Source organism: Stegodyphus dumicola, chromosome 6 (genome assembly GCF_044657685.1).
Source record: "Stegodyphus dumicola isolate Sdum_Otavi_A_Nest chromosome 6, ASM4465768v1".
NCBI classification, from domain to species: domain Eukaryota; kingdom Metazoa; phylum Arthropoda; class Arachnida; order Araneae; family Eresidae; genus Stegodyphus; species Stegodyphus dumicola.
Window position 1 is genome coordinate 43,488,351 of NC_140773.1, and position 288,358 is coordinate 43,776,708.

Here is a 288,358-nt window from a genome sequence, read left to right on the forward strand (position 1 = left end):
ATTTAGCCCAATTATTCATTTCATAAAGAATATATAATCAATGTAGAGAATTTGTGTTCAATATATTTTAAAGATAGAGATAATAAACAAAATATAAAAGGAAGAACATGCACCCAGATAAAAGTAACCGTATTCTAAAGAAATTTAATAAAATGATGTGAAAGCATATCCAATACCACAAAATTCGATCAAGTATTGCTGAGTAGTAAAGCATAATATCTGAGTATATTATATATATATATCTCTTAGAATATATATATATCTGAGTGTATTTTTTATATCTGAAATAAAGTTAGACGTTTTTATCCAGAAACAGGAATTAAAATTCGAATACAGCTTTTGTTTCATTGCCGGGTGAAACTTCATAAATAATTTTGATTTAATAAGTACTATTTTAAAAAAGAATAATATGAACAATAAAATTATTGCTTATTGTGAGGATAACACTAACGCAAATTTTGGTGGAAAAGCTAGAAGAAGCATCAATAACGTTTTTACGAAACTTAAGCGAACATTTGAACCAAAAAATTATTGCAGTAGGTTGTGCAGCTCACATTCTACACAATACTATTCAAACAGCACCTGACTTACTTTCAGTGGATGTTGAAAATGTTATTGCAATAATTTATTTGGTCTAGAAAACATCTTGCGCAATATGCTGCAAAATAAGTAAAATATAAAAATTGTAGTAAGCTCGCCTAAAAGTTACCATGAGCTGCTGCTCCAAAAGGTTCAACACGTTTTCAAAAAAATTAATACGCATGAAAATCAAATCATTAGACATGTAAAACATTAAAAAATATTAAAAAACAGAAAAAGTTTAAAAGTAAGCGGAAAATGGTAAATTAGCCCAATTCGACTTCCAAACATGCTTTTCAAGGGAAATTTCATTTATTTGAACGTCGAATCAAGCTAACCCCATTACGCGTTTCGCCGAAACAGACAATTGAAACTTTTTCGCTAAAATTTTTTTTTAAATTTAGACAAAGTGTCATGGAAATTTTAATAGTCTCAATTCTCTGTTCCAATTTCCCGACGCGTCCGCACAGAATGACACATTAAGGTGTTAAAAAATGTTAATCAAAACCTAAACTTCCTAAATCTAGACTAAAATTAAAATTAAAATCAAAAACGAAAATAAATAGCGATGAGCTATTAGTCCTAAAAATACAAAAACATACGGGCTGGGCCTGCAAGCTTAAAGATTAACAATTTAATTTTTTAAATAATAGATTTTAGAAAATTGTAATGAAAACCTGTAATTAATATAAAATAAAACAAAAATTAAGAAGAGAACAAACTAAGTGGGTCTTGCTAAGACCAAGAAAAAGTGGTAACAAAAGAAACAAAAACTGACCTTTGGCGATGCAAAGCTGTCCCTCTTAAAACTTGTTGAAAAATGGCTGCTATACTTCTGTGTCTTTCATTTGGATGACGTACGTAGGGGGGAGCGAAGTGCTGTGGGCATTTAGCCAATGCGAAGAGATGTTCGTTATCTGCAACTCGTCTCCTATTATCGAAGGGGGCCGGAAACCTCGGAAACCGTGTAATGATCTCAAAAATGGCGCTTGGCTTGTAGTAGGATGGGGAAAAAAAATTTCGAAGTGAAAATGGCTAATTCAGCTAAAACTATAAAATCTTGGCTAGTCGTAATTCTTCAAGCTAGCGGGCGATCAAGCTACTATGAAAAATGAAAAAAGCCCGATTTGTTAATAAAAGCAGTAAAAATGGCCGTTACAGAAATTTAAAATTATGTACACAATAGTATTTAAGATTAAAGTGCCAAACATTTTTTTGGAGGAAAGAGAATGAATAAACAAGAATTATCTGTACATTTTTACAATAGATTCTCTGAATTAGTCATCCTTCTTAAACCGTCCGTAGCTTTAGGTATAAAAAATCATTATCTAATTCAAAAAATCTAAAAATAGGCAAGGCTAATGCCAGCTTTGGTAAGGGAATTTTTAATTATTTTATGAGGTATTTGGTTACTTTTTAAAATAGTTACGAAGTATAGCATTTCTTCTTGTAAGTGTTCCGCAGTATTGCAAATTCTTTTTATTCTAAGTAGCTGTGAATAAATTGTGTTGATTGTGACTGTTTTGGAAATATCTGAATTCCAGTTAGTTAATTTAAGTGTGGAAAAATTAAATTCTCTTCTTTTGTCGTAAACTTTAATAAAATGGTAATCTATAATATGTAAATCAAGGTAGACTACATTATGCTGTTCTGTATTGGTTTTATTTAGTTTTAAGCAAGCAGGGTAGATATTAGCGATTTCTATTTTGTTGTAGTTATTAAACGCAATGACATCATCAATATATCTATATATGTGTTGGAAAAAGAGACTTTCTTCCGTACTGAGTGAACGTACATAGGTCAATTCTTTAGTAAACAGGAATAATTCACAAACTGAAGTTGAAAAATTCCCGCCCATAGGGATTCCCTGTACTTGTTTATAGATGTAATTGTCAAACTGAATAAAATTATTGAAGAGTATGCTGGTAAGGAATAGCTGCCATTTTTCGTTGCTGAAAATGGTAGAAATTTGTGGAAATAAATCTGGAAGAGCAAGTAAACTTGTAAAAATTTCTTCGAGTGGTAGAGAAGTATAAAGGTTTTCAAAGTCGTAGCATTGGATATGTTCTATTTTAAGTGAATTCATAGTTTTAAGAACTAGTTCATTACTAGAGATCATCCAGTTGCAATGCAAACCCTCAAAATCATAGTTATTGATTAGGACACGAATCATACGAAGTTTTTGTGCAAAGAGATAATCTATTTCTTTGAGATAACTTTTTGTACTATTAGCTATGAACCTGAATTTAATTGGAGACTTATGAAATTTCGGTAAGGCATAGAGATTTGCAAACCTGTTGTTATATTTCTGGGGATGTATTTTTAGTCTTTTATGGAGTGATTTAAATTTGATTTTAATTTTAATTTTAGTCTAGATTTAGGAAGTTTAGGTTTTGATTAACATTCTTTAACACCTTAATGTGTCATTCTGTGCGGACGCGTCGGGAAATTGGAACAGAGAATTGAGACTATTAAAATTTCCAAGACACTTTGTCTAAATTAAAAAAAAAAAATTTTAGAGAAAAAGTTTCAATTATCTGTTGCGGCGAAACGCGTAATGGGGTTAGCTTGATTCGACGTTCAAATAAATTAAATTTCCCTTGAAAAGCCTGTTTGGAAGTCGAATTGGGCTAATTTACCATTTTCCGCTTACTTTTTAACTTTTTCTGTTTTTTAATATTTTTTAATGTTTTACATGTCTAATAATTTGATTTTCATGTGTATTAATTTTTTTGAAAACGTGTTGAACCTTTTGGAGCAGCAGCTCTTGGTAACTTTTAGGCGAGCTTACTACAATTTATATATATATATATATATATACTGTGCGTGTTGAAAGTTTGAAGGAATTTTGTGAAAGCGTAGAAATCGAATATAAAGGAATTATTAATTACAGCAAAACACGATGGCTAGCTCTTTTACCAGCTGTAGAAAATATTTTAAATATATACGAACCATTAAAATCACACTTTTTATCGCAAGATAAATGTCCAAGAATATTGCAGCTCTTTTTTGAAAATGACACATCACACATTTGGCTTCAGTTCATCCACAACCAAGCTACATTATTTCACAATGCTGTGAACATTATTGAAGGGAACAAAATTTCAATTACGGAAGTGTCAAATGAAATCAATAATTTAAAAACAAAATTGCGAGAAAGAATTGATAGCGATTACGTTCCTTTAGTTATTCGAAAGGACATCACTAGGTTGGAAAAACAAGTTGTTATTAAACGACCTGATTTTCTAAAAGAAGTCAAAAAGTTTTATAATAACTGCTTGGAATATCTTGAATAACGGACAGTTCCATTCGAGGATATTAAAAATGTTCATTGGGTGACATTAAAAAAGAAGATTTTATGGGAATATGTGGAAAAATCTTTTTAATATAATAGTAACCATTTTCCGAAAAATAATATTTGCGAAAACGATCTTTTTGATGAGGTGTCATTGGTAAAAAGATACGTTACTGATGAAAAAATTATATGTTAGTTGTCTGCAAATGTGGAAGCATACAAAAAATGGATGGAGTTATTCCTCATTTTGAACAGAATAATATTCCTTATGAAAATATTTTGAAAAATTGTACGAACGAATGCAGCAACAGAACGTGCTTTTTCTAGTATCAATAAAATATGGATAATTGAAAAAACGCATTTGAACATTAAAACTTTAATATCTGTACTAAGCGTAAAGGATAATTTGACTAGTTTGTGCGAGAAATTTCTAAACGATCCAAATCTATTGCAAATTATTCCCTCTGATAAAAAGTATGACCGATAATGAAAATCATTATTTTTTTAATAAAATTTTAAATTAATTAAAAAATATAACATTCAAATTATTATTTTTTACAAATATTTTTATAGTTACCAATAGTTAGCAATAAATATATTTTTGTATATTTATAGACAAGTATACGAATGTTTACAATAAAATATATTTTTTTAGGAAAACAAAATGTGTTATTTTTTAAAAACTTAAAAAGTCTGAATAATGTTCAGAACATATTCTTATAACAAATTAAAAATATACTGTTTCTTAGAAGTTATTTTTTTAAAATTATATGCCATATGCCTTATGTACAGATCAAGTATGGCCAAACTGAGACTCGGAGTTCATAATTCACTCACGTTGCAATGGAGTAGTTTTGCTTTTGAAACATAATTGTCATTTGAAGCAGAATTTGTGTCATAAGATGTCTTTTTAATAATTACTAATTTAATTTTTTGAAATCACATTGTGTGTATAATAATTTCAAACGGTTCCTTATTTGCTAATCTATAAGTAAAAACAAAAGGCAAATAGTACCATATCTGTAACTACCATGTTGATATTTCTCCTGAAATGTGTAGTGGTTATCAAGGTAGCAGAAAAGATAAATGTTTTGTACCCTGTTAACACCTGCATTCATAATGTACATCAAATCTTACTATAAATACTAGTAATTTGCATTAGGAAAAACAAAACATATATAATGATTCAAATTTCCAACTAATTAGTTAATATGATGCAGTAGTGAGGTTTGATCTCTATATTGGCCCTGAAGTTAACTGTGTGAGCTGAATGTCCACATAATAGAAAAAACTAACCATAATTTTCTCTAACTCCAATCGTTTGACAGCTTACAGTCTCATCCCTCCCTTTTTTTCTCCATGTTTTTTACCATTACTATGAAAAGATTGCATAGCTTAAGAGTCAAGAAAAATCCATAGTTCTATATTTCCAAATTACTGCTTTATTTTTACATTTTTGTAAACAGCGGTACATCGCTTCCTTTATTTTCAGTTTATTGCTATTAAAATCTGTTTTTAGCTATAACCGAATAAAAAATCGAAAATCTGAAGGAAAAGCTTTATTTATTAGCCATAAAAAGTAAAGTATCGAAAAGTTTACAATTCGTACATCCAAGGAATATGCTTGCACGTATGCTGAGCAAAAGCAGTAACTGGTACTGTTCTGTTATTAGGACTGGATTCAGAAATGTATGAGCATGTGTTTATGTATGTGCTTATAAGTGTACTTATACGTATACATGCATGCATGAAAATATATTTGTATATAATATTCCCATATATTTGTACTTACATGTATACATGCATACATGAACACCAACATGCATACATAAACACCTACATGCATACATAAACACATACATACATAAACACCTACATGCATACATAAATACACACATGCATACATAAACACATACATACATACATAAACACATACATGCATCCATATATTACATTTCTGATCCCGATACTGATAAAAGAACAGTACTGCTATTTCTTTATGTAAGTAAGCATGATTGTTGAAATAAGAAACCATTGGCAATTGACTTAAAATATTTCTTTTTTATTGAAAAGCTTTGCTAATTTTGAAACATGATGAACACCTAATTGTGTTTTTAAATATTTCTGAATTGTAACATGCGGTTCTTATTGACATGATGCCTGATGACTTTGAAACAGAACTAGCTGATACAGGCATCTAACTGCCTAAACAAATATTCTTAAATCTTCGTGAAACTTGGCCACTCTTTATAAACCAGCATGTGTTAAAGACCATTAAATACTAATAGGTGGTTTCTGGAGGTTGGTTGCATAGTATGATTTTTACTGTTTTCAATTCTTGTTAATTTTTAGTATCTACTCAACATTTTGTGAACTTATACTTTATGTGCAATAAAACATTTGTTAATTTATTTTTCTTTTTAGTCAAACTAAAGTTATAACCTGGAAAATGATAATACAGTGTTATGGTTTTGAGAACATAAATGTTACAGTAGCATGACTAATCTTAGAATACAAAGGAAGTACAGTACTTTATGGAATTCCTTTTTCATCCCTTTTACAAAAAAAAAAAAAAAAAAAAAATGAATAAATAAATAAAAATACTTCCTACATACACGTTTTAGATGAATATTTATGATGAGGTAATGTGTTTTTGAATGAAGATTAACCCATTAATCGCGAAAACTACAAGGAATGTTTCTTTTCTCATGAAAATTATAATAAACATTAAATTAAGCATTTATAACATAAATTTACATTGAAAATAAAAAAAAAATGCTCTTACCTGTGGAAAAAGCGAGTGTTGCGTTCGCGCAACGTCAGCAGAATAAGACTACGGATGTTTAGTGAGTAGGATTGTACTCGTGTGATGTTTCTTTGGAGTGGAGCGCAGGATTACTTTTTAGCTGTATAACGTTTTATAAATCTACAAATCACTTTACTTGTAATTCATTTAATATTAAAATATACATTGTATTTCTTTTGCAAATACAGATTATTTCATTTGAAAGATTCAAGCATGAAAAGCTTAGCTACATTACATACTTTGCATCTATAAACAGTCTAGCTATGGTACTCTTTACAAGAAAGTCTTTTGTTATCAACGGACTTTACGATAAAATGTCTACCATCTCCATGCAATAGTTTTTTGAATGCTGAATTTACTAGGTCTTCCTGTTACTGATCTATTTCTGGCTAATTCTACACTTTCAATAGGAGTTTGCAAGGGGAATAATGCATTCTCGCGTCTGAAATCTAAAAGAGACTTTATATTTCCAGTAGTAAAAAGTGGTGATATTTAGTAAGTTTAGATACGGTCTCACCTCGTATAATTTATCGGTATTGTCAATTTGACTGTTGTCAAATGCAAATTTTGCTTCATATTCCTGTACTGCAAACGTGATATCAATTCTCATACAACAGGAACAGAAATGTCCTTATCAAAAGACCAATACATTTTTTCTTGAGGTAAAGAATGATATCCTGTAAGCAATAATATTCCAATAAATCTTCTCATATAGGCTTCAGATGCAATAAATTCTGAACCTTTTTTCATTTTCTTCCTAAGACATAACTAATAGTTCCTTTTTTATTCACTTCAAGATTTCAGTCTTCTGCTTTTTAAACTTTTTAGTATAACTACTTTTAGAAGGCTGAAACTTACTTCTTACGTGAATTTCAACTTCCCCGGCAGTATCATTTGGTAAAATATCATTATCATTATTTAAAACATTGCCATTCCTTTCTTCTTCGTCACTAGCCTCTGCAGTTTCTGGGGGAACAACAACAATATCAGTTTCATTCTGGTCATTATTAACATTATCATCATCTGTGCCTTAATCAAAAAATCTTTGAAGGGCTTCTTCTAATGTAAGATACCTCCTTCTAGGCATTTTTAAACAACCATAACATGAATCAGAACATCGAAAGGAACTCATTCCTTTCGATTCCTTTCGATCTACTACCCGTTTCCTGCTGACGTTGTGTCAACGCAACACCTGTTTTCCCTTCCTTCCCAACACAAATATAAACATCTGACTGATGTAATGTTCTGATAACCGGTGACCTTGACTAAAAATAGATCACTCATAAAGACGGCGATTCTTTCGTTAAATATTTTTACCAAAATTACGTGGTCGAAAATTTTGCTTAAAGTATGAGATTAATTATTATAAACAAAATGATTGTTGAAGACAAATGTTTTTTTACATAAATAATCTTCATAATATTCCCTACGCAAAATTATCTGCTGGTATAAAATATCTTAGGTAATTATATTTATATACGCATTTATTTTGACCGTTGCGTCAACGCAACACCAGCGGCTAATGGGTTAAAAGGATATTACTTTGATTCATCAGTTATAAAAGTATCTCAAAGGCATGGCTTTAGTTATAATAAATACTATAACACAGATGTATTAAAAATAGTAAAATAACCTTTCCTGCCCCATGCATCTCTTTCGCCATTGCTAGAAAATCCTACCCCTCCCTTTTCCAACTCTTGACAAATGCACATACATTTATTTAGATTTAGACTATGTTTCGACTTGTCTTATAAATTAAACAACAAAAGTATAGAAAATGTTGATAAGTGCCAAAACTTAAAGTAGATTTTGATATTCATAAACTAAAAGTAAATACTTAAAAGTCATAATACTTAACTTATAAATAAAAGGCTGACCTTGTTCTTTACCCTGAAGTTGTGGAATTTCCCCTTGGTTTAAATTCCCTGTTGTAGAAGGTATATCAAGATAGGAAAGAAAATTTTAAAAAAGTAACCTACTTTTCAAATTAAGTTGAATGTTTACCTCACAAAAGCATTCAAGGGATGGCTGTTATGAAATAAATATCTGGCTAAATGGTTTTTTTAAGGATTATTAATATGTTATAATATTATTAAACATGTAGAAAGCCACAAGACACAATTTTTTCGCCAGTGAATTCAGATTGTAACTTGTACTTTTCAGTGGTTTTATTAAGTGAATTATATTTTGAAAAATATTTTAGCTAATTGAGATCAATTTCATAAAATATTTAGAAAGTTTCAACGAGGCATTAGCAGTTGTTACCTGTAATATACAGTAATGGAATAATATTACTGGATATTCAGTGATAATTATTAACTTGTTTAATTATGAGTACACATTCAGTGCATGTGACAGCATACATATTGGATCAAAGTATCACCTAATAACAGTCACGGTAATACAGTGAATTTTAACTTCTCAGGAAATCAATAATCTATATATTTATAGAGGTGGTTAATTTAAACACCATTAAATATGGTGTTAAAATTAACCACCTCTATTTTCCAAGTATAATGTTGTGGGTACCTTCATAAAGGACTCAATTTACAATATTGGAGGCCATCTGATGTTTTGACTGTGGCAGATGTCACTAATGCATGGTAATTATATTATTGATATGAATAATGTACAATACACTTACATATAAAGTATTTTGTGAAATAGCCTTATATTATTCAACAATTTTAATTTATTGTTATTTAAAGAAAAAAATATGTCACCTTTTTGAATGTTTTGTTTTTATGGTTTCAGTTTATGATCTACTCTACTATAAACTTACACATTTTTAACAAAGTGTTTTTTTTTTTTTTAATCTGAAAGAAACAGAAAATGTCAAGTACTTTAAAATACATACTGAGTTTGTGCTAAACTTTTATCAAGTTACAGATATGTGACAGTTTAATACAATTAAATTGTTTATCAATTCAATAATCATGTCTATGAATAAAGTATAAAATTGAAAAACTCAGTTTTTTTTCCAACCGTGAAAGAAATAATTTGGACTGATGAATCTTCCATTGGTATTTATATCTTAAAAATTAATTTTGAATTGTTTAAAAAATCATGTTATTTTGTTTTGTTATTTGTATAATTTATTATATAAAAGTTTAAATGAAGAAGATGGTGGCAGTTCTTTTTATATTTTATATCTCTATAATTAAATAGTCATCAATTAAAATTTAAAAAAATGCTTCAGTAAGTAGAATATTTTAACAAGAAATGGTCAGCTGAAAAAGGGACATTGATACAGTTTTGATAAGTCTTTATTCAAAAATGTCATTGCCTTACAAGAGTGCAAGATAAAAATACAAGGTCTGATAAAAAGCTGAAATATAAAGTTTGAAATTTCGTAGTTTTGCTAAGCATCCCAGCAGAGAGCAAGTGAATAAGAAAGCTGAATATTGGCAGTTTGACTCGTGTTCAAATCCCACTGAAAAGGTTGGGTGCATGATGTTTGGATGCACTTCCCCATATAAAATATAAATACTATAAACTGGCTTCCTATATTTCTTCCTAGGCAGATTAATCTCATGTGTTTTGCTTTAATATATTAATCTATCCTAACCCTGATTATCAGTATACTGTATGGAGATTGAAATCTCAAACATACCTAAATTCTTTGGATGCTTGTATCTTCCATACTATAAACAAACATGCCACCAGTGGCGAAATCCCTAAATATGGATGCTTTAATCCAGATTAAAATCTTTGTGAATGGGCTTGCTGCATAAGAGTTTTTGTGATTTTGGTCATGTGTAATGCAATATAAGCCACTTAAGAAAATTCTCTACAAAAGAACACCCTTGTGCAGATAATTCTCGTACACTATGCAATACAAATAATTTAACCTAATTGAGTATAAACATATCTATTAAAAATAGCAATTTTGCCATATTCTGTGACTCAAGTCTGTAGTACCAATAAAGCAGCGGCTCTCAACCTTTTGACTAAGGCATACAATGTAAACAAAAATTGAAAACATATTAGTACCACCACTACAAAATACTAGTACCACCACCACTCCTGAACAAACCTCAGATCACATAAATTTACGAGTGTTAGAGAAAGAAACTCAAATAGGATGTAGGGGTTTTAATTTTTGAATTTAAAAAATACTTTGCTTTTTGCGTACCACCTATTTTTCTCTTGCGTACCACCGGTTGAGAATCCCTGCAATAGAGAATTATAATTAAAAATATTCAGCCTCTTTTAACAATTGCTTTTGTGATGCGCGTATATCATGCCTTCAGATGTAACATGAATGTTTTGATTTTGTATGCTATTCCATGAAGAACAACAGACTTCTTTAATGTTATCAGAATACAATGAAAGTCTTCTGTCATTACCAAATTAAAATTTAATCACAGATTGCAGACAAATTGAAAAAATTCCTTTGTTATTACCAGGTAGATTCCTTAAAGAATCTCTGAAAGCAATACAATGTCACTTGTCGAAGGTGGTGTTACATAGTTTACTGCCCTATGAAAGTCCCCCCCCCCGAATTTCGTATAAACTTTGCTTTAGTTTTTCATATAACAGCATTAGTGCTATGTACTAAACAATTTTTATTGTGTGCATGTTGAAATCTTATGTTTGAAATCACTCACATTGAGAAAGAATGGGACATAGGGAACACACTGAGATTCCATAAAATCCACAAATGGTTGTAGTGACATTAAGTATTTTTTGGAAGCAGGATAATTGAAAAATTAGCAACAGCCTTCGCCGGGAATCGAACAACGGACTTCTGAAATACCTGCTCAGTGTGCTAACCACTACATCACGAAGGCACGCCAAGAAGGTGAAAGAAATACCTTATATACTCCCCCTTTTAAAGGGCGACTTGGTTTTCAGGGGCTCCAATCGTCAAATCCTGGGTGTGCAGAATCCTCTTCCAACACCTTTTTAGTTCGGGCGCCCCTGTAGAGACATTAAGTATTTTTCTAAGCAGGAAAGATGAAAAATTAGCAACGCCTTCGTCAGCAATCGAAACACGGACTTCTGGAATACGCGCCCAGCGTGCAGACCACCACACCACGAAGGCATGCCAAGAAGGCGGGAGAAATACCTTATAATGTGATTAACAACTGTATTTGTGTGCAGGCAAGCCTCCACATTTATTCAACTTCAAGTCTGTTCACTGCGACCTCTCAATGACAGAGCAAAATTGACGGCTACAACCGGTTTCTCCTCCTGCTGTTGGGCTCCGAAGGTGTAGGACGGGCTTCTGGCTGCATCCCGGCTGACGTGTGCGCCATTTTTGTTCTTTTTCGTTCCTCTTTTTGTCTGCCATTTCCGTTGCTGGATGTAGAGCCATATGGTATTCCTTCTAGTAAAGAAATTGGAACTGAAGATACAACTAAAAGGATCTATATACCTAGCGTCTGTAGATAATGAATAATGTTCTACAATTTAAAAATCTTCGAAAAGACTTCATGTGCACGTGCTAGAACTTTCCGGATGATATAAGTATTCGCCTTGTGCTTCTTCAAAAATATATTGGAATAACCAGCTAACTCAATTTCCGCCGTTAAAAAATGTGATTTTTTTTTATCACGAAACTTTGCTTTACATCGATGGAATGAGATCTACTTTGATTGGAATATTAAGGTCAGTTTACACCTGTCAGAGCGGCTCGGAACGAGTCGCTCGTTACGATTACTTTGACAGTGTAAACGCTCACTTCGACGGAGTAGAAACGTAGGGGAGATGAGTCAGCGCTTCCGTTTCTACTTTGAACCTGTTGAAAATCTATCCGGGCATTTAGTCATTCGCAGTCATTTCGCAGGGATAAGGCTACTATAAAGGGGAGCTGAATCATCATCCATTTTGAAGGTAACTTGTTGGTATTCGCTATTGGATTTGCACTGATTTGTTGACATATTTGTGGATCGATTCCGACCTAATTTTCAGAAATATGGGTGGTTGTGCTGCACCAAATTGTTGGAATCAGTCTAAAAATAACTTTAGGATGTTTCGTTTCCCTAGAAATGAAGAAAGACGAAGAAAATGGATAGTTAATTCTCGTCGAGATCAATGGATCCCGGGCCCAGGAGCGTATCTTTGTGAGGTAAGTTCAGCTTCGTATTTTTCCATAGAATGTTAGAAAAATTACTCTTCTTGGTACTTTAAAATATGTATTTTCATTTAACTGTCACTTATTGACGATCAACTGATTTTATAAGTACAAAATCAACTGCGGAATGTGTATGTGTTTGTGCAGTAAAATATCGTTGTTTCATGTTGTTTCTTTTGTTATCGTGAAAAGTTTATACCGTTTGTAAAATTTGTATCATACATTTCATGTAAACTTTGTGCTCAGTTAGAAATCTGATGTGCCTTTTTCTTTTCTTTAATTTTACTGTACGATTGGTGATTTAAAGTAGCATTCTATGTTTTGATTCTGATGTATTGTCGCCAAATGGGATATTTGGCGCCAATGTTAAAAACTGGATGGTATGATACAAATAATAAATGATTTTGTTTTTTCTTTATAGTAAGATAAATATATTCTGTATTTTTAGACATTTTTAAGAAGTTAAATATTAATTTAAATATTCGATGAATCGTTTTGATCCCATTATTATCCTTTATTGTAGTAGTAAATCTTAATGTATTTTTAACTATAGGTCCTTTATTTTTAGTGTGTGAGCAGGAAATATGTTTTAAGTAGTTTTACAAACATGATTACTTTTTAAAAATTTTGTTCTATTTTCATAAAAAAAATTAAATTTATCAGAAAATTACATTCTTAAATTAATATAATATATGTAACTGTAATTAAATACTAGTGCTTTTGATTTTAATGTTAAATTTCATGCATGCTTTTGTTAAATATACAGGTACATTTTGAAGAAAATCAATTTGAATGCTCTAGGCAAGATGGGCGTAAAAAACTCAAGCCCAATGCTGTGCCAACTCTTTTCAATGTGCCTAATCCCCCCACAACTGTTGACCCCCACAGCATCTAAAAGGCATTGGTTTACCAAAGCACCGTTCAGTTACATCCAATTTTTGTAATGTATGTGTTTTTTATTTTTATGGTTTTCATAAAAAAATATGTTTTTATTACAAATGGACTAAATTGCTTTATAAAAGAATCAATATATTGAAATTAAGGCATTATGTGATAAAGCTGTAATTACAGTCCCTAAGATTAGATTAAAAAATTAAAATTTTGCTGTTGTTATATATATAATTAAGTATGTACTTCATTATTATAATCATATATTGAAAATTAGGCATAAAACCTCAATTTGATGTAGTTTTTCAAGGACAGTCATACATGGGTCTGGTTTCTTCAAATTTGTTCCTAAAAGAAAGAAACCTGTATCTGATTGCCTTCAAAGTCAAAAGAGTTTAAATCAAAATTTATATTAAATTAAAGTTGCTTTTTTGCTTAATTTTAAATTCCAGATAAATAGAGAGAAATATGTATTCCAGATAAATAGAGAGAAATATGTATAAGTAAAAGAAATAATATTGAAATTAATAACTTTAATCTTGAGTAATACAATAATATAGTTATAATACATTGATTTAAATGTATATTTTAATGTCTTAAATGTCTTGTCTGAATGTTGTTATTTTTTGTTTAAAAATTTACAAAACTTATTAGGATTATTTATATTATTTATTATTAAAATTACATTAAGTATATTTTATTTATCAGCATTTTCAGGTATCCTTACTTATATGTGTTTCATAATTTTTGCATCTTCAGGGTGGCTTGCTGCACAGTTTACCTTTATCAACTGAAGCAATTTCTGTTGCTGAACCATCTGTTGTAAGTCTTCATTTGAACAGTTATTAAATATTTAGTATTATAAACTTTTTCTAAAAAGTATTAACACTGTTTCTAAAATTTAAAAATATGTTAACGTAATATTTACTTATGTTTAAGAAGTATGAATGCTATGAACAGTCCAATGTATTTATGCTTTTTTGTAAGTTGAAAGTTACTTTTAAAATGGTAATGATTATTTGTATTTATTTTTATCCGATCAGAGTTTATAATTTCTTTCACTTCCACATATTTCATATATTATAATTTCTTTTAGATTCATTTGCCACAACCTTCAGCTTCATATTTTGGAGAAATAAATTTTGCTACTGAAGTATTTGATGTAAATTGCCATTTTGCACTTCTAAAAAATTTTAATAGTTTTTTAACATCTATTCGTAAACTGTACTATGTTTTTTTAAATGTTTCCATCTTCATAATCATGCACTTTGTTTCATTTCACCAGTGGTTGCAAATGTGTACATTACAGTACATATCAGGTGTGTTTGCAACAACATTTAGCATTACCATCTGATTAAATAACAGCTGCTAGTAAAGAATCTATGCTATGTTTTCATTTGAGCAGCTATTAAATGTCATATGTTTTACATATATTGATGAATTTTTATACGATTTCTGAAATATGAAATTGTTTGTCTTATGGTTCCTAAACAGCTGTACTATATCTGGCTGTTGTGCTATGGAATTATTTTTGAATTTTGAGTGTTAACAATTTATTAGCTATTTATGAATTATAAAATGTTATGTAAAATAATTATTTCTTAAAATGAATGTAGTTTATATTATCTGTATTTCTAAATTTCTTATGTATATATTTCAGGTTTGTTTGCAAGAACAAGCTTCAACTTCATCTTGTGATAAAATGCCATCTATTTGTGAAGGATCTCATGTAAGTAGATAATTAGTGTATTATTAAATTGCTTGCTTATACAAAACGTTTCTATAAACTTTTTTTTTTGGGGGGGGGGAAAGGAATGTAATTAATTTCATCAGCATTTACAAATTCTTTGTGTACATTTCAGGTTTGTTTGCAAGAACAGCCTTTAGCCTCATTTTGCAATGAAATACCATCTATTTGTGAAGGCTCTGATGTAAGTTGATAACTAATGTATAATTAAATTGCTTCCTAATATACATTTAAAATGTTCTATAAAGTAATTTTTTGGTAAAAGGAATGTAATTAATTTCATCAATAGTTGCAAAAAAAAAACAACCTTTAGTCTCATCTTGCAACCAAATTGTAATTAATTTTAATTAATTTCATCAGCATTTGTGAAGGCTGTGATATAAGTTGATAATTTGTGTTATTAAATTGCTCATGATTATGGAGATAATTGATCCCTTGAAAAGCTGGAAATAAATTTTAAAAATCTATTTTTAAGTGAAATAAATTTTAAATATTAGAAAATAAAATAAAAATAATCTAGAAAATGCTGAAAACAATAGAGTCAAATTTAAAAACCCACCACAGTATAGGGAAAGAGACCTGGAAGTTTCATTTTTATTTTGTGGATTTATTATCTGTTTAAGTTTGGCATTTAATCCAAAGGGGCTTTGTCCCTGAAGGACCATTGTTTTCGTTTTGTATTGAAACACTATAAACGGCTGCATCACTTTTCAAATTGTTGCCATCAAATATTATCATCCTGTACTATATTTAAAGAAATTATATAGTGAAGAATCTGCATAAATGCATGTATGTTTTTCGCATTCTGATAAAACAACGATACCTAGAGCCATCAAATTTTGAATGACTTAATTCTACTGTGAATATGGACATCTGGAAGACCAAATTTGAAATTCGGAATTTGTTTTAATATAGATTTTACATGTTGTAAAACTTTAACGAATTTTTGATTAACAAACTTGAGGATTTCAAAGCGAGCAATGGCAATGTTTTACAGAAAAGACACTTTTATCTCCAGCGCGTGAGACAATGAATCGGGAATTCTGAAGATATGCTCATTTCAGAGGCCTGTTTTCTGAATGATTTTCAGTTTATTTTGACCAGCAGATTGACACAAGATGCTCTAGAAAATGTATTTTCTCAGATACGCAGAAAAGCTGGTTTGAGGCCAAGTGCTTTGCAAGCTGTGAAAGCATTAAAGCTTGTCTGTTTATCTCAGTTTATATCTCACATTAAGAACTCCAGTTATGCTACTGATTCAGATATTTATTTATTAAACTATGCGAAAGATGAATTTGAATTTCCGAAGGAGAAAAAAGCTTTAGAGCCTGTTACCATACCAGAAGTTTCTGACGTATCTCTACAGAATCTCACCCTTAGTGAGGAAAATAACGTCTGTTATATTGCAGGAGCTGCAATAAATTCTGTTTTGAAAAATGCTTGTAATTCATGCTCACAGTTTCTCTTAGTTTGTGAGCAAAATACTCCTTCCATTGATGAAAATAAGCAGTACATAATTAATTTTGCAAATTTAGGTGGGCTTAAATGTCCTTCTCCAGAAATTTTTAAATTGTGCCTTCTGTGTGAAAAAATAATTCAAAATTTTCGAAACGAAATAATACATGGAAATGTAATTATGGATGTGGAATTTGTTAATATGATTTGTAAGAAAGCAGGCGAGGTAAATATTCCCTCCTGTTGCAATATCAAAATAAAGATAATAAAATATTATTTGACTGCCCGTGGAATTGGTCTCAAGAAGCTTCTTCAAAATAAAAGGCAGCAGCGGCAAAGTTTTGCATCTCCTGCTTTTAAAAGGAAGAAAGTAAATTAGAATCTAATCAAGAGTTTAAGAAGTTTTTGCTGTTCAGTTCTGTCTGTAAAAAAGTAGAGTAGTTGTCACTGAAAAATTGCTGCTTGTCTCTTCGAATAATAACTAGGCCCACCAACAGCTGAATGGTTAAAGTTACTTAATGCTGGGAGTTCCATCTTCTGTTCTATTTCCGAACAGGCTGGCTGCATGGTTGGTTTATTTGTGGGTTTTCCCCATGTGTAATGTGAGTACAAGCCAGTTCTCCTTACAAAGTCCTCTACAATAGAAGATCTCATAGTCAGCTAAATCGGATTTACTTTTGTGTGACCTTAAATGAGGCATCAATTGTGAATCTGTTTTGGCATGTTATTAGGAATTTTGAATGAAACATTTATTGCTGTTGTGAAAGAATGATCTGATGTTTACCTTACTAATCAATGTCTTATAGTATTGTAATGGCTTGCAGGATTTTTTATAATGTGATGTTGCATATGTTTTACTCTTCTTTGTTACCAAATAAATAGAGTATGTTCCTAATCCGACATTTCTTCTTTTGTACCAGGGTTATGTAATATGATGTGATAATTTGGATTTGTTTATAGAATACATAACAGTATTTTTTGACATTCTAATAGAACCAGTGTATTTTATTTATTTACTTATTGCTTTAAAACAGATTTTGAATCAAGGCTTACTTCCCACCCCTTTGAGTATGCACATAAAACATGTTTAAGCTATATTTATAATATATCAATGAGATATATATAAATGAAATAAGTCTCTTAGGTTAGCTCCTTTAATGGAAAAAGAACAAAATAAAAATTATATACCTTGAAAACAAGAATACTATCTGAATAGTGTTGGCTAAGATTTATTCAGATGGTTTTTTGCATTTATTCAGACATCTCCGCATATAAATGACAATTAATTATATTATATTATGGGGTTGGAGGGAAAGTTCTGTTGTATTTTAAATAGGCAGGTGATTTTTCTTGTAAATAAAAAAAAAAACATCTGGCTAGTGAGTCAATCGGATTTTTTTTGTTTGTTTTTTTAGCTGCTGTATAATATAAAAGGTGCCCTTTTTTACCATTCATCATTTACTTGTAATATTTAAAGGGAAAAACATGTCCGCAGATAAAGTGCATTTATTACACTGCATTTTATATGAATTCCAAAAAGGAAGCAACGCATCTGTTGCATGTAAAAATTTATGTGCGGTATTTGGAAAAGATATTGTAAATGTTCGTACTTGTCAAAGATGGTTTAGCAAATTTCGTTCCGGGGACCTGAGCCTCAAAGAAAGTGTTCGATCTGGACGACCATCCAAGATCGATAATGATGTTTTGCGATCCATGTTGGAAAATAATCCACATTTAACAAGTCGAGAAATTGCAGAAGAGTTTGGCATTCATCATACAACTGTTGGAGATCACATTAAATCTCTTGGGTTTGTGTTAAAGCAAAGTGTTTGGGTTCCACATGAATTAACGGAAAAGAATTTGTCTGATCGTGTAAGAATATGTTCATCACATCTGATTAGACACAATGTGGAGCCGTTTTTGGACAGGCTGGTTACTGGAGATGAAAAGTGGATTCTTTACGAGAATATTAAAAGAAAAAAATCTTACTGCAAACCAGGAACATCATCAGCAACAGTTCCAAAACCAAGTATCCATCAACGAAAAGTACTGCTTTGTTTGTGGTGGGACAGGAAAGGTCCAGTGTATTACAAGTTGCTGAAACAGGGAAAAAACATCAACGCGGATCTGTACTGCAATCAGCTGGATAAATTGAATGCAGCTATCGAAGAAGAAAGGCCAGCATTAGCGTCCAGAAAAGGAATAGTGTTCCATCACGATAATGCTCGCCCGCATACTGCAGTGGTGACACTACAAAAACTGAATGCGTTAGGATGGGAAATCCTTAGTCACCCCCGTATTCACCTGACATTGCACACTCTGATTATTACCTGTTCAGATCTCTGCAAAATTATCTAACGGGAAAAAAATTCAAGTCTTTTGAAAGTGTTTCTAAGGCAGTTGCTGACTATTTTAACTCCATGGATGAGAACTTCTACAAAACAGGAATTTACAGGTTACCTGGAAGATGGCAACAGGTTGTAACAAATAACGGAGCATATATAATTGATTAATATTAAACACATATTTTTATAAATGAATTCAAATATTTTCTTTAAAATACGACAGAACTTTCCCTCCAACCCAATAGTTTTAAAAGTAAAACTAATATAATATCATTCTATATAAAGCTGTTTGATGTATAATGGAAAAAATTCAATTACTGCAGTATGTTTTAATAAAATTTGAATATAATAGACTGAATTGCACTACATTAGACAAAAAAGCAAAACATTTTTATTTATTTATCTTTATTTTCACTATATGTGTTTGTCATATGTTTGTTACTAGAGGACTTATTTTATAGATTTGAAGCTAAATAATATTTTTATGTTTTTACTTATGCAAATTAATTAATAAAAAGAACTGTGATTTAAGTATTGTCTTTGCTGTGATATAGATTGAATCTTATTATGTTATGGAATTATCATTTAAATATTCAGATACGTGTAATATTAAGAGCATATGTATGTAAGTATAATTTTTCCAAGTGTAATAAAAAGTAACTATCAACAACAAATAAACTTATAAGTAAATAGTATCTGTAAATTCTGTATGTAAAGGTATTATTTTTATTTTTATTTATTTGTGTGTGTATTATTTTAATATTGTTTTTAGCTAAATAAAGAACAACAATATATATATATATATATATATATATATATAATTTTTATAGCATTCTGCACTTCATTCTAAAAGCATTATAATTTAAAGGTGTATATCCTGAATCAGTATTTAAAATCATAAAGTGTTTAGCAGCTTTTTCTGGAAACACACACAAAATAACATTTTTAACAAATTTGCTACAGTAATAGACGTTTGATTCCATGTGAGCAAAATTCAAATAACATATTAAAAATAAAAAACAAGAATTAAAGATTAAATCTTGTCCTAAATTAATGGAGGTTGAGGGATTTCCCTCAACCATATTAAGAATGTGGTTGAGGGAAAGCTCTTGTCAAAAAATACATTTTGAGATGAATAACATTATGCGTGTATTTAAAAGAAAAAATTGAAAATTCAATAAAGGAATTCAAAAAGAAAGTATTTTTAACTAAAAATACAAATTTGAAATATGATATGTGAAAATGTTTTAGAAACTTTTAAAATAACTTGAATCATACGATAAATTTGGCAATTAAAAAAAAAATACGAGAAAGAATCTGCACTTCAGACAAAAGAAGGAAAAAAAGCCACACATCTTTATAGGAGTGCAGAAAAGAGCTGAAATTTGGATTCTCTAGAATGTTACATTTTAGCGGACAGCGCTAAAGAGCCAAAGTTGCCGCTCCACACCTAAATTGCAACCCTAAAGCTTAGATTCAAAATGGCTGACGAGTCAGCCTGTATCTCTAGTAGCTCTACGCAGGGACGTCGTGACAGTGAGTTCTATAATGCCGAGATGTAAAGCGATAGCCAAACCATGGCACTTTTTAATGCATACGCATCTTATGAAGTGTTTTAGGGAACACTTCACTGCTTCATTAAGATGTTGCATACTTCTATAATTATGTGAGCTTATATTCGTTTTTCGACAAGCATCCTACATGATGATGCAATAAATATATGATATTATAAACTATAAAAATAAAAATGAAATTATGAAAAAAATAAATAGATCTGTTTTATTGTGGATATTTAAATTTCTTGCTTTGTATAAAAGCATTCTGGGCTATAATTCGTTACAATTCAGCTTGGATGTGTGAGTGTACTGAAGGTATATTAAGGCTTATACAAATTATGCTAGATGAATTCTAATCTTCTTAAACTATCCGTTTTAGCATTTTAAAAGTAAAATATAATCACTATATTTAACCATTATTATTTTTGTTGATATCACTTTGTGTGTTGTCCAGAAACGCAATTTGAGTAGGATCCAAAAGTAAGAATTTGAGATAAATATCTTCCTGTTGGAACTATGTCATAATATACATATTCTTTTACCTGTGGTAATATATGTAATGCTCCTAATTTTTTTGCTACTTATTTATTTAAGATTTTCTGAATAATTAGGTAGATATTATACATTTTACTTCTGCCGTTGCTTTGAATAAATATTTTATGTGTTAATTTTGCATTCTTCTCTAGAAATAACACAGTTCCAGTCAGAACTCTGCATAATTAATTACATGCACAGCTATTGATTCTGTGGATTCTGGATGAATAAATATATTCTCTCTATTAATAAATAATAAAACACATTATTACTTTTACATTATTTTGTAAATGATTAATTAGATGTAAATAAACAGTTGTATATAGTAGAAAAACTTCGTTAATTTGACTTTCAGTAACCACAGTTGACTAAATAACTTCTCTCAAACTGAGTTTTGTTTAAATTCTTGTATCTGATATGCAATAAAGTTTTTTTTAACTTTGGACATTCTCGTCCGAAATTCATTTAATAGTTCATTTGATACTCCTAATTCATGGCGGTAAGCTACCCAGTCACGTACCCATTTCCTTTTCTTCTCCTTTTCTTTTTCCTCTCGCAAGAGCAGAAATTAATTCGTTTGAAACTGCTTCCCAGACTTCAAGCACTGCAGCCAAAGAACATCTATGTATGTTCAATGCATATTCTTTCCTGCAACTGCCACGTCGGTATCCATTTCGTAAACAAACGGAGGCGAGTTGTCAGTCCACTCTGATTGGTGTAAACAATCTATCAGAGTACAAGTCCGTTCACTCGGTTCGAAACGCACGGACGAGCGACTCGCTACGAGCGGCTCTGACAGATGTAAACTGGCCTTTACGCACATTTCGTACGAGAGGTTATGATTCAAAATAGTAGGACTGATACTCTTCTGTCTATTCGGCCACTATACGATCACGACTGATATTCTTCTGTCTGGCGATATTTATTTAATTTATGCTGGTACTGATTCAAAATTTAACGATGTCAAGATATAATAAATATTACTTAATTTACATTATTTGAATTGTCATCCTTTGGGGTTAAGTTACTTTAATTTCATATTCCTCAAGATCACACACCTAATATTTTTTGCTACAATTTTTAATATATATAACCTACCATGGAATCTTGCGGGTAAGACTGCTAAACATTGGTAGTTGGACAAACACCAAATTCTGGCGAACAAATCGCTGCATAGATGTTTCCATGGTTTCCCATGTATAACATGAACAGACCCAGTTCTTCTCAGAAAGTCATCCGTGAAGGCATCTTTTCTCCTTCACAGCCCAGCAGGTAAGACAGTTAAGCACTGATAGTTCAATCCAAGTTCTAATCACAGCAAAGAGACTGGCTGGTTGCATGCACATTTTCATACATTTCTTCCTTGCATAATATGAGTACAAGCCAGTTTCCCTCAGAGAGCCCTCCAAGAAAACATCATTCTACTATTAAGGAATATACTCTAGTATACTTTCTCGTAATTTAATAAATCCAGATCTGCTTAGGCAAACAGTTTCTTTGCCTAAATCTGAACTACAGATATTAAATATTTTTCAACATATACATTTAAAAAAATACCTCAGAAAACAGAATATTAATTTTTTAATTCTTCAATGTTCCTTATGTATAGTTTTTAATGTTCCTTATGTTAGACATATATCTACAGACAGATAAAAACTATTTAAATCAAAATTCTAATTTGAGTTTGTTTTACCCTTTAACTCATCATTTTAATTTAGGTATTTTCCCTTTCTGTACAAAAAAAAAAAAAAAAAAAAAAAAAAAAAAAAGGGTAACTGTTTATAATAAACCTCGCAAGACTTCAGCATTTCGTATTAATCCATGTCAAGTGATTTCTACATAATGCTGGTGACGTGTTGTGATCTCTAACTTAACTAGTCAATAATAATTTTAGAGCGCTATTAATCAGTCATCAAATGGCATCGAAATCGAAACTAATTCAATCTGAATTAAGATTTCTACCTGACCACATCGTACTTATTTTCAGCTTCTGTTGCTCGCTGTAATTATTAATGACTTCCCTCTCCAAAAAATATAAAAAATCTTAAACAGGCACGCTTGCGGCAATTTCATTTATGTTCGTTTATTATGAATATGTTTGCCAACCATAAATAAAAAGGAAATATTATTAGTTTGGCCACAACATATCATCATGACTTTAGGTATTTCTATAGTATGCTTTAACAGCTGCGCCAACAAGAACATTTCTAAATTATTACATACATACGTTTATAGTAAGAAAGACAATATTTTTTATATTAGACATACAACGAAACAAACTGATTTTTTTCCTTCCAACAAGTTGGGCTATTAATTTCTCCATATTTTTCAGCAATATCCACTTTTAATAGAAAGCATTACAAGTCCATTCATGATACATTCTTTCATATTTTAATCAGTTTTAGATTTGAAAACTTTCTGCCCTAACATTTATAAAATCGGGAATACAAGAGGGGTTGTAATGGGTATATTTCATTATGCTTTCGTTAATAATCATTTTTAATATTATTTGAGGACTATTTCCTTACATTACAAATTACAAAGACTTATTTCATTTGTAATTCTTCTTTTAATTCTTATAGGATTAATATCAGATTTATTACTATATGACACTATCTTTTCCTTTAAGTTTAAAAATGCTTTAATTTTATGGAGATAAATCTTTTCATATATTCTACCATATAACAGTTTCATGTATAACGGCCTTGTTAACTAGTATGCTGCGCAGCAGTTGTAATGGAGCCCCGGGGGTATTCTGAGGCTCTTCAACTTTTCTTCCTCTAACATTCTACTATCACTCTCTCGAGAGAATTTCGGCTCGTCGTATATTTTGAGTGCCCGGTTGCTTCACACATGGAGAAGGCTTAGATGTTTGTAAATGTATAATGTCTTCGCATTATAAGCTTTCAGACATTCATGCATGTGGTGGCTTCTAATGTGAAGTGATTATAAGCTTAGAAATATCTATGCCTTTCCGAGATTCGAACCTAGACCATTCGCTATGGTATTCAGCGTCATTAACCATGATCCCGTCTGGGCAGCCCTTAACATACCAACAGCATAAAAACATCGAATCCATGCATAACCCAAGTGGTTTGGATTTTATTCCTTAAAATACACTATAGGTCGAATTAGGAATTTGGTGGTCTTTTTGCATGCACGCACTGCGGACTTAACATAACTGGGTCTGAATATGAGATGGATTTTGATATAAAGATGCAAATATCGACGGTTTAAAAAGTTAGGTTGTCAAAAAGTTAGGTTAGAAAAACCTTTAGAATACCTGCAGGTTTTTTTTTATTACTATCAGGAAAAGTATCTGGTTTTCTTTTGAGATGCAAGATTTGATTATTTTGTGTATTTAATTTATCAGTTGTCAGGAAGTGTAGCCTGCTATAATAGAAGTAAAAAAACTCATTGCTTAAGGCCAGTTTACATATGACAGAGTAGCTCGTAAAGAGTCGCTCGTTACAACTACTTTGACAATGTAAACGCTCACTTCGACTGAGTAAAGACGTAGAGGAGATGAGTCAGCGCTCTCGTTTCTACTTTGTTTTAACCTGTTGAAAAATCCATCCGGGCAGTTACTCCGAGCAGCGTTTACAGAGACGTCGTGAGAGTGATTATCTAAAATGTCCTAACTTCCGAGATGGAGCGACAGCCAAACCATGGCATTTTTTAATGCATATTCTTCTTATGAAGTATTAAGGAACACTCCACTAGCTGAATACAAAGATAAAAAATCGAAGACCGAAGGCGTATGAGGACATTATTAAAACACTAAATTTTGAGGGAATTGGAGTTGCTGAACTGAAACAAAAAATAAATAACTTTCGTTCAACTTATCTCCAGGAGCTGAAAAAAATTGCCAACTCAAAGCGATCTGGAACTTCTGGAGATAGTATTTACAAACCATCTATCGTATGGTTTTATATGGCAGACTCCTTTTTACGTCCTCATGTGGCTCAAAGGTAAACGCAAAATAATTTGGTAAGTACAAACTTTTCCTTGAAATATACTTTATAACTGTGCATGAAGTAATTTTTTTCTCAAAGATCTGACTCACTGATGTAACATATTATAATTATGTTCAATAATGTGAAATATGTTCATTCACACGTTTTCTGAGTTTATAGTTTCTGTATTCTACATGTAAATACTGCTTCATTAATAAGTTGCAGCCTCCTATACTTATGTGAATTTATGTTCATTTTTCTACAAGAATCCCTACATGAGGATGCAATAAATATATGATATTATAAACTATAAAAATGGAATTATGAAAATATAAATAGATCTGTTTTATTGGAGATATTTAAATTTGTTGCTTTGTATAAAAACCTTCTGGTGGTATAATTTGTTACAATTCAGCTTGGAAGTGAAACACTGAGTAGGTTTATACAAATTATGCTAGATGAATTCTAATTTTCTTAAATTATCCCTTTCAGCATTTAAAAAATAAAGTATAATTGCTATATTTAATCATTATTAAAATTTTTTATATCACTTTATATATTATTTGTGTGTTGTCCAGAAACACAATTTCAGTAGTATCCAAAAGTAACAATTTGCAGTAAATATCTTCCTCTTGGAACTATGTCATAATATATATAATGCTCCCAAGTTTTTTCTACTTATTTATTTAAGATTTTCTGAATAATTAGATAGATATTATACAGTTTATTTCTGTCCTGTCTTGTTAATGGGTAGCTTTGAATAAATATTCCATGTGTTAATTTTGCATTCTGCTCCAGAAACAGTTCCAGTCAGAACTCTGCATAGTTAACTACATGCACAAAGAGCTATTGATTCTATGGATTCTAGATGAATAAATACATTATTTTTATTAATAAATAATAAAACACATTATTACTTTTACATTATTTCGTAAATGATTAATTAGGTGTATAAAACAGTTATATATAGTAAAAAAAAACTTTTTTAACTTGAATTTCAATAACCACAGTTGACTAAATAACTTTTCACAATAAACTGATTTTCTTTTAAATCAATTGACTTTTCTCTCACTAAATTGATTTTTTTTAAATCGATTAAGGAATATATTTTGAAAGTGAATAAATTTCAATTATGTTTACTGAATACATTTTTTTAAGTCCTTGTATCTGGAATACAATAAACCCTGTCATGACAGCAACATTCCTAAGATGAACATTATTTCCAAGAAAATAAACAAACACTAGTTTGGAATCTAACTTCTCTTAGAAGACCACTACCACTGTCCGTGAGTGAGTAATCTTAAGTCAGAATTATGATTTTTTTTATGCCTAATCCCCTTCGATAAAAAAATACCATCCTCTGTTAGTATCATGTATTATGTATAGCTGTGCAAATTTTAAACTAACTCCAGTTCAGTAGCTACCGAAAGATAAGATAGCACTGATAGCTGGGCAAAATCCTAAGAAGCAGGTTTGGTGTTTTCTCCATGTTTAATATGAATATAAGGCAGTTTGCTTTAGGAATTCCTTTAAGAAGGCATTTTCCCCATATGTGTGATATTTATTATGTGATTTGCCATAATCTACTCCTTTCAAATTTATGAACATAGATTTATGTTCATAAATGCATTCCTTCCTTATGCAATTTCTATTACATTTCTAATTTAAATTCTTGTATCAAACAAAATTTTGATCAAGAGCATTAAAAACTTATATATGAAATAACTAATTGAATAAAATAATAACTTTGAAGTAATATATAATATAATTAATATAAAAAGTATTGAATTAATATTAAAATTCTTTTTGAATTTGTAATTATTTTTAGTCCAAAGGGGTAATCTGCTCAGAAGGATTATTAATTTCGTTTTGCGTTGAAATGTCGGTTCACTTTTCAAATTGTTGCCACCAAATATTAGAGTCTTGTCTTATATTTAAAGAAATTAAATAATGAAGAATCTGCATAAATGTTTCTCGCATTGTGTTAAAACAAAGGTACCTAGAGCCATCCAAATTTGAATAACGTAATTCTCCTGCGAATATGGGCATCTAGAAGCCCAAATTTGGAATTTATTTAATTTATTTTATGACCTATTTCATATTTTGTAAACTGTAACGAATTTTTGATTAACAAAACTTATTATTGTTATTATATACTGTGTTGTTTATTTTTACATTCATACATAAATATTACATAAATTTGGGCTTCATTATCTTGCCAAAATTATAGCCGAGATCTTGTTGCAAATCGAAAATTGCCAAATATGGTTGGGGGCCAGTATAGCAATGAAATACCATATTTTTTCATAACTGAAAAACAACAAACAGTCTTTTTATATACCAACACATGTTTAATAGCCACATGTACTAATTTACTATTAGTTTAATCAATAAATATTTTTTCTCTTACTTAAGTAGTTTGAATAGCTTTTCTCCTTTTTAAGTAGTTTGTACTAACATAAATTTCTAACCATAAGATTAGAGTTTACATTATATATTTCATATTTAGTATGCTACAGACTGATGCATTATTGTAAATAATAAAAAAATTAAAAATTACTTTATTTACAAATATTTACTTCTACTTGGATGTTACAGATGAATCTTACATCTATAACATCCAAGTGGACATGCATATGCTTGCATATTTACCGTTGAGCCATTATACCAAAGGCATTCTCAACAATTTTCCGAGCCCGTGAAAGTCTGTAATTAAATATCTTCTGTTCCTTTAACAGTTGTCTTTTCGTGAGTATGGTTTCATTAAATATTTTGTCAAAGTAAACGCATCATCGCCTACAAGAAAATCATCTTCAGGCAGGTTTAATGCATTTGTTTCAAGTGCTTTTTTCATAGCAGAATTGCTGAAGACCCCTGCGTCTGAGCATCTTCCATTCGCTCCCACATCAATATAGTGAAGTCTATAATCATGGTCTACAACGTCCAGCAATATGATGCTGAAGGATCCCTTATAGTTATGGTAGATGGATTCGTTTCTGGGAGGTGCTTTGATAACAACATGCTTGCCATCAATAGCTCCATAGCAGTGAGGGAAGTTCCATCTCATTAAGAATCCTTCTCCAATCTCAATCCATTCTTCAGATGTCTGGGGACACTGCAACAATAAAAATGACATTTGATTAAATTTAAATATATTTAACATTTTGACAAACTTAATTTTAATAAAATCAGAATTTTTTCTCCCGAGTTTTGGATGAATTATGAGTTCGCCCCCTTTTTGTTAAATATTTTTGCCAGTTTTCAACGGTGAATTTATGCTCAAAGATCAATCTATGGTGTAGATTTGTCGAACCATGCATAGTATCCCTTGATTAATGATTCCATACTTCCATCCAGTTCTTTTACTACCACTTTGATAGTTTCAATATCTATAACATTCAGTAGTATTCTTTAGTAAATGAAGTATTTATCTTGTTATGAAGTATTAATGCACAGGCTCATTCCAGTCAAGCTTCCCAAGTGGAATAACATCACTCGCTGGCCTTTTAAGACTGACGTTTGAAACCTGAAAGTATGTCTTATGAATGTGTACAATTATGATTTTTATGAAGGGTAGACATTTAAACTGAATACTTTGCATAATAAGCAATGAACAAGTTTTTAATTACACAATAAGTATTATTTGGGGCACATGTATGAATACAAATCATTTGCAAAGTGACACCACAATTAGTCTAAATATCACAGCTTTAAAATGTAATATCCAATTAAATGTAAGTGCAATAACTTTAACTCTTTAAAATGTAAGTCAATGGCTGTTTCAAAGAAAATTGTAAAAATACAATGAACAGACATAATGTTCGCAAGAGGAATATTTTTTTCATTAAAATAATCTTTGACAGCGTTAAAAATATATTAACCTTTATTATCTGGAATCAAATTTTTTTTTCAAAAATCATCTCTTGAATATTTTTTTCTGCCTTCACAAACTAGAATACACTAACATTAAAGCCTCATTAGTACCAGGCAAGGTTGGTTCATCAACCTGAAAGAAAATTCAGTGGGTATCAAAAGTTTGTATAACGAAGCTTCAACATCGTCCGCCATGTCATCAATTCGTCGTCGCACTGTATCACTGCTTAATAGGACATTTCTCATAACATTGGATGCGACTGGATGGTGTAAAACCGTTTCTAAAACATCCTTGATACCCGACAGAATCAACTCTTTGCCCATGCTATGAGCCTTCTCCGATTTAGTAATTAATTTTGAAATATTATAAGAGGCTATCAAACTATCGTCGCATTTTTTGTGATGAGGTTATTAGTAACCCTGAGACAGACGGTGCCTTCAGAAATTTGGCTGTGATGTTCGGGAAAGACGAAAACATGCTCGAAGCCTCCTTCGAAAACAAGTTCATCGCCCCTCAGCATCCTTCCACAGCGCCCTGAGGAAGCGGTACCGTACCCGTTGAGAACCAATGGTCTACATGTTAGCGTTCATCATTGAGTGTTTATAAGTCTCCCGTTCTAATTTTAATACTTAATATAAATGATTTTTTTACTTAGTGCATAGGAGAATCACAAGGATTGGAAATAACTGTTTCAAATTCAATAAAATCTAGGTACATGAAAATGTGTAAATCCTAACTAGACGACATGGTAAAACCTAGAAGACCATTCGAAGTTTCAACCGTATTTTATAGCAATTATGTCTAAGGACACTTTTCTGAGCTTCTTAGGTATAATATTGCTCCAAAAGTCAGTATAATTTTATTTTACAATATGTTTCATAGTCTTATCCTCTAGCTGTATGGCAACCATGATAAGTCCGGACGTTACGTTGTTGCCATTTCCTTGACTTCATTTTCGTTACGTCATGCTTACTCCAGCTGTTCTAACCTCCTTTATTACAGTAATCAAGAAGGTTATAATAGAAAGAGGGATCGTTTGCAGTTTCCTCCACTACCTGAAAATGAAATCTAACTAACAAACAAGGGTCATGTTTGTGAACTCAAAACATTGCTTTACGGCTATGAAGCGTACTTGTTTCTACAATGTATCATACGTGTATTTTCCAGGAAAAATACATTAAATTTATAATAAAATGCTTAGCTATTGTTGGATTTTTGTTTTATAAGTAATAAAGATGGTATCTAAAATTTACTATATATGGGAAATTAACAAGAAATAATGAGAAATCTAAATGCATATGTGTAACATTAATGCCTTTAAAATGAAGTTTCTGCATATTTCAAGGATTTGTTTAGAGTTTATTAGCTACCAATTGAATGCTTATCGATTTTTTGATTTATTTAATATTTCTGAATTATTCCCAATATTATCGTAATTTATTAAAGAATCATTTCATATAAAAATGTTTCAAGAACAGGAAAGAAAGTTATTTTATTTCAGTAAGATTAATAGTTCAAATTTAAGTTGTAATATACTAACGCAGAAATGCAGATACTTTTTATTAGCTATAGCAATGTAATTGAAATAGCTCTTTATTTTACCTAATTTCAGGAGAATGGTACTTTATACAAATAATATTTGAATTTTTCCTTTATTTAAAGATTTTATTTGAATATTTTGTTATTTTAAATGATTTAATTTTTAATTTCAATTTAAAACTACTTAAATCTTAAATTTTGCACATTAATAAATTGTTAGAGTTGTTTTTTGGAGGGAGGAGAAGGATAAACTCAAGAGTGCCAATTTTGATTCACCTCATTTCAATCAAATGTCTTCATGAGATCATAAAATTCAAAATATTAAACAAATAGAGATAAAAGTTAAACAGCAAACAGATTTTCATAATTGCATATCAAAAGGAACAAGCAATTAAAGGGCGTTTGGTTTAGATGGTTCCTCAGTGCATATCCTTGTTTTATTAAAAAATTCTAAAAGCTTATTTAAATTCTATTCTAATTTATTTCTAATGTTTATCTCGAGAAAAGATTTCTACGTGTAACAGGAAAATGTGTTCATCTGATGCTGAATAAAAAAAATGCAACAGCGAAAAAAAGTCACGCTCATTTTTATTAAAATTACTCAGAAATTATACAGCATTTTCATAACAGTACACACAATACTACAGTTAAAACTGCTCGTATCACATTACAAAAATATCTATTTAAAGAGTGTTATAAATAATAAATAATACTCAATTACAGTTAAAATATATCCTTGCCCATTTAAGTGAAAAAAAGGGATGTTTTCAGGATAATTGAAAAAGTTTTTTTAAACTATAAAAAAGATAGAAGTACTCTTACAACATTGAGTGGATTCTTCTCATAAAAACAACTTTGTAACAACAAGGAAATAAATATTAAAAAAGTAAAATAGATTTATGTAAATTCAATGATTTCATTTCATGCTTGTTTCACATTTATGATTTTCCTTTAAAGAAACTACCTTCAATTAAGCTGATTATAGAAATATATTTACATAAATATTTAGATACGTCTTTCTACATACTCACTTATCTCTACGAAATGTGGTATATAGGTGCACCTGGACAAGAGCCAGTGCACCTCGAAGCTATTTTTTCGAATTCGAATTTTTTTATTTTATATTTTGTGACAAAATCGCGTCATTTTGGGACATAATGAGCTATAGGAAAGCGAGATTTTACTCTACACAGTCCATTTTCACATCGTCACGAAACGTAGGCACTTAGCTATTTTACGAACTTAAAATAAATTTCGAGTTTCAATAAATCGATTATATACGAATTTATTTAACAAAGTGAGCTTAACACCTTTTCAACAGGATTTTTTTCTAAAAAGTTTATTTTTAAAAATGTACAGTTTATTTTTCTTTGGTTTTTGGACACGTTAAACTTTCATCCTTGCGACTGCTTTTACAAAAAGAATTTTGGAAAAATGATAATATTTTGTAATTTAAAAAATTTTTTAAAATGAAGCTTCCGAGTACACTTCTCACATCTCACATCTTTAAAAATGGGATTTTGGCAACAATTTCCCTTCCTTATTGTTGTTGATAGATTTTTGATGAAATCGCATCATTTTGAATAGATTCATACTTTTAGAAATATCGATTTGGCAACAATTTTTCATCGTAAGCAACCGTGCCGAAGGGTCCGGGTTCGAATCCCGGAGAAGGCATAGATGTTTGTATATGTTTAATAAAAATTTGTAAAAACGTTTGTTGTTAATTTCAATATTAACCCTCACGGATTGGAGGAAACGGCGTTCGCCAAAGTCCTCATCATCTTTCTTCTTGTCTAAAAAGCAAGATTGATACTGATACTGATACTGATTTATGTCACTGTTTTTAAGAGATTGGCATATTTCATTGTCATTTTTATATATACATAATACATTTTTATTGATTTTTTTTATAAAGTTGTTCTGCAGAGTAAAATTTTGCGCGGAATTTTATGTTTTTTGAGTTGCTTTCGTGTTATGTTTTGCTTATTCCACTGCTTGTAAGATATTGAAAAGTTTTGCATGATTTTTTTTTTTTCAACGGGAAGTTGGTTAATTTTTTTATTAGGTTAATTAATATTTGTATTAAGTGATATAGCTTATTTCATTGTAATTTTTTCCTCTTGAAAATATAAGATAAAATATCATTAATTATGCTTTGCTTTTTGAGAATTTTTTGTTTGTATTATTTTATGTTATTCATTGCTCATTTCACTGTTTTTAAGATATTGAAAAGTTTTGAGTGATTTTTTTAGGAAACAAAGTTCTTAACCTCCTTTATATCATTTGAGTTCTTAAGATTTTGCAAAGGAAAGTTGGTTAATTTATTTATTAGGATAATTAATATTTGTATTAAGGGATATTGCTTATTTCATTGTAATTTTGTTATACGTAATAACTTTTTTTATGAAGTTGTCCTGCAGATTAAAATTCTACGCAGTTTTTAAATTTAACGTTTGGTGTTCCCTTCAGCCATTTTTCCGGTACATTTAAAAGCCAGACGAAGGCTAACAGCGAAGCTACTAGTGTTAAATATTTTATTTAATTTTATCACTATAGTGCCTAACAATTTGTAAATTTATGTAAATAATTTATAACAATAAAACATTTTATCTTGATCAGATGCACCAATTATATTAATAACAATTTACAATACATAAAATTAATGTAATTAATAAACAAGGAAAAAATTATTTAACACTTTTACGATTCATAAAAATACTATCAATCAGTGTCTTGCTTTTTACGGAAATTGAGAAACGAATTACTTAAAACGACAAATACCGTAATTTAAATTCTAGTGTATATCATTGCATGTTAGGTTCAAAGGTACCAGTTATAAATAGGAATAGGAAAATATATAATTATTATTTGATTATTATTAAGTCCTTTCTTCCACCAAATCTAGGGAAAAATACATGATATTTCAGCATTGATTTCAGCACGTGATATTTTCAGCATATTTACCAAATTACATAAAAAATTAATAATTACTCGGTAAAAGTAATCACAGGAATCTTTTTAGAAATTCTGCTCGTACAATCATAAGCAATACCAGAACCCATCCTCCAAAAATTAAAAAAAAAAGGATTCAATAAAATTTGTCCTTGCAGAGTTACAGTGCTTGGACAAATGTGGCCGCCGAAGATGCGCTTTTTGAACCCTCACTTCTTCTATTCTGAACTAATTGACAGTAATTATTACACACTATATATTCTTTTTTAAATCACAGCATTAATGACGACACGAATGCTTTTCAAACGACCTAATTTTATGTTACATGGTTAAAATTATCGAAAAGTGGAAAAGTTAATATTAAAAATTTAATAAATATTAAATAAGAAACATGTATGTTAAAAAATAAAATAATTTTAGGCAAAATTCCACCTTTAAAAAACAATTATACAGTACATCGCTGTATACGTGTTATACGTTTATCGGCACTTTCTGATTATTCGTGTCTCTTCGAAAAGCTTTCAGCTCATTAGCAATTTTATGAATTGGTGAGAAATATTTGTTGAGTTAGCTTTACGCCGTACAATTTTTATTCTGTTCAACAATAAAATAAAAATAAAAATATTTTTTAAGAGAAAAGAAATTTTATGCAAAAAAATTAAAACTACACGGTTTCCAAAAATTAAGGAAAAATCGCAAAAACTGCAATAACTCGCTCAAAAATAAGCCAGTCGCTATAAAATTTGAATATGCAGTCAAATAAGAATTGCTGAGTAAACCAGCAGTATGCAAATCAGTTGCGCTGTAAGGGAAATATGTCTCCTGCTAGAAGCATAAAATTGCATGCTTCAGAGCAAGCCTGCAAATTTCGCTGTTTTCCTGAGGTAAGAAATCTTTGACAGCCAATTTGTAACAATAAATCCAGACGTCATTTACCCAAAAAACTGCGATGGAGAGCTATTGAAGGACTAGAGACAGAAAAAACAAAGTCAGACAGAAGGGGCCAGATGGTTAATGCAAGTCCTCCTGTGGTTCATAGACTTTGACAATAGTTTCTAATCACATATCCGGCATCCAGGAAGTTCAACCAAAAAAGGCCAACTACTACTACGACTGCTGATGACCGATATTTGTTGTTATGTGCAAGAAGGAACAGAACCTCGACTCAGATCTTCCTTTATTGCAGCCACTGAAAGGTTGATGTCAACGTCAACCGTGCGTAGAAGACTTCCCGAAGGAGATTTGTACGCGAGGCGACAAGCCTCTTGCGTGCTGCTCAACTCACGTCGTAGAATGGAACGTTTGAGGTGAGCATGTCAACACGCCCACTGGACGGCTGATCAATGGAGCGCGGTTCTCCTTACGGATGATCCAGGTTTAGCCTCCAAAGCAATAGTAGGCATTATTTGATTTGGAAAGAACCTGGAACCCGTTATCATCCATCAAACATCCGTGAAAGAGGCGCATACGGAGGAGATAGTATATCTTTGGGTGGGCGCAGAGACCTCCATGTCTTTGTATGTGGAACCATGAATGCTCAGGCCTATAGAGATGACATCCTTGATGCTTATGTGTGCCCTTATGCCGAGACAATAGTTGATAATTTCCTATCACAGGACGATTCAGCGCTTGGAGTGGCCAGCTCGATCACCGGAACTGAACCCTATCGAGCATGTTTGGGATGCTTTAGGAAGACGTATAGGTGCTCTCAGTCTTCCTCTTCAGATTCTTGCCATGCTTGTAACAGTTTTGCAAAAGCTATGGCTCTCACTTCTTACGGAATCGATTGACTGCATAATTGGCAGCATCGCACATTGCTGTATGTGTTTACTCCATGTTGAAGGCAATTTTTCTCTACCAAACTGACACACCCAATTTGATCATTTATACATATGCTGAATTCTATAACACCATACTGTGAGTCAATTTCCTTAAATTCTACATATAACGTTTTGAGTAATCTTCATTTGTGTTATTTTTCCTTAATTAGTGAGAGCCAGTGTATATGCCTGGTTATATTTTTACAGCGGCAGATATTGTTCAGTTAAATATAAAGTGCGCAAATGCATGTGCATTAAGGCACGTATAGGGTAGGCGCATGTGCGGTTGTCTGTTGTATGCGATGAAAGAAAGACTGGAAGTAACTCAGTACATCAAACTTAATCTCCTAATTTAATATGCATGGTGTACAGTCGAAAATATGTCAACAACAGAGCAATTCTACCAAATGTTGAAACCTGAGAGCAGATAATTAATTAGTAGCTATTTGTTTCAATTTTTTAATTTTATGGGTGTGCACATCTATTTGAGATTTTGAGATATTCAGCAAAATATTTGTGACATTTAATATTTGACTCAGAAGGAGAAGAAAAGGTGTAAAATATCACTAATACGTTTCATAAATTATTAAATTATCACTAAAAAACTCTTGCTTATGATAAATTCGTATGAAAATTTTGTTTCTGTTTTAAAATGGTGGAGCAACTATAAACAACGCAAGACTTCAATACAGAATAAATTAAAAAAAAAAAAATAGAAAATAAAACCATATGACGAAAGCCCACTAGACGAAAGCGCACGCAAAAGAAAAAGCTCTTTAAAAGAACCCACCAATGATATTTGCGCATGCGACAAATACCCACACCGATGAAAACCCATACTGATAAAAACTCACACCAATAAAAGTACACATTGATCCACAATGATAAATGCCCACATAATCAAAAGAACATATGATTTTTATTACTATAAAATGTATTTGTAATTGTAATTATAACAAATGGAGTATTCAGATCTGAATTTTAATGTCTCAAAAATATGTCTATTTATAAATTTTATCATTACTTTATTTGTTTATATTATTAGGTAGCAAACAAATTTTCTGCTTTATGATCAAGCCATTAGCTATAATGTTTGGATGATAAATCTGAAAATGTGCTTTATTTATTTATTTACTTTTAGTATGTGTATGTGAAAATGAAAAATACCACTGTGAAGTTCCTCACATGCTATTTTTAACATTATATGGCAAAGATTAATCATGAATAAAAAAGGAGAGAAATAGTATTTAGTCAAAAAACAGAAAAAAAAATATTTTACAGCTATGACAGGATATTTTAAGCCTCTCTTAGTTCTTGAACTGAAATGTTAAGTAGCCACTTGTTGGACTTCGGTATGTTGATTAAAAGTTGCATTCCCGTTATTTAAACTTTATTATTTGAAATCAAATTAAGACACCTGCATCAAAAATGTATGAAAGAAATCACTAATCTCCATCGTCAAAAATTTCTTTTGTTTTATAGAGAAATTTTATATTTATCTTTTTTATTTTTATATCCTTTCTCAATGTGACATTGTACAGAGAAGCTATAAGCTTACGTAAAAGTGCCCATTTGCCTGCGGACTCCCCCCCCCCCAGCATGCAGCACTTGAAATTTATCTTCGAATTATTATGCTAAAAAAGATAGTTTGACAGAAAATGAATTGGCACAGCGACTTTTCTCAGCCTCCCGGGAATAGATTTGTTTTACAGTACAACTAATTTTTTCCAGCTTGCACTTCAGCGTTTAATTGCCATGATAGGGGCAATCTTCGAGATGCCTGTGGTAATCTTGAGGATTATAAAAACGATTGATTGATTCAAAAAACGCTGATTACGAAAAAACTACATGATGTGCTTTTTTTCTAGTCAACTACTGAACATTTGAGAAGCTTGCATGAAAAAAATATTGTGTATTACTAATGCTAATCTTTCTCGAAAATCAGTTTTCTTGAACTCGAAGTTTTCTAAAGAAAATTTAGTGTTTCCTAGGACTTCTTTAAAATTTCTTCCATTACCCCTCCTTTCTTTACAAGTTGAAAGTAGCCAGTATCCCTATCCAATGCTCCTAATGTCCTTTGTGAAATTTTGAATTATGAAACAATTTGTACACCCTTGACCTTTTGGCTGATCTAGGAGAAAACGTGTACTTTATTGCTGTGATAAAAACGTGTACCTAGAAAAATAATTAATTTTTTAAATAGAATTAAAATTTTCTATCTGAAATAAATCGAAAATGAGTTAGTGGAGAAGTCAAACAACGAAAATCAGCATTATATTTGTAAATTTTGCAGGACAAGTATCGGTGATTTCACTACAGAGCCATCTTCCCCAGCTGCCAAAGTGAAAATGAAAGAGATAAGAGAAGATAAGAATGACTGGACAGGAGTTAAGTTATTGGCGCCATCTACTGATGAAAAAAAAACTAAAATATACGAGTGTTGGAGCAAAAGTCATGGCAACTATTTTTTTCTTGTAGGTATGTGAACAGATCACAAAGCGTATACGTGTCGTGTGGAAGTTCTGCAGGCACAGTGTGTATGCAAAACAACAGATGGCTCTGTGATAGCTGTCTCTGTGGTAGCGAGGGCTCTGAAATCAGTCCGTTGGTGAGTGTTGTGCGAGATGGAAGTAACCCGTGTTGAGCAGAGAGCTTACATCAAAATAGCCGTCTTCCGAGGGAGAAATGCGATGGAATGTCACAGTGAATTAGTAGAAGCCCTTGGGAATAATGCTCTGCTATATCGTACAGTAGCACGGTGAGTAGGAAAGTTTCAGCAAGGACGTGTGTCAACCAGTGATGAGCAACGTTCGGGACGACCGGTGAGTGTGCAGACCAAATTGGCACGTGCCGTCATTGAGCACCTCATGGATGAAGACAGACGATGGACATTACTGGAGTTAGAGAGAGCAAGTGGCATCGAGAAACGCACCGTCCACAGGATATTGCGTAATGAGCTACAGCTACACAAAATCGCTTCGCTGTGGGTACCGCATGCACTGACGGAAGTTCGAAGGTGGGTGCACTATGCAATATGCTCCGACCACTTTGCACGCTGGCAACGGGACGGCGATCAATTCTTGTCACGAATAAACGCCGTCGATGAATTTTGGGCCAGGGCATACAAACCAGAACTGAAATATCAGTCCGCGGAGTGGCGACATCCTGGATCGCCAAGGCAGCAGAAGGTCCGTCAGAATCCTTCCCCAGTCATATTGATGGTGATCGTCGCGTATGACGACAGGGGTGTCATTGTTTACAACTTTGTTCCTTATGGCAGAACAGTGAACGTACAGCACTACAGGGACTTCCTGGTGCGACGGGTACGACGTGGCGTTCGGGATAAATGTCCGGATCTTATGGACAGTGCAATAATTCTGCACGACAATGCAAAACCACATAAAGCAGAGTGTGTACGGCAGCTACTCCGATGTTGGGGATGGGAAGAATTGGAGTACCCAACCGTACTCTCCTGACCTTTCGCCCTGCGACTTTGATCTTATTCCCAAGATTGAGGAACCAATACGTGGTAGGCGGTGTGCAACACGAGAGGGCATTGCTAACGCTGTGCGCCAACAGATGACTCGATTCACACATGGTGCGGCAAATGCTGAGGCTGATGGTATTCAGCGCCTCCCACATCGTTGGCAGCGTGTGGTGACAGTAGCAGGGGACTACATTGAGGGTCTTTAGGCCCATGTTTGTCATGTCAACCTTATGTGTATTGTGTTATCATTCTTTTTCACGGTGAAGGCCATATTGCCTTGTACACTACCGTAATAAATTCGTGTTACGATATTTCAGTGCTATTCATTGTCCACACATGTAGTTAAGACCTTGTCCTTTCGTCTGTATATGTTACATTTTCCAACTGGACTGGTATCGTTAAGGAAAAAAAAATAGTTGCCATGACTTTTGCCCCAACCTATGTAATTTCCTTAAAGGCTGAAGGAGTTATGTCGTAAAATACTACAATAAAATAGCTGATACAATTTTGTTTACTATTCCTTCTCATATTAAGTCTCAAAATGCATATACAGTAAGACCCCGATTAACGCGGGGGATACGTTCCATCAAAGTAGAGCGTAATGCGAAACAGCGCTAAACGAGGCTATCTTTACATGTAAATATTGGGGTTAGGGGAAGATGGCTAGGAAACTGGTTAGGTATTAAATTTAAAAAGTATGTTTTTTTTAATAAAAATAAAACCAAACATTTATTTCTTAAAGCCCAAATTAATACCACATTATTATTTCTTGCAAAAATAAAAACAGAATATAAATAACAAAACGAATATTCTTAAAAAAAAAAAAAAAAAAAAAAAAAAAAAAAAATAAAATTCTCATTCAGTCATATTTAGTTAGCCTTCCGCGTTTTCAGTGTTCTGCCTTTTTGTGACAAAAGCATCTAATGTTGTTTGCCTTTTTCTTTTGCGTTGTTCTCTTAAAAGTTCTTCATAAACGGATAGAGCATCTCTAACACCACGCCTTACTTTTGAGCTCCTGTCAAAATTCGGATCATTTTCAATGAATTGATCCATTATTTCAGTTATGGTAGACAAACTCCTTTTTACAAACGCCATCGAAAGTTCTTTTTGCTCTTCTTCTGAATCACTGCTGTCAACATTTTTGTTTTCTTCTTGTTCAGTTAATTCCTTGAGCTCATCATTAGAAAGACTTGCCGCTGCTTCTTGAATTATTTCTTCGACATCTTCCACATTTACCCCTTCAAAATATGTCTGTACAATACCGCACCAAACAAGAAATACAAGTACACTCTTTCGGATATGTATTTGAAACCTATCGCTGCATAATATTTCGGGGAATCCCCGTATGCTGCGAGCGATTTCGTGGAATCCCCGGGTTGAAATAAAAGAGCGCTAAACCGAAACAGCGCTAAACGAAACAGCGTTAAGCGGGGTCTTACTGTACATCTTTAAAGTTGGAATTATTCTTTATTTTTTAACTATCCCATGCTATTCATTCCATGCATTCTTATTCCCATGTAAGTCATACTGTAGCGAGTTTTATGCTTTCGCTTATTCTTTAGAGAATCGGGAGCTGACTATTATTATCATAATGCGTTGCATTTTATATACTTAGATCTCGCTCTTTTAAATTATTTCCTTTAAAATGGATAAATTTTATTTTACTTATTTACTATTTTCGATATAGTTTCCCATTGCTTATATAAAGCGGCCCTCCAAAAACGTAGCTCTTCTTCAGTACTGCTTTCATTCTTTGTGAAGGAGGCCGTAATCCTTATTCTCTATCTGCTGACTATCTATCCGTACGTCGGCTTAACAAAGGTTATGTTATAGCCTTATATTGCCTTCTTTTCCAATTCCTCTGTAACCATTGCATTAGAATGGCGGAATCCAGTTTGTCAAAGTACCGCTGGAGTTAGGCTATTATTTTGTGGAGCAGTTTGTATTTGTAGATATAGATTTATGAGAGAAAATTGGAACAGCTTTTCCAAAAATTAGTGTTGTTAACAAAGCTTTCATTTGTGATGCTTACATAAATTTAATATAATGAAAAAAATAATGGTTAGTTACGTTGTAAGAAATTATCTCTTTCCTTAATGCCAGCAACTGGAAGCACTTGCATGCAGTAGTTAGGAGATCCAGATTGCTATATGCAATCCTCGAGAGATCATTGTTGATTTCCGAATTTTGAAATGCTGGAGAGGTCATTGTTTATTTTCCATGTTTCCTCCTTCGAAATTAACCTACAGACTCTAGAATATTTTATATTGTTTATTTCAATCTGAATCTAATATTAAATACTATGGGTCATAAAAAAACAGTTAAGTAAGTTAATTATTAAATTAACAGAGTGGTCAAGACCCCTTTTTCAAATGCTTTTCAGTGCTTTTGTCCTTCTTTCAAAAGCTTTATCGTAAAGGAAAAGAGAGTTACAATTGAAAAAATATTACTCGAGTTGCATATTTGGAAATTTAAAAATCATAATTTTTATATTTATTAATAGACGACACTGTTACAGGAAGAAAGCCTATTTTTAAAGTACACATTTCCAGATCAAAAATAAGATTTCTAAAATTAAAATATTTTTCAGTTGTGATATTAATTTTCGGGTCCATTTGATACTTTCTAAGAAACTTAAATTTGAGTGAACTTCAATAAATTTACGTACTAGAAACACATCATTAATATAAATTATATCATATTAAAATTTATTTAGGTTCAGACAGCTCATACGAACGTATTCATGGTTCATAAGCACAATTACATAAAGCATCAGTTGCTCTTCCCGTGAAATAAATTAAAAATAAGTCAGAGGCAGTTTATCGCTATTGTTGCTTTAAAGGCTATGGGTAATTTGGATCAAAAGATAATATATAAAATGTTCTTCGATGACAACAGGATCGAGAAGGTTAAAGCAAAAAGCTCGATGTGACTTTCTGACGATGAGGGTGACTAAAATAGAAGACTCAATATTGAAGTATGGTGTTTATTTAAATAAGTCAGACGACCAAGGCTCTGAACTCGATATGCAGCTGCTTCTTCGTACCGAATTCTAAGCAGTTTTTATTTAGGAAATGGGAATCAACTAAAATTTGCATTTCTTAATAAGTAACTTACGTTTAGAATTACAGGAATTAGTAATTTTAACAAGTATGAATTTTCAAGACTAAAATGGCAGGACTTAAATTTTAGTTACATTATATATGGTTCTTATGTTAAACTGCCAAGTTGTTAAGATTTTGATCTATACTATAACTTCTTTCCGTATTTCTCACCACAATTCAAATTTTCTTTTACATTATATAAGTTTAGGGGGTTTTGCCTTCTGGAGTGACTGTGCTCTCTGTAGTACAGGATCGGTAACTAGTTTAAAGATATCTTACCGTCTCTCCACTTTCCTCATTTGAGATTTAATTTGAGAATCGTCATTAGCTGATGAAAAATTCTGCCACATTTGAAAACGTACCTACTAATACTTGACGACTTTCAAATTTCATCGCTAGTTGAAAACGTTATTCTATCATACCCAGGTTTTTTTTCTAAGTTTAAAAGTACTGAATCTAAGGCAACAACCTAGGCAATATTATTTGAATAATTTCTGCATCAGATTTCGTTTTCAATATATCAGATTTATCATCTGCACTTTCTTTAAAATAAGTCCATTGTTTCCTCTTCCCTAGTCTGATATTTACCAAAACGTTCCTCCTTTAATTTCACGCTACATTTCACTACAGGAAACACTTTCAAAAGAGGCGGTTTTAAACAGATCAAGTATAATTCTTACTGCCTGGTTCACATAATAAAAATTTCCCAATACCTTTGTACCAGTTCAGGGCTTGTCTTTGAAGAGCGGAGGTTACTATGGTGACCTTCTGCAACTTTGAAACAGGGTGTAATAAAAATTTCGTTTCTAATTCTTCTAAAAAGCTTAAGATCGAACTTATCACATCGAAGGTGATGACGATTTTATTGATGCGCTCATGTTGTCGGTAATAAAACTGAAGCCTTTCAGGCGACTTCCTGGTGTAGAAGGAACTAGAAATCTTTGAAAGGGGGTGGGGCAGGATAAATATAACAGTCAAATAAATTTTAAATTAATAATAAATAATGATATCAAATACATTTAAATGTCTCACACAACACAGTCGAATGACTAAGCTAAAAGCTGGCACAAGTAATTTTGATGGCGCATGAATTTAAAATATCAACCGCAAGAGAATGCAAAAGTCAGATAATCACTTTTAGATAAGAGCTGGTGAAATTTAACAGCGCAGGGGGAGTACTAGAAACTCTCCCTCTCTTAAGATTCAAAACGCCTCAGCTTATACATTCTAACTATCAGTTTATATGTTCTCAATGATAATTTGCATTCTGGGGAGGATTAAGAAAGATGAGATCAAACTATAATAACTATTTAGTTTAATATAAGAACCTTCTAACCTAGCTAAAAGCAGGATGGGACTATAAGATACTTGCCTCTAGAAATACTTATAATTTATATAAAAGTTATATCATATCCTTGTATGTAAATGAGTATATTTTGTAAGTTATGTTACAGACCTTGATGGACTGACACAGAGATTTATTTATTTAATTAATAATGTATTAACAGTAATGGTAGCATACACTATGAAATGGTTTTATACAACAAACAATAATTAAAATCTAAAATAAAATATTAGGTGTACAAAACCCAGTGGAAATATTTTCAATCAATAACGCTATTTCATTTAAGCGTCGAGTGTTTTGAAATAAGAAACTCTTTTGGTATTTATAGATTAAGCAGCTCATTCATGATGCTCAGGCTCAGATTTCCAAAGATAAAGATCAATTTCCGGCAAGCTGGAGCATGGCACTACTGGATTTCTGGAAAAGGAAAGAGTTCTGTTTATAATCATTCAAACATCTGTAAATAATTAATAGCTCGCTAAATATAAATTTCATTAAACACTTGAGTAAATTTGATCTATTTTTTTAGAAAAGCAATATGATTAGAAGCTCTTTAAAGAAAAGCATGGATTCGCTGCTATATTTGGTTTACCTTTGCTTGGGATAGAAATCATACTCAACCCCCAACCCCAATTTTAAATACCACTTCATATCCAGTTATACTCATTCAAAATGAGAAAACAAGATAATTATTCAAAATGAGATAACAAGATAATAAATAATAAGAATTCACATTTTAAATTTATGAAATATTTCCATAAATTTAAAATACGTCTATTTTATGGTACCTTTCTCTTAAGTAAAGTCATCATTAAATTAAGAAATATAACAATATATGTATGTTTTTCCAAAAATTGTTGATTATAATTTTATTATTATTTATAATTATAATTATACCATAATTTACATAAAAATTGTTAATGTTTGAGTCTAATAATTTGTTTGCATAGGATAATAGATTTTGTATTAATCTTCATTACATTTATTGCATAATATCACAGACTATTCAAACAATAACGCAATTTTACAGTCTATTCAATCAATAACGCTATTAGTCAATTTTATAGTCTAGTCTTATTGCATATTATCACAGTCTGAAATTTTTCTAAGTGCTTTCCAATTCTATTTAAATTTCGCATTTCAATTTTACCCATGCAGTGGAATTTCAAATGTTGCTTAGGTATAATTTTGAAATTTTATTTCTAGTTAAGAGGTAAAATGTTAAATAGAGTCGTTTGAATTGATGATATGATACTTCTTTGATTTGAGAGTGATAAAAAAAAGAAGTGCATTATTTGCACATTTGAATATATTATTTTGCCATATTCGTTTGGGTACAAAAGCATTTCTTCTTAAAGATTCTTTCTTAAGGCGATTTATTTTAATGCTACTATGTTTTCTTAAACAAATATGGCTATTAAATATTATTTCGTGGTTGTATGCACTGAGTAATTCAAGGTTAGTCAAACTAATTTCTTTAAGAGATATAGCGTTATATATTATTTTAGCATAGTTTCAAGTGAATTAAAGAAATATTTTTGCAGTTAATTTAGAAAGTATGATTTTTTTTGAAAAATGTTCCCTTTGTGGAATTGTTATTTTGTAGGTAGTTTTATCTACATAATTAATTAATTCTTTCCTCTCATTTCAAGCCAACAGTAACGTGAAGACGCTGATTATTATCATTTAAAAAATACATAAATGGAAGATAGTAAGAGAATTTAATACTATTTCTACTTGAATTAAACTGGATCACAAGTTAGTCTTCATTTGGCCCTTAAAAGCACAATAAATTGTAAGTTACCAATTGTCGAATCAAAAGATTGCCTTTTAGTACTCTTGATATTTATTACTTCTTAGTTAAGGAACTTTACCATGACGGATGTAAGAAAACTTTCCAGAGTAGCTCATAAAGAAATATTTACTATTATCTTAAATTTGAAACAGGACAAGCGTAAACTCTTATCATTATAAGCTTTCGAATTAACACTTACTCGTCACTTGGGGTAAGCAGCGCGCTCATTTGCATCTCCTTCACTTTAGTATTATCACATATAAGTCTAGAAAGTGATGCATTATAGATGGCTTCTATCTTTTCTGAAAACAAAATGCCTTGAATAAATATTACTCTGAAAACACTTAAAGTGTAAAACAATTTCAGTTTCTTCTTTCCATATAATTAGAAATAATAAAATCTAGAAATTTCGCAACTAAACTATTTAATTTTACATAAATATAAAAAAATTATGAGTTAAAATACAATATAAAAATTAAATTGAATAAAAATATTTTAAAGAAAGATCTAATAATTTAGAAAGGCATTAAAACATAGTAACACTCTCGAACACATATGCTGCCCAGTTCTATTTTGCTTTACAGTTTCTTCAGTATTATATATTCCAGTAATAATGTATTCTATAATTCAGTTCTTTTTAGTTCAAAAGAGCTATTAGTCTCGAAACACGATTTTGTATTGCTTCATTTTAGTGCATTATTTCACTTTCATCCGAATCTGTTGCCATTCGGCGAAATGTAAGCTATTTATCTTTCACTTTGATTCTGTCTGTCTATTATCGATTAACAAACTGAGCTATTTAAAAGCAACAGGTACAAATCTTAAGAATATAAATGTTTACTTATTAATCAGATTTTTTATCAGTAAATTTATTAATACCTTGATTTATGAATAATTTGTTGATTTTACTAATACATTTTCAGTACGACTAATTTAAATAAAAATGCACTTAACTCATAATGTATCTAATTAAAAACATTCAATATTTTTAGTGAAATACATTACAGAATTTTCACTTTTCAAATATACAGAATATATTGAACGTTCTGATGTAAGAATAAATGGATGTTCACTTAGCATCTTATAAAATGTTTCGCTATTTCACCTGAGCGATTTATATCTCTACTACGAACCGTATTAGATTTTAAAAGAGCTCTTTCGGACGACCGTTGAAATCTAAATATTTTAAAATTTTTGTTACAATTTTACTTACCCTAACGGTATTACTACGCACGGCGCGAATGATGTAATCAAGACTCCGAAAACAATCGTATTTAATTAAGATGTGCATTATATAAATTAACATTTCATTGGAAAACTGTCCGCAGAAAATTAATTTGTAATTTATTACTTGATATTTTATTCTTCTTATAAAACTCCGAAAATGAAAACTGTGTAAAACGAGTGTTGCTTACAAACAAATGAAAACAAAATTTTTAATTAAATTTTGATACGATTTATAGGCAACTGAAAATGTTTTTAACAAACTCACGAGCTAAAATGTATGTAACTGCATAAATAAGCTAAAATATTTTATTCTGGTTAATAAATTTTCTCCAGTTACAAGAGCATTTTAAATTTTATCCTTAAGAACTAAAGAGGTATTTACATAACTAAATCATCTGATACTGACAAACCTTAAGATTCATGATTCGCACCGCGGCGAGGCGCATTTGAATTTTTAAATTTACTGTAATTTAAAAAAGGCTAATAGTGATGTACGAACTATAATGGTGTTGACTCGTCTTACCATGGATTTAGTCAACTACGTCTCATGCAATAAGTGGGGAAAACTGCAGCGAAATATCACATTTCTCATATACGTTCTTGAAGCATAAATGGACTTCTAAACTTCCATACAGTAATATATAGAAGAGCCGTATTGAACAAACGTACTTTAATCCCACTGTTTGACTGAATTGTATTCTGATCTCACTTATCCCAAAAGCATCATAAACAACTAAGCTCAAAATATTCTACAAATTTATTACCTAGCGGTATTTTTATCTCACGACTTTTGGTCGCATAGTAAGGTTGGTAACTTGAAAATGATTGAAAACCCGTACCAGCGTATGATCTCCTGCGTCTATTTAAATAGCAACGAGCTTTAAGTAAAGTATCACTTCTGTTTGATTGTTTGCAAATAAAATCTAATCTGCTGTTACAAGGAAAAGAAATGTTTATAATAGGAAATTTTTAGATTATATTCTCTTAGGTATAATTGACCATATAGAAAAGTTATTTAATTTACATAAACGTAATCAATGTTTTTCCCTTTACTTCGTTTCGTTAAAAATATATTTTATTGGGCAGTTGAATAACAAATAATTTAATTTTTAACTTAAAAAATTAAATTTTTATAAGATATTTAAAATAAGAATTTCGATGCTAATACCATAATTTAATTTTCTTCTATGTTATTTCTGTAGCATCAGCAAAACTAATATTACTTTCACTTGCACGTAAAATTCATGCGATATTTAGGTATCAACAAACAATTACTCGTTAGTTTTTGGAAATACACCTGAATAGTGAGTACCGTGCTTTCCAGGATCAGTAAGAAGTAAATGAATAGGTGTATTCAAATTTGCTGTTGTGTTTCTTCATCATCGACAATGCAAGAGAGAATAATAAGTGTATTTTTTGGCAGTAAAAGTCACAGCTCTTGCATTACAAGAGTTCAATAACAATGGGAACAGCATATTGGATGTTGCTGAAATTGGTTAACCGGAATCAATACTTATATATTTGTTGAAGCTCTGAATAGATTTTCATAAAAAAATGCATTATGATTTGGTCTACAACTTCTCATATTTACTATTTAATACTCATATTTGCATATTCGATGTATATAATATTTATTATAATTATTAAATATATAATATTTATTCCCGAAGGAGGTTTGTACGCAATCATTATTAAGATGCAAACAAAGCACTATTATAAAATCATTCTCTTATACTGCTTTATATAAATACATATCACGTCTAGATATAACCGAAATAGCCTTCATAAGTGCTGCACAATTTTATATTAAACGCATATAACAGTGATTATATATTTTTTCACTAAAATTTGTTAAGCGTTCATTATATATGGTATATCGAAAGTACCGCTTTGATTTACCATATACAATCAAAATCTAATATGTTTTCAATAATGTTTGTGTAAGCATCGAATATGAAAATGCGAGTATTAAATAGTAAATATGAGAAGTTTTCGATCACACCATAATGCATTTTTTTCATGAAAATCTATTCAGAGCTTCAACAAATAAAGTATTGATTCCGGATAACCAATTTTAGCCATCATACAATATGTTGTTCCCATTGATATTAAAGTATTACCCACTAATATTGAAAAGTTTTGTATTATAATTTATTACAGTTTTTCATTAAAAACTGCTATGGGCTTCAACTAAAGTACAGCTTTCGGTTTTCAGATTTCACCCAAAATCTAATCAACTCTTTATATGAATGCAGAAAGCTTAAATATGAAAAACAAAAATTTTCGGAAATTTATAAAGAGTTATCGCCAACGAAAAATTCATCACACACATACGCATAGACATCATTGTAAAAACAGTAAACATATATGCAGACCTCATTTAAAAATAGCAAAAACTTACTCTGGGGACCCTAATTCGTTATTATTCACTGAAAATTCGCTGTCGAAATTTTGGGTCGGACAACCTTATTTCCCTTAGCTATATAAGGGAGGTAAAAAATAATAGAGGTATTATATATATATATATATATATATATATATATATATATATCATTGCTTTATATATACATTGGATGGACAAAATATGAAAACACCTTGTGAAATGCATGTTTGAAAAGAAAGATTAATTTTAATGAAATATGTAGGTGGCGCTGGCGTTTTTGACTACTGACGCCACCTGTACAACTTCGTAAATGTGCTAAACAGTTCAGTTGTTGTCGGAGTACTGTTATGTGAAGTTGTCATTGCATTATGTCAGAGTTAACAGACTTCGAACGTGGGAAAATAGTTGGAGCACGTATGGTAGGTGCTTCCGTAAGCAAGGTAGCCGAGGTGTTTAGTGTTTCAAAAGGTACTGTATTGAAGATTTATTCCGCATATTTGAAAAACATCATCTGCTAAATCACAGCGCGGACGAAAGTGTGTCCTGAGTGATCGTGACAGACGATCATTAAGGGCAATTGTGACGAAAAATAAGAAGACCACAGCTGCAAAAGTTACTGCTGAAATGAATGTTGTGTTACCGAACCCTGTGAGTACCAAAACAATTAGAAGGGAGCTTCATAAACAGGGAATTGCTGGCCGTGCTGCAATTGAGAAGCCACTCATCAGTGATGCTAATGCCTGTAACAGGAAAAGGTGGTGTTTAAGTCATAAAGCCTGGACTATAGAGCAGTGGAAGCGAGTAAGATGGTCTGACGAGTCTTCTTTCACATTGTTTCCCACTTCTGACCGAGTTTACGTCTGGAGAACGCCATCTCAAGCCTATAATACAGACTGCTTGTTGCCAAGAGTGAAACATGGCGGGGGTTCTGTTATGGTTTGGGCAGCCATATCGTGGTTCTCTGCTAGCCCCATGATAACTGTGTCAGGGAACATGACTGCCGAGACTTATGTGAACATTTTGGCCGATCAAGTTCATCCCATGGTACAAACTTTGTCCCCCGATGGTGATGGTGTCTTCCAAGACGACAAAGCTCCTGTTCACACAGCTCACACTGTCCAGGACTGGTTTTCTGAGCACGAGGATGAGCTGTCCCGTTTCCCCTGGCCACCACAGTCACCAGACCTGAATATTACCGAACCTTTGTGGTCTACATTGGAACGAAAAGTGCGTTCTCGTTATCCACCGCCAACATCGTTATCTGAACTTGCCACCGTTTTGCAGGAAGAATGGTATAATATCCCCTTGGCAAACATACAGGAACTGTATTTATTCATTCCAAGAAGACTGCAAGCTGTTTTGGATGCCAACGGGTTTCCTACACCATATTAAGCAAAGAAACATGTTTTTTTAAAGGTGTTTCCATATTTTTGTCCAACCCCTGTATATAATATATATATAAAGTAATAATTTAATAATAAATAATTAATAAATAATTTATTGTCATCCAAGCATATTATCATTTTGAAAATTGTTAGCCCTAACGTTGCATAACAACAGCATCATGAAATTCCTAAAAGAAAATTTTCGACAGACTCACGTCACTCCGCCATAAGAAAGCAAGTTTAATTTCTCCCACCGCAGCGGCCGGTCGCTGGAGGGCCTGAACGCTGGTAGATCGGTTCAAGGTTCGAATCCAGCGAACTTGCAAGACTTTCGAGATCATGAAACGTGGAAACTTAACTGTGACATTGCAATAATTTGGGCCAAGGATATTCTGTTTACCAATGTATATGCTAATCATTCAAGCCACAAAAGCATGCAGCGGCAATGCGGTATTTCCTTTCAAAATGGAGTCGTGAACATAGTACTTATACTACGTGATAACATATTTACCGATAATTTTATCACTCCAAATTCATAGATAGTGAAAACTGAAGCACTGTATTCTTTCTTTCTCTCCCTCTCTGTAAGTGCACAAGTACTCTACAAAAGTATATTCTAGTTATTTTGTTTTTGTTATTTCATTTCGCAGTTGAAATGTGTAGATTGGTGTTCAGGCACACCAATTAAAGAGACACTAAGATGATATCAAATAAAGATTTTTAGAAGCATGAACAAACCATTTTTCGGGATTCAAAAATATATATTTTAAAGACATTTTTAAGTGCCATCACCAAATTTTTAATTCAACTATTCAGAAGGTGTTTGTACTTAAGTGGTTTCATCATGTTAACTCTAAACTGTATTTTTGGCTCACCTTTACTGTATGACGTAGGAAGACCAGTGTGAGTAAAGAAGAATCTGTCTCCATCTTTGAGGAATTTGAATTGAATTGCATTGATACAGGCAGCTGTTGGTGGTACTACTGAACTATCACTGTTATATTCCATTTGGAGCCCTACAATCAAGTCAATATCAACCACATCCCTGAAATAGAAGCATATGTTACTGCTCTGTATCACAAATCTCTTTTTAAGTTCAATAAAAAATACAAGAAGTGACTTTGCATGCAATGTTCTTCTTTGCATAAGTGATTCCACTTTAAATAAATCAACATTCGTATAAGTAAAGTACAATCTTGGAAACTACAATTACAAAAGAAAAATCAAGACTGTACAATAGCACAATAATATTCTATAACTGTATATTGTGACCCCAGTTTTTCATGAAGCTTCCCTTAAAAAATGTGGACGCTGCGCATTTACTAGTGAGAGATGCTAAACAGGATTTTCCATCCTTCCCCCCTCAGAGAAGCGCAGAAACTGCGAGCAGAAGAAAACTCGAAATCCGACGCAGTTTGAAACAGGTGCAAATGCAAATGAATACATTACTATTTAAGCAGGTTTAATATGAATAATTTTTTAACGTTGTCATCACTTACTAACTGTCTACAATTATTACCATTTCGACGGGCTTCGCCGCATGAAAATGAGATAAAACTCGTAATGTAATGGGAGAAACCTTATTTAATTACTTGTCTGAAGGTAATTAATTAGAGAAATACGGGTGACTTTTGGATATTATTATATTTTTGGAAGAATAATGGTGTCTTTGTGTTATTATGCATAATTAATTTGGAAGTATGTGTACTCTGCATGTTATTAATTTTTACCAAAACTAATAATTAGAAGAGAACTGGATTTTTTTTTCGGTTTATTTAATTGTATAAAAGGCGTTTAATAGGAAAGCATTAGCACTTTATAATTTGAGATATTTACTGAGAAAACCCTGATATATTTTTTTTATTTACAAGATAATTAATTTGGGTAATTTTTTTAATTCGCATTTTGTCCATCGCCTATGGCCATTTTTAAGTGCCCTTGAGATAAAGAAAGAATCCCAACAGCTGTCAAAACACGAATGCCAACTACACAGGTATGAAAAGGTTACATATTTACCTGCTCAGGGAATTATGTAGCCTCTTCAGTGTGAGCAGGTGGGTGCGATTAGTAACGCTTTTCACATTAATAGATAATTCATGCACTGAGCCTACAATATATTTTGTCCCAAAATAGAAATATAGTGATAATACAAACTAAATCTTTCAAGGAATATATAGTAATAGGAAGGTTATACTAGCAAACAACTCCATGTCTACGCAATTTATATTCATGTTTGGCACCAGAAATTACTCGATAGCTGAAAAGTGATATAAACATTATTATACAATCATTAGTAGGAAAAAGTGCGAATAGCTAAGACTCGAAGGCCTCCTGGAGCTAAATTGCTCGATCTAGAGTTTGTCAAATTTGACTAAAATATTAACTGAGTATACAATATAATTCCTGAAAAGTCACAGACTCAGTACTTCTTTATTAATGGTAGTTTTCTAAAAAATTCATTCAACCAGTCTTACCTACTAGTGAGGTAAGACAGGCGCACATGTTAAATTTATGGGAAATTAGAGAAAAGACTTTCAGTAGAAAAGTGGCAGATACTTTAATTTCATATGACAGTTTAAGAATATTATTTACAAATTCTACAATTAAAGCCTTCTTTCTCAACTTCACTAAAGCTTTTGCAGACCCACCAAGACACTTTCTACATTGGATCCACCACTATCTATTTTTCTGAAATAGAAAAGACATCACTACCCTATAAACAATCAACGTCTGATAAGATTTTATCGTCTTCATCGGGTGAATCATCATTTCAGTATTCACGTTTTCTGATGAGACTATTTTGTTATACTGGTTCTTCATGCGCTTCTCTTTTTAGTTGTTTTGTTTTGGGATTTTCTTTTTATGTTTCTTAAAGTGAAACTGTTTTCCTTTCCTTGTGGGAACAATATAGCGGCGAGCTTAACAAAATAACATTGTTCCCAGAGGCAATGTTGATCAGATCGAAGCATTTCGTATGTGGAGCATGTCGGTCCAAAATCAAGACTAATTTTTCAACAGACAACTCGAAATTTTCTTCAGACTTTCGAAACCAATAATTTCTCTTTGCATCAACAGAAAAAAAGGACATTGAGCAAAGCTACTCGGGAGTAACGTCATCAATGAGCATGGTTTTTTAATATTTTTCTAGGGAAAATCAACATTGTTAGCAGGGAGTTATCGGTCACTCGCATACGCTTCCACTCCAGTATCATAAATTAAGGAAAAACCACAAAAATTACGATTACTCAAAACGCTGTAGAATTTAATGAAACAGACCCACATTATACAACACATAAGGTATAAAATAACATGAAAAGAAATTGCCAGACAATTATGTTGTTATAAAATTAGCATATGCATAAAATGAACAAATAAGAAGTGTCAGTTTGGCATAGGAAAATTATATACAATATGGAGCATAATCTCCCCTAGAAACACTACAACACATGCGAAGAAGTGCGATGCTGTCCATTATGCAGTCTATCAGTTCCGTAGGACGTGAGAGCCAATGCTTTTGCAAAGCAGTAGCAACTGTGGCAATGACGTGAAGAGTAGGACTGTAAGCTGCTACACGTCTTCTTAAACCATCCCAAACATGCTCGATAGGTCCGGTGATCGAGCTGGCTACTTCCTGCTCTGAATTGTTTGCTGCTGAAGATAATAATCCACGATTTGAGTCCTATGACGTCAAGGGTTGTCGTCCTGTAGCAGGAAATTATCCCTTATTGCCCCTAAGCATCAAGGATGTCATCTATATAGGCGTGAGCATTCATGATTCTACGTGGAAAGACATGAAGATTTGTGCGTACCACCCCAAACAAAGACACTGTCTCCTCCGTTTGCATCTCTTTTCAGGATTTTTGACGGATGATAAGGATTCCAGGTTCTTTCCAAATCAAATAACGCCTACTATCGCTTTGGAGGCTAAACGTGGGCTCATGCATAAAAAGAACAGCCCTCCATTGATCAGCTGTCCAGTTGACGTGCCCACCTCAAATGGTTTTTTTATGCCGTGATGTGAGCGGCACATAAATGGCTGGTGGCCTCGCGTACATACTTCCTATGTGAAGCTTCCTACGCACGGTCGACGTTGACACCAATCATTAAGTGGCTGCAGCAAGGGGGGATATGAGAGGAGTCGGAGTTGAGGTTCTGTTTCTTCGTGCGCATTAGAACAAGATAGTCATCAGTGTTGGTCGTAGCGAATGACCATCTTTGGCTGAACCTCTTGAATGCCGAATCTGTGATTAGTAATCGTTACCGAAGTCTATAAAGCACAAAAGGTCTCATATTTAGGCATCTGGCCACTTCTGTCTGACTTTGTACTGCTTCTAGTCTACCAGTAACTCTCCATTGCAGTTCTTACGGCAAATAATGCCTGGAGGTTATTGTTACAAATTGGCTGTCTTAGAATTCTTACCTGAGTACAACATCGAAATCTGCAGGCTTGCTCTGAACGTGCAATTTAAGTCTCCACACAGATGACGCATTTCGATTGCATCGCCACCATTTTGCATACTGCGGTTTTACTCAGCAATTCTTATTTGACAAATTGTTCAAATTTTATATGAATTGGCTCATTTTTGAACAAGTCATCGATATTTTTGTGATTTTTCCTTAATTTTTGGAACCCAGTGTGTATCACAACAAGAAAATTTGTGTTTCTAACAGAAACGCTTTAACAAATCAAATATTTCTCAACAATCTGTTTATTGAAACCCATCGTTCTTGATACTGAAGTATTTTCTGGTATTCGCAGGTGAAACCTCGTTCTTATATCTGTTTAGGCCAAGGACGGTAAAACTATGTTAGATTAATAGAAAAACAAATAAAATTCCTAGATTAAAAATTTATTGCTCTATTCTGAATATTCACTCCTTTTTTGTACCTAAACATTTACATTTCAATACGTGCGACGTAGGGAGTAATAACGAGAATATAATTTACTCTGCAGTATACCTCGAGTGCAGATGTTATGAAAACAAAAGCAGAAGCACACCACTATTAGATTAAATCTTATTGCTTTTAGGGTGTTTTTTAGGGCAAGACCAGCTTATATTAATACATAATAAGCTGGTCTAAAGGCGAAATTTTTATAACTCTAATCACTATTAAACAAGAATAGTTTAAAAAAAAGAATGCTGGAGAGTTGACACACACACACACACACACACAAAAAAAAAAAAAAAAAAACACTGACCCATGTAGACGTCGTGAATTCAGAAGCAAAAGTCTTTACTTTTTTACCTGACTTTTATCCTTTTATCTTTTATCTTCTTTTTGGCTAGTGCAGTACATTTCAGAATCTATCTGCTAGAAAGCACAAATAAGGACTTCAAACTCTCGCTACCTGGTCTTACCCCACCATCCCATACTAAATAATAATCAGTGAATATGCTTACTGCATTGCAGTAGCTGATCATATTGTTCGTCACCTAATAATTATTTTAGAGCTTTTATGTTGGGGAATTGCTGACTGAAAACTTTTACGAATTGTTTTCACTTTTTCAGATTTTGTTGCTTTTCATATAAATCTATGCCATGACTGGAAATGATTTCTTTCTTTAAATACACTGTTTTAAAGATGTAACCTGAACTCGTATAATTTAAAAATACATTGATAACAATAAATACATACTTGTTAGAAGTGTTCCTATGACATTTTCCTGCTCATTTTATAAGGTATTTCTCCCGCCTTCTTAGCGATCCTTCGTGGTGTAGTGGTCAGCACACTCAGCGCGTAATTAAGAGGTCCGTGGTTCGATTCCCGGCGAAGGTGTTTGCTAATTTTTCATCTCTCTTGCCTCCAAAAAAATTTGATTTCACTGTCTCTATAATTTACAAATCTAATTTGATATCACTGAAAATCCTAATGTCTCTACAATTTGATGAAATGATGCTCACTGTTATTCAAATAATTTGATTTCACTGACCATTTCGTTATTTGCTCCGGCAACCAGACCCTTGGTGTGTGGTTAAGAAGGTGCTTACTGTGTTTGTGCAGTTAGTAAAAAGTAATAAATATTTCTTGAGCGTTGTGTCTTTAATTCTGCAGTCATATCCTTGAGTTCCGTTTGGGAGTCCATCTCTTCAGTTAGTAGCAAATCAGAGTACTCTCCGCTAGCTCTAGTCTTAGATCTAGTGAGACTCAAATTGACCCTTTGAACCGGTTCAAAGCATTTAATAAATAAATGGCTGTAAAACAACCTTTTAATTAAGGTGAATGTTCCCCGGATTATGAGTTAATGTTTTATAATTAATATTCAATTTCATTATCATAACAATAAACATATTTGTGCTATTATGATTTTATTTATTTTACTGCAAATTTGATTTATTTTATTTTTAATTTAATTTAAAAACATGATTTATTTTAAATGCCCTCGTTAAACAAAGAATTTCCTGACGAGATCTATAGATCTTGATAGCCATAGAGATTACATAAAATTGTCCAAAATTTTGCTCTGCATCTACATAGCGGAATCTGTTTTATGACATATGTTACTGTCTAGTTATAATTCGTTCATTCTCCTACATTAAGGCAATTAACTTCTAGATATTAACTTAGTAGAACGGAAATTCTATATTTTTCCAAAGAAGAGTTGTCGATTATTCACCCTGACGAAGAACACCAGAGCAATTTTCTCCTAGTACAAATGAGATAGGATAAAGAGACGCAGGTTTCTGATTCCTAACGTTAAGTGCGTTTTGTTCAAGACAGATTGACTAAGAAGAAATCATGTTTCATTTGTAAAACAAAAATAATCTAAAATGAAAATATCACCACGAATATAGCTTTTTCATAATATAAATCAGATATGCGTTATATAGTATGCCAGTGCTCAATACGCTCTAAAAAAAGCAGCGCGGTTTATAAACTTATTACACATGACATAAAATTACTTTACGAACTGAGAACTCTGTATAAATATTCCCAAAATTATATGCTCTTAAATATAACAGAAAAAATTTAAGTGGACACGCGTCAGACGATAGATCCCCATTTGAAATACATTTCATACCTTATTTTATCATTTTTTTCCAGCAAACTGGAAATTTTGTGGGAGTTCTGTAGATAAAAATATTGAAGATATAAGTGATCGTTGATAATGACATTCATTTTAGAGCCTCAATGGCAGAAATTTGAAATTTCAGGAATTTCAATACCACAAATAAAACGTTCAAATAATGTTACGTAAATTTGACACATTGTCGAATAAACAGATGTAACTTTTATGATAATAAAAGAATGCATTTTCATAACAATTGTAAATATTTTTAGTTATTTATTAAATACTTCTTAAATGGGTTTATTTTTGTTGTCGTCTCTTATCTTGTTGATTTTGAGGTAGATATGGTCCTCGATTTCATCATGGCCAAAAGCAAAAGAGCAGGTGTCGCTGGACAAGGCTTGGGCATTTCAGAAAGAAGACTTTAGACACCTTATTAAGTTATGGCACGACTCTGCTCAGCTCGATCTTTGAGATTTGATGGAAAACATCCTTGTGGACAAAATCCCAGGATTTTCTTCTCTCTTTGTTTGCCATTATCCGCTTGACTAAACTTTCAAATCGGTGGTATTTTAAATACTGCCAAGCCCCAAAGACACTATACATTTGCAAACAACCATGTCTTATTGGGTATGGTTGTTTGTAAATGTATGATGTCTTTGTAGTACAATGCCAAGTAGTGGTGTGGTGTAATGTAGTGTTTTTTTAAATGTGTAGTGTCAAAAGTGCGTACAGATCAGGCCGACGGCTTTACTTCTATAAAGCAGATTTTAAAGTAAATTACAGAATTTATTTTAGTGGCTCCCTGTTCCAGAATGCATACTTTCCAGAAACAACTTTTAAATATCTTACTTGTAATTTTGCTTCAGCAGCTCAATATTTTCAGGTTCCATTACTTGATTGAGATCTTCAAATGTAGTTATATTAATTTTATTGTCTGAGCAATATGCAAGCAATTTAATATATGGCTGCACTCCATGATCTCTTCCTCTGTAAATGTTGATTGTTTGGATGTCACGACCAAACTCATTTATAGGACGCCTAAAATAATAATAATAACGATTAGATTAATTATTTCTTATTAAAACTAGCAAGAAACAGTACGGCAGACTTGTAAGAATGCTTTGACTTATAAAAGAAATTTTAGCTTGGAGTAGATTTTTAACAAAACTTTATCTAAAAGGAAATAAAAAAAAAGTGTCCATCTTCTTCAGGAGGAGAATTCGCAGAAAATTGGAGAAGCATAATCATTTCATATCGAGAGATCGAAACTATATTAATATACCGAACTTATATTTTCATCGCACTTTTTGCAAAATTCCTTTTTCTCCTAAAGAAGAGGAATTTATATGTTATCAAATGGCTTTTGATATGCGTATGGCTAAAATCTAAATAAATACTGTTAGGAAAGATTCAAATAAGATTTCTGGTATGCAATATTAATCCTTCGCATTTTAGTAGCATAGTTTTAAAACAATTTAGATTTAGGATACTATTGATGTTAATTACAGCAAACATTATAATTTGATACAAACTTGTACAGATACTTAATAACATCCTCCACATGATGCCGACCATATTTATGACCTGGTAATTTAGACGCTCCTTTTAAGAAACTTCCAAAATCATTTTCGTGGATGGGTTTCTGAACTGCGTAAGTGTCCCTCATCTTGAGGATACTTGATGATGTCTCGTTTTCATACACGACAGTATTAAGTGTACTGTGCAAACGGTAAGAAGCTGTGTTGAACTCCGAAAGCGTTTCCGGTTGGACAGTGGGATCATACTGTGAGATATTGAGCCACAGGTCGAATTCAGACATTCGAGTCGGCCCTAAGAGCAAAGGAAGGAATTCCTTGTACGCAATGCATTGCATAATTGCACCTACAAGCTTCCTGCAAAAAAAAAAAAAAAAAAAAAAAAAAAAATGTAAAATTATGAAATCGAACACGATTATTAGCAGTATTAAATGCGTTTAAAATTGTAATTATACTAAATGATATTTGGATCAAGTTGAACTGATTTTTAATAAGTATCCTTGTTGCATAATTCGAAGAAAAATTCTACCATGTAGTCTTATTCACCTGCGATAGCAGTCTGATAATGAGAAAAAAATGCCTTTAGTCATAATTTATGCTGGTGCTAATAGTATGAGTTTGGCTTTCCGATTAAGTGGTTAGATAGAAAACCGTGATAAAAAGTCTAGAAATTTTATTTTTATTATTTTTATTTTATTTGACGTATTTGTTTTGCTTATTTTTTATTTGACATTTATTTTTCATTTTTCATTGACGTTAGTTTCGTATTTTTCTCAGAGGAGTAAATTTAAATTTGGAAAATGTGTTTGAATTATTGTGATTAGAGAAAAGCATTCTAGGGCAGTCTACTAGAATGAAAGTAAAAAATATCATTGTGAGGTTCCTCAAAGACAAATTTTGACGTTATATGGCTAAGATTAATTACACACATGTTTCAAATATTATTTTAATTTAAATTCCTTACATATATATACACTCATTGTTTTCATCATGTACAGTCCATTAGCGGCCAAGCTGTGAAGTCGCTAAACACTGGCGACCTGTGTCTGCTGTAGTCTTAGTGCATTTTCCGTAATCAATTAACCGACTGTTTGAGATGTTTGCATTATGAGAGCAGAATGTTATATTGAAACAGAAAGAGTATTCTTCAACAAAAATCTCAGCTAATGTTGCCGTAATGCCAAATAAGATTTCGGATAATTGATAATACGTAAGTATGGAGATTGTTTACGATACTGATATTACTGCAGGTTATAAGATTACAGTATGTGTACAACAGAATTTCTATAAATTATTATAGAAGATTTTTAAACTTGTATAAACGTTTAACTTAATACTTTTAAGCTCGAAATTCCGTTTTAACAAAAAGATTTTTCAAAATCTTCTCATGACTAATAGTTACTTCAAGCATAGCAAAAATTCGCTTCACGTCTGTGTGGGTTATTAGACTAATTATTCTGTTCCAGATCAAGTAAAATCATAGAAGTTCAATGTACTCCCCCCGCCACCTTTGGAATAAAACTTATCTGAACCATACACATTTTATATTTTATTCTATGTTTTAAAATACACTGCTCGACATTGAAAATGCAACACCAAGAAGGAGTCGTCAGAAATTTATGCAAATTTTAGAGTAGACGCACGTCACTGAGTTATGTGAATGATGTACAATGCGCAGCTCTCCGACGCACGTGAAGTAAGATACGAGAGAAACGTGCAGAGTGGGCAATATTCGTGTCGTTATTTCTGCCAGTCGAATTATCGAAGAAAGTTAGTTTTCATCTCGGAGGATACGTGTAACAAGAGAGAATGCCATGCCACCGTCAACGAAGGCACTTCCAGCAGATAAACGATTTTATGAGGGGTATGGTGATCGGACTGAGAAGGGCGGGTTGGTCCTTACGTCAAATCGCAGCTGATACCCACATGGATGCGAGCACGGTGCATCGGCTATGGCGAACATGGTTGGAACAAGGAAATGTGGGAAGAAGGAGGGGTGAAGGTGCAGCCAGAGTGACGTAAGAAAGCGTGGATCGACGCATGACATAGCAATCTGACTATCAACAATAAGCTTATTTTATACAAGTCCATCCTTAGACCTACTTTACTTTGCGTCAGTCCGGTATGGGGACACGCCGCTAAAATTCACATAAAAGAGACCCAAGTTATTCAAAATAAAACTCTTCGTGAAATTATTAATGCACCCTGGTTCATCCCAAATTCATATATTTACAGAGATCTTCAAACTGATGCTATACAAAATTATATAAAAAAACTTGCAACAAATTATTTCCTTTCTGTACTATTACATCCGAACAGCTGTATCAGCTCTTTGCGATGCTCACCTTTTCCTAGAGCAAAAGACAAATATCCTTCGGATATTCTAACCTAACATTTTGTTAATTATTTGAAGTACCTACTAGTACCTTACTGATCCAACATTTTTTCACATTGCTGGTCTATTTTTTCACATTGCTGGTCTATTTACATTCATTTCATTATTCTTCGCCGACTGATGGCGGCTAAGTGAAATATCTCATTCTACCATCTTGATTCTTCATATTTTCCTTTTGTTGTTCCAGACATTCTTTTATAGGATACAGAGTAAAAGCGCGCTGTCACTCTCTTTCCATTCGACACAAGCAAGGATCGACGCATCCGCCAACAAGCTATGCGGTCTCGCAAGTCACTTCTACCACGATTCTGCAGCATGTGCAAGATACCCTGGATGTTCCTGTGTCGACCAGAACCATTTCCCGTCGATTGGTTGAACGTGGCCTGCACTCACGGCGTGGCGTCCGTTAAGAAGACTGCCATTGACCCCACAGCATATACGCCAACGTTTAGAATGGTGCTGGACTGGAGAGATGTGGATGACAGAATGGAAAAACGTCGTGTTCTCAGATGAGTCACGCTTCTGTTTATCCAGTGACAGTCGCTGCATACATGTGCGGCGTCGACGTGGAGACAGATCTCATTGGGCAGTAACTGTGGCACGCCCCACCACGCGACAACGTGGCATAATGGTTTGGGGAGCTATTGCCTACGATTCCAGGTCACCTCTAGTTCGTATTCAGGGCAATATGACAGCCCAAAGAAACTTGGATTGGACGCCGTTTGCAGAGTCTGCTCTTGCCTCGTTCAGAAGACGAACTGTGGCAAATGGTTGAAAGGAAATGGAGAGCCATCCCTCAGGACACCATCCGCACTCTTATTGACGCTATGCCTAGATGTGTTTCTTCGTTCATCGCTATCCGCGGTGGTCCTACATCCTACTGAGCCGACGTCGTTCTTGCTCTGTATTCTGACTATCATTTTGAAATAAAGATCATTTATTGCTGCTTGCTGTCTCTGTCTTTTTTTCCAAATTTCATCACTTTCTGACCACTCCGTCTTGGTGTTGCATTTTCGAGCAGTGTATTTAATACGAGGAATGCCAAACGTTTTTCCTCAATGACCACTTTATTACTGTCATAAAATTACTGGGACATCCCTTGGTGAAATTTAGGTAATAAACTCCTTTTAAAGCTATTTGAGAAAAAGCTTAAAAAATAACAATTGCACGTGTGTAAAATAAATTATATTTAAAAATATTCACAAAGTAAAATCTTTGTACTGAAATAAAAGTTATACTTAATGCGGAAGATGTTTTTTAACTAAATTGGATTCCTAATTTCTAAGCTTTAATCTCAAGTTCTCGTTCTGTTTGTAAATTGAGTATGTTTAATTGTATTAAGTGCTTTAGTGACTGCTTTCACTCATATGAACAGAAGAATTCCGAATTAAAAAAACAGTTATGTTACGCAAATTTTAGGATACCTAATTATTCTGTTTCTTCATCTGTAACTCTAAATTTTCGCCGACATGCCATCCGACCTACGGCCTGTAGACGAACATTTGAAGTCAGCTCGACGGTATTTATTAAACGTCTTCGTAAAAGAAAGGTTACACGGGCACGGAAGGTCATAGACCTTATTTTATAACATATTGCACTTTAAGGCTTCGAGGGATAATGATAAAATCCACTTGATTTGCACACTGATATTTAATACATAGTTTTGACATATGTGTATATACATATATCATTTTACATTTCAAGGAACTGATAATTATCTGGTAGTGTTTCAAGTTTTTTAAACCACAGCTAATTTTATATGGCAGTCACGACGTAATTGTACTGCAATAACACATATCACAATCGTATTTTGCTAACATCATATGTAAATATCTTTGTAATACACTCCTCTATCTCTAGACTGGAAGAGACTTTCGAAGAATAAACTTTCGAAGAATAAAGGTCCCATGTTCAACAAACTTGACACCTTTCAATTTCTTTGCTTGGCATGTAATGAAATCAAAGATGCGAAAGGGGAATATTAAAAGCACCTATTCAAGAAATAATTTTTCAGATCAACATAAGAGAAGTGGGGAATTTGGATAAAACTAGAAGAAGAACGCAGCGAAATTTAGTACAACTGTTTCATTTCCAACCTGTTATTTCTATCAGTATTCGTTTTCCATAAAATGACTCGAGACATTCACGTGTATAATTCGACTGAAATATGCAAAATAAAACACTCGTAAATAAAATTATAAAAAAGTTCGCTTTAGAGAAAAACTCTTAATATAGGCAAAATATTTATCTAAAATATTTCGCAAGTATCAAACCTTGTTTCTTGGTATATTGTTTCTTCATCCCAATGAGGATTAAGAACTTTCATTTCAGTAGCTATTCTATTATGTTCTCTCACGAAAAGGTTCTGTAAGGATGCCAACATTAAGTGCTGATTTCCTCTAGAATCACCTACGGAATTGAAGTAGATTAAATAAAAAAAAATAACTGTACTTTTAAGCAAAATAACAGTGAAAACATTAAGTAATTTGGAACTGTCAACTCAAAAAGCTACTATATAAAATGCATTTAGAAAACAAGAACCTTCATTGAAACATCAACGAAGGCCTTTTGGGTTTATTTTATTAAAAAATAATGCAGTTAACATTGATACTTCCACCCTTGTGTAAATACTCACCAGTGACCGAGTAATAAGAAAGCTGAATGGTAGCTTGCAAATTAAATTTAAAAGGCTAAGGGGCAACAAAGAAATTTAAATTTGAAAAAGGCTGCAGAAGTTCTGAAAATTCCTCTTTGAAAACATATGCTTCATACTGTTACTTCTCTGTGCGAAAACAAAATGCGTTTCATGTACTTGTTGACATGTTGATTGTGAATTAAATAAAATATAGTATGGGTAAGGTAAAGAGGAGAACGGATCAGGATTTATTAGAATACTGCAAAGCTTTCTGTCTGCTAGGAGAGATAGCTTCGTAGAGAACTTTCTAAAGAGAAACTAGTATGCATTCACATGCATAAAGTCGCGTAACTTCTCATGCAATTATTCCGTTCGCCCGAATTTATACCAGAGTCGATCTACTAGTGCTCAGCCATCTTATCTGTTCGATCGCTGATGGACATACTGTACAGAAGAAATTATCAGAATATATTGCAAATAATGTAAGGCGCAAACAGTTTGGTGATTTATTTAAAAATGTAAATCGCAAATTTGGCGAAATAAAGAAGTGATTTCGATGAAATTGTTTTTATCAATTAATAATCTAGATTAATGAGCAACAGGCGAAAAATGCAATGTTGGAGCAGTAAACGATTCTTCTGTTCTAAACGTGCTAAGCAAAAAAAAAAAAAAAAAAAAAGACACGTTTCAGATTTTAAATTATGTCCAAAGGGATTTTTTTTTAACATTTTGTGTGTTACATACATTTATTTATTAAATATCACATTCTTCGCACTTAAACCAAAAAATTCAGTTCAACACCAAAATCGCAAAATAGTTTTGAAACGAGCATATCTTCAGAATTTCCGATACAGAGACTGACGCGCTGGAGATAAAAATGTTTTTTCTGTTCAACGTTGCCATTGCTCGCTTTGAAATCCTTGAGTTTGTAAATCAAAAACTGGTTAAAGTTTTGCAAAATAGGAAATCGATAATAAAACAAATTCCAAATTTCAAATTTGGTCTTCCACATGGCTATATTCGTAGGAGGATTACGTCATTCAAAATTCGATGACTGTATGTACCGTTGTTTTATGCGAGAAATATACATACATTTATGCAGATTTTTCATTGTTTAATTTCTTTAAATATAACACTGGGAGATAATACTTTGTGGCAATAGTTTGAAAAGTGATTCGTCGTTTGTTGTGAATCGACGAAAAATCGCAAAACGAAAAGAATAGTCCTTTAGGGACAAAGCCCCTTTGGACTAAAAAAAGGGCGAACTGGAACATCAACATAAATTGATGGCTTAACACTTGTGTATGTAAATAGCAATGCAGCGACGGGGAAGGACATTTTTGAGATTTCAAAATGTTGCCAAATATTGCAAAAAATCCACTTTGGCGACCAAACACTTCATGTATAATAAATGTTTTTTTTATATTTATAGACATCTAACGGCTAATTTTAACTGACATTGTTCATTATGAATGTACAGAAACAGAGGATATTTTTTACAAGCCAATCTGGAACTCAAGGTTGCCAGAAGATCGTTGTTAGAGACTTTGTCTTAAAAGCATTCCTTACATGAAGCAGACAGCCATAATGGGATTTACCTTAATCCTCATAGTCTATCATTGAAAATGAGATTCAGCACAATCTTTTATTCCGAGACCACCAGATTGCTTCTACATAAGCTTAAACGGAAAGCACATTAGTCTAAATTATGCAAGGTGATAACTTATGTGAATAATTTGCAAATCATAATCCTAATAATACCATTGAAAGAATATCGGAAGCGAAACTGATCCATAAAGAGACTGAACTCATTTAAAACTTCACCCCTTTTTATTCAAGCTGTAAAAATATTTTAAATTAGTTTGTAATTTCTATCTTATAATTTCTAGGCTTCACTCTTGAAGAAGATACACATTTTAGTTGTAGCGTATTTTGGTCTTTTTGCATTTGCGCAGTTTGATTCAGAGAGTTACGGTTTCTTGAAAGCTGCTTTATCAATGTCTATGTTTTTTTATAAATGCATGTGCACTGACTTGCTCGAAAACACTAGTGCATAGTAATTATTGACTCCAAAAGCATTGACTTCATAAATATACATGAATAAATACTATACTTCATGCAAAGCAAACGGTTCATAATCTTGATGTATTTGAAGGGTATAGTATTTCTCTGTTGCACAGCAAAGTGCTCACAGATTCTGTCTTGCATAGGTGGATTCGATAGCATTGAAATGTGGCAACTTAGGTGGCCACGCGGCAAAATAAAATACTTTTCTTAATATTTTTGAGCATTTTAAACGATTCTATTTTTATATTTTTCACACCTACAATAATACAAGAAACTTTACTTATCTGCATGCTGAGAATAAGCCTGGAATGCTTTTTTCTAACTCGAATGTGTTTAGATGCCCAACATCACATATTTAAAAACGGAGTACTTTATTTCTGAACGCAGCAAATTGAAAATCTCTTCAGATTGAGCAGAAAATTTCATTCTATATCTCATTTCCGCCTCCCCCCAAAAGGAAATGCACTAAAAAAAACCTATGTTAAAAACTCAAGTTTAGAACGAGAAACTTTTGAACCCTTGGTAACTTTTGGTACTTCACACACAAATTCTCAGACCCAGTGCCCGCAGCTCATATTTTCTCTAACCATGGTTACCGCTGCCTCGGCCAAGGAGTGTTCTCGCCAGATCGTGAAAGGACAATAACAAGTTGCCAACTATAAATATTTTCCTCATTTTTTTTCCTTAGAGGAAAGGTTGAGCCTTAAGTCCAAATTTTAAAAGCAGGGACATTTTATTATTATCTGCTTTCAGATTCTGACGAGACTGTTATTTAAGCTTTTGTCGCTTATTTTGTTTGAAAGCAAGAGAGCTCTTTAATTACTTCCTTGTACGAAGTAAAAAGGAAGTATTGTAATCGCGAAAAGTTTCAGGAAACATATTTCAACGAAAATATCCATTTTGACCGCTATCGAATGCAATTAAACGATGTTTTTGCGTGATATCTGTACATAAGGACAGAAGAAAATATTTTTTTCCTTCAAAAAAATTATAAAACTGCTTTAAAATTAATTCTGAAGAGAATTTTTCGTGGCGTCTGTACGAACGTACGTTCGTGCGTACGTACGTATCTCGCATAACTCAAAAACGAGTAGCCTCCGAACGTTGAAATTTTGTATATAGGACTGCTATAACATATAGATGTGCACCTCGTATTTTGGTTGCAATCGGCCGCACCAAACGTATATAAATATATTTATATATATATCCACTCTGTTACCCGGCTCAGTGATCTCAGTTTCTTTACTCTTATATGTTTGTAAATTGTACATTTTTTGCTTTAAAATGATTGAATTATGTTGTTTTCATCTTCCGGTTAAGGGTTTTATACCTTTCGTAATTCTGGAAGCAATATTTGTACAATTATCAACAATTTAAAAGCTGTTTAAGTGCGGTCAACTTTTAAATAACATGGAGGACATATTTGTTTACATTTGAAACTGCAGAATTGTAGATTTGTTGCCAATCTAGAGAGACTAAGCTTCGCAACACAAAAATAACGCCTTCATTTATTATTGCGAATTAAATCATGCTTAATCCTTTCTGGAATTTTTTCGAGGAAATAAGTGTTTAAGATTTACTTCGTAATTTTTAATGCAGATATTTTGAGTTTTTATGTATTTTTGCCTTGTCGCGAAGTGAGAACTGAATTAATTGAATGAGAAATACTAAATCGTCTGAGAAAAACTGTTTCTTTTCTGTTTTGTTTTCTTAATTTCTTTCATACATCGTTTTAGCTTTATTATAGTATTTGAATAGAACATGTGGCAACGATAATTCTTCAAATGATATAAATTTTGTGCATTCAGAGTGTCGTTATAGTAAACAAATATAGTGAATTTTAAAGAGTGCATTTATTCTATTATGGTTTATGCGCTGCCGACGAAGTAGATTTAATTCAAACCAATCAATTTAAATGAAATTGAAGAAAAAAATGAGTATAATTTAACATTCCGTACAAGGAAGTCATGTGGTGTACACATCAGATTTTTTTACTTTGTCTTTCAAAAATAACAGTGATTCAGTTTTGTAAATTTTTTTCTGTAACTTAGTAATTATTATTGTGAAATAAATGTTTTATTTCATTGACAAATTTTAATAATTTTTCTTAGATAGTTAATAAATCGTAGGGAATTATTGGTTATCAGGAATCGAATTTGTCTTTCAAGGGAATACAAATTTATGCCAATATAAAAGTGTACGAATTAGTAAGTTTTTAATCTAGTAGCAAAATAGGGATCAGCAAACTAAGCCTTATGAAAGGTCGACATACGAAAAACCGTTTCCTACGAGTGCTAAAATAGCAGGTTCCATAACACTAGTGGTCAGCAGTTTTACCCACTTTTGCACTAGTGCGTCAGGTACAGTAGGAATATTGGGCATTTAATTTGGAGCAGGAAATGCAAGAAATCAGTTATGCCTTTGTCGAGATTCGTAGCCAGTTGCACTAAAAGAACACAAAGTGGAGAAGGATAAAGATTCCTTATAACATGATTTATTATAAAGTTACAAACATACTGCATAAATGTTTTATGATAGAATTCATATTAAATGTTTTAGAAATTTAACGAAAATTATAAGACCTTCGAAGACTTACCTGATTGGAAACAGTAATGTTTGTACCCTGACACACAATTTAAATCTCTTGATGTCGGACTGATTTGGGGCATTAAATTTCCACGCTGTGTGCGTAACTTTCCTTAGAAAGATGAAATGAAGCATTAAAAATAAATATAAACATTTAAAATTAGCATAGCAACAGCATTAAAAATAAATTATTTAAGAATTGAAGTTTAAAAAAATAAAAATAAACTTGCTTAACCGTTCTAGATTTATGTAAGTAATTAGAATTATGTAGTCTAAAATTATAAAAATTGGAAGAAAAATATAACATGAGTATAGGAAATCTATTTAGAATAAACAATGATTGGTAATGTTACGTAACGCTATCCCAAAATAACAGAAATTGTAAAATGAAAGCCAGCATTCATGATTTTGGTGATTGTGGCGCCACGATTGTTTGTTTAGGATTTCTGTCGCCGTCGCCTGTTTGCCATGTGACATCTGTCTGAGTATAGTAGTTTGTTCTTCATACTGAACTGTGTCAATGTCTGCTCACAGTTTCCTTCGATTTTCAAGATATGCTTTCACAAAAAACAAAAGAATACTACGCGTAAAATTTAGTTTGTAGTCGCAAAAAAAGGTAGGCCTAAAATTTAGTTTTTAGTTGAAGAAAACCACAAAGACCAAAGGGTATGCGGGAAAATCATTTTTTAGTAAGGAAAAGCTACAAAGAAAAAAGGAATAGGGAAATTTAGTCTTTAGTTGAGAAAACCCACAGAAAACAAAGAATGAGCCTCAAATTCATTTTTTATTTGAGGAAAAGCGCATACACAAGAAAAAAAACAACTAAACGTATGAGTAAAATTTAATTTTCAGTTGAATAAAAGAACAAAGAAACAAGAGCATGCATGCAATTTAGCTTTTAAATTGAGGAAAAGGAGAAAAACGAAAATGCATAACATTTATTTAGTTGAGGAAATTGCAGCTGAGACCTTTCATATGAGCTTCAAACCTCTAAACATGATGGTTTTTAATATGCGAGTACGTGGTTTTCCCTTATTTAAAAATTTTGACATGCCAAACGAAGAGGGCTTTGACTGATATCCGAGCTGTTAATAAGCAGTAATAAAGAAAAGTGTGAGTTATACTACAGCCTGCTAATGGTTATCGTCAAAAGGAAATTCCCCAAATATGAATAAATTTCCCTGTCCGATCATTCTAGACGAACATGATGACTGTCTATCGTCTTTCATCCTCATACGAGATCGCTTTTTCTCAGTAAGTGCTTCTTCTATTTCTGTGAGTAAAGAAAGTTACCAAAAGTAATTCAGTGGACAGAAATAGGAATTCAGAGACGCTTTCGTGTTATTTTGGGTCATGAGTTTTAGAATCATTTCCGTGTTTCTAATGACGGACAAACATTTGTATAAGTGTATCAATATCGATGGGAAAACACTTTAAAGGAGACTCAAAGTATAATACAATTGCTTTTAAGTAATTCTAGTTATATTTTGTACACCTCGTATATAAACCGCACACATGAAAGAAATGCCATACTTTATTTTCTCATACATCATGAATGATATTTAGGCAATTTTGTTTCAGCACATCTAACAGTTTTGTTGTTATTACGGCTCTTAAGGGACCTTGAAGGACAACTAAGATCAACGAATAGTACCTCTGAACTAAAAGGAAATTCAATGTTTTTCGAAGCTACGATGTAGATTTATGTTTCAGTGCATGCGCCGATTTGTCATCGAGCCTTCACTTTAATTTTAGTTTATCAATGCGATAATATTTTGTTTGAACTTTCTGTTTAGCCTATTTATATAAACTTAAGTCGAAGAAAAAAATTTTAAGCTTTTAAAGTTTAAGAGCTCCGTATAACACAATGTACGCACTTGGTGTTTCAAAGCGAATGGATTTTTAACTATTTAAGAAAGTGTTTATCTTAAACTCATAGTTTCAATTTAAAAAATCCAGTAAGATAAGCTTACAGGCGCTGCGATCAATTTTGGCCATGTGACAAATTCAAATAAAAGTACTTAAATTTTTTATACGGATCGCATATAAAGAAAGCTTTATTTGTAAGTCGTTCTCCATTAACCTTTTTCTTTAAATTTATAACATGCAGATTTGTACGTAAGAAGTTATCAATATTATGCGACTTAAGTAACTTTGAAAATGGAAGGTGAAAAAAAATGAAGTTGATAGCAGATGTCTATATAAAAAGTAATTTCTTTAAGTATAAAATATCGAATTTTGACATTTTATGAAGGAAAAAAAATCCATGCTTCTGTATTAGTGTCCCCCTGACGTTATTAACATTTTCAGAAATTTGCATTGATTGTTGCATTTGTCTTTTTTTAAATAAAATCCTGAAAAAGTTTCGGGGTACATTTGATCGCAGGAGGAATTATTTTGTTTTATTTCGCCTATGCGCTTAGGGAAATACTTTAAGTTTTCTGTTGGAACTGTATAAAAAGTGAAAGCTCCTCATATTTTTATTCACGGGTGTCTAATAACCAAAATAATCAAGCCCTGAAATCCCTTTCTTAAACAGAGACTTGATTAGATACCTTCCTTAAACTTGGAACATGGCTTTATGATGTTGCAAAATTTACCGAAATATTTTACATCTATTTTATAACAAAAACTTTCATTACATACATGAAATAATATCATTCACATTTATATTTTCATTGACGTTTTATTTTTCCTTCAAAATGAAATTTACATAAATTAAAACATTTGAGTAGAATATAACAGGAAAAAAAGGATTTTAAAAATAGTGAATTAAAAGATTAACATTTTTAAAAATTTGAAAGAATAAATTTATTTTCAAGAAAAAAATTTACTTTTCCTGAAGATAAACTTAACGTACCTGTTCCATCAAGCTCTCTCAATTTGTTTGATTCCCATTCATTTATTCCGTACAGAAAAGAACAGTCAATAAAAGACGTTACTTGGTTTATAAGCTTCCTCTTTTCTGAAAAAGAGTATATATCTGTTAATGACAGAGCCTAAATAAACGTTAAGGCCACATCGCTTCTCCGACAGTACTTATATGAATACACAGACGTGCTTGCGAAAACGAATCAACAATAACCTTGTCTACTATTCTGTCCTAAAGTAAAATATATCCTGTAGCTGGTAGCCGGTTTAGAATACTTCAGTGAAAGCTGGACAAATACTTTCTGTGCTCATATTTCAGTCGAAAGTTAAAGTGTTAAAATCTCCGAAATCATATCTTAACTTATGAGATTATTTTTAAAAACAGCAGAATAGAAATCAGGTACAGTACAAAAACTGGAATAAAATACGTTTTAAAGAGGATAATTATTCTGAATTCTATGATTCTTGAAATTTATTGCAAAGTATTTTATGTTAATTAACCTATTTTCTTATTTCCAAGTTTACCGTCATTTTTCCTTTTCCTTAGCTCTCACCACAATGCAAATGAGTTAAGAGTAATTTATGTTAGAGTTTTTGAAAGTTTTAGGGAAAAAGTTTTCAGCAGTACCAAGTAGTAAGCTTCCTTCCAGCAGTAAGCTTGCTATAGTACCCCTATCTCATCCAGGTCTACTGAAGAATTTATCCGCCATTAGCCATTTTCTTAGCCGAAGAAATCGTGGAGTTCATAAATTGAACCAATGCTTTGTTAGGCGGTTTGAATTGACTACAGCATCGAGTTACTTTCTGTTACTGATGTCCCACAAGGAGCAGAGTTTTGAGTTGAAAGTCAGTAGTTCATTCAGTATAAAGTTTGTTTGAACTTTCTCAAGCATGAGTTTTTATTTCACTCATGGGGCGATAACTCGCTTGTGTGCATAGGATTGAAGAACTTTTAACTAATTTAAAACAATAACTCTACATTTAAAATCCAAGTTCTTGAAAGTTCCAGGTGACTGAGTAACATTTAGGTTGCTTTCTTAGATTCATTGGTGGCAAACTGGTAAGTACAGTGGAAGGGTTTGGTTATATTTTGGATGCCACGCGAACGTCCATGAAGACAGCCGACAACTTTGATGGAAGGAATTCAACTTTGGCTTTTATAGAAGAACTAGAAAGTCACTTTCTACTGTATCCAGCTGAAAAACAACAGAAAGTCCCCTCACCAAGCGTTTAGCTCATTTGAAAAAAATTGTCAAGAGTAAAAGAAAGTGAAAATTATAAGCTGACGTGCTAAAGGCCGCCTTTTTAAGAACTTTCCTCAAGTTAGAGACCGGGCTCGGATATAATCAGAATTACATACGAAATATAAAATACTCGGTGAAGAACTAATAGCTTTTAGGTAAGTTTCAAATCGTTAAGTTTTGATATCATACGAAACCGGTGAGTCATAAAGTTAATATTGCCAAGATTGCTGCCGCACGTTTAAGAATTTTTGGAATTAAGAATTTCCAGTTAGTTAGAACATCTGTTTGAATTGGTTGTGAAATCTGAAAGTCTTCGTGTGTCAGAAAATTTGCATAGAATTTGATGTTTCAGCAGAAGTTTCAGAAAACCCGGCGCCGAAAGAGGAGACTCAAAACAATTTGCAGGCCGACAGAATTTTTCCGTTAGATAGACAAAATGGCGATCTCCAAAATAACAATAAAAACTTTAGATAAGCATGTAAGGATAAAGAGTAGATTAATATGCCGCCCAACGGGGATAGCGGTTAGCGACGCTGACTGCCGTACGGAAGAGCCTGCGTTCGAATCCCGAATTTTTGTAAATGTCTAGTGGCATGGGGATACTCTAAATATACGGCGAGCCGAAAGTCTTCTCGGGAAGCTGGTAGTAGGAAAAGAGGGGACTAGGACCCCTCCGGCCCTCCCCCGGGGTGCTAGCTATCAAAATTGCCGGTGGAACTGATTAAAAGTTGTACTGTAACCTGTATGGTGCTCAAGGCAACCGCAGGAGCAGTCTAGCACTCCTTGCCACGATGAATTTTGTGGGCATGTTCGGAAGTTGCTGTCAAACAAGTGTAATAAGTTACAACGCAACAAAGAACACAGTACAGCAATATAAACTAAAAAGAGGGCCGTGGATTAAAGAGGTAAGTCACCGCAGAATAAAGGAAAAGTCTTAATCGAATACTATTTTATTGAAAAATGTAGAACTGCCACATATTTAAGTTGTGTTAAATGGCACCTCTTTTGCGTTCTTGTTGGATACTTCGGCTCAGAGTATCTTTTATACAGGAATTTGTTTCAGAAAAATTTTCGAAGATGTATGTTGTTTGAAATCACAGGGACGAAGGTGTAACGCAGCAGGAAAAATATTGTTTATTAAAATGACATATACGAGTAATATTGAATGTGCAAGTTGGGCATGAAGAGCAAAATGTGTTATTTTTTTGGGAAGACATTTTCAAGCAAATTCGATTCTGAGATTAAACGTTTTGAAGGCAACTGGAGAGCAAACTGATTTTCAGTAACCGGAAAAGGTGAAACTGGAAAAGAACTATTTAAAGGAGAAGGAAGTAGAGATGCCAGCTTTGGACAAAAAGTATTGTCCTCGAAAGAAAAGAAAAAGGTGAGAGAATTGTTATGAAATTTTTCAGCATTATTTGATGATACCTTAGGATTAACTTAAGTGGTTAAAGACGAGATAAATATAGGAGATAATTCCCCTGTGCACCTCAAAATCCTACCGGTCTGAGAAGGTTAAAGGGATAAATTATAGAGAAGAAGACTGAGGAATTGTTGAAAAACAAAATAATAACTCCCACCAGTAGACAAGACTTCTGTGTATAAAAAATAATAGTTTACCTCTCACCGATATTAAATCATAGCATGTGATTTTTGAGAATGCCATTCGGCTTATGAGGTATGCTCGTTTGTAAATAAAGCGGGTGAAGAATGCAGCAAAATAACTATTCACTGCCAAAGAACTTCAGTACCTCTGACAGCATCCTTTTATTTGAATAGTGATACGGCCAAAAAAGGGAGGACAGTATATTTGGTAGGACTAAACAGTATATTTTGTGCTAATAAAAATATTACTTATTTTAAGAATTTTTATTAAAGTAAATATTGAATACTTAAATTAAAATATAATAAAGTGATTAAATTAAAGTTGCATGTAATGGAAAGCAGATTTAAGAATGCGTATTTTCTAAAGATGTATCTATAGGTATTATCAGATGAAATAAACGAAATTCAGCAAACGATGTACATAGTTAAAACTCTTGAGTATTCAGGTTCATTTTCCTAATATTATTCGATTACATATATGAGTAACAGTTAACATACTTAAACACAAACATAGAAAACTAAATCAGGTCTCGGAAAAGTATAATCCGCGGGTCACCGACTGACCCAGTTTATAATTTCAAGTGATCCACTTGAAATAACGATAATAAAGTACAATATATAAAAATAGCTTATAAAATGTAAATACAAAATGAGCACTTGAAGATTACATAAAAAATAAACCGAAAATAAATAATGAAAATAATGTTTTTGTTTAGTTACAAATTGCATTTTTAAAATTCTAACATAATTTCAAGGAGAAATCGATAAATTTGGCAACGTCGATCCTTAATCAAGAATTCCAAAAAACTGGTTTTGCCATTTTATTCGTATTCGGTTCAACTTACAAATTCGAGGAAATATTTTCACTCACGAAATAATTTAAGTAAGAGCAAGAGTAGCTTAACTACCCAAAATTAAGATGCTTGTACATGTCTTAAACAAACAAATTATAAGCCGGACTTGAGTAATTTGTTAATTGACTAAATTGAATAAAGTTCAGTATCAGAGAAGCCATTGATATCGAAGAGAAAGATAAAGTTGATCCAATTATGTTTGTTTTTATAATAATTATAATGGTAATTTTAATTTTTACGCTTAAATTTTAAAATGTATTGTAATTATTTTCTCAGTAAAATTTATCTTATTATTCATCAAGAAAGAAAGAACATTAAAATGACACTGGCCCGAAACGTCTTCTTAATACACACATTTTGGTTCATCTTGATCCGCAACCAAAAAATGTTGCTGAATTCTGCGATAAATTTTTTCCAGAAAATTAAGAGAGTGTGGTCCTCAGGTCAACCATAAACTGATGTTGGTGCTTCAACTGCATAGAAATTTCAAGAATTCAGTTCAGTAAATTCATTTTGATTATTTTTAAAATGATTGCACAGCTAAATATTCCTTGTTAGTGATTTGTCATATATCTATGTTTCCATTGTTAAGAAATAAATCAAATAAAATCAGACTTCAGATTAATTTTGTAACATGATATTTGTTAAAAATTAATTTATGATTATTGTACACAGAGAAAACTATGAATAAAAACATTTTCCATAACAGATATTTTTGAAATCTATTTTCATACCATCAGAAATGTTAGAGGTATTATTAATTAGAACAACGGAGAACTCTAAGCCAATACTGTTCGAAACAGTTATAGATGTTATGTTTTTTTTCAAACAGAAATCCCAAAAAAATACCTTTTACACTAGAAAAATATCAAGCTAGAAGGAAAGATTTAGAATTATTTTTCGTAAAAAAGATAAAATGCGAAATATCTTTATTTAATGAAATTATTTATAAATCAGTAAAGATATGCAACTCGTCTTTCCATTCATTTGGGGAAAATTGTTTAAATCAAAAATACAGTTTTAGATAAATCTGAAAATATAAAAAATGTCTTTATATAAAACATACAGAAAAGTAGAGAAGAACGCATAAGACTATTAAGTGTGAGTGTTATATGTTGGACTGAAAATAAGGTAATATTTTGACTTTAGCAACATCTACGGAGAAAGAGAGAAGAACGTTAGAGAAGAGAATCAACGATGAAAATTTGAGTAGAAAATAATAATTCGAACAATTTCAGGTCCGTCACTCAGATGCTGTAGTGATTATGAGAGCCTAATGCGATAGCGAAGGGCCTTGGATTCGAATCCCGGAAAAGGCATAGATGTTTGTAAATGTATAGTGTCTTTGCGGCATGGAGGCATTCTAAATACATGGCTAACCGTAGGTCATCTTGAGAAGTTGGTGATTGGAGAAGAGTGGTTGACACCTCGGATGGTGATAAAGGCTCTAGCCAACAAAAGGCTTAATCTTGCTCTCCTTGCCACAATGAATTTCGTGAGATTGTTCTGATGCTACTGTTAGAAGGTGAGATAAGCTATAACACAGCTCAATTTCAGGTCCAAAAGTTGGTTATTATGGACTACGTATCTCTTCCAGATGATGTTTATAAGATAAGAAACAGCTTATTAATTAGACATGATTCTTTTTGAGGACCTATACGAAACTCTTTAAGTTTCATGCATTTTTATTGAACAGTGTCATATGACAAATTTAATTAATTTCTCAACTGGAATTAATGATCCAATAGTTATTCAAGTCGATTAAATGTTTTGAAAAACTATATACCTATGGGTGTTTAAATAATGACTGATAGGCAGATGAATTTTCACTTATGAAAAAAAAATTCTTAATTCAAAATTAGGTAAAAAAGTGCAAAAATTATAGAATTTATTTACCAAATGAGCATGTTGGACAAGGAATATGTCTAATTATGTTTTGGCAAGTGAAGTTGAACTTCGAGTAATATGGATCATCAGAAGAATATGTCAAAGATATGCACTGTGGATGCTGCAGTTTATCCAGCAGACAACAATCCAGTGTTCTGCCTCCACCTATGGAAAAAGCGACTTGATTAGATATGCTACAGAATTTTAATATGACTATCGATAATCATGGAGAATAAGATAAAGTAAAAATGAGTTCAGGATTGAGATGTAAAATTTATATTTGATGGAAATAGATTATGTTTTGTGATTTTATACACACATGGTATACCAAAAGGCTATAAGAATTGTGGAAATTATTACTTTTAAAATTTAACACACGTTCTGATACTAGCATTAACCTCAGAAGCTGTAATATAACATTCTATTTTCCCTGGAAGAGAGAAGTGGAAAATAGTTAAATTTCTAGGACGACCAAATAGCAGAGATTCTATTTGCTTGCATGATACATGTAAATCCTACTGTGCACCAATGGAATTTCTATGATACAATGGTTTTTGAGAAATCAAGAACTTTTGAGGAGTTAGAATTTGACATTTAGTTTGATATCACAAAACTTTACGACTCTAATTTGAAAACAATAACATTTACCCGCTTTCGTTCTACGTGGCGTTTCCATGAAGTCGAATTTCATCTATTTTTAGTTTGGTTCCTGTTTTTTATGTTCCATAATTTTTATTTATGATGGTCAGTAATTAAGTATGCAGTGAGTTTACTCTTATTCTGTAGTGCCTTAATTTCTCTCATTCAGATTCATGCATGACTATCATTGAAATGATGATACATTCTAACACTCACATAAATAAAAAAATTCAGATATGATTTCTTTTAAGTTTTCTACTCCCCGGAAAATTAAATCATGTTACTTAAGTGCATTGATGGTTGAATCTAAAAACATCATAGATTGAAACATTAAACATCAATAAGTTATGCTTTAGAATTGGCGATCGTGCCGTTTTGGAACGATCGTCTCCAGACCTCAACTCTCTGTTACATATGGCAGGATACAGACGTTGTGATGAACGAAGAAACAAATCGAACGCGAATAAGATAACGATAAAGCAGAGGAAAGATTTTTCTACTTGGTACAATGATAGATGTCCGCCGAAAACAACGCGGTAAAAACCTCGCGGACGAAAACTCCGTGCAGAAGAAACGCAAGGGACAGCATCATGGTACAAAACATTGTGAAAGATAAGAGAGCAAGAATAAAGTATAGAAAGTTTCAAAAGTCACCAAAGAAAATAAAGTGGTCCAAAAATGCCGCAGTCTTGAAACATCGCCATAGAAAATATCGTGCTAAAAATATTAGCATTACAAATCATTGCATGATGATAACATCGCAAACATATGTTGTCAGACTTTTAAAACTTTAAATCCATGCTCTTAGTACTATTTCAACTTTAAAAAAAAATTATGACTAGTCCCACGTTTCTACCATGATATTTTCTATGGTGATATTTCAAACCTACGATGTTTTTGAACTATCTTGTTTTCCAAGACAATGTTTCAATCTATGATGTTTTCAGAACTGTGATGTTTTCTCCTTGCTGCACGATATTTTGTATGTCAGTGCTTTTCCTTTGCATTATTTTCTACTTGGCCTTTCCTTCCGCGATGTCGTTTCTTATATAAGATTATGATAGCGATTATTTTGATTGCCATAATATAACATTTATTTTATTATTAAAAACAACATAAAATAATTTCATACCACTTATTAAACAAGAAAATCTAAATTGTTAAAAATGGGTTATAAAATATTTTTTACTTAAAAGCCTCTTAAATATGTATTAGTTCATGCACAAAAGCTACGCATATTAAGAAATTAAAAAATGAAGTTACAAATTTAAAAAATGAAACGGATAACAAAAGTAATTCGATTTCGTTGCAGAAGTTAGGTTTTAACGTTCCGGACTAAAAATATGTGCCAAAACTTAGCACTATATCGTTTCAAAATGGCATTTTGTGTCTAATCACCAAAATCCTTGAAATACTTTTCAAATTGTTGCCACCAAATGTTATCGCTCTGTATTATATTTAAAGGAATTAAATAATGAAGAATGTGCATGAATGTGTGTATTTTTCTAGCACCGTCAAAAAAGAACTGTACCCAGAGCCATCGAATTTTGAATTATGTAGTCCTCCACCAAAATATGAGCACCTGGAAGCTAAAATTTTGAATTTATTTATCAGTAAAGTCACTACTGACTACGTCTGACATAAAGTCACTACTGCAGTCAGTGTATGCGAGAAACCAAAGAAAGAAACAGGAATGCTACTTTCACCTGTTCGCGCGGTGCTGAACTTAAAATATGTGCCAGTGCTGCTGCCGCAAAGATAGGTATATTGACAACGTAAATTCAAGATGTGCCAGCATTGCAGCCCATGAACGACTTAATTATTTAAATAAAGATGTACATTTAATTAGCAGACTACTTGCACGTGAAGATATAAACAAATATTACTTTCAAGTGACAATAAGTGTTATTGTTCTATGACACGGAATCAGAATGCTGAATAAACACTTTTTTCCAGATATTTAAAAATTGTATGATGGCAGAATGTTTCTATCATACAATCAGAATCAGAATACTGAAATAATACATTTTACAGTTATTTAAAAATTGTATGATGGCAGAACGTTTCCATCATACAATGAGAATCAGAATACTGAATAAACACGTTTTCCGGTTATTTAAAAATTGTATGATGGCAGAACGTTTCTATCATACAATCAGAATCGGGATACTGAATAAACACTTTTTACATTTATTTAAAAATTGTATGATGGCAGAACGTTTCCATCATACAATCAGAATCAGAATACTGAATAAACACGTTTTCCGGTTATTTAAAGATTGTATGATGGCAGAACGTTTCCATCATACAATCAGAATCAGAATACTGAATAAACACATTTTACATTTATTTAAAAATTGTATGATGGCAGAACGTTTCCATCATACAATCAGAATCAGAATACTGAATAAACACGTTTTCCGGTTATTTAAAAATTGTATGACGGCAGAACGTTTCTATCATACAATCACAATCAGGATACTGAATAAACACTTTTTACAGTTATTCAAAAATTGTATGATGGCAGAACGTTTCCATCATACAATCAGAATCAGAATACTAAATAAACAAGTTTTCCAGTTACTTAAAAAAAATGTATGATGGCAGAACGTTTCCATCATACAATCAGAATCAGAATACTGAATAAACACATTTTACATTTATTTAAAAATTGTATGATGGCAGAACGTTTCCATCATACAATCAGAATCAGAATACTGAATAAACACGTTTTCCGGTTATTTAAAAATTGTATGATGGCAGAACGTTTCCATCATACAATCAGAATCAGAATACTGAATAAACACGTTTTCCGGTTATTTAAAGATTGTATGATGGCAGAACGTTTCCATCATACAATCAGAATCAGAATACTGAATAAACACATTTTACATTTATTTAAAAATTGTATGATGGCAGAACGTTTCCATCATACAATCAGAATCAGAATACTGAATAAACACGTTTTCCGGTTATTTAAAAATTGTATGACGGCAGAACGTTTCTATCATACAATCACAATCAGGATACTGAATAAACACTTTTTACAGTTATTCAAAAATTGTATGATGGCAGAACGTTTCCATCATACAATCAGAATCAGAATACTAAATAAACAAGTTTTCCAGTTACTTAAAAAAAATGTATGATGGCAGAACGTTTCCATCATACAATCAGAATCAGAATACTGAATAAACACATTTTACATTTATTTAAAAATTGTATGATGGCAGAACGTTTCCATCATACAATCAGAATCAGAATACTGAATAAACACGTTTTCCGGTTATTTAAAAATTGTATGATGGCAGAACGTTTCTATCATACAATCAGAATCAGAATACTGAATAAACACTTTTTACAGTTATTTAAAAATTGTATGATGGGAGAACGTTTCCATCATACAATCAGAATCAGAATACTGAATAAACACTTTTTACAGTTATTTAAAAATTGTATGATGGCAGAACGTTTCCATCATACAATCAGAATCAGAATACTAAATAAACACGTTTTCCAGTTATTTAAAAAAATGTATGATGGCAGAACGTTTCCATCATACAATCAGAATCAGAATACTGAATAAACACATTTTACATTTATTTAAAAATTGTATGATGGCAGAACGTTTCCATCATACAATCAGAATCAGAATACTGAATAAACACGTTTTCCGGTTATTTAAAAATTGTATGATGGCAGAACGTTTCTATCATACAATCAGAATCGGGATACTGAATAAACACTTTTTACGTTTATTTAAAAATTGTATGATGGCAGAACGTTTCCATCATACAATCAGAATCAGAATACTGAATAAACACGTTTTCCGGTTATTTCAAGATTGTATGATGGCAGAACGTTTCCATCATACAATCAGAATCAGAATACTGAATAAACACATTTTACATTTATTTAAAAATTGTATGATGGCAGAACGTTTCCATCATACAATCAGAATCAGAATACTGAATAAACACGTTTTCCGGTTATTTAAAAATTGTATGACGGCAGAACGTTTCTATCATACAATCACAATCAGGATACTGAATAAACACTTTTTACAGTTATTCAAAAATTGTATGATGGCAGAACGTTTCCATCATACAATCAGAATCAGAATACTGAATAAACACGTTTTACAGTTATTTAAAAATTGTATGATGGCAGATTGAGTTCAGATAAACTATAAGTTAAAAAATGTTAAAATTATTGTGTCATTACTCACTTGTTGATGGTGGAGTTCGAACAATATCGTGAGCTAACAACTGACCAAAGAACGGAAACATCTGCGAAATTTTCACTCTTGGTAGTTTTATGTCATCACTGAAATGCAAAGATAACGTCCTCGGATGAGGTAAAGGTTCTCCATTCGCTGCATCTGATATCCCAGATACACCTAAATGAAAAAAAGTGTAAAATTAATTTGAGCGAATCATGAATTCTGCGTGCGATAAGAAAACAATTTCAGAGGCTTTCTCTAAATCTTTCTAAAAGTTATTTTTGAAGAACTTAAATTTGCTTTAAAATAGCAATATTGCAATTATCCATCATAAAAAATATAACAGAATTAAATGATGGATCAGAATTCATAGTTAACATTAGTTAATGAAATTACTACGCTTTGAATTGGGTGTTATTCCGTTTCGGGGAAAGGAAATAAACACTATAACAATTTTTAAGAAACTACCACGGCGCAGAAAACGTGAACAATAAACTAAAGGTTTATCTTCGACTTTCAGCTTCACACAAAGCCCCAGATTTAAAATATTTGCTTGGTGCTAAAAATTTCCTTTCATATCTGTGGAGGCGCTAAAAAGCGAACGTCATGAAGCTTTATGACTTAAGTAGAGGGCCTCCCTAAGCAAAACACTTTTCATTCGTTTGATAATGGTGCCTGTATGTTTGATCTAATGTCGTTCTATTATGGTCCTTGGACCTTGTGTTATGTTCATGTACCGGCAGAACTACTCGAGTGGATTGTCTTGCTTTGATGAGGATGAGAATGAAGAGAACAAGGTTAATAAGTATGATGATTAGAATAGGGATGAGGGGAATCAAAATCAAAAGAATCAGGAAGAAGATGAAGAGAAATTAAGCATGACGAAGCGTTTATACTGTTCAAAGCGCTTCATACCGATCTTAGACTATGCAATTATGTTCAAACATGTCTGTATTCAGATATTCAGTGTAAGACTTCTACTATCTGTTATAACCTAAAGTATTACTGAGGCTATCCGTATTAATTTGTTAATAACTGTGGCATGTATACCCATGGAAAGATCATTTGATAATGCATACAATTTATGTACAGTTATCAGGACTACTCTTTCTCCGTATATCTGCTTTGCGGATATGTAAGTGTCCTGAGTAGAACAGTTAGTTTACTGGAAATTATTGTAGAGGAGATGACGAAGATGAGAAGGGTTTAATTACCCTTTATTCTCCACAAATTACAGGTGCTCCCGCACTTCGAGATACAAACACCAAACACTTATGGACTGAACGTAAGAAAATAGGAACTACAATCTAACTAAATTTAAATAAGAGCTAAACTTGAGTACTTTACACAAATAACACTAAGATTGGTCTTTTAGGATTTTAGGTATGTAGTAAGCAAACTGCGGGAAAACTACAATACGTCTTTAATATCAAGAAGACTAAACCTCTGGCCTTAAAGGTGGACAGCAACTGATTGAAAGCACGCGTGAAATAAAGTGGCGAGAAGACTCACTCTCTCTCTACTTGGCGAAAGCCACAACTTAAGAGTTTGCAAGCACAATTTGCATAACCAAACTAACGCGTTTATTCTGGCCGGAAGTGGAAAATAAGAGAGGACAGTAAAGTTTTAAAATAAAATAAATGTCAGTAAAACTGAAGATCCTTATACATTAACCATATTATGTAATGGGTAGTCAGTATTTATATACTTAGATCAAGTCTTCTTATGTACTATTTTATACTATGTATACCGAATATGTGTACAGTTATAATATATACTGTTCTTACACTACATTACAATTTTGGAAATTATGTTGAAACATGTCTGTATTTAGATATTCAGTGTAAGTTTTTTACTATCTGTTATAACCGAAAGTATTACTGAGGCTATCCCTATTAATTTGTTAATAACTGCGGCAAGTGACCCCACAGAAAGGCCATTGATAATGTATATAACATATGTGCAGTGACCACGTTATGTGATAGTAGGCATACTCGTAATAGCATAACGGCTTAGTAACGTCTGATCATTGTGCATTATTCTTAGGAATAATTCCATGGAAATATCCACAAACGCACGATGGTACTTTCCTAGAACTTCGGACTCTCCACTTTTACTCTAACTCATCTAGTGATTCAAACACGAAGACATGTTATTGTCAATAGTAATTCCCACCCCCCACGAATAATCGTAGCATTCCTATGTAAGGTGACTAAGCAACAATAACCTATGTCCATAAAACTCTTCAGTTATAACGAAACAAACTACTCTGGATGTCTTCCACCGAACAGGCATCGTTCTGCATAGATTTTTGAAACGGAAGACTGCTCCGTGGTGTATAGTGAGTGGCGGCAAAAATGGAATTTTCAAATCACGAGAGTTTTAGACCAACTCACCAACAACCAGTTCTCAATATCTAATAGTTTTAGACAGTGCTTGGAAGTAACGGTAACTCCTTTGGCCACATCGCGTTTCTTAATTTCTTCCTTCTTCTTCAGAATAGTGCCGATCATCGATCTTGAATGATTATCGATGTCGAGCGTAAATCTTCCTGCAATTCCATAACTCTTAGCTTATATTTTATATTATATGATTGCTTTCTTACGTTCAACGGCCATGACTTCCTTCTTTTTCTTTGCAGCACTATCTGAGCCAACAGTCCTCTTGGGAGGCATCGCGAAATAATTATTTTCACGTTAAATGTGAAAAACAATTAACTCCCAAGCGCACAAACATGTAGATCAAAGAACATTGAGTGAACTGACGAGGGCCGACCACGAGGCGACCCTGATCGGGATACGCGTCATGCATACCAACAACCTGACTCGTTACTCGAATTAATGCTTGTATTTGGAGACGAATGTTTTGCCCATACATTCCTCGAATCTCGAGTTTCTCGTATATAGAGGTACTCGTATCTCGAGGCTTCACTGTAACTTAATTTTACTCAACAAATCCGAAAATCGATCGATCACAAAAATAATCTGATTCATCATTATTCACATCTTTCTAGCTATGTAGAGACATTAGTTTTTTTTTTTTTTTTTTTTTTTTTTTTTGTAGCAGGAGACGTGAAAAATGAGCAATGCCCTCGCTGGAACTCGAACCATGAATTTTTCGAATACGCGTCCAGCGTGCTGACCGTATTCGAGAACCTTGAATTTAAATCACAGAATCCACGAAACCGATGATATATTTGAGCTATACAATACTATTTTATAACCGAAAGTTGATACTTTACGGGTAAAAAGCAGAAGCTGGTTAGAGAAATTACTGTAATGTTGTTTGCTCCATGCACAGAGTCACTTTGCTAGATAATACTTTTACAGGCGCCGAAAACGATTGTAATGCCAACTACAGAACATTTGAATTAATTCTGGTGGCTACATATAGTTGCATGCTTCATTTCAATGCTAATAATTAATGATATTATTGGTTAGATTTTCTAGATTTACATCAATATTTCTCAGCTGTCTTTGTGATATTTTTTACCATTATTTGACATAGTTTCACTCTAAGTGTGCAGAGACATTACGTTTTTTCGAAGCAAGAGACGTGAAAAATGAGCAATGCCCTCGCCAGGACTCGAACCACGGACCTCTGGAATACGCGTCGAGCTTGCTGACCACTACACTACGAAGGAATGTTAAGAAGGCGGGAGAAATACTTTATAACTATCATTATTAGGGTCTATCAAACTTCGGGATGAAGCGAGTAATATTGACTCTAATAGTCTTTCGTTTTCATTTAAAAAACGTAATATCATCCATAACGTAGCCTTAGAACGGCATTTCAAAATGCACAAGCAGAGAAACAAAATTCTACGGGGTATACGTAAAATAAAATAAAGCCACACTTGCCCCTAATTCTAGAGTAGCTGTTCAAAATCCTATATCTATCAAATTTCGGCTCCAAATATTGCGTTCAAATATAAATTTTATTTTCGCTTCTATGCACGCAACCGTTCTAAACATAAGCATTTTCTTTTTGCAATTTAGTTTTGCCAAATTCAGAAATTAAATCAAACTCAGCACGTAGTAGAATCGTGACTGACATCACGAGCAATACTGTGTATCGAGAGGCCTGAAAAAAGTCGTTTCACTTTTCTTTCAATTTCATCAACCACAAATCTATCGTTTACTTATCAATAAGTGTTCAGAAGAGAGTCAGACGTTGACTTACTCCGTACCCAGGTAAAAACCTACTAGCTTCATCTTTTACTCTGACCATACATACCCCGAAGGCGACAATATATAGTTATATACGGCATAGTGAATAAATTCCTTATTTATTTATAATTTTTTATGTGTAATATAGTGTATTTAAAACGTAAAATGATATAATAATTTGATTCAGCATTTTTAATTGTTTATTTGACAGTATGTTTAGCTCTTGACACTCGAACATTGCTAGGATATATGCCTGGCTAACCAAATAATACTTTGCTAACATTTTCATGGTAAGAAGGGGGTTGTTTGAAACGCAGCTCGTTTGTATGGTGTGAAACATCTTCATTTCCAAGTTCAGGTTTCCGGTCACATGTACAGTGAGAAAAAAAGGGGGGGGGCAGTTCTGTATCTCCCGTTCTACTGGGCCAATTGACGAAATTCAAACTGTAGTTTTCATGTCTCAAAAGCGCGACTTAGGATATATATTTGATTTATATATAGCATTATTCTAACATAGGTATACACGAAATCCGATTTTTTTTCTGAAATAACATATAAATTTTTTCCATATGTCGATTCTACGACTCATTATGTCTAGATATTAAATTTTGTAAATATTTAGTGAGAAAGTTATGGAGAAATTAAAAAATTAATCTTGGGCCATTTTTTTTCAGTTTACGCCAAGAATTCTTAATTCATAGTAACTACTTATTTTCTTTTTTCATTGATGCACGAGAGGAAAAGAGGTCCATCGTTCATTCATTCAAATAGTTTAAAAAAATGGCGTAAACTACATTTTCGATATTATCGTTTATATTAAATACGCCAAATTTGAAAACGCACCAAAATGTAAATTCACGTATATCTTAGGAAATTTTGAATAAAAACTCTAATTTTTTGCACAATGCTTAGAAACACATCTACTTTAAGGCGATGTTAAAAATTTTCTAGGTTATAATAAAAAATGTTTTCAAAACATTTATGAAAAATACAAATTTAAAAAATAAATTATAAGAAATGTACGAATTATATTTGGATTAAGCCTAAATTTCAAATTCTAGAAAGTTGCGCTTTCGAGACCGTTTAATTCCGTTAGTTGCGCTTTCGAGACATGAAAAACGAAAGTTTAATTTCGTCAATCGACCAGTAGAACGGAAGGGTGGGGTACGAACTGAGCAAAATTTGATCGAAGATCCCCTCCCCTCTCTTATCTAATCCACGAACTGCGCGACGTTTCTTGTCCCCTCTTTCTTTACCAAGAAGATTGGGTGCTACAAAAAGACATTTATTGCCATTAATGGGACAATTTATTGAAACCGCAAGCCTCTATTTTCGTTTATCAATATTGTAAAAATTGTGCATACAAAATAAATATTAATTTAATGTCTGCCGTGTGCTAAAGTAAACATGAATTTATTTACACTCATTTTAAAGTTTTATTATGCTTAAAAGAATAATGAGCCAGATCTTTTTTATTCTCTGTAAGAATTAAAAACTTTCCAAGCTGTAGATTTTAGTTGCTGACATATCAGTTTTGAATAATAAATTTGATAGATTAATGACATACACAAAACTTATACATAATCAACCTATCAAATATCGTATTTGTAGCGCACCTTAAATAAGTTTCTTGTCTAGGTAAAATATTAACAGATCTTCTTAGGTACCAAAATGGTTTTAACTTTCAAATTTACTATTATAGGTAAACAGTTCTTATTTAATTTAAACAATTATCTTTAGTAAATCTAAAAACAGGATTTCTTAAGTGGTTCTAAATTCACACTTATATTATTGCAATATATTGCCGTAGTAAGCTTTCCATTTTTAGTCATTGAAGTTATTTAAAGGTTAACTTTCTTAGAAATTCCATATTTTAATACTAGAAACGTTTAAATATTTATTCTGTTTCCCAGTTACTCTACCTGAGGTACTTTGGCATGCATTTAATTTCTAACGCACATTTAATTAAAAAATTGAACTCCTTTATATTCATATCTTAGGATTTTCAGTTCCCTTTTAATCCATTCCTTTTTCACATACTGTTGCACTGTATTCAAGTTTTCATGTATGTAGAATTTATATATTTTGTATTGTATATATGCCAATTTATATTTAAATGATAATTTTTATAAATTCTTGCATCATAACTCTAGTTAACAGAAGATGTTTCTAACACATTGGTAAAGCTTAATCTTCAGCACACAGCACATTTTCTAACCTAGTTTCAGGCTGAATTATTTGTAAAACTAATTATTTGAAATTATTTGCTCACAAAGATGGTCGCTAAATTACGCTAATAATATTTCTAACTGTTGTAATTTATAATACAACGAGTTCATGTGATTTATAATATAATTCATTTATAATTTTTTCAGCAGTATTGAAATTAATAGCAGATACTGATAATGTTATGCATTTAGATTACAATGATTTAGCTTGCCATCGCCTTCTGCACTGATGCTTTTATACTACATTCTTAATATTTCATAATGGCATACAGATAAGTTTAACTCATTTCCCAAACATATAAATCTCTGATTCAGCCCACTTTTGCGGATGTATCTTCTATTTTATTTAATATATTGTTCAGCCTAATTTCAAAATGTCTTATGATCAAGCAGAAAAGTCACTAAACATTGGTAGTTCGACCAGAGTTTCTAAACCAGAAATCTCCCAGCTCTTTCTTTTTTTTTTGACTTATTTACTGTGTAAAAATGTATCGTAAAAATTTTAGTTCATGAAGCAAAAAATATTTTTTAATTATATTCTTTAAAAATATTGCAAAATTTTTCACCTTAGTATATCTTTTTAAAAAGAAAAAAATAAGGAAAGAAATTAACTCGGATTCGATGATTGATAGCTCGGTCCAAATTATATATAACCTTTTCCAAAAGCAGAGAGTTTATATGGCTATCAATAAATTAAGGATTATTTCACCATCTAGTTTTCTTAACATGTTTATTCCAGAATTTTCTTTTCACACTGTAACGCTTAACTTTATGAGTTTTCTATAATCATTCAGTTTCTGTAGCCATGGTAATTTTGTATACCTTCTGACAAATAGTTATATTTTTAACCACCCTATTTTAATTCCTGTTGACTAGAAGTATATTATTCACTTGTTTCACAAGTGAAAATATTTATTTTGTACGTAAATCTACGTAAAATAGCAATAAAACTTCAGCTATGTGGAGCTCCTGATCGATTGCTTGTTTTAGAATGAATGAAATTAAACTTAATGTAACTGTTAATTAGCTTATTATTAATTTAATTGTACGTTTCTAATTAATTATATGTTCAGATATTTCCAAGTATATTACAGAAACTTTTGCATCGCAATTTTTAGTTTTTGGTTAAAAATTAAGCTTTGAAAAGCTATTTTGTGCAATGAATTTGAGTCTTTTATTAATTTTACCTATTTATCTTTTAAATCTCTATTCACAGAGATTATCTAAAATCTATGTAGATTAAATTTATGCATCTAAAATCTGCTTTATAAAAGTTTATCATATTTATAGTAAAATGTGTGTTGTAACAAAACTTATTTTAAGGTGAGAATTATTATTTGATTTATTTCTTAAACTGGATGCATGAGAAGCGACCGAACCAATAAAGACATCTCTTTGAACCATATCGTACAGTTGATTCCCGTTTGACGAACTTCAAAGGATTAAAATTTGATTTACTTTTGATTTGCCGGTGGTTTGCTGTATCCAATTTAAACATGGGTCGTTTCAAAAAAGGTATACAAACTGATTTGTGAATCATAGAAAGAGAATTCATTATCAGTACTGTCACATCTACGAAAGAAGTTAATAAAAACTTTAATTAAAACAAAGTTAATTCCCATTATTCTTACATGCGAATAATAAATTGTTTTTTTTTTTGCTGTTATTACATTTCACCATTTGTCAATAATTCTTTTCGATACAAACAAACCGTTTAGGACAAAAAATTTTCATTTCCTAAAAGACGAATCACATGTGAAGCCTCACGCTCAGAAAATTTATTTACCATTTTGGTTTTGCCTTAATAGCAAAAATTTCTATTGTAGCATTAACCTTGAGTAAAGCAAGGTCTGACAGTTGAAAAAAGACGAAAGGAATCAAAGAATCGACACGGATTCTTTGACTCAACTGATCAATGGTTGATAGGCTTAGCTCCTAGGCTCATAGGCTTTTAGCGCATGACGCAGTAGGAAATCCTAAGGTAGGTGTGTTTTCGTTTCGCAAGAACTGAGAGTTAGGCCTGCCTTGCATAGTCTGCTTAGAACACAGCGAAAAGTGGGAGTGAATATAAGAGAATAATAACCTAAAGGTGTTTTTCATTATTCGAGCAGCCTAAATAAATTCAAGAGTTAGTAATTTTTAAGCAGAAAATTGCAGAAATTCTGGATAAACATTTGCGAAATAAAAAAAAATCAGTCGAAGATATCCGTACTGTTCGATATATTCGATTTTTATACAGATGGAGGTTCGCTATAGCCAAATAAAATAACATGAAGTGCATAGGAAATTTGAAGGTAAATCAAAAATTGTGTTTGTTATATATGGGGACTTATTAAGCGAACATTGATTGCATAAATTAAAGCAGAAAAAATATTTTCTCTTACCTTTGTAATTTGCTGGTAAAAGTCTCTCATGACACGAAAACAAAGAACCCCATCTAGGATGTTTTAAGTTATTGCAACTGCCATCCAGTGTTCTGTATAGCGACGAGGAATCACACTGGGGCGCAGGTAAGACTTTCTTGCATATCCTAACAATTTCTCGGAATTTAGGAACTTCATTGAGTTTTTCTATAAGTTCATTTCTCTTTTCTTCTGACAAATCATACCTAGAATTTAAACAGCACGTTAAAACCTGATTCGAATATATAATAATAAGAGATATCTAATGTTGAAACATGTTGTACCTTGAAGCTGTAACTCAGTCTCAGCTTAAAAAAAATCTGATGTGTACACCACATGACTTCATTGTACGGAATATTAAATTATACGCATTTTTTCTTGCATTTTATTTAAACTTATTAGATTGAATTAAACCTACTTCGCCGACAGCGCATAAATCACAATAGAATAAATGCATTCTTTAAAATTCACTTTGTTTACCATAGCGACACTCTGGCGCTAGTTTACTTAAGGTATCCGACCTCGTTCGGGTACCATTTTTTTAAAAATGGTTTTTATTTTAACTATAAACATATTAATTTGAAGATAAGCATATTAATGAGTGAAAACAATTTAAAACGTAATGCTAAGTAATTTTAATTTTGAAAAATAATGAAAAAAAGGATAATTTTTGCTTAAATTTTGCCTTTACGGCAACAACCACGGTGAACAATGTATATATAAATATGCAGTTTTTTAAATTTGTATTTATATTTACACTTGTTTTGTATGCAATGAAGCGACATAATTAAGTTGTATTCTTGTTTTGTATTCTTGAGATATGTCAAAATATATCGTATTTATTGTATATTTTCCTATTATTGCATCCAAAATCTAAAAATAAAAAGTAACAATTCAACTTCTAAATAATATTTCTAAAATATTTTGCTTCAGAGCATGCATCAGATTATATGAAACATGTATAGAAAGCATCATTAAATTTTATCCATAAAATATTGAGTTATGGCTGTTACCATTGGCAATATTTACAGAAAAAACATTTTCAGAAAACTAGTTTAAAGTTTTCATAAAACAATTTCTTAGTGAAAGAAGCATCCTTGATAATTAAAATTCCCCTGCTTTGTAACTTAACACCTTGTTTTTATCTTCCCACACTTTGCACCTTTTCTTTCGAACAAAGTGTAATTTTTTCTGTGGGTTTTTGTAAAACTTGTGGAATGCCACCAAAAGTCATGATTTTGCACTTTATCAAGTTTTCGAATTCCCTGCTCAGTGTAAAATTCAGGGCACATACCTAACCCTGAAAACGCTTCAAGCAAATCTATAAATCCATCATTAAATAAAATTAAATAACCCAACACTTACATTTGCTCCAAACATTAATATTCGCAAGTTTATGAATGTTTCTTTCGGAACAATTTGCAACAAAATGCCATTAAAACGTTCCTTGATATTTTGAGTTTTGCCATGTAGACACTTTTTAATAACTCTTGTTTATGTAGTCAACTCGATATATGTAGGTTTAATTAAATTCAAAATATATATTGATATACCAGAGGTTTATGCCTAATTTTTTTCTTTCTGATTTTTTCCTGATTTCTGCAATCACACATTCATAGTTGCACCAATTCATTGATTATTGAGGAGGGCATTGGATCCGGAGAAGAGCTACAAAGGAACAATCAGTTAGTACAACCTGCTGCCTCTCAATTAAGTTTCAAATATGACTTCTAATTGCAATCCCTAATTCTGCAGTTTATCAATAAAAGAATCAGTCAGTTTACCTTTTCCTTTCCATTCAGGCGCGGAGTTTTTTTACTTTTCGTAGTCCACTACCAACCCATGTTCAATGCATTCCACTTTCTTGACCGAATCTTTACCATATATATCTTTCACAATTAAAAACCCCTTAGAATCCCCACCCTCGTAATACTCCGTGTGCTTCAGCTTTCGTAATGTAATCGATCATTCAAACAGGGAATAAGCACCAACTGCTTCCATACCCGGAGCTGCTTCTTTATAATTTGCAGAACAATTATATTACGCTTTACATATGTCGTGCTGAAGATTGCATGCCATTCTGTTTATTTTGCTACAAATGATGCAAAAATGGGACATAGCTTTCAAATCAAGCACTTTGTTAACGCTAATCGACAAAGTAGCAACACATGCATTCAACGTCGAATACTCTCTGCGCCAAATAAATACGAAATTTAGGGAAATAACTAACACCAGATTCTTAAAATGTATTTCAAAATATCTAAACTTGTAAACGCAGGTTTATAGTTTACAAAATCTTGATGATAAATAAAGTTTCTAAATAGGTATATCTATTAAAAAGCTCACTTCCGGCCCAGAATATTGGAACTTCCAGTTTATTCAGTTACAGAAAAATGCTTATTACTTCAGTTCTAATTAACCTATCAACAAGAAAAACTTGTATTTGATAGCTAAAGATGTATTCTTTAAGATAATGTAATAAAGTAAAAATCGAAATTTTGACCGAAAATCATCTTTTGTACGAGGTCGGATACCTTAACAGTATTATATTTCATTCATATTATAACTCAGAATGCACAAAATGTATATCTAATCGTTGCCACATGTTCTATTTAAATACTATAATAAAGCTAGAACTATGTATAAAAGAAATTAAGCAAACAAAGCAAAAAAGAAACAGTTTTTCACTGACTATTGAGTATTTCTCATTTAATTAATTCAGTTCTCAATTCGCGAGAAGGCAAAAAAACATAAAAACTCAAAATATCTATATTAAAAATTACGAAGTAAATTTCAAACGCTTATTTCCTCGAAAAAATTACAGAAAGAATTAAGCATGATTTAATTCGCAATAATAAATGAAGGCGTTATTTTTGTGTTGCGAAGCTTAGTCTCTCTAGATTGGCAACAAATCTACAATTCTGCAGTTTCAAATGTAAACAAATATGTCCGCCATGTTATTTAAAAGTTAACCGCACTTAAACAGCTTTTAAATTGTTGATAATTGTACAAATATTGCTTCCAGAATTACGAAAGGTATAAAACCCTTAACCGGAAGATGAAAACAACATAATTCAATCATTTTAAAGCAAAAAATGTACAATTTACAAACATATAAGAGTAAAGAAACTGAGATCACTGAGCCGGGTAACAGAGTGGATATATATATAAATATATTTATATACGTTTGGTGCGGCCGATTGCAACCAAAATACGAGGTGCACATCTATATGTTATAGCAGTCCTATATACAAAATTTCAACGTTCTGAGGCTACTCGTTTTTGAGTTATGCGAGATACGTACGTACGCACGCACTTAGGTACATACGTTCGTATAGACGCCACGAAAAATTGTCTTCAGAATTAATTTTAAAGCAGTTTTATAATTTTTTTGAAGGATAAGAGTATTGTATTCTGTCCTTATGTACAGATATCACGCAAAAACATCGTTAAATTGCATTCGAAAGTAGTCAAAATGGATATTTTCGTTGAAATATGCTGCCTGAAACTTTTCGCGATTACAATACTTCGTACAAGGAAGTAAAAATTGAAAGTTATATGAAATTATCATTTTTGATTAAATTATAAAGTGATTTTGAATTCATTTTCAGCACCATTTTACATAACGTAGGAACTTCACGGTGTAATATACTGTAATTTAAGTGGGTAGAACATAGGCTTTGCTGTTTTGTAAGACACATAACTATTCGAAAAAGATATGTAATACAAAAAACAGATGGCCAATTAGAGGTAATTCATGTAAAACAAAATGCTGGATACTTTGAGTAATAGCGTACAAGAATTGATAAAAGCAATGTTTAATTTTTCTTCCAAATGAACATTTTGGATTTAAAAGTACAGTCACAAACACTTTTACCCAGGTTCGATTAAATAATACAATTTAAAATTTTTTAACTGCACTGTGGTAGAGAAATAAACATAATTATAACTAAATAGACATTCATGCTCCCAAGAACGACATTAACATATTAATTTCAGAAAAAATTACTTTACCTTAAGAAATATTTACATAATAATACCTAGTTTTATATAATCATCCCTATATGCAAGGAGGAGGTTAAAAGTGCTTCAAGCCAACCTCGGAGTTCCATAAAGTAAAAGAAAAGTAAATAAAATACGCGATCTAAATAAACGTTCTGAGAATAAGAATACAAATGAATTTATGTAACTATAGTTCTTAATAGTCTTCGTTATTGTTCGTAGAGTGGAGCCGTTCTCTCCCTCACTCTAAATATCAGTTTCGAAAAAAAAGTCACTTCATTGTATTTCGTAGACAGGGACATTTGCTCGGATCCTTGTGCATCATCAGTCGAAAGCCAATATCCTAAGTCGCTAGTTAAATATCCTTGCTATGTAATATTTCGTAAATAGAAGTCTGAACGCCAGGATAATCGCACATCATCATTGAAAAGCCGAAATTCTGTCGCTAGCTAAGTATTAATAGTCTCTTTATTAATACTTCGTAAACTGGAATACAACACTCGGATCATCTCTATCATCCATTCGAAGCCAGAACCCGACATTATAAGTCGCTAAATTAAGAATTTGAATGCTCACAAGCCTCTTTATTTCTTTCATTCATTAAAGAACAGTTTCGAAGAGAATTTCGGCTGATAATCCTTTTTTCCAGTCATTAATTCAGTACTTCTTTGAGTTACACCTAATGTGATAAGAAACCATATTAATCGTCGCCTTTTCTTCTCAGGGCATTTATCGGTCACATTCTTCTCTTTGATAATATTCTAAATCATTCATACACTAAATCATCTTCCAGATCGCTGATACATCTTCATTCACTTCCCTTTTATCTCGCACATCCTCGAGAATCAACATCGTATTACTTTGATCTCTATCTTCCATTTTCACATACTCCGCAAACGGTTTCATCATCCACAAAATCTTCCCCACTTTTTTCCCTTTTCTTCTTTATGTAGCTAAACTCTAATCTAACTGAAAGTAAAAAGCGACTTTTCCGACAATATCTTTCCTATTGAACTCCAGACCTAATTATTAATTAAAAGCCATCTTATGATGCAAGTACGCCTCACGTGAACTCTATTGGTCATCAAACCACAACATTTGTTTGAACCAATTATAGCTACGCAGAAATTAAAATTAGGTGTGAAAAAGGTTTGCACATTGCCTCAAGAAAAGACAAAACAGGTATTTTTTCTTATCTCATACGCCTTGGGAAGCCTTTGACCATTTTAGCGCCCCGATAACTTCTCTCAAGAAAATAAGAAGTCTGTATACTCTTTCGCTTCCTTTACAATCCATCAGTCCTTTAACAATAAATTCCGTCATGCATCAAGTCAAAGCTTGTTTTTTTTTAAGCTATCGCACCGCTGACCGATTACAGTGGATTCATTAACAATAATTATTCAGTTTTCCATTCTAACTGTTCACGCGCAAGTATTCTTTCCATTCAGACTGTTTACGCGTAAGGAGATTTGTTTTCTCAGCACATGTCCGTGCGCCTCTGGGCAACATCCCTACTGCTTGCTTTCCTGAATAAGGGAATAGAAAGCATTCTCTTTCTGCAACAGATATAGAAGACGAAAGGATTCTTAATTCACAGTCTAATTGTTTAGTTTCCCACGGCTTGCAACTAACCGATGATACCCTAATTGCTTAGTTTTCTATCGAGAAATCGCACAGCATAGAACTGACCTTCAAACCATAATCTATACAAAAACATAAGCCTCGGGTCCGATATGATACCTGAAATGCTTTTTATAGGCCATTTTAAGGAAAACAAATTTTATAATAATTAAAGTAATTATTATTGACTATGTACGTCCTTCTGAAGTATAAGTTTGAATATTAAATTCATTTTCAGGACATTTCTCGAAATTACTGGAAGGCATATACGGTTAAAGTACATATAGGGGCTGGTTCATTTGATTATGGCAAAGCACTACGTGAAAGGATGCCTTTATGCAGGGCTTCCTAAGGGAAACTGACTCGTACATACAGGGGTTGGACAAAAATGTGGAAACACCTTTAAAAAAACATGTTTCTTTGCTTAATATGGTGTAGGAAACTCGTTGGCATTCAAAACAGCTTGCAGTCCTCTCGGAATGGATAAATACAGTTCCTGTATGTTTGCCAAGGGAATATTATACCATTCTTCCTGCAAAACGATGGCAAGTTCAGATAACGATATTGGCGGTGGATAACGAGAACGCACTTTCCGTTCCAATGTAGACCACAAAGGTTCGATAATATTCAGGTCTGGTGACTGTGGTGGCCAGGGGAAACGGGACAACTCATCCTCGTGCTCAGAAAACCAGTCCTGGACAATGTGAGCTGTGTGAACAGGGGCTTTGTCGTCTTGGAAGACACCATCACCATCGGGGAACAAAGTTTGTACCATGGGATGAACTTGATCGGCCAAAATGTTCACATAAGTCTTGGCAGTCATGTGCCCTGACACAGTTATCACGGGGCTAGCAGAGAACCACGATATGACTGCCCAAACCATAACAGAACCCCCGCCATGTTTCACTCTTGGCAACAAGCAGTCTCTATTATAGGCTTGAGATGGCGTTCTACAGACGTAAACTCGGCCAGAAGTGGGAAACAATGTGAAAGAAGACCCGTCAGACCATATTACTCGCTTCCACTGCTCTATAGTCCAGGTTTTATGACTTAAATACCACTTTTTCCTGTTACGGGCATTAGCATCACTGATGAGTGGCTTCTCAATTGCAGCACGGCCAGCAATTCCCTGTTTATGAAGCTCCCTTCTAATTGTTTTGGTACTCACAGGGTTCGGTAACACAACATTCATTTCAGCAGTTACTTTTGCAGCTGTGGTCTTCTTAGTTTTCGTCACAATTGCCCTTAATGATCGTCTGTCACGATCACTCGGGACACACTTTCGTCCGCGCTGTGATTTAGCAGATGATGTTTTTCCGCTTTTCAAATATGCGGAATAAATCTTCGATACAGTACCTGTTCAAACACTAAACACCTCGGCTACCTTGCTTACGGAAGCACCTACCATACGTGCTCCAACAATTTGCCCACGTTCGAAGTCTGTTAACTCTGACATAATGCAATGACAACCTTACATAACAGTACTCCGACAACAACTGAACTGTTTAGCACATTTACGAAGTTGTATAGGTGGCGTCAGTAGTCAAAAACGCCAGCGCCACCTACATATTTCATTAAAATCAATCTTTCTTTTCAAACATGCATTTCACAAGGTGTTTCCATATTTTTGTCCATCCACTGTACTTTACACATGGGAAAAACGCCGGAAACGCCCTTGCAGCCAGCTCGTTAGCCGAGATTCGAGTCCCGGACCAAGCTACCAGTGTTCAGCAACTAACTCGGCCACTGGTGTGCTATAAGGGCCGGATACGTTTACAGTTACATAAGCATTTAGGCCAATTACAGTTATGCACGTACCGGAGCAAAGACGAGGCCATGAATGGCGAATTTCGGCTATTTTTTGTCACATTTCGTGACAAAAATCAGTCACCTGAACCATCGCCTGCTTGGCGATATCTTTCTAGTTTAGCGAGATAGCTATTTACCTAAATGTTACAGAGACGTGGCCTTTTAATCTTAATGTTCCGGCAGAGCTTCACTTTTCTTGAAGCCGTCATGTTACATTATACTAAATTCTTAACAATACTGTGAATTCAAGTCAGTTATGTATTACTGCAGCAAAAACTTAGCAGTTTGCCAATCATGCAGAGTAACATGTAGAAAAACATTGATAGATTATGTAGAAAAACATTTCTAATGCTCAGCGAGTTACCATGATTTATTTATATGAGTTAGAAATGATAAGATAAGAAAATAAGGATTAGTCGTCATAACATTATACATCTGCAATGGTCATTGTCTATCACTCGTTTTCCCGCTCATCTAGTGGCGCCTAAGGATTTCATAACTCAGTTACAGTTGCATGGTCAATGTGTTCATGTAGTATATATGTAAAGACTTGAGTATATCGTAAAACATATAAACTAATTTCCTCCAATCTGTTTCCATAATATGTTATGAATATATGAAAGCTTTGCTAAAATTTTTAAAAATGTATAAAGTTATTTAATAATTATGTGGGGAATGTGTAAAAGGAAAAAAATAAGTAAGCTTACAAATGTTTATTTCCACTTGCAAAAGTCCTAAAAAATATTATCTAGATCGAGGAAGTTGTTCGACTCTTTCTTAAATGCTTTTAACGGAAACCTGTCTAAAGAAATGGGTTTAATGGTTGATTTTCACGTGGGGAAATCCCAAGAAAGTTCAGAAAGCTGTTTTGTGCAACGAATCTTGGTTCTTCTAGTAATTTTACCAGTTTATGTTTTAAGTCGGTATTCAAAGAGATTATCTAAAAACTATGCAGTAACAATAAATCTATGCATATAAAAGCTGCCTTATAAAAGTTCAAGTTTCTCATATTTATAAAAAAAAAACATGTCTTATAACTAAAATTATTTTACAGTGAAAATTATTATTTGATTTATTTCTTAAACTAGATCCACGAGAAGCGGATCAAAGATTAAAGACATTTTTTTGAAACATGTACACTGCTCAAAAAAAAAAAAAAAAAAAAAAAGGGACGGTGCTATATCTCCCGTTCTACTGGGGCGATTGACAAAATTCAAACTACGTTTTTTATGTCTCGAAAGCGCGACTTAGGATATATATTAGATTTATATATAGTACTATTCTAACATAGGTATTTTGACACAAAATCGGACTTTTTCTGAAATAACATACCAATTGTTTTACATATTTCGATTGTATGACTCAAATTATGCCAGAATACCAAGTTTTGTAAAAATCGTACGAATAGTTTTTAAAATATTAGCTCTCAAAATTTTAGCTCCTCAATGTTAATTGAATTTGGCAAATATTTATTAATATCTCTTTTTTTATTAAACTTTTTTGATTTTTTCTCTCACATTTCGAAATTTTGGTTCATTCCAAATAAAATTTACCCATTTTTTGCGTTTTATTTTTTAAATTTTTATTTTAAAATAATTTCTATAGATTTTTCGAAAAACATTTTGAATTATAACCTATAAAATTTTTACCATCATCTTAAAGTAGGTATATTTTTAAGCATATCTGCAAAAAATTAGACTTTTTTACTCAAAATTTTCCAAGATATACACGAATTTACATAATTTCGCGTTTTGAAATTTGGCATCTTTTTTTTGAGCGATAATAACGCCAAATGTGGTCTATGGATTTTTGTTACACTGAATCGCCACAGCTATTTTTAACCTTAAACTTCAAGTAAAATTTTACGGAGAATTAATTATATGACATTTTTTCCCTCAATGATGCGTAATAAATATTTATTAATACTATATGAAAGGCTATTTTTTTAAATTATAGATGATATTATTCAAATTTTTAACTATTTTTTTTAATTTCTCTCGTATCTTTTCTTTTTTTAAAAAATTAAAGAGTAAGTTTTTGTAAGAGTAAATTTTTACCTTCGGCGTTTTATCGTCTGCTACTTTACTTCGTTTAAATCGAATTGTCTAAAACTGAGAATTTTCGTTTGATATTTATTTGAATTTTATGACATTAACTGCATAATTTATTTCTAAACAAACTGTTGCTTTTGAAGTGGCTGAAAGAGCGGCTGATACTATTATCCATATTTTTAAAGCACAGTATATTTTTATAGAAACATAATATTTAGAATAATCATTTTTTATAAAAGTCAAATTATGATATAAACATACAACCCTCTAGAGACTGAATTAATGGAAGTTCAATGGTTATGTAGAAATGATCTGCATCTACTTAATGGCTGGATAAGTCTGCAGATTCTGTCGACAAGTAAGAATAATTATATAAACGACACCAACATTCTGGATTCAATAAACAACGAGGATACGATGTTTACTAAATGAATTTAAGAAGTTTTAATACATAAAAAATCAACTAATTTTTTTCCTAAAATGTATTTTTGTGCGTAGCGTATTTTCATTATATCCTTAAAATTCTAATTTAGAATGTAATTGTCAAGAACTGAATCCTAATCATCAGTAATATAATACGTAATTATTACTGTTATTAATAAATCCTTCTTATAAAGTAATTGCAAATATTTCAAAAAACTTTCTGTCTGAATGCAAACATTTTTCTATGCAAATATTTTTAATTTTATATTAATCAAGATTGCACACCATATTACTTATTTCCACTTCAATTCTTATCGTCAGTTCTAGTAGAATTTACAAATCAATTATATTTAATTAAGATTTGAATTGGATTATTTAATTATGGCAAAGCACACGAGGGCTATCTGCCTAAAGGGAGGGATGCCTTCGTGGAGGACTTTCTAAGGGAAACTGGCTCGTATACACGTTACACATGGGGAAAACCACGAAACCGCCCATGCGGCCAGCCCGTTCGCGGGATTCGAAACTCGAACCGAACTACCAGTGTTCAGCGTCTTTACCGCTCGGCTGTTGGTGGACTATTTAATTAAGGAATGACCATCTAAGTCAAGAAACAGCGTACCGTAACAACATTTCAATTATTGGTTCCGTATCTTTCATGTTACTCCCGATTGGCTTTAGACTGAGCAACAAACAATTAGTATTTAACAATCTTTTCTTTTTCAAATGCTAGGCAACTGATGAGGCTCCAATTAAATCTCCAATTTAATATTTTATTTGTAAATATTTAAAATATTGTTGTATTCTTTGACACAAAAAGCAGAATTTAAGTTTTGTTAACTCGTTAGTAAACTACCAAGCCGTAGTGCAAATGAATATTCAATTTCTTTGGCAATAATTGTATTCACTTAATATTCTTGGAATATGAGCTAAAGAAGGAACGTTCTCGGAAGATTAAAGAAGTGTTTAAATCCAGTGATATTAGGTTTGTCTTACAAGCTCAGGATCAAAACGATTCTGCAATTGCCAGAGTAGTTGACTTATAAATGGATGTGAATTAAGCAGATGAATTTTAATCTTACGTTATTCAGCCAGAAAACGTATTCCAAATGTTTTGTATTGCATGACAATGCATCTTTTCATTATTCAATAACCAGTCTGAGAACCGCTTGTGTTCGGAAAATAAGTATGTATATTCAATCGTCCTGCATGTTCTTCAAATTTGTCTTCTTGTGATTTTTTTTCTTTCTCAAAAACTAAAGTTGCCTCTCAAAGGAAAGTTTTTTGACATTGAAGAGACAAAATTAATATGACATCTACTTTTAGAGGCATGTGAAAAACAGATCTCTACAAACCTTCTCTTCCATTACATGTTGTGCAGTCAGACAAAAAGTTACATCAGCGTAAATTCTATAATCTATTTTTATTACACTCTGATTACTTTATTAACATACAGTGAATATATACTAAATCTTTAACTTTAGCTTAAGTAATTCGGAATTTTTGACGGAATTGTTGTCGGAACTAGGACTTAGAAGATAAGTCAAATTAAATATTTCGATAACCCAGTAAATTCAAGTTCGAAATTTCAATATTTTATTTTCGAAGGGAGGGGAAATGTTTTCAGTTTTGGTCCATTATACTAAGTATATTTGCTTCGATTTTTTATTTTTCCATAAAAGCGAAAATTTTACGCATGGTATACATATAACGCATAGCTTCAAATTAAAATTTAATAATATACAGAGTGGTTATAATGAAAGTTCCACATTGAAACGGTCATAAAAGGAAAACTACTGGATCACATGTTATCAAACTTGGAAATCGTGTAAAGGAGGTCATAGGAATTTATTTTCCGCGAAAAAAATGAAGTTCGAAACCTCACCACTAGGGGGGGAAATGGCGCTGTATGCAATATTGTTAAACGAAATATGGGTCGGAATCTAACTTAACCTTTTGTTAAACGGGTTTAATATGTTGTATACCCTTAAGAAACTTTGAAGTAGGCAAATTATTATTTAAAGACGTTAAATTCGATAAATGTCGAGTGCGCCATCCCTGTAAGTGAGAATTTCGTCCGTGAAAACCACGAATTAGCGATTAGAAAATGTGAGATCGCAAATCACTCTCACAAATGCGTACAATCTGGAAATCGTTTTCTTACAGATCGCTAATTTGTAATTTTTTAAGCCTGAATTCGGCACTAAAACATGAAGATACTGATTCAAAACGCTTTTAATCGATTTGGGCCAAAGAAATCTCTCGTGTTATCTATCTAGTTCCATTGCATTCTCCTACTGCATTCGATTGCATAACAGTCATTTCACACCGTTTACTGTTGAATGACAGCTAGTTTTATAACTGAACCATTTTTTTCTGAAGAGCAGTCGACAGCTGGACCACTGCGATTGCAGCTCACTTAGAGCCAATATTAAAATGTTTCGTGATACATGAACTGCAGTAACGTGGCATTTTAGATACTACGATTTTTATGCAGGGCTGGGCACCACCTCAAGAGTGTCGCATAGTTACTTAGGCAACATTTCACGAATGAACGTCTTATAGGCCAACACTTACCCTCTTCCCACCAGACCTCAACCTCTGTGACTTTTGTCTATGAGGTTATCTCAAAAGCACTGTTTATGGTGATAATCTAAACAATTTGGCAGAAATGAAAAATGTGATACACTGATAACATTCCTCCTGATATGCTATGTGTAACGTGTATACGAGCCAGTTTCCCTTAAAAAGTCCTCCACGAAGGCATCCCTCCCTTAAGGGAGATAGCCCTCGAGTGCTTTCCCGTAATCTAATAAACCAAACCAAAACCAAACCTGATATGCTAAGAGCTGCTGTTGAGAATGCAGTAACATGATTTAACTTGCTTTCGAAAAATGCTGGACGCTACATTGAACATGCTTTGTAACACGTTTCGGAAAATATTAAACACATTTTAAACAGATGTTTTCGTGTCTTATTTCATTTAACAATATTGTATACAGCGCCATTTTTCCCCTGATGGTGAGTTTTTGAACTCTTTTTTTTCCGCCGAAAATAAATTCTCATAACCTCCTTTACACGATTCCCAAGTTTGATAACATTTGGTCCGGTAGTTTTCCTTTTATGACCATTTCAAAGTGGAACTTTAATAATAACCACCATGTAAAATAAGCTTTAAAAGTCTGACAGTTTGGTTCAAGTCCCAACTTTAAAATATATATATATAAATATAAATTTTTATATTAATTCTCTTAGAAAGCATGTTTTAAGAAGCTAATTTTTCTCTCGCGTTATAGATTGTATAAAAAAACATGATCTTTAATATGATTTAGATTGTTTCAGCCGATATAAGAATCGGGTTACTCTGTGGTACAGAATAAACCCTGCTGGACTGTTTTATTTCTTTGTCATTTAGCAAAAATCCTTTAATTAAAATATCTATCCTTTGGACTTCGCTTTAAACTTTATTTATAGCTAAAATGACTAGAAAATGAAAAGCTGTCTTTAGCTGAAACGCAATTCATATAATTGATATTTTAAAAAATTGACAAGAATGCAAAATGTATGGAAGTCTAGCAGTCGAAAAATCTTAATTTTCTTGTGTGAGCACTGAAAATAACTGCAGAAGGAAAGAAGAAAATTAGAGAGAAAAGTAAGCAAAAATTTGCAGGGAAATTTGGCTGTCAGACGTACCAAGATGTTCAAAAAGTTGGACGCTTTCGAATATACTTTCAGGATACTTCAAAGAATTTAGGTGTTCAAAGAGAAAACACTTGGACGAGTACACCAGCAAATACCATCAATTGAGCTTGTGTTAACAGAAAAGACAAAACGATATCATTGTAGATTAAAGTGAAGAGCGACAGGTTTTAAACTATATGGTTGTGTAAATTATCAGATTATTGTTGTGTAAATTAACCTACAGAGAACAGTGTCCATTTATCCGTTTGTGAATGCGTAATTCTCACAAATCTACAGTTTCATTCCGAGCGTCATAAAAGTTTTCACAGCTGACATTCAAAGCAAGAGGAAGACGGCTGTCTACATAAGATTTCGAAAAACCAACTTATGGAGTTCACACTCAGGGCGTTTATATCAGAACGATGCACTCGCTCACGACATGTGAGCAATCGAGCAATAAGTAGTTATTCGTAATGAAGCTGATATTATTAAATAGTTTATATCGCAGGCTGAAAGATATGAACAAGTTTCTAGTTTTTATTCAAGTTCATTATTTTATTAATCATTTTTATCTAATAAGCATTCCTTTTAAATGTGCAGTTTTATATTAAAAAACGCAATTTACTCAGATGCTCCTCAAAATAGTAAGATATATACGGGCGTTTCCGGACACACGAAGAAAAATAATAAATTTAAATCTTAAGACGGAATATTTTAATTAATATAATAGCTCAATAAAGAGCATTATATTAAAGAAAAGGCGTTGTAATGTGCTTTGTAAGTCTATCGAAGCCAGTAAAAATGGCAATTTTAATTTAATTAAAGAAATGGAGAATGTTATTGATAAATTTTAAAAGTCTTGAAACTATGCAAAAATTTAAAAATAAAAAAAAAAACTTTTCTTTTACCGAAGATATACCGAGATATTGTAAGCATTTATCACTTACATTTTAATAACACTCAGCTTTAAATCTCAGTAGCTTTCCACTCAGCTTAACATGTAAGCTTTATTTAGATAGTTTAAGAACTCCATAAACGGTTTAAATTTTATTACTAAAAATAAAAATACCAATTTAAATAAGAGAATAAAATATTGCATTTAACTTATGGAAATAAGCTTTAATATAATTTTTAAATAAAATTTTTTTAAATTTTCATTCTTAAAAATATTTTAAATAAAATTAATACTTATTGGCCAATCTTATATGTTAGTTTAGAACATTCAGTGTTCAGAATTTTCAAACATAACAACCTGAAATTATAAAACTAGATGAATCGGCTGAGAAACAAGAACATTATTATATTTTCCAATTGAAGATAATTTTAAGCCATTCGTAAATACAAATTTAAATCAAATAGCTTCTAAACATACTCGATATCATTTATTGTTCCAAACTGAGATATTGTATGGCTTTTGGAAGTTTAGACTTCCTATTTCTAGTACCGTAAACTCATGTGAAGAAAATTTTTAAGAAAGGAAGAAAGGCTTGAAGTGTATTTGTATATAACAGGGAATGGAGCATAACATGTCAATTACTGCATTCAAACAGTAAAAATCTCTTTCTATATTAAAAAATTCACTCATAAACAAATATAAGTAATATTGCATGCAAATTAAAATAGATATCAGGAGTTATTCGATAAAATTCAAGATCATTTCATAATAATTTAGATTCAAGATTACTTACATTGATAAGGGTTACATTATATATTAATGCATTTAAATTTTATTATAATATAGTAAAAAACTGATTTTAGAATAATAATTCGCGGACTTTAGATTTATATTAATGTCGGAAAAAAAGGCTTAACTATTATGAATTTTACTTATATTAAAGTTTCTCATGAAGAAATTTTTCACATTATTTTTAGGAATGAACAAGAGAACGACGACATAGACAGACTTTCAATTACATGTATATCAATGATCTAACGGATCTATAGATTGAAATTTATTGAAAATACAGAAGGTCGTTCAAACTGTACGGAAACGATTTTGATAATAAAATTTTATGCATAGAGGGCATATTTCTTGCAATTATAATCATTTGCTATTGTCTGATAGCCATACTTCTTGGCTGTGGCATAGCTCTAATTTTTAATGAAAGTAAACTTTTTCTTAGCAAAGTGATATCAGTTTTTATCTTACTCCTCTTGGGTCATTTTTCAAAGTCTGGTCAGGGCTCTTGAATGCATTTCAGGGTTCGTTTTAATTAAACAAAAGCTAGAAACTACACAAAAGAAGCATCAGTGGATTTCATAGCTATTTCATTAACACAGGATACATTTTATTTCTATTTCTGACACTTTCGGTTCTAAATAAGTGATAGTTGACTTAAATATATGACTGGAGGTTTGTTCATGTGCAGTTCAAAATTACTTATGTCTTTTCCATAAGGCTGGAATTCCTTCTTCAAAAAATTGGTTCAAATACATTCTGATAGTGAATTAATTTTGAGTTTAGTCTTAACGGAAGATTGTAAAAAAATACTGCAAGTGGCATAAATTTCGTTAATAACTTTTATGTGCATTGAGGAGCCATTACGTAAGGTCATTTGAGTAAAATATGCCTCACAAAAAAGAGATGAATTTTAAGTTTAACATCTTTATGAACTTCAAATCTTTATCAATGATTTTACTTACAGAGCCAGGAGACATTCCCAGTTCCGCTGCAATGGATTATTGAGTCAGCGAATTTTCTCTCAAGATTAGACACTTCTCTTCCTTAATATTTACCCGCGTTCGAACTGTCTTGAAATACACTTTTGCGGCCATTTTGATTTCATTTTACTTTCAAATAAGGCGCTTTTCCCTTTCAAATTTAATACATTAAAAATACCTTTCTTTGAGACAGTTTTTTCAACGTTTTACAATGTTTTTGATAGGAAGAGTTTTTTCCTTGGAAAATGCATCTACAAAAACCATCTATCAATTTTCAGAGATATTTCCAAAATAGATTTCTTATCCTGCGTTCTCTTCAAAATGAAACACCGCAAATGCTTTATTTCAAAATGCTAGCGAAATAGGTTTATAAAAATAATTTCCAAAGAGCGAAAGATCTGTTGTGTAGCAAATTTAGTATAATTAAGTGAATCATAAAAATCAAAATTTTAATTTGTAAATATTCAAAATTTTAGCTACACAACAAGTTTGGATACATTCATTTATTTGGCTTATTAATTCTAGTGTAATCTATTTCGGCTATTCGAGTTTACGCGAACAGCGTCTTCAATCTTGTGCACTCAGACAATGGATATAGGTGAATTTTCAAGTAATAAACTCAGTTTTTCATGATAAAAATTAAGTTGATTTCTTAGTTTTTAATATCGTTAGTTGCAGAAAAATTAGCTCTTTAATTTCATATAACTTTCGTTTTCCTAACTTAATCGCATTTTAGTTATGAGCTTTCATTAACAGTTTTTTTTCCGTTGTCATTGTGATTTCTACTCTGGGGGAAGAAGTGCCCTCTTTCCGGTAAAATAGTCGTTTTTTCGAGTTTTCAGCGTTCCTTCGTTGGGACTGCTTACAGGGTTGTTGAAATTCCAAATTCTCCCCTTCGTGAGGCGTGGCTGATTGGCAACGGCATGGCGACTTAGAATTTCCGTTGGGGTTTCAAAGTGGTAGCTTTGGCGAGATTGTTAACATGAAGGAATGCTGAAGTTGCAACTGGTTTAAGTTTTGGCGGGGAGTGAGCTATGCCAAGTTGGTATTCCGGCGCGTCCCCTTTTAACGAGTTGTTTTGAGGGACGAGGTGACTTTTTGGACTTTTTTCACTTGCCACTTTATGCTGTGCTAGCCGACAGCTGCTTTTTCGGAATCATGTTCGAGAGATTTCCATTCTGGGAAGGGCCATTGTTAGGCCTTTGCTTTCTGAGGCTTACTTAATGATTTGTCCCAGTAGCGGATTCTCGTGGCCTTCGGCCCGAGAAATTTTCTGCGTCAGCTCAAGTGAAATAAAGGAATGAGATAATAGAATTTTTTAATACCTTAAACATCAATACTAGCTAAATTTTCCATCGTACTACTCATTTTTTTCAATATGTCATCAAGTACTTGCAACCCTGGGTCTAACCGTCAGGAAGAAAACAACTAAGACACCGTACCCAGAGAGAAAAGAAGATCCTCATATAGTGCCATCTATTTTCTTGCACCTCGGAGTTCTAGGAACTTTTCATCCTTTACGTTGCATCCGGATTGAACTTTCATATTAAGCGTGGGTTAAGACCCACTTCAGATTCGAATTTAACAAAAATATTCTCCGTGAGCATCGGAGCGTCATCTTAGCGGAAGTTTGCTTCAATTCAACTGAATCGGCTGTGTCGTCCAACTTCTGATGGGATGGTTTCCTGCTGTCACCGTTGCCCTACCTACCTTGTTCGGTCATACATCTTGCATAGTGTTAATTGCCATTTTCAAGAACTTTCGTCTGCTTCTTAATAACAGATGATTGCGCCTTATTCAGTAAAACGACGTCCATTTGTGCCTTATTCAGTAATACGACGTCCATTTGCGTCAAGATGGTTTTACTGTCTCCCATCCCATAGCTGCCCGTCTGGATGTCAAAGATAAGTTTTTTTTTTTTTTTTTTTTTTTTCTGCTTTAATTGTCTAAGGTAATAGATTTCTGCAGTTAAAAGGATTGAAATAATGTAGTTTGTTGAACTTTAAATTTTTTGTAGTTGATAAATTTAACCTAACTCTACAGAAATCATTTTTTGTGTGTCGATTAAGTAAAAGTATTAGATTGACTAAGGAATTATAACCTTATTTAAATTATTGTAATTTAGTTTAATTGTTAAAGAAAAATAAGTTCTTCATGAAATTATTTAATTGAACTTGTGGATTTCCTTCATGGCGAGGATTGATTTGTAATAGTTTATTTGAGCTTCTTTGCTCCTTTCAGGGATTAACTTTGCTTGAAGGATTGTAATAGTATGAATTAGATTAATAATTTTATCCGGTTAAACTATACTCTTAAAAATAGAAAATTATTATGTGCAATAACTAAGCTATCTGTTTTAATTAATGGTATTAAGTGCAATAGTCTGCAGTTTTTTTTATTGATTATTCTGTGTGAAGTCTTTTCTTTTCTTGGAAAAGTGTAACTTGTTAAATTTATTTTTTTTTCTCCCCGGGGAGGGTATTGTTCATTTATTCAAAGTTTTATTCTGATATGTTTACTTGATTGTAAAAGTAATTATAGTAGATATTTTTAAAGGCTAAAGTTAAAGTAATATTACTCAATAAGAGTATGGATTGTAAAACTCAATAATTTACAGAACTGTTTGAATATATTTTGATTTTCTAAGTAATGGATATTGTAATTGCAGAAGAATTAAATAAATAAGTTCATTTTCTAGATCAGTCAATGGTTATTTTATTTTGAGTGCTCATGATTTTCACCAGTCTACTTCTCAAATTGATTATAGGGTTAATCCGGTAAACACAACGCAATGAAAAGATTTTATTGATACTAGTATTTTACTGTTGTAAGAGTATTTTAAGTGATATGGTCAACTAGTAGGTTACCTTTCAGGTACACTATATCTAAACACAACATAACAGATCTTTTATATAACGTATAAGAAGTTACAGAATTTGATAATTTCGAAAGAATATTAGTGATACGAGGGAAAATATGGAATATTTTGGGATATTTTCAAAACACACTAATAGTATCGCAATGGGAGGAAGCCCATATTCGACTTTAACCTTCAGTTTTATTCGGAAAGTTCAGTAAACCATTCTTTAGGCTCATTTAATTTTGAATAATCTCTATAATGCTCAGTTGCTTTACGTCTAAGCCTTTAATCTCTAATATTACATAATGGAGAATATGTATGTGCGTATGCAGATATGTATGTATATTTGTATCTTCCTTGCATTGTGGAAAAAGGGCGGCATATAGAGCCCCTCAGTTTTGAATAGGCATCCTTCATCCCAACAAGTACACCTCGAAAGTCGAAGTTTGAAATTCAAATTTGTTTCTTTTATTTATTTCATATTTTATGCGAATTGAACGCAATTCTGATTAATGAATTCTGCGGTTTAAAAACAGGGTAAGTGTAAGATATTTATATTTCTAATTTTGCCAGAAAACTAGCCTATTTTAAAGAAATGTGTTGCCGTTCGGCAAAGCGTAATATATTTGTATTTCAGATGTCATCAGTATTCTAAGCGAATTAAAATAAATGTGCTGCCATTGCATGAAATAAAATATATTTGACTCAACAATTGTCTTTCGGCAAAGCGTAAGATAGTTAATGCTTATTTTCATATTTAAATATCAGTAGTGTTAAAACGTCAGAATGCCAATTATTAATTTTCCGAGCAATAAATGCAGTTCCTTCCTTGTCTATATTATTATTAATTGCCAGATGGATCCGAGAAATAACACTAGCTAGACTCAGTATTATAATTATTATATATGTTTCTTTTTTTACAATAATTACTTCAGGCCTCAGACCGAGCAAGCGACTAATGTTACATATGAGTTAAGAAAAATTTAGTCCAACAATAACATCATTATAGAAAAAAATTGTATTTACATATTCGTTGCTGTTGCAATGTGTTCAAAAATAGTCACTTCTTGTTCTAATCTCTGCGTCTCGAAATCCAAATCAAAATTCCTGTTCGAACTGAAATCGTCCATATCTATGGCATCTATAGAAAAAATGAAAACAAATTTAATAATAGACAGGAATAAATTTTACGCACAGTTAATCAGAGAATAGGTCAGCTAAAAAACATATATATCATTGGTACTTTAAAACTGATCGAAATCAACGATTAAACAAACTATAAATATCGAAATATTTACTTTATGAGATTTATGGTGTTCGCAGAAAACATGGCAGAAGAAAACATCGTTGGGAAAACAATGCATATATCGTTGGGAAACATATTATAAGGTAATTAAAAATATGAAGTAAAGAGGAAAGGATGTTTCTAATTTCCCTTTGGAGTTCTCAAATCTTTATGTAAACATAATTTTAAACTCATAAGTCTGAAAACAAATATCTGCGATATTATCACCATACGATGATTTGTAGGTACTTTATGTTTTACCACGATATTTTCTCTACGATGTTTTAAAACTGTGAAGATTTTTGTTCTGTACTTGTGTCATGGCACCAAAAATGTTATGGTTTATTTATTTTTTTTTTTAAATTTTTTCCTGAATTTTTACCTCCTAAGTTACCAAAAAGGGGTACCCTACTAATTTACCAGAACACCAGAATACTCTTTCCTACAATAACATTCCAGTATCAATAACCTGTTCTAATTGCGTTGTGTTTATTTCGGAATAATCCATTTGAGTAAAGACTGGTAAAAATCATGAGCACACAAAATAAATTTAACCATTGAATGATCTAGAAAAAACTTATTTATTTATTTAACTCTCATTGCAATTAATATATATATATATTTTTACTTGGAAAATCAAAATATATTCAACACTGCAGTACTATTGTTTTACTAATCAAACTATTACTGAGTAATTATTACTTAACATCAGTCTTTAGAATTTCTATTATAGTTACTATAGCAATCATGTAAACATACCAACAATAGACTATAAATTAATGAACAGTAATTAATGAACAATACCCTCCCCGGGGAGAAAAAAAAATATAAATTTTAACAATTTACACCTTCTACTTCACACAGAATAATCAATACTATAGACATATTATTGCACTCAATACCATCCAACAAAATAAAATAGTTATTGCACATGATAATTTTCATTTTTTTTCCATTTGTTTATTAAAGTAGTAATTAACCGGATAAATGTTAGATAAATACACTACTATGATCCTACCAGAAGTTAATCCCTGAGAGTAACAGAGAGGCTCAAACAAGATATTACAAATCACTCCTCACCAAACAGGCTCTCCAAGGTTGAATTACATAACTATAAGAACTTATTTTCCTATACAATTAAGTTAAGTTACAATAATAAAAAAATTTAAATCCTTCGTCAATTTAATATTTTACTTAATCGACACAAAAAAAAATGATTTCTATATAGTTAGGTTATCTTGGTCTACCACAAAAAGAAATTTAATGCTCAACTCATCAATTAATTCAATCATTTAACTGCGGAAATTATTAAACTTTATCTAACCGGGAAAGAAAACGTAAAAATAATAACTTATCTGTGATAAGCAGTTGCTGAACAGCAGGCCAAATCTAACCATCCGAAACAAAATTGTCCCTGGAAGTTCAGGAGTAAAGCCGGCAGCGGGTAACAGGTTAAGAAGGTTCGTCGATTATATGGAGGTTGTCACGCGAGCCGTAGGGGTTTTCTAAATTTAATCAGGATGAACAAGGAAGATCCCTCTTGGATGAAAAATTTGAAATACAGTCCAGGACTAGGAGACGACAGCTGTCAGCAAGGAGAATATTTCAGCTCAGGAATCATTCGGTGGGATAGGCGAGTCGACTTCTAAGCTCAAAGAAGAAGCGGGTTTTGGGTGAAGCAAAAAAAAAAAAAAAAAAAAAAAAAAAAAAAACCCAATGAAGCATTTCTATGGTAGAGGCAGTAGAGACATCTGATGAAGCAAAGACGTATGAAGCATTTCTAAGGTAGAGACAGTAGAGACATCTGATGAAGCAAAGACGACGATTTTCAGCATTTAATTTCCCGAGAACTTTAATGAACACATACACCAAAAAAATATATATAATTTGCTACGATGACCTAGGTATAGACAAAGATACCCGTAAACCAGGGCCCGCGCTCAAGGCGCAGAGGCACGAGGCCCGTAACGAATTCGGTGAAGAACAGCATTTTCTCGGCAGAATCTGCTGCCTATGCGTGCAGCCCCGAAAGGAATTCAAAAGAAAGCAGAAGACGTGTCAAAAGTGAGTTCGTCCCCCAAAACAACCCGTTAAAAGGGAGGACGCCGGACTTCCAAGTTGGCACAACCCACTCTCCGCCGAAAGTTAAAATAGTTGCAACAACAACATACCCTCATGTTATCAAACTCGCCAAATCCACTACTTTGAAACCTCAACGGAAATTCTAAGTCGCCAAACCTTCGCCAAATAAACACCACCTGTGACAGGGGAAAATTAGGAATTTCAACAACCCTGCACGGGGTCCCAACGAAAGAGCGCTGAAACTCGCAAAAAGTGACTTTTCAACCGGAAAGAGGGCATTTCATCCCCCTTTAACTAAATCACAAGCAAACGAAGAAAATTTTACCAATTAAAGCTAATAACTGAAATGCAATTAAAGTTAGAAAAACGAAAGTTATGCCAAATTAAAGAGCTAATTTTTCTGCAACTAATGATATTAAATACTAAGAAATCACATTAATTTTTGACATGAAAAACTGAGTTTATTACGTAGAAAGAAATACTTATCCATTGTTTGCGTGTACAAGATTGAAGACGCAGTTCGCGTAAACTCGGAAAGCCAAAATATATTATACTAGAATTAATAGGCCCAAAAAGAATATAACCAAACTTGTGTAGCTCAAATTTTGAATAATTACAAATTAAAATTTTGTTTTTTATGAATCACTTAATTAAATTAAATTCGCTACACAACATTTTTAATTCATTTTCTAAGACGATACCACGGTATTTGGTACTACGATGCTTTTGCCTTATGCTGATTTCTCCGCGATGCTTTCTTCTGGGAGGGTTTTGCTTGTAAGCAGATTTATAACTTCGTTCTGGTAACTTTCTGCAAGCATAAAATGAAAATAAATATTGAGTAAGAATTGCTCATTTTCAGAATCAAACCAATAGAAATATTAAAATTTTATTAATATGAAAGGAATAATTCAAAAGAAGTTTGTTTCGGGGTTACAGGCGGTGAATTCCATGATTTGTAAATATATTATGGACATAACTATGAAGAGAACAAGGCTTAAAAAAGCATCAACTAAATAACTGGTTTTTAATATGTAACAATGCATCTTCACACAATTCTGTTTTCCTTAAGTAATTTCTAGCAAAGAAAATTGTTGCAGTTCTCAACTGTTCTCTTATTCACCAAACTTGGTACCTGCAGACTACTTTCGCTTCCCTAAAATCTCACTTCGCTCATAATTTTAATAGTATAAAATTATATAGAAAACCGCATCTGAAAATTAAAGAGCATTAAATTGTTAAATTTTATAATCTACCTGATCTAGCAATACCCATAAATTCCTTAATGTAATGATAAAAAAGTTTAATATTTATTTATTTTTCATTAATTAATTTCTTTACCATAACAAGAGAGAATGCTGATGTAGTTTAGTTGCTTGAATTTTACTTACTTGGTCTTCGAATTTTCTTATCTAAAGCAGATCGAAGAGATAATACTTCCTGAAAGCTTTCCAGGATATCTTCAAAAGGGATTTCAGACACACTTGTACTCTTATGATTAGGATTTGACGTTTGTGAACAGATGCTAGCTAAGAGGGCGCTGACAAACACAGCAAAAAACCTAAAACGACAGAAAGCCCAAATAAATTGAACAATAAGACTAAAATATCAATAAAAATGTTGTGACAATCTAATACGTTACAGAACTGAATGTTTTTAAAGTGTTTTCAATAATATTATACAATATTTTAAAAATAAAGCAACTTAAAACAACTACAATGTGAATTTCATGTACAGCCGAGTTTAACATGGAAACAGTTTTAAACATCTACGAGAAGCCCAATATTTTAAAACTTAACAACCCGAAAATAAGGTAAAGAACTAAAATCATTTGGTTTTAAGTGAGATTGCTATTTTGCGTAGCTGCTGAAAACAGCTACGCCAAATGATAGAAAAAAAGGTACAACCCATGAGCATGTCTGGAATTTCATCAGTCGGCGCCTCGCTCGTACAGCTGCTGGGGCACATACTAAGACTGAATTTTGGCGGCAGGTCGAAGCCATATGCAATGCCATTTCCCAGGACTACATTCAAAACATGTATCACCGCTTAGCGTGACAGGCTCTCACCGCTCAGCGTGACAGACATACAAAGTAATGATTTCCGTTCGTTTTGTTTTTCATCTTGTAAATTCGATCATTCATTTGTACCACTATCAGTAATATGTGGAATAAATTTCATTCATTTGCGACTATTCCTTCATGGTGTTGCATTTTCCACAAACCTTAGTGTAGCTATACATTCTGACACACAGAAGAACAATTACAACTTAACTTCAATAAGTAACTTGTTTATGTAATGTGAGCTTCTTCCTTTCTTCATGTGCTGTATCTATAAACATTGAGTCACACGTTTCACTGAAAAATATAATCTGACCAGTCTAGAAGCACTTTCTGATACTCAGAATCCGTAACTTAGAATTTGACTTTGATTCGTCTTCGAATAATATCTTAAACGAATTTCAACATCTTGTAATAATTCAGGATGAATACATTAATATCCAGTCCACACTCTCACAAACGTTTTAAAATCTAAAAAGAGAGCCGAGAATATCATCCCATTAAGACTTCAAAAAAAAAAAAAAAAAAAAAAAAAAAAAAAAAACTTAAATTTATACTCGACAACCTCAAAAACGCAATATTTCAAGGACACTGTAGGCAAATTCGAATACGTTTCCCTAGTTAAAAAAACTTCCCACACCCAAAAAGGAAGTGTGCTAATACATCATAAATCTCATCAAACCACACTAGAGTAAAAGAAGATCGACACTCAAACTGACTCTCTTAATTTACAGGCATCTGTCCAAAGATCCTTGATTCCTGAAAATCCCCCAAAACCTTATCTACTTCTATAAATTTACGATCAGACAACTTGCATACTGCAAACGAAAAATTTCCAGCAAGAAATTGATCTGGTTTACAAATCTGTGTGGTTTATCCATTTAGTTTTAACTAACACTCCATTTTAAGTTTGACTTTCCTATTACTTCTCTTTTCATCCACGAGTTTCGTGACAGAATGTAAATGAGAAAGCGAGAGTTTATTCAGATTAAGGTAGAATGAAGTGCTATTTAAGTTTATAGTAGTTAGTGCTATTTAAGTTTCCGAAGTTATTTTTATATTATTGTACGCCTGTTCTAGGCCACATTGTGCTGTGATTATTAGAGAACTGCGTTAGCTGCATTGATGTGTTCTCGGCATTAGACTTGTCTCGCCGGTTTATTACAAACCAGAACTCTTCCTTCGCGTTAAACTATTCTGTTAGCCGTTAGGCTAATCTACCATACCTTGAAATTATTATTCGTTACGTATTTCGGTTAAGCCAGATGTTCTGGCTTTCTGTAATCCAAGTTGGGTCATTTGTTAATTTTATGTTTGAATAAAAGGGTCTAATACACTCTTCTTCTGATATCTGTTTAATTTCACAAGGCTATATAATAATTCTTCAACAGTCCTTTTAAAAGTTTATGTTCCCAAAGAGACATAGATTTTACAAATCGTCTCGAGAAATGATAAAACATTATTGACGCCTTGTATAAATATATTCCCTTATATGATCTTTGCATCAATATTAAGAAAATAGTAAAAAACAAAAGCAGCGATATTGCAGTTGTATGCCATGATAAAATGATGTTAATCTTTTAAAAGGTACACTGAAAAGCAGCCCGATATAGCTATTGCTCTTAAAATTTTAAAACATAGACTTCTTTCATCACATACATTCAGATTATAGCGAAAAGAAGTTTGTACAAGAAAGGAGAATACATGTTTGTCGTAGAAATGACACTTTTCTGAAAATTCTGAAGCTAGCACAATACAGTTCTCTTTCTAAAGAAAAATAAATCACCGGAAAATCCTCTCTCATATCGTCCAATATATCTACTCCCATCTCTTAGCAAGCTCTTTAAAAAACTGATAACACGTTTAAACTTTCATTTCCATAAAAATACAATTTATACATAAAAACAAAACATAGCAAACAAATCGATTGATCACGCTTTCCAGATAATGCAGGAGGTTCTACCCCGAAATAAAATCCACAATTCCATTCGTGAATAATATCAGCATTTGACTCAGTTTGTTTCTAGATATAATAAAACCATTAGAATCAATCAACTGTCCTAAAGTTGTATTTTACTTCATAAAAGAATTATTTAAATAAAAGCTCATTGCAATGTACTTCAAAATCAGGTATTCGGTTTTATAAAATAACAAAGGGACGTCCATAGGACTCCTGTTTGAGCCTTACATTAAGGAACCTTATTGCCATTGTGGCACTGAAAAGCTTCGATAATTTTCAACGTATTCATGCCAGAGCACATGCTGACGATTTTTAACTCATTGTTCACGGTAAAAGTCGTCAAGCAATTGAGGAAAATTCCAATACCTTTCCGAAAATCTACCCCATTTCTCTGTGGCAGTCCATGTGTTAAAATAATTTTGATGGCATGTATACCATAAAGATCTCATACAGTATAGTATAATTCTTTTTTAGGCTTTTCTTCTGTGCATTTATGTTCTGAAAATTTATTCAGTATTTATATTTTGTTTATAGCAATCTGAATTATAATACACTGAACATGAATAATTTCGATTTCAATTTGAAATGTGCCTAATGAAAAAAATAAAAATATATTAGTTTATAATTTTGTTTTAATTTTTAAGTCATACTAATTAACTTGAAGTAGGAATAAGTAAATTTGAAAAAAAAGCTTCTTAATTTTTTGTGTATGTATGTGTTTTAATGGATTACATAACTATTATTTTTAGTGCGCGTTACTCAGTATTAAAAGGGAGATTATCCTCTTCTGATAATCACTTCTGAAATGGAATAATTTTTTATGTGGTAAGAATTTAGTAATAATATTTTTACTTATTTTTCAAACTAACTGACCTATTTGTTTAACCTTTTACTTCCTGATGCCTGACAAAATCAAGAAACAAAGTATCTAACTAAAAATAAACTGAATTCAGCCTCAAACACCAGAGAAGAAATACTCATACATATCAATTAATAAATTCCCAGAAAAAAATTAAACAATTTCTCGGTACGTTCAAATAACCAAATAATTCTTAGAGTTAGACTCGATATTATATCGAACTATTGCTGAATGCAACGTTGCCGGTTCCTGAGTCCGAATAAAGTCCGTAGGCACATGGCATAATAAGCACCGCACGTGGGAAAATCTCTGAAGATAAATCGGAGGCAACCAAATAATTCATCAGTAATCATCCATTATATTAATAATAATAAATATAAAAAGTGTTTAATACAAGCGTTGTGTTTTTAATTATAAAAATATTTAGCAATACTCTGGGTTTATCAATCTTCATGCTTCTAAAAAGCCATAAGACTCAAACAAATGGAGAGACTAGACAGACTACCAAATAAATAACACAAATAAAAATAAAAATATTTATCAATAAACACATTTATTAATCTCTAGAGTACCATAAATGAGGATAGCTGTCCAGAATACCTTTACATCCAATGATTAAACAATATTCCAAATTATACTATTTTTAAATATTTCTTTATCAAAACTGGGTAACACACTTAAATATAATGCAAGATCATTTTGCAGAGTATTTCGATTGTTACTTAATTATATTTCATAGAGATTAGAAGAATCTTTAAAATCTCACACATTCAATTGTGTCCACAGCATTCCAATACTCAACTTAAACGTTACGAAATCATTATCAATTAATGTAAGTCATAATTAATAGAATTACATATTTTACAGACATTAGTTTTAAAGTCACTTAAGCACAACCCATTTCCTTTTAATTCTAATTTAAAATTCCATTTCTACTGATTAAGATGAAATAAAATTTTCCTCACTTGATATATAAAACAATGATATATATAAAAATGATACAAAGACAACTAACAGTAGAATTTCCTTACACCATCAGTCAGAAGGAGCTCCTAAGATTCAGTGCTCTCTCTGTCTCGAATTATCTGCGACTTCAGCGCAGGATCACGTTATCGAGTTCTTGGTATGCTTCACAAATCCACACAAAATACGAGTTCAAGAGAAATGACATATTGCAGAAAATATAAGGGAAGAAGCGCACTATCAATAATTTTTTAGTAGCTGAAAGTAGATGAATGGAGAAACCGTAGTGATTCAGGAACATAAGACAGGAAAACGTTGCTCACACAGACGCGTTCAGGGGTCATATTTCTTGTAGAGAGCTGCATACTGGATTGAAAGAATGAAATCTTCAGGTATTGGGAGTTGAGCTATAATTAAATCTATTGGTGCGTTCGCTCGACTTGAGCGGTGAAGCACGAAGCACAAGCACGATTTCTTCGCCCTACAACCGGAGCGTTGGCTTTGTAAAGCGGCAGTCAGCTAAGGGATGCATCGGCCAGGAAAACGTGGGCCCCAGCCAGTACCTCCTATAAACGAAGCCACCGCACGCCGCACACTACGTCACTAAAGTCGTCCTTATGTACAGAAAGCATGGTTGCCACATGAAACCACTTATCGCTGTTATTCCTTTAAGAGGAGAGAAAATGAAAAGTGGTTTTTATTTCCTTGCATAAGGCTTACTATATCGTTTGGTTTTAAATATATATATATATGTGTGTGTGTGCAAATATATATATTCCGATTTGATTTCATCGACTGCATTTTCTAATTTCAAATACCTAACCTTACTTTCCTTATATATTTTTATGCTTAAAATAATAACAGTATAGTAAAGAAATTAATTCAACATACTTCAGATTAGTAGTAATAAATATATACTGAATATCTGGCTGATGCTGGTTTGCTTTCTGAAGAATATATATTTTATTAAATATTTTCTTCCTTAACAAAGAGGATAACGCATAATTAAGCAAGTTTACAATTGATTAACACTAAAAATCCTTAAATTAATTTTAATCAATTTTTAACGGCATTTTCTGTTTCTCATAAATACAAATTTACACATAATTGTTTAGTCATTTTCCGCTTTTTTTTCACTTCAGTGTGGGACTGAATTTCTTAACAGATGAGAAACCTGGAGAATGATTTGAAAAATACTATTTTTTAGCATCTATCAATATTTATTCATTGGTAGTTTTAAAATACGGTAGCAAAACATTTCATATATTTAGGCATTTTAAATTAGATCATTATTTGAGAATACATAACTGCATCTTCCCCAATAATAAAAAAAAAAGAAAAATTGTAAAAATTCAACAAACTTGACACTTGCTAGGAATTCAAAATTCTTATGTTTCATTCTTATTGTTAAATGTTTGTAACACCCCTTTTGTCTAATTATGTGCATATAATTTTTTTTGTAGTAAATTTTTGTTCCTGAAAGCATTTCATTGTAACTTATTTGAGAATTTTTTAGCAAATGATAAATATGAAGTTTATATATGTATTTACTGGAATTTTTATCAGGGTAATCAGTAGGAACTTTTAAAACATCTAAATAGATCAAATGTCCTCAATTCTTAGAATTGAAAGAATAACAAGTTTTATGTATTTTCCTATTAGAAATGAAAATAAATATAGCCTGATTGTTAAGATGTAAAGTAAGATTTAAAATTTTCAAAATAATTCAGATTTTTATTAAAGGAAAGCAACACAATTAGGATGCAAAACATATAAAAAGGATTTTATTTATTTATTTTTTTTGGCCTGAATTTTTTGTACCAGTAAATTTATAACTGGAAGTAATAGGAAATGGCATTGCATACTACAGTGGGAAAAAGGGTGGGACGACTATTTATTTATGTAACTTGATGCTACTTATTTTTTATTACAGTTAAGTCTTTTTAATATCAAAATAGTTTAGTATAACTGCATGAAGCCTTACAGCTGGGAAGGATTAAAAATATTTTTTTACTCAATTTATTTTTGATAAATTTTCCCCTGTATATGTACAACCACATCATTAGAAATTTTAATTCCAAAGTATTTAATTTTAGTTTTGACAGAATTTAGCATGTATTACAATGAAAATATTGTATAAGAATACAGTGAATTTCCTCCATAAAAATGCATGAATATCTATAAAAATGACTCATATGGAATTGTAGGTAAAAACAAATTGTATTTATTTTCTTCTTACAGCGTAAAATTAATGTAATAAACATGTCTGCTTCAATTAAAATAATATTAAAAAATTGCAAGATACTGATTTCAAAATCTAAACAATAGTAATATTAATTGGCAAAGTATTTTATCTTCAAAAATCAATATTTCTCTAGTTTACAATAAATACACCTATTTTGCACAAAATGATATTATATAAGAGACTTAACAACTTTAGCACTTTACTGTCATAATTAGTTATCTATTACAAATGTTTTTTTTTTGTGTGTGTGTGTGCATGCATTTTGAAAGAGTTGGTAAAGATTTCACAACACAAATAGAAAAAGCACTATTTTTTTTATTTAACATACTATCTACATTCTGCAAAAAATATTCATTTAGATAAAATGAATTACAAATTAAGTCTGAAGATAATAAGAAACAATAGATTAGTGTCACTATCTTATTTTATAAAGTTTACTAACTTATAAACATAGTATATGTCATTTCTGCTGTATGCATAAATTATTTTTTTAATGTTTTCAATTTCCGTTGCCTATTTAAATTGTTACTTAAAAGATTATCATTCAACTTTTTGCAGTAATTATTTAGAAAAATATTCGTTGATGCTTGTATGATGTTTTTCAAAATAATTTGAGGGTCATGAAGTTTAGGACAGTCATTCAACTCTAAAAAAAAATTTTCATGAAGTAAATTTAGAGTAATTTTACACACTGTAACTCGTGGATTTGCCGAAAATAAAAATTTTTGCTCATATTCATCTGAAATAAGTTTCTTAACAACAATAAAATTGTATATAACAGCATGTAAAATATCAGGATGAGGATACATAAGACCTCTATCAAAAACCTTAATCCATGAATGAATATTTTCATCGTTTTCTAAAGCTAACTCCTTATCAATAGTAATATTGGATTTACATACATCACATTTTAACTTTTTTAGCATACTATAACATCAATATCCAGCTATATAAGTCAAAATAGGTACATCCAATTTTATGTCGTGCATATCACTATCTTCAACTGTTATTTCATCTATGAATGTTTGTACATCAGTGTCATCAAAAGTTTGTTCTTCAGTGTCTTTAAAATCAGATACATGAAGAGGAATATTTCCAAATTTTGAAGAATTTATTAGGGTTGGTAATGTACTCTGAAGTCTTAATTTACCCTCTATTTCATAAACCTGTCTGATAGAAATATTATGGTGAGCTCCAGCCAGTTGCCTGTACTTACCAAATCTAGCCTCTAACATATCTGTTTGTATTTTTCCAAGTAAAAGGTATTTAAAACCCAACTCATTTATACAATACCTTGATATCTCAATTAAAGCATACGTTGTATGGTATACTGCAAAGTGAGTTTCTTTGGTTAGGCAACCAGAGGTTAAATTCAAATTTTTCCAACTATCTAGCCAATTCAAAAAGTTATTCATAAAAACATATTTTTCATCATTTTCTGCCACAGTGAAAGGTGTTTCAAATACATTATTTTTATGAACCCCTTTAAAAATAGATTTCACATTTACAATTGACCACCATGTGTTTATTATTTTAATAAAGTTTCCAGTTTCTTGGAAATTTATTATTTCTTTCTGCTGCCCAAAAGAAAATAATGCTTCAACAACATTATCATTAAAAATCTGCAATGCAAGCTTTACACTTTGTTTTTCTAAGTTAGTTGGATATAGAGCTTTTATTGTCAGACCATAAGCATACTTTAATAACTTACCAGTTTCAGATTCATGTAATTTTTTAATACAAGAAAAAGATGCAGTTTCAATATGTGAAGCATCATCAAAACTTGGGAAAAACATACTCTGATTATTATTTTTTTGATTTATCCAGTTATTTCTAATGCATTTTAAAATATGCACTGTATCAATAATAAAAAACATTGGCCTAGATTTGTCAACAGGGTTTTGATAAACAATACTAACTTTAGGTGGTTCGGAAAACAGAGACATAGCCTTTTTATTAATCGAATTATTGTCAGTGACAATAGCAATAATTTTAAACCCAATATTTTCTAATCCCACAACAATTTTTTTAATATAAATATACAAATTATCCGCACTAAGTGTTTTCACCGGCAAAATATGTACAACATCCTTATAAACAGATAATAGGCTGCGAATCATGAAAACATATGCACTAGATGCAGCATTTTTGCAATTATATGCCATTCCACACAAATTACCACCTTTATAATCAAATGCTTGATTTAGATGAATTTCATCAATCATTAAAATAACAAGCAGATCTTTTTCTGATAGTTCTTGAAATTTAAATTTTATGTAGCTTAGGAACTTTTGGTTGTATTGTTCATTTATTGGATATATATTAAAATCTGAAAAAATTTTCTGAATGGTCCGTGGATGAGGCATAATAATATTTTCTGAATTTCGAATAAAATTATATGCATGTGGTGAAATTGTGTGAAGTAAAATGGAAAATATTAGAAAGTCTGCAGAATACCTATATTGTTGTTTTTCTGAATTCAAGTTTGATAGTTGCTCAACGAGAAAGTTTATTTCATTGTTTTTATGAGGAATTTTCTCTTTTAAAATTGTCATTAATTCATTTACAATTTGTAAATAATTTTGAATACTGTCTTCAGATGAATCATTTGAGGCAAATAGGTCTAATTTCTCTAAAATACTTAAAAGATCTTTAAGGTTGTTAATTTTTGATGGGATTACATATTGCTTCAGTGATTTAATAGGTATATTTCTAATTGCTACAGATATATTCAAATTACAATCAATCAATAATGATTTTAGAATTCTTGGATGATTGTCATTAGAAATATTAAGAATCATAGTATGTATAGGCCTGTGTATAACTATCCAGTTATCTGGTAAATTCACAGTATTAAAACAAATTTTTAGTTCATCTAAATTATAAAACATTTGTTTTCGTTCATACTCTTCCTTTTCAGCTAAGCTACAGGCTAAGGCTTTTTCGAGTGCATCTTGTTCTCTTTTGAGTCTTTTATGCTCTGGTGATTCCCTTGATGAAACACTGGAACTAAGATGACTCGGACCATCAGGAAACAGACTTGGAATTGCACCATTCTTTAAACGAGGATATGACAATGGTATAATGATCTTCTTTCCAGTTTTCTCATCAAAGAATTCAGTTTGCCTCAGAACATCCTCTTGCTTGAAGTGAAGTTCACACACCTTTTAATATGAAAAAGAACAAATAAATAAACATGTATCAAAAGGTTAAACAATTATAAAATCGTAAGCATTCGCCATCCTTTAAATACATGCACAGTCTAATAAGGGTTTTATTGTATTTTTATTTAATCATGGCAAAGCACTCAAGAGCTATCTGCTTAAGGGAAGGGTTACCGTTGTGTCATTTAATTTCTTTAAAAATAATACAGGGCGATAATGTTTGGATGGTAACAATTTGAAGAGATATAGCCATTTAAAGTGCACAACGCAAAAAAGTGATGCAGCCATTTAGAGTGAATAATGCAAAATCTTAAAACAAAACTATTAACTCTTTTGGGCTAAAAAGAGCCATGGATGCTGTCATAAAGTTTTGAAAAGTGCAAATAATTAGCACATGTTTGTTGTCATATGTCAAATGCATATAACATAAGTAATATTTAATTGATACATCCTCAGGTAACATACAATTGCTCATGTATATATAATTGCTACATCCTAAATATTTCTTTCTTCAGTTATTTGAAAACAACACTTGGTTATGGAATTACATTCAAAATGGTGATAATACAGTTATAAAAAGAATAAGATTAACCATCAGTTGATGGATAAGAATAAGATTAACCACATTCATTCATTCGTACCATTCAAATATAAAGTTACTGGCTCTTTTTCTAAACATTTTTACAAATGATATGTTCACAACCAGAAGTACAAATTTACTTGTGTGCCTATGAATGTTTATATTTAAGAGCATAAAACATCATTAATCATTAAAAAAATTCATTTTTCTTGAATTATTAAAACATGTATAAGTGCTAAAATATGATACACAAAGAAAAAAAACAAGAATTTGTATATTTAACAGTTTATTTGCAGTAATTAAATATTTTAGGCTATTCTTATGTAATTTTGGAGTGAAATATTCACATTCATCAATCGTGTTTGACATTATATTACTGTGGAAGGCTCACTAGATTGCTTATTTTCCATATAATTTTCTTAACTTTTTTCAAAAATTTTAAAAGTTATATAACTTATTAATACAATGAAACATTTTCATATTCCACTGCAACAAGTATAAATAAACAAAACCCCTTATATAAGTGTTTTTAGATAAGAAATTAATGTAAATTTCAAGCCCACAAGAACTTACTGCCAGTAGCAAGTGAACCACTGTAACAAGGCAGGTGTTATTGGCATAAGAAACTCGTACTTTTATAGATGTGTGTGTGCATGAAACAATTTAATAGGATAATTAGGATTTATGCTAACATGTAATGAAAACTAGTAAGCTTACAATCTTAGGCAATATTATTTGAACAAGACAGTTTAATTTAAACACCTTGTAACTTATTACAGAAATTAAAATAATTACTGTCAAAACTAGTCCATTTATACGATTGTTTTCTTTTACATATATTTCATAATTTTTTTAAGGATTTTAGAATTAATAAAGTTTAGAACATTGCATAATTAGCATTAATTTCCTGTTCACATGAGTTACGAGCAAAATGCATTCTCAAATGCTCCTAGCATATAATAAAGGGGCATTGCATACATTCAGTTTTAAAAAGAAAAAAAAAATAAAATAGGTGGAACGAGACTTATCTAAATCAAAAGAAATAGTATACCCAAACAGTTAAATACTTATATCTAAAACAACTTTAAATTAACGGCTTTAAAATTACGACTTGAAGCATTTTATATTTATCTACTTAAAGTTATAATATGAACTTTATAAGGTTGGTGGATTTTCTATTGACTAGTTATTGAGAAAAGGGTCCATTTTATAATCACTTTAAAATTCAGTATAAGCTCTGTATAACATAAATTCCTGAAAGATTAATCAATCCCAAATCAATGTGCGTGTTATAAAGATCCCGACGCCGAAAATATAAATTACTGAAAGAATTCATTAATAATACTCATTCATAATGGGATAAGAGAAATTTCTGCCTAGTAAATAAATATATAACTATGCTTGTATAGAAAGTAATTAAAACTTCGTTTTATTTTCTATGGTTGAATGCAATGGAACTTTAGTAAATTATTTCCCTTGCATTGAGAATTTTTTGTTTTCGCATTTTCAAGTCATGTTTCTTTCAATGACATTAATCTTTCAGGAATTTTCTAATTTAAAAATGAAATGCATGCTTACCTTTGAATGTTTCGTAGGCTTGAATCCATCTTTTCGTTTGCAGTTCCAAATCCATTGTTTTCTCAGTTGTTCTTCCGTAGGAAAACTAAATACAGCCACCTTCGGGCCATTCTTATAATTTCCTTTGCATGTTGCAACACAGCATTTATGTGGCATAATAAAAAATAAATAAAGTAATTTAAATGAAAAATGTTCTATTAGAGCACACTACACTTTCAAACAACAGTCAGTTCACTACGCTACGACACCGAAGTATATTCTTTCATTCTTTGCCACGAGGAAGATGGTAGGAATGACGACTTAGATGACGTCAGACCGTTCAAGCAACCCTAGAGGCTTGGCTTCGTATATAGGAGGTACTGCCCCAGCCCGCTTGCGCAGACAAGCTAGCCCCATATCCTTCTTATCTCCTACTTGATAACTTCAGATCAATCTTAAAACTGCTTTTAAATTTCCACACAAGACTCGAAGAAAAATCGGTTTCTCATCCCACCAAAATATTACAAGCTGAAAGATAAATATAAATTTAAGCTTGACTAACCGGGTGAATTTTCTCATTTTTGTATTTATTATTTTCAGTCCCCCAACGAATAGAAAGCGAAATGCTGCCACAAAGACACTTATCTGGACACCTTCAAAGTGAGTCACCCAAAACGCATGAGAAACAGAAATTCGACCCCTTCTAACTTCGGAGAGCAACACATAGATAAGGTCAATGCTGCCCTTTAATTGCAGCCCGAAAGAATTCACTCGAGGCTTCTCCGTTCGCAAAACGCATTTATCCATCACTTGCAACATTCATAAATCAAATACCAAGAAAAGACGCCAATTAATTCTTCCTTTTCACACCAAGTAAACAAAACCTCTTGTAGCGACGATACTTTAACAGCTTTTTATCTTTGTAAATATTACTCACAACCCACCTAGTGAATCTATTTGGGGAATACTGGCCAAATAATTCGATCCCTTATTCTGTTTAGATGCTCGGAAAAAAACACTCCCTGTTTCGTGAGAAAAGTCTAAGCATAAAACAATAAATACAATAAGCTTTTAACTGCCAAAAATATATATCCACTACACTAGTCACAGAAAATTTGAGTTAAACAAAAACATAATAGTAATTAATTAAAATACAGTAACACAATTAAAATTTTCACACAATGGTTTTTGATCGATAGCTTTATTATAATTTGTTTAATGTAGTTTAATTACATTAGCTTACAAAATGTTTCGACCTTGACCTTCAAAAGTTTCAAATGCTAACCTTTTTATTGATTTAATACTTTAAATCTTTAAGGTAACTTCCCAAGCATTCCAGGAACATGATTTTTAACTGTCACTAAAAACCAAACTTTAAACAAATGGCTTAACTGTTTTAAGAAATTTTCTTCAAACATAATAGTCAAGATGAAGATGTACTAACAACAGCTCAGAATTTAACTTGCTTTCAGTGTCTTTAGTTTTCACCATCCTTATTGTAAATTTAATCTAAATACCTAAACCGTAATTTCTGAAAACTCTGTATGTAATTTCTGTAATGTAATGAATTTTAGAAATCAAAATTGATTTTTTCTCCTAAAATGCCTGACGAGTTAAAAATGCTAAATAGATAGCACAATGAAAATGAATTTTTTTTAAAATGGTTGCAAATCCTTGAAAGCTATATTTTATCATTTAAATATATTTCAAATTAAAAGGGTTAAAAGTGATTAAAATTTAGGTAACTTTCACGAGATAATTTTCCTTCTAATTCTTGATAGTCGACGTATGCTTATCAGTCGACGTATGCAAGATTTTTCGAAAACGAATGGTGGGATTTCACGACGGTTTTCTGAAGTGTATATAACATAAAATGGACTGAAAGTACTTTTAACTCAGTTGCCCAAAACGATTATGTGCACGTATAATGGAGCCAAATTACAAGTATATTATTACAGTAGCCAAATTTGGGCCTCTGAAAATCCTTAAGCGTCACATAAACAGAGCCAAGATTGTGTTAATGTCACTATATGTGGCTACCTCCTCAAATAGCACAAACTGAAGATGTTGATCTAAGTATCTTCTTTCTACAAATTCAAGCACAGGTTCACTTTTGTGGATCACATGCAGCATGAGTTAAACCATGAATTTGTGGAAATGGACCTATTCCCATGATTCTTAAGTCACTATCGTAACTGAAAGGATTTCCCCTGTAAGAAATTGTTAAAAATGAATTTTCAGATGAAATAGATGGTCCTCTAGAGAACTCTAGAGAGAAAATCACATAAGCAAATGCAAGCTTTTCATTAAATGTTCTTTCCAGAGTATGGACAGAAACTGATTATTTTTTTGCTGTAACATCTGTTGTATTGTTAATGAAACACATATTGAAATGCGATAATTTAGCAAAGAAGCTATGTGTGTAATGAAATTAAATAAAAGCACTTTCGGTCCATTTCAGTTATGCATGCTTCTTAGAGATCTCAAGAAACCCCACCAATCATTCTCTCAAACCCCTGTGTTCGGCAATTTATATTTCAAATGACCAGTTATATCTAGATTAAAAACGGATGAGTGTATAAAGTTTTAGAATTAAAATCTTTTATTCTAATGGCGATATTTTTGTCATAAAATGTAGTGATTGCTTATCTCAGAACGTTATTGTTGTTAAATCATTCCAAATCTTCTAGCAACAGTTTATAATAATAAACAATATAAATTATTTCTTGCTAATTTATTATGTGCAATTTTATAAAAATTGCAGGAAACGTTAAATGTTTCTAAAATAATCTGATCATTATTAATGAGTTTAGAAGATTTCTTTGCCATATTGTTAAGTAAATTAAGTAAACATATTTGCTTGTATATTATTGTAAAAATCTGCTGTATTGACTAAAAATCTGCTTGTTTATTATTATCCTCTACCTGATTGCTTGAAATGGATTTGTTTTGAAAACTATGAGTGTTTTCTCAAAGTTATATTATTCATTTATATGAAAGGGCATAAAACTAATATGTTGATTTAATGGCACTTGTTTACTGTATTAATAGTTTAAGCAACTTTCAAATTTTAACTGAAATGTATTTTTAAACTATTAAAAATTCTTCAGTAAAATTAGTTTTCAGAATGTTTCGATATCTGATTTATAAAAGGATATAGTATGTATAAAAGAACACTTCAAGAGAATATCTTATTTTAACATGCAATATATAGGAAGAAAAATCTTAAGCACTGCTGTTAGCTATAGTTTGAATTAAAAAAAATTGTGAACTATACTCAAATACTTGAAGAAACGTTGTTTACGACCAAACATTTAGCTAAAGGGTTATATAATAAATTAAAAAGCAATCAACGAAATGATTCTAATTTAGCATTAGGAATGTCTTCAGCTCATATTTCCTAGACTTTTGGAATGCTGTGCTATGTTACATTGCAATGCGTTTATGATAAATTTGACTTTGCAGTTGTCGTCTTTTGCAAAGCTTAAGACCTTTTAATTCCATACAGCCTATCTTTCCCTGTTCTCAGAGTGATGTCCTTTAATAAAATATGAGATCCTTTAACTTTCATGTGTAATTAATCTGTGATTACTTAATTAATTCTACAGTAAAAGTAGTTTTAGAACGTTTCTATATTATATCTCAGAACGTTTCTCTATAAGTTAGAAGTTAATAGACAAAAAATACGCATTTTAAAAATTTAATATTTTATCAATCTATCTAATTAATTTAATTTGAAATATATTTATTGTATAACATATTTAAATGATATAACCATTTACTGCAATGAAATATTTTCTAGGATTATACGAGTATATTTGCACAAATGAAATAATACGGAAGTCAGGTTTGGTAAATGTGGCAAACGCGTACGGATATGAAATTTTTGTATTTTATGTTTCGTCTTAAGTACAATATTTGTTGTTTTTTTAATGCATTTGCAGATGAAACGAAATAATGTACTTTGATTTTTAAAATATATATAGAGAGAGGAAAAGTGAACACATAATATGTTAGATTTCACAATTTTTGCAAAAAATTATTTATAGACTTTTAAAATGCCAGAATATGGATAACTGTGTTATTAAAAAATTATATTTGGAAGTGGATGCCTACTACTAACGGTAGCGAAAATAAAGGTTGAGTAAGGATGTTTGGGGACAAGGCGAGTGCATGTATACATACAATTTAATTTAGAATACATACAATTTAATTTTTAAATGTATTATTATTTTCTGTGCTTATATTTCATAGTGTGTAAAGCCACATTTAGAAGTAGTTCTTTGACATTATAAGACTACTAGAAAAATAATTTCGCAAACAACAAAATTAATTTAAATTGCTAGTCATGTAATGTCGAGAAGAACAAAACATCTTATTCAGCTCTCATTAATCGTTCTGGTTTAATGTTTTAAATACTAACCCCTTGAAATTTCTCTTCGAAAGATTGAAGAACGGATGATTAGTATTTCTTTTGTTTTCTTTATACTTTTTTATTAGGCTTTAATTTAATTTTACACAATTTCTTCCCTTTTTTTCGCTTTCACAACAAAAGTTTGGTTATTTCTTACGCTTTAAAAAATTTTCACCGCTAGTTTACAGATAAAGTTTATAGGATAATCTATTAAAAATAATAAAATAAAACTTATACATATAGTATATATGTTATATATTAATTTATATATATATATAAAACATATTTTATATATAAATATACATCTATAACGTATCAAACGCAAAATTTGTAATTTTATTTTAAATATTATTAGAGGAATTTAAAAATCTGAATTTTTGTGGGAACTAGTCGCTTCTACAGCCAAAACCTTTAAATAGTTATCATAAGAATGAAAACACACGTAGCGATTTTAATGATTCCAAGTAGTATTATTTTATAAAAATATTTTATACTTTTTTTTAACCGTCTCATGATTAATTTGCATTTTCATTTAAATCAACCCAATTAAAAAGAAGAAAAAATATGATAGAGAACTGTTTTTATTGATCTTCAGTCACTTGATTTGTTATTCAGTAACAGGTAAATTAAATTTGGAAGTTAAACGACTTCTGTTTTACTGAATTTCAACACACTGGGGAAGGAAAAATAGATATATTTTATTTCAGGAAGTGGTAACACATTGTTTTTAAATAGCCAAGAAAATGTATAGATACATGCGCACAGTTTCTTCATTATATAATAATAAAAAAAGGAGATATAAAAAAAATAAGCTGCACCTGAAAACAATGTTTTACTTTTTATATAAATTTCTTTTAGAATGAATTTTATTAATTAAAGATCTTAAATGGGGTGCTTCAAATAAAAAGTATATCTTCTCAAATGCTCATTGATATATGTAAGTATTTTACGAGTGGAATAGTATACATCAATAACTATGATTCTGGTTTTAAATTATTTACGTTTAATAAGAACCAGCATAATCACTTTTCGTTTTCAAATTACTGCAGACAAAATAAAAAAGTTATCATTCTTGAAGCGAATAAAGGATTTGAGAAGTATTTATTTAAAAAATATTACTAGAGCAGTTACCACAAATATGCGCTTAAACGCGTTTAACAGCTTGATGCTAAAATATTACATATTTTAAGAAATTGTATATGCTATAAAATATTCTAATAAAAATGATTTATGTACAGTTCATTTGCTTAATATCTATCTGGATCATTCAGATAAAAGAAACCATTGTAAAAATTTTAACGTACCAAATCATCTTGGAGAGCTGACTCGTAAGAAATTCAGCAGAATGAAGGAAAAATTGCTAAGACTTCATATATATTAAAGAATTGTTTATGCACCTGTTCTTAAAACTACTGTTTTATCATAAATGCCAGTGAAAGTTATGTAAGAAGCATTTTTTCTCTGTCACGTAGAACAGCTGAAGATGTTTGATGAACTCGTTTAAAGAAATCTTGCGCAATGAATAATATGGAACCTATAATAAATATCCAACTCAAATGGATAAATCTGTCTGTTAATTGTATTTATTACTCACTGTCAGAGAAATAAGAATCTCACTCTGACACTATTAGCCAGAGTCTTAATGGAATTATAACGTGCTGTAGGATGTCATAACTATATACAGGGTGAGTCTAAATTGTTTTTACAAATTAAGAGGGGTGATAGTACTCATCCAGATGAGCTATAATTACCAAAGAACATAGGGTCGCATTCCTCTCTGAAAGGCAGAAAAGAGGAATATTAGAATTTCAACCTGAACTTACAACAAGGTTGAGAAAGCGAATGAACGAGACCAAAATTTGCACGATCAGTTTAGTGAAAGAGTATGCACAAAACGGATAAAGCAGAAAACTTGGCGTTAGAGTGTTAATTCGAGCTCAGACTTTGATGGCAATCACTCAAATGCACATCTTTGGCTGGCAAGGTCTCAACCTCGCAAACGATTGCAAAAAGTTAATTATCTAAATGATTAGGGAGGAACTGCTACCTCAGATATCAAGTATAAAGGTAGCAGTTTTTTTCTCCTTTGCCATCTTCTATCCTGTCCTCATGGACTTACTGTACTGCGCTCATTCTACTAGAAGCGCCCTTCTACGGGACGAAGTTCTGACAGCCGGAACACAGCATGAACTTGTCATGTTAATCTCGGCATACAGCTGAAGTTGGAGTTAGTTGACAATATTTCAACCATTGATTGGATAATTAACTTGTTGCAATCGTTTGCGAGGTTGACACATTGCCAACCAAAGATGTGCATTTGAGTGTTTGCCATTGCCAAATTAACGCTCGAAAGCCAGGTTTTCGGTTTTATCCGTTTTGTGCACTCTTTGTGAGTTTTTCGCTAAACTGATTGTGCAGCTTGTGGTCTCGTTTATTCGCTTTCCCAATACTGTTGTAAGTTCAGGTTGGAGTTCTAATATTCCTCTTTTCTGCCCCCCCAGAGTGGAATGCGATCGTATGTTCTATGGTAATTATTCCTCATCTGGATGAGTACTATTCCCCCTCTTAATTTGTAAAAACGATTTAGAATCACCCTGTATATAGTTATGACATCCTACAGCACTGAACTGAACTATTTAGAACTGAACTTTCGAATAAACCTGCTTTAATCAGCTTCTGTGACGAGTATGCATTTCCAGCAAGGAGGCTAAACGAAGTCTTATGGAGAAAAGAGTCGGTAATTAAAATAAGATTAGATAGAAAATTAAGTTTGATTATTTTATAAACGCAGTAGTGCAAGAATGTAGTCAAAAGCTTTTGCCGCATCAAGTAAGACCTCCCTTGTGGGCAGTTCTCTCTTGAAGCCTTCAGTAATCGTATTGATGACGTGAAGGAGCTGTTGTGAAGTGTTATATTTTGCCTTAAATCCAAACTGCTCTTGTGTCAGACAAGAAGAATGTGGAATAGTGGTTAAATGTAGTGTATTATGACTTTTTCTACAATTTTATGAAGCAGCTAAGCTAAGGAATGGGTGAATTCATTAGCTTCATTAGCTTCAGGGTAAAGTTCTATTTTGATTTGATTTAAGAAAAGTAATTATCATCACATATGACTAGCAATTAGTGAAGTGACAGTGTTTCATAAGAGATTTAGTAATACTTGTAAAGCAAGTGATACCTTTTTAGGGCATTTTTTTCAAAAGCTAGATTTTTTATATTATCTTGCTCAATAGAAACATGAATTTTAAGTATCCTGATAAAAATAAGGTAAGAGAAGAAAGGAAAAAATCTATTCGTAAAAAGAGTGCATTGCGAACTGCTTTCTTAACATATGTCAATAAATTATTATAGTAAGATGTTGGATTATGCTGAAATGCTGTTTCTAGGTTGTCTACAAGTGAATTAGCTTTTTATTCATCTCTGTAGGCCCGAGCGGAATTCAAGTGTAATCAACCTTATCCTTCAAATTTAACCAGCAAACAGGAACTGAGCTATTTAAAAGTAATGTGTTCCCATTGTCTGAAGGAAATACTTCTATCTTTCACGCGCCAAAGTGTTGTCATTCTGTAAAATGTAAGATATTTGTTTTTCTAATCTAATCTAATTTTGCTGAGCGACAAAAAAACTATGTAAAAGCTAAAAACGCATTTCTTAATATTTTTTCTACTCTTTAATTTCTTTCGTTTAAATAAAAAGACATTTGAATCGTAAGATGTCTCATTAGGAATATTAAATATTTTTATGGAATTAAACTAACTGAATTCATTAATATCCTTACATATATATTTTTTTTCTTTTTTACTTCCTTGTACGAAGTAAAAGGAAGTATTGTAATCGCGAAAAGTTTCAGGCAGCATATTTCAACGAAAATATCTAATTTGACCTCTATGGAATGAAATTTAACGATGTTTTTGCGAGATATATGTACGTAAGGAAAGAATAAAAGACTCTTTTCCTCCCAAAAAATTATAAAACTGCATTAAAATGAATTATGAAGATAATTTTTCGTGGCGTCTCTACGAACGTATGTACTACGTACGTATCTCGCATAACTCAAAAACGAGTAGCTTCAAGAACGTTGAAATTTTGTATATAGGACTGCTAATACACGTAGATGTGCACCTCGTATTTTGGTTGCAATCGGCCGCACCAACGCAAATCTAGAGAAACTTATCTTCGAAACAACAAAGATAAATATATTTATATATAATCCATTCTGTTACCCGGCTCAGTGATCTCAGTTTCTTTACTCTTATATGTTTGTAAATTGTACATTTTTTGCTTTAAAAATGATTGAATTATGTTGTTCTTATCTTCCGGTTAAGGTTTTTATGCCTTTAGTAAATCTGTATGAAATATTTTTAGAATTATCAACAATTTTAAAGTTGTTTAAGTGCCGCTAAGCCTAATAATGTTTTTTATGGCGGCCATTGCTTGTTTACATTTGAAACAGCAGACTAGTGGATTTGTTGCAAATCTAGAGAAACTTATCTTCGAAACAACAAAGATAACGCCCTCATTTATTATTGCGAATTAAATCATGCTTAATCCTTTCTGGAATTTTTTCTAGGAAATAAGTGTTTAAGATTTACTTCGTAATTTTTAATGCAGATATTTTGAGTTTTTATGTATTTTTGCCTTGTCGCGAAGTGAGAACTGAATTAATTGAATGAGAAATACTCAATCATCTGTGAAAAACTGTTTCTTTTTTGTTTTGTTTGTTTAATATCTTTTATACATCGTTTTAGCTTTATTATAGTATTGGAATAGAACATGTGGAAACGATTAGATAATTCTTTAAATGATATAAATTTTGTGCATTCTGAGTTATATTATGAACGAAATATAATACTGTTAAGTGAACCTAGCTCCAGAGTGTCGCTATGGTAAACAAATAGAGTGAATTTTAAAGAATGCATTTATTCTATTGTGGTTTATGCGCTGTCGATGAAGTAGATTTAATTCAATCCAGTAAGTTTAAATGAAATGGAAGAAAAAATGCGTATAATTTAATATTCCGTACATGGAAGTCATGTGGTGTACACATCAGATTTTTATGATAACCGTTTTAAGCGGCTGGCCGAGCAAACGGCTAGTAATTTTAAGGAAATAATATAGCGAATATAACAGAAAGGTATGGAAACACATTATCGGTAATTGTAGCGATGTTTAATAATAAAGTTAAGAAGACAAAAGTTTGTGTTACCAGGAATGAGTCTATAAGTAGACTGGTAAACTGCGAACTAAACGAAAACGTGAAAAAATTTAACAAACACTCTGGCGCGACTTCTGAAATCTGAAGAAAATCTGAAAATTCCAATTTCAGATATTCTTTGTTCTTTTCTAATTTTCACGGAACTTGAATTTTCTTTCAATATATAAATTTGAAAATAATAATAATAATAATAATAAATTGCTGGTGCTGAAAACTACATCGGTATTGATACAAGCTATGGTTTCAAAGAGATAATCGTATAATTATTCTTGAAGAATAGGGAGAAATCAACAGTTTATTGTAATTAATAACACTAAAAAGAACAGATAACTCTCTAACTCTTTGAATTGTGAACTAGACAGCTTTTCGAAAAGCACAATTTGGATAGTTCACTCAGCTAGCTCTCTGAATTCAACTAACTGCTTGAAGCTCTGTCTTTGAAATAAAGCAGGAGCGATCTGAACTACTAGCTGTCCGAGATGTATTTATAGATCTGAGCGGCCTTCTGGAAATTTCAGGAAAACTTTCTTATACGAATTGGAAATTGCATTTAAATTTCCTGAATATCCCCAGATTACCAAAATCAATGATGGTTGAGGCATGTCGGTAGATTTCTGCTGATATGCTGTTAATCTCTAACTGATCTGTATTCCTTATTATGTTACACAGTGTGAGGTTTATATATTTGTTTTTAACTAATAGTTAATTTTAAGCTGAAACAGTTTACTATCACTCTCTTTTTACCCACGTCTTTCATACCAGAATTTAAATGAGACAGCGAGAATTTATTCAGATTAAAGCAGACAGAAGTGTTATTTAAGCAAGAGTTTCGGAAGTTAGTTTTACAGCGTGTCTGCCTATTCCAGGCCAACTTTGTGCTGTGATTATTAGCGATTTGATTTAGTGGCGTTGAGTGCTTCTAGCCATTTAGCTTTATTTGAATCATATTTGAATACTGGGTATGATATATATTACTGATGATATGTGGAGCTGCCTTTATTTTTAATTTGCTTTAATAAAAAATCAGCAGCAATCATGAATCCATTTGAAAAACCTTTCTTTAGATTCTTGGAACTGTGTTCTAAGATTCTTGTCTTAGATGTTAATAAATTGATCTATTTTTATTGCGGTCATTTAAATGTATCCAAGATTCATCTGTTATGAGAGCATTCTCCATTTTTGTCTGAATAATTGTTTCTCACAGAGGATTCTGCAGTGCGTTCTGCTTTCGGCGATATGGCGTGGAGAAAGACAATGCACATTACATTTTTTCACCTTTTTAAGATTAATTGTTTCACCTTTTTAAGCATTAATCAGTTTGTTTACAGTTGGCACTGAGCATTTTTATGCAACTGTCCTTTGACTTGGCGGATTTTCTTTTAACATTAAATTTTTTACCTCTGTAACATTCGAACCCTTCCATGTTTTCCGTGAATATGTATTTTGAACGATTTTTCTCTTTGAAGCGAACTTTGACGATATTATCTATCATTGCTTTACGTACAGAAAAATCATCGCTTTTACAGCATTTTTTAACAGCTAGACACGAATAAGTTTCTCCTGAAAGAGCAAAAACATAGTCTTCCGTCCATTGCTTCTTTAAAAGAGCCAATTTGCATGAAAACAAAATTGTCAGGTAGCAGATGGTAATTTATACTTTTAAAAATAAAGTTGCAGTTAAAAAGTTTTTTACAAGCAGGCCATTTTTTTAACAACAAAGCAAAATCGTCTAAAAATGTTCGAACAGCCTCTGTACATACGCCATAAACTCCTATTGAAATTTAAATCAGTCTTATTGAAATTTTTAATTTATTTCCAGAAATTAGCGAAATTAATTAATTAAAACTTCAGCAACATATAGCACTTGCACATGTTTCATAAATTTCATTATTTCATTTAATAATTTGGTCGAAAGACACAATTTTCACAATTGTTTACTTTGTTTGCATGTATTTTTATTATTGTTCCCTAGTATTAATCAATAACTTTTTTAGTTTATATTTATAGAAATTAATTTTCAATCCGCCGACATCTATAAGGCTTATACATCAGTATTTTTTATCCTTTTTCAGATATTTGGCAATAGAGTGGAATCCCGAAATACGACCACCGCTTTATACGAGAAATTCAAGATACGAGGAAAGTATGAGTGAAACATTCGTCTCTAAATACGAGCATTGACTCGAGCAACGAGCAAAGAGCCAGGCTGTTGGTATGCGTGGCGCGTTGATCGATATGGCTCGAATCGGAAAGTAACCTTGTCAGATCACTCAGTGTTCTTTGATCTACAGATCTGTGCGCTTGTGAGTTAATTGGTTTTTACATTTAACGTGAAAATAATTATTTCAGGATGTCTTCCAAGAAGATTGTTGCTTCAGATAGTGCTGCAAAGGAAAAGAAGGAAGCCATGGTCGTTGAAATTAAGAAAGAAATCATAGCGTGGTGTAAGAGTGATGGAAATGGCAAAGATTTACGTCCGTTCGACATCAACAATCTGAACTATTCTGAAGATGGAAGAAATTAAGAAACCTGGTGTGGCCAAAGGAGTACCGTTATTTTTAAGCACCGACCAAAACTCCTGGAAGATGTTAAGAAGCTGTTGTTGGTATGCATTAACGAGAAACAGTTAAAAGGCGATTCAGTGTCGAAGCTATCATTTGTGCTAAGGCTAAGAATCTCTACTTGAACCTTCTCCGAAAAACACCAGGTACGTCGACTTAAGATGAGATAGTAATGAGATTTTGGGGGATGAGAACTAGATTTCCATTATTTTTAACGGGAAGTTCGGTTTTGGTACGCGAAATTCGCTATACGAGCTCAGTGCTGGAACGAATTAAACTCGTATCTCGAGGTTCCACTGTAATTATTTACCATAATTTTCTCTAAGCCAAACGTCCAGGCTAATTCAACATGTCCTATCTGCCCTTGCAAGTACAATGCGTTTTCCAGTTTCCAAAATCGTTTGAAATATCTTTCCCCGTTAAATTTGATGCAAACTTTCTAAATTTGTTTTCGCATGATAAATTTTGTTACTCTTTCTTATTTATTATTTACTGCTTCGGCTAATTCTATATTATGCTCTTCTATTATATTTTTATTAATATTTATAGCTATATATTATTAAGCGTCACTTCTAATCTATTGGAGTTAGGAAACTAATGAACCGTTTAACTGAATCTAATTATTAAGATAACTTATCTAATTTTGCTTTACTAAATTGTTTATTGGTTAATTAGGAAACTGGTAAAATTGCATTTATCAGCGCACCAGCGTAACATTCGAGAGACTGATAGCAGGGGAAGACTGATCGAAGACCGCAGGACCGACCCCTGGAGTGTTCTCTCTCGGAATTCCAGTTGGCGCGGAGGCTTAGCAGTTAGCAAATCCTGGCGATAACTAATATGCCTACATGTAAGCAGAGATGCGGGCTTCGCTTCATCCTGCACCTGACTTTACGGATTCATCAGTTAACAGCTAAAATAGGATGGATACGCAGATTTGTGAGACAAGAATTCAGGACAAGAATCGATAAATGTTTGCCGTATCATATGGCCTCCACATCGAACATCTGTTCATGGAAGTTTTGAGAGTCAAACTTTCATGTTATATGTCATGCACATACTCTATGCTACCGATCAAACCTGCCGGAAGAACAGACTTATAGCTGAAAGCCAACGACTTATAGCTGAAAGGAGAGAGGAGAAAATCTGGCAACGAAAAGAAGAAGCGTGCTTGATGTGAGAAGGACGGCATGCTCGTGTGAAAAAAAACAGTTTATCTGAAAGAAGAGGGGAAAATCTGGCTACGAGAAGAAGAAACGTGCTTGATGCGAGAAGAACGGCATGCTCGTGAGAAAAAATTTAAAAATGAGTTTGACTGTATTCCGAGAGTAGAGTTGGTCTTTCTTGTTTTTTTGTTAAGAGCGGAGAGATGCAATGTATTACTTGCGCGTTTGATGTAAATGTGAATAAAAGCAATACTTTGTGAAAAGTTAATATGTATTTACAAAATTAAAAATATAGCTCATGTTATTCTTAAACCTGCATAAGTGTCCCAGTTTATTTCCTGCAAATAGAGTTGACTAATAACATTCATAAGTGGATAGAAACGAACCGACAAAGATGAATTGATCAAAGGATCGAATGTATGACATTATAAATGTGTTTTCAAAAAAAATTTGCACCGTTCTCTGTTTCTAGAAGCTTGTGTCACAAACCTTTAGAACGGGCTAGACTGATAGGAAATTATCTCTGAGTCTGAAACATTCACGAAGTCGAAGAATGATTAATTAACTTTTTTGTTTACGCTTAAATTGATCAGAAAGGCACGACATGCGCTACAAAGCAACATCCGTTAACTTGCGGGCTTATTAATTAACATAATAGAAAGCTAAATTTCAAACATAGAAAACGTAGTCTAAAACTGTCCATAAAATAGTCTACATAAGCTGGCTCAGTTATTTAGCGGATCATATCTTAAAATAACTGCTAGCAAGACGTTAAAACAGAAATACAACTTGAGCAGATTGCTTAATTAGGCTAATTGACTTAACCTTTTCCCGTGGACTATAGGGGCCAATTTCGAACGTATTGTGGCCATTTAGTCACTTATTTTAAAAGAAAGGAACAGAAAAACAAATCGACAGGGTCTTGCACTTCCTAATCCATATTAAGGAGTAAATTTTCAATCTCCATAGTTTACTGAAATTTCTTGAGACACATTTAAAGTAGTGCCCCTGGAAAAGGTTAAAATAGCTTACAAATTAATCGTAGATATGTTTTTTGTATGTATCATGCATTTTTAATTAACTGTTTTTGAGAAACAGCTCAAATTTAGACAGCTTTGGCTGAAAATTCGACTGGCAGAAAATTGGTATATAGTATAGTGTAATTAAGTAAGGGCCTTTAGTTCAGTCACATACTTGCGTCTTCCATGGTTCCTTTGGTTCTCTTAGGCTTTTGTAAATTTCGAGCCCAATGATCAGGATTGTAATTTCTTTCCCTCCCAATCAATGCGTTTGTTGCAATAATTTTACCGTTGCGATCAAAAGAAACCGAAGATAAATATAAATACTTTCTTGAGCCAGACTTACGCTTAATAAATCGTATTGAGGAAATATATGATTCACTATTTTCCACATCTAATTTGTTGTTAGTCTCATTCATCTTGATTATAATGGTAATATCTATTATCTTAAAATTAACTATCAAATTGAAATAATTTTTTATAATAATTCGAATACAATACTTGATTCTGCGGCAATTACATTGTGACTGATCAATTTATTTTACATTAATTCAGTTAAAATGGCCCTAAATATTTCACCATTATCATTCAGCATGTGCTACTGAATTTGAGTTGAATTGCTACAAGAGTACATACACCTTAGAGTATGGAGTTCATCAAATAAATAAATTATTTATTATTCAGTGATCAAAGCATTTCGAAGTTTAATGGCGTTAAACTTTATTATTATTCATGAAAGTTATTATAAATATAAAATGTTATGACCGAGCCAACTGTTTTGACACTTAAATTTAAGATATTTCGAAAAGTGGAGTTAATTGATTTGTGCAGTGTTACTTAGCCTTTATTATTCTTTGAATTGTATTAATATCAGAAAGAAGCGAGTAAATGTCGATTGTTATTTTACCACCAGAGGTGCTATTAGTCTCCTACGTCAATCTTTTGTCCGTATCCCCCCTTTTTAAATGTTGGCATCAAATGTTAAGCATGTATTATTTAAAAAAATAATATAAAGAATATAAAAAAATATATTGCAACACAAATAATAGGTTGTTGTTACCTACTGTTATCACAATACATTATTTTTAAAGAAATGATATGGCAAATAACATAGTATGGTAACATTTAACATTTTGTCGCCCAACCGGGTTAGTGGTTAGCGAGGCTGACAGCCGTACCGAAGGACCCGGGTTCCAATCCTGAAAAAGAAATGGATGATTGTAAGTGTATAGTGTCTGTGTGGCATGGGGCACTCTGAATATTCGGCGAGCCGAAAGCCCTCTCAAGAGGTTGGTGGTAAGGGAAGAAGAATGGATGATTTTCGGTTCCATTTCCTCGGGGTGCTCTTCATCATAATGTGTCGTGCAAATGCCTAAATTTGTACTGTCACCTGTGTGGTGCTCAAGGCTGTTGCGAAGGACAGGCACAGTCTTTGCACTTCTTGCCACAATGAATTACGTGGGGTTGTTCTGATGTTTCTGTTAGATAAGTGACATAAGGCATCACAACAACAACACATTTTACATTTTAAAGATATCCAATATAAAATATTTTTTATTTAATTACCAGCCGGCTTTGTGGAACTATACTAGCTAAATTTATTAAAAGCCTTATATATATATATATGAAATGTAATTTCTCATACATTATTTGTTTTGTGCAGCCGGGGCAACAGGAATGAGACAAATTTTGGAATATAAAGTGGTAGGTTTATTTTAGCATCCATCTCACAAGCGTTGTTTCGTACCTTGAGCAGAAGCCCACCAGCGGCCGAGCGGTAAAGACGCTGAACACTGGTAGTTCGGTCTGAGGTTCGAATCCCGCGAACGGGCTGGCTGCATGGGCGTTTTCGTGGTTTTCCCCATGTGTAACGTGTATACGAGCCAGTTTCCCTTAGAAAGTCCTCCACGAAAGGCATCCCTCCCTTTAGGCAGATAACCCTCGTGTGCTTTGCCATAATTAAATACACCAACACCGTACCTTGAGCAGAAGCCCTATTTATCCCTATGTGTGCGTCACGAGGCTCATCCAATCAGCGATATTAATTGAAATCACGAGGTGACGCTATCTTCTCATCAGGAGTGTTCTTAAGGACTTTATGTAATATGACAGATTTATGAGTTTGGCGAATTGGCGGGCGCCAACAGGTTAATATATTTTATACTAAAGAAAGGATTTCGCCAAAATTTAGGAACAGGGATGCAATTTAGGTAGAGAATCGCCAACACATTATTAAGCAATATTATTAGAATTTAATTTAATCAATTGATTTAAAAATATCATTACATATATATATATTTCTTTTTTATAGTAATTATTTAAGGCGGCTACCACGCCAAAGGTGAGTTATTTGAAAAGTGAAACGGACAGCAAAAGTGATTACATACAATAGTGAGGTCAGAAAAAGATAGTTTTTCTAGGCTAAAAGAACATGTGATAACACTTAACACTATATCGGTAATTCTAAAGATATGCTTTATTCTAAAAATATTTTGATTTTTCTGTTAAATTTTATGTGGCAAAAGTAGGAAGAAAGTATGTTTAGTAATAAGAGATAAAAAGACAAAAAAAGTTGCATCAGCAGTCTAATTCCATGACTAAGTAGAAAAGCTGCGACTTTAACGAGAGAATAAAACTTTAGTGAAATATCAAAATGCGAAGGCCTTTCAGTTTTATATAAAGTGCGTCAGAGTGTATGTCGTTGTGCTCAATACTTTGTCATCGATTTTGAACTATGCTTTCATAATCTCTCCAGCTCAAAGTTTGCACGTTCACTCATTGTGAATAAAAATATAACGTGAGGAGGAAATTTGTTTCAAAATTCCATTTAGATTTTTTTACATTTTATGTTGAAACGATGTTTTGCACAAATCATCATTTAAGTATCTAAATAAACTGTCAGAATTTACTGTTATCACCCTGGAATAGAGTAGAAATAAATATTGTGAAAGAAGTTTATATCAAAATTTGAACATAATTTTTGAGCTTTCGAAAAATTTCGAAATTACCTCATTTTCTTCACCATTTGAAGGAACAGAATTATTCAAAATAAATGAGTGACTTTTCATAGTTTAAAAACAGTTTTTCAAGTTAGTAATCTAATTGACAACGTGTCATTTAGATTGAAAGGATGAAATTAAAATTAATTTATACAAATGTTTTTATAAAATAAGCTTTTTTTTAATACTCCTAAAATAAGTAATCAACCAAAAGGAGAAAAAGTAATTTATCTTACTGTTTCATGGGTTTTAAGAGTTTAAATTTTGCTAATTCATTTAGAGCTTTATATCGCGAAAAATAAAAACGTGTATCCCAAAATAAGGTAATCTAATTGCATTCTGAAACGCTATTAAATTCATAAATTTATCAAAGGCAGCCTCGCACGCTTTTATTAATTAAAACAGATGAATTTTGTAAAGAGTCTATTTTAATATCTTGTTACAATGTTAATTTTTTTACGAATTTTAAAGAAAAACTTATATTATGAAAATGGTATTTTTTTGTTTTTATAATGCAAATTCAGGTTGGTCAATCTCATGCTAATTAATTAAAGTTTCTAAATTTGATAATTTAAAATTAAGAATGAGATTCGAAATGTTATAATAATTCGAACGAAACAGCAACTTTCATTTCCCTTTTAATTTTTGAATATTATTCTCACAACACACTGTTTGCGTTATGTCACAACAGCGCTTGATGCTTAAGCAAATATTGTACACGTATTCAGCACGCGAGAAATGAGATCACCTGCCTTACATGGACTCAAGAACTAAAGCGAGTTTGATTGAACATTCATATTTAAACATTTGTCGCTTCTATAATAAGAAAAGTAAGATATGGACACCACATGATTTCCTTGCATGGCCTATTAACTATTCTGCTTAGGACAATAATATGATGATATTGAATATTGTAAGATATTTACAACAATAAACTGATAATAAAAATTCGTAGATATTTAGACATGCACCAGCGACCGAACCGTAAATTCGCTGAATACTGATTGTTCGGTCTAGGGTTCGAATACGAGCGAATGAGCTGGCTGCATGAGTGTTTTCGTGGTTTTCCCCATGTGTAATTTGTAGATGAGCCAGTGTCCCTTAGATAGGCCACGAAGCCCATCCCTCCCCTTTGGTAGGTACCTATCTTAAGCTCTGCCGTAATTAAATAAAGCAACTTACTTACTTATAAAAATTTTAGTGTATGGAGTGTTTTATATATAGCAGCATGTTAAGGTACAATGCAACCAGTAGAATGTTTAACTACAAAGTTATTTTTGGTATGTTTTAAGAATACAGCAAAATTTATGCCACAGTTAACTTTTAACATGTTATTTAATCAAAAGTAATATGGGCTGTACTGTGTCCTTAAATCTGTATTTTGCATATTATAAGTACAACACAAAGCAAACAAAGGGGATTTCTGTGTGCAATATGTGTAATTTGTTTGTAATGTGCAATTTTGTTGTTTATTTAAGAGCTCTTAATTTATTTATCTGTTGTATCAAGTTATTTATTTAAGTCTGTCTTATATAACGAAGTTATGTACTATATAATCCAGTTATGTCTTATTTAAAATTTATCAGTTATGTCTTATTTATTTATTTTTAAGTCTGTCTTATATAACGAAGTTATGTACTATATAATCCAGTTATGTCTTATTTAAACAATCACATTGTTCAGAATCTATGTTGAATTGTCAAGAATAATGTTCAGCGTAATATGTTGCAAAGTATAGTGTATTAAGTGTAGCATTGAGTTGTAAATGGGCCTTAAGCACAGTGCAATGATCAACGCAATGCATATTATGAAATGTTTATTGTAGCGAGTATGTGTAGCAATGTGTTAACATGCTATGTAGCCAGGAAAATGTTTAATTTCGCATGCAGAAAAATCTATATTTTGCCCTTGTATGGCCATGTACTTTGCCCTTGTATTGTTTTCGGAGTGTAGCTTCAGATAGTTGCGGGATCCGGACGATACCCGACTAGTCTATGTAAGCAGTCTGGATGTCCGGACCTGCTCTCACCTGTCACCTGTACCCCCTGTTATATGACTATCAGCAATTTGTAATCAATTGGTAGAGAAATTATCGCTAAGCCTAGGCAATTATCGCTAAGCCTAGGCAAAAATCTCTACAGATTATTAAAATTTAATTAAAAATTAAATAAATTTGCTGCTGAATTTATAAAGTTATTTTGAATGATAGGTATTTGTGACCTGTGGTTATTAAAGAGACTCTATGAAGACTTTGCAGATTTTTTTTTTGCTTCTAGATTGCTTCTAGATTTTCGCAGTTCATTGCCAAGTAGTCTATGAGAGTTTTAATTTTGTTTCGCAGTAGCTAATATTGTTAGACTAACTAAATACAGAAAAGTGTTATTTTCTAAATGTAGTTTGATTTCGCTATTTGTCGAAAATTAATTCTTTTAAAATTTGACATTGCCATTGCCATGAATATTTTCGTCATTTAAAACACTTCGGTAACTGAAAGAATGTGACTAGTAATTGCCAAAATAAGAGCCAAATAAGAATTTTAAGCTGGATAAGGGGGTAGGTATGTATATATACACGTTTCGTATAGATTGCAATAAACAAAAGAAGGCTCACAACTAGATATTATGAAAGTCTCATGCTCAAACCTTCTATGGCTAAATTGTTTTTTAATTATTCAAGGTACAGACATACATACGTTACGAAAAAAAAAGTCCCTTATAAACCTATTTTACGAAAAGGAGTCCTTTATTCTGCTCGTACGTACAGACATTAGGCAAAATTAATCGTCAAATAGATTCAGGAGCTGTCAAAATGGGTATTTCCATTGTAGTATGATAGCCGAAATGTTTTGGGTATTATTTCGGGTATAATTCACTCTCTTCCTTTTTTTACAAGAAAGTAACAATTGTCATGTAAATAGTTGCTTTTACGATGTATGCTAAAATAATATTTAATTAAATAACTCTCATTATATATATATATATATATATGTATATATATATACATATATATATATATATGTGTGTGTGTGATGTATATATATATATATATATATATATATGTGATGTACCAGCTTTAGTCGTAGCTTAAGTTATCAGACGATAAGTTTTAAAAAAACAGGATCCCTTTATTATTATTCAGGAGAAATAGCAGTTACAAAATAAGATATCCGGAGTAAATAAAATGAATTACTAATAACTTTTTGTATGAAGTTTACTGCATCGTGACATTTAAGAAAAAGACCCCGATATTCGTTTTCGAGTCCTTTTATAGCTTCCAAGAAATGACGTCAGCCAATCCAGTTCGCTTTAAATATTTCCAGAACATTCTATAACTGTACGTGTAGAAAAGGCGGAAAAAACAACTTGACTACGGGGCTGTGGATTTAATTCCACGTACTTTCAAATAAGAGACCGTCGCCATTAAAAATTAAAAGAACATACAGTTAGAATTTTAACTGTATTCTTGACTATGGAATTTTATTATTACAAATATATATATATATATATATATATGTGTGTGTGTGTGTGTGTGTGTGTGTATGTAGGTGGGGAGTTGAAGATGAGATCCTTAAGTAAATGGCACTTCCACACCACAGACATATAATGAAATAATAATAGAAAAGCTACAGATTTGAATTAAATAACAGTAACGTGGCGCGTTCTCACGCTTGTTAGATACAAATATAGTTCTGCATGAATTTGTATTTAAATAGCTGCTCAGCGCCTACTCGCGCTTGCTATTTTAACAGAGCTCGTTTGTTACCACCTTCGCGTGGGATCAACATCTATCTGACATCATCGCCTTTAGCCTCGTTTTCCGGTGTCTGCGCACACGTGATGCGCTGTGTGAATGTGTTGAACTAACTGATACCACAGCTCGGCAATTCTGACTCTTTTTTTCGCCCTCGAAAACACGGATAAGCCCACTGGTATATAAAGATAACACCAGAAAATAAATTAAAAAAAAAAACAAGTGCAGAAGAACCGCACACAGTCCTAAGCAGGAACAGTCCAAGGTTTCATGTGATCAGCTGCTGTAGTGGTACAGCCAAACCCTTCATGGTGTCCAATGTTTTCCACCTGGTACCGATCTTTGCCTTTAATCGCTGCTACACTTGCCTCGCTTTTTAAGTTTTGAATACTTTACTATGCTTAAAAACAGCGTTTTTCAAGATGGCTGACTTTTGTAGAAATCGCGCCAACAATTGCGCCAACGTAAATCGCCAAAAATCCGTGCAACCGTCTACCAAAGTAGCACCAAAAACCATCCTACCAACATTTAAAAGAATTAGAATATTATCAAATTCAAATACTTTAAAATACGTTATATAGAATATAATTAACATTAAAACATAATTATCTCAGCAATTTCTGAAAATAGTGTATTAATATTTCTTAACAAAAATTGAAGTATACAATTATAAAATAAAAGAAAAATATATATTTACATTTTTTTGAGTATTTAACCTGTTGTTTATTGATAAGTACCACAAAAAAATCAGAATCATAATTTAGATAACATCTTTGAAGGAATTCGAAGATATGAATTAAATTTTAAAACGGCGCGGAAATGCACAAATTGTCAGTAACCAATCAGGGAGCTGATTACAGCTCGTTAATGCACAAATATTCTATAACCAATCAGAGAGCTTATTACATCACGGCTAGAGTTAAAATTATTTAAAAATTCATACATAATAAAATCATTTTTTTAAAAAAATGCAAAATTAAATTGTATTTTAATATTTAACAGCCATAAATAGTGTTTAAAACATTAGATTAAATTTATACATATTAAAACGAATTACTTTTAAAGTAAGGTGACGTCATTGATTACATCATCCACAACATAAAATTTCATAAAATATGATAAACAATAAAATTTTTATTTCAAATAAAAATGCAAAATTAAATTGATTTTTAATATTTAAAAGCCATAAATAATATTTTAAACACGGAATTTATGCACAATAAAACGCATTATTTTTCAAATAAAATGACAACAAAGTATCGGTTACCATAAATAACTTATCCAGAGTTGTATTACTCGCCAAAGGAAAATCGCCAAGAATTCGCCAAAATCCGTGCAACCGTCTACCAAAGTGGCACCGATATCGGCTCCTCTTCCTGCTGACCGAGTGGAGAAAGCTCAACCATTTGAGTTAAGTGGCATTTCCACACTGGTAACACAGTTATCTACGTAAAAGGATTCCAACAGCTTGGTGGCTGTTTTTTCAAAACGGTGAGGAGTATTTTGTAAATGAAATCGAAGGGTTGCTCCCAAAAGATACGGGGAACATGAAAGTCCGAACACAACCCGTCTATGCTGGAAAACTTTAGGTTTGCCAGGATAACCACCCTCCTACCATAAAAACTTTAGATATGGTCGATCACTCTCACTCAGTCCAATTTGTAGGAAGGCTCTACGAATGTCCGCAACAACGCCTATTTTCTTTAATCTAAATCGATTCATGATGGCGGGAATGAAGTCGACGGTGTTGGGACCCTTTTCCAGGCAGTCGTTGATAGAAGGTGGCCGATCCATCAAAGACCGGTCTGACTCTTGTAGTGGAATTTTCTTTCACTACAGCCCTGTGAGGTAAGAGGTGTTCACTTTCTTCTTTACAGGAATTCTTAAATTCTTCAATAACGCCTTCTTGAAGACACTCTCTAAACACTTCTTCGTATGCCATTAAGTTTCCATTCCTCTTCAGTGATTCAACGCAGCCCTTTAGCCTTCGTTCTGCAACAATTTTGCAAGTGGGCAAAGGAGGATGGCCGTGTATCCACGGGAGACTTACAACGTACATTCCATTGACATCTAATTTTACACTTCTGTTAAAATGTTCTTCAGCTGCCATCTCAAGCTTGTCGACTTCCCTTCTCTCCAGGGTCCAGAATTCCAAGTGTATCAAGTCGCCATAAGTCTGAAATTTTTGCATCGTTTACATGTAGCGACATAACGCTATTCGTGCTCTCTGAAGTTTCGATAGTATCAGTCTTACCCATTATTGTCCATCAAAGCCGCGTTTCTATCAAGACTAGACCTGAGTCTAACTGTTTTATGTTTCCGGTATACAGTTTACCTACGATATCAGCCCCTACGAGTCCATGAATCTCGTGAGGAGAGAATTGATACAACAGATCTACTTTATCATTCAAATCAGGCAGGAAAATTTTATATTTTGTAATAAAGCACATATGAGTAGCCAGTGTAGGTATGCTGATAATTTGTCTTGTGAAGAGAAAAAGCAAATGTTGTTAAAAAGGGGTGCATGTTTCAAATGTTTAGCAGTAAGAAAGCATATTTCTCGATTTTGTAAAATGAAAGTACCACCGAGTGAGATTTGCGGTAAGGGTCATTTTAAATTAATGTGTACTGAAAAATGTAATCCCGAAAATTCGAATCGATCGCTACAGGTTGAGGAGAAACAAATCAAAAGTAAGGACTCCGCTCTGTCTAACAAAACAGCTACTCGTAAAGTTCTCTTGCAAACACTCATTGTTCGTCTTAGGAATAAGAATAAAACGAAATACATAAGGGTACTAATTGACTCAGGCAGCAGTAAATCTTACTTGTCACATTTTGCAATAATGGAAATGGGATATGAATGTATTTATTGATGAAGAAATTTTAACACATAGTTTGTTCAGAGGTATAGAAACTACAGAAACACATGAGATATTTGATTCGCCTTAGTGACTTTTCGAATAATTATCGATGTAATTTTGAGGTGTTAAATCAAGAAAAAATTTGTTCCGAAGTCCCAAAAATACCGCGTGATACATTTATGTTTGAAGTTAAGAAATTTGAATTCCATATCCCTAACATCTAAAGAAGAAACTGTTGATAAGTTAGATAACCTGATGAAATTTTTATGTCACGAGATTGAAACCGAAACGAAAGCAAAATTATTTCACCGGCGTCAACACAACGGGAAAGATGTACTCCGACAGCTGCAGACTTATGTAAAACTTCGGATATTAAAAAGGCTCTAGGTAGAAGTTCACTTAATTTAGAAGAAATGAACACCGTTATTTGTGACATTGAAGGTGTGATTAATCAGAAACCCATCCAAATTGGTGATATTGTTCTGTTTTCTAGTGATAACGTCAAGAAAATTGAATGGCCCCTGGCTAGGGTGGTCGAACTCTATCCTTCTACAGATGGACAAGTTCGCCTAGTAAAAATAAAAATGAAAAATGGAGAATTTCTCCGCCCAGTGCTCTTGAAGTGACTGATAAAAGTGAACCCGTTATACCTGTAGCAGAACAGGATTCTGTTCTCAATGAACCGAAGACTGATGAAAATTGTCTTTCAGAGACCGCTTCTGACAACCCAGTACTAGTTCAAAAGATAACTCCTTCTAAGCAACGACCTGTAAATGACTTTTTCCTAGAGACTGTTCCTGAAAAAAGATCCAGATATGGACGATTAATTAAACCTAGAATTAGGGTTTGAGATTCCCTGGTTCGAATCTCAAAGGTGGGAGGATGTTGGATATGTGATACTTCCGCCTGTGCGCGCGCATAACGGATTGAACTGATTTCGTAAGTTTTAACCGCGCGCTCAACGATTTATGATATAATCAGTGTTCTATTTTTATTCTAGTTTATTTTTGAATGTCTTACGAAGTGGATGCGTAGTTTTTTGATCTCTTGTATAACTTCTCTTTTATAATTTGTGTGCAGATTAAAATTTTTAAAATCTGAATCTGTGCGTGTTTTTTAGATATACCTGAATGAAGAACCCGGTGATTCAGGTAAGTGCTACTTTGCTTACCTACTGTTGGAATGTTTTACGCATTGATTAATATAGTCTATTGAATTGACGCAATAGAAGTAGTGGTTTCGCTATTTTTGAATAGTTGGCAATAAATTTCCTAAAATACGCAATAAGACCCAAGAAGCTCTGAATCTGCTTCAGGTTTTTGGGCTCCGGGAAATTTTGAACAGCCCTGGTGTTTTCAGATGAGGGGCGAATTGTACCATCCTCAATGATATACCCGAGAAATTCTATTTTTCTTTCCAAAAATTGGCATTTCTTAAAATTGATCTCTAAACCGTATTCTTTGGCTACTTCTAAAACATGTTTTAACTTTTCGAAACCTTCTTTCTCGTTTCGCGCTGGAATAATAAAATCGTCCATGTAAGTAACAACAGTGTCATTCCGAATTAAATCTCTAAACACATTATAAATAAATCTTTGGAATACACTAGGTGACGTGCACAAACCGAAATGTGCTTTTAGGAATTCGTACAAGCCTGCATGTGTAATGAATGCCAAATATTTAGTGCAGTTTATCTCCACCGGAAGCATATTTCACAAGTGCACATTTGTGTAGCCACCGAGAGTGTGGCTTCTAGGATGGACCAATGAGCATCCAGTAATATTTCTATCAAGTCACGCTTTAAGATTTAAACAAGATGGTTGAAAATATTTTGCCACGCAAATTTCTGTACATCGTCTATTTCTTCTGAAAATTTTCATTGTGAAGTTAGATCAAATATAAGCAATTATGAAGATTTAACTACCTGGTTGAAAAAATTTGAAATAAATACAAACACATGTTGGACACTCCGCAAAAATATTCATGCGAAATATTACTTAGTAAGTGGTAAATAAGGTGAAAAAAGAAATATGTGATAAACATCTGAGCCCACATGCTATCTTTACATAAAACTAAGCATATGAGAAAAATATTTATTCCAATTATATATGTAAATAGAAGTCAGCTTTTTTTATTGCAGTCTATATGAAAAAGATGTTTTATAATAATAGCCAATGAAGAATTTTATTCAAAGTGAACTTCACTAATTTGCATTTAGTGTGTTAAATTTCACATTTAATAACTGCTCACTCTTAAATATACTGTCTACACAAAAAATACACATGAAACAGAATGAATTTATCTATTCAAAACAAATATATTCAATTTATTCACATATAACTTTTTATGTTAACAATGAATATAATTAGATCATACACAATATGTATTTTGAATCTTGCACTTTCAAAATCAAAAGAATGCAAGCACTGAAATAAGAAAACACTAGATTCATTGTAACACTTCCAGTCCTTCTCAGCTCAATAAAAAACAATGATACACATGAATTCTCTTAATCCATATTTGTTAGTAAATGCCTAATATTCGAGGCTAATTGTAGTTTGAGTCATTTTCTCGGTGTAAAGAGCGATAATATGTCGTGAACATCAATCCAAATATCAATGCGTGATAAAAATCGCGAAAGTGAAATGTCAGCGATTAACTAAACTCATAAAACGAAAGCCTTACAAGATTTTCAACTCATGAAACATTTATAACTGCGTGTCATACATTTATAACTGCGAAACAAATGCAAATTAAAACGTAAACAACACACGCTCACATGCACGAAGATTTAGCGTCACAAGAGCAAAAGAAGCTCATTGGTCCATTTTCGAAAACCCTCCCTCAGTGGCTACGTTGATGTGCACTTGTGAAATATGCCCACCGGAACAGGAACAAAAAACCATTTTTTAAGTCTAATGTCGAAAAAAACCTTTGCTTCATCCAAATGATCTAAAACCTCTTCTACTTGTGCCATGAAAAAGAATCCTTAACTACTTTTTTATTTAATTGCCGGAAGTCAACACAAATTTGTGTCTTACCAAATTTTGTTTCTACACAAAACGATTGGCGAAACATATTCTGAGCAAGATGGCTTTATAATCCCATCATCTTTATAACCATTCCTCTCTTTGGTTATCGACAATTTTTGGTGAGCAAAAGGAATTTTTCTCGAACGCTGAGAAACTAGAATTTCATCTTTTAATATTACTTTCATTTTTAAGTCTGTACTGCGGGGTGATTTATACTCTTTAATAAGAGTGGAAACAGAATCATTTTCATATTGCGCAATCATCTCCCCGATCACCGCAGATGTCAGCTAAACATGAGGAGGGCAAAATATAGTCTGTTACCAGCTCATAAACCATCGCTGCCCCTAGTTCAATTTGTTTTTCGCTTTCGCATTCATTCATTATATCTATCGCTGAAATGCTGCATTTAAGATGCAATGCGGCGGCATTTTAAATACAGTATTTTAAAAAAATAAACTTAGCCGTTTCTGCTTTAATCACGTGACTAAACGAACTTTTTAGTTCTATTAATCCAGATGGTATTTAATCCGATAAAAAAAGATTTCTTTACAACCATCAATTCACATCCAGAATCAATTAAACATTTTATTTTCTTACCATCAATCAACAATTCAATAAATTCTAACTTATTTCTAGCTGCATCATCCGACTCAACTTTTAACCCGGATACCTTTTTTTGCGATGAATTTCCCTCTTTTTCCAAATGTTTGGAGCAGTTTCTCGCAAAATGAAACAATTCACCCTTACTCCCACATACATAGCAAATACGTTCTGTTTTACTACTATTCTGATTTAAAAGCTTCCCTGAATCTTTGAAATTGCTCTGCACTTTTCTAAGATTATTTTTGGAAAAATAAAGCTTTTTATTTTCTAGAGTTTCGATTCGTATGTTAGTGATATCAGCTAAGGACGTACGCCTGAATGAATAAAATAAGTCACATTCTCTTCCCAATTGATTAGGTGGGAACCAACGTTGGCCCTCCCGAACACTAATATGTTCCTTTGTTTTAGAATCCAGAGTTTCATACAACTTATCAAGATACAATAAGATCACACAATTTTTTAAAATCATCTACTTCTCCTAACTTACATTAACAATCAAAAGTTGCACCGAGTCGAGACGGGAATTGAACATGCGATTCAGATGAATGTCTCTGAGCATTTCTAAAATGATTCAAACATTCACGCGGTGTCGGCTGAAATTCTTTCAAGATTAGTGCTTTTAATTTATCATAATTCGCGATTTCTTGTTCAGAAGCATACGTTAAAACATGATTACATTTATCACCTAATAAATTAAGCAATACTTAATAAATTAAGCAACACACAACTAGTTTTATCTCAACTGGTACGCTTTTAGTAGTAAAAGCTTTCTCAAGTGACTGAAAAAACAAGTGCAGAGCTTCCGGTCTCTGAGGTACAGATATAGTTAGTGTTTTAACGCTTTTAATGATATTTTCTAAACTTCGCGATGCTGATTTAGATGCTGTAAACACAGCACGATTTGCATTTTCACCAGCCAATTGTAGTTTAAGTTTTTGGAGCTCAATTTCCTGCTCAAGCTGAGCTAACTTAATTCTTTCGCATTCTAATTTTGGCTGCTCTTCAGTCACTTTGTTCTTTTGATCCTCTGCAACAGATTTAATGATTCCGCGAACAAACTCAAGATCATTTTTATAAATACTAGCATTCTCAATGATAGTTTTGATTTCGATTACTTTCGCTTCAGCCGGCACTGTTAGGACTAAAGCTTCAGCGATTATTTTCAAGTCTTGCTTTCTGATATTATTCAACACGTTCATAATTATAGTAGTAAATTGATGCAAAACAATAATTTACTTGGCTTGTTTGTTGGTCGGATCCCGGTCGAGCCCACAGATTTTCTGTAAGTGGGGAGTTGAAGATGATATCCGTAAGTAAATAACACTTCCATACCACAGACATTTAATGAAATAATAATAGAAGAGCTACAGATTTGAATTAAAATAACAGTACCGTTGCGCGTTCTCGTCCTTGTTAGGTACAAATACAGTTCTGCATGACTTTAGTATTTAAATAGCTACTTAGCGTCTACTCGCGATTGCTATTTTAACAGAGTTCGTTTGTTACCACTTTCGCGTGGTATCAACATGTATCTGACATCATCGTGTTTCGCCTTGCTCTCGCTGTCGGTGCACACGTGATGCCCTCTGGTGGCTATGTTGAACATCATCTTGAACTAACTGATGCCACATATATATCATTCCTACGAAAAAAACATTAAAAAATATAAATGATATAAACTTTATACGTTTTTACTTTTTTTTCATTTTTACTCTTTTTTTTTTCGGATTTACTTTACTTCATTTTTATAAAACTACAACATTTAAAATGTGTTTAACAAAATTTTTACTTCCTTGTCTGAAGGAAGCATTGTAATCGGGAAAAATTTTTGGTGTCATATTTCAACGGCAATATCCAATTTGACCGCCCCAGAATCCATTTGTTTGATTTGGACAGAATAGAGGACATTTTGTTTTTCAAAAACCGAAAAGACAGCCTTAGAAAATACAGAGAAGTTTACATCTTTTTCATCAGAGTACACAAATTTCCATAAGTGTTTCATTTTTCAATGGCGGCTTCGTCTGCGTTTTTTTTTTTTTTTCATAAAACAGTTTCCTTCGATGGCACCCAGCGTCATTTGCCGTTCGAGATTGGCATCGGATTGCATCAGCCATTCTGGACCCAAAGCAAATGCGCGCACACACACTCATAACAGAAAAGATAGCAAAATGTCTAAAGAGTAAATGGTTAAAATTTCTAAGAGTTCTTTATCGTCCCTCAACTTCAAGAATGACTTCGTTTGTTGTAGAAAGCTTGATTTACCGTAGAAGCAGTGGTTAACGTCTTTAACCGCAGTTTCTGCGTCTTTAGGCATCTTTTCTTTTGCATCATTATTTATTTAATTTATTTATTTATATTTATTTAATTTTCATCATCATACGGAAACTATACAATTTACTTCTTTTCTTCTTTAATTTTCTTCATTCTTCTCTGGTGATTCGTCTTAGAAAACAGTCCACGGTTATAAAAATTCAGCACATGCATATACGACGACATGTGCTGCATTTCGACGTATTCAAAGAAGGAAATCACGAAATGTTTCTTCTTTTAACCGCTTGCCTGATTATCCCGAGTTATCTCGGGTTCGTATATATTGCAGTTAATTATTATCTCGTGAAAACTCGGGCGAAGCAGAATTTGTTATTACGATTTGTTTTATCACGGTTTTACTCGGTCTGGAGGAAATGAAAGGAAATATTCAGCTTTGATCGGCAGTTGGCCAAATTTTGTTGGTTGCGCGGTTCTTTTGGAGGGACTGGTCACGTGTTTCCCTATCGTATAGTATACGTCGGCTTGTGGATTAGTAATGTATGAAGAAGTATACATGCGTTGGAAAAAATAAAATAATGGCAATGATGCAAGGTAGCAAAAGCGATGATTTTTCAGATAGTGATTGTGAAGAGGGGGGGGGCATCCAACAAGACGGTGTACTCTGTGCTCCCGTGAAAGAGATTCCAGCGGTAATCCAGTAAGAAAAGAGACCAGATACTAGCATCGAATGTCAATTATCACTCTGTGTTGTCCCTTGTTTCAAAAACTATCATACAAAGACTAATATTTAACTTTTTTTCGTTTGCCCGAGATAACTCGGGATAGTAAACTAATATTAAAAATAAATGCTTTTACACCTTCAAAAAATTAAAAATTCAACTTAAAGCCTACATATTTTGATTTGTTTCGTTTCGTTGTATTTAATAATAAAATAAAAAAATGTGATGGTTTTTTGCAAGTTTTTTTCAAAAAAAAATTTGTAAGGGAAGCGGTTAACTTTTGTTATTCTGCAGTGTCGAAGATACTTTAGTTTTAATTTCAAATGCGGCCCAAACTGAATTCCTTTCATAGTTACACAATCGTTGACTTTGTAAGACCTTGATTCTCTTTTAAATTATATATTTTCTTGCTTTCTTTTGGATTTTGAATATCTGTTGCTTCGCATTGATCCATATTCTTCTAAGCGTCGGTATGAAATTCAGTATCATAACTGGAATTTTCAGCTAACGATGACTTTAATCGATAGAAGGAATGCCTTTCTTTCTTGTCAAATTTTAATTTTCAGTCTTTTTTCAAGAGATCACCCAAAGATTTAGCAATAATTGGAACATTTTGGAAAAAGCTGTCTGAAACATCTGGTGAGTCCTACAAAACTATGAACTTGTCTTAAATTAGTCGGTTCTGAGAAATAAAGATTCGCTTACGTTTTCAAAGTATTTGGAAACATTTTAAAGTATTTGGAAACATAATATGACCGAAGAATTTAATTCGCTTCTTCAAAAAATGAGATTTCTTAAAATTAGTCTAGAGTTCATATTCACTAGCGGGCTTTAAGACTCACTCAAGCAGTTCGACTCTTTTTTTCAGAAAGGAAAACACGATTTTTATATCATCCATATACGGCAAAACAATACCATTATTAATTAAAGGTCAAAAACAGATGTTAATGTATCTCTGAAATACAGACGTTGAATTGTACAGTCTAAAAAGAACTTTGAGAAACTGATACTGCACTTCATTTTGTTAACAAATGAAGTACACCGTCTTCTACCGCTGTTTACTTCAACACGGAAAAACCCGTTTCTAAGATTAGCAGTACTAAACACATGTGATCCCTGTAACCGATTTAGGATGCCTTTAATTAATGAAAGTAGAAATTTGCTCTTTACAATTGATTTATTCAATCTCCTATAATCTATGCATATACGAAGGGTTCCACCTTCTTTTTAACAATTAGCTATAATATTCTGAGAGACTAGGTTTTACTATTATTTGCGCCAATAATTCAGGTATTTGAGCTTTGACATTCTTTTTAAATGGCAGCCCACAAAGCTGATGAAAATAGATTCATTATTTTTTACCAAAATGTTCACTTCTATATTTGTTGTTTTAGTTTTACGCGATACATAATTCGCAACTAATCATTGCACCTTACCTCTAAAAATACTTGGAACATCAGTATATACTTCAGTTTTGTCATAAGTTAAATAAATTGACAGGAAAGCAAAGTAATTAGTTTTTCTAGGCACTGGGATTTATATTAATAGTAGCTCCATTTTCATCTATTAGGATTTCACTACTCATTTATACATTCAGCACCAAGGTGACATCACAAGACAAACCATCATTTTCCACCACATAAATGATTACATTTAAATTAATTACATCCCACCACATTACATTTAAAATTATCACTTTGAATGTTTTTTTAAACAACCTAATGGTTTTACTCCACATTTTACTAATTCTATTCAAAGGACTTAATCCTGAACATTTAATTTACCAAAAACAGATTTTCTAAGCAATGCTACCTAATTTCTAGTGTCTGTTCATGATTTTACTGAAAAATTTCCAGTTACTACCATTTTTTTCACTTTCGATTCAACATTAGCATTCAAAGTGGCTACTTCTGGTTTCGTTTGTTCCGAGGCTGTGTGGCCAAAGGCTTCACATTTAAAATATTTAAACCCTTTACATTTATGGATACAGTTTTTAGAAATTTGATTTTTCAAACCACCACTAAAACGAATTTCATTGTTATGACTTTCAAAACTAATATATTTTACCTTCACAGATTTACTATCATACTTCATCTTATTTTTATTTCATCTTATTCGCTTTTCCGTATTTTTTAATTATCTTTCTCATTAAAATCATGTTTCGTTTTCTTTCTATCGAAAACACCTTTATATTTTTTTGCTTAATCGCATTTCATTATTTCTTACACAGTCAGTTATTCTTCAAAGTAAAATAAGGTTTTACGTTCGTACAAAATAACTTTATTTCCGTGCTTTTAAGTTATTCCTTTTATAACCTAGTGCATTAAGGCAGTGTCATTTATTTTTTCCAAAATTACATAATTCTTGTACCCTTAAAAGATATTTCTGAACTGATTCAGTGTCTCTCCTTTTCCTTTTATGTAACAGTTCCTGTAAATTAGCAGGAGGAACGGAATCAAGGCTTTTCTCAGTTTTTGCCATGAATTAATTTTTGCTTCTGTTCGAACAAATAATACAGAGTTCAGCAGAGTGATCTTTTAGAGCGGATATTATTTTTTGAAAATCTGACAAATTAAATAATTTAGATATAGTCTCAAAATGTTCAACCCAATGAACAGTTTCATGCGATTCTGCATTAAACTTTGTAATCGTACTTCCTACATCAGAATAATTAATGTTAACACTAAACATTAGAATTTCATTGAACATATTTTTTACAAGCATAATCACACTGTATAGAAAAATCAAGGTTATGTTTCTTCTCAAAAATATCGCAGTGCATTGAAAAATTGTTTTTACGTCTTTTATTTATTTCTCTTTGTGTTTCCGATTCATGGAAGCTAGACAACGTATCGGCATCATTCATATTTGGAGCTAATGTTTTGACATCACACAATCAAGGTAAGATTCTTTTTGTTAGTTCCCATTCCTTGCCTTCAAATGAAATGCTTAGGTTGTTAGAAATTGTGATTAGCTCATTTAACGAAAAGTTTTCTTATATGTGTTTTAATTTCTTTTGAAATTCGTTCCTATCTAAAGCAAAACCTAAGCAGGAAAATTTTCTTATTCTCTTTTGATTGACCTATTACCATCAAAATTGAAATTAAATCTATCTAAAGTTTTGATTTTATTCGCTTTATAATTCTTCAATGCAATGCTAAATTTTTGGATTTCATTTAAAATCCTTTTTGAAATATAAAAAATCTGCATGACTTCTTGGAAGTTCGCTACAGTCAACACAAAGTTTGTCTAAAAAATTATTCCATATACAATCCGAAGTTATTCGTTTTATAATCCAAATATTTTAGTTATTCCACATGCACTATCTTCACAACCAAATCTTGAAACTAATCCCACACTTCAAAAAATTCACGTCTTCTTCATCAGAGAACATGCGTCTATTATATACGTCTATTATATACGTCATGCGTCTATTATATACGTCTATTACATACGTTTATATATACATTTATTAAATGGCAACCTCGTCTGCGTTTAGTTTTCACGAAACATTACCATCCAATGGCATCCAGCACCATCTGTCGTCCGAAGTCCTTACCACAAACACACACACGCATATATACAAATATATATACATATATATTCACACAGACACACATATCTATTGTTACGAAATGTACAGGCGCGGTGAGATAGCTTTCCCGCAAAGCAGGTTTAGGGTTGCCATAAAATGGACAGAAAGGCAGAGTCGCAACATTTGGCTAGAAATCGCCGACAAAACTGGCGATATGCCATGGACGGATGGAGAACTTTTTGAAACGAATTCTTACCGGTTTAGCCCAGAATGTTCTCGAACACAAGCCGAAAGCTATATAAACCCTGCTGGTCCGCAGTTAGTCAGTGTGCCTCGTAGAGTATCGAGTTGCTCTCATCTAGTTGGTCCGTGCGGAGACGATCGAGTTGACAGCCGGCCAGCGAGTGCCGAGTGTGTCGTCGAGTGCATCGAAGAGTCTCTTAGTATATCGCGGTTAGTGCATCGTCGAGACAGTCTGCTGAGCTCCGGGAGCGACTGAATTGAAGAGTCGGGAGCTGTGCCCTGTGTGTCGTCGAGTGCATCGCGAATTGTAGCGTGGAGAGTCACGAAAGTACGTGGAGTTCCGACAACGACAAAGCAGAGTCGGGAACTGTGCTCTGTCTCCACCGTTATTGCCTGACAGTGTGAAGGCTGTGTCCCTGATTGTTCCTGCGTGTTTATAGTAGATCTTCGACGACTGTAAAATGTGACTTTGGGGCTGTCCTGATTAATATTGGCTAAAAGTGTATTTCGATACTTCATCATCAAGTGTCGTCATTATTCACTCCAAATCCTCACGAACCCCGTATGAACGTGAAGGAAGCAAATAACCTAACAACTGGTGTCAGAAAAGAAAAATCTTAACACTATATATATGTATTCGTGTGTATGCATGGAGATATTCTCTGACAACACTCTTCGTAAAATGGCTGAACTATAGTTAATGTAGGGGTACATATATACACTAGTCCAGCTGACATTTTAACTTGAACATTCAATAAAGATTATTAGTGGTTATCGCATATTATAAAAATGAAAGACAGTCGTCCTCTAAAACACAAGTCGCCCTTTAAAAGGGGGAGTGTATACGGTATTTCTCTCGCCTTCTTAGCATGCTTCCGTGGTGTAGTGGTCAGCACGCTCAACGCAATTTGAGAGGTCCGTGGTTCGAGTTTCGTCGAAGACGTTGTTCATTTTCCATCTTTCATGCTTCGAAACAACATAAGGACTCTACAACGGAAGTATTGTAATCGTGAAAAATTTCGGGTATAGTATTTCAAACTTATTTAGAATATCGTATGTTTTTGCGTTACATCTGTACGTACGCACAGAATAAAGACTCCTTTTTCCAAAACAGATTGTTAAATGGATTTAAAATGGATCCAAAAGAGATTTTTTTCATGTCGTCTGTACGTACGTGCATACGTTTGATATATTACAGGTGTCCTCGGCGATTGGCTGCACGTGTACTTTCCTAGGATTGCCGCTCCCAAATTTGAAAAAAAAATGCTCAATGATTATTAAAATTTTTATTTCATACTCAGTACGTACTGACATATGATAAGTACTTACAAGACAGGACAGGAACAAGTACAGGGGGCGATAAATACTTACAATGAATTTAATGAATTGCAAGTATTTATCGCCCCCTGCATCTACATAGTATAGCCAGTTGCATAAACAAAATTTCAACGTTCTTTGAGGCTACTCGTTTTTGAGTTATGCGAGATACAGGGCCCTTGCTAGCGGGAATACAGCGCGTAAAAGTAGGTGGGCGGCGAAAACCAGGGGCGGCCATACTCTGCGATACCACGACTTTAATATTTTAAATTCATTAATTTCATTGTAAAGAATAAAAATTCCTTTTTCCAAAACGGATTGTGAAATGTATTTAAAATGGATTCAGAAGAGATTTTTTCGTGTCGTCATGCGTGTCATTAAAATGTTTCTAGCAATACTTCTCTTCACTACTTGCCGATTCCGGAAAGTTAATATTTTCTACCTCCCCGAATTTTTGCAATGTTTCATTAATTTTTTCATTTTGCCTGCGTAGACTATATTACAGGGAATCGTGTGAAGAATTATGCACAATACCACTAGCTACGAAAGGCCGTTTCTTGGAGCAACAAATCTTTTAGGCGCGCTGTGAAATAGATCCGATTTTAATAAGGAATTATTTTGTACCCTGTATTAAATCGATTTTGTCACCTGTGTTGAATTTGTATCAGCTAAGCTAACATTCTAGGGGATGTTAATGTTGTATAGTATATGGATGAGAATAAAGGCAATCATTTCTATGATTTTTGGAACAACAAAAAGATCATGTTCTATAGAGAAAGTATTTTCCTTATTGCAATCGCTTGTTTTAAATCTGAACTAATAGAAAATTTCAAACAAGCAATTTTTATGCTTTTTATTGGTGAACATAAGTAAAAAATACTAAAATATTTAAAAACGAATTTTTGAAAGTTTTGTTTAAAATTCTAAATTGCGCTGCTATTTTAAAATTATAGCATGAGTATTATAGCACAATTTCTATAAAGAAATTTTATTTCAATTATATTTCATAATACATCATAGTGATAAACACTTTTGACATCTTAATTTTTATACATTTAATTCTAATATTAAAATTGTATTTAACCGTAATAATTAATTTTGCTTGTATTTTATACGGATTATTTTTTCAATTTATTTTTAGTTCTGCATAAGATCTTTTTTATTTACTGTTAATTTAATTTATTAGCTCGGAGGAACATTTTGCGTTGTTTCACAATAAATGTCCGTGTCTCCTTGCAAATTGCTGTTACCAAATATTATCGCCCTGTATTATATATAAAGAAATTAAATAATGAAGAATCTGCATGAACACATGCATGTCTCTCGCACTGTGACAAAAACGACGGAATCTAGAGTCATCAAATTTTGAATAATGTAATCCTCCACCCGAACATGGGCATCTGGACGGCCGAATTTCAAATTTGTTTTAATCTATTTCATATTTTGTAAAACTTAAACGAATTTTTGATTAACAAACTCAACGAGTTCAAAGCGAGCAATCGTAATACTGTACAGAAAATAATATATTTATCTCCCAAGTAGAAATGCTAAAGATATGCTGTTTTCAAATGTATGGGGTTTACGGGCGAAGAACATGATATTCAATAAACATAGGTAACACACAAAACGTTAAAAAAGTTCTTTTTGAGCGTACTATAAAATATGAGTGATTCTAGATTTTATTTTATCTTTTTTCCCCCCTTCATTACTAAAATTTTATGCTCCGAATTTTATAAATTACTAAAATAAATATTCCACTTTAATGTTAATAATTTAATGATGATATAATCAAATAAATGATTGTTTTGTAATATTATTATAGTTTTGAAAATCGCTGCCTGAAAATGCTCATTAAATGTTTTTAAAAAATTATCAGATCTTGTTTAATTTTATCTTATTTATTTCAAAGCATCACGTCCTATCAATCCTTTTTAATTTTTACGCAAAATGAAGTTCATAAATTTTGTGCTTAGAGTTTTTACCATTTTACCAAAGTAAAGATATTTGTACAAGAATTACGCGTGAAAAAAATGCGCAAAATGCTTTAATGAGATATATTAAATCCTATTTGAAAAAAAGTTATGTGATACAAACGCCATAGGTTTCAGTGTTAAAGTAAACCAGGTCGTCCTTACTCTTTCTTGCGGACATGACGGTGACGTGCGCCACGCCTACTGGGTTAGTCTATCTCTTATCTCTTAAATCCATGGGAATATCAAGGTCCATGGTACGATCTTTTCTCCCAACTGTCTTCTGCATCGCTTGCAGGTGTTTATTTGAAAAAGAATTCGAAATCGATGACTCATCTTTATGAAGCAATGTGTGATGTTTTGAATGATAAATATCATAAATATAATTCCATCTACATTGTGAGGCCACGTGTTTTATTCCCAAACAGTTCCGACATAACTTATTTCGTTTTACTAGCATAAATCTTTCAAAAACATTCATATCAAGGAATTTACTGCATATAAAAAAAGAATGTGACTAATTACATATTATATAATATCTCTCTGAATTATTTGAATGAAAGAGAAAACTTTTTGTTTTGGATTTCATTCGTTTGTTTTGATCTCATTATACCTTTTTGGATACTTTCCAAAGTTTGATTTCTTTTCTCAGGGAATGTCATCTATTGAAATTTGAAGGAACATTTGAAGCGTTTATAGATAATTTGAATTGCTTTCGAGTTTCTTTGTCTATCTTTCCCAAAATGACAATAGTAATTAAAGGTACCAGAAAATTTGTTTCATTCGAAACCCAAATCATTTAAAGCTCTAATATTCACATCATTTGACTAGACGCCTTAATTCTTTCAATAACTCATGAATAACTTTTTCGAATTCTAGGATACTTTTAATGTGAATATTGTGATGAATTATCTTGCTGTCGGAATGATTTTCTAAACCCTAAAAATGACACAATATTATTTTCCTGAATTTGTAACAATTTTCCTTCTCCCTTAAGGGATAATGCAGATAATGTAATTTTTGTGCAGTATTCGTGGAAAAAATATTACATAAATTCAGTTTTAAACAAGTTCCACCCTTTATACCTTCCGCTAAATTAAGAAAATGGCATTTCAACATTTCAAGTAACTTTAATCTATAACTTTTGTTTGTGACGCAACTTTATAAACACTAATAACATTATACTACGTTCGTAGGGCACTGCAAATGATATTTTTTCCAAAGTCTTGAACTTCGCGTCTACTTTGATTTTATTCCATATGCTGGAATTATCCGTTATGGTAGTCTCTAATCTGGTTATCTGGGTTTTTAGTGAGCTCTTCTTTGATTTAATGCAACTATAGTGGCCTACTATTAAAACGTATTAATTATCAAAAACAAAACTAACTCCTGCTCAATGGACCAATTTTGTTATAAGTACGAGTGATGATGGCGCTGGTTCGAAATAATTCTAAGTTAGGCCACACGAGATACTTAATTATTTATCATAATGTACAACATTGCAAAGTTATTTTCACTGGGACTCAGAGACAAAGATGGAAAAGTAACTTTGGCTCACTCAACAGGGCGCTGAACCTGAAGGGAGTGACATTAAACCCAACGAAGATGTTACGAGATTTTATGTACTTTGGTGGAGTGAGAATAGAATTGAATGTGAGATTTTATGTATACTTTTGCCTTGTCGCGGAGTGATAACTGAATTGAATGAGTAAGAGATGTACCTCTAGTGAGATTCGAGAAAATAAGATTAAATGAAGTAATTTAATAGGCCGTATAAGGAAGTCATGTGGTGTCAACATAAGATTTCTAAATTATGTTAAGGATCTAAAGGAAATTTGTAACATTATTTACCGATGACGAAAACAGACTCATGAATATTCGTATAGTGCCTAATTAGAACATGAAATTCAGTACGAGACGTTTTGTGAACCATCTCGATTCAGACAAAGTCTTTAGTTAGGGAATAAAATTAAGTACGAGGCGCTGCGGGAATTATCCTATGTTTTATGCATTCTTTAATTAGAACGCAAAATTAAGTACGAGATGCTTTGTAAAATATTTTATGATTCAAGCATTGCCCTTTATTAGAACATAAAATTAAGTATGAAGAGTTTTGTGAAGTATCTTATGATTCATGCATAGTCTTTAATTAGAACGTAAAATTAGGTACTAGGCGTTTTGTGAAGCATCTTATGACCCATAAGGATAATAAAATAAAAAGACTCTGGCACTTCGTTTGTGTAACTGAACAATAATTTCAACAGAAAATGTTTTTGATTTGGTTAGAACATAAAATTAAGTATGAAGAGTTTTGTGAAGTATCTTATAATTCATGCATAGTCTTTAACATTTTTGCATATGCTTCAACTTTAATTTCAACTTTTTTGCGATGCATCTTTTGACCCATAAGGATAATAAAATGAAACGACTCTGGCATTTCTTTTGTGCAATGAACAATAATTTCAACAGAAAATGTTTTTAATTTCGAAAATTTATTTTGATAGGAAGTACACTTTAAAAATCGATTCTAACTTCTGAATCCATACCTGTCTTTACGTGGAAAACGAATCCTTCTGACAGATGTTGGGGGTTTTAAGAAAATTTATTCTTCAAGAAATCTAATGAAATTATAACATTGGTTAAATATTTGTTCAGGAAAAGGTTGGTTGCGACGAATGTCTAAATACGCTGTGTTTTTAGATCTTGTTATAATTACTTACTTAAATTCATACACAGTCCAGTCACATTAATGTGACCACCTGTCAAAAGCCAGAAAAAATACCTTTCACAGAGCAGACCTCTGCCAGACGTGCAAGAAGAGAGTCAATTAGGTTCTTGAAGGTGTTCACTGGGATGTTGATCCATGCCAACTCCAGTGCAATGACCAGCTACACTAAGTAACACGTTTGAGGATCTATGGAGCGAACAACCCGATCGAAGTGGTCCCACAGTCACTCCACTGAGTTTAAGCCCGAGGAGTTTGCTGGCCAGGGAAGTAAGGCAAACTCATCCTGGTGCTCATCGAACCACTCACGTACACTGCGAGCTGTATGACACTTCGCATTGTCTTACTGCTAGATGCCATCATTCTGAGGAAAACCAATTCGGATGAAGAGGTAGACATGGTCCGCTAGGACCAGACGCGTATTTGTGATGATTCGTCGTGGCTTCAACAATGATGAATGCACTCAGAGAAAGACACGAAAACATTCCCAGACCATAATGCTCCCTCCTTTAGCCTGGATCCTTCTGGCAATTATTGAACGGTGTATGCTTTTCGACGTTTCACACCGTATACACCAGCGTCCATCTGTCCGATGGGGTATAAAACGTGATGCATCGGAAAAAGCCACCTATCGCCATTCAGTGGACGTCCAGTTGCGGTATTGACGTGCAAAGTCTAGCCTTCATCGCCGATAAACTGCAGTCAGCATAGGTGCTTAACCAGGCATCTGTTGTGGAGGCTCATAAGAAGACGTTCTCTGAACCGTCGTTGAAGAGACACTCTGGTAGCTCCTTGGTTCATCTGGGTGGTCAGATGCTCAACGTTTGCACGTCTATTTGCCCGAACGCATCTCCGCAGCCGTCGTTCACTTCTGTCACCTAGTACATCACATTTGCCAGTGGCTAGTGGTACTACATCACATTTGCCACGCCGCTGATTTTGGACAGTAACATCCTGTCATGCACGGTATACTTTTACCACGGCGGCACGCGAAGGGAAACGCGTTTTCGGAAATGCTTCCACCCTTGGCTCGAAAGCCAAGAACCATGCCCTATTGGACAGCAGATAAATTACTCCGTTTCTTCTGATTCACTCGAACACCCTTTATATAAACTTCTCTGCAATATACTGCCACCTGACTTCTGTGATTGGCTATTTCAGGTTGACGTCGAAAGTAGGTGGTCGTCGCCACATTAATGTGATTGGACTGTGTATTTTGTGTTATTATGATGTTTTTATGGTTTTTCAAGCAGAATAGGATCAGCAAAAATGCTCTTGATGAATTGAACCTTTAATTATGACGAAGTCTGAAATCTTTAAGCTTGAAAATTGCCCTTAGGCTTGTCAAAGCGCATTAACTGATAACTGTAAGAAACTTTATTCCGAAATTGTGACGCCACCCGTTTACCATTTTGAAAGCAAACGTTCTGAATTTATTTTGTTAAATCAACCTACTCTAGTTGCTCATCAGCTTAATAGACTGATCAAAGTTGAAGTCAATCTAAGAAAATCAAAGGTTTGTGTCAGAAAAATGAAATGTATTGGCAAAATGGTACTCTTAAAGTGCTCTTCAGAAGAAGATAAGAAATGGTTTCAAGAAGCTTTATTGAAGACAACAAAATCTTCTGTTTTCACCACTTTAGTATTCAGGACTATAAATTTCAGAATTCTTACCACATGCAGAGGTCGTTTCAACTGCAATATGCCTTCTATCTCTAAATTTCTTAAACACCTAATTGAATTTTTGCTTCTGCTAAAGATAGAAATTCGGCGCTTCTTCCTAAAAATGTTCTATATAATATCAGTGAGGTAGAAGTAGTAAATGCACTCACTGAAAGAGAAGAATCCTGAATTAGATGAGTTAGCAGAAGTATCGGATCAAACAACAGTGAGATTTGTGTTGAAGAAATTTAGAGATAGAAGGCATATTGCAGTTGAAACGACCTCAGCATGTCGTAAAAATTCTGAAGTTTATAGTCCTTAATATTAAAGTGGTGAAAAAAGAAGATTTTGTTGTCTTAAATCGTTGTTTTAAATGTTTATCATGCAACCATAAGGCATCTGGACGTAGAAATTCGCTAATCTATGCTTTAGACGTACGCAAAAACAGAATGTGATCAGGATATTCGGATAGGAGCAAACTGTGTTCGATTTAATAAAAGAATTAAGAATGCTAGCAAAAATTTTGATGTTATCATAAACCCTTTTCAAACGGATGCAATACACATGAGGCTTTTTAAAAATATGATTATTTCTCAACGTACTATGGCTAATATTTCTTTTCGTTCCCAACGTGTTGTTCAGCTAAATTTTCATAAATCTAAAGTTGTCATGCAGTAATTAATTCTTTAAATGAAGATTGATGGCATTGATGTTACTCTTATTTAAGAGCCTCATTGTTTCAAATGAACACTTCCTGGATATCCACAATTTTAGCAGTTTTCTTCAATTTGACTTCTGAAATCATCAAGGCGGCCACTATTATTCTTTCAAGTTCTGTACCTGCCTCCATTGATTTAGAAAATATTGATCTTAGTACGGTTACCGTTGATATTTCATTTGCGAATTTGATTTTGCCTTGTTTTCCTGTTATTTTGAAGTCTCGAGCACTGATGTTGATCTTACAAGAATCACTCGGCGTTTATCAAGAAAAATAATGCAAAGGATTCAAAATCTGGGGTATGGATTCAAATAGTAATCCAAATATTTGGTTTAGTCACTTCAGTGTCTTTAGAGTTTTAAAGTTGTATGAGTTTGTGAGCACTTGGCATCTTTTTCTTGTTGATGAAAATTGTGGAAGTAGCTTTTTGTGGCAAACAGGGATCTAGTTTTATTGATGTAACACTTGTTGGACGGAGTCTTCTTCAGAATATCCGAAATTGGTGTATTCCTGAGACTGATCTCTGCATGATTATAAGATAAATTCTTTGCAAATTTCTCTACCTTATGTACAAAATAGTTTATAATGTGCCTCAAAAAGTGTTCCTGTTAATATTAAAAGAGCAAACTAGAGTCAGTTTCAAAGTTTCTGCATAAGTTATAAAATATAATTACTTAACTCTTTGGAAAATTGTGCTTTCCCAGAGATGTTAGATAACATTGCTGTAAAACTGCACAATTTAATTATTTCTGCTGCAAAACACTCCATTCCAATGAAAACATTTCTTTAACATAATGTTCCATGGTGCTCAATTGAGATCGATTGTATCCGCAAAGAGTTAAATGTAATTAGAAGTGATGTTAAAGAACCAAAAACGCAGTTTCGATAGATATTTAGAATACGTATTTGTAAGGAAGACTAAAATATACATCTAAGTTAAAGGAAGTAAACTTAATTTTTGGAAAAAGTTTCTCAGAGAAATGACGATGCAAAATATTTGGAAGACGATGAATTATTTCGGTGTTAAAATGAAGTTTTCTAAAATATTGAAACTTTAGGAATTGAACTATCGTCAGGGCAAGTTATGACAGTTCAGTTTCTTATCGGAGGCCACAATGAACGCCATTTTACAATGGTCATATCCTCTTGACAGCTTAGTGCATGATGAGGAAATTTATAAAATATCCGTTTTGAGGGGATTTATTCTTATGATGTAGATGAGTACTTCTCAATTTTCATAGCTGAAATTGATGATATTAAGGATTTAAAATTAGGATCGGACAGAATCACAAATAATTCGGAATCTTCACGACGTTTGTTCATTTATCTTATATAAATTATTTAATGCCTATTTAGATTAGAAACACTTTCCAGTGATGTTGAAGGAAGTTAGAATTGTGACTATTCCTAAAAATGCTGAAGTTAAGCGGTCTATTAGTGAAAATATCAGATACATCAGCCTTCTTCCGCACTTAAGTAAATGTCTAGAAAGTTTTGTAAGACTGAATTGGCACTTAAGAAGCAGAAATATTTTGAATGTGGATTAGTATGCTTTATACTTCAGCTGAAGATTCTCTTCTTCGCTTGTATGATATAGTAAAGAAAGGTAAACTCAAAAATTACGTTTTTTTTTGTTTCAGGATATAAAAAGGGCTTTTGACAATGCTTGGTGGCCAGGAATAAAAAAACTGTTGAAACGTGCTAATGTACTTAGGAATATTTTCGACCTGATCAACAATTTTTTTTGCATACTCGCACTGAAGAGCTTCTGTGGGTGATATATAGAATATAGTTTGGACAAGGGCTGTCCTCTGGAAACTTTTTGTGGAATCTTATAATTAATGATCCTTTGTGTGAATTACCTGCTTTTCAAAACTGTTTTAAAATTGCTTTTGCGGATGATCTACTTTAAGTTGTACAATACGAAAGTTTCGTTGATGTTTGTTCTTTGTCTCAAGATTTACTCTTGATACTAGTTTTCAGGGGTCTTAACTTATCTGCTTAAAACCAAAGTTAGATTGTACATAAAAAGATCAATACTGACTGCAGAATAGGTTTATTATGTAGGAACGGTCCTTCAGAAAAAATTACTCAAATGAAGTATTTAGGACTTATCTTGGATAAAAAATTTCAATGGAAGTATCATATTTCTCATCTGTTAGTAAAATGCGAAAAGTTTGTACATTGTTTAAAATTTCTAAAAGTACTTGTTTAAAATTTCTAAAAGTACTTATGAAGTCGGTCGTGGTTACAGAACTATTATTTCCGTGGCACTTTTCACTGTCGCTGGTAATTAAACCATAGATATTGACGTTTTGAACCGATGCCATTCCTGAAGAGTACAGATTAATTTGTTTTACAGACAGAATTAAGATGAATGATAAGATTTGCTTTGATTTTGCTGTTTATGTAGATGAACAAGAAAGGGATTTCAAACAATAAGGAGTTAATGATAATTGTTCTGTTCTTCAGGTTGTTGTGCTGTTTTTAAACCTTGCTCTGAAGTGGATTCAGAAATCTTGTAGTGGTCTGAGATCAATGCGCATTTTAATATGTAGCGATTCTTTTTCTTCGGTACAATTATTACAGGAAATTAGTATTTCAGAGAAACTGGTTGAAATTCAGGTTATTATTAAGATTTTTGAAGATCTAATTATCGACGTTCATTTCCTTATGTTCGTGAACACTGGAAATTTTCGACATGAGAGAGCTGATACTCTCTCAAAGCTAGCCGCGAAACGTTACATTGATTTAAATTAACGTATCCTTGTTTCTCACTAGAAGCGCTTTTATAGAAATGATGCTATTTGTATTTAGGGCAGAGAATATCTGGCCTCATCAAAAGACCAATGGCCCCAAAGTTTTTTTTTTTTTTTTCTTTTAACATGTTTCACAGAAAAGTTATACAATTTTCAACAGATTTTAAATTTATGTTTGCCTGGACATAGCAATTTTAAGAGGTGTTTGAAGCAATCTGGAGTTACTTAGCTGTTTAAAGCAATCTGGAGTTACTTCAAGCACATTGTGCAGCAGCGGTACAGTGATGAAGATGTAAAGCATGTTTTTTTTTGGAGTGCGTTAATCTTGAGAAGTAGCGGAAGATATTTTAGGCAATTTTGATGTGCCTGTCCAACTTGGCCCTCAATGTTTTCTGTTCTCTTCAAGACTAAAGAGACAATTTCTGCTTTTCGAAATTTCATTCACAATTTAGAGTATTGGGTTCTCTTTATTTTATTACTTTTTAATTTTATTTTATTAGCCCAAAGGCCGTTAGCCCAGAAAGACTATTAGTTTCGTTTTGCATTTTGCGTTGAAAACTTTAAACCTCCGTTTCACTTTTGAAATTGTTACCATCGAATATTATTGCCCTATATTATATTTAAAGAAATATTAGTTTTTGAGTGAAATTATAATGCCCGTTGGAGAAGCAAATAAGACAAGGTCTAGATTTTATTTTATTAATTAACTATTTACCATGAGTTTAATAACTTCATAAATTCTTATTCATTTCTATGAATTTTGATTTAATTATTAATTATTTTATAATAAAATAAAAAGTTTTGAAAAAAGAGAGAAAATCTGAATCTTTTTCCAATGGCCAGTTAAATTAATAAAATACAAAAGTGTTTCAAAAAGCTGAAGGTAAATCGGCAGCTTCTTCCGCGGTAAAGAAAAATCAGTAAATATGTAAACTTTTCCAAAAAATGTAAGAAAAAATCTGGATACTTTCGAATGATCAGATTAGTCGGAATAAGGCAGACGTTTTTAAAACTCTAGGAAGATCTGCAACATTTTCCAAAAATCAGAGAAATTAAGTAAATTAATTTTTTTAAATGTGAAACTAAATCTGAATCTTTTCCTAACATTCAAGTAAAAATACAAATGTTTCAATAAAAATGTTGGAAGGTCTGTGATTTATTGCTATAGTTGGCGTAATTCGATAAAAATGTAAACGGGTTTCAGAAAAAGGAAACTTTAAAAACCGTTGAAAAACCTTATACGTTTTCCAATGGTCAGGGTAAGCCGGTAAAAATGAAAACATTTTTTCCAAAAAATGAGGGTAAATCTGAATCCTTAAGAAAAGTCATTAAAATGGGGAATAACTTAAAAATATGTTTTTCTTTTCTGAAACATTTTGCTCGTAAAGTTGGAAAAATATAAACTTCTTCAAGTCAAGTCAGGGAAAATCTGAACGTTTCCAAAACGTCAGCGAAAGAAAAAAAAACTAGAATACTCACAAATAATAGTTTAAATAATTCAAACTATAATTGCTAAGCAAAAATTTGTCCCCCTCCCCTTAGAGAAAAAATAAGGAAACCAAATGGAGAGCTATTTTATTTTTTCATCTTAGCAAGTGTTTTATTCTCGTCTTTGTAATATTCTTTCAAAAATAAATAGCGTATTTTCATACTTCCTAAATATAGTAATTGCCGTTAAAATTTAATTCATTATAATATAATTACAGCATTAATTATATGAATTAAAAATAATCATTCTAATGTAAATCTTAATTTACCAGATTGAAAAAAAAATTCCGTTTTAAAAAAATTAATCTCCTCTTTTATTTTAAAACCCCCAAACATAACATTTATTAGGGATAAGGTGTTTAGTTTTGCATATTTATTTTGCAAAAAACAACAACCTTTTTTAGATAGAATATTTATTTTTAAGAACCTACATGCATTCTTTATTGAATTAGATGTTTGAAAAAGTTTGTTAATTCCAGAAAAGAATGCCTTCGAGAAGGGCTTTCTAATGGAAAAGGCTCATATTCCCGTTATGCAAGGGAAAAATCACAGGAACAGCTACTCATTCAACTATATCCCCAGTATTGGAACCCTAGTCCAAGTATCAATGTTCAGCAGGACAAGAGGGGAATAATATACTTTCAGTAATGGAAGAATAAATATAATTAGAAATGAAGAATTTAATATAGCTAATACATAGCATTAAAGATCTATACGTCTAAAAGTTAGCAAAATCTTTAGGTTAAACTCGCTTAGAAATGTCGATTAGAATATTTAATAGTGTGCTAGCGATGTTTGCGGTCGAAAAATGCAATAAAATAGCAGAGAATGTTGGAAATCTCTTCAATCACTCATTTGGACTTCACTCAATTCGGCTAACGGTTTCGTCAAGAAAACATAGGGACATTGAAAGTTGAATTTCATTACCATCTTATGTCCTACTTTCTACACGTAACTGATTGAAGTTTTTAATTAACACACGAGTTCAGCTGTTTGGCTTGCAGCAAATTCTCCTCCAAATATTAGAATTTCGATTTATATTTCTTAACCTTTTTATCTCCTTTTGGATAGTGTAAACATGTCTTTTTCCTGCTCAACAAAACCTTCAGCAGCAAATATCAAAATCTTCCTTCCTAAATGGTGAAGCAAATGTATCGTGGATAATAGAATTTCTGTTTTATAAAGCGATTTACACTACAATAAGAAAATAAATGTCAACTTTTCTTGCTGAGGATATTCAGCTTCGATGAAGACATTAGTTAATTTACTATTTACAATCTCTCTCTCTAAGTCAACCTAGTTTTCTGTCAAGAAACGTTATTTTGATAAACATTTTATATTTATCTTGTAGATATAAATAACATTTAAATAAGAATAATATTGATTTCACAACAAATATACGTTTCAGAGCAATGGTTTCCAAAGTGGTGCCTATAGATCTCTAGCGATCCTTATGACTGGAGAAGTATATGGGGAAATTATAAATTAAATTGGGGGTGCATGAATAATTCAGGAGTTTAATATAAAATAAAATAATTGGGACCCATTTTCAATATTATGAAAATTTAAATAAATAGTACTTACTGAATTAGGGGGAAATTTTTACTTTCTGAGTAAAATTTTAAAAAAATGTCATTTTATTACAGACAGCAGTATGAACTGAAGAAAAAAATGCAGATGATAAAGTGTTGAAAATTTGAAATATGGCTTTGTTTCTTTACCAGGATGTAGTACTTTATCTATGGGACTTTTTTTCAATAAAACTTTGTAAAATAAATCAATGAAGCTTATTTGGCAAAAGTCCATTGACTAAAGGTAAAGATTTATAACATTTTTTCAAGTAGTCAAACAAAATATTTAAAAACTGTTTATTACAATACTATCTCAGCGAGATGATGATAGAGTGCATGCTTCTTATCACATTTCTTTACTGATTACAAAGTCCGGAAAGTCGTACACCATTATTGGAGAACTTATTCTACCTACGCACCGTACTGTATAAACCGTTTCTTCGATACTATAACAAGAATACCATTGAGTAATAATGCAGTGCAAATGATGGAGATAATAACCCAATGCATAGAACTTAAAATCATATGTTTGGAACCTGATTCAAAAAACACAATATTTAATGAATTAAAAAGATTTTTTGATGTGAAAGCTATATTTTTGAGTAACATCCTCTGCGTTGCTACTGACGGTTGTCCGGCAATGATAGGACGAAGCCGAGGCTTATTGGCATACTAAAAATGAGATATACCGAATGCACTATTTGTACATTGTGCCATTCATCGACAACATTTAGTTGCCAAAATTCTTAATGAAAGCTTACATGGCTCACTAGATTATGTCATTAGAGCAGTTTACAAAATCAAAATAAATGCTTTAAGTGAGAGGTTATTCGCTCAACACTGTCGGAAAATGAAGACGATTATAATCCTTTACCAAAGAAAACAGAATAGAAACAAGCCAAGGAAAACATAAAATTCGTAACACAAGAACTTTGACATAAATCTACGCCAAATTCAAGATTGGTATGTTACTCATTTTATAAATTTAAATTGTTTATTACTTAACGCGGAAGTCCGTTCGTTATTTGAAAGTGCATGTTTGAATTCATTTTATGCAGTCTTTGATTCAGAGCTAGAATTCCTGGAAATTAAAGATAGTGATATGCGGCTCAGTTTTAATTAATTTGAAAAAAGACATAGCTTATGTAACTGACTGATTTGCCAAATTTAGCGACACTATTTTGAAGTTGCGATGTGAAAAATTTAACTTAATCAATTAAATTTAATCAAAACCAAAAATCTAATACTATCTGCGTTTATTGCAAAACGTTTTCTATTCAAACTAAATTTAAGGAGAAAAGAATGTTCTCAGCTTCCAAACCTTTAAAAATCACAAAAACGAGACGAAGATTTGTATGTTTATTTTCAACAATTAACGGCTCTTCATTTTGATTTCAACCACATATTTGAAAGCATTCTTTTACCCGCTTGGGTGTCGGACCCTTTTGCAAGTAAATAAACAAACTCGGTTAAAACCATATAAGAGCAATTTATTAAACTAACCGCAAATGAGAAGCTGAAACCAATGTTTGAACAAGGATACCAAAACTTCTGGTTACAAAAAAATATACCAATTTTACATCTTGCATTACGTGTCACAATAGAAAAACTGTTGAGTTCTTTCCCGCAGCTTTCTGATAGAACGTGGATTTAGTGCGTTAGTTATGAGCTTCATCACGAAATAAAGTAATCGACTGTAAAAACGAAAGTTACTGAAAAACTTCGGTAAATAATCATCCCATCAAAATTGAAAATCCCGTTGGGAAAAAATAATGCGTTTTAGCTTTTGAAAAGAAAAGTTATAATTTTAATAAATTCTACTTTAAATATCAAAATGTTTTATATCTCTATATATTTCCTCGCCATTTACCATTCAAGACATCAAATAATGAATTTTTGTATTTGAAAACAAAAGATATAGTTTCAATAAACACTACTTTAAATATCAATTAAACTGAGTTAACTAAGTAATTCCTTCCCTACATTTTAGCTCATTCGGAATCATTTTGGCCGGGATTACGAGTTCTCTGAAAAATTTAGAACAATTTCGACAAGGTTTGGCTGAATTTATTCATTTCGGGTAATGAAAAAAACACTTGTAAGTAGTCCAGTACACGCCGTTTAGTATTTTCTGAAGGTCGTGCGCTGATGCTACCATCTATTGGTCATACAGAAGTATAACCGCTGTATTGAAATGCATGCGCTGCCCTCTGTTGGCTCTCAAGTATAGTAAAATGAATAACTGAAATTATAGTACACACGTATTTCAGTTGATATTAGAAGCTGAACGTATTATATTCGTTGCATTTCATTGTTAAGTCGATTTCTAAACCATTTTTGTTTTAGTCAGAAAGTGGTGCTTTATATTTCATCTTAGGTGTTTTTACATCAGCTCTAGAGAAACTTACCGATTTTTCATCGTGCTAGCACACTGCCACCAATGCAATAAAGAAAATAGTCTTTAGTTGTTTTTTTAAAAGATAATAAAAGCGCATTAATAACTTCAGAATTATAGCTGCTATAATAAAGTCGTTAATGATTTTGTGACAGAAACGAGATCTTTATATATAGAATTGAAATCTAGGCGACTAATGTAATGGTCTACTTCTCCGTTTTAATTTTGGAAGACCTGTAACTGATGGAAATACAGTGCGCTCTTGGCCTGTTCCTGAATATTTTAATACATTTGTGGACATGGTTACCTTAGACAAGGGTTTCTTAAACTGTGGGTCGCTGAAAATTTTAGCAGTTTTGATATTTCTTTAACTTATTATAATAATTTTACAATTACGATATATTTTTACAAAACGTATCTGAAAATAGATAAAGATTAGACAATAGGGACAAAGGAAAAAACAAAACGTCTCGACGCATTCTGTTTATAGTATCAAAATTCATTTTCTTCGCTTTGCACGTGGCGCTCCCATTTCGTCTGTTAGTTATTTAAAATTTTCATATTGTTCTATGTCTTAAAAATATAAATTAAAGTTAATGGCATAAAACTGCAATAGTATATTACAGTACAAGTAAAAACATTGACAGTTTCACTCACGCGTGTGTCGAATTTGCGCATGGGGGGTCACACAAAAGTTTTGTAAATATTATGGTGTCTTGAGGGTAGCGAAAAAATCTCAATAATAAAAAGGGGTCGCGACTGAAAAAAATTTAAGAAACCCTGCCTTAGAGAATAACATTTAATGCAGATTTTAATATATTTTCTGCGAATTACAAATCTTTTTCATAGGGGATCTTGTTAGGGAAATGATTAACACGAGAGCAGTGGTGTATTAGAAAGAGCGGAGCGGTGGCAAATGTTTCAGAATGGCATTCCTTGAGTAAACATGGTGTTTTAGAGGTTAGTCAAGCGGATCATTGTGGCAGGTGAAAAATAATTAGATTTTAAATTGCCATGCGGAAATAAATTAAGGTAAAAAGAATGTCTGGAAATGCCTTCACCTAGTCATGAGTAAGTAAAGAACTTGGAGCGTGAACGAGAATATTCAAATTCCGTAATTTAGTGTAAAAACTAAGAATTCCTTTCCGCATACTAAAAACAGCAGTTACCATTTGCAACCTGCGCTGAGTTAAACGATGAGATGTTTACAAAAATGTGAGTGTAAAATTTATTAATGTGAATTTGGAGAATGTTGAAACATTTAAATTTACGCGCTTAAATAAAATAAGTGTTTAAACAGTAATACAGTGTAAACATTCTGTGTTATAAAGATGAATTGAATATTACGAAAATTATCTTCTGATTCGAACTTTGTTATCTCAGTGGAGTTCTTTTTCCCGTAACAGCTGAAGTCTGCAATAGATGGCGTCTAGTGATAGGACGGGGCTGCAAATGAGTTATTTCTTATTGGAGATATTGTGTTTGCTGAGGAAAGATTTTTATGAATCGGAACAAATGCGAAAAATTGTTGTTTTAAGAAGGTGAAGATATTGTTTTTTTGCATTTGTGTAACTAAATATTCTACTTGTAGTTTACATTTTAAATTAAATTAAAGCTTGATTATAAAGTAAATACTGATCAGAAAGAAAGTATTTTAAGTTATTCCATTCCACAAATTCAAAACCTCACAAACATTAAGAAGATATATTCATACAACAGTCAATCAGTTCCCCATAAATAGTAAACTCAAAGAAATTAAGTATTTTGGGGCACCTTCAAACAATCAAATAATGTTAATCAATAAACATCTAAATAATTATAATAAGTGGACAGACCAACAATTAAAATAACTCAAATAACACATGCAATATTAAATCACTGAACACATTTATTGATTCTAGGTTAAATAAACATTCAATTGAATAAAATAACTGATCAGTTCCCTACAAATATTTAAGATGCACTTACACACATAACTTTCAATTCGTCAAATAAAATACACTCATTATTCATATTAATCTTATTGTAACATTACTTTTACATTCCATAGCTTACAAATTTAGGTGGTTAAACAAATTTTGTAATCGTTCTTTTACGTACTACACATTTAAATGACTGGCAAATATTAAATATTTTTAATCACTTAATTTACATGCATATTAATTTAACTGATCATTACCCAGTCACTACGAAATTAGAGAAGCCAGGAAAAAGAATTAAAAATCACTCACAGACTGAATCCATTCAACACACTAACTGCCGAATACTGAGCAAGGATATTTAATTGCAGGATTAACGGCAGAGTTCACAGCACTCCAGAAACACTCTTTCAGGAAAAATACCTCCAGGAACATACAGGAATATATACTTATCAGGAACTTGCACATTTAAGGAACGTGCACGTTTCAGGAATTGCACATTCAGAAACATACGCTTTTCAGGAACATGCACCTTTCAGAACATACACTTTCTGGAACGTGCACATTTCAGGAATATACACTTTTCAGGAACATTCAGAAACATACACTTTACAGGAACATGCACCTTTCAGAACATACACTTTTCAGGAACATGCACATTTCAGAAACCGCCCTTTTCAGGCACATTTCAGAAACATACATTTTTCAGGAACATGCACATTTCAGGAACAACACTTTTCAGGAACATGTACATTTTAGAAACATAAACTTTTCAAGAACAGGCACATTTTAGGAACATACAGTTGTCAGGAACTCCAGGGACCGGATAATGGTAAAAAAGGATTCGTTATACTATTTGAGTTCAGAAGAGGTTATTCGGTGATTCAGGGGAGGAGGAAAACGTCTGAGCTAAATTTATCAGTAAATTGCTCTTAATATCTCGCACTAAATTGCTAAATCATCTTGGACTAAATGTTGCCCTCTTTAAGCATGTTCCTTCAACCCTCTAGCCAGTTAGAGTCCGTAGCAAGGCAGCGCTGTTCTGCTTCATCGGTGGAAAAGAAAAACGTGGTCCCAGCCGGTTAGAGCAGGCAAGTCCGCAGCAAGACGGGCTGGCCCCAGAAATTTTTTTCCAGACCAAACTTCAAACTCCAAAACTTAAGACTAACAGACTGTAAACTCTCGTACAAGCCTCAAAGAAATCGCGGTTTCACTATCCGCCAAATTCTACGGGCCGAAAATTGCACATAAAATTAATTATGAACGACCTGAAGAATTTTCTGCTTGTTTGTTTTTAATACGTTACTCCCTTCAACAAATAGAAACAAAGATGCCGTACTAAGACATCAGCTAGACAGCTGCGACCAGGTAGTCAACCAAACGCGTGAGGAACGAAATTCGATCCCTGCTAACAAACGGAGAAATTTTGCAAATGGGACTAACATAATATAAACATTGAAATTTTGTTTATGGGATTGGTATAACATGTAGTTGTGCACCTCCATTTATGGTTACAATCGGCCGCACCAAATGTATATACATATATTGATTACATTTGAAACTCTTAGTAGAATAGTAAATTAAGTTAGTTTGTGCACCAAATTCAGGGTCTTTTTGCCGAGTAGGACCAAAAGTAAGCTTTCAATTTTGTGCACCAAAAAATCTGCATCAATTTTGATAAAGAAGGCTCAGGGAGACGGATGTGAAATTCTTTCATCCCTCCTCTCCTACTACCAAATCTTTAGAGAGGACTTTCGGCTCGCAATGCATTTTAATTTCTCTGTTCGGTAACGTAACGCACTCCAAGTTCAGGGCCCTCTTGTGAGAGGAACCAAAGCTAATTCAGTTAGTAGTTGAAGCGGTTACACAGCGGTCCATATGGTGTTTCACTCATTCCAACTTTGTCTGTGCTAATAGAACACTTGAGTTTGCAATGTTACATATTATGTAAATTATTCAATATGATGTGCTATCTAGCTTAGTTAGCATTATTTCGAAACATCATCTCTCGTACTTGTACCAAACATAATAGATACGTCAAGCCAGAATTAGTTTTTTTATTTTTGTTAACTAATAATTTTATATTATTCTAAAATGGCTACTATTGTATTGTTACATTAAATCAAAAAAAGAGCTCCCTAAAAGCCCAGTTAACCAGAATAGAGACTGTCATAGCGGATAATTTCAGCATATGAACTGAAATCAAAACAGCTGCGAAGCTTGAGGCTTTGGAAAAATATCTGTAGCAATGTATGCCCTTCGAACGGAGTATTATATTGCTATACCTGAAAAGAATGACACTTCTGAAACAGAAGAGGAATAATTAGAGCTAGAAGCGAGAATCAACGCGCTAGAGGTAAGTTTCAATAAAATGTTAATTGATAATGCTGTTATTGTTAATACAGTTTATATCACGAACAACATTTATAAAATACAGTAAAGTTACATGAAATTCAATCAAATGTTGATTCATAATGCTGATAGTGTTAATTCAGTGGTTATCACAAACAATACTTGTAAAATAAAGTTACATGAAATTCCACCTCCTCAATTTAGCGGAAGCTTGTACCACATTAGCTTGTACCGCAAGCTCTATTGAGTTCTGTAAGGCAAAAAGTTTGGTTCGTCATCGGCAGGAATCTCACTAGAAAAACAGTGTATGAGTACGTACAGTTATCAGGTTCAATGTTTCTTCTAACCTTCTTCGGAAACATACAATGACCTGACTAGAACAGAGAGCTTACTAAAGCTATGTTCACTAATTGTAGTAAGTAGACAGGATACAGACGAAGGGTATACAAAACCCTTTATTTTTTTTTATATACAATGACTTCCGTACTTCGGAATACAATGACCCTCCACTCGGGGTCTAACGTAAAAGATATCAAAATAAAACTAAACTCTAATCTAACTTTAGAATAATACACGTGTAAGATTGGCCTTAAAATAACAGGAAGCGTATGTAGCACAGAGACTGTGAACACTACAATACGTTTAATTTATCAAGAGGATTAATACCTCTGGCCCGGAAGGCAAATAGCAACTGCGTAACTTCTAAGGTAAGCGGCCTGCTTCGAACTCACTGCTTCCTCTCTCCTGCTTGGCAAAAAGGCCACACTTAAATACTTGGCGTTCGCCAGACAACTTTGCATAAAATCCTTCACGCTTATAATTCTGGCCGGAAGTAGAAAATAAGAAGTGATAGTAAAGATTTAAAATAAAATAAACGTTAGTAAAACTTAAGATCCTTACATACTTCCCCGCCAGAGTTAATTAGTTTGAAACTGAGGTCTAAAACGACCTTGTTGAAAACTTTTAGCTCTAAAATCTAACGCGAGGCCAACCTTTCCGTGCTTTCCTTCTTTCTCCACTGGCCTTGAGACTTTTTTCCTGGGTTGCTATTGAACTGTCGACGTTCGCCGGCTGTTTTTGAATGCTCGGGTTTCCTTGCCCACTGATTCGCTTTTTCTCCGTAGCCATGTGCTTGAGTTTGCTGTAATCTTGGCGTACCAAATTGGTTTCGCTGTTGATATTGGCGTCTTCTTTCGACGTCCGCCGTTCTTCTACTTTCAAACTGGATTGCTAGCTCAAATAATTTTTCCAGTGTAGTCGGATTTCTCAATTCAATAAAGTCTTGCACTTGGGGTAGTAACCTCGGCAAAATCACTTGAATTATTTCAGGATCCGGACGGTTTCCATACAAGAGCTTGAAAACGTGAATTTTTCTTAAAATAAAACTCGACATGTTTTCCATTCTTTGTTGATATATACTGAAAAGTTCTGTTTCTAATTTCGCACGATCCCTTACAACAGGGAAGGCTTTTAGTAGGGCAGTCTTGAAATTTTCGTAGGTATAGGTGGGACTTCCTGCTTGACCCAAGAGACTTCTGCCGATACATTTGAACCAGTTAAGCGCTTGGCCCCTCAAAGCGCTGGTAGCTAAGGTAACTTTTTGAAACTCGTGCACGGGGTAGAGCATGAAGTGGTCATCCAATTTTTCCAAAAAACTGGTTACCGGTGAGTTTCCGTTAAATGTTGCTTCTGGTTTCATCGAAGCGCGCATGGTCTGGACGATGTACCCAAATCCTTCCAGGGCGGCAGCTGGCATTTCTGGATTCTGAGCCGTTTCTGCAGGCAGCACAGGTTCTTCTTGAAACTCGGCCATGGTTATTCTTCTACGTTGGGCGCCACTATCAGGTTCAATGTTTCTTCTAACCTTCTTCGGAAACATACAATGACCTGACTAGAACAGAGAGCTTACTAAAGCTATGTTCACTAATTGTAGTAAGTAGACAGGATACAGACGAAGGGTATACAAAACCCTTTATTTTTCTTTATATACAATGATTTCCGTACTTCGGAATACAATGACCCTCCACTCGGGGTCTAACGTAAAAGATATCAAAATAAAACTAAACTCTAATCTAGCTTTAGAATAATACACGTGTAAGATTGGCCTTAAAATAACAGGAAGCGTATGTAGCACAGAGACTGTGAACACTACAATACGTTTAATTTATCAAGAGGATTAATACCTCTGGCCCGGAAGGCAAATAGCAACTGCGTAACTTCTAAGGTAAGCGGCCTGCTTCGAACTCACTGCTTCCTCTCTCTTGCTTGGCAAAAAGGCCACACTTAAATACTTGGCGTTCGCCAGACAACTTTGCATAAAATCCTTCACGCTTATAATTCTGGCCGGAAGTAGAAAATAAGAAGTGATAGTAAAGATTTAAAATAAAATAAACGTTAGTAAAACTTAAGATCCTTACACAGTGTTCCAAACAAACACTGTATCTATAGATTAAATAATGAGTGATCTGCTTGCAGAACTAGTGACAGTTTAAGTGAGGTCTGACGTTTTGCTTCTCGCTATATCTTATAGAAGCAAAAAAATCAAAGAACGCAATTTTTCCAAAAAGTGTTCGTGTGCCTTGTTACTCAAACAATTCACTTCGAAATTTTCTTGGACTTATCTTTGGAGGCATTAATTGCTACCCTAAAACGTTTTTGTGAAGAGGGCAAAAGTTACTTCCATGGAGCTCAAAATGAACTAAACAACTTGTTTAAATTAGTCAAAGTACCAGAACAAAGGTTAATCTACTATACGTTTTCAGGGAAGATCGAATGAAAAGTTTTACGCCGTAGGGTAACACATTTTGGTGGGCTTTGGGAAGCTGGGGATATATCCTTCAAAACGCATCATAAAAGAACTATTGGGAATTCAAAATTAAATATTAAAGACTAACCCAAATGGAGCGACCCAAAGAAAGATATCTCAGATAAAGAAAATATAAAATTCAAACCAATTTCATCCCTCTTATAGGATGCATGGTATTTTAATGCGTTAACCCTTGGTCATTTTTAATTTGCCATTCTATAAAAGCCCCTGCAGAACAGAACATTGTGAATAAGACTGATAACAGATTGTTCAGATTGGAAAGGATCACCAAAATGACTCACAACATTTGGAAAATATGACACAGGAATTATTCATCGCAACTTCATGAGCTAACAAAATGGCAGATTTCAAAAGAGAACATACAATTCGGAATTACGGTGCATTTGAAACCAAATAACTTGCCTATCTGCCACTGGGCTTTACGTCCAGTTGAAGAGGTTATACCCAGAATGGATGAGCGAGTTAGTGCAGTTAATGTACCCACTGGAAAGAATCTCTTTAAAAGACCTTTCGCTTAATTAAGTGTTTTCCCCATACAAGACAACAATCAAATGTAAAATTTTCATATTATGGGTGGGCATTATTCATGTATTCAATTCATTGTAGTAGAAGTGTAATATTTTTTTTTTATGTGTGGCATTCTTATTACTATATGCTATTAAATTTAATTGTAACTGAAATAATTTGTCTTAAACTGTATCTCATTGTGTATTTTATATGTGCAAATTTTAATTTAATTGTAAATTTATACAGAATTATTGAAATCTATTTCAGTGGGGACCGGGAATGTTCGGATTAATTTATCGCTCTCCAGGTTCAGAGTCCTCTTGTGAAAGGAGCCAAAACTAGGTCAATTAGTCGTTAAATATGTTACGCAGCGGATTTGTGGTGCTTTTGGTCGTGTCACCTTTGTCTGTGATAGTACAGCACTTAACTTTGCAATGTTGTGCATTATTTTAATAATTAAATATACTGTGTGGCCTAACTTCGAACCAGCTCCATCATTTCTCGTACTTATAACAAATAACCCCATACCGAAAAAAAAAATTAGTAAACATCCGTGCCGTCTCCGTGATTCGAACCCGCAACCAACGACATCGTAACCTAGCATCGCTAACCACCATATAATTAGGGAGAAAGTTTTATTACAAGATAGAAAGAAGAAGGCGAGACACCAAAATTTCACCAAGGTTTTATAGGTGTAGATAGGTAGATATAGTGACACGTTTTTCGGTAGATATTGTGTTGGCTTAAAGGAAAATTACATTTTGTTTTCGAATATTTCCATCTTAAAGGAAAATGTTAGGTTCCCTTGTACGTTTTTTTATCCTCAAACAGATACAAAATTTTATTTTTATCTGAGAATTAAAATAAAACAGGGATTGGGCAATGTTGTTTTTGCAAGTTACTAGAATTTTTCTCTTAACCCTCTCAGCGTTACGGATGGAAAATTCCGTCCAGAAGACGTGCTTTCGTATGCATTACATGTGAAAATATCTGACAGCATTTAATGTATCTGATTTCAGGTTGATTGTATACTGGAAGGAAAAGACTCAAGGTACAAAATGAGAGAGTCGGTTTTTAAATTATAATAAAGAAAATACAATTTATTCATGGCATTTTGAACTGGGTCTGATGTTATTTTTGTATAATTATGAGTCATGTCGGAGCAGGTTATGTCTTGGTGAATGAGTTCAAATAATACCAAATTTATCATTTTTAAATTTGAATTTCTTTTGGGCTTTTTATTCTGTAAAAACATTTTCTCGTTTAATTAATCTAAATAATTGTATTTGAAATACTTAATTTTCAGTTTTTTAAAATTATTTTTAATCCTCCTTCACGTATCTTTTCTTGAATTTGTTTCATTCTCATTCGGACATAATTCAGAAACATGGTTCTGTTGAAAATTCTTTCAGCTGTTTCTTGAATGGACCAAAGGAGTTCTCAGCTATTATTTATTACTTCATATTGTATGAATTTTGTTACATTGATTTACTTTTGTTTTGGTTCAATTTTTATTTTCTTTTCCCTTTTAAATAAGACTGCCACTATGGTAAAATTTTAACTTTACGTTATTTATTTATTGCTTATGTATATACATACACACACACACACACACATATATATATATATATCAGGCAAGTATATACATATAATATTATGCATGCATTTATCCGTATGTGCCATTATATTTACCTAAGTAAGATGGCATATACATGCAAATATTTGGCTTTCAAGCAAATGACAAAAACTCGGTAAAATAAAAATACAAAGTCACAGTATGGGGTACTCTCAGAGAGTAAAAACTTCTGTGTTGTTTAAGTAGAGTGAATCCTAAATAAAAAGTTTCTAGATTTTTCTTATGAGGTTTATAAAACTGCTTCAGTGCTCTTTATGGAAGGCCTCAAAGAAAATAAATTACAAATTCGATTCTTCGAGTTTTTTTAAATGACTTGCTTCAGCGCACGGTCATTCCTAATTCATAAGAAGAGCTTTGAGTTGGGAGTCAAGAAGCTCCTCTCCTCGTCAGATTTTCCTCTCCCAAATCTTTTATTTGCAGGCATGCACCGATTGCAGTCGCAGAACGAAGACACAACTTCATTAAAGGAAAATCCTTGCTAGTCAGGATAAGGAGAAAAAAATATGGCACTTTGTTTGTTTGTTTAGATAAGTCACGTACGTCCTTTCATATGTTTGTTTAGATTTTGAAAAACGTAGAGAACACTCAGTCTAGAAAATACAGCTCGCAGATGGAAGATTAACGGAAGCTTATCAAAACGAATTTGGGTGTGTTATTAGGCTGGAGCAGGAATTAAAATCGTTGTTCTTTAATTAGCATTCATGCTAAAGTGGCTTGATTTTTAAGAATAAGTTTCAATAAAATTCGAAAATAAAATAATCTGCATTGATGGCCATTTCGTATATAGTTTCCGTTCCTATTCAATTATTTCTGCATTAATTTTCTTTAGATATTTTTCTTTCTATGTTCAAACTGTGAAAGGCCTTTTGATGTATCTAGAGTGAGATTTCAGCTGCACCATTGTGAAGTGTAACTCTGCGAAGTTCAATTAATTTTAAGTGTACATTCAACCTAACACAAAGACTTGTCCTAACTTGCTGACCTTTCATAGTTCTTAACTATTCAATTATCAGCACAAAAAAGCTAGTCAAATGGAAATCAAAATAACTTTTGTTAAAGTGCTCCTGACGGTTTACAACTGAAATTACTACAAAAACTAAAATGCCGTCTTCCCATATAAACCTATTACAAGAATAATGCTGTTGGGAAATGCAATAAATGTTTAGATCGTAATAAAACGCAGTCTAATTTAAAGCTTGATCAGTCTAAATTACTGCTAAGTTTTTATAGCACTTACCAACAGTACTCTTGCTTGTTTACTTAAGGATCTGAACTAATGCTGCCTGAACTAGTGCTCGGCGGAACCAGCCGAGTACTTGTACTGATACAACAGGTTAAACTTCTACTTTATTAAGGTAAAACCATTATTAAGGTACCATTATTAAGGTTAAACTTTTACTTTTAAACTGTGGTGCACGTAATTCTATGTTTTGATAGCGTTTTCGTCCAAGCGAAAACTGCGAAAGGAGTTGAGAAGGACAGGCTAGGGTTTAGCTTAAAGTTCAACTGTCAGTAAAATTTAAAAACAGTTGTCCAAAAGTTAATGGATTGGACTGAAATGAATTCCTTAGATTATATAAAATCACGTCAGGGATTTTATTTGTGTAAAAGAAAGAACGCTTTCACTGAGCAATTTCTGTATGAAACTATCTGTTATACACGTAACTCATGGAGAAAGCCTTGAAACCTCTCATGCAGCAAGCCCGTTATCCGGAACTAGAACAACCGTCGAAACTGCCAGTTCTTTAGAGGTTCACTTAACAGAAGAAGAGCTTTAGAAGTCACACCACCTGTGTGACGTTTGAGTCGATTTTCATATTTTATTTAAATTATCACTAATTTTACTCTTATCTGGCTTATATATCGATTCTCTATTTATTTCTAATCAATGAAATGATTCATGTTCCCTGCCTTTGAAAGCATAAACATTATATAAAGTCTGTATTAATATTTCAATTCTTTGGATCAAGAAGAAGATCATTATTTGCGAAAGGTTCATAGTTATAGAGAATCTCTTTATATTTTAATACGAAATAAGGTACGTACAATGATGCAACAACAAAAAAGTAAAAAGAAAATAAAACAGCATTCAGTTTCCAAAATGGATAGCTAGCACTTTTATTAAAAACAATTATTTATTTATGGTAGATGCATGTAGAAGTCGTAATTGATTTTTATATTTGGTGTGGAAGTATATGATCTTTTTTCCTTAAAATAATGACTAATATGGCACAAAATGCGATATGTTTTCTTTTAAAATAGTTCTTGATACCGCTTTATGTTAATTATATTTGCGAGCGTTTGAAACGTCGGACGTTGTTTATATTTAATTCATTTCACAAACCTTTTTATGAACATCAGGAGGTTTCAATAGTTGTAATGACTTTTCTAATGTATAATTTAATGCGTAAATGTGTCACAAAACTGTTTTACAACATTTTCCTAATATGTTCCCCTAAAATGTTTACTTTTGTTTTACGATTTGGTCAAGTAAATTGATGTAATTTAGTTAATTTTAATAAAGTACGTTGACTTGATTTTGTTGGTTACATGACAGGCAAAATAATGCTATTTTTTACTTATTCGTCTCTATATTTCTGATTTTTGTGTTAATTATAAGGAAATAATATCAAGACATTCGTAATATTGTAAGGTTCCTCACCGTGTAATTCTACGTTACTGTTGAAAGTGACGAATTTAAGAACTAATAAGCGAATAATAGCTTGAGTTTGTGTGACCGGAAACAACAAGATGGAAGGATAAAATAACCCTTTATTATTCAAAATAAGATTTGACAGAACTCCGTCTTGGAGTTGTAGAACAAAGCCGACACTTGGGCTTGAACTTAAGAGACTAAGAATTAAACTAAACTAAAGAACTATAGCCAAAGGTATCAAAATTCTAACAGAGTTTGCTCCTTAATGTTAATAGACTGCAAAGCTATCAAGGACCTAAAGTACGGCTTAGCGGGATAATAGCTTACGAGAGAGTAGCCTAAAAAAGGCGGACGCGTGCAGCCGGAATACCTGGTATCTCTCTCACTAAGACCGAAGAACGTCGCGGTTAAATACCACTCTTCCTCATTATGTGTTCAGACGTGATTCTAAAACTACGTTCTGGACGGAAGTGGTAAGTTGGAAGTTCAGAATCGATATGAAAGGAAATTTAACTCAAAATTTAACTTTTAATAAAATTAACATAATCCTTACAATATCATGAGATATTCGATATAATACTCCAGAAATTCCATTATTCTAGAAATGTTGGTTGATAAATCTATAAGGATTATGATACAAGAAGAATGAAATAAGTTTAATAAAAAAAAGAGGTACTAATAAATATATATAAAATTCACTTAACACTGAGGAGCTAAAATTTTGAGAGCTAATTGTTTAAGAGCTACTTGTGATATTTTTACAAAACGTGGCAGTTTGGCATGATTTGAGTCATAAAATCGAAATATGGAAAAGATTGGCATGACACTTCCGAAAAAGTCCGATTTTGTGTCAAAATAATTATATTAAAACAATGCTATATATAAATGTAATACATATCCTAATGTGCGCTTTCGAGACATGAAAAACACAAATTGAATTTCATCAATCGGCTTGTTACCATTTAATTAGTTCCTTTATTAAAAACACATTCCGTCAAACATTAATTGTTAAATACTTACTTTATTCAGAAACATTACCGTCAACATTACTGCTCAAAAACATTACAGTTCAAAAATATTATCGTTCTGAAAAAACTGTTGTTGCCAATCGGGAAAATACATTTTAAATAAAATTAATACGTTGCGTTTACATTCGGACATCCTGACTTAGTTACGACCTCGGAACATTAAGAACTTATATATAAAAAAAAAAAAATCTGAAATGTTTCAGATTTTAAATTACGTCCAAAGGGGCGTTTTTTAACATTTTGTGTGTTACCTTTCTTTATTAAATATCATGTTCCTCGCACTTAAACCATAAGATCCAGTGCAACAGCAATATCGCAAAATAGTTTTAAAACGAGCATATCTTTAGAATTTCCGATACAGAGACTCACGCGCTGGAGATAAAAATGTTTTTTCTGCACAACGTTGCCATTGCTCGCTTTGAAATCCTTGAGTTTGTTAATCAAAAATTCGTCAAAGTTTTAAAAAATAGGAAATCGATCATAAAACAAATTTCAAATTTCAAATTTGGTCTTCCACATGCTCATATTCGTTGGAGGATTACGTTATTCAAAATTCGATGACTCTATGTACCGTTATTTTATGACAATGTGAGAAATATACATACATTTACGCAGATTTTCATTATTTAATTTCTTCAAATATAATGCAGGACTCTAACATTTTATGGCAACAGTTTGAAAAGTGAACCGACATTTATCCGTCCGACGCAAAATGCCAAAACGAAACTAATAGTCCTTCGGGATTCAAATCCCTTTGGACTAAAAATTAAATCTGTAATATTAATGTTCATAGTTCGAAAGTCTTTAGCTGTCATATAGATTCACCGTCGTTTTCTATTCTTTTTCCGTGTCCTAGTTTTAGTAATATGCGGCGTGTTGTTATCGTTATCCTCAGTAACACTAATGTCATCACCATTATTATCGTCTTCTTCTGATTCAGCTTGACACTTCCATGACTTTAATTGGCTCACATGAGCTGTCGTACTAAAGAAATGTCCTTTCACCTTCTCTTCTAATTGAGTCACTCTATAGGTATCACTTGGTAAAACTTCTGTAACTACCAAAGGTCCTCGATACTTTTGTTGTGTTTTGGTTGATTCTCCAGTTGATTTAGGTACTCTTCTCATAACTACTATTTCTCCTCGTTCGAATGTTAAAGAATTGCTTTTCTTCTTGTCATAATTTGCTTTCATTTTCATCTGCATATCTTCAATTCTCTTTCTAGCTTCATTCTGTAAGATTACTGGATTCTCCCATTCATCTGCGTCTTCATCTGTAATCATCCTCATCAATCCGTCGTTAAATTTTGGTGAATAACCGTGAAGCATTTCAAAAGGAGTTTTATTTGTAGTCTTATTTATCATATTGTTCAGATTTCTTTCGCATTCCTTAATCTTTTTGTCCCAGTCTCTCTGATTCGGATTTTCCATACTCGTTTTAATCGTAGCCAAAATTGTTCGATTTGCTCTTTCCAACATTCCATTACCACTTGGATGTTGAGTTGAATTGAGTGTATGACTGATTCCATTATTTTGACAGTACTCTCGAAATTCCTTCGCTGTGAAACATGTTCCTCTATCGCTGATAATTTTTTCTGGTAACCCAAAATCATCTACAAAACTCTTCAATGCAACTAACACATACTTGGTTGCAGTACTTTTCATAGGATATAAGCGTGTAAATCTCGTAAAATTATCAATTATTACAAATAATTCTGTATTTCCTCTTGAACTTTTTACGAATGGTCCTAAATGATCTATATGTATAATTGCAAAAGGTCTTCTACCAGGTCTAATTGGATGCAGTACTCCTTGTTTCTTACCACTAGGCATTTTATTTACTAGGCATTCGAAACACATCGAAATGTGACGCATAACATATAGTTTCATTCCTTTAAACCAGTATGATTCCTTGATTTTGGCAACAGTTCTGTCTGCTGAAAAATGTCCCAAAAGATCGTGAAATTTTACTACAATACCTTTTCTCAGCGATTTAGGTATGACATATAACAATTTCTCCTTTTCCTGATCTTTCTCTTTACGAAACAATCGATTATTCTTTAAGACGTAATTTTCAGTTACATATTTCTCTGCATTCGTTCTATCATTTATCTTTTTCTTTAAAATGTCTATTAATTTGCTTAATTCTGGATCTGAATGCTGAATCATAAGAATTTGTTCATCTATCGTTAGCGTTAAACAAACTTCCAAGTTGTTTTCAATTATAGAGTCTAAAGTTTCTTCTGGCTGATCAACTGGCGATCGGCTCAATGCATCTATGTGACTAATTTTTTACCTTGTCTGTGCTTTATTTCAAGATTGTATTCCTGGATCAGATTACTCCACCTTGCTATCTGAGGATTTGAAGTTTTCTTCGCGTTTAAATAAACTAAAGCTTGGCAGTCTGTAATTACCGTAAATTGGATTCCAATTAAAAATTGTCGAAGTCGTGTCAAAGTCCAAACTATAGCCATTAATTATAATTTGCTTGAATGATAATTCTTTTCTGTTTCTGTTGTCCCTTTACTTACACAATAAACTAAATGCCACTTTCTATCTTCACCTTTTGCAACAGCATTCCTGCCAGCCCTTTGTTGCTCGCGTCTGTGTGCACTTCAGTCTCTGCTTCGGGATTATATAATGCTAGTATTGGTTCATTAGTTAAATGATCCTTTAAAGTACTGAATGCTTCTTGCTGATCTTCGTTCCAACGAAATGTTTCATCCTTCCTCGTCAGTCTCGTTAGCGGCTCAGCTTTCTCTGCGTATTTCGGTACAAACCTTCTAAGAAACTTGTAAGACCTAAAAATTGTTTAACTTCATGTTCATTGGTTGGTTTAGGAAAGTTTATTATGGCTCGTACTTTTCTTGGTCCAGGTTGCATACCATTTGATTTTATTAGAAATCCCAAATACTCAACTTCATCTTTTCCAAATTCGCATTTTGTCAGTTTCAATGTCAGCATTGCTTCTCTCAATCTATCAAACACTTTCCTAAGTTTTTCCATCATTTCTTCCCAAGATTTAGCCGGAATTAATATGTCGTCCAAATAGCACAATACTTCTTTAATTAAGCAATGGACCTAAAACTTGATTCATAAGTCTCTGAAATTCTGCAGGTGCATTAGCTAATCCAAAGATCATACGTTCAAATTGACCAGTATCATCTGGAGTGATGAAAGCTGTTTTCAGTTTCGCTTCTTCAGTTAAAGGAATCTGCAAATATCCATGAGCTAAGTCCAATGTAGTCATCTATCCTAGGGAGTGGAAATTTATCTTTAACAGTTTGCGAATTCAACTTTCTATAATCTATCACTAATCGTAATTCACCTGTTTTTTTCTTTACGAGTAAAACTGGACTAGCACACGGAGATCTTGTTTCAGTAACAATTCCATATTTCTTCCATTCATTTATTATCTTCTTTATAGAAGCACGCTCTTCGGCATTAGTTTTATACGACTTCATGCAAATAGGCTTACTCCCTTCAATTTCTTTAATATCCATTTTTGTTAAGTTTGTACACCCTAATTCCTCCATATTTAATGCAAAACAATCTCGATACTCATTTATCAAATGTAAAACTTCCTGTTTTCTCTCTGGCGTAATATTATTATTAACTTTAATTTCTTCTAAAGTAATCGGTCTCTTAAACTTCTTAATTTCATTTATTATCAGTATTTCCTTTTGACTTGAATTTTCAGTTTTATGATCTGAACTTGGTTCAACTAATTCTGCTACTTCCGCTCTACCGATACATTGATTCTCTTTCAAAATTTGTTTTCGATCGCTGTAGTTAGTGACTGGTATCACTGTTTCTCTCTGTATTACTTCCAATAATGAGCCCAACTCATCTTCCGATCCACTTATTAAAACATAACCGTTATTTATTTCATCAGTTTTAACTTTCACGAAATTAACCGTATTACTTTCGATTTGAGTTTCTTGGGAAGCCTTCAGTTTAATTCGCGGAGTGTTGCTATCATTTTGCAACTGTGAAAATGGGCAGTCATTAGCATAGCGTATGTGCAAGGTATTACCTATCTTGGCGTATGCAATATGCGGTAAATCAATCCATGTTCGACCAACTAATAAGTCGCATGGTTGCGTTTCATCTCCTACAATTAGAACTGTAATGTCCTTTCCTTCCACATTATCAGTCTCTAAGTTAACAGTTACTTTTCCCAATGTTCTAGCGGCTGGTTTATTCTGGTTCAAAAAGCCAAACAATTCCTCCACATCAGGTTTTACAATAAGATTCAGTCTCTTAGCCGCAGACTGTTTCAATAAACACGAACTAGAACCCGTATCTATGATTGCAGTAATTTCTTCTCCATTATTGATGCGAGCATACTTTAAATATACAGCTGGTGAAACACCTGAATTCTGGTTTACGGATAAATTATTTTTAACATTTGTCAAGTCTAGATTCTTAGACGTACACTTTTTAAAAATATGACCCTTTTCATTACATTTCCTGCAAATAATTTCTTTTATAGGCTGTGGACAATCCGTCGCTATATGTCCATTATCATTACAATTGAAGCATTTCGGCTCACCCTTTTCATTGCGGATGCCAGAATTATATCCCCTTTTCATTTCGTCTGTTTTATAAAATTTATCTCTCAGATTGTATTTATTATCAAAACTGTTTTTAAAATCCACTTTGAAATTACCATCTGTCTGCATGGAATCTTTAACATTTCTTTGTCTTGAATACTGATTATAGGATCCTTCATAAAATTTAGAACCAGATTTGGGCTTAAAATTATGCCTAAAAGTTTTATTTTCTACTTGAAGTACTTTTATCCCTGCCCGAATATTTTCATATTCATCTAATTTTTCAGCCAACTCTTCAGGATTAATGAATTTAGACCAATCATCAATGAAATGGTCTCGGATAGTTGCGGGGACCCTCTTCTTTAATTGATCAGTAATAATAAGTTGTTTTAAAGAGTCAAAATCTGTTACATTTAATCCAGCAAGCCACTCTTCAAAATAATTTTTTAATTCAAACGTGAAGTCCTTCCACGTATTACGCAACGTTTTAATATGATCAACGAACTTTTGCCGAAACTGTTCAGGGCTTAACTTAAATTTTCTCAGTAGCAGTTGTTTAACGTGCTTATAGTCGTTAGCTTTCTCTTCTGATTCACGGGCAATTAATTGAGTTATTTCATAAGGCAATAGACCCAACAGCTGAGAAACCCAGTTTTGTTCTTCTAACCCAATACGTCGTGCCTGTCTCTCAAATAAAACTAAATAAAAACTTATATCACCTTCATTCAAATCATACTTATGCATTAATTTACACATATCACAAATATTACTTCTACTAACATTAGAAAAAACAGAATCATTTACATTACTACTTCTGATTTCCGCTTCTATTTTCAATTTTTCAAGTTCAAAAGTTCTTTGCTTATCTCTTTCTATAATTTCCATTTCAAATGCTCTTTGCTTATCTTTTTCTATAATTTCCATTTCAAATGCTCTTTGCTTATCTCTTTCTATAATTTCCATTTCAAATGCTCTTTGCTTATCTTTTTCTATAATTTCCATTTCAAATGCTCTTTGCTTATCTTTTTCTATAATTTCCATTTCAAATGCTCTTTGCTTATCTTTTTCTAAAATTTCTAACTTTTCCCTGTTTAAACGATCATTTATAATTCTATCTAGCATTTGTTTAGTAAAGTCTTCGTTATAATTCTTACTATTCAGAATCATATCTCTTAAGCCTACAATTATAATATCAGAAGGGACATCTACATCAAGTTCCAAAGCACGTTCTTTTAAATCACATTTTTTGCCTCTTGCCAAATAAGCCATCTTAGACTTCAATTTTCAAATAATAATACAATAATTATACTTAAGTTCTTTCCGTTTAATACTTAGACATAACATAAACAGTTTATAAATTCACGTACCTTTCTACTTTCAGTTTTGGCGAGTTTCCACATTCAGTTTAGGCTTAGCGTACGTTAAGGCAATACGTTGTTTAATCTAGATAATAATTCTAGTTTAACCCACTTCTGAAATGTTAGCATTTAATTAGTTCCTTTATTAAAAACACATTCCGTCAAACATTAATTATTAAATACTTGCTTTATTCAGATACATTACCGTCAACATTACTGCTCAAAAACATTACAGTTCAAAAATATTATCGTTCTGAAAAAAACTGTTGTTACCAATCGGGAAAATACATTTTAAATAAAATTAATACGTTGCGTTTACAGGCTCAGTAGAACGGGAGATATAGAACTGTTCCATTTTTGTTTTTGCGCAATGTACCAAAGAAATTTAATGGCAACAACGGACAGCAAAGTATTAGATTCAGGAATGGGAATTCATTTGAACGAAGTTACTTACCTTCTCTTTTAGCAGCGGTAGTCAGAGACAAGCTATCGAAAATTGAAGTCTGTTTACTCAGTTAGGAATGTAATCAAAAAGGGAGGGAATTAAAAACCTTGTCTCAACCATTTGCTGATGTCGGAAATATACTATTTCATGGATAAATACCGCTAGTGGGTTGTTAGCAGTACACTGGAGAATGCCTGACTACTTAAAACCTCATCGACTCAGGCATTTCCTTCTACCATAACAATTAATTGCCTTGAATTTATGTGTCGAATTATGTCTGCCTAGCACTAAAAATTCATTCTTCGTTGCACATTTCATTAAATATCACAATTTTACTTTACCCGTGTGGTAAGTGTGTTCAAAGGTTTAATAAACATTTAATGTAAAATATTCTCCGAATTTGTTCACAAAAGTTGTGATGGAATTGCATAATGTTTAAATGCGTATGATAATGTGCTATGGGATGCCAATTTATCCATTCAAAGTCTATCATTTAAGTACTATATGAATACGTAAAAATCTAGAACACCGAAATTATTTACATGCAGTTGCACACACAACTCTAATAGAAAGTGCCAATGAATTTTGTTTACCACAACAAACTTCGCGCTGGGAATGACCTTATGAATACGACAGCACTAATTAAACATTCCTCTATTGATTAATTCATTCCTTTATCGTTTCCCTTAATATATGAAGCATCAAAGACCCGTTGTATAGTTAATGATAAACAGGGTAATAACGTAGGCTTATTTACAAATAATGTTAAGAGCCACAGATACATTCTTCACTTTCTAATAGAATGCGTACTTAAGAAATAGTTAATTTTATGCATCTTTTTATGTTATTCAGATATCTTTATATATATGTGTTTCTATTAATAAGCCAAACGTTTTCAACCAGAAAGAAATTTCTTTCGAGGAGACTTTCATAATTTTAAAGGGGGTTAAGGAAACTATCAGCCTTTTATTTACATGTTAAGTATTTCGTTTTAGTTTATGAATATAAAAAATACATTTATTTAACTTCTAGTATTTATCAACCTTTTTGTAGTTTTTTATTTTTTGCTTTATAATATGCATTAAAAACAATCTAATTTAAGTAAATGCATATATATTTTTCGAGTATTGGAAGGGAGAGGGGGATTGTCCAGCAGTGGTGAAAACGGTGCATGGGACAAAAAAGTTTGAGAACCAATGTATTAAACAATTAACAGGAACAAAATGTTTTCTTAAATAACATGAACAATAACTGTTCTTGAATTATATAAGGTCGAGAAATTTTGCACTTAACAACTACAATGCATGTATACAAATATTTCATTACATGTACCTTTTATGTATTGTTCAAAGGCCTTGTAGAGTCATTAGTATTGTTTGATGCTGGAGACGTGAAAATGTCCAATGCCCTCGCCGGACCTCGAACCCTGGACCTTTAAAATACACGTCGAGTATGCTTCCAATTACTTAGTTCACGAAGGCATGCGGAAAGAAGGGAGAAAATACCTTATAACATTTATTTTATACTTGTGTATTAAAGCAAATGAGAATGCGATAAAATTTTGTTATATAACTTTGAAAAATAACTTAACAATTCTTCAGAAGACAGATTATTAAGATAAATTATTTTTTCCCAATAGTATGTAATTTATGAATTATTTAATTATATGTATTTGGCTATGCATTTTTTGTACTCCCTCTGCTTTTATGCTTGCATTAGAAAGCACAAAATAGTACCCAAAACGTTTCTTATATAACCATGAAAAATAAAACTTCATAAATTCCTGTAGACTGGGAGATATGTTCTACAGTTTACAATGGTACATAAATTTTAGAATTGTTTTATTATAGGTACAACTTACATATTATCCTAAAATTTAAAATTTATGTTAATGTTAGTAACCGAATGAAAAAAGTCCGCTTTTTTCTTACAACCATGAAAAGTATGTCTTCTTGAATTTATAAATAAATCAGCAATTTGAGATACGATGTTGTAATTCATTCAACAACCAGAAAATAGACAGAGAAACATTTACGATATTGAAGAATTATACAGGAATATTTACTACAGCTGAGAATTTCTCGGAGACTTTTGGGGGACACAGAATGTATAAATTGAGAATTTGTCTTCGTAATATTATACTAGGAAGTATTTTCTTTAAAGGGAATGTTTAATATATACATAACATTGTACTTCTTTCATTAAGAACAACAAGAGTTTATTGTTATATAGTAACAAATAATAAACTTGTAATATTAAACATAATTTATGCTTAAACTAAACACTCATTGAACCTTCCTCTACCATAACCGATAGCAATATGCAACTCCACTGACCTAAGTAGCTTTGTACTTTAAAGTAGCAATCGTTTATTTCCTCTGTTTTTCAGGATATCACCCAAAGAAGTAGGTAAATGTTTCCTTTTACTTTCTTGTATTAACTTTATTTTGTATTAAATATGATTATATGTACACAATTTGACAAACTGTTGTCCCAAATTCACAGTATTTAAATAATTTATTTTGTGAATTTTTTATTTTAGTTTAGGAACATTTTTATTTATAATAACAAAATTAATTTTCCTTGTTAATTATAGTAGGTTTAAAATTCAATCAAGAACTAAGAATATAATGAGTTTCTATTTTTTAAGATTTATATAATTTCATTTTAGACTTTAAAAAAAAAACGTTTTGACTTCCCAAGGTACATAATTTCTATTCTTAAACTGAAGTCCAAACCATTAATTGGATATAATAAAAGCAAAGGCATATTAAAAGCTTGTTCAGACCAATTTTGTATAATTTACAGTTAAGCAAATTTAAATTATTTCTTTCACGTCTGAAATGCAACAACTTTGAAACAGGTACAATAGAAATAGTGTATTAAATACCTAACTGCAACGCTTTTTTTCGTGATTTTCTGTATGTTTAACGTCAATATGCGACTTTCACTTAATACGTTCCCCCATAAAGGAATTCCTCCCCTTTAGTAGATATCTGTCGCATGCTTTATCCTAATAAATTAACCTAACCTAAACTACTTGTATGCGACTTATAAGCATAACTACGAATAGAAGTCAAAAATTCACTAAAAGTAGACAAAGTAACCAGCCGGATGGAATACGAGAGTTAGTGTATTCCATTCGCTAGCTTAATTATATAAATAGAACTTGATTTTTCTAACTTATACGTTAACTTGTTCTCTAAAACTCATTCGCCCATCAGTAGCCGAAGGCTAAAATCGCCGAATGTTGGTAGAACGAGTGGGCTACCTGTACGGACACATTTCAGCAAATACAAGCAAATTTCCCTTAGAAAGTTCTCCTGGAAGGCGTATCTTTCATCAGGCAGATAATTCTCGTAGATTTAAATAACATAGTAAAACACTCATTCTAAATGGCTCTTCTGGCAGCTTTTTTTATCGCCATTTTTATAAAGTTGTCAAAATAAGTCGTTGAATCTTATTTGATAAAATTAATACTAAAGCAAAATCTGCAAATCCCATAATTAAGTTAATTAAACAATTAAATAAAACCTTCAAATCATTTAAAATTAACTTAAGTCATTTAAAAAATTGGTAAATCACTTTAAAAAGTGACTAAATGAGTTGCAAGGCGACGTTATTCCCAACTTTATAAAAATAGGTTCAATAAGATGTCCAATAAAGGCAACCATTTTAGAGGACTGTTTCACTAGACTTTTTGGCTATGGCAAAGCAATCTAAGATTACCTGCCAAAGAGACGACTTCGTGAACGACTCCTTAAAGAAATCTAACTAGTGTTTGCTTTATATACAAGAAGAGGCACCGAAACGTTCATGAAATCAAATTGTTCGAAGGGATTCTAACGGAACCAGGTCGAAATGCCAGTCATAAGCGGTTTTAACCAGCCAAATTCAAGAAGTATGCTTATATGAAAGCGAAAGATACAAGGATACGTTTATTTTGAATATTTACAAGTATCGTTTACTCTTCTTATCATGCCTTTTTATTATTAGTTTACTTCTGTTACGTTGGTTATATTATTTCTTTCGATTTTGATAATAAGTTCTTAAATGTATTATTAATTTACTCACTTTTCATTTATTTTATTATTTACATTTATTGTTTTTTGATATTTTAATTTTATTTTCAGCTATTTATAGTTAATTTATTATTTATGTTTTTATTTGTCTTTTGCCTTGCATTTAATTTCTATGTTTACATTATTTATTATTCTGTTTATTATTACCTGCCAAATTATTTATTATTTACGCCAAATTATTAAATCTGTTTATTATTGCCTCCATTTATTATTATTTTTTATAGTTGTTCCTGTTCCAGACGACACTTCTAATCAAATCAAATCCAATAAAATGTGTGGTTGGAGTCAAGATGGCCAAATTTTGCTCAGTAAGTGTCCTTTTCGATTTAATACACAAACTCAGTTATGTTAAATATGATCATACTGTGTGTGTAATAAATATTAAATATAAAATGGGCCTTGGCATATGTTTGGCTTATGTGCAATGCTTTATTGATTCTTTTTAGGATGTTTGATCGCCAAAAAGGAGTCCTCCGTTGAAATTGTTTATTTTATTTAATCTTTAACCTTGTAGTCCATATATTTCATATGACGTCATAGTTCGTATAATCAGATTCCATGTAGCTGTGTAGTTAGTTCATTTAGGCTTATGTCTTTGCCATCTGAACTGAAATCCTTAGGTCTCGGAACTCGTTCTCAACAAGGGCTGAATTCCAATGGCTAAGGATTAAAATTTTAGTAAAATGTTAATCTAGTAAGTAATGTAAGCTTTAACAAGAAACTGAAAGTCAGCTTGGTTTTAAAAAACTTCTTGGATTTGCATCTGAGTATAAGAATGGGACGATAAAGAAATGAAAGTGAAGCAACTTTAGAGTCAATAAATATTTTAATTTGTGCAAAACTAACTCTATATACAGTGATATGAATCTAAGAATCAGAGGATAATCGTAGAAAAAGTCAAAATTCTCTGAAATGCTTGCTGGCCGGTGTTCGACGAAGAAATTGCTGTTACGACAAGTTGGAACCACAATAACAAATCCAGCCTTCAGCAAACTTGTAGCTTCCTTTCTTCGTTCGCTTGTTCCATCTTTGAACGTTCTCATCGATAAGCATTTTATCTAAAAGTGTAAGAGGAAAAGAAAATGACCGTAATGCTTCATAGTATGTAATTTTACGTAATTTTGAAATTTAATAAAGTTCTTATAAACTCTTATTTTACCTTCTTCATTGACATTCGTAATTAAATTACATTCATTAACTGAACTGCGCGGAGAAATTCGGTTTCTCTTCCGAATTAGCAAACATAAAATCTACTGTACTCCCGCCTTGATTCGAAGTACGAAAATTTTAATTGCTAGCTGGACGTGCCACCACTTACTGCATGGGAATTACGCATGAGAAAAGACGATATATCCTATAACTTCCGTTTTCCTTTCACGATTATTTTACTCCTATTTTTCGAATAGAAGTTGAAAGTGAACAGTCACACATTTGCGGGTAGTCTGAAGATGACTACTTATCTTCAATTAAGGTGTAATTATAGTTTCCGATTGGAAATTACAGGGTGGCTACCTAAATTAGGAAAAAAAAAACTACATTACCCTAAATTACCTTAATTACCCTAAATTAGGTAGTCAATGTTTCACGACATTAGCGATGTATATGACTAGAATTCCAGTTATATATAGATTTTCCAATTTTGCTTGAATGTTTGCAGCATAATCTTACGGCTCATGCAACAATCGGCTTATATTGAGAAGTTTAGGACAGTTTACATTCGACTAAAATTAGTTAAATTGTGTCTTAAAAATATATGTTATGATATATTTTCAAGTGATTTCAAGTGATTCTTAAGATTTAAAGTAGTTGCTCTTAACTCAATGCATAATGGTCACAGTGTACATGTTAAAGAACGGTGTATACTTACCATTGCTTTCACAAGGCATGAACTCTTTCATTTCGTGTAACACATTTGTTGTTTTTTCAGTATCCCTGTAAAGAGGAAAACATGTGATCGCTTCTATAGCAGTGAAAATAAGTTAAAATGCATTTAAAAATTTACTTAAGAAACACATTTAGTAATCACTTAGCTATTCATTTTCAAGTAAAGATATTAAACTTTGATTCTAATTAGCTAATTAGCATTGTAAAATAAAATGATGCTAATTATTTTCATTTTTCAGAAACTAATTTTAGGATGATTTTAATTATTGTAATAAGGTATAACGGTAATATTTCGATAGGAAATCATTAAGGGTTTAAAATAAGAAAAAAATGTGTAAGAAGGCATGTCTTCGTGGAGGTATTTACAAAGGAACCTGGCTCGAATTCATGAATTACAAAAACTGCCTATTTACCAGAATTTGAACTCAGACAAATCACCAGTGTTTATCTATCTTAAGCATCGGCCCACTAGTGAGCCTCTTTTTTATGTTTAACCTTTAAAAATGTTCAACTTTTTGAAGTGTCTAAAATTTAAAACGAAATTCCATGATTTTTTTTATAAGTGCAACTACGTGCATCCAAGAGAGAATGCAATCTTTTTAAAACAACACTTTCCATAATATTTAGGTTTTATAAGATTCCAGAAAGTAAACCGAATTCTGAAAAATATTTCTTATCCGCTTCTTTTTTAGTACCTCTGTGTGATTTCCAAACATATTTCAGGGGGCGCGGAGGTTACGCTTATATTTTTCATCTAGTTAAGAAATTGTTTTTATTCACTTTATTATTTGATGTATTTCTTATATGTACCCATTAGTCTGCCTTTAATTTAGATCCACCTGAGTACTTTGCTTCGAGTATGAAGGAAATACCGTTTGCGAATTTTAATACGAATTGCCTTAATTTAGTAAATTAGTTTTCAACCAGGAAACATTTTATAAGATTTCCTTTCATTCCCTGTCAGCTGTTACCTCGTGCGCGCCTATTTGAAGGCAAAACGTAACTTTCATTTTGGATCATTTAATTGCAAGTTAAATCTATGATAATAAATGAAATAAATTTCGTTCTTTCATTTGAGGAATTGATTTTTTAAGAGGATTTGAGTACATTACATTTAAATGTTATTTATTCACGATCAATTTCAACTCCGTCTCCATGTGGGTAGGCAGCAATCTTGTGGGAAGAAGAAGTTTATATAATCGGGAACAAAAGCGAAATTATAGATCACAAACTATCAGCAGGAAACCAAACTGTCCACTAAAAATAGCTCTGCTCCTCTGAAATAAAATATTGGGGACTTAGGAAGCCCCGATGGAGGAGGTTATAATTTGCAAACATTATTAAGTATAACATCAAAATGTAGGAAATTAAATACGAAACGTACATAAACCGAGACTGTTTCACTTAGAGTGAAACTATGTCAAATAATTGCAAAAAATATCACAAAGACAGCCGAGAAGTATTAATCTAGAAAATTAAAAAGGTAAATATTAAAGTAAAATTAAAGGTAAATCTAGAAAATACATAATAATATCATTAATCATTAGCACTGAAATGAAGCATGCAACTATACGTACCTACCAGAAATACTGTTGCCCAGACGATATAGTGGTTAGGGAAGCCTACTATGGAACCAAAGGGCCTGGGTTCGAATCCCGTAGAAGACATGGATTTTTGTAAATGTATAGTGTGGGTGCGGCATGACGGCATTCTAAATATTCGGCGAGCCAAAAGTCCTCTTGTGTGTATTGGTGGGAGTGGAGAGGGGTGGACCCCCCGGACATCCCCTCCGGGTGCTCTTCCTCAAAATTGGGGGTAGAAAATAGAAGTCCAACCTCTCTTCGGCGTAGGATCTGACAACTATTGTTCCATGTAATATGGACACGACAACAACAACCAGAAATGCTACTAATTCACATGTTCTGCAGATGGTATTACTATCGTCTTCGCTGCCTGTGAAGGTTATTATCTAGCAAAGTGATCCTGTGTAAGGAGCAAACAACATTACAGTAGTTTCTCTAACCAGCTTCTGCTTTATACCCGAAAAATATCAGCTTTCGGTTATGAAATAGTATTGAATAACTCAATATTTCTTCGGCTTCGTGGATACTGTGATTTAAATTTGTATGTTTATTATGCTATTTAAAAAGTCTCGTTTATATTCTCTCATACTGGAAAATGATTTATTATTGTCGCAAATTAAGACACAAAATATCTCAGAAAACTGCTTCCCGTCAAAATCAATGTCTGTTACTCTATAACTATATAGTTCAGTGATTTCATTTGTACCAAAAATGTTAGGTGAAGTTCTTCGAATTCGCCGCAATAGCCTTTCGCTAGTAATCACGAAGAACGTGAAAAAAATATACCTAGTAGAATTTGCGAAATTTAAGAAATTTCCTTCCCTTCTTCGTAATTTATTAACACATCAGGAAATCGTCATGTCTGAATTACAAGAAATGTGACCAATTCGAGTGAACAGCATGAATTCCTCCTTCGCTTCTTCAACATGCATTCCTGCCATTTCAGGGATTCTGCTGGTACAAGAAAACAACACTTTTTATTCAGCAGTTCACATTGTTAATTTTATCTTAATACAACCTATGTACATCTTTATAGCGGCAAACTTCCTCTCTGAGAAACATATTGTACTGATTAGTGCAAAAGACAAAACAAGATCCTCAGACCAAATAAAGACGCAGCTGAGTACTACAAACGATATCAATCAGCTAACAATCAAATCAACCAAATAAGAATTCCAAAGACAAAAGAAATCATAATTACCTGCAAATATGGAGTAAGATATAATTTTTCTTAAAGCGAACCATGGAGGATAATGGAGATCTTCACGCTTCAGTGAAATTATGTGTTTCAGCACCAAAACAACCAAAGCCTTATTATTTTAAATGCCGTTTCTTCGCAGTTGGCGAAAACAAAGTTACCAGGAATTATTGTATACTGATTTCATGTGTCTCCTGGTGTAATTGGTAGCACTAATTATGGAGCTATGGCTATGAATCGGAGGTAACGGATTCGGATCTTGGAGAAGACATGGATGTTTGTAAGTGAATAGTGTCTGCTCAAAGGGCCTCTCAAAATACACGGTGAGGTAAAAGTCTGAAAAGTTGGTATTAGGGAAAGAGGGGGGGGGGGGAGAGACTTTCGACTCTTGGGGTGTTCTTCCTCAAAACTGGAACGGAAGCAACAGATTCAAGGCCTGGCGATACCTAGTATATCTACGGAAATGCACAGGTATGGGCCTTTATGATACTGTTTTGGATTTCATGAACTATGAGACTATGAAAATTTTATTCAGATTTCATGCTTCAGTTTGGCCCAAGCGAGGATTATATTAATTTGTTATTAATTATGTATTAATTTTATTCTCCAGCATGCTGGAGAGTTACTACTCATGCATGGATGAAATTTACATAGTTTTATGTTATCATCAAAACGCTGAATATGAACAGATATATGGCAACCTACAACTATGATATAGTTTCGAATAGGATGCAGATTCCAATTCTAACATTTCTTTTAAGATTCAAATAAGCGACACGAAAGATGAGTTAGATTTATATCCGATGCTTCTTTATTATGTTATTATTATTACTACAAACATTTCCAAAAAATAAAAAAAAACTTAAAGATATATATATATATATACCCTTTATTTTTCGTTAATCGGTAATATGTCTTTTCCGTGCTTCAAATAATTACTCTGTACCTGCTCTTAATCTATTGTGTACACGTATTACGACAGAAAGAAGACCATTAAAGGCTGTATTACGTTTTGTTGGACGCAAAGTTTTATATTGATGTATAGATAAACTAAAACTATATTCTTTCCACAAGGATAAAGATAGAGTCTGCAACAATAATTATGAAAATATGTACATTGGAGCACCGTTTATGCGTCTTAAACAACGTATAAATGAAAAAGACGTATAAACGAAATTTTAATTTCCTACTTGAAACACATATATATTAGCTTCACAGTTCGATAGTATTAATATAGTATTGATACTGCACAATTTTATTACTGTACTTTCAATTTGTTTATAATATTAACTATACTGAAACAAATTTGAAATTAATATTTAAATAAATATTTAATTAATGTTAATAATTTAAACAATTAAATAATTTAGTTAAATTTTTATAATTCATATTTTAAAAATGATATTCATATAAGTTTAATATTTATAAAACCGTAAGAGTGCAAATTTCTGTATGCAGTTACGTAAAATTGGAAAACAAGCTGACATACCTTGATTTGAATTACTATTTTGAATAAGTAGCAGTTTTTCAAAAGAACATTTTAAAGCAAATTTAAACTTAAAAAAAGTCTTTAATTGTCATCTGATGTATCTTTTCATTTTGGAAGTTAAGCAAATCGCTCTGAATGGAATTCAGTTCTTCAAATGTTTTCTCGCTTTTGTTATTACATATAAAGAAATTTCTGAGAGTGTCAGCGCAACTGATAGCATTGTTAAAAGAAGGTAGGGTTATTTTTACTTCCTTGTACGAAGTAAAAAGGAAGTATTGTAATCACGAAAAGTTTCAGGCAGCATATTTCAACGAAAATATCCATTTTGACCGCTATCGAAAAAAAATTGCATCAATTTAACGATGTTTTTGCGCCATATCTGTACATAAGGACAGAAGAAAATATTTTTTTCCTTCAAAAAAATTATAAAACTGCTTTAAAATTAATTCTGAAGAGAATTTTTCGTGGCGTCTGTACGAACGTACGTTCGTGCGTACGTACGTATCTCGCATAACTCAAAAACGAGTAGCCTCAGAACGTGAAATTTTGTATATAGGACTGCTATAACATGTAGATGTGCACCTCGTATTTTGGTTGCAATCGGCCGCACCAAACGTTTATAAATATATTTATATATATATATATATCCACTCTATTACCCGGCTCAGTGATCTCAGTTTCTTTACTCTTATATGTTTGTAAATTGTACATTTTTTGCTTTAAAAATGATTGAATTGTGTTGTTTTTATCTTCCGGTTAAGGATTTTATACCTTTAGTAAATCTGTGTGCAATATTTTTAGAATTATCAGCAATTTTAAAGTTGTTTAATTGCCGCTAAGCCTGTTTTTAATGGCGGCCATTGATGTTTACATTTGAAACAGGAGACTAGTGGATTTGTTGCCAATCTAGAGAAACTTCCCAACAACAAAGATAACGCATTGATTTATTATTGCCTATAACGCATTGATTTATTAAGTAAATAATGCTTAATTCTTTCTGGAATTTTTTCGAGGAAATAAGCGTTTGAGATTTACTTCGTAATTATTAATATAGATATTTTGAGTTTTTATGTATTTTTGCCTTCTCGCGAAGTGAGAACTGAATTAATTAAATGAGAAATACTCAATCGTCTGTGAAAAACTGTTTCTGTTTTGTTTTGTTTGCTTAATTTCTTTTATACATAGTTCTAGCTTTATTAAAGTATTTGAATAGAACATGTGGCAACGATTAGATAATTCTTTAAATGATATACATTTTATGCACTCTGAGTTATAATATGAATGAAATATAATACTGTTAAGTAAACCTAGCGCCAGAGTGTCGCTATGGTAAACAAAGTGAATTTTAAAGAATTCATTTATTCTATTGTGGTTTATGCGCTGTCGGCGAAGTAGGTTTAATTCAATCTAATAAGTTTAAATAAAATGCAAGAAAAAAGGCGTATAATTTAATATTCCGTACAAGGAAGTCATGTGGTGTACACATCAGATTTTTTTCATTTTGTTCTTCAACCAAATTACTTAAATGCTCACTAGGTAAAATGTTTTCGAATAGTTCGTCAGCTATGCGTAAGTCTGACGACATTACATTATCATCACATTTTGTGTATTCCTCCAATTCTAATGTTTAATTTCCAATCTTCTTTATCCATACTCACAGTTTTATCATCATTTTATCGTCAGCACTTCGACTTGATTATGGGTTCAAAAATGTTCCTTTAGTGACGCAATTTTTATTTGTTTGTGGTTACACTTTAATCTCGGGAAATTAAATTTAATGCATTGCCTCAAGAATATTTAATTTTTTATATATTTTATATAGTTATATTTTGAAGGCCCATTTGGAATAACCCTTGCCTGTACAACATTTTCAAATTCTTAATGACACACAGATTTAAAAGTTGTTCCACATCAGTGCAATTTGTCGGGAATAAAACGGCTTTCATACTTTACAAGAAATCTATCGTTTTAAGATGGGTGGTACAGTGGTCCATAAAAAGTGAAATTTTGCGGTTTCGTCTTCTGTTAGTTTTGTTTAAATTCTTGAACTAATCTGTAAAATTGTGGTACATCCATGCTTTTTTATTTGCTTTATGTTCTACTATGAGTTTTAACATGTTTGAAACAGCTTGATTTTTGTGACTTTCCTATAACTGAAGGAGTCCTTTTTGTTTTAGTACTATCAGCATTTGGACAAATTAAAACAGCGAGGCATTCGTTACTTTACTTAGCTCCATGACACTGGTCACCGTTGAAAATAGGCTTCTTGAAGCAAAATTGTAAAGAAAAGAGCAGTTTCATCAAAATCAAAAATGTCTTCATATGCATCTATTTTGGTTGATGAATTTTTGAACCACTCTTCAACCGACTCAGCAGGAGTGCTTTTTGATTTCCTATTTATTATATGATACGAGCATCACTACCGCAGTTTAAATGTATGCAGAATCCAAGTGTAAAGCAAGATGCTTTCACAGTCAATCGAAATGCTATTTCTTTTACTCAAAATTACCTATTTACCTGATTTCTCGATTAACGTGGGACTGTTTACTGGAGACACTGAATGAAAAAAGGTAGCAAATTGTCTTCGACCTCAGGAAATGTCTCTTTCTTCAACATTTTTTCTATCAGAAACAACCATTTCGAGTGTTGTCACAAAAATAACCAGTTTCTTTGTTTCCTCAACTTTCGTCAAACCAGTAATCTCACCAAGTTCTTATAAGATTTGAATTTTATATTTTAACAAAGATGTTGTAGTGATCTTTTTTATCATCTTAACGATCGTTTTAGGACAAATCACTTAAAAGGGATGAGGATTTCTGCAGACGGACAGCGTAGTTACACCAACATTTGTCCTCATTGCCCAGATGACATCCCACTGTCTCTCCATCACATCTTCAGCTGTCCAGCAATCCAAGCCAGAGTGTTTAACATCGGAATTGAAGACCCAGTGGACCTACTTTATACTGATAGAGCTGCCGAGGTTGCAAGAGCTGTCTTTGACAGCTTCGGAGTTATATAATTGCACTTTGTCATAGACACGACATCATCATCAACGATCTTTTTAAGATTTAACTTTTATCTTTTATTTCACATTTCGTTACCATGTTATTTTATATCAACTAATTCTGCTTTATTTATTTTATTTAACACGGCGATCTGTTTAGAAGAAAAACCGTACTTATGTTTCCTTCCAAGTATCCCCTCTACTCATGAACTTGTTTTAATTTCCTGTTCTAGACTATGATGTCTGATGCCTTTGTTTCCTTCTCTTCTCTTATGCCAATTTCTGGGAACATTATTTGAACGGTGGGACTACGAAATGTAAAACCAATGCAGTAAGTCAGCAAAAGCAATGTGTAACCGAAGTTATGCTATGTACAAAAGAAGCATTTTACTATTAAAATAAATGGGACTAAATCAGAATTAAGATTAAAATACGTAGAAATATTAAAGACGTGTAAACGAGAAACGTATAAACGATGCTCAACCGTATTTTGAACTTTTTAGAAGTCCTTTACATCTCATTTGATATCACATTAACTTGGAAGTGAAGCATTTTATGTGGAGTTCAAGAAGGAGTGTAAGTCTACTGCTTTTTCCTGTGACGGGTAATTCGGAAAACTAAAAATTAAATCATTTATCATTAACTGAGAAGGATTTTCTCTTTATAAATAATTTACTGAAATGTGAGAGTTAATACAAAACTATAGGCTTCATTCGAAACTTTTCAGACATTTAGGAAAGTGGATGAGATTAAATTATATTCTAAACATAGAATATGCAGTGATATAACATTATATAAGATTGATTAAAAAACTTGTTTTATGTCAACAAATGTTTTATAGATAAATTCATGCGGAACCTATCTGTGAGCGAGCTTTTAAGGTCGTTGAACTCAAGTAATTCGAACTGTGTTTAAATTTCGACAAATAGGTTGACTGCGTAAGAGGTTTTACTGTTTTCTTCATGTGTAACATAGATATGACCTAGTTTCCCTTAGAGAGCCTCTCATATATAAATTCCTTTCCTTCAGCACAGGGCCCTTGTATGCAATCAATTTTGTAATCGGTTTATCGACCTTATCTCCACATGCAGTTTTATAGCCAATACATTAAGAAAATTCTTCATTTATATGAGCAGATTACATAGATATTATTCATTTATAAAATCCTTTTAAAAGGCAAATGCACAGAAAACGTAATTTTTTCAAACTGTAGTCTCATAGTAGAAAATCTAATTTCTGTACAAAATAAGCTGGTTACTGAAAACGCTTTTTAGATTCTACATTTGTTGGTATGGTAAGCATTAAGAAATCTCATTATTTATAGAGTTAAACTTTCTTTGGTAGAATAATCTAGTATCAAACTCCTGTACAAAATACAAATTTATTATGGTTTATCAAGATTATCTCACTAATTGTTTTTACGTATTTTGAATAAATGTTTCAATGGCAATCTTTCGTTTTTTTCCAAAATAATATTTTAAATTTTTGTGAAATGAACGTCTTTTAAATAATTCATCACTTCTCATGACCATTTATTTCCTACTTTGCCTAAACAGCGTTTGTCGTTCTGTAGAAATCCTAGGTATTATATACACTATCTGGGCAAAGTATATAATAATTCTCATATTTTATAGTTTGCCTAAAATAGCAAGGCATTCTAAAAATGCTAAGGTATTTTATAAAATACCTGATTTCATACATTTCCGATAAAATATACACTAACATTTTCAGAGCAAAGCGTTTTAGTGTCAAGTTGTGTCAATCGTAACGCTAATGTTTTATCAGAAAAACATGTTAAAATTATTGTCTATAAAGGTTATATCAAACTATAAGTTTATGAGACCTTTCCAGATTATATCGAATGAAGAATAAAACAATATAGATTAACCAGTAAAATTCATAGACAACTGTAGAATCATTTGGTTTATCGTACAAGAAGAAGTGAAAAATGTACTATGCCCTCGCTGGGACTCGAATACCAAATCTCTGGATGCTAGCCTAACAAGTAAATTATTTATACCACGAAAGCAATCAGTTAGGAGGGTGAAAATTCTTTGTAGAGCATTAGAACATTTGGAGCAAAAAAAAAAAGAAATATCAAAAGTGCGATCACCGGGAAATGAATCACGGATCTGTCCATTGCTAGTTTGATTGTTACCAGCTACATTCCAAGACCACGCACGGGGTAAAGAAATAGTTTTTTATTCTCCTTCACTTGAATAGTAACTGAAGCGAAAGTCTCAGATAGAGAAATGGGAGAAATCACCTATTCGCTCGCTAGATTTCAAACTCCGGATCTGCTATCGACACAGGCTAAAGAAAAGCCGGGGGGAAGGCAGTAACTTCTTAAACCTTTAGACTACTATGGGGGACTTACCCAGAAAGTGCCAATCCCTATACAAGGTAACAATATACACGATTATCAATTAACACACGTAATGTGAATCAGATTTAGTTTCGTGGAATATTGTACTCCAAACCATAAATTAGGATTTCCATTAGGATACCGTTTCATGTCCATTGTTCAATATCGATCTTCTGTCTTATTCCATATAATAGTAAGAGAGATGAGGAGTACATTAAGGGAATCAAACATGGAGTTACGAAGTGATTAATGGTTTGTAGAAAACATATTGATTTCGGAGAGGTATATTAACTGATCATGGAATATAATACATTTGGCTTTAATCATTTTGCGCTTCGAAAATTCTTCATTTAGGTCATTGACACGCGAGTTTGGTATTATGGGTACAAACACGTTATATTTAATAATAATGAATTTATTTTATTTATATTTTTTAAATTCTATTTAATAAATTTAATAATTCTATTAAATTAATTTATTAATTTTGATTAACATTTTTTGTTGTAAATAAATTAAAATGCCATGCCACGCTGCACCGATTTGAGATATTTTTCTACCACAGATAAATACCGTTTAACTCAATAAAATCGGAAAGATGTCTAAGGTTAAATCAAAATACCGACTAATTTGGAAAAGTAATAGCATATATCAGTCAGAAAGTTCCAACAATCAACACTCTCTCTCATTATTTAAACTCATTTAATTTGCAATTCTGTTGGAAGTTAACAGAAAGTAGAAATTGAGGTAACATTTTACATAAGATAACATAAGCGTCAAAATAAGCCTTATGAGATTAGCAATGAGTTGTGTTTCCGAAACTAGATTTTATCTCAAATAAACGGTTTAGAAGAATGAAGTTTTTTGTCTAAGTTAATATGGAAACATGAATTTTATTTATGTAAACATAAAACGTGATCGTTAAAATTATGAAATTATTTATTATTATTAGGAAATCTGCTCAATTAAGTGCATGAGGAAACAATGCGCTGAAATCTTAATTATTAAGCATAGTATAAAATAGGAAAGATATTAAAACAATTTTTTTTAATATTCCGCATTTTTTAAACATACTGCATCAAGCTAGCAGAGAGAAGGGAAAATTCAAAAATAACTGGCTATATTAAAGTACGGTCGGCAGCTCACTTCTACCTTATTTCGCATCATAATAGTGTCAGAAACAATCCTACCTCGCGCACTTTGCCATAATTATTTAAATGCACGTTTCAGAATTTATTTTCTGAGGTTTGCGATAAGTATACTAATTTAATACTTAATTTTGTACTTTATTGCTCTACTATATTATATATATTTTGTACTTTATTGCTCTACTATTTATATAATATATATTTTGCTAAGTTGAAATATAAAGAACAACTAATTATATGAAGTACCGAAATATGTGGGAGCTTTGTCCAGAGTGAAGATACTTGGAAATAGAGGTAGGCCTTTTTTCAAAATCTCAGATAGATAGTGATTTTCCTCTTATTTTGGTTTAAGATAAATTCGCAAAATATTGTGAAGCTTCAATAAAAAAGTATATTTTATTTAGACAGAAAACATTATTTTTATCGCATCCGTTTTCGAAATATTCGTCAAAACCTGATAGATTACATACTTAAATTCAGCTTTAAACGTTTTGCACTGTTCTGAAGAATTATGAACGTTGTACAATTACACCTGACAATGTAAATTCTACATTGTTTTAAAGAGTAAATGAATACTAAGTCATATAAAGGGTTTAATAAGAACTAAAAGCGGGAACGTAACAACAGCGACGTTGATGGGTGACGTAATTTTAAAACTGATTTAGATATATTAATATTAATTTTTTGTAAAACAAATGTTAAATTTCTTCTTAGCATGTATGACTTTCACTGAGCCCTGAGTTGGGATTTCGTGGGGTAATTTTCTGAATATTATATTATAAGGTATTTCTCCCACTTCCCCAGCGTGCCTTTGTGGTGTAGTGGTTCTGCACACTGAGCCGGTATTTCAGAGGTCCGTGGTTCGATTCCCGGCGAAGGCGGTTGAATATTTTTCATCTTTTTTGCTTCCAATTAACCTAATGACTCTACAATATAAACGGTACAAAATTTCAACAAGATCGGAATTACTGTAGATTTCCATGTACACAGAAAAGAACGGACACTCTTCTTTATACATGTTTGTAGATTAACTACTTCAAATACAAAATTACAGGAAATTATTAACTGATCATGGAATAAATGGTTTGGATTTAAATTTAATTTTGGACAATATTAAAATATTGCGTAGTTAAGAAATTTGTCTATTTTATTATCTTATTTCAAGACCTGCCTTCTGAAGAAATGTTATACGCAGTATTTTGATTTGTCTTTTAAACTCTTTAGATTATTCTATTCTTTTAAAATTGTTGTATTCATTTCTTGTTTATAATTTTCGGATTTTTCTTTTCACTTATATGTCAAAGCACTACGTTCTAGTTGATCCAAAATCTATGTAAAAAATATTTTTCTATTCTGCATAAATGACAGTAAATTTAATTTAATTTTTGCCATTTGAACGGAGTTTGTACATAGAGTAACAGTAAAATAATACCGTAAAACATAACTTCATTCTTGACTGAAACGGAACTCTTGAATGAAAAATTTGCAAAGAATTTGGAAAGCCATTCATGAATTTCAAGAATTGTAAAGTACTAATAACAAAGGGTTTTTATTTTTATTTTATGTTCTTTCCGCTGCCCTTTCAACAAGGCATTGGGAACTCAAACATCGAATTAGTTTTGACAAACAAAAGTGTTAATGAGGACAAATGGATTCTTCACTAAATTAGATTAAGAGACTGAGGAGATTCTGAGGATGCCCCGAGGGAAATTCAGCACGAGAAGAATTAATGATTAGGTGAATGGGAAAACGAGTTCTGATTGCTGGGATTTTTTTGTTCATCAGAGATTTTAGTAAGATTACCGAGATCGAAACTCTGAAATAAGAAAAATCAAAGTTGGGGAGAAATTTAAGATAAGGTCGACGTATTTATACCTATTTGAGATGAAATTAATTTATTGTTTATTGATAAGGATTAGTTTGAGGTACATTGTATCAGTCAGCAGTTTAAGTTCTTAATAAACGTTCTTTTAAAGTTTAAGTTCTTTTGTTAGAAATACATTTTGCATGCTCTTTTTTTTTTCCCTGATTCACTTCTCGGTTTTTAAGTGTGACATGCAGACGTTATTTGAAAAGGAAATTTTTAGGGGAAAAATTTAATTAAAGTATTTTTAAGGCAATTAAGATTAAGAATTATTTTTTCGTTTCCTCACATTTTGTTATGTTAGGTATGATAGTTGTTATGTCAAAGAATTTAATTTAAATATGAAAGAGTATGGGATAATTGTTCGGTGACTATAGAGTAAACATTTACGCCTTGAAACTCCATGAAATTAAACTTCTTTTTCTACGATTTTCCTCTATAATTTTCTGATATTTATGAAATTTGTTTAGAAACTTTTTAAAAAATAACTCATTGCAAAGTGAAGTAACTCACAGCAAGTGAAGGTTTTACTGTTTTAGATCAGAATATCAAAAATCGTTAATAAACATAAAGGATCAAAAATTAAACTGGAATCAAGACAAGGTAAATATTCTCCATTAATAACAATAATTGAAACCGTGGAAAACGGTCAGCATTGCAACTAATTATAAACAAAATTAATATAAGAGTTCATCAGTAGAATAAATCCAAAAAAAAAAAAAAAAAAAAAAAAAAGGCAAACTGGTAAAGATATAAAAATAAAAATAAAAATAAAATGCAATTTGCAGTTTTTATTTCTCTTACCATGGTAAGGGAAATAAAAACTACAGATTAATTTCCTTTGTCTGAAACCACTATTTAGGTAAGTTAAACTAAAATCTGATAAAAAAAGATTAATGTAGCTCGAACACATGTTTCGTTCTCCTGAATTATTTGAAATCAAAACCCGAAAACGATTCAGTCAAATTTTCAAAAATTAATTAAAATTTAATTAAAACCGAAAGACCGAATCTCAAATATCTTCAGAATTTTCCCTAGATGCATTCGAGCATTTACATATAATCGTAACTTTTTTATTTTTTTTCGCTGTTCATATAACCCTTACTTATCCTAATAAAAGAAGTTCGTCGCCGTAATAAATAGCAGATATACCTCAGTTTGAAATTGTTAAAAATTACGGCACTTAATATTGTAGAGTTATTAGAATTTTTTGAAATAGGAAACATGAAAAATGAGCAATGCCCTCGCCGGGACTCGAATCTGGAACTTTCGAATACGCGCCGAGTGTGCTACTGTTACACTACGAAAAGTATGTTATACAGAAAATACTGTATAACATACTTTTCAGTCGCCTATTTTCGACACACAGAAGCAATTGTCAATGCTGTGTGATTTAGAGCCAATGACGGATAAGCTTGCAAGATCTCACTTTGGTTTTACGGAACCTCGATCACGAATAAACCAGTTTAAGTTTTGTAAAGCCGAATATATGTTAAATGCTATTTATCACGTTTTTTCTTACATTTAACAAACTGTTTAAAATTTCTGATTTGCTTGACAGAGGAGAATGCAGTGAAGTAATTTAAGTAACAGAATTGTTTATATTGTAGAGCATACTTGCAGCATAGAAAGATTCTGGGATTGGACAAAATTGTGCAGGAGAAGACAAAGCGCAATGAATAGCACCAGTTAGATTTGCATTTAATAGAATTTATATGGCTTTATGTTAAACAGAATTTTGCTGTTATTTTGAATGCTAGTAGAGAATTTTGGTCGACGGAAGTTTAGTCAAGTTATTTCAAAGTTTGACTTCATATACTATATTTAAGGATTTTAAATCCTATATCCATAATTTCTTTCTGTTGAATATCTTGTGATAAGGTTACATAAAAGAAGAAGAGACTGAAGATTTATATGGACAAGGATGTCTCGAGAATAAACTGAAAATTATTATTTTTTAACTTACAAACACGTTTTCAATAGTTGTTAAAATAGTCTTTATTAAAATAATTAAATCGTTGGCAATGTTAAAAACGCAAGCTCGAGAGCCACGAATTGCTCTAGCACGTAAAATGTATAGAATTTGATTTTTGATAGAGATAGGGTTTTCTCTGCAGAATTGTATGTAGCCATTTTTTTGCGTTCAATAACATTTTTATGCTGTGTTTTGTTTTGAACCTGATGTCACAACCCAGGTTTTGCATAGCGGTTTCGGAAACTACACCACAATCTTATTAACAAAGAAATATCTCTTATTATAAATTAAAAAGCGTCCTGTTCTTTCAAACGTTAGCCAGAATGATCGACTCCATTGTGGCGAGATTTCAATTAACTTGCATGAACGACGGAAAAATATGTGAGCATCAAAAATGCTATACTTTGTAAGGTTTTATTGTAACTAAATCTTCTTAGCATATTGGCTGTTCTATAACTACTAATTTTCTCAAATTCTACCACAAAACAAATTGGTTTAAGTTTCTAGGTTCCGAATTTTTTAGAGAGAGCGCTTAGCTCAGCATTATACTACTTCCCTTTCTGTTTCAATTTCAAATAATGGCGTACATTTCTGCTGAGATGAGACTGCTTCGTCAATACTTTGTCAAGGAGAAGTTTAACAGGGAAGCGTGTTTGTTTTGTACTCTGGAGACGTAAAAACAAAAAAATAAACTAAATGAATAAACCAAATAAAATTTTTAAATTGTGCCAGATTTCGACTTTTTTGGTAAATTATTAAAATTAAAAAATAATTAAAATTACCAAAAAATTATCAGTAATTTTAATAAATGAATTTAATATTTAAATTCAAATATTTTTTATTTAAATTCAAATATTCAAATATTTAATATTTAAAATTTAAATTCAAATAAATAAAATAATTAAAATTACCAAAAGAATCGAATAAATGAATTAAAATTACGAAAAAAATCGGTAAATTTAATAAATGAATTTAATATTTAAATTTTTCGAATATTCGAAGTTTCAGAAAAGAGAAACAGCAAATATTTTTAAATTGTGTCAGATTTGCCTGAGATTTGGCATGCCTGAAAATAATTTGCAATCCTTTTTTTATAGTTTTCAGGAAAATAAATTATTTCTGCATTTAGTAGCTAAATCGTCTTAAATTATCAAATTTTCTAAAACCGGAAACTATAAATACCATAAAAGTACGCTACCTTTCGATATTGTTATATTTTATTTAGCTAGTTATATCCGAATAAACTTTTCAATTTGTCTTTATGATATGTGGAAACTACCAAATCTTTCTAAATTTATTATTATATTTAAATCTCCTTGGATAATTAAAGTTTTAAAAGAGAGACATATCAAGTATCTTAACATGACTTTAGATATAATTTTTTGATAATTTCTAATTTCTCTTTAACTGTTCATATCTGAGAATAATTTTAAATTCTTCTCTGCGAGTATTCAGATCCTCTGTAATTAACAAATTTTCAATAGAGAGAAACTATAACTATCTCAAAATTTAACTCGATATAAATGTTTGAATATTTCTATTTAAATAGGCGTACCTGACAATACTCTGCAGTTCTTCCTTATGATAATCCCTTGGACCCATCTTGAAGAGAATAAGTTTATCCAGAACAGAAACTCCAGATGTACGAGGCTTTTTTTCTGAAAGTTAAACAATGTTATTATGAGCACATTGTATTGCATTTTCATTTTCCTTCAGCTATTACGATTCTTAACAAGGAAAATATATGAAAGAAAAAGAAAATTTATAAAAAATCATAGAAGACAAACAGAAAAATGTTTTCTAACATCAATAAAAATGTACATCAAAATTAATTCAATAATACTCGAATAAGGTTTCTTAGAATCAAAAAGAAAAATACACTGTAAAGTATACCATTGAATAATTTAATAAGAGAAGTTCTATATTTTCCACAACGATAAATAAATATCAGATAAAATGGCTTGAAATTTAAAACAAACCCTAATCCTACGACAAACTACTGAAGGAAATAATTAGGAGAAATATAATAAAATCCAGAACAAGTACACAGAAAGGTAAAAAATGAAAAGAAAAAAAAAAAAAAAAAAAAAAAAAAAAAAAAAAAAAAAAACCTAATTTCTCATTTATCGCATTTTACGTCTCAATTATTACATCTTAATCCCTAGTCGTAAATTAATACGGGTATTAAGTGAATGAATTTGCGTTTCAACAGGGAAACAAAATAAATTAAATCTGGAGTTGAATAAATTACTAGGGATACCACGAGAAAAATTCGATCTTCTCTGCTTTCTGCCATAACTATTTTTTGTTTTTTCTTTAATTTTGTATTGTAATGCTAAGAATATTAGTAACAAAATCGACGTTCACTGTTTAAAACAAAGATGAATTTTGTAAACAAAGAATGTAATGAATATCATCTTTTCGCATTACACTCTATTATATGTTTTGTCATATAATCGTTTCAAAAATAACGGTTTAGATTTTAGTTGAATAAAGGTTGTTATAGATACTTATCTGATGATGTTTAGTCGATATGGTTAGAGATTATTAGGCCTTTACTGATTATAATTCCTAATCGTGACCATCAGTTTTAACTCATACAATATATGATGTTATATCATTTTATATTTTGTGTTAAAATGTAATTAATTTCGCTCACCTTTTGTAGTGTTATATGCATTTTGAATAATATATTTATTTTGTTAAAAATTTTTGTATTTTAAAGGCAGCATTTTTGGTAAAACAAAATACTAGCAAATTATCAGTAAACCGAGTTTATGGCCAGTTTTGCTAATTTACTGATAACTGAAAATATTGCTAAATTCACGTCTCTTACCTACGATCAACGACAAATGTACCCATTGCTCTGATTTACGATTCTTCATTGATCTAGCGATATTATATTTACAATAACAGTACTGATTTTAGAAAATAGATAATGTTTCATTAAAACAATTAGAAAGTATTTACAGTCAATTCGAGATCAACCGTATTGCGTATTATACAAGACTTGTATGCATAAGAGTTAAATGTGTTTATTGTGAAATGATAAAAAAATATAATCACATCTTTCAGCATGAAACAAAATTGTCCACTGAATGCATAAAAAAGAAAACGAAAAATAGACGTGATAACATTAACGATAACAAAAGATGTCAAAGGGTTTGAGAGTTGTTTTCATCCACTACAAAATCCAATTCAATTGCACATAATCAACAACATGTAATATTGCACAGTACAAAGTAAAAGTTCTAACCGTCTTTATTTTGCGAGTTTGAATTAGAAGGTTTTGTAAACATTATTCTTTAATGCCATTTATATCTCATTTTCGTTATTTTTAAAACTGTTTAGTTTTTGGGTTTTTATATATATAGCCTATACTACTTGCGTTTGCTGATACTGATTCATTTGCGTACCTCAAGTATTAACGCATAACCCAAAGCCAATCTCAGGATTAAAGTGCCTGAATTTGCGAAACCCAATGGGAATTTATTCGCATTATTAAAGTATTCGAAAATGCTGATAAATAATGAATAGTATTTTACTGCTAACTGTAATGTGGGTTATTCCGTTTTCCTGTGTTTGTTTACTTGTCTACGGATGAGCTATGGTTTTGAGTTAAATGTGACCGCAGTTTAAATGAAGTCAGCCACTTTTCTCCGAGAAAAAAGGCCTTTTTTCATTCCTTGAAGAAACTTATTACCTCCCTTTTGATTTTATTTACTCATTTTCGTGATGTTATTTTGATGTAGCATTTCATGAGATAACAAAACGCCACTAAATTGATTTTACGATCACTTTAAAATAAAAAATTCAATTTAAGTGTTTGGAGCTACTTAAATATTTTTTGTACCTAACGCAGTTAGTTACCCAACATACTCAGCTCAAGAAGAAGATTTTCTGTCGCTCAGTCTATGTCACTTTGGTCTATGTATTCGCAACGATATTCAATAAAATGTTACAAGGATGGAAGACTTCATTCTTTCCAACATAAAGAAATACAAATGTGTCGAATATAGTGTTGGTCGTGAATGATAAGCAAATGTCTATAGACATAGCTTTGATCGATATTTTTACAGATGTAAAGCGTGTTCTACGAATATTGAAGGGTGCTATCTAAATATATTTGGAAATATGTTCCATATTTTGTAGAAAAAGAATTTATTTTAAGGAATAATTTTTAAATATATTTCTATCCAAAATGTTTTGCCTTTAAAGTCGAGAAATGATTGATAATTTATTTTTTGAATATTTAATCGTATATTTTCCAATTTCATAAGAACAAACCTAAACTTTTAAAGTTTGAGAATACATGCCTGTGATGTTATCAGCATGCGATAATTTCTTTTTATCACGATAATTTACATCACAGCGTTTAAAACTTTCAACTTTCTAATCGTTTTATTTTCGACAACGATGTTTTAGAACTGCGAACTTATTTTCTTCACGACGTTCACCTCTGCGATGGTTTCAGCACTTGTCTTGTGTGTGGTATAAATTTTGATAGATGTAAAATCCTTTTTATGTTGGAAGACGTTGAGAACGTTCATTTCATAACAGTAGCTTATCCATAACTCAAATAATATTAGTATCATGCGATAACTGTCCAGCCATCACACAACATACTTCTTTGGACAACCATTAGTCTTGAGAACAAATAATCAACGTTGATTTAATACAGTAGAAGATTAAATTTACAAATCCAAACTTTGATAGTCGATATCACTCATCAATGAGAGTGCAAGAAAACGGTCTAATGTCAAGTTCTTAGAAAAAGACTTACGAAAGATGAAAAAAAAAGGAAAATTTTCTTCTATTTTTACATTTTTAAATTCTGGACTTATAATATTTTACACATTTTTAATATAATAGAAAGCTTCGGAAGTCCAGGTCCTCCTGAAAGTAGAAAGACATGCCTTGTCTGGCCGAAGGGCAAATAGAACCCGATTTTCCCAAACAGGTTCTGATTTTCCATATTGCTCTCAAGACCTCCAGATCCTATTTCTATCAAAAGATTCTTTATTTAGATACGAACAGTATCGGAATGAGATTTTATTTATCTGATTTGCATAAAGAAATTTTCGACCTCGATAGTTTTGCAAAAATCGAGATACATGGTCTCATGGGGAAAAGATCTAAAGAATTCTTTAAAAAAAATCAAATATCTTAAAAGAATTTAAATATCGTCAAAGACTCCAAATATCAAAAATACTTTGTAGTACACGTATGCTGGTAAAGAACTTTGATATTCGAGGTCTTTTATATTTCAAGGGACTAAGCAAATAAATGTTGGCTATTTTCTTTTGATGAAAAAGTATCCTCAAGAAAGTTAGGATTTATTAAAAAGGTTTAGTTTCATGTTTAAAGGTTTTCACGAAAACAAATTGATGCTGCATTTGGAATTCGTATTGAAGAATTGCAAAGCGGAAATAAGAATACAATTCGTAATTCTTAGATTCATTCTTATTTAAGTATTTGGTCTTAAGATATTACCAGATAACAAAGATTCGATCATCGGCAGCATCAGTATACAAAAGTCACAAAAGATCATTTTCTCTAAATGTCTTATAATATTTTTGAATTACATTATAATTTTCCATAAAAATTCCATGCGAAAGCTTTCGTTTCAAAGAAGAGAAGAGTGAGGAGGAAAAACGAATTGTGTATTAGTCTTTTCCATTTTTCGGTAGTAGTATTCAAAGAAACTGCAAACGAATTTTCATTCCTAATGTACAATTAACCTTTCCCGAATTACTTTAAGATTACATATTTTTTATTACAATTGCATGCAAAAATTTTCTTTTCGAAGAACAAAAATACAAAGAAGCTAGAATTGTGTATTAATCTTTTAGGATTTCTTGTACGAGTACATATACAGGAGTTTGTAATAATGTTTTCAGTGGTATCAATGATAAAAGATGTTGCGAATAAATTTTTATTCGTATTGTATCATTATCTTCCCGAATCGCGTAATGATACATGAGTTACTTCTCAATGTTCTCTAGTAATTCCTTGCAAAACTTTCTTTTACAACGCCCTAACCGATATGGTAGTTAGCTATTTTGGCTTACCTATGATTGACCTCAGATTCGAACAACGGAAAAGAATTGAATGTTTGTAAGAGTATGGTACTTGTAGCAATTGAGGGCACTTTATAAACTGCAGAGTCGAAAGCCCTTCTCGAGGGGTTTGGTGGAAAGGGAAGAGAAATGAGAGCCATGGAAACCATCTCCCGCAGTTCTCCGTCAAAATTCGGAGGGAACTTTCTCTTTCCCTGTAGTTTTAGTTGGTCTCCACCCCTGTGATGATCCCTGAGCAATGTTCTTGGTGTTGAGACGGTTAAGTGCCGATGGGTTTTGGTCATTACTAACGAATGTATTAAGTGAGAAACGCCGGACCATTTGGAACAACAAGCTTCTTTTCCAAGGAAGAAGGAAAGGAGGGAAAAAAAGGTTAAAATCTAAGTGTGATAATTCTCATAAACGTTTTTTAAGGAATATGTATAATATCATGTAAAGAGTTCAAAACAAGAACTCCTAGTAGTATACTAATGTTACCATTGATATTATTACTAAAACAATCTCTAATTTTTTCCTCTAAATGCATCATTATCTTTCTTCTCATTATGTTCCATTATTTTAAAATTTTTGTAACAGTTCCATAAAAAGCTTCCTTTTCAAACAAAAAAAATTGCGTTGGGCTTTTAATCTTTTCTGTATGAGTTTGTAATCCATTATATAAAAAGTTTTGCGTAATTTGTAAATTTTAAAATTTCACCGAAGGAATTCTTTCTTTCATTTATCAAACAGTTTTTTTTATTTATCCATTATGTTTTTCTTTTCCAGCCTAATACGTTGAAAACGTAGGTAGATATAACTAGTATTTAACAAGAAGCAGTGAGCATCGATTGACTAGAGGTATAGTAAAGTTAGTAAGAGTAGCTAGTAAGAGTAACTATTCACTACGCAATGTTACCATGACTATTTGTGCCTTAGGGCTCTCTTGGCTGTCTTTACAGAAAATGTAGTAAACAGACAAAAATGCGGACTTGATACAATGTGTCTGTAGCAAGAAATGTTCTTAAATTTACTAGTCGTCTGTAATCATATCAGACAAATAATTATTTTCTATTCTTGAACTACAATCCGAATGCGTTAAAACAGTGAGTCTGAAATAAATGCATTTTGAAAGGAATACATTTTATTTGTATACACATAGTTTAATAAAATAACACACACGAAAATAATAATAATTTTCGAAATTTTATCAAGTACACAGTTTAATAAAATTTTGAAAACCAAGAGAAATAAAACATTTTATAATAAGATGCCCTTAGGAATTCTTCGAATGCCAGAAAAAAGTTGAAATTTAACAGCTGTTAAATTCAAGTAATAAAGAGAAATTTAAAGAATTTTTAATTTGACCATTTATTGTTATCATTATTTAACTGTATATTTTCTTCCGTGTACAAAGTAAGCAAATTATTGCAATCGCGAAAATTTTCGGGTTCCATATTTCAACGAAAATATCCATTTTGACCGCTATCGAATACAATTTTACGATGTTTTTGCGTGACATCTGTATGTAAAGACAAAATAAAGAACTCCATTTCTCCAAAACAGGTTGCAAAAAGGATTTGATATATACATATTGATATTGCAACTTTAGCGTAAGTCATGGGCTTTTTAATTTACTTTTAATTACTTTATTTTGAATTTATATATATATATATATATATACAAACTCTGTTACTCGGATCCGTGAGCTCAGTTATTTTATTCTTATATGTTGGTAAACTATGCATTTTTTGCTTTATAAATGATTGAATCATGTTGCTCTTATCTTCCGGTTAACGTCTTTATGACTTCTTACGTTTGAAATTTAGGAGAACAGTGAATTAAGTTAGTTTTTCACCTTCTAAAGTGAATTAAGTTAGTATCTTTTTGCAGAGTGAGACCAAAAGTATACTTTTAGTTTTGTGAACTGAAAATCGGCCTTTTTGGCCTCTGGCTGAATTACCTATTTTTGCATAGAAACTTTAATTTTAATTGTAAATGTTTTTAAAATTTTTAACTGTACTTGGTGTTTTATATTTTTCAAATTTTATTAAAAATATTTTGAGGTTTTATGTATTTTTGCCTTGCCGCGAAATGAGAATTGAATTCATTGAATAAGAAATATATCTCTAATGAAATTTTAGAAAATAAGTTTAAATGAACTGCAGCAAAAATTGCATATAATTTAATATCCCGTACAAGGAAGTCGTGTGGTGTATACATCAGATTTTTTTTATTTCATCTGATTTTTAGTGTTATAATTTGTTTGAATATATTTTACTTATTACTGCATTTAATTTAATTATAATTATTAACAAAATTAACTGTATTTTATTTAATTTATTTTAATAAATATTATAATAAAGTGTTTCCCTTATTAATTAATTTTTTGTCATTAAAATATTTTTCAAAAATCATTTTAATTTCCAACATATATACCAGTTTTTCATTTAGTTCATTTTACTTATCGGTATAATTAAATATTATTCATTATTACTGAAATATTATTCATTATTAATGAAGTATGATTCATTTTTATTAAATGTTTATAATAAATATTAAATGTTATTATACCTATTATCATTATTATACTTTTTATTATTATTACACATTTTATTACTAATTTTTGTTCATTTAATTAATTTTAATTATAATTACAATTTATTTAATTTTTATTATTATGCAACAATTTTTCGTAGTATTAATCATTTTTATTAATTACTAGAAGAAGTACCCGATGCCAGTTAAATTAGCTTGAGAGTAATGTATTATTTTACTCAGGACATCATTTGAAAATTCGTATAAGAGCATATTACACATTATAAGGAATAGGATGCGTCACCAAAGAAACAAAGCAATATTCAATACATGTACCACAACTGACTACGTATTCAAAGAATCGTATGGCATATATACCCATATGACATTGCCATTTGAGTCAGCAAAAATAAAAATAAATGCATCATTATTTTGAGCAAAGTGAATTATTTTGAGCGATATGGAACCCACATAAAATTTCGATAGAAAAATAAACTAATTTTCTCTCATTATATCAGCAACAATGGCACACAGTCATTGATGGTGATATCAGCACTGTTGCCACTCGAAAAATTAGGGCGAAAATAAGCGTTTTAAGCGTGTTTAATTAATATCTCTGATTTTAGGTATTTTGGTTTTACAAAATGCGGACATGGACCTTTTCCAAGACTTACAAAAGAATTGTAAAAAGTTTGGTTACGATAGCTGTAGTAGTGACTGAGTTATTAACGAACAAACAAACACACAGACTTTCTTCTTTATATATATATATAGATTAATAATTCAAAATATATTTATTACAGTAATTTAAATATTTTTCTCATTAAAATATTTATTTTACTTCATTTTAATTTAATTAATTTTAATTATTGTTAGAGTTAACTATTTTCGTTATTATTACGATGCCTTAATCTAAGGAGTCAACTCAAGTAGGTTTCGAAACGATATATATATATATATATATATATATTGCTAGAAAACCCGAAACACAAGAGAATTAAAAGTTTCTAATGAGTTGTCATGAGACAAACTGCTGTATAATAACAACATTTATCTAATAATTCAGCTTTTAAAAAATAAATACATACTTAAACATGACTACTTTAAACAATAAGTGAATAAATAAATATGACTGCTTTCATTTAACAAAATGCAGCATTTCTTTCACTTCTCCGATCACATTGCTTCCGTAATGAGATCTTCGTTGCACAAAAGGCTCTTCTAAAATCTCTTCATTAATCTTCCTTTCCGAAAGACAAATCAAACCCGAATTTGCTGTGTTTAGTGTCTCATGTAGTAACCTGAGAGAAAAGACAAAACCGTATTTCCATATAAACAATTAATTCTAAGTGCTTAATATTGTCTCCACTTACGAAATATTTTCAGCCCTACGTTAAAATAGAAAACATTCTTTAACGTCACACACTCTGCAGTGGTGTGTGAAATAAAAGGAAATAGCCTCAGGTAAAATGCTTCTAACAAATAGTGAAACTTTTGTTTAAGACGACCAAACGACCGCTCTTGACTGCTTCACTTTTAACAGAAAACTGCCAGTTGCATTTTTCATTCAGCGCGATCTTACAGTGGGTACAAAAAGTATTTGCACACATACATTTTTGTTCACAATTTATAAGAAAATGCATTAATAAATAGAAAAATTGGCATTTAAAAAATAGAATAAGCCTATTCATTTAAATCAGTTACAAAAAATACAATAATATTAATAAAAAAATTTTTTGCAACAATATTAAAATAGCTTATGTCAAAAAAAGTATTTGCACACTCAACTCAACTCTAGCAAATTTGCATTTTATGCTATTATTTGACAGTCATCCCGCAGTAAATAATATATGTAAGACGACTATAAAAGGAGGTGTTGTCGAAACGTTATCAGTTGATTGCCGATTCAAATTGTAATGGCACCTAAGAAATCTGAATTGTCGATTCCATTGCGAGAAATTTTTTTTCTCTACGTGAAAATGGCATAAGTTATCAAGAAATAGGTAAAAAAGTAAATGTTTGCTTCTCTACTATTTGGTATGTTATAAAGAAAGAGGATCTACATCAAATAACTTGCGCTCTTGACACCCAAAGAAACTTTCACTGCGAATGAAGCGAAAAATCATAAGAGAAGCATCAAAAAATCCATTTGTTAGTGCAATTACTTTAGCCAATGATGTCGCTTCAACATCTGGAGTTCAAATCTGTGCCCAAAGTGTTCGAAATGTCCTGCACGATGCACACATTTATGGGAGATCACCAAGGAAAACACCTCTCCTAACTGAACGAAACAGACTGAAGAGATTTGAATTCGCTAAGGAATTTCCTGAAAGTTAGTGTTTACTATGTATTGTAGTCTCTCAAGTGTAAACCTGAGTGGGTTTTTTTTTTCCAGAAAAAGCATATGAAATTCAGGGTTGCGGCTTATACATGCAAATTATTAGAAATAGATGTATACAAACAGCTTGCAACACAGCAAAATGTATTTAATGATTGAGCATAAATTACATTGTTGGGTGAACGTTTCATAGTACTGTATTAGTTGTGGTTGCTGATCATGGTGACCAGTTGTGGGATACTAGTACCAATAAGCTAATCGATTTCTGTAAAAATGTCATATTCTCCGACGAGAGTGAGTTCAATATCTTTAAATCAGATGGCAGAAAATTAGTTTTGGGAAAACCTTGTGCTGCTTTTCATACCAAAAATGTGTTACCTACAGTTAAACATGGAGGAGGTTCTGTTATGATTTGGGGGTGCATGGCTAGCAAAGGAATTGGTAATTTGTGTTTCATTGATGGGAATATGACAGCTCGAACCTATATTGATGTGTTGCGAGATAACTTGCCACAAAGTGCAATAAAATTGGGTATCAGTAATTCGTACTATTTTCAGCAAGACAATGATCCCAAGCACACTGCCGGTATAACTCGTATGTGGTTGCTTTATAATGTACCCAGAAAACTTGCCGCTCCACCACAATCACCAGACTTAAATCCTTTGGAAAATCTGTGGAATTCTTTGGATTTAAAAATAAGAAAAAGGAAGATTTCAAGCAAATCTGCCCTTAAACAAGCCCTTATTGAAGGGTGACCAAATACTGAGCCTACTGTTACAGAAAATTTAATTAAATCAATGCCAGCAAGATTACAAGCAGTAATAGATGCTAAAGGCATGCATACTAAATATTAGTTATTTGAAATTGGCTTATATATTTTATTTCTTTTGTATTCATGCAGGTGTGCAAATACTTTTTTGATACGAGATATTTTAATTTTGTTACAAAAAAGCATTGTTATTTATATTATTGTAATTTTTCTGTTTGTTTTGGATGATTAAACTTATTCTGATTTGGCAATACCAATTTTTTTATTTCTTAATGCTTCTTTTTATGAATTGCCAACAAAAATGTAGGTGTGCAAGTACTTTTTTTTACCCACTGTATGTTCTCAGTAGAAAATTATTAAAATAGTTTACAGACGCGGTATCAAAGGCATTGGAGATATTTCCTATGAAATATGACTTTTCATATATATATTGTTGCATGTGTACGGGTTCGTAATGAATTGAATGCACAAGTCCGATGAAAAGTGAATAAAATTTATTCTTATCACAACAAATAAAACAAAATGCTGAAATTTCCTCAGAGATATTCGTACAATATCGCAATATCTCACAGTAGTTATATTTTAAACAACTAAAACGCTGAACAGAACTCAATTCAAAGCATTGAGAAAGCCAATCCGATCTCACCGCGAATTCGCTACAGTCAACAACAGAACTAAGTAAACAAATGCTAAACAACTCAATTGAGATGTTTTGATCCGGCTTTTATAAGCTTTCTAATCTTGAACGAGAACATTCTGGTATTTTCTCGATTTTTCGGGATTGCAAAAGAGTACAATTCCGAGATATCTTTTTATTAAAATGTTAGATGCGCGTGCTCCTGTATTTTAATTTTTCTGGGGTAGCTTTCTCTTCAAATAAGTCTCGTGCTGCATTGCACGTAAATATAAAACAATTTTAATTACAAATTCTACTAAAAATAGCTAAATGAATACAAGAACCGTAACTATATATACCGTAACCGTAATAGAACCGTAACAAAATATATATAAATTTGTGGAGACTTTAGGTATTTTTTGGAAGCAGGCAAGATGAAAAATTTGCAAACCCCTTCGCCGGGAATTGAACCACGGACCTCTGGAATACCGGCCCAGCGTGCAGAACACTACACCACGAAGGCACGCTAGGAAGGCGGGAGAAATACCTTATAAATTAATAAATATAAAGTATAAAACTGTTCAAAGGCTAATGCAAATGCGCGCTTAAAGCAGCAAAAAATGCTGGTAATAACGAAAATGTGTTAAAAAATATTTAAAATATGTTTAAAAATCCACCTCATATTCGATTAGGAACAAACCTTATGGAATAATAAAAAGCCAAAAGCATAGTGGCAAAGTGAATGTCAGATGTAAAAAATGCCAAAACCAATTGAAAAATGAAAAGGAAAAAAGAAGAAAGGAAACTAAAAAAATGAAAAGGAAAAAGGAAATTTATATCTTTCGCTGCATTGCCAACCTCGCACCGATAATGAAGTCTACTACTATGCATCTAACCTTTTTATGTTTTTTGCATTATGATTGATTTGTTCCTATATTAATATGGGATAGATTTCAAAAGGTATTTTTGACGTCTTCATTTATATAACGTTATATATCTATATACTCGTAAATACATATATATGAGATAAAAGCAAAACGAAACAAAATCCTAACTTAATTTTACATTATCTTCTTCAATATCTTTTCTAATTCGGATATTTCGCCTTTTAATCTTAAAAACAATGAAATCTTTATAAGAAATCTGTTTAAACTGTTTTATTTGAAAATTAGTTCTTGCCATATGGTTCTTAATGCTAATGACGAAGATATTTATCTAACTCTTCAATCAATAATAATGTTGAAAGTTGTAAACTGAAACCTCTTTAGCCATTAATGATAAGGGCAAAACAAAATCGAATAATTCTTGAGCAAACCTTTGAAATATAATCTGGCATTTTTCTTCACATTTTTGGCACTTCTTTTTTACTCTGGCTGGCAAACATGATATCCACTGCAAGTCCCTTTTTCTCCTCAAATACATATATAGTAGAAATACAGGAAGTACCAATACAGCCATTCAAGAACATTCGCCTTTTTTGCGCCATTTGAGCTGCGTTTGCATCAAAAATGTTTTATCAAGAAATGAAAAGTTGTAGAGAATCAATTCGATGTTACATATTCATGAAAATTCAATATGGATTCATACGCGTGCTCTTTGTCTTACTAGGTTTAATTGTTCTATAATTTTTCTTTCAAAATTTATTATCTATATAAACAATCATTTTCTTGCATCAGCAATTAAAGATGTAACATCCGAATTGTTTTAACTTAGTTTCATATTAAGTATTATCCTAGCTGCCTTGATAAGTATAATAGTTGTGCTCCTGGCTGCTGTGGGTTTTGTTGATTTTGGTCTCAAATCCTAGAGAAGGCATGAATGTCAAGCGAATAACGTCTGTCCGGTATGGGAGGCATTTAAAATACAAGAAAAGTCACAAGTCCTCTCGAGTGGTTTGATGTTAAGGAAAGAGAGGGGAGACCCTTGGCCTCATCGCTCGGCTGATCTCAATCAAAATTGGGACACAGCTGGGCAAATTCATCTGCATGAGGTTCAAAGCTCATGCCAACGATGAACGCAATATTGTGGTCCTTACCAAAATAAACTGCGTGGATTTATTTGGATTAAGTCAGACATGTGAAAAAGCATTCTTCAGCCAAAACTAAATGAAACCCAGATTGAAAAATGTTTGAGAATAAACCAGTACCTAACCACTTAAGCCCTCTGTAATGAAGCAGAAAAAGAAAATTAATGAAATAAAACAAAGGGCCTCCAACTCGGAGTGGAAAATGAAATCAAAAATCTTCTGTTTACAGCGGGACGGGAAAACTACGTTAGAATTAGATTCATTGAATGATGTAGAAGATTATTGCAGATATAGAAAACCTTAAAATCTAATTAATCAACTGAAGTCTATGTTTGATTTTTGCAGAAGCAAAATTAAAATTGCAGTTTGTATTGCAGCAATGTTTAACAACTGCAGTTTGACTTCTTTCTTTTTTTTCTTTTACTGATCTTTGGTGAGTTAGATTTTCACCTGTAGTTTGTGCAAGAAGGCACGTTAGCACAGCAGCCAGATTCTTTATTTTATTTGCAAATAATTAGAATATTATCTTGCTACCAGACTACAAGCAAAGCAGTGAAGGTTAATTTTCATTATTCCATTCATCCATTAAATTTAAGTTAAATTATTTAATAATATGTTAATGACTTTTATACGTTTTTCATTATGAATTGAATATATATTTATACGAGTTATTTATACATTTATACGAATTTCATTATCAGTGGTGTCGTATTGTTCCAGACGAATTAAGAACATTGAATAATATGGATATGTTTATAATTCACACTTTTAATTGGTATGCTCGTTTAATTTAACGATCATATTCAAATCAAAGAGGAAACTCGCCATGAGCTAGAAGTATAGTTCACATCGTTCGCAAACAGAACAGTCTCTTTATAGTCGGCTGAGCATCCACAATCGTCACTCTTTTAAATTTAGATTCTTAACTCTATTTAAAACTCCTTTCGATTCTGGTGGAAAAAAGTGGAAGTACATAACAGATTTTAACATAATCAAAAACGTATTCATTAACACGAATCTAAGAAACCTAAGAAAAGTACTTAAATACTTTTAGAGTGTAATAATGCCAAAATACAAGATATTGGGGTCCTGAAGGATATAGGGGCGTGAAAGAATGTTGATCCTATAACCCGAGAGTACTTTAATTCGGGCTTGCTCACACTATGGGTCATAATAACGATCAAATCGCGGTTTGATCATGTCAAGTCAAAGAATAGAAATGTGTTTTATGTGTGGGTGTAAGAGGCTGAGGATTATCGGAATATTTCTCCCAGTTTCGCTCGTTATCAGTGCAAAGCTGTATTTAAAATTCACTTAATTAATTATTCATTAACTATATGAACTAAATCATGATACGCAGAAATAAAGAACTCATTCATTTATGAATAGTCATACATTTGTATTCGAAATATTTCTGTTAGAGAAAGTTACTTTAATTAGTACCAGTAATAATTTTAAATAAACGTAGTGACTACGCAGTTGCCAATTCTTTATCTATTAGTTTTAGATTTTTGCTCCTATTCAAATGTCCTGGCTTTTACATATTTTGGAAGAAAAGACAAAGCAGTAGAAACATAGAGCACATATTAACATAAGAAATTTTAGTTCAGTTTTACCGAAGCATTTTACAATGTCTGAATGCAAAAACTATGGAGCAAAGTTACAAAAACAAAGATGTAATTTTAAGTCTTAAACATAACACACATAATCCGCATAGTCCATGTAACACAAAAATCTGTTTAGATTATCCTTAATATATTGCTCACGTGCTCATCAGGATATCCGAAATATTTTTTTCATTTTTCGAAACATATCCTCAGGTTGCTGTCACATCTTAGTAGATCCCTGGGACTTCCTTTCCAAGTCTTTTCAACAGTGTACAGGAAGATGTTTAACATCTATCTATCACATCCTCAAAATATCAGAGAATATCCCTCTCACACATAGGTCCCTGTGTTTAATATTACTAATCCACCTATCTGGAACTTGTGAAAGAGGAGTTATGGAAAAGATATATCTTCACTTTAGATTTATTGACGGTTCGTGGACTCATGGATCTGGTCTAGCCGAATGGCTAACTAGTTAGGATAAGTAACAAAAACATAAGCAGCAGGTATGTGTCCAAAATATCCTACATCAAATTTAAAAAACGTAATTACTATGAGAAAGGAAAATAAACATCACCAAAATGCTTCGTAGGGAAGTTCTCTGGAAAATGCGTTACGAACAACCGCAGGACGTTAATTAAAGAAATCCCCAAGACAGAAAGACGTTTAATATAATAAGGATTCAACGTCTTCAGGATATCCAGTGATTCAACGTCGACGATACACAGACTCAACGTCTTCAGGATATCTTCACATATCCCGGAATCTAGCGAAATAAATGAGACATCCTTAGTATGTTAAACGTCTGGTTAGATGTGTAGCGATAGCTGGGAATCAAGATCCTCGAGATGTGGACCAAGATATAATCTGCTACATTGCGACTGAACCAGTGAACCCCTAAAATATTTTGTGTTATGGGAGGAAACGTTTTATGAAAATTTATGGAAATCTTAAATTATAATTAAAGTTAATTTTTTTTATTCCGTTCGGATATTTGTGGAAGTCATAACTGCGTATACATACACCATGATAATAAAAACATTACTATTTCCCTTCCCGTTTCACTCTAAATGTTTCATCTATGAAATATTTCTAGTCTCTTGAAAAAGTACTCTAACGTTATTCCTTTTTCCAGTTGCTGTGCTTCCTCGATTTCTTTTTTATTTATTTCTTATAACTTCAAAGTGGGCATGTATGATTTCAGATGCTATTTCTCTAGAAAAATCTGCTTGGGACACTGGAGACTGGAGGACTCATTTGATTGACAGTCTCCAGTATGGGAAAACTAGAGACTGTCAATCAAATGAATGAAACCAGGTCAGCTTGAGCCATCCGGGTGAAAATTCATAAACCAAACATTTCAAGGGGAAAGAAACTTTCATATATTTCCTTACAGCTCTTTTCTTATTCATATAGAAATTAAAATAAACTTTTTTAGAACCATAGTAAGAAAACCCGTACGCATTTTCCTTTACTGTAGCTCTTACGTTATATAAAGCACTACTAATTTTATTGGTGGTGCTAAAAATAACATGATATTTCAGAACTAACTGGCTACTTATATGATTAATAAAATTAATCATATTAGCAGCCAATTATTTACACGATTAAGCCAGTTATATATATATATATATATATATATATATATCTAATTGGGGCAATTCCTAAGACGACGACCACAGTTAATGCAAAACCAAGGCCAGTGCAAAAGCTCAAAAGGAGCATACCATGCACGTACGATAACAAACAAGAAATACTATCAACAGTTTACCTGTATTTTCACGCAATTTTAACTGGAAAATAAGTTCATATAATTATGTATAATAAGTCAGCATTTATTAAAAAATAACTTTGTAAATAGGTGAAAATTAAACATTATTAAAAGTGAAAAAACTAATTTTTAAAATTATTATAACGTTGTTTATTATCATTGTATCCCACACATATTTCGTTTTCTCTTGCATTTTCTTCAGACCGTTTTCTTTTATGCTGATGAACTGTGATAAATATGTTTTTCACGTTGGTTTGAAGTAAAACAAATATCTTTTTTTTCAGACAGACCCCGCTTAGTAGGGAATTCGTTGTATTTTACTTAAACTAAGCTGAGTAATCTTACTTAGACAGTCGGACGACTTTTCGGACTATCTTAATCTAGAATATTACAACGCCAACCGATAATAACAAACGGATAAAATAACTAGTAAGATACTTTTTGATGCATCAGCTTGCAATTCATAACTGAAAAGAAAATGAGTTACATAGAGAATGAGTTTAAACCTGCCAATAAAATAGTAGTTCAGTATTTAAGAATCAAAATATTAAAGTTATAAGGTATTTCTCCGGCCTTCTTAGCGAGCCTTCGTGGTGTAGTGGTCTGCACGTTCAGGGCGTATTTGAGAGGTCCGCGGTTCGATTCCCGGCGAAGGCGTTGCTAATTTAGGGATTGTACTGACTTCTGTTTAGTTTCTTTCATGTCTTTGTTGTTTAGGTTCTCAATTTGTTATTTTTTATCCATTATTAATTAATATTTCAGCAGCATTTTTTGCAAAAATGATTTGAAGTATTTTTGTTGTCAAAAACAATTTCTGTAATATATCTATTTATCTATCTATATATGTATAAGAAAAAACAAATATGTAAATCAAAATTATAACCTAAATAAGTTCTGTGTAGAAAGACTACACAGGTTTAAGGGAACCTTGAAAACTGCAGTTGTTTCGCGTGCGTTGTTTTCGTGTTTATCTTTATGTCTAATGAAAAACAGACCTTGGTTTGTGAGGAATTTCTAAAGCTTTCCCTTCATCCAAACGAGAAAAGGTTTTAATTCTCAGAGCTCATTAAAAGATCTGGATTACTTCCATACCACTTGTGCAAAATCACTTATCATCTTTCTAAAGTTCCAATTAGTTAATTAGTTGTAATATTTAGGCTTCTTCTAAAGTTCGAGCTCCAGGCATTTCGTCGTGCATATAAAAATTGCTACGCAGAACTTGTGCTATCGGTGGAAATTTTTCTCCTTATTTATTGATAATTATTTCTGCACTCTCTTTGCAAGATGATATGCACTATTTGGCAAGTGACTGTAAAATGCTCGTATGTTTCTATTGGCTTGTGTACTGGCTCTTTCCACAAAATCAGTTAAAGAACTTTTTTATTAGGATGTATTCGTATCATCTTATATATTTTCTTAATTTCTGCTATAAAATCAAATATATGTTTGCGAAATTAAACAATTACTGGAAAAAGATCGTGTCAATGTCGGGGCATTGAAAAAAATTCAGAATTTTGTAATGGTTTTCTGAAGGCAGCACCTTCCATGATGTAGCATGTAGTGGGCTCTTTATCCTCCAAGATTTGACTCATAAGTCTTAATATTTCATATTCGCTTAGGAGAAAATTCCTCAAGCTTTGTACCTTAATCCACTTGCAAATGAATCATGTCTTTCTCTCATTATACTGCATATGTACAAAAAATAGAATTTTGCTATTTGCTTTCGGTTCTAGTTTAGCAATTTAGCAGAAAAAAAAGAATAAGTTTGTGTGTTTGCCATTTCTTATTTTATGTGCACATTAAAGCTTACCGAATAAACATGAGACGACTACATCGTCTTTTCTAAGTTTCTTGCTTCACAGAAAGCATTTCGTAAAAAATGTGGTAGCATACATGCATAGCATTTCATTTTCCTGAATAAAATACAAACACATCAAAACATTTGAATTTCAGAGCATAGATATTTCACCAAGATTCAAAATATGATGGATAAAAAGTTTACTTTTGGGTGAATGTTTTTTTAAGGGTTATAAAATCATTTTAGCGTTAAGTAAACATTTCTCAGTCATTGAAATGCTAATGTTTATGTTTTAAAAAGGCTTTTTATATTACTTCACATCATGAACATTTATGGAGGTGATGTTTTCTACAACTGAAGAAATAACTTTTTCTTTCATATTAAAGTTCGATTTATACACCAAGGTACTACTGTTGCCATTATTATGCCTTTATGAAAGTTAAATGGTGGAAAATGGAATTGATATCTATGTTTAGCACGATTATAAGTGCATTTTAGAGCTGTGAACATTTAGAGACTCAATTACAGATTTATAACTATTAAGAGAATGCATACAATTGAAATACATGCGTAATAACTTTATTTACGATAATAAATTCTTTGACCCGTGATATTCGATCCGGCTTTGTCTGAAATGTTTGGTACAAATGCGATAATTTCTCAGAACTGCACTGAAATGCAAATTAGGCTTTTCTCGGGATTTATTTAAAATGTGATTTAAAGTGGTTTACAGTTACAAAGCTTGCTAAGAATTATATGATCTCTGATAATTCAAGTAATACAAAATTCTTCGAACATATACACAGCTGGTCATTAAAACTGCTACAACGAGAAAGTAAATAGTAGAATGTATTTGTTCTATGTATGCAGTATAACGAGGGAAAGCATGCATTTTAAACAATGTGCAACATTCACTTCACCGAGCTGCCTCTCTAGCAGCAACCACGGCTGTAATATGGCTAAGCGTCAAGTCGAACCACGGCTGTAATATGGCTAAGCGTCAAGATTTTGAATGACAAATATGGCTACTTTATTCCATGCAGCTTTAATTCTGTGAAAGAGATCATCAATCCTAATGGCTAGCCAGTGTTGGGGTACCAGTCTCCAGGCAACATATGAAAAGATGTTCTCATTGGGTAAGAGATCTGGAGAAAATGCTCAGTCACTCAGGAGCAACAGATGAACACACTCTGTACCACTGAAGATCAAGACTGCACGAGTTGCGATCACGCATTTGTTGAAAGATGGCGTCAAGCAGGCCTCGAAGATAGGACACACTCGTAAAATTACTTATTTTGGAGTAAGCAAATGTGAGAAATCAAATATGCCCTTGCCGAGATTCAAATGACGGATCTTTCGATTTGTAGCTGCATGTCCAAACGATTTAGGCGACGTGCACGTGCATTGGAAGATGCGAAAGTTCCTTAGCATCTGGCTCCACGTATACGGCGACCAGAGAAAGGCATAAAAACCAGTCGATCAGATTCAGGTAAAGATAAATTATCGTTCAAAAAAAGTATGTTCATGCTCCTATATTTTATCATATAGGAGCATGAACCTTTCAACATGGAAAAGTACTTTTTCAGAGCTTCGAAACATGAAAATTAAACATCTCGCCACAATTTTAATTACGGATCTTCTAGTTGCCAGCTGGTCATGCTAACACTTACAATAGAAAATCATGTACTAGTTAATGAGATAGCTCCATACATAATTAACTGATTACTTTTAAATTAATTTATATCTTTTAATAGAACGCATTTTGAGCTTTGATTCAAAAGGTGTCATTGTCAGGCCAAAATAGTGAACTCTTTCGAAACCTTCTGCTACATGAGCTACAAACTACGAAATCTTCAAATTAAGCAAACATCTGAGATAAATATATACGGGACAAATGTGCATCTATCTCTCTTAAAGTGAATAATGGTTTGCTCTAGAAATATTAGATTTTAGTTTTCAGTAATATGAGGAAAGAAAATTTTCTTTAATGGCTTCTAAAATAGTTTTCTAGTGATACAAAAAAAAAAAAAAAAAAAAAAAAAAAGGTCACAGAAAATAGATCATGGTTCTTGGGTTCTTCGAAGAGTCATATTTAGTCGTATATGATATGAAATGAAAATCATCGGCTGTAAGAGGATACATAAAGTCAAAAACATTTTTATGTAATCTGAGGAAAAGTTGCTTTTTCCTCTTTCACAAAATTCTTGTTTGTCGGTTCTCCCTTCCCAAAATGGGAAATGTTTTGTCAGATATCAATACTTTTCTTGTCAGAGTGCTGTAAAAAGAGCTGCATGTATAGAATGAAAAATATCTACGCAATGTTTGAGATGTAATTAGAAATTTGGGACAGCCCGAGCCAATCCGAATACTGTAGTAAATTTAATAACTTTTCTATAATATACCATTTTCACGACAGTCAAAACATCGTGTTGAAAATTAAACTACACTGCTCCAAATTTAAAACGTGCAAAAAGATTTAATACAACGACAATACCAGAATCCTTTTTATTTAATGAGCTTTTATTTAGTTCATTCAAGGGGTTTGTCACTATGGTTAAAAGTTTCTCATCGATTTTGAAACTATTTTCTGATAAACTATCCAGCTAAAATTTTGCACACATTCTTTGTAAATGAAAATACAATGTGGTGAGGTGAACATTACGTAATACAATTTATATACATACACACACACACATATATATATACTATATATATATACTATATATATATATATATATATTTGTTTAAATTTAGTGTTGAAACGAATTTTTACACGAATCTTCTTTTAACGAACGGACTAAAAATCTCAAAATATTACTACTTTCACTATCGGACAAAACATAAAAATAATTTATATGAAAATTAAACGTAATTTCTAATATTTTGGCAAAGTTTTTAAATTCTCGCGGTTATTTTCACTATTTGGTGTCCCTTATTTTAAAATTTCCATTTAAATAAAAATAATAAAAAATTGTCTATTTTATATATATATACTGTATTGTATATATAAATATATATGTTATTGCTAAGGTGCGAAAGTCGTTAATGTGCATATTACCTAGCTGATCTGCATAATTTGCTCCGTTGAAGTGCGGAATAAAGAATTTTCTGCATTTTACCTAGGCGATGTACGTAGTAATGTCTTACGAAATGTTATAATTCCAAAAGTCTGTTTCGCTTATTTCCTTTCCCTCTCCCTCCACTTTGCACATTACCTACTAGGCACTCGTTAATCTGCACATTGCTTATAGGCGCTCGTTAAACTGACAATAAGATCTTTGATGGAACTACAGCAGAAATTAACATAATGTTATTTATTTATTTTTCGATAGCTAAAGAATCATGTTTATACAGTCAAAGAGTCAACAAATTAATTGAGGGAATCAACCATCAATCAGTTTAAAAACTGTGGTACAAGGTATAAAACGGTTTAAAATATTATTACAGTTAATGAAATAGATTTGCAAAACATATGATAAACTAATGCTCATTTATTAGTGCAATCTAAAGATTGGTGACACTTTGAATTACATAGCAACTAGATTGTAACAAGCACACCTATTTGTGACACATATAGATTTGCTTTAAGATTTTTTGAAACCCAGCTCCATCAATAATTTAAAAGTGTACAGAAAAGTTGCTCTTGTTCCAGCAAAGATCTTCTTTTTCACTTTAGCTGGGGCCTAGGTAATGTAGAGATTATCCAGGATCTAGGTAATTTGCGAAATGAAACAATTTTCCGCTCTTTAACGAATCACCATAGTTAATTTGCAGATTGGCTAGGTAATTTTCAAAATTTCCGCACTTTAGCGGTAACACATAAACACAGTGTATATTAAAATATATTGTATCGTAAAAAAATCGACAAATAAAAATATATCTGTTATACATTTGAAATATTCACAGATTATGAACAAACTCTTTAACTTCTTTTAAAACAAGAATTATAAAAGGATAAATCGGGTGAAAACGTTTTAAAAGGTGCTACACTTGGTTTTCAGCAGAAAGCAGATTTTGCTGTTATTATCGCCCTTCACTTTGCACATTACCTACTAGGCACTCGCTAATCTGCACATTACCTTAATAAGCGCTTCCTAAACTGACAATAAAGATCTTTGCTGGAACAACAGCAACGTTCCGCAATAAAGTGTTGCCAGCATAATTTCGAAATTATTATGATGCCATAATACGTTACACTACTTTTACAAACTTTCATATTAAAATACTAATGCTGTTAAGTTCAAACATTGCCATCCACGTTTTCTAGAACTATTGACAGGTAAGTTATCAAACTCCCGTTTTGCGCGCAAACATTTTGTGAATGACAATGCAAGGTGGTCCAATAATATACCGTTAGATATGTTTTAATATATAATTTGTAGTTTGATAGCGATGAGATTTCTAATTCATATATAATACTTGGGTAACAATTCGTCTTGCCTAGAGTTCTGCCGAAACATTAGATTCATCCAAGAGTGGTTTTAATTACCAAACTATAGGCACAAGTCTTCCCTTTGCGGTCTCCAGTAATTATTGCGGAATTCATATCTATCCACCATATTTCATAAATAAATCAGTTCCAATTCTCATGCGTGTTTAGGCTCATAGTTGAGCCTCGTGTAGTATAATTACAGCAGCGTCTCAAAATTCGAGAAAACGTACTTATTTATGAAGATTCAAAAGGCCAGCATTTTTTCATGAATTCGTGTATCACTTAAATTTAGTTGTCACGTTAGATATAATATATATCATGGTAAAGTAGTAAATAATAACAGAATAGCTAGAAGTAAAAGAGTAATTATTAGTTGTTTCACAATGATTTATTGAAATAAATTATTTTGATAGGTAACATGTAATTTCAATTAAACAAATGGAATAAAATTTTTTAAAAAATGGGAAAAAGAGCTTTTTATAAAATAAGCTTCTATTAAAACTTGTAAAGTAATTAATGTATCAATGAAAAAGAAATAATCGATTACATAGATGAATAGGACGAACTGTGCTACTTTGAAAAGCGAAAGAGAAAAGGAATTAAATGCGCACACAGAATAGTTAAAAGGTTCCTTAGTTTGATTAAAGAAAAAATTTTTGCAGTGCTACTCTTACATAAGATGACATGATGTGCATTTATCTAGAAAGATGCTGTCCAAAAATGTATAATTAATTTCTGCTTTTAGAATAGAAAGGGGAGATGTACGAATTAAAATGAAGAATTACGGGGATATTGCTAATTTAGGTTATAATTTTGTGCATCATGTTTTATATCTTACACACACACATACATACATTTTATAAGTATATATTATCAAATTTTTTTATTTTAAAACAAAATGATGCTACTATTTTTTGGCGCAAAATGCTGCTGAAAGTTAATCAATTATAGATAAGAAATAAGAACTTTAAAGCTGGACCCAACAAGACACGAAAGAAATGAATTTCAAAACCAGTAAAATTCAAAATCCCCATTAAATATATTAAAAACACCCGACAATCACCGAATCAGAAGAATAACAGATATCGTAAATGCATAATTACAAAAATTACAATAAATATATAGGGAGAGGAATGCAATCAAATTCTGATTCAACGTTATCAAGAGATCAGATTTCATTGAACCTCTTTCTCTCGGAAAACTATATTTCTGTTCATCCAAAATCAGCTGATATTTCATTCTAAATTATTTAATTATAACAGTTCACTCGAAAATTTTGAATTCCTCCTCGACGCAAAGGAAATACGTTAATGAAATATGCAAAACACATCCATACGTACTAAAATACCAATGTAAAATAAAATAAAATTAATTACACACTTTTTACTAAGTTTAATATTGAAAGTCAAATGTAGTAATGTAAGGATCTTAAGTTTTACTAACGTTTATTTTATTTTAAATCTTTACTATCACTTCTTATTTTCTACTTCCGGCCAGAATTAAAAGCGTTAACTTATTTATGCAAAATTTGTCTGGCGAACGCCAAGTACTTAAGTTGTGGCTTTTTGCCAAGCGAGAGAGAGGAAGGAGTTAGTCGAAGCAGGCCGCTTGCCTTAGAAGTTTTATTCAGTTGCTGTTTGCCTTCCAGGCCAGAGGGTTAATCCTCGTGATAATTTTAAACGTATTGTAGTGTTAACAGTTCTCTGTACTACATACGGCTTCCTGTTAATATCCGGCCAATCTTCCACGTAGGCCCTTGTTGATTATTCCAAATTTAAGTTAGAGTTTAGTTATATTTTTATATTCTTACGTTCAGACCACAAGTAGTTGGTCTCTGTATTCCGAAGTACGGAAATTATTGTAAAGAGTGAAAAATAAAAGGTTTTGTATACCCTTCCTGTGTATCTTGTCTACTTCCCACATTTATTGAACATAGCTTTAGTAAGCTCCCTGTTCCGAGTCAGGTCTGTGCATGTTCCCAAAGAAAGTAAGACGGAACATTGAACCTGATAGTAATACAAAATATATATACAAAAATTAATAGAGAACATTGAAATCAGAACTACCAAGAGCGAAACAAATCCCAAACGAACAAAATTCAAAAATAGATGTTTAGGGTTGCGAGTTTGGCCTCATTGGAGAAATAAATTGGCGATTGTAAGTTAAAAATCTTCCAAACGGTGAATTAAAAGCTTGAAAGTAATTTTCAAAATTTTTTAGATTTGGAATGTGTAATAGTAAAAGGAAGAAAAAGGAAGAAAGGAAACAAAGGTTACATATAATGTCTTCACATTATGGGCTTGTCATGACGACTTAGAATAGAGTAAGCCCTCTGTTAATATATATATACACTAAATTACACAATGACAAACGAGTAGTATATAGAATTGTGTATTTAATTATTTATAAAGTAAGTTTATGTTGGTTCTGTTCTTAGAAATTTACTAATATATATATATATATATACCAAATCAAAAGTAAAAATGTACAAGGAAATAAAAGATTAATGAAAATAAATGAACACTAAATATAAAATACATTCTAGAAAAACTGTAATATTGCGTTTAATAGAAAAATTATACGTTCTAAATGAAGATCTGTAAGATATAAAAAATAATTCAAGTAAATTTTTATTTTTTTTTACCAGCTAAAGCTTAATTCTTGTTACACATCGATGCACGTTAACTGAGTAAATTGAATTTTACTTTCGATATAGTTTGTTGACTGTGTAAAAAGAGAAAGAAATAAAATTCTCCTGATTTTTACATCTTTCAATTTTTAACACTAACGACAAATGTTGAGAACTAAAATCTAAATTTCTATTCAAAATTAAGAATACCTGATTTAGCGAATTCGAAGAAATATTTCACACCAAATTATTCCATTTCTATAAAGCTTTACAAGACAATAATCTGCATCTTAAAACACAGAATTCAGTTATTTTCATAAAAGCGAACACAAGTTCAAATGATTAAACATGTAAATCAATGCATCTCAGAAATTAGAATATCTGGTGACGTTTGTAATCAGAGCTTCAGATATGAATATTATCAGAGGGTTAAAAGGGAGTATGTCTTAAATTTTGACACCAAATCATGAGAGAAATTTTTACCAATTTTCTGGAATTCATTTTGGAGCCTATAAATCATTGACAGCAAATCTCTGCGCAGTTTTGTTTATAAAGGCTTAGAATGTGAGTGTTTCACACAGAAGCTAAAATTCTGCAAATATGCTAAAGACTATTAAATGAAACACGAATTGTTTAACTGAGATAATTAGAAAAAGTAAAAATATTAAGATACAGATGAAATATTTTTGTCAAAGTTACTTCCATCTGGAATTGTGTTAAAGACTTTTTTCGGCTGTTGTACATATCGCATTTTCATGATGTAATTTCATTGTTTGAGAATTGGAACCCTTGTTTTTTTTAAGCAGGATACCTTATAGCTGGAAATAACAGTGTTTCGATTTCATTTCTAAATGATGCAGAAAAAATTAAAATGAGACGAACAAACTTTATCTCGAGATATTTTCGAGAGAACAAGATTACAAAAAAAAAAAAAAAAAAAAAAAAAAAAGTCCTCTCATTGCAGATATGCACTTGCTCTAATTTTTCAGACGTGACAAAAATAAGTTGCAAAAGATCATGTTTTTTAATTTGTCGCCTTTTAAAAAAAATCGCAATTTTAACAAGAATCCTCTGCAACTTTTATTCAACTAGTTGTGGAGCGATAAGATCGCTGAGCATGTTAGTTCGACCCGGGTTTGAGTTTTGGTGAATAGCGTGCCCGCAAGAGAGTTTTTTTTTAATTTGCCTCTTATGTAGCGTGGATAAGGTACAGTTTCCCTTAAAACATCACCCTCAAGGAGGCTCACTGCTTTTGAATACAAGTATAGCCGTCCAGAGGTACCCTGACCCTTCAGAGGATCACTTCTTTGGTAAGGCGGAATCACGATTCTGGAGTCCTATTTATCATTACTGTCTTTTTCCCCTCTTCTTTTCTATTGCTTTACATTTTTGTTTATCCCTTGTGATTCTCCTCTTTAGAGGTTGTGACTCTTCGTGGAATGCTATTACGGCATCTCGAATGCAAGAAGACTGCTGTTTCCCGTGCATGAAGACATGTGTCGTTATAAAGGAGGGTTCTGGTAATTGAGGGACGATGTTCTGCCGCAATACACTGATTTGGCCTCTGCTTCAGCTAAACGGGAGGCACTTAGTTGTTCTGTCTGGTGTCAATCGGCTGGTCTCTTGACCATTGGTGGTTTCATGATAAGCATACGGGAGGGATGACTGTGAAGTTTCAGTCCGAGTATAAGTCTAACTAGAACAAGAAATGCAATCGAGATCGAATATTCATTTCTCAACAAGAAATCTTCTGAAAAGTTTGAAATGAGCATCAATAAAAATAGAGCATCGAAACAAATGTGAATGCACAGATAAAATGCCTTTCACCTAGTTTTGTAATTATTCATAACGCTTAAGGCAGACTAAGCAAATGTCATAATTTCTTATTAACAAATATATAGTACCTATATAACTGCAGAACATAGAAATATAAAATAAATGCGATCAGATGATCTTTTGACCGAAACAACAACTGTGCCATAGTCAAATTCTCTTATGAAACCACTAATCAGGGAAGTATTAAAGTCATAATAACGTATCATAAAACTATGAATTAATCTCGAGGAATCAACTCGTGACTTCCGAATGAAGAATGCCAAGAGACCAATAGACAACTAGAAACGTTATGGCGTATATTTTGTCACCATAACTTTTACGTCGGTTTTCGTCTTTTTTGTTGCCAACTTCAACGAATCTTATTGCTTATAAGAAAGACAAAAACGAAGCAAAGAGAGCCCGCGGACGGCGTTAGAGGTTGTCATAGTTTTTCTACGTATAAGAGATTAAATGAAACACGCGAATTAAGCAGTTTTGGGACGGTTGCGGAAGGTGTAAAACCCATTCATTATCCATTCTTGTTACGTTTAATCCGATTATTATTAATAGAAGGGAGGAAATTCAAGAATTTGTTGCTGCATCAAGTGCTGGTAATTATCCTTTGACCTTTCTGTCTTACAAGTTGCAGTTTGAAAGTGTTCCAATTAAATTCAACGTTTCTAGGTCTCGTAACTCTGATCTCACAATGGATGAGGTAAAGATAACAACACTGTTGCAATCACACAAATCAAGCCCAGGTCCTGAAGCAATCAGCTGTTTGATGATCAGACGTCTGCCACAGAAATCGTTAGCTACTCTTTTCACTCTGTATAACCGAATATAGAGGGAAAAGACATTTTCAAATTCATAGACGAATGCTCCAAGAACACAGACATGAGAGTTTTAATTACACTCTAATTTACATTGATGGTTCCAAATTAGATGACCACATTAGATCGGCTTTTTATGCAGAAATACAATAATTGGGGATCGCTTGCACGTTATATGCTCCGACGTCATGTTAAAGCGACTACGATCTTTCATGCATTATCTTTTATTCCCAAACTACACAGCCTTTATTTTCGTATAGTACATATTCAGGTTCGATTAGTGTTTTGAAGTGCACGTAAGTTAGGAACAAAAATAAGAACTTGATTACTGAGATACAGAAACGACATCAGCATTTTTAGGATCAGGGGTATGAAACCACTTTCTGTTGAGACACGTGGATATTAAACGAAATGAGCTGACGAGTATCGCAGCAAAAATGGCAGAAGACGCATCAGATGAAAGCTTTCCGGTAACTGGTATCAAATATGTCATGAAAACGGAGAATACTGATTAAATGGCAGCAATTTTGGAATATAAAAACACACAACAAGGTAAAGAGTGCGAAACCGTAGATAATGATAATAGAAATTAAGTAAAAACCGGAAGGAGGAAGTTTCATTAACTAAACTATATTAACGAAAAAGACATTACAGACTCACGCACGAGCATTTATTGAAAAGGGAAAGTAATCTTGTATAAACTGTGGCTTTCAACTCTCTGTTTCACATATTTTATTTGAATGTCCAGCTTTTAATAATTCAAGAGTAAAATATTTTAAGGATCGAGTGTCAATCGAGTGTCGAGAATTAAATTGCAGAGTGCACCCATGAAAATATTTTCAAATGTGTAATTGGAAGCCAAAGTTTATCATTTATTTTAATGTGTACTTTGTTTATATCTCATGAGTTGTCTTATATTGATAAAGTTTTTATCTTTTATCATAGTTTTAATTGTCTTATTCACTTTTATCACACATGATCTCAGATTTTAAATTGTTTAAGACTGTATGTTAATGTTTTAAACATTTATGCTCTGGGTTTAATTCAGTTAACCATATGGCTGACGCATTATAATCTTATCAGGTTTTATGCCACAAATACAACCAATCAATGAATCAACACTAAAAAAGTTCGCAAAGAAGGATCTTGTTTCCTTAGATAGCCTTCGCATGGTTTACCTTAATTAAAATTCAATGGAACTTCGGATTATAAACAACTGATTTCATGAAAAATTCAATTCAAGGAAAAAAGTATCAGAACAAAATACGGTTAGAATCTTAAGTTATTAATACTCTGGGCATCAGAATATGAGTTTTAGAGGTGTCTTGAGATAACCTATGCCACATTTATAGGAATCTGGAAAAATCACACATCTGGAAAAATCTTTTTAATATTTTCCATTACTGAACACCCATTAACAAAGGTCAAATGATTTAAAAGCAGCAAATGATTTAAAAGAACATAATTTCAGTCTGGAAGAATTTATGGTAAGATTGGGTTTCAAGCAGAGACAATGTAGTCTTTGACAGTTAAAAGTGTTTTTAGTTATTTATGATATTGTATTTCTAGATAAAAGCATGGGCTGGGAAATTAACAATGAACACGTGGAGAAGTTACTAGAGGGCCATAAAAGTAAGCTCAACAGGAAAGAATTACAAAAAACCTTAAAAACAGCAACAGAAAGCGATTATGGAAGAAATGTCTACAGAAAAAGAAGAAGAAAGAAAAATAAACTTAACTTTTTGATTCACGAAATTGGTGCAAATTTCGGTAAGATACAAAATGTTTCATAGCAATATTACTCTGGTAAAGCATTAGTAAGCTAAAGCATAAGTAATTTTTAATGATAATGTCATCTGTTACTTTAGAACCATTTTAAAATTTAAGCAATAAAAATAACATTGAACAACATTTGAGTGAAACAGAGGCCCAATGAACCGAGTGACACTTAAAGACAAAGAAACAATGAAAGAAAAGGGTGATTGAAGTTACTTGATATTTTTATAGAACAAAATTTTTCAGCCAAACAAGAATCCTTTTCACCATTTCTACTTATTAAGTCTTTCTCGTATTCTCTCCCCTTTGTATATGTAGGGTAATTTCATCTGTTTAATATTGTGTTTGCCGTTTTTATATTTAAAGATTTTCATCGGTTTTGGGGTTATGAACTTGTGCGCATATCACTGTTTTAAAGTTTAAATGAGGATTCATCTATAGTTCAAGAACAAATTAATCCATTTTACATTAATTACTATGAGAAAAATTGTTTCGGTTTACGAATATTTCAGTGGATGAACGGCCTTCAAGAATAAATTAAATTCATTAGCCAAGATTTCACCATAATCCAATCCTATCCATGGTACATATCTTGTCATCTACAAATTTATTGTGCGAGAATTCGAATACTCTTTATTGTTAAACAGATTAACATATCCCTAGCAACACTGGATTACTATTGCTTCATTTTTCAGCAAACTCATTAAACACTCAATACAAATGTAATAAAAATGAACGCAAAGCGAATAAATATTATCTCCAGTTCTCTCCTGAGAGAGTATTACTAAGAAATGATGCAGTGCAGATACTCTGCATTTAATCTCTTTTGACTAATATTAATGACATTGAAATAAAAAAAAAAGAAGCAACGTCACTTTTTCTTAGGAGGAGCGGAAGAGGCGTGATTTGGAACTATTTTAGAAGAATCCGGAACAGTTTTTACAGTTGCGGTAACAACGCTGCCACCGAAAGAGCTTAATGGGCGATATTAATTGGCGTTTTATCGGAAAATTCCGAAGAATACGTAAGTAACTTTGTAAAATTTATGGAATCATTAGGTTATTTTGAGTACAGGCGTCAAGAAAAATGTGCAATGCCCTCACCGGAACTCCAACCTCGGACCTCTCGTGCTGACCATTACACCACGAAGGCATGCTAAGAAGGCGGGAGAAATAAAATTAGCTTTATCAAATCAGTAAGTAAATGAAACAAATGTTCCACGTTTACGTTTTATGTAAAACTATCCTTAAGCAGAATATGGCACAGGGTAACTCGATTGGTTAGATAGTCTGGAATAGCAAATTCTGGTTTTAATGACAGCCAGAGACCAGATATTACGACATTTCACATGTTTCAGATTCATAAAAATCTCTCAGTTTTGGTTAAAAATACCAATTTGTATCCGTCGGCTTTTAAAGAAATTTATTTCCTAGTTGTTTTTTGTTCACGTTTACGCCAATGAATGGCGCCAGTGACTTTGTTTTCTTTCATTTAGCTGAAACTTACCGAATACTTTTGTCTGATGCAATCACGTAAGCACATATTTGTCGATAATAAACAATAAGTAGTTTATCATAAAATTTAATTCAAATGAAGACGAGAACATCACTACTTGACTTTTGTTGGAAATAGTCACCTATTCTTAAAGTGTTTTGTTTGTGATCCACAATGTAGTGTTAGTAGTGTTTTATACACAGATTGGAATATACGTCGAAAAAAGAGAGGTCTTCAAGCAAGTCTTTCGACGCCTCGTATAATGCATAATTTAAACATCGTTCTTAGTATCTGCTGCTTTGCAAAATAGCTTCTTCATTAAGAAAGTATATGTTTTTCTTTAATTTTTTTCCTCCTAACCTCTCTTCTTTTGGTTTAACATTTCAACTTGCAAGTGAAGCACTATATAACTTTCACAGTCATCATCGTAGCATTAGCATTCTGATAATGTGTTGGAATATATACAACTGAACTTAAAGCGATATTTTCATATTTATGTTTGCTAATTTTTGCGTTTAAATGTTTTCTATTTAAACAATACAATGTTATTTTTCTCATGTATTTAAACTTTTTTCTGTTGTTTTCACTCCATCAGCTGAAAAATAAGATCTTATTTAGCCTTCAAAAAATGCAGTCGTGTAGTTCATTATAAGTGTTTTGAACAAGCCTTATACTGCTATCAAATTAGCTTCATTTTCGAAATACCCCGATAGTATCTATTTGCTTAGTTACGTGAACAAACCAAATTAATCGGCCAGAAATGCAGAACGTAAGTATTGCATTTTTTTCCTATTTTAAAATTGTTAAAAATTGTTGCTATTGTGTCATCTTAAAAACACCTCTTTATGAAGAGGAAATTGCTTTCGAATTTCATTTCAGGCTTTTCTAACATAAGCTGTATCAGAATATTGATTTACAATAAAGGTGGCGACACATTCTCACGCAGATCGCTATCGCTACCAATTTTCTGCAAAATTATGCAAAGCATGTCAATCTATTATTCTTAAAGACATGTTTTGACGTTATTAAAATTATGCTCTCAAGTCCTCGCACGATTACACCCGTGTCAGTGTTACAAGAAAAACAATTTGCAGATCAATACGTGCTACGTTAAAATGAGATTGTGATATATTGGTAAGCATTCTAGTATCTGCAGAGCTTAATAAATGTATTATGTGATGTATAATTTGGAAACAGCTGCAAACGTATATAAAAAAAAAGATGATGAAACTCGGTTAAGAAGTTTCCTTTTATGATGGTTTCTCGCTTACTTCGTACGTAGTTTTAAGAACACTTTTGATTTCTTTGAAAAACATATTTTTTTCCTTTCCTTTGATTTGAAGAAATTCAGTTGAATGCATTTATATAGCCTCACTTTGAATAAGAAGCGAAAATGTTTTCAGAACAATGATCATATTTTTCTCTAACGCTAGAAATGTCTTTCGACTGCTCACATACCACTTGTTATCATTATAGAGGGCAGCATGATTTCTAGAAATAGATATACAAATTGAAAATAAAATTAAGATTCACTGTTGCATGTGCAATAATTTAAAATAATCATTCCTAAAAGCAATATGAATTGGCAGATTGAACACACATATGAGTACTTCTTGCAACTGTCATGACTAATGCTACAGACATTTAATGGAATAAAAAATATATGCTTCGACAGAATTAAAGTTCTCCATTTATTAGTATGTAGTAAATCTATTGGTTTGTAACCAAATGAAAATAATAACATATCATTTGTTTGCGTTTCATTGCTGTGAGTTCATGACTTAAAACAGTTTAAGATTTTTTTTCCTGTTTTAAGAAAAGTTAGATGCATAAAATATTTCAGATATACTTTGAGTTTTCCATTTTGTAAAACGTTAGGGAGAATTCAGAGAGGATTGTTATTAAAACGTTATTTTCACTACTGAAAATCTTAAATTTATTTTTGAACCGTGTTTATTTTTAATGCATACATATGTTTTAAAACTGCTGAGTTTTTTTCGTAATAAAATTATTATAGATGCTACAAATTCGTGTTTATTATACATGTAGTGAATTTCTGCACAGAATTAACAGAAGTTTTTGCAATTTTTTATAAATATTTAAATTGAGGTCTAGTTAGATTGTGTCTTAATTTATTTTATGCATTCATGACACCAAGACGATTTTATTGCATATAATAAAAGAATAATAAAAATATCAATGCACATTTTTGTGTAATATATTTACAAGAATTCGGCAAAAAAATTTTTAAAGCAAAAACACTGCCATGAAAAAAAAAACAGAAATGGAGATGAAATTTTTAATGACATTTTAAATCTTATTTAAACACGAGGATTAATATTTTTGTTGTAAATTTCTGTAAATATTCGAATACATTTGACTTCACTGCGTTTTGGTTTGTGTGTATGTGTATTGTTATCACAGTGTTTTGTATTGCTTTTATTTATTATTTTAGATATGGCATTTTATGTAACAAAATAATAAATTTCGTGTAACTTTGCGTAATCGAATTTATAGCCCCGCATTACATGTAAGCATTTATTTCTTATCTATTCTGTTATAAATTTTGTGATTGTGAACCGACCAAAGCTTAGATTATAAAATAGCTCAATTAGAATTCGAGATATCACCAGAAATCCTCTGACGGACCTGGGGAAAAATTCTTTACTTAAACAGTAAAAACTGCCGAGTTATTGTCAACTTGGTGAATTTCTGTAAGTTTTGAGAAAAAGTATTATTTAAGTCCTAAGAGCAATTTTCTCCTAAGCTTCCATAGACCAACCCTGTACGTAAGCAACGACTGTATTCAGCCATCAGTTAGACAAACAGTGAGATTATATTAAGATATTTCTCATTGATTAATGCTCTAAGTTTACTTCCTCATTCCATGAATTACTTGCAATTATTTATTTTATTGTATGCTCTTATTTATTTCGGTAAATTATCAGATTTTCCCTCTCATTGTTGTAGTTAATTAAGACATCTTTACAAACTAGAAACTACAGTTCGCAAAAATATACAAAAATGGAAACATCAGTGCAAAAAGAAGACCCAATGGAAATAAAAGGAATAAATGCATCTTTGGATAATTACAAACACAGATATAAGCCGAATCTAGGACCACTAGTAGCAGCAAAAATTATTTAGTAATAATTTATGTTATAAAAGTAATAGCTACTTGAGCAGCCAGCCACATAAAGTAGTTCTTAAAGAAAGGAAAAATATATAATAAATATATAATAATTCGAATGAGTTTAGCGAGGATCAAGTAATAATTAATAGTAATAAATAAGATTTGCATTTATTGCTTCTAAATTGCTTAGTTTCTTAATATATAACAGGCAGACTCAGTTCGAAAAAAAATTAAATAGCTTATGCTTTGCCGAAAGATAACTCACTAGTGCCTCATTGGTAAAAATATTTTACTTTTGGAAGTGGTAACACAGCACATCTGTTTTAAATCGTCAAGTATTTTGACTAAATTAGAAAAAAATCAGCCTGTGTGATTATTGGTTGTGGGGTTACCTGAAGTCGCCAGTCTACCGCCATCGTTCGACTTCATTAGGGATGTTAAATGACAACATCCGACGGCACTTTCTCACACCAAACCTGCAGATATGCTGCACAGTATAGTTCACAACATAGTTCCTCAAGTAGTGTCGATGAATGACAGCCGACATGTTGTGTGTGCATTTGCTAAAGAACACCATTTTTGCTAAATATAATTTGTTATGCTTATATTTGGCTTTTGTTACCATATGGAACACCATCTATTGGGCATTTTGTGCATTTCTTCAGTTTCAGTAAATCCCCATGGGAACTAGGCATGGGTGCTAATTTTTATCTCTCTACCTACATTATTCCGTGAATTATTGAATTTTCAAATGTTAACGGACTTTCGGGTCATCCGGTATTTTAACGCAATCCAAATGAATTGATAATAAAAGTATGCTTTCTTCTTGGAAGAATTAAGTTGATTCAGATATTTTTCTAGAGGAATTTTTTAGGTGCATTTATTCCTATACCGGAAAATATCCCTCAGATTTTAATTGCCTTGATCGTTTACTGTAAATCAGTTCCTCAACTTTCGTAGACACTGACTTAAAAATATCGGGCATTTTAAAATCTACAACATATTCTCAGGCATAATAAATCCAGGACTATCTGTGCCAATTTCGAACATTTGGTATCTGTTTATATAATATACCAGCTAACATTACTTCCGCCGTATCGGAAGACAGTTATTTAAAATTTCACATCTGTAAATCAGGAACTTTTGATTGAGTGCGTGCAACATCACAGCAAAATTTTCAAAAATGAAGTGAATTTTAATAACGTAAATAACGTATATTTGCAAACATTAGCAATCCGTTTATAAGCTGAAAGGTAAGAGTTTGTTGCAGAAATTCAGCCAAATTTGGCAAACCATGTTTAAATCGAATTTCTCCAAAAGGACGAATAGTTAGTTCTTTAATCTAGCCAGAGCTATTATACGAGTTAAAATGAATGACATTTCACCAGCATTTCCATTCCGAAAACAGGCTCGAAAGTGTTGTAGAATGAACAGGGAGTTTTTGGAGCCAATATCCCCCCCAATTCTTTTAACTTTTGTATATACGCATGATTTCGGGTTTTGGCAATAGTATGACGAATTTTACTTCGGTTCTCCCTTGCAGAACGTATTCTCAATCAATCACAAGATTTTTTTTTACTTCGGTTGAGCTCTCGCTTTTCAAATTAACGCAAACTTTCAAAAAAGGTTATAATACTACCAGATATACTCTTTCGACCAAGGTCAACCAGCGTGGTGATGTCAACGTCCTGCTCTAAACAAGGTTTCTCATACCTCTGTAAGTAAAATCATTTATTGAACAGATAGATAAAATATGTTACTTAGTAAAATACGTTGTTTTTGGAATGGAAGTCTCGAGCGTCAAAAGAGAAAGTTTTGACCTTGAAATAGCATGACCTTGCATGTCTACTGACCTTAGTTTTACGTCGAGTGAAAGATCCGCGGAGAAAGAAAAAGAGGAAGATAAAAAAGAAAATTATAATAAATAAAAATGTTTTTAAATAAATGTAACTAAATGTAACTTTTTATTAACTGATTTGAACGAAACTCAAGACGATATTATTTACGATGAGGATGTTATTGCTGAAACAACTTCCGGAAAATTTCAAGTAAGATACTGGTGCTGAGAAATTTGATTCATGCGTGTTAGTATTATTACATGAAAATGTTTACATTTTACTTATTATATAAGCCATAACATGATTTTTGCGATCAGATTATTTTAAATATTTTGAACTCGTTATAACTCCACCTGCAATCAATAGTAGAAAAGTATTTGGTAAAAAGTCTCAATTTATTAGTGAAAATACAGAGTAAATAAATGTTCATTTATTCGTTGATTTCCTCTGCATAGATTTAACAGTCTTTATTTAACTACATGCTTTAGAAATGTGAAAAATGCATGAACTACACATTTGATAATCGTCATTTCATTTTTATGAAAGCTATGTTAGATAAACGAGATGCACTTTTGTTCATTCCTTTATTCCCAAATATCAACATGTCTATATTTTTCGTGCTGTACAGTTTTAATGTTTCATTAATTTCTTAATTTAGCCCTTTCTCAAAATAAAGGGGAAAAAACCATAGAAGCTGTTCAAAGTTCGTTTTCTGTTTTATGAAAGAAATGTAAACCAGATCTGTCTAATAAAGATTTAGCTTAAGGCTGAATGAACAATATATTAAAAAAATACTCTTCTTAGATAGGCAGTGATGCTTAAATTTTACACCGAAAAATTTCGAACACTATGTCTAACGCACTTATTTTCAATCGGAAGAAATAAGTATACTGTATTCCGAGTAAGAAGAAGACTTCCAACATAAAATTTTGACAAGATGTTTCATATTCTTTATTTTCTTTAAAGTGCTTCAAAAATTCATTTCAGTGCCATGAATATAATGACAAGTTGTTGCCAAAGGCAGGAAAAATTCTTCCATTTAAATTTCATGGTTGAGATTATTATGCTAGAGTGATTTTCAATGCATGAAAGGGAGAGTTACTTCAGAATAAAATTTATTCATGTACTTTGAAGAAAATTCATTTGCTAACTATCAGAAATAAAAAATTTGCTTTTTTTCTAGCTTTTATGTATGTCTTTCAAATTCATTGATTCCATTGTACTATAAGTGCTAACCTCTTGCGCGGCCAATCTTCGGGCTGCCAGACCCAGAGCAAAAATCAATTAAAATATTGATTTATTATTAAACAGATACCATGGTTAAAAATAAGAAATAAATTAGCGTTTTTGCTGAAAAATAACGAAATAGTAAATAAGTAGTAAATAGTGAAATAGGAAATAGGAAATAAATATGTGTATTTCAGAGAAATATAATAACAGAGAGTATGGTAGACCATAAATCAGGCATATTCACATGAAATATTGAGTTTTCACATGAAATATTGAGTTACAAACATTTTGTCACGTTTTAAATTACGTGCAGATTAAATAACTTTGAGATAACTCCAAGTTTATTGCGTACTTAAGAATATTTTGTACTATTGCTTTGAACTCAAATTTTATGATGTCAATAGGAACAAAAAATCTCCTAAACTCGAACAAAGAAATTAAATGAAAAAAAAAAAAAAAAAAAAAAAAAAAAAAAAAAAAAAAAAAAAAAAACTTCTGAATTGTGAGTATGATATTACACCGAACTGCAATACAGGCCTGATAGCGATGTCTCGTCCTGTTTATGATGCACATGAGCTGCATGAGTAGCAATGCCCGCTGATGAAGTAAATCAGTTCTAACTTCATCTGGGGTTTAGAGAAGAGACTATGAGCCAGCAGCATGCCTCCAGAGATCATATCCTACATGTTGAATGAGATTTAAATCGTGAAAGCGGGTTGGCCTTTGCATTTGGTCTATAGTTTTTAAAGTATTCATTTATTTAAATGAACTAATTTTTTTATATTACGTATCTTTACTGCTATTTCTCCCTTTTCGTTTTCCTGCCAGAATGCAAATTGTAGCTCGCTCGTATTTGAATAAGTAGAAAGAATTTTAGTATTTAAGTAGTATTTAAGGTTTCAGATTATTTAGATAGAGCCTGTTCCCCCTTGCTGAAGGCTACGTTACTGATTGATATTTTACTTTAGCAGTCTCTCTTTGGTGTTGCTATTTTCTTGCGAATAGTGCTTATCATGCCAGTGTAGGCTTGAGCCAACTTGCTCGTTAATTATTTCTGCGCAGCCTTTGGCTAACCTAAGGTTAAGACTTAGCATAAATTGAAATTCTACCTTTTGAGTTACGCCATAAATGCTGGCTTGTTTCTTTAAGCACAAGAAGTGTCTTCTATGGAGTTATTTGAGTTCTTATTAAAAGGGTGGTTTACGCCCTTCTTACGTTACGGTAGCGCCACACTTTTGCATAATGTTGTTTCAGCGCTTACTTCGTTCGTAACATATCCAAATTTCAATAATTTTGAAATTTGGACAACTACATTTATCTAGATATAGCGATGAGTCGCTTACATTTTTACGAGAGTCTTGACTTAGTGGATGGTACCTAAAAGAATGAGACACTGAAAGTTTCTTCGTCAAAAAATTGGAGTGCGAGGCGAGCAACTTGAGAGACGGTATCACCAGTTGTGGCAATATACGGGCGAACAACAGGATCGAGTATGTTGTCTGTATATCTCTGAGCATTCAGAGTTCCAAATAGCGATGCATACAGCTCTTATCACCCACGTAAAGAGTTTCCTCTCCATACAAGAACACTACCTCATGCATAGGTAACCCTTTCTAGCATGCTAGACAGAAAGTATCAGGTGTTTGGTTCCTCCATATATAAACACATTGAGAATCATCCTGCAATGAAAGCAGGACTCGTCACTGAAAAGAACAGATTTCCACTGATTTTCACTCAAGTTTACTACTACGACATGACTACATGTACAATTCAAACGTTTCCTCCTATGACAGGAAGTAAGCAGAACGTACATCGTCGATCGCCCAGCATACAGACATCTTTCAGTCAGCCTTCAACGTATTGTGGTGGCTGATTCTGGACAACAGTCGTAACTCTTGGCCTATCTTCGGTAGCTTATCATGAGGCTGAATAAGTAGTTTGTAATAGATTTCACAACCGATATACCACGAAACAATACACATTTATTCATTTTGCAACTTCATGCTGTTGCTGACCTGCTTTTAATCGGTCTATAACGCAATTATAAGGCTCTATAACGCAATTCTGGTTGCAAATATGTCGCTTCGAACTCAGTTATATATTTTCGATATCTCTAAATTTTTAATATACGCCGTTGAATAGCAATTTCCTCCTAAATAGCTAGTTTTAAGTTGTATAGTATTTATGTAAGACGACGGTAGCGCCAGTCTTTTGTATAATGCCGTTCAATATTTACCTTTTTCGTAACATATCCAAATTTCAATAATTTTAAACTACTTTTAGTCGATTTATTGCTTAATTTTTTACAAACCTGTGAATTTTGATATCTTTGATTGAAACCCTTTTATATTTCCTGTATTTTTCCAGACTTTCTATAAGTTTGAAAGAAAAAAACTACTACCCTTAAAATCACCCATGTTTAAGATGTTAGGATCTATACCTCTATACCCATTTGGTAAAGAAAACACTGTTACATTCTTTTTCTTTTATGTTAAATTACATATTTCTCTATGTTCTAAACAAAGACTAATGCGATATAAGTGTGATACCCAACCAAGGAGAACGGGAATACAATAAATAAATCTCAGGATATCTATGGTTCATTGCATATGTGTATTGTATATTCTATGAAGTTCATAGTATAAGGCCACCTTATGGTGATAATTTAACCAAAGAACGTAACTAGGTTCTTGGTTTCCATTCATATTGTTTGACTGAGATGACATACAGAGCTGTATTTAAGGCTGATAGTGACAGAAATTTTAAAATTTCCCCTTTTCAAGTAAAGAGGAAGTAATGAATAGTATGAATTTTGGGGTCTAGGACTTTTCGCCGTCGCCATTTCAACGTTGCCTTTTCGTCGTGACCATTTCGCCGTCGGGATGGATGTTTTGCCGTCAAGATATATTTATCTTTACACATATTATACTCGTATTAGGTTTATTTACTTTAATAATTATGTTTACGTTTTGTATACTTAATAAAGGTTGTTTCTAATAAATATAGTTATTTAAAAGTATGAGATATAAAGAAATTACGCATAGTTAGTTGGAAAATTATGTCAGTCAAAGAGAGCTGGGGTTAAACTTCTGATATAACAGATGTTATATTATCGATCTTAAAATTATGCGGGTACAATATTTACATGATACATCAAAATTTCTTGAAATTTTAATCGGCTAGTTCAGAGAAATCACTCGTAAAAGCAGTAAATTTACATTTTTATGAAATCTGAATGGAAAACGAAATTACTTTGGAATCTTGCAGCACCTCACTCTCTTAAAATTAATATGTCATATGCAAAGGTGTATAGCATAAAACTGCAAGCAAAAACATTTAATATATTATTTTATATAAAATGTTTATTAAATTAAATTAAATTTTTAAATTAAACAGAGTTATTAATTTAAATCAACTTAATACAATCATGTAAAGAAAAATACGTCTTGATGGCAAAACGTCTCGATGGCGAACCGGCCCGACGACGAAACGACCATGTCGAAACGGCTACGGCGAAATGTCCACGGCGAATAGTCTCATTCCTGAATTTCAGTCATACAGTTTATACGTCTTTTAGGAAGTTAAAATTTGTTATCCTTATTGGTGTTTTTATTTGTTTGTTTCATTATAAAGTAAGCATCAGGTGTTTCCTTTCTATACTGTGCCTTCCGAGTGGTCATTTTGCATTCTTTAGGTCTTCTAAAAGATATAAGATAGTCTTTACAAACTTTACAGAATCTTTCCTATGCCTTCCACACATATCTTGAGGACTGGTTAGGAGTAAAGTCGCCAATACGTTTTGTTATTCGATCTCATGCAAATTTGAGAACGCTATTCTTTTTAATTTTTTGAGATAATCTACTTCTCTTATCGAATCAAATATAGCCAACCAAGCTTCCCGTTCCTTGAAGCTCGTTACAGTAAGATTCGACTGTCATTTGCATAAAGAAATGAACATACTCTCCAAATTAAACTATAAAAATGCGGTTAGTTTTCTGTTAAACATAGCATCGGTTATCCTTCTTTGCTGTCTTTTTTTTATCATTTTATTTTCTCTTGGAATAACCGTACTGAAAGTGTGGACGTTGTCCCTGTATGAACCTGGTAAATGGGGAGTTGACATTATTTGCGCGTGTTCTGAGAAATTTATGACGAACATGTGTGTGTACATCTGATCAAGATAAGCCTAAATTCAGAAGTTCTACAGACATTCTTAACCCAATTTTTGGCCTTTTGGTAATCAGACATTTATTTAAAAAATGAAGCTGAAAGTAAATATTGATCACACAGTGTTCTCCGTGCTCTGAAACTATCAAAACAAAGTTGTTCAAAGCAACAGTCATTGCACATTTTATTTCATTTTTCATTGTAAGAACCAGTTTTGCTTAAAACGTCCTCCACAGCATATTCTCTTATTAGGCAGATAGCTACCGTGGGCTTTGTTATAATTCAAATAACCCAACCCGTTATTCCTCGCATATTTACTCTACTAGCCGCTGGCGTGGGAAGTCGCCTAAAAGCGCTATGAAAAAAAGAAAAATATATTATGATATGAATGAAGTCAGATAATGTAATTTTCGAATTCATTTAGTAATTAATAATAACTAAAATTAATCTTTGTTTATTGCTTTTAAATCGCTTAGTTTTTTGATTAATAACAATAAATTTGAGAGACGTTTTAAATACCTTACATTTCGCCAAATAGTAACAAATTGAGGCGTGAAAAATATATATATATGTAATAAAGACATAAAGTAAGAAATTTAGAACCAATTTTACAATGACCAAAATTTGAAAGTCATAAGTAATAAATTTCATATAAATAAAAAAAGAATTTAATCAGTGTAAAAACAAAAAATTTCAAATACGTAATACCCTAATTTAAAAAATCAATGAAATTTAAAGAAAAAAGTTCATAATAGAAGAGGAATTCAATCAACTTAAATGCTATTTCGTCAGGAGGAGGAACACTGAAATCAATTGAAATCACTCTTCCACAAAAATTCATTGCTTTTCTGTATTCAGAATTAGCCTATGAATCATTCCAATGTATTTTAATTATAATAATTCACCCGAAAATTCTGGCCCCTCCTCAAAGCAAGGTAAAAAACGCATTTCTATTTTTAAACAAAAATTACTCAATCCACAATATTTAAAATGAAACTAAAATAAAAAAATACTTTAGTGGCAATTTCAAATCCAAATTATATCTTAAAACAAAGATAACGTTTCCAAAGATTTGAAAACGTATGTGAAATTACTAAATCCAAATGTAATTAGTAATTCCCTGCATATATTTATTATAAATAAAAAAATAAGAAAATAAAACAAATCTAAAAATTTATTTATTAAAAGAAAAAATTATATTTGATGGAAATTCTACAAAAGAAGAAAATAATAGTGCCCATCAATGTTATTAAAGCATGATAAAAATAAATTTTTCCAGGTAAACTCCATACTATTTTAATTATACTTAACTGCCATCATCTGAAAATTAAATGTTCACTCGTTTCCATTTCATTTTCTGTTTCTGCTTTCGCTCATCCCATGGTTCTCATTCAGTACCATTTTTAACGCAAATAATTACCTTCTATTCTATTCAAAGAACTGAAATACTTCAACTGAAATGCTTCATTTTTAGAATGATTTTAGAGTAGTCTCGGGTTTTCAGCTTTCCAATATCGAAAACCCGGACCATCGATAGGTAATAAACAAGGATTATTGATTCATTCACCTTTTGGTCGGAGGTAAGTATAATCAATTATTATTGAGATAAAATCTAAAGGTCATCTTATGTGCCGGAAAATATGATAATTGAAGGAATGCCTCTTTTGAATCGATACTTTCAACCATTTACTTAGTCTCATGCGAGTGCCAAAGCTTCAGTTAATTAGAATTTAAGGATAGCGACGTCTTGAAGCCGTTATTTCGATTATATGCAGCATTCCCACCTGTTAGTACAATTAAGCTTGATGGAGAAACGTATTCCTTGTCCACTGATCGACTTTCGCGAGGATGGAGCACTTCAGTTATCGACGCGACTCGCTTGTGTATTTAAGATTCGGCATTCTGCGAAGAAAAGTGTCTTAAGAAAGGATCTGAGGAAAGTCAGAGTTTATAAGAATTTTCAAGCTAAATGATACAGCAACTTTTAGAGATGCTTAATTTAAAATCTTCTTTTTTATTTCCCATTTAAAAAAGTATAGTAAAGGAAGTATTGTAATCACGAAAAACTCCAGACACCATATTTCAGGGAAAATATCCTTTTTGACCGCTATCGAATGCAATTTAACGATGTTTTTGCGAGACATCTGTACATATGGACACAATTAAAAACTTTTTATCCCTCCCCAAAAATTATAAAAATGTTTTAAAATGGATTCAGAAGAGATTTTTTCGTGGCGCTTGTACGTACGTACTTTCGTATGTATGATTGTATCTCGCATAACTCGAAAACGGGTAGCCTCAGAATGTTGAAATTTTGTACATAAAACAGCTATAGGATGTAGTTGTGCACCTCCTGTTTTGGTGGCAATCGGCTGCATCAAAATTAAATAAATATATATACATATACCTAATCTGTTAATTGGTTCCATAAACTCAGTTTTTTATTCTTATATGTTGGTAAATTGTGCATTTTTTGCCTTAAAAAGGATTTAATTATGTTATTCTTATCTTCCAGTTAAGGTTTTTATGCCTTTGGTTAACATGCATGCAATATTTGTAGAATTATCAACAATTTAAATGTTAAAAGTTTGTTTAAAGTGCAGCTAAGCCTAATTTTTTTACCGTAGCAGCCATATTTGTTTACATTTCAAACTTGCAGAATAGTTGATTTTTGCCAATCTAAAGAAACAAAGCTTTGCAACAACTGTTTCTTTTTTATTTGTCTAATATCTTTTATACATCGTTTTAGATTTGTTATAGTATTTGAATAAAATATGTGGCAATGATTAGATAATTCTTCAGATGATATAATTTTTGCGTATTCTAAGTTATAAAATGAATGAGATTCAACTCTGTTAAGTGAACCTAGCGCCAGAGTGTCGCTATGGTAAATACATACAGTGAATTTTAAAAAGTACATTTATTCTATTGTGCTTTATGCGCTCTCGACGAAGTAGATTTAATTCAATTGTTTAAGTTTAAATGAAATGCAAGGAAAAATGCGTATAATTTAATATTCCGTGCAAGGAAGTCATGTGGTGTGCACATAAGATTTTTTGCTTTATGTATCGATAATGATATTTATAATGCCAGTTCTGCAAATCATTAAAAATTGCGATGTTCAGGTTCCTATTTATAAAACTGCACGCCCGGGGTAAAAACTTGCTACAGAGGCCAAAGAAATCTCCTCTGATTCTTTTCTCTGCAATAGATATCAACGAGGCGAATTATGAAAAGACCCAATAATCATAAAATAACCCAATAATTGATTGTTTCGCCGTTCAAGGCTTTTAAAATAAAAGTTACCTTTTTACTTAGCTATAGTTTTGTTTTCAGGGTTTTAATTTGTTATGTATGCGCATATTTAACCAGGGTTTCCTCTCTCTCTCCCTCCTCTGAAATAAGCAGAAAATTTAAAGAATTCTTGGTGATCATGGATCTACCATTTTAAGTCAGTTAGTTGATAAATGGCGCTACTAAAACTAGTTGTATTCATAATTGTTTCCCCACCTTATAGCAAATTCGAATGTCAAAGCTTCAACGTTATCTCGCATAAGCTGCAAATTAGCTAACAATTTTACGTAACATGCAACGTACTGCACTGCAAATGCTCATGGGTTGTCTCGCAGAAGTATCCTGGAGGTCCTATAATAAAAATGATAGCTAATATTCGATAAGTCTGCATAACATTCCTAATGTATAAGGACAAATGACTCTAAAATGTGGCCATTTAAGGCCATTCCTGTTTTTGCTTTGTAATTAAAATTTAACAGATTTAAAAAATAAATGCTTTATTAAATTTATTAATGAAATAATTTTCATTTATATGTTCTTAATTATTAGCCCAAAAGAGCAGTTAGTATCAAAATACGATTTTGCATTTTTTCGCTTTAAAGAGTTATATGAATCTGTTGCCATTCAGGAAAATGGAAGATGTTATTTTTTCATATTTAATCCGTCTGCTATTAATTTACAAACTAAACTTTTTAAAAGCTATAGATGCTAATCTTAACAAAGAAATATTTTTTAAACTTTTTAATATGATTTATTTAAATAAAAATCGATTTTATTCATGATATAATTAATTAAAAATATTAAATACATTTATAGAATCACACATTTTTCAATATTAAAAAATAAAAATTATATACCAAAAAAAAAAAAAAAAAAAAAAAAAAAAACTTTCAGATTTTACATTTTGCCCAAAGGGGCATTTTTCGAACTTTTTGCATGTTACCTTTATTTATTAAATATCATGTTCTTTGCAATTAAGCCATAAAATTCAATTCAACAGCAATATAGCGAAATAATTTTAAAATAAGCAAAGCTTTAGAATTTTCGATACGCAGTCTCGCGCACTGGAGATAAAAATGGTTTTTAAAGTGTTGCCATTGCTCGCTTTGAAATCGTTAAGTTTGTTAATCAAAAATTCGTTAAAGTGTTACAAAATATGAAATCGATAATAAAACAAATTTTGAATTCCAAATCTGGGCTTCCAGATGCCCATATTCGGTGGAACGTTTCGATATTCAAAATTTCATGGCTCTAAGTATCGTTGTTTTATCCCAGTTCGAGAAACATACATATAGTTATGCAGATTCTTCAATGACAAAAAGAAATTAATAATAGTCCATCAGGGCAAATTGACTTAACGTTCCCGTGTTAGTCTAAATCCATGTTAATTTAATGTCCTATAAAATGTTTCGTTATTTCATCTGGGCCATGTCTATCGACAGTCTCTACTGATAGACCATATTTGAAAGCGACCTTTAGAGCGGTCATTAAATTATGAACTCTTCTGAATTTTACTATTTTTTTAATGACTTCGTACATTTTTACGAATTAGTCAATTTCTGATTAAAGGATAGATGGACTTTAAAAGTTAATTTTTTAAGTTTTTGTGTTTTCAAGAAGAAATTTTATACATATACGTATTATAACATCAATTTATAAAATATATGATCAAAATGTTAATTTATTTTAAAACAAATAATTAATTATTTTAATTAAATATTTAAAATGCTTCTTGCGCGCTAATTTTCAATATTTTTTTGTAATTTTTCCTTTAAATTAGTTATAAAGACTTGACAAAAGTTTTTGTGTATCCGTTATTGAATATAATAGATCAGAAATTTTTAAAAAGGATTTTTGTGAAATTGTGAAGGATTTTTGTGAAATTAAAAAGGATTTTTGTGAAGTTTTCCGAAAAATGTCACCTTTTGTTAAACATTATCACAAGTTTAAACTTCATAATAACCTCATGTCCAAAAATGCATACTTAGATCTACTGTAACATATAACAAGATAGTTTCTTACAATTATTATTCATTTTTAACTAAAAATGGAGCATTTTCAAGAGATACGAACTGCTAAAAGTTTTGTTTTGGGAAAACCGAGGTTGAAGGTTTTCTTCAAGTTTACCTTTAATATATGGTTATGAGAAATAGCAAATTAACTTTAAAAATGAATATGTAGACACTAGATAATATTTTCGTATCATTTAACTATTTTTAATCTCATAATATTAAATGTGAGAAAAATAAACATATCGCAAATTGGTATGTGATTCGAAGTTAGAGCTAGAAACAATTTATGCATTATATCCAATGAAAATTTTAAAGTTCACTTGCATTCATATGCTTTACCTTCATTTGTTACATTTACATTATCTTTTAATGCTTTAAAATATTTTTACTGTTTCTGTTTTTTTCCACGCAGGTGAACTTCTCCTTTTGCTTTGGTTCAAGCGAAGTTGATCACGCTTTTTTGCAACGCGTAGGGAAAACGAGTCTGTCATTAATACTTGTCAATACTGACATTTCTAGCCTTTTTTTTTAGAAATAAACACTTCTTTTGGGAAAATATATAAATTATTACTTTAATAAATAACTATTGAAATACAATTTTTTTTAAAAATTTTCTCTAAAATTTAAAGGGCAAAGTTTACGTTGTTTACACACTTGAAATGCTTGTAACTTTATCAGGATTTGTGTTCCTCTTTACTTGCTTTGGAAACATTAACTGTCCTGACTCGGAACAGGGAGATTACTAAAGCTATGTTCAATAAATTGTGAAGTAGACAATACACACAGGAAAGGTATACGAAACCCTTTATTTTTCTATCTTTACAGAGCTTTCCGGAACTTTGGAATACAGAGACCAACCACTCGTGGTCTGAACGTAAGAATATAAAAATACTAACTAAAACTCTAACTAAACTAACTTTGGATTAATATACAAGTGCCTACTTTAAGATTGGCCATTAATTAACAAAAAGCCGTATGTAGTACAGAGAGCTGCTAAAATTACGATACGTTTAAAATTATCAAGAGGATTAAACCTCTGGCCTTGAAGGCAACCAGCAAACAAGTAAAACTACTATGGCAAGAGGCCTGCTTCTAATAACTCCTTCCTCTCTCTTGCTTGGCAAAAAGCCACAACTTAAGTACTTGGCGTTAGCAAGAGAAATTTGCATAAATAAGTTAAAAGCTTTTAATTCTGGCCGGAAGTAGAAAATAAGAAGTGATAGTAAAGATTTAACAAAAAATAAACGTTAGTAAAACTTAAGATCCTTACAACTTCTTTAAAAATTAGAATATTTGCACTCGGGTTTTTGCATAAGATGGAGTTTTGTATATGGAATATTATGAGAGTAAAAAAATCAATATTTTGGTTGATTTTTAACTATTTTAAAGTTCACCATCCCCTTAATAAACTCAACGATTTGAAAGCGGCAGGTGCGATACTGTCCGAAATATATAATTTTCATCTCCAGCGTGATAGAGTGTTGCCATTCGGCAAAGAAAAAAATAGCTAACTAAAAATGATAGATCATATACTACGTTACCGAATACTTGTTAATTTCTGACAAAGCTTGATTAATTAAATTAGACTAAATTTGTACAGTTAAATTGGAATCTGTGACGTTCAGCTAGTAACCACTTAACCAACGAGACACTTAGCCGACAGGACATTTAGCCAACAGGATATTTAAGCTAAAGAGCATTTAGCCGATAGCTCATTTAGTCAAAAATGCATACATTTAGACAAAAAAAGTACAACACATTTTAGTAAAATTTATCCATAATTTATTTAAATTTGTCAATATAATTCAAGTCAAATTACGCTGACTGATCAGAATTTTTGTTGGCTGTATAATGATAGCATTTCAATTTTTATCCTCGCATCATTATAGGACGCTAAATAAAAGTTTAAAAATTAACCAATATTGTTGTAATAAAAAATTAATAAATTCTAAAGCTCTGCTCTTGTGATATGGTATTTTGTTAGTTAAACAGATTTATAAACACTGGAGTTTTGTAAGCGAGAAAAAGTATCAGTTAATGTTAAGATTCTAAGAACCGGTTTTGAATTTAAAATAATCAGTATTATCTGGGTCTGAGGGTGAATGCTGAATCAACATCGTAGAGATTTAAGTGTTTAGTTTTAAAAAAAATAAAAATTCTTAACCAGCCTTTAGGAAATTTTATTTTGTTTTTAATTGGTATCAGTCAGCTTAATCCTGGCTTATATCATTCTGTTTTATTAACCAGCTTTTAAAAAATTTTGTTTTTAATTCGAATCAGTCGGGTTAGTCCTGGATTATATCACTCTGATTTGTTGACCAGCCTTTAAAAATTTATTTTTTTTTAATTGGAATCAGTCAGCTTAGTTCTGGATTATATGTTACAGCTTAGTTCTGGATTATGTGATATAAGTTACGTTAAAATTATAAGAGTTAAGTAAGAAAATTTGTACTAAAATGAAATAATAAAGAAGAATAAAGCTCCCTTTTGAATTATATTATATTACAAATTCATTTAAAATGTAAATAAGATTTCTAATTAATCCAATAATCTTACATTTCTGGAATTGCAGTTTGTAGGTTCCTGGATTTATAGCAACGCAAATACTGTTATGTTATAAGTCGGCTTGTTCTGTTTCCCAGAAGTCACTGTGACATTGAGAGAAGTCGATTCGGACTTTGAGATGGTTGAAAAATTAAATTAAAAATCACTAATATAATAAATCGCTACATTTTACCAATTTAAAATTACCAATTTAAATTGAATTTGATGTTATTATATATACATATACATTAATGACCAAATTTATCTTCACATAACACAAAAATAATGATATTCCACGAAATACCCAATCGAAGTAATCCATTTTTGCAGAGAAGTGAAAGACAAGCCTAATTAACACTATCCAATCAAAATTATATTCAGACGGTTTCCGACATGCAAATCAAGACGTTATTGCATCTGACGGCAAATCAAGCACTTCACACAAAATGAATATTTGAGTGAAGTTCCGCAATACAGAGTTTCATTGCAGTATGTAAGAATGTAAAACAGTTTGTCATGCCCTCTGAAGTATCATTAAGAAGTATCTATGAAATGGCGAATCAACAGCTTTTAAGAAGTAAAGTAGACAATCGTGGAAGCAATGAGACGTGAGAATATTTCACGACAGACGGTCGAATTTATGGAAACAGTTTCAGAACACTGAAACTGGTTTAAGGAGACCCAAACAAGGTCGTAAAATAATAGGAACTGCTTCTGAACTTCGACATTTTTCAATAACCGCCTGTCGTAACAGATAATCTGCTGTTCAGTAGTTAAATGCAGAGTTTGCAGCTCCAGCTGGAACTGTTATAACATGGCAAATCGCATATACAGTGGATGGACAAAAATATGGAAACACCTTGTGAAATGCATGTTTGAAAAGAAAGATTGATTTTAATGAAATATGTAGGTGGCGCTGTCACTTTTGACTACTGACGCCACCTATACAACTTCGTAAATGTGCTAAACAGTTCAGTTGTTGTCGGAGTACTGTTATGTGAGGTTGTCATTGCATTATGTCAGAGTTAACAGACTTCGAACGGGGGCAAATTGTTGGAGCACGTATGGTATATGCTTCCGTAAGCAAGGTAGCCGAGGTGTTTAGTGTTTCAAGAGGTACTGTATCGAAGATTTATTCCGCATATTTGAAAAGCGGAAAAACTTCATCTGCTAAATCACAGCGCGGACGAAAGTGTGTCCTGAGTGATCGTGACAGACGATCATTAAGGGCAATTGTGACGAAAAATAAGAAGACCACAGCTACAAAAGTTACTGCTGAAATGAATGTAGTGTTACCGAACCCTGTGAGTACCAAAACAATTAGAAGGGAGCTTCATAAACAGGGAATTGCTGGCCGTGCTGCAATTGAGAAGCCACTCATCAGTGATGCTAATGCCCGTAACAGGAAAAGGTGGTGTTTAAGTCATAAAGCCTGGACTATAGAGCAGTGGAAGCGAGTAATATGGTCTGACGAGTCTTCTTTCCCATTGTTTCCCACTTCTGGCCGAGTTTACGTCTGGAGAACGCCATCTCAAGCCTATAATACAGACCGCTTATTGCCAAGAGTGAAACATGGCGGGGGTTCTGTTATGGTTTGGGCAGCCATATCGTGGTTCTCTGCTAGCCCCATGATAACTGTGTCAGGGCACATGACTGCCAAGACTTATGTGAACATTTTGGCCGATCAAGTTCATCCCATGGTACAAACTTTGTTCCCCGATGGTGATGGTGTCTTCCAAGACGACAAAGCCCCTGTTCACACAGCTCACATTGTCCAGGACTGGTTTACTGAGCACGAGGATGAGTTGTCCCATCTCCCCTGGCCACCACAGTCACCAGACCTGAATATTATCGAACCTTTGTGGTCTACATTGGAACGGAAAGTGCGTTCTCGTTATCCACCGCCAACATCGTTATCTGAACTTGCTACCGTTTTGCAGGAAGAATGGTATAATATTCCCTTGGCAAACATACAGGAACTGTATTTATCCATTCCGAGAAAACTGCAAGCTGTTTTGGATGCCAACGGGTTTCCTACACCATATTAAGCAAAGAAACCTGTTTTTTTAAAGGTGTTTTCATATTTTTGTCCAACCCCAGTAAATACTCAATGGTAGAGATCTTTAAAGCAGAAAATCAAGGGTTTGTGTTTTACTGTTCTCACGCCAGAAGAAAGATCCCTTTAAATGGGGAAAAGATCATCATAACTAAAGCGAGCATCAATAGTTCCATCTTCATTTTCACAGCCTAGGTTTAGTTAAACTTCTGATTCTAAAAGTGCAAGAATCTGGAGAGAGATAGGAACCCGAATTCTTCCTTCGAACATTACGGAACGTTACCTTTTCGATAATGCAGGTGTGATGGTAATGGGTGAAATAAATGACTGATGAACATACTCCTCAGTCTCAACAGCGGATATATGGCTGACCAGAAATACTGAAACGAGATCTTAGAACGTTATGTAAGACTCTTCAAAAGTGTCATCTTGATCTTAATTTTTATTCGCAGCATTTCTGCACTGGCAATACAGAAACACTTATAGCTACCGAAATGCCCATAATCGTTTCTTCTAACGTGTATTTAATATACGACGATTTTCCGTTCGTGCACGTAGTTAACGTTTCAGCTAGTAAACATTTCCCATTTCAAAATATGGCGATATTTCAATGGTTACCGATCTATGCATATTCACTTCTTTTACCTTCGATCTGAAAATATGACAGTTTTTTGTGCGTGCTCTTAGTTCATGTTTCTTCAGATAGCGGTTTTAGATCGCAAATATTTATCTTGACTGCCTAGCCGGCAACTGAAAAGCAAGCTAGAATATCTTATAAGAAAAAGGCATTTTACCAAAGGAAAGAATTTGTAAAAATGGGCATAATATGAGTTTGGAAAAGAAACCATTGGGCTATGTAATGCCAACTGCTATAAAAAGAAGAATGTTTTCGTACTGAGAATTGGTTTAGTGGATCACAAATATCCTTTCTCACTGCACGGCGGAGACCAATGAAATGGCGAAACAAAAAGCACAGAGGTACGGTTCGCCGTCATGTGGAATACTTTTTAGCAAAGTTCATGTTCTGGCACCAAGCTGGCCATGATATTGTGTTCCAAACATAATTAGCAGCATTTACTGAACTATGATCATTAGAATGAGTTTGTAAAAAATTAGTTTTACCTGTATACATGTTATTTTAGTAACAAAATAATAACAACACTTTACTACAATAACTGATATACTTTAAAGTTTATGACTGTACTTGAAAATATTAAGCATAATGAGTATTTTGCAGTTAAAAACCACTATATTTACAATGTGCAATTACGTTTGTTTAGCGCACATGCGCGAATCGGTAAGATTTTGTTTCTCATCAATAGTGAAATGCGCCAAATCAACATTCTCACCAAGGCCGTTGCAGAAGCAAGTACTACAGGGGTTGGACAAAAATATGGAAACACCTTTAAAAAAACATGTTTCTTTGCTTAATATGGTGTAGGAAACCCGTTGGCATCCAAAACAGCTTGCAGTCTTCTCGGAATGGATAAATACAGTTCCTGTATGTTTACCAAGGGAATATTATACCATTCTTCCTGCAAAACGGTAGCAAGTTCAGATAACGATGTTGGCAGTGGATAACGAGAACGCACTTTTCGTTCCAATGTAGACCACAAAGGTTCGATAATATTCAGGTCTGGTGACTGTGGTGGCCAGGGGAGATGGGACAGCTCATCCTCGTGCTCAGAAAACCAGTCCTGGACAATGTGAGCTGTGTGAACAGGGGCTTTGTCGTCTTGGAAGACACCATCACCATCGGGGAACAAAGTTTGTACCATGGGATGAACTTGATCGGCCACAATGTTCACATAAGTCTTGGCAGTCATGTGCCCTGACACAGTTATCATGGGGCTAGCAGAGAACCACGATATGGTTGCCCAAACCATAACAGAACCCCCGCCATGTTTCACTCTTGGCAACAAGCAGTCTGTATTATAGGCTTGAGATGGCGTTCTCCAGACGTAAACTCTGCCAGAAGTGGGAAACAATGGGAAAGAAGACTCGTCAGACCATATTACTCGCTTCCACTGCCCTATAGTCCAGGCTTTATGACATAAACACCACCTTTTCCTGTTACGAGCATTAGCATCACTGATGAGTGGCTTTTCAATTGCAGCACGGCCAGCAATTCCCTGTTTATGAAGCTCCCTTCTAATTGTTTTGGTACTCGCAGGGTTCGGTAACACAACATTCATTTCAGCAGTAACTTTTGCAGCTGTGGTCTTATTTTTCGTCACAATTGCCCTTAATGATCGTCTGTCGCGATCACTCAGGACAAACTTTCGTCCGCGCTGTGATTTAGCAGATGATGTTTTTCCGCTTTTCAAATATGCGGAATAAATCTTCGATACAGTACCTCTTGAAACACTAAACACCTCTGCTACCTTGCTTACGGAAGCACCTGCCATACGTGCTCCAACAATTTGCCCACGTTCGAAGTCTGTTAAATCTGACATAATGGAATGACAACCTCACATAACAGTACTCCGACAACAACTGAACTGTTTAGCACATTTACGAAGTTGTATAGGTGGCGTCAGTAGTAAAAAATGCCAGCGCCACCTACATATTTCATTAAAATCAATCTTTCTTTTTAAACATGCATTTCACAAGGTGTTTCCATATATTTGTCCATCCACTGTATCTTCTGATCTTAATCCGATGTAGAACTTATGGGAATACCTTATAAAAGCAATTGCAAGGTGAAACCCTCTTCCTAGAGATGTTAGTGCCCTGAAGACCGCATTGCTGATAGAGTGAAACTTAATACCCTAAACTGCCCTTAAACGTTATTGGCAGCATGAAAACGCGTTCAGATAGTTGTGTAAACGTCAGGGCATATCAGATTCCATATTAAACTTATAAACCTTTTGACTTATTCTTTTTATTTTGAGAATTTTTTTTTTTTAGTTATTCTTTTTATTTTCTGAACTCTTCTTGTAATACATCATTACCATTTTTATTATTTCATGACGCAGTTTTATATGATATCTAGTGCTCATAAATTTTTCACTTCGTACTTATGCGTTTTGATGTTTTGTATCATTAGACACTAATTCATAAAATCGTAGGTCACAGTTTCTGATAAATCCGTGATTTCATACATGCAAAGATAATTTGGATAGAATGGACATATAAAAGGAAAACGAGTGGTTAATTTAAATTTGGTTAATCGTATTTGATGTTTTTTGCAAAAATATAAGTAACTGAAAAGAAATTAACTGCAGTCACCTTAAAGTTAAAATTTCGCCCTTTGAAATAGTTTTATTTAAAGTATAAAGTCTAGCAGCTAATTTGTTTTGTAACAAGCGCATGCGAAGCGTTTGAAGTCGAATTCGAGATTTTTTACTGATGAAATGTTTTATTAATTCTTAATTTTTTTATATATTATTTATTAAATCATTAATTTGAAGTAATACAGTTGTGGCCAATTTAATTGGAATCTATAGATTATTGTTCGATTTGCATAAATTTGGTTTTCATTTCAAAAGTTTAATTATTTTCTTTACTTTCGGCGAAGCCTGAATTTATCTAGGACTGAATAACGAACATTGAATGACGTAGAACGTACGTGAGAAGAGATTTATATAATCTAAAATTAATTAAAACTCCAAAATAAACAATCTTAGAATTGCATATTTTGCCTCTTGTCATAATTATGTAATTCAATTAGGACGTAATAGAATATCATTCAATAATTCCGAAATAATTACTTCAAATTTTTAATTTTAATTTCTTTTTTTATTTAGGGTTTTACCCCTCAAAAAATTAAAAGAAATCAGAAGTGTCCCCAAATACCTGTTTTGCAATAAGTAATAAATAACTATAAGCTATTCTTCTGGCGAATAAATTGTTTTAATAATAGTTGCACTTAAGCAGTAATTGAAATAAACTAGTTATTATCCAAACTTTCAAAGATAATCAAGTGAAACAATTGTTATAAATATTAGTAATTAGAAATATTTGGAGGTAAACGGTTAACAGTAATAATTAATAGAATTTTGTTCCATGGCTTCCAAACAGGAGCGATTAATTAATTATTTAATTTTGCTCATATTTCAAGAATTAAAAGGAAAAAACTATAACAATTTCTTGTGTTTCTGACAATTCAAACTTAAAAAAACTTCTTTTAAATTATCTAAGGAAAAGCATTTTGAAGTTAAATATTAGATAAATAAAATTTTATCGAAAATTTTAATTACGAAAAAATTTAATTTTTCCAAATCCCGAAACGAGGTAATATCTGTTTATATTTTCAGTGTTTCTGGGATTTTACAAGATTATTAAATTTTGCGATTTTTTAATAATACGCTATGTTAAAAATATTTACAATAATTTTTCAAAACTCCTTAGACCAGCGTATTTTTAAATTAATTTATGTATGCATATTTGTAATAATGCATGCATAAATGAATTCAAAAAATAATTTCTATTTTTAATACAGGCATACGAAACTTATTTACAAAAAACTAATTTTAAGAATTTCGCATAAAACTAGTTTTCTAAAAATTTCAGTAAAAGTTGTTTTTTATAAATAAATCAAATCAATCTCCTGAAATTAAATTTTTTAAACATAAATGGAGTACCGTGACGCACATAAATATGATTCAGCATTTTTATACACCACAAAAAGTTTCAAACTTCTTTAAAAATATTATTCAATTTATAACCTTAAATGTCATTCGATTCCCAAGAAGTTATAAAAAAATGTGAATAAGATTTTCACGAAGTTACTAAAGTATTTCTAAATCATTAGTTTACTTTAAAGAAATATTGTTACATTCTGATGATCCGCGCTTTCTAAAGCACAAGGTATTTTCAGCAGTCCGCTAGACTAGTTTCGGCAGCACGAACCCATACCGTAACTTCCGCTTCCAAGTAATTGCGAACTTGTGTGTGGCAACATGGCTTATAGAACCGCTGAACTGCCATAGAGTCTGAACTTGATATTATGATGCAAGACGAGCTAACTGCTTTGAAGAAGAACCTTCAAGCATAAATCTTATTCAAAATGAAATTTCTCCAAGAACAAGTTGTTGCCAAATCAACACTATTTACTTTCCCTTCTTCTTAGATAATAAAAACAGGCTTTAGTCGGGTCAGTAATTTACAATAGAAAACAAGAAACACGTTGAATATTTTTGAACGTCGTGATTTAAGAATTAAGTTAAGCAATTTTATGCCAAGGTTTTTGCTTCTGAAAACTTGTTTACATTTGCGAAGTTAAAAATAGTAATAATAAAAAGGTAATAAAACATAATAATAATAAAACAATTAATAAAAAACACAAGAAAGACGAATAATCCATATATATAATTAACAAAAAAAAAATACTATCAAAACTCTGCTTTCATTATTAAGTAGTTTAACCTGGAAAATAAGCTTATCTATAATTTTACCAATAATCAAGGTTAAAAAAGGCAGTGTAAATTAAATCAACATGCGAAAAAAAAGAAAAGAAATAAACGCACTATATAACTATCGTAAAATAAATATGGTTAGAAATGGACAATTTTTTTTAATAAATGGCCAAAATATATTTGCGACATCTTTGTAATCCCATGCAAGTTTCTTTTCTTTTTTTATATTTTCCGCAAACAGTTTTGTTTCCCGCTGATAATTTGTGATAATAAAACAAATTTTTCAAAACGATTACTAGTGTTCTTAGTCTAATTGTTATCTTCAAATTACAAATGTTCAGTAACTTGCGTTATGTCGTATGCTCTATTCTATGCTATAGAGAAAAATATAGGGGTTGATGTAAGAAAAGAGTAGGGATTCTTAATTATGTTAGTTAATCTTCTGTAAGTCTTAAACATTATATTAGAGCATATAATACTTTTCATATTGAGTCCTTTTTTCAAGCTATCTAATTACAAAGCCTATTATTAATTACAAAGGGATTAAATCTGTGAAACGTGCTTCTTTCAAATCGGTAAATCTCATTTAGTTACATTACTTATAGTTACAGTCAACCTTTGATTTACCGGAAAAGAAGATTAACAGGTTACATATTAACTGAATGTTGTCTAATTACAGAATTTAGCATATTTAATGCAAAAGGATGAAAAGATTATTATCACAAATTATCAGCGGGAAACAAAACTGTTTGCCGAAAATATAAAAAAAGAAAAGAAACTTGCATGGGATTACAAAGATGTCGCAAATATATTTTGGCCATTTATTAAAAAAATTGTCCATTTCTAACCATATTTATTTTACGATAGTTATATAGTGCGTTTATTTCTTTTCTTTTTTTTCGCATGTTGATTTAATTTACACTGCCTTTTTTAACCTTGATTATTGGTAAAATTATAGATAAGCTTATTTTCCAGGTTAAACTACTTAATAATGAAAGCAGAGTTTTGATAGTATTTTTTTTGTTAATTATATATATGGATTATTCGTCTTTCTTGTGTTTTTTATTAATTGTTTTTCGATTAACCGTTATTTTAAATTAACCTTCGTTGCCGTTCCCGATGTTAGCCCGATAATTGGGGAAGTAAACTATATTTTGAAGAACATTACAGATCATAAATAAAGAGCGGGTTTTCGGCCTCCTTATAATTACTCGTGTTTTAAAATAAAAAACCGCAAAACCCGAAATTTTGAAAAGCTTTTTTTCTGACTACCACATCCAAGTGTTTATAGATCAAGATCCATCTAGAAAATTGCATCTATACTCGCTACCATTCAGCCATTTTCATGAGGTTTCCTTGCTTATTGATCGGCATGTTGACTTATTAAATTTTCAGTTTTACGTGTTGCTTGTAACGCCCATGTGCATTGGTATAGTCATCCTGTTCTTCCCTTCTTCCCAAAAAACGTTCAATACTTTTTATGTTACTGATAATGAAGCCTTTTATGCGTTGTACTAAAGGAGAAAAAGATGCGATATTTATACGTATCATCCATATTTTATTACTCAGTCTTCATCTGAGAGAACTGCAAATGGCTCCAGGATACATCATAATACATCCTAAAATCTCTGATTTCGTCTGAAATGCGATCGAATTCTGTTTATAAACCAGACTGTACACGGCGAAAGTCGCACACTTATGTGCACCCACTTCTAAAACGACACAAAAATGAAATGATGTAACCTGTCACTAAAAATTAGTATTTAAATGTAAAATTCTGAAGTTTTAAGAAAGAATTTAATTGGTTTGAAAAGATATTTTAAAGCAGTTAATTAATGTAATATTAATGCAAGGTATATCTAAGTAATAGTAAAATAACTAAAAAAGTTAACTGAGAAAAACATATGTTTTAAAGTTCGTACGTTAGGCTATTATTACACATATGCCTTCAATCTGCATGAATGTATGTATGTTCCTCGCACTGTGAAAAATCAACGGTACCTAGAGCAAACGTAATCCTCCACGCAAACATGCGCACCTGCAAGTCCAAATTTTGAATTTCGAATTAGTTTTATTATCTCTTTCTTATTTTGTAAAACTTTAACGAATTTATTATTAACAAACGCAATGATTTCAAAGCAAGCAATAGCAACACTATACGGAAAAAACTTTTTATCTACAGTGTGCGAGAATGTCTTGGGCGTAATGAAAAATTGGCGGGTTTTTTTTTTTCTATTTTTTAGTCATACGCTTCAAAAGTTGGATATTGATCGATGGAACTTGCTAGTATTTGAATGATAAGAATGGTGAACGCTAGTAGTTCGACTCGGATTCCAGTCGGACTGAACGAACTAATTGCATGTGAAATTTAATGACGTTCCTCAAAGTGAATATGAACCAGCTCCCTTAAAAGGTATTTCATGAAGGCTTATCTTTCCTTAGGATAATTCTCGGGTGCTTTGACATAATTCGGACCTAATTCAGTCTGATCACTGAGCAATTCAAGCACAGTTTACTAAAATACTTTGTTGTCAGAAAAAACTTATCATTCTCTGAGACAATATTCCCAAAGCATGTCGCTAAAGCCACATAACAGTGTCTGCATATGTATGACTTTGCAATATCAGGTTTGGGAACATCTGGTTTACCTCCCCAACTTTAATTCCAAGTCTTATCTCCTCACAATTAATGTAAGTATAATCATGTTTAACAGACTTGCATTATATCGAGAGTAAATAGCAGATTTTATCGTTAAGCAATTTTATACCGTTGAGAATAAAACTGATGCTACAATTCACACATTTACTTAATATATATTATTTAACTCTTTGCTGCATCATGTCTACTCTAGTAGACAAAAGTTTAAATTTGTTTATTCTTCTGTAAATGCCTTAACAGATTCCATTCTTGTGTTTATTCATTCTATATTATTAGAACTTTCAACTGTCGATCATAGATGGCTGAATAACATCACTAAGTAAAGCATTGCTATTTGAAAAAGTGGCTGGTACTTCTGTTTCCAAGTTAGTACAATTTCACATAGTAAACATTATATAATAATGCTTATATTTTCTTATACTGCCAATTTTTTTATTCATATTAGTAATTTTAGACATTTTATTTTAAATGTCAGTTTGAGAAAATTGTGGAGTGGGTAGATAAAGATCTACCGAAAAAGGTGAATTGAAACCCAAATATACTGCTTATCAAACCAGAAACCACTGGAAATGTTTAAGTTTGGCAAGGAATTTTTAGAACATTTGACATTTGAATCCAATAGGTACAGTTTACAAAATCGTAGCAAAATGAATTCAATCACAATCGATGAAATGAAGGTATTTTGAGGGACCTGTATGTACATGTCAGCTGTAGATTTACCATTTAGGAGATGGTAATGATCACTACAAACAAGGCAAGAAATGATTTCAAATGCAATGACTGTAAATCGTTGGGAAGAGATTTGTATACATGTACGTATATGCATGGTATCTACTGCAGTGAACAAACTGTAGCAACTATTTAAAACGAAATTTGAATAAAATTAATTTTTTTATTATCACTAAGGTTATTTTAAGTAGAAAAAATACAAACATTTTCGTTTAACTTCTCTAGATTATTTGTATGCAACAAAGAATTAAATAGTTTATTTTGTTCACTGTATGAGACTCTGAAAAAATAGAAGATATAATTTATAACTGATATCATTAAAACAATCTAAATATTATTGTATTTTAATGAAACAGAACAAAACCATTTAGTAGAGATGATATATAGAAAGATTACAAAAACTTCATCTTTTTGTAACTATGTTAATTAATTAATTTTCGAATAGTACACCAATCCATACAAGAGGACTTTCGTCTCGCCATATACTTAGAGTGCCTCCATAATGCTAAGACACTATACATTTACAAACATTCATACCTTCCACTGGATGTGAACCCAGGTCCTTCGGTACAGTAAAGAAGTAAACTAATTGATATGTTAGCTACGGCTATTGATATGTTAGTTACTTGATGGCATCAAAAGAAGTGGTACTTACCATAATACGCTGTCATATCCATGGGATTGGATACCACAAGGCTGTAACACTTCCTCAGTTCTCGGTGAAATAGCTGCGTGCAGCACACTAAATTCACTAACTGCTGATTGTCCACTGGAATACCGTCAGCTACGTCACTGGAAAAACAAAAAATGCATTGCTAAACGTTGTTTCTTATTCCAATGTAAGTTGAAGAATTGTAATGCAAACTAAAATATAATTAAAATATCAGTTTCTTCTGGTTTATCTGAAAGTTGCTATTCGATTTTCAGTACATTTCTTTGTGTACAGATGCTTTTAAAACATTTAAATATAAGTGAATATCAATTAGAAAATACTTTTAAAATCTTCTTACGTAAAAATAGACATATCGAACATAAAAGCAAAATTAAACATAAGGAAGATCGGGAAGTAATATCGTATAAGGGAGTATCAACATTTGTAATCGATTGCCTACAGCGAAGGAAACTGTCGAAGATATTTTTGCAAGTGACTTTTTTCTTTTGTTTTACAAGGCAGTTTCATTTTTATCCTACCCTTGTTTCAAATGTGAAGCCTAAACCCGGAAGAGCTGCATATTCGACATTGCATGTCATTTGAGTTTTCCAAAGGTATTAAGGCAGTAAATGCTATTAAAACCATTTGTGATGTTTATGCAGCCGCATGATTTCCCCATAAATGCCAAACGTAGTATGCAAGGTTCAGGTCAAGTAATTTTTAATTTTGTGGCTCGCCTCATACAGGAAGACTAGTATCGCTTGATAATGATATTTTACGTGGAGAAGTGGAAGCGGATACTTATCAGACGATCAAAGAGTTATCGGATGAACGTGACACACCTTGGGAGACAATTCAAGAGCATTTGACACATATTGGTAAAACCAGCCACACGTTTTCAGAAAACAATGCTAATCGTTCAGTCACCTATAGTTTACTGTTGCAACAATAACATAAATGCATTTACTGATCGTGTTGTGATTGATTCTTTATGCCAGCACCAAAAGTAAAATATGTAATGTGGACACCACATTACTTAGGTGAACAGGTCACATATTACAGGCTGCCTGACATCGTCCGACCCTGTGTGTAATAAGGTGAAAACATTGACAGGAGTTACGACCAGCATTTCGAGGGTGGTAACCAGAATGCTAATAAACACTTCAGATGCAAAGAATAACCCTAAGTCCAACACTTCAGATGAGTTAGTGAAGATGTAGAATTCTGACCTAACCGCAGAAGGAACCAGGTGCAAGGAACTGTGGAGGGGTAGTATTGACGTCAGGGGTATAAAGTTTCTGATAAGCTGAAAGGAAGGAAAGATATTTAATAATATAGATATCAACTAAATTATTACTTGTTACGGACGATTCTCAGTTATTTTAAGACATGTGGACTTCAAGAAAATTGTCAATTTTGTAAAGTAAAAGATAATAATTGCCACTTCCTTGAATCTTGTAGTTTTACTAGAGGCCTTCTGTCCGCCCAGGGTTTTTGCTAAAAAAGCACAAATTTCCCAAAATTATTATAAGAAGAAATTATTTTCTTGATTTTGATGTAAAAATTCTCCTGGTATTTTATACCTGGGTTTGTGTACTTTTAATATGTTGTCATAATTTCTTTGACATATTTTAATATGCACGAATATATACGTTCTTGATGATATCACAAAATTATTCTAGGTCATATATATACGGCCTTGCCGGTAGGAAGGTTAATCAATTTTACAATCCGTTTTGGAAACGCGATTCCTTTATTCTGTCCGTAAATACAGATGTCACGCAAAAACATTATTCAAATAGATCGAGAGCAGTCAAAATGGATATTATCGTTGAAATATGCTACCCGAAATTTTTCGCGATTACAATATTTCCTTTAGCCAAGCTTGCAACTAAGACTTAACTAAAGAGTTAGGGGCCTTGGGGAGAGAGTTGACAATGGAGGCCCGTCTTTTTTTTTTTTTTTTTTTTTCAGTTAGCGTTGAACATTTTCTCAATAGTTTACGTAACTTGTACACACTGACAGAATGAAACATTTTTTGATAAATGTCTCGTTGATGTATGGTTATGATTACAGTATGCTATTTTTTATTTTTGTTTAATTCTAATAATCCTGTTAAGTTAATGATATTTTAAGAATGCAGCTAACCTGTTTGCCGGAGACCAAACCCGGATGGAACTTCCACTGTTCAGCGGTCTTAACCATTCGCTCACTGGTGGGCAGTCTATATTTATCATGACGGGAAAACTTATGAACTGAGTTAGTTTTATTTGTGAATTAATTTTATTTTTGAGACATAAGAAATAATCACATTTTCCTGTCTTGCTTTTGTGATGTAAATATTTAGGATGACCACTTAGCAGCTGGGAGATTCTTGTTCTAAATCACGGCGATTGCAGTGTTTTTTTTTTTTTTTTTTTTTTTTTTTTTTTTCGTTTCATTCTCCGAAAAATTTGATGTCCTTAAAATAGTAGCCTAGTAATAAACAACTATTCCTGATCACCTGAATCGGGTTGACTGGTTGTCGCATCTCACGCAGGCCTCATTTTGAGAGTGACACAAATATAAAGAATTATCGAATCTCCCCAAGCTTGCCCTCGTGATGTCGGTAGTTATTACAATCAGCTCGTATATTAAAAACCTATGTTCAAATCTCGACGAATTAACAATTGGTTAAGTTGCCATTTAAACACAGGAAATCAGACGAGGGCATCCCGCCTATGGAGATGACTGTCTTCGTAGAGGACGTTCTAAGAGAAACTGACTCGTATTCAACGTAGAAATTCGAGAAACCATGAGAAACATCTATGCAGACAGCCCGTTTGCTTGTTTGGAAGCTCGGTTGAACGACTAGTTTTCAGCGGTCTCCATCACTCTGCCACTGATGGATCAGAACGGCTGTTTTTTTATTTTTATTTCCCACTTTAGCTGCCTAAAATACTGATTATTAAAAGGAAATAAATGACTATGATGAATCCAGCTAATATAAGTTTACGGGTCCAGCTAGTAATTAATAATTGAAATGAATCTGCGTTTATTGCTTTTAAATCGCTTAGTTTGTTAATTAACAAGAATAAGTTTTAAAAAAAATATTATCTTACGCTTTGCTAAACACTACAGATTGCCGCGGAGAAGATAAAAATATTTTATTTCCGGTTGTAGCAGCACATATCATTTAAATTTCTGAGCGCGTTCATTAAATTCGAAAGACAAATATTTTGCATTTTTTGGAGTGGCAACACACTTATTTTACATGGCTAAGTTTTCTACAAGGAAGTTAGCCTTCTATGTATGTTCCATGCAATGAAAATGAAGCTATGAAACGTCACCGGTATGGTACTTATCATGGCCGCTGTCGTACAAGGACTTCTTGTTGGTTTTGTTTACATTCTAATCGGCGTTCTCTACATGTTAGCTATTCATCATTGAACGTTTATAAGTCTCCCGTTCTAGTTTTAATACTTAACATAAAATATTTTCTTCTTAGTATATGAAAAAATCACAAGGATTGCAAATAACGTTTTCAAATTTAATAAAAATCTAGGTACATGAGAATGCGTAAATGGTGGTACCAGTTACGCATAAAACCTGGAAGATGGGTGGAAGCGTCAATGGTATTTTATATAAATTATGTCTAAAACACATTTCTCAGCCTGCGGACGTTGAAATTTCGTGTAGTTTTATTTAACAGTATGTTTCGTAGTCTTACCCGTACGCTGTATGGTGTCTATGAAATGTCCTGACGTCACGTTGCTGACATTTGCCTGTCTTCCCTTTTGTGATGTCAGGCTTACTCCATCTATTCTAACGTCTTTGGTTTCCTGACTAAATTTGAAAATAACATTATCTTTTGGCGCTTTGCTGAGTTGCATCAGAAAGCTTTTATACCACTGAGGATTAAATCAAAAGTTCTTTAAATTCGCACAAAATATGAAATAAATAAATTAAAAACCAATTCAAAATCAGGGTTTCAATGTGCTCATTAAAGTTAAGATTTAAAATAATTTATTGCTTTTTTACTCAACTTATGAAACTAAACTGTTACACCAGTAAAAGTTTAGTTTTGATTTATTAATTTAATTCACTTAAATTATTCTTTAGAAAACAAAAGCGTAAAAGAAAATGGCAGATTATCAATATGGGAGAGTATAGCTTTAATATGCTGGTTTTAAATTTCACTTTCTGAATAAATTATGTCAAGAGCAATTGCGTTTAAATGAAAATGTGCTTAAATGAATGTGAAGAGAAAAACACAAAGGACAGCAGCAGTACAGAGTAACCTTACACCTGCATTTCTCTTACAAAGACTGTTACAAACAATATATATTGTTCCTCCTTATTCATTACCTAGTTTAAGAGAAGAGTTAAATTGGATGAGAATTTCACACTGAAACGAAAACCGTTCTTCTTTAAATGGATTCTTGATCTGCCGGAGATTTTTGGAATTCCAGAAATTCTTTAGAAGACGGCTATTCTTTAGTCTGTTTATCCTATTTTATCCGCTAAAGGGGACAGAGTGAGAATATTTGTTGAAAGGAAACTTATGTAGATTCGGTAGTAACTTTTTTCTTTTTAACTTTATTATTAAAGTTCACTATTTTCGCAATTACACTCCATAAAATTCAATAGTAAGACCACAAAACTTTTAAAAGCAGTGTATAGAACAGCGTTTACCTGCATTCCTCATACAGTGTTAAATGTTGTCATTCATTTGTTTTCACAGAAAGATTGCTGTTCTCAAACTTCAATTTTACGTCGAATCATCACATTTGTTGCTCGTTTCATTTTTCAAAAAACTAGCCGCTGACGCGGGCAGCCGCCTAAAACAGTTAATATAAAAGAGGAAATATATACATATAACGCTTTTAATAAATCCAGCTACTGCCGTTTCACGGGTCCAGTTGATAATTTTTAAAAGCTGGCTGGTAATTAATAAAAAAAAGAGAATTGCGTTTATTGCTTTTAAATCGTTTAGCTGGTTTATTACTGGCAGGCAGATTAAATTAAAAAACAAACATCCAAACAGCAACAAACTAGCACATGAATGTTAAAAATATTTTACGTCAGATATCCTTAGAATTTGCGATAAAGTGTTTAATTGTTACCATACTTTTTTGTATTCTCTATATTATTCTTTTAAAGTAATACATGAGATAACATCGCTGGCAACTTAATTTTTATTTGTGTGGTATTACTTTTCATACTAGCTACATTATTCCTTTTAACTTGTAGAGACATGAGGTTAATTGGAAGCAGGAGAGATGAAAAATGAACCGCGCCTTCGCTGGGAATCGAACCACGAACCTCTGGAATACGAACCCAGAGTGCAGACCACTACACTATGAAGGCATGTCAAAAAGGCAGGAGAAATACCTTATATACTCCCTCTTTTAAGGGGCGACTGGCATTTTCAGGGGACTCAATCGCGAATTCCCCGATGTGGAGAATCATCATCCACCACCCGCTTTAGTTCGGGCCTCAGTGTAGAGACGTTAGGTATTTTTGGAAGCAGGCAAGATGAAAATGCCAAGAAGGTGGGAGAAATACCTTATAAACTTTCTAAATAGTGGGAAAAAATTGGTTACAATACCCTTTCTATTTGTTGTCATACAATTTTTAAAGTCGCTCTATTGCTTTTTAAAAATATTACTCGTTGTTTCGTTGTATGTGTGATGGTTCGACAAAACGGAATTTGGACACCACATGGAAATGAACTATAATCAGTTTATTGTAGCTAGTAGACCACAGATTACAGGAACTCTCGTATTCTGTTTCACAATTCTCGTCATCACAACTTACCACCTTGAGATATGGAGACTTTACTCCTTCACATTACTCCTGACGGCCTCTCTGACATTCTAAACTCCTTCACTGCAGACTCTTCCTCTAACTTACCCACTTGCGTTTTCGCAACCAGACATGATTACAAATCTTATGACGCCACTGCCTATGAGGCAGCAGTACCTTTTGGTGGCAACATTTGGGAAGTTCTGCGATCAAAACGTTAGGTTTGAAACTAATAGCACCTTAGGTACTAATAATTATTTTAGTTTAACTAATAAGTTTTTTTTGTTATTGCTTCGGTTCTGGTATACTTCCCTTAATAATCTTCAAGGTTTGCGAATTTTTATTATTTTTCATGTTGTTTGCTCCACTAACGTTTCGCATGAGCATTAAAATTACTGCCTTGATAATAAACAGTTTAAATTGATATAACGCATTGCCTTTCCTGAACAGCAAAATAATTCATGAAATCTGTCCTACTTTTATAACACAATTAATTTACATACATTGCGTTTATTACATCAGTAGAACTGCCACTATATATTAATCACTAAAACTGAGAATGAACTATTAGTATTCTAACCAGGAGAAGGCTATTTAATCTGCTTATAATTTATTGAGTCATATAAAACTGAGCCTAAATTTCAGTATTGTTAATAATATGAGATATTAATATCCTGAAAATATTTTTCATCTCATAAAATGTTTGCTGAAGATTAATTAATGATATTAAAAATTTAAGACGTAGGTATTTTTACGTTAACAACTAAAGTGAAAGTAAGAGAAAAATTTAGAAATTAACGTATGCAGACATTTCAACAGAATTTTATAATGAATTAGAAAATATTCCTAGCAGTGGAGTAGTTATTTTACAGGGATTCATGATTAATTATTGTAGAATATACATATTTTTTGTTGCGATCAATGAATTATCCATTTGATTTGAATAGTATGAGCGGAAAGTCTATCAAGATATTTCAGGGCTTTAAAATAAGCTTAAAGGTCAGTTAATTTAGTATGAAAGTATCTTTTTTTCATTAATAAAATTAGATTAAGAGGTCAGTTTGCTATTTCAAAGTTTCTTATTTATCCACTTTAGGACTAGACTATTTTTAGAGACTAAAACATCAGTTTGTACCTTTCTGTAATATATTAATTCTCAACTCCTAGAACCATCAACACAGTCTATTAACTTGTCGCCCTGCCTTACATCTAAAATACAATAAATACAAACTTAGATGAAGATTTAAATAAACCATTTTATCAACACGATAGCCTGACGTTACACAAGCTATTCAATAACATTGTTACGAATTTTGTATTTAGATAGCTAATTTGAGTAGAATTATAATTAAAATTGTTGTATTTTTCTGTCTAATGCAGAAGAGAAAGCTGTGCCGGAAAAAGAAAAAAATACAGAAGCACATGCATTTAACATCGAGTAAATGGATATCTCAGTAATTTGTATTCAAATTTAATAAATGCAATTGACCACTGTGTTAGCTGTAACTGTAACTGCATCCTCTTATTACTTTCCAGAAATCTCGAAAAGTAGAAATTACTAGAAATACCCCGTGACCGATTGAAATCTATAAAAGGCCAGGGAGAGAATATCTGAATTCGGTTGTTTAGTTAGTTGCTTAGTTACTGTTATTGCGAGTTGCAGTTCCGCGTTAACTGAGATAAATTGAAGTTAGCTTTCTCTATAAATGCGCATTGCATTGAGTTGTATTTTAATAGCTTTTGAGTCAATTAGCGTTATGGGGCCAACTCCGTTAGAATCTTGATAGCTTCGGCTATATCTTTTTAGTTACGATTAGTTAAGTTCTAATTCTTAGTTTTGTAAGTTCAAGCCCGAGTGTCGGCTTTATTGTAAAACTCCAAGACGGAGTTCTGTTAAATCTTATTTGAATAATAAAGGGTCTTTTAACCCTTTCCAAGTTTAATTACTGTCTCACGAACTCAAGCGATTATTCACTTACTAGTTCTTAAGATTCTTCACATTCAACTGTAACTTAAAGACACACAGTAGAGAATCTTACATCGTTAAGGTACAAAAATGGATTTACATTAGGGATTACATAATAGATTGTGAATACACATTTTTAAATTGTCATTTCGGAGTTGGATGAAAACATATTGTTACCTCCTGACTTGCGGCATCAGTATGTCGCTGGTTGAAATACACAACTCGAGGCACTTCCTGCGGGTCTCTTTGATGCGATCTCGAATCTCTGGACAGTCCTGGGGCTTAGCTACATGCATCAAATGGTCGCGAAACACAGCCAGGTAGTTGTTGAGTTCCTCAATGTTCTGCAAAATAAATTATAATTATGTAAGCGTTACACTATTATGTCAAAATTTATCTCTCTTAAATATTTTAATTCGCATTTCAGAAAAATTTATCTAAAAATACTTATTGAAGTAGTTACATTTATGAACGATCACACTACTCTGTCCAGGAGAGTATTTTAAATTATTAAAACAAAAATTATCGTAAAAGTACCAAAAAATAAAAATTATCTACAATGTTTGTATTTCTGTAATCAATGCACTATTTTTTAATATGTACTCCAGAATAACAGAAATTATTTGTAAATTAACTAAAAATTATTTCTAAATTAATAATTACTTCAAAATCTGTTAATGGCGTCTGTGCAAGTTTCATTACTTTTTGATGAAAAACTTCCTATTTCGCTTGCAGTTTTGGCGAATGCATAAAAAAGTTTAGAAACTTTTCAGTAGTTATGAACGATTTTTACAAACGTGTTTTAAGAAAGAAAAAATGAAAAATTTTAATTTTTGTTTACGTGTTTATTTGTAGTGTTATCTTACTACAGTTTCGTGGACAATATCCAGAACTATCAATGCCCAGTAGAAGTCGTATGCCCCTATTCGTTCAGGTGGCATGAGATCCGGATGGAGGAAATGGGGATGTCACAAGCTGATGATGCTAGACGTCTCAATGGCTCTCGCAGTGTGGTCCACCGACTATGGAATTAGTTTAAATCCGAGGATTCTGAGTCTAGAAGACATCTTACTACAGTTTCGTGGACAATATCCAGAACTATCAATGCCCAGTAGAAGTCGTATGCCCCTATTCGTTCAGGTGGCATGAGATCCGGATGGAGGAAATGGGGATGTCACAAGCTGATGATGCTAGACGTCTCAATGG

At 32.1% G+C, this 288,358-nt stretch overlaps 4 protein-coding genes and 1 long non-coding RNA gene across 7 annotated transcripts in view; 2 read left to right on the forward strand and 3 right to left on the reverse strand.

Moving 5' to 3' along the window:
• The first annotated feature begins 11,951 nt into the window (after positions 1 to 11,951).
• Positions 11,952 to 13,749, forward strand: LOC146996730 (THAP domain-containing protein 2-like). The gene is made up of 2 exons (XM_085817891.1): positions 11,952 to 12,753; positions 13,526 to 13,749. Exons 1-2 carry the CDS (start codon positions 12,601 to 12,603, stop codon positions 13,652 to 13,654), a joined length of 282 nt encoding a protein of 93 aa, XP_085674017.1. The 5' UTR covers positions 11,952 to 12,600; the 3' UTR covers positions 13,655 to 13,749.
• An 11,074-nt stretch (positions 13,750 to 24,823) lies between these two features.
• On the forward strand, positions 24,824 to 139,991 carry LOC146996731 (uncharacterized). The gene is made up of 2 exons (XR_015041629.1): positions 24,824 to 25,274; positions 138,069 to 139,991. It is a non-coding gene; the product is annotated as an uncharacterized LOC146996731 (long non-coding RNA).
• LOC118192166 (immunomodulatory peroxidase-like) lies at positions 43,481 to 132,174 on the reverse strand. Of its 3 annotated transcripts, none has more exons than XM_035363061.2 (14): positions 132,087 to 132,174; positions 114,372 to 114,541; positions 110,640 to 110,754; positions 90,489 to 90,712; positions 81,714 to 81,884; positions 76,856 to 77,011; positions 71,246 to 71,350; positions 68,396 to 68,497; positions 63,371 to 63,506; positions 58,700 to 59,059; positions 58,017 to 58,205; positions 51,030 to 51,199; positions 45,359 to 45,461; positions 43,481 to 43,781 (listed from the first exon to the last, which is right to left on the reverse strand). In XM_035363061.2, the coding sequence occupies exons 1-14, from the start codon at positions 132,092 to 132,094 to the stop codon at positions 43,703 to 43,705; spliced, it is 2,088 nt and encodes a 695-aa protein (XP_035218952.2). In that variant the 5' UTR covers positions 132,095 to 132,174; the 3' UTR covers positions 43,481 to 43,702. The 3 variants fall into 3 exon arrangements, with proteins under 3 accessions (XP_035218952.2, XP_035218953.2, XP_035218954.2); XM_035363062.2 differs by lacking the exon at positions 132,087 to 132,174 and adding an exon at positions 118,891 to 118,910; XM_035363063.2 differs by lacking the exon at positions 58,700 to 59,059.
• Positions 122,003 to 126,734, reverse strand: LOC146996732 (uncharacterized). The gene is made up of 3 exons (XM_085817951.1): positions 126,390 to 126,734; positions 123,525 to 124,231; positions 122,003 to 122,453 (listed from the first exon to the last, which is right to left on the reverse strand). The coding sequence occupies exons 1-3, from the start codon at positions 126,543 to 126,545 to the stop codon at positions 122,003 to 122,005; spliced, it is 1,314 nt and encodes a 437-aa protein (XP_085674077.1). The 5' UTR covers positions 126,546 to 126,734.
• Positions 139,992 to 201,537: 61,546 nt separating the features above from the next.
• The window catches only part of LOC118194093 (uncharacterized), a 152,420-nt gene continuing 65,599 nt past the window's right edge, over positions 201,538 to 288,358 (reverse strand). Inside the window, exons 2-6 of the mRNA XM_085818263.1 lie at positions 287,330 to 287,496; positions 279,403 to 279,539; positions 218,787 to 218,889; positions 202,592 to 202,656; positions 201,538 to 201,782 (exon numbers count right to left, since the gene is read on the reverse strand). Of these exons, the coding sequence (XP_085674389.1) occupies positions 201,673 to 201,782; positions 202,592 to 202,656; positions 218,787 to 218,889; positions 279,403 to 279,539; positions 287,330 to 287,496 (582 nt within the window). The 3' untranslated portion in view covers positions 201,538 to 201,672. The remainder of the gene's footprint in view (positions 201,783 to 202,591; positions 202,657 to 218,786; positions 218,890 to 279,402; positions 279,540 to 287,329; positions 287,497 to 288,358) is intronic.

Bases quoted from the DNA above. Each gene is read 5' to 3' on its own strand.
- LOC146996730 (XM_085817891.1), top strand. From the start codon at position 12,601: ATGGGTGGTTGTGCTGCACCAAATTGTTGGAATCAGTCTAAAAATAAC. The intron at 12,754-13,525 runs GTAAGTTCAGCT...TTAAATATACAG, and splicing joins CAGGAGCGTATCTTTGTGAG to GTACATTTTGAAGAAAATCA.
- LOC146996732 (XM_085817951.1), bottom strand. From the start codon at position 126,545: ATGCCACATAAATGCTGTGTTGCAACATGCAAAGGAAATTATAAGAAT. The intron at 124,232-126,389 runs GTAAGCATGCAT...TCATATTAAAAG, and splicing joins AGCCTACGAAACATTCAAAG to GTGTGTGAACTTCACTTCAA. The intron at 122,454-123,524 runs GTATTCTGCAGA...TTGGCTAGATAG, and splicing joins TCAGAAAAACAACAATATAG to TTGGAAAAATTTGAATTTAA.
- LOC118192166 (XM_035363061.2), bottom strand. The intron at 110,755-114,371 runs GTAAGTAAAATT...TTTTTTCTATAG, and splicing joins TAAGAAAATTCGAAGACCAA to ATGCCATAGATATGGACGAT. The intron at 71,351-76,855 runs GTAAATAAATTC...ACTCTTTTTCAG, and splicing joins TTGTCCAACATGCTCATTTG to AAAAGAGGAAGCTTATAAAC.